This window comes from Mesoplodon mirus (genome assembly GCF_964341445.2).
Source record: "Mesoplodon mirus genome assembly, chromosome: 12".
Taxonomy (NCBI): domain Eukaryota; kingdom Metazoa; phylum Chordata; class Mammalia; order Artiodactyla; family Ziphiidae; genus Mesoplodon; species Mesoplodon mirus.
The window spans coordinates 89,415,958-89,690,884 of record NC_138988.1 but is presented as its reverse complement, the minus strand read 5'-3'; the positions used below and the strand labels follow the sequence as shown (position 1 = coordinate 89,690,884).

Sequence of the window (274,927 nt, the reverse complement as noted above, 5' to 3'; positions counted from 1 at the left end):
CTCCCAGGAATTGTTTATCAGGCTGCTTACAATATGAGGGCGTTATAGAGGTTCTAAGCCAGAGAGCATAGGACCCTGACCACCTTGTAGGGAGGCAGGTCCAGGATGTATCTGAGTACAGATCAGCTTCTGCCCCAAGTCTGTGTCTGCCTCCAATTCTCCCCTTTTCTGTTGTCCCTTTTTCTGGGTTCTTTGAGCTCTTGGCCAAAGAGTACCCACTGATTTATCACTGGGTAGACCCAGTGTCTGTGGACTCCCTGCTGCTTTTGATTCCTCTGAGAAGTGGGTTTCCTACCTCTGATGCATTTATCTACCTGGCCCTTCCAGTCATCACATCCACTCTGGGCAGAGATATCTTGCCCACCTGATCAGTTGCCCTGCCCCTCTCTGCTGCTGACTCCTGTGGCTGCCTGTCTCTCAATGTGACAGTGATGTGGCCTGAGAACGGAACGACCTGCCCTTCTTAAGGGCATCTCTCTTCCTTAGTCTGCTTGGGCTGCCATTACAAAATACTATAGACTGGGTGGCTTAAACAACAGACATTTATCTCTCATGGTTTGGAGGCTGGAAGTCTGAGAGTGGAGTGCCATCAGGGTCGGGTTCTGGTGAGAGCTCTCTTCTTGGCTGGCAGATGGCTACCTCCTCACCGTGTGCTCACATGGTGGAGAGAAAGGGGGCTCTGTTCTCTCCCTTTTCTCATAAGGATACTAGTCCTATCATGGGGGTCCCATACTCATGACTTCCCAAAGCCCCATCTCCAAACACCATCACACTGGGGGTTAAGGCTTCAACAGAGGAATTGGGGGAGGGACACAAACATTTAGTCTGCAACATTCTCCTCTCTGTAGATTGAAAGAGGATAAGAAGTGACTTCCAAAGAAAAAGATAGAGTACACCTGAAACATTGTAAATCAACTATACTTCAATAAAATAAAATTCTTTAACTCAGAAAGAAATAATAGGGCTTCCCTGGTGGCGCAGTGGTTAAGAATCTGCCTGCCAATGCAGGGGACACGGGTTCAAGCCCTAGTCCGGGAAGATCCCACATGCCACGGAGCAACTAAGCCCGTGTGCCACAACTACTGAAGCCCACACGCCTAGAGCCCGTGCTCCGCAACAAAGACAAGCCACTGCAATGAGAAGCCCGTACACCGCAACAAAGAGTAGCCCCCACTCGCCACAACTAGAGAAAGCCCTTGCACAGCAACGAAGACCCAACACAGCCAAAAATAAATAAATTAAATAAATAAATAAATAAGGAAAAAATAATAAAGTCCATTTTATCTTTAAAAAAAAAGAATTTGGGGCAGAGGTAGAAGAGGATTAGAAGTAAGGAGCTTGAGGATCTTCGAATTTGCATTCACCTATTATTTCCAGTGTTTGTAGTTTTAACTTTAGAGACTGTTTTATGACCCTCATCCAAGCACTCTGATGAACATGTAACTTTCACACTGAAACATCTTTTCAGTTGAGAGGAGAGGTTTTCTGGGATTATGTTGGGCTTCATTTTGAAACAAATGGTGGTGGTAATTGAAATTGAAATTAAATTATCCTCCTCCAGGTTCTATAGAACTTCTTTTTCCTCGAAGAACCACATACAAATTTCATGCATCCTCTGGCAAAATTATGGCTGGAGACAAGTGTCTGTCATAGATGACAAAAATGTAATCTCTAAATAATTTCATTCTTGGCCTCAACAGAAGCAGAGTGTTTCCATGTGGTCGCCTTTCGGACGAAGGTCAAGATGAGCAGAGACCACCAAGCACATTTCAAGGAGGATATTAGATTTCACTGGAGCCAGGAGCTCAGAAGTGAGTTATTAGAGTTTTGTTTACTATACCCTCTGGCTATATCCTTAATTAGGTGGAACTGATAAGCTTGATAAATTTTGAACTATTGCTTTCTGTTTGCCAATAACAAAATATTACTGTGTAGGATGTTAGTTATTTTCCGCATCAGACCCCTTCTATTTTCCTGAAGATATCATTAGTTTCCATTTCAATAGGCCTTTTGTTTAGAGGGAGAAGAATGTCCTTTTTACCTTTTTTAATTAAAGCACCTTGGTGACTAATATACAATTTCTTGAGACTTTTCTCTGACCCCAGTTCTCTACTTCCTTCTCTTCAGGGCTCCAAGGTTTTACTCTCTCAGGTGATAATTAGATTAAGGAAAGGACTCAGACACAGGTTATTTCTTCCCAATTCTCACACATTTCTTAGCTTATATTTCCTTTTTCTTTCTGTTTCTTCTTCCTTCCTTTCTTCCCTCCCCTTCCCTTGCCTCTCCCTTCCTCTCTTCCCCCCACCCCCAATTTCTTTCTTCTCTCTTTTTCCTTCAACTGTGAATTAAGCAGACCCTACGGTCAGGAATCTCATACCTATAAACATTATATCCCTATTATAAAATGGTAAAAAGATACATGGGCAGTATTTTAAGGAACCCCAAACCACTGGGAGTAACAGCAAGAACAACAACAAAAAAAAAACATAGAAAGCAAATACATGTTTGTTTATGAATCAATTGCATACATAGGTTTATACATACAATTAAGCAGATATGACATGTTGGAATATTTTTTTAGTGATGTCCTGAAACTATAATTATAATCTTAATGAAACACTTAGTCAAGTTTTAACAGGTCCAAGAATAATTATTTTACTGTTCTGTTTGGAATGCAAACTTAGAAGTCTAAGAGTTCAGTTAATTATCCCACAGTTGAAAGAGTTTGAAAGTAGAAGGATTTTCTTCAAGAGTGTTGTGTAATATAGATTTAAGTCTGGGTTCAGTTTCTGCAGGCCAGAAAGATATCCTCTTGCTAACCCTGTCATTCAAATACACCTAGGAAGAATAGTCCAAGTAATCACACCTATGAAATGAATCAGCTTATTGAGAGGTAAAGGGAAACACCTGGATGTTAGAAATGAACAACAAATGCAGCAAATGAGATTGCCAAGAATATCTGTGGGAAAGAATAAATCAGCAGCTATTCAAGAATGAGGTTCATAAGTTGTTGCAAGTTACCCTCAAAACAGAAGAATGTGAAACAATAGGCTAAAATGCTCTTTCATTTTACACAGAAAGATCGGTTCTAGGAAGAGGCTATTTAGGAAGATGGCATTTGAATCATTTTTGAAAAAGTTTCTGCCTTTCTGATTTATATCAGAAATTAGACTTCTGGACAGCCTTTAGTTTCAGGATGTTTTCTGTGGTAACTAACATGTTTTCCTGTGGCTGGGCCACTTTGAGAGAAGTAGAAGAGAAGGTTGAGGTAGAGAACATATGGGGAGAAAATATCAATAAAACTAAGGGTTAGAAATGGCAAATATATGGGTAAATATAAAAGGTTGTATAAATATATTTCTTCTTTTCTTCTCTTATGTTCTTCAAAAGACATTTAAAATTGTATAAAGCAATAATTATAGCCCTGTATTTTGGGGTTTATGACATATATACATGTGATATATGTGGCAATAATAACACATAGAAAGATGAAGTAAATGGAGCTCTACTGAAGCAAAATTTCTATATTTTACCAGAATTAAATCAGAATCAAACTAAAGTATATCATTAGAATTTGAGATACATATTGTTATCCCTAGAGCAACCACTACAAAAATAGCTTTTAAGAAAAGAACTTAAAAAAATATAAAGAGGAATTAAGATGGCACATTAGAAAATATCTATTTAATACAAAATAAAGTAGTAAAAGAGAAATAAAGGAACAAAAAAGATAAACCAGTTTGCAGGTAAGAAATAGAGACACAGATGTAGAGAACAAATGTATGGACACCAAGGGGGGAAAGTGGTGGGGGGGGGTGCGATGAATTGGGCAATTGGGATTGACATGTATACACTGATATGTATAAAATGGATAACTAGTAAGAGCCTGCTGTATAAAAAAATAAAATAAAATTCAAAAAAAAAGATGAGATATGGAAAACAGATAGAAAAATGACAAATATAAATCCAGCCAAATCAATGATTACATTAAATTTGAGTGGACTAAACATTCCAATTAAAAGGCAGAGTTTGTCAGAATGGATTAAAAAGCAAGAACTAACAATATTCTGTCTGCAACAAATACACTTTAGAGTCAAATGCACAAATAGATTGAATGTAAAAAGATAGAAAAAAATATACTATGCAAATAATAACTGTAAGAGAGCTTGAGTGGCTATATTACTATAAGACAAAACAGCCCTTAGTCAAAAATTATTACTAGATACAGAGAGGGACATTTTATAATGATAAAAGAATCAATAGATGAAAAAGATATGACAATTATAAATGTATATGTATGTAACCACAGTGCCCCAAGATATAGGAACCAAAAACTGACAGAAGAAATGTCAAATTGAACAGAGATTTCAGTACTCCTTTTTCAATAATTAATAGAATAGCTAAACAGAGAATCAGCAAAGATATAGAAGACTTGATTAACACTATCAAACTTAAATGGCCTAATGACATTTATAGAACAGTCCACCCAACAACAGTATAATATATATTATTTTTAAATACAAAAGGAATACTTTCCTGGATAGACCATATACTATGTCATAAGAATAAATTTAAAAGGATTAGAACCATTCAACCCTAACAGAATTAAAGTAGAAATCTTTCACAAGAAGAAATTTAGCAATTTCCTGTTATTTGGGAATTAACACAATTATAAATAACACATGGATCTAAGAAGACATCAAGAGGGACACTAGGAAATATTTCAAACTGAATGAAAATTAAAACACAACATACCAAAAGTTATGGATGCAGCTAGAATAGTACTTAGGAGGAAATTTATAGATTTAAATACCTCTATGAGAAAAGAGGTTCTCAAAATAATCCTCTAAGCTTCTACTGTAAACCAGCAAAAGAAGAGCAAATTAAACCCAAAGCAAGCAAAAGGAAAGAAATATAAACTCAATGAAATAGAAAGCAAAAACACAATAAAGAAACCAAATGAAATCAAAGTTGCTTCTTTGAAGAGATGAAAAAAAATTGATAAACCTTTACCTACACTGACCAGGAATAAAAGAGGGAAGACACAAGCCATTAAAACCAGGAATGAAAGAAGGGACATCACTGACCCTACAGAAATGGAAATAATTATAAATGGGATATTATATAACTTTATGCCAATAAATTAGACAACTTAGAAAAGATGGACAAATTCCCAGACAGGCATTAATTACCAAAGTTAACTCAAGAAAATAGAGAATCTGAACAGAAGAATAAGAAGTAAAGTGTCTGAAGTAGACATTAAAAATCTTCCTCCAAATAAAATCCCCCTAGTTCCAAGTGGTGAATTCTGTCAATTATTTAGAGATGAAATAATACCATTTCTAGACAAATTCTTTCAGAAAATAGAAGAGGAAGGAACATTTCCTGTGACTCATTCTTTGAAGCCAGTATCACCCTGATACCAAAGCCAAACAAAGACATCACAAGAAAAGAAAACTTCAGGCCAATATTCCTCATGAGCATAGGTGCAAAAATCTTTTTAAACATATTAGCAAACTGAATCTAGCAACATCTAAAAACAATGATGATACACCCATTGCCAAGTGAGATTCATCTCTGAAGAGCAAGGTTGGTTTAACATCCAAAGATCAATTAACATACCATATTAATACAGTAAAGGACCAACTCCGCCACATGATAAATGATAATCATTAAATGCAGAAAAAGCATTTGGCAAATCCATCTCCCATTCATTATGAAAACTCATGTTAAACAAGAAATAAAAGGGAACTTCCTTAACTTGATAAGGGGCAGGTATGAAAAATCTACAGTTAACATAATACTTAAAGTGAACTGAATGTTTTCACCATGCCCATTCAACAGCACACCAGAGGTTCTAGCTAGTGAAATAAAGCAATAAAAAGAAATCACTGGCATCTATATTGGAAAGGAAGAAGTAAAACTGTCTTTGTCTGCAGACAACATGGTCCCGTATAAAAAAATCCTAAAGAAATTACACAAAGCTACCAAAACTAATCAAGAGAGTTTAACAGGATTCCAAGATAAAAGATCATAGTACACAAATCAATTGTTTTTCTATGTATTAGCAATAAACAATCAAAAAATGAAATTAGGAAACAATTCCATTGATAGTTGCTTCCAAAAGAATAAAATACTTTGGGGAAAAATTGGCAAGTCTCTTAAACTTAAAATGGAAAAACATAGCTGTCAGAAATTTAAGAAGATCTAAATAAGTGGAGAGACATTCCATGGTCATGAATTGGAACACTCAATATTGTTAAAATGACAACTCTCCCCAAATTTATCTATAGATTCAACACTATCTATATCAAAATCCCATCAGGCTTTTCTTTTTTTGGGTAGGAATTGGCAAACTGATCCTAAATGTATATAAAAATGCAAAAGACCTAGGATAGCCAAAACAATTTTGAAAAAGAAGAACAAAGTTGGATGACTTACACTATCCAATTTTAAAACTCATTATGGAGGTATAGTAACTAAGACTATAGCATTGGCATAGGATAAACATACAGATCAATGGAACAAAATTTAGCATCTAGAAATAAACTTTTACATTTACGGTCTTTTTTTGACAAGAGTGAAAAGACAGATCAGTGGGAGAAAGAACAGTCTTTTCAACAAATGGTTTTAGAACAATTGGCAACTTTTTCCATAGAAAAAAAGAAACCTCCACCTAGACCTTACACCATATGCAAAAAATGAACTTAAAGTAGATCACAGTCTCAGATGTAAGAGCTAATGCTCTAGAGGAGAACATAGGAGAAAAATCTTTGTGATCCTGGGTTAGCCAATTGTTTCTTAGATAAACACCAAAGTTACTTTCAATTTAAAACTGTTGACAAATTGGACTTCATCAAGATTTAAAACTTCTGCCCTCTAAAGACACAATTAAGAAAATACAAAGACGTGTCACAGACTAAGAGAACATGCTTGCAAATCTGATAGAAGACCTCTACCTAGAACACACACACACGACATATATCTTATAAGATATCTTATATCTTAGCAAATAATCTTATATATATCTTAAGTATCTTATATCTTATAAGATATATATATCTTACTGTATATCATATATTTGTGTATATGACAGAGGGCTTGTATATGGAGTGTATTGTTTTCAACTCTTACTACTAAATAATAATAAGGCAGTATCCCAGTTAAAAATTGGCAGAAAATTTAAATAATTTCACCAAAAAGATATAGAAATGGCTAATAAGTACTTGAATAGGTGCTCAACATCACTAGTTATTGGGAAAATTATAATTAAAACCACAGTAAGATACCACTAGTTATCCACTTGCATGGCTGTAATCAAAGCCTGACAATACCAATGAGGTATGGATGAGGATGTGGAGGAACTGGGACCGTAATATATACATTGTTGGAAGATAGGTAAAATGGTATAGAGCCACTTGAGAAAACAAGTTGACATTTTTTTAAAAGATTAAACATAGACCTAACATACATCAGTAGGAACACCCTTAATTAGGTATTTACCCAGGATACATGAAAACATACTTCCATACAAAAACTTGAATATGAATACTCCTAACATCATTATAATAGCCCCAAACTGAAAACAATCCAAATGTCCATCAGCTGGTGAATAGATAGACAAAATGTGGTATATTCATACAATGAAATCATATTCAGCAGTAAAAAATAATGAACTATTGATACACAGTACAACATGGATGGACTTTCAAAACATTACACTAAATGAAAAGAGCCAAGCAGGAAAGACTACATGGTTTAACTTATATGGAAAAAAAAAAAAAAGCACATGTATAGGACAGAAAACAGATGAGTGGTTGCCTGCGACTGGGATTGGGGATGAGGATTGTCAGAAGTCAGGCACAAGGAGCTTTTTAGAGATGTTCTAGAACTGGATCATGGTGGTGGTGTGATAATTACCCAATGATACAAATGTGCCAAAATTATCAAATTTTACATTTACAGTGAGTGAATTTTATGTAAATTGTAACTCAGTAGAGCTGTTTTAAAAAACGCCTTAAGATTAGATATTCATGGAAGAGCTTGCTCAGTAGAACTATCAAGAAATTTTCTAGAGAACCTACAGAATGGAAGAAAATATTTTTCAAATCATATTTGATAAGAGATTAATATCCAAAATATTAATTCAAGAACTCATGCAACTCAATAGCAAAAAACAAAAATAAAACCTAATTTAAAAATGGACAGAGGGCTTCCCTGGTGGCGCAGTGGTTGAGAGTCTGCCTGCCGATGCAGGGGACACGGGTTCGTGCCCCGGTCCGGGAGGATCCCACATGCCGCAGAGCGGCTGGGCCCGTGAGCCATGGCCGCTGGGCCTGCGCATCCGGAGCTTGTGCTCCGCAACGGGAGAGGCCACAACAGTGAGAGGCCCACGTACCGCAAAAAAAACAAAAACAAACAAACAAAAAATGGACAGAGAAACTGAATAGATATTTTTCCAAAGAACATATGCAAATGGTCAAGAGGTACGTGAAAAAGTGCTGGACATCACTAGTCATCAGGGAAATGCAAATCAAAACCACAATGAGATATTATACCTCACATCTGTTAAAAGTGCTGTTATCACAAACAACCCCTTCAAAAGCAAACAAACAAAAAAACCTGGGAGATAACAAGTGCTAATGAGGATGTGGAGAAAATGTAACCCTTGTGTACTGTCAGTGAGAATGCAAATTGGTGCATCCTCTGTGGAAAACAGTATGGAGGTTCTTCAAAAAATTAAAAGAACTACCATATGAGCCAGAAAACCTGCTTCTAGGTATACATCCAAGGGAAGTGGAAACAGTATCTTGAATAGATAACTGCACTCAGATGTTCACTGCAGCATTATTCACAATAGCTAAGATATGGAAACAATCTAAGTACCTGTCAACAGATGAACGGATAAGAAGATGTGGTACATACATACAATGGAATATTATTCAGCCATGAGAAAGCAGGAAATCCTGCTGTTAGCGAAAACATGGATGGACCTTGAGGGCATTATGCTAAGTGAAATAAGTCAGGTAGAGAAAGACAAATACCGTATGATATTACTTATGTGTGGAATCTAAAATAGCTGAACTCAGAAGTAGAATGATGGTTACCAGGAGCTGGGGGATGTGGGAAATAGGGAGATGTTTGAACTTATAATGGGAATGAACTTCCCATTATAAGATGAATAAGTTCTGAGGATCTAACGTACAGCATGATGATTATACTTAATAATACTGTACTGTATACTTGAAAGTCGCCAAGAGAGTAAATCTTAAATGTTCCCACCACACCCCAAAATACTGTAATTACATATATGTGATATGATGGAGGTGTTAGCTAATGCTGTAGTAAGTATATCAAATCAACACATTGTACACCTTAAACTTACACAATGCTGTATTGTCAGTTATATCTCAGTACACCTGGAAAAAAATGTCAAATCTCCTTTTATCTCTTAGTTGGTTTTTAAAACACTTGACATATCTGAAGTTTGTTCTGGCGTCAACCCTTATACTACAGTAAGTGGTTTAGTTTGCCAACTAAGTTTCAAAATCTATTGTATAATTGGGTAATTGGTACCTATGCTGATGACATATATTTAATTCCAAAATTCTTGTACAGAATATTTATCACCTACTTCCAATATTTTATGAATTTCACTGTGGTTTTTAGAAAGAACCTTTTGCGGTTTTGTAGGAGAATATATTTAGTGGGCAATAGGAGAATTAGCTCTGTAGCCTGTAACAACTGTCTCCTCCTTCTCTGAATTGGTTGAAGCCGTTGTGGGCTAGCCAGGAAAAGATGTGTTGTCAGAATCAGAAGTAATTGGCCTTTCTCTGTGACTGCTTAATGGGATCTTACATTAACGTGTATTAATGTATCCAAATTAGTGTCATTTTTTAAAGCAGTGCAAGTTTAGAAACTGAACCAAGAGATTGCTGTAACTTCCTTTGTTTTATAAAAGGGAAAGTGAACCGAAGGTTGATTATAATGTGGCTAGTTTGCATGTATTGTAATTACAATTTGTGTAGCCCATAAACTCAAGAATAATGAGATTCTAGGAGTATTCCATTAGAATCTTGACGGTGCTTCCAATGCATGAAATATATACATATATTCTCTGCCTTGCCCCTCCATACATATATTCTCTGCCTTGTCCCTCCATCACCCCAACGCACACAAGCATATCATTTAGCATAAAATCGTATCTGATTTCTAAAAAATACACATGCTAGAAATTCTATCCCAATGGCTTCTACCACCTAATCACTCTGAGACTAAAATCTTATTAAAACAATGTTGGTTAAATGTTTCTGTTGCTCAAACCAGTTTTGACTTTTTAAAATAAATATTGGATTGGTCAAAAAGTTCTTTCGGGTTTGTCCATAACATCTTACGAAAAACCCGAACAAAATTTTTGGCCAACGCAGTACAGTCAGAACTTGTCTCAGATTTTTTAAAATAGTAAAACGGACAAATCTTTGCCCTAGGAGGGTGGCTTGTTTGTTTGAAAACAATTGGGATTCTTTTAGGGCCAAATTTGATGATTAAGATGGTTTATCAGGTTGGAGAATATAATTTTTAACTGGAAACGGTATATTTGGATTAAGTACTGAGGTGTTTACTTCTGTGATTTACAAACTATTTTAAGGAATGGAAGTATCTATGGATCTCAGAGCATTGCTTTCTTTTACAGAGATGAGTTTTCTAGTTATGTGAAATGGAGGAAACCTTTTCATCCAGCAGTTACCGTATAATTCCTGGGAATCATAAAAATCATGTTGTCCAACTGAGTTGAAAGTTAGATACTGTGATGATATTTTCAGAATTCTTGGAGAGCTGGAGAGGGTCACAGCTCCCCTCTCCCCACAGCTGGAGAGGGTCACATGGGGCTGAAGCTCCTGCGTCTCTTCCCCCCGCTTCCCCAATCCATCTTCTTCTTCTTTTTTTTTTTTTTGCTTTATAACAAATTTAATCAGTTATACATATACATATGTTCCCATATCCCCTCCCTTTTGCGTCTCCCTCCCACCCTCCCTATCCCACCCCTCCAGGCGGTCACAAAGCACCGAGCTGATCTCCCTGTGCTATGCGGCTGCTTCCCGCTAGCTATCTACCTTACGTTTGGTAGTGTACCCAATCCATCTTCTATTGGGTACCAAGAGTAATCTTTTAAAATGGTAGATTAGTGTCTTCTCACTTGGAAATTTTCATTGGTTCCCCCAAATCTAGAAGTTTATAACTGCTGGCCTTACTAACTTGAGTCTTAAGTCGGGTCATTCTCAAGTGTCTACAAAGCCCCATTAGGGAGGGGTGGGGGATGGCTTCATGTGAACTCAGCATGGCCCCTCTGCCTTCCTTCCTTCCGGCCGTGGCTCTCTCAGTCAGCCCTGTCTCTGTTGACATCTCCAGGGTTCTGAGAGGGGCTGCCGGGTCTCGGCTGTGGTGCCCAGAAGGTCCACCTTCTCTCCCCGTTGCTGGAGGATTTTCTCCTACAGATACCATTTGTTCACCCATCTCTGGCCCTCACTCCCTTTCTCCAGCTGGAAGCGCCCATCTCTTTGAGAGGAAAGGCCCGCTGCTGAGGGACCAGGCTCTTAAGTGAGACATTTTTGCCACTTTCCCCCAAAGCCCCTCCTCCTCCATGGCACGTAGTTACTGTGGGAGAGGCAGGGATGGGGTGCGGATTTGAACCTCATACTGTATCCTGACCCCCTTTGCCCTGGTGTCACTCAGGCTCCGTCACCTGCTCCAGCCCGTTCCTCCAGGTTCATCCTTGCTTTGGTGAGTTTCTGTCAGCATTGTTGTTCGTCTGTCATCTGCCGGCTCTGTCCTTGACCTGCCCCATTCCCAGAGCCCATCAGTCATGTTAGTGGGTGTTCATCCCCAGTCGTGGACAGGGTGTGTGTGTGTGTTCTTTCTCATGGGGCTCCTGAGCCCCCTTAGAAAGCAGAGTCTGTGACTGGATAACTGTTCGATTATCCCTAAATACTCCGTAGTAATTAAGGAGACACTGACCAGAATGCATAGCACCCGGTGTGGGTAGGTGGGTATCAACTCTTCACAGACACAGGATCGTTTGCCTCCCTCACATCAGAATCGTTCTGACTCCCCTCCACCTCCCCAGGCTTCTCCCTGTCCATCCTCCAGCCAACCTGAACTACAAGCAATTCTCTTATAGGTCATGCACTCTGCTCTTGTTCATTTATCCAAAAAGATACTTGAGCACCTACTGTGCTCTGTGATCAAGAGATGGAATGTGACAGATGAAGGTTCTAGAGGTAGAACGGAAGAGCTTACATTATAGTGGGGAAGGCGTAGAAATAAACAATCACATAAGGAAGAAAATACCATACAGTATTGGATACTGTGAAGAAAATAAAGCACACTGACACACCAGAGAGGGTTTGGTGAGCCCCTCACGCTGGGGACCAGGGAAGGCCTCTCTGAGGAAGTGACAATCAATCTGAAATCGGAAGGACTTCCGTTCCCCTTGAGCACGTCTTGTATAAAATACAAATGTAGGGGAAGGATACTGGTTTGCTAAGGCTATTGTAACAAAATTCCACAGACTGAGTGGCTTAAAGAACAGAAGTGTATCTCTCAGAGTTCTGGAGGCTAAGAAGCCCAAGATCAAGGTGTTAGCAGGGTCAGTTTCTCCTGTGGCCTCTCTCATTAGCTTGCAGATGGCTGCCCACTTGCTGTGTCCTCACATGGTCTTTCCTCTCTCGATGCATCCCTGGTGTCTTTGTGTGTCCTAATGTCTTTCTATAAAGACACCAGTCAGATTGGATCAGGGCTCACCCTAATAGCCTCATTTTAACTTAATCACCTCTTTAAAGGCCCCATCTTCAAGTACAGTCACATTCTGATGTACTTAGTGGCTGGGGTTGGGGCTTCAACATATGAATTTGGTGGGGGGCGGGGGTGTGGGGAGGTGAGGTTGGGGCAGTGGACACAATTCAGCCCATAACAGCACGTTAGGAGTCTGCTGCAGAGTCCGGAGGAGAGCAGACAGAGCGTCTACCAGGAGGTAGCATGACGTTAGAACTAGATGGACTGGGGATGTATTCTGGGGTAAAGTCAACAGGAATTCATGATTAGATGTGAGCAGTGAGGGGAAGAAGGGGGTCAAGAGTGACTCCTAGGTTCTAGCTAGAGCCACTGGATGGACAGCAGTGCCATTTGTTGGGGAGCGGGCTGCCATACCTTCCTGCAGAGAGTTGCCTGTGGCAGGAGTCCCCTTTCATGTGCACCCACCCCAATTCCTAGGCACCCTACTCTTCCATCTTGCTCTGGCTAATGCCTTCTGTTTCTGTAAAACTTCAGCTTAAGAGTCACTTCCTCAGAGAAGCCTTATCACCCTTTCTCCCCCCCACCCACCGCAGAGATATGCTGGGTGAGTGCCTCTCCCCTCCCCTTCCTCAGCCCTCAGTAGCTACGCCTGGGCACTCACACCAGTGTCTTCTTATGGCTGGTTTGCCTGTCTGTCCCCTCCCTTAGACCATGAGGACAGCAAACCCTGTGCTGTCTTCCAGGGCCTAGAGCAGTGTCTGCCCATGGTCCACAAAGAAGGGTGAAATAAGGTGAAGCCACTTGCTTGGCTTTAGTGGTCACCCTTATACCTCCCAGCTGCCACTTGGCAGGGGCAAGTTTTGACATTGAGAGACTTTTTCCATGTATATCTTTCAACATTGACTGTGGCTGTGCCTTTTAAGGTGCTGAGGATGTCCATTTACATGTGGGTTTCTTTGAGATGGCAACATCTGGGGCAGAGGGGCGTGGGGGAGCGGCTTGGAATGAGTAGCGCACACTGTGATTACTGCTCCATCTCAGGTCCCGGGTGCTTTAAAGTCTTCTCAAGTCCTTCATCGGCTGTGTTGATTTTGAGAGATTTTCTTTTCTTTTTTTTAAAGTCAGCAATTTTCTTTCTTTCTTTTTTTTTTTTATTAGTTTCTGCTTTATAACAAAGTGAATCAGTTATACATATACATCTGTTCCCACATCCCTTCCCTCCTGCGACTCCCTCCCTCCCACCCTCCCCATCCCACCCCTCCAGGCGGTCACAAAGCACCAAGCCGATCTTCCTGTGCTATGCGGCTGCTTCCCACTAGCTATCTACCTTACGTTTGGTAGTGTATATATGTCCATGCCTCTCTTTCGCTTTGTCACAGCTTACCCTTCCCCCTCCCCATATCCTCAAGTCCATTCTCAAGTAGGTCTGTGTCTTTATTCCTGTTTTACCCCTAGGTTCTTCATGACATTTTTTTTCTTAAATTCCATATATATGTGTTAGCATACGGTATTCTTTTTTTTTAATATTTATTTATTTGACTGCATCGGGTCTTAGTTGTGGCACATGGGATCATCGCTGCAGCATGCGGGATCTTTCATTGCAGTGCTCAGGCTTCTCCAGTTGAGGCACGCGGGCTTCTCTCTAGTTGTGGCGCACGGGCTCCAGAGTGTGCAGGCTCAGTAGTTGCGGCGTGCGGGCTTTGTTGCCCCGCGGCATGTGGGATCTTAGTTCCCTGACCAGGGATCGAACCCGCCTCCCCTGCATTGGAAGGCAGATTCTTAACCACTGGACCGCCAGGGAAGTCCCGATTTAGAGAGATTTTTGAGCACGGTTTTCTCTCAACCTTATTGGAATTTTGCAAGTGCATTCCCTTCATTTGTTTTCACAGGCACCTTCAGTACAACGTAAGAAATGCTCATGCGATTCCTTTACAAATAGTGCCTCCCTTAACTTCCCCTGAATTATTATTTCTTTCACTGCCCAATACCTGCAGTGTAATCCAGGCAGTACAGACCCATGGATGAGCGAGCCCTTCTCTTGGCCTACACAGATTTTGTACGTGGGATAGACTGACACGCGCACCAACATGGAAATCTACCAGCACTCAGGGCTGAACTGGCAGGATTATGAGAGTGAGACTTTAAAGCAGAGACGCTGTTGTCAGTTACCGGGGAGTAATCAAAAGGTATCAGACACACCTCTGATGGGCACTAGGCTATAGGAAAGTCTCTCCGTGTGGGTCTGTCTTCTTTGTGCTTTCTTCTTCCGTCTCCCTCTCCCTTCCACATATTTCTCCTGCACATGCCCCCTCACCGTTTCCCACCTCTTCTTTCTCACTTGCTCCCTCTCATCTGTCCCTATTGGGGAAAAGTCGATGAAGAATTACTGTGCATATATCACACATCCTATACATATATGTTGTCTGTACCTATAGCAGAATTACATATATTGCTTGAATGTATGATGCAACGCTTCTCATTTCCAATTTTTAATTTTAAAATGGGTAAGTTAAATATTTTATATTTTTTCTCTCTCCAAAACCTTTTTTCTTTGCTTTCAATGAGCATGTGATTCTTTCTTATTAATTTAATTTTCTTTCTAAGAATCAGTTTCCCTGCCCACCCCACCCCCTCCCTCATTCCTGCTTCAGGCTGAGCAAGAAAGAAGGAGAGGCATGAGATGAAATGTGATGGTGGCGGAGGGGAGCTGAGGGGCAGGAAAACCAGGTCCCAAAGAGTGGGTGCCCTTTCCCCTTTGCACTTGGCCCAGCTAGAGCTTTGGACCAAAAGCTTTATTTGAAATGGGAGCTTCGTTTTCCTCAACAAAAACAGAAAGCCATCTTTCCCCTTACAGAGGTGCTTTGCTCTTACCCAGTGGCATTTTTTCAGGGAGCACTTGACTTGCCTGCTCAGAGCTCGGTGCTGTGGAAGTCTTCTCCCAGCCACACTCTCTCTTGTGACCGCGAATGAACCAGAAAATTCTCTGATGCGACAGGACCCAGCAGATAGAGGCTTGATTTCTTTTGTGTGCGCATGTGTGTTATGCATAAGAAATCATTATCTTTCCATAGGCTGGGGTCATTCTCTTCCCTCTTTTACTACAGACCTATAAATTTAATTATTTGGTCACTGCAGCTTTAATTAAAACATCTTACTTATCTTTAGAGGTTTCCTTTTTAAATTTCTAGAGATTAGGATTATCCACAGCATGTCAGCTCTTCTTATGTCCATATACTATATGGTTTCTATAATGATATAAAAATGAATTACTGAGATCCTAGAAGCTAATCATATTCTGCACTTCTCTCCTAATAATCCCAGATTACATTAATCATAAATGTCAGCAGTGTGTCTAGATGACTTCTTGACTTTTGACAAAAAGCCTTCATCTTGGCCCTTTAAATTCCAAGGTCAAGGAGAATGTAACATTCAGAATAATTATTAGCATTATTTTACGTTGACATTTCCTCCCTGCTTCTAGTTTAACATTCCACCCAGGCAATGAGGACGAATGTCATCTTTCGATTCACTGGAGAGAATTGCCCCAATTAAACCTGACTTAAAGGCTATTGGAAACGCTGTATTAATTTGCCGTTCTTCTTTAAAATAGAAAATATTTCATGAAGGAGAATTTTCATTAAAAGCATTAAGGATTTACCATGACATGAACAAGCAATTTTTGAGTTGACTTCTTTTCTCCCCGGGCTAGAATAATAAGCACAGTGCACCTCGGCCAGACCAGGGTCTCCCTTTCGGTGGGCATTCCATCTGGATGAACCTCCTTTTCCTTTTAGCTCAAAGGTCATCATTACAGTTTTGTCACATCAAAAATGATTAGAGGTGCCTTTTAGAAATCCTGGCCTTTCCATGTAGCAGGGCCTCCTCCCTATATTCCTTTCCCCAAACCCCACCCTTCTCCACTTAAAAAAAATATATCAAGCTAAGGTTATTGGGGCATGTTCTAAAAAAGCCTCTAATGCTACATTTGCTATTTAAGAGGGGGGTGGTGAGCTACTTCCTAGAACATAAGCGTCAGGAAGATGGAGCTCTTCTCTGACTTATTCAGTGCTGTATCTCCAGCACCTGAGCCGGGGTCAGGCAAGGTTTTTTTGGGTTTTTTTTTTAATTTATTTTTGGCTGCATTGGGTCTTCGTTGCTGCACGTAGGCTTTCTCTAGTTGCGGCGAACAGGGGCTACTCTTCATTGCAGTGTGCAGGCTTCTCATTGTGGTGGCTTCTCACTGCGGTGGCTTCTCTTGTTGTGGAGCATGGGCTCTAGGCGTGTGGGCTTCAGTAGTTGTGGCACACAGGCTCAGTAGTTGTGGCTCACGGGCTCTAGAGCTCAGGCTCAGTAGTTGTGGTTCACAGGCTTAGTTGCTCCACGGCATGTGGGATCTTCCCTGACCAGGGCTTGAACCCGTGTCCCCTGCATTGGCAGGCAGATTCTTAACCACTGCGCCACCAGGGAAGTCCCAGGCAAGTATTTCTGACGTGAATGAAAGGAGGCCATGAAACACAGGGCCCGAGACTGAGCTCTGGAATCCAGACTGGGATCAGATCCCAGTTTTGCCATCTACTGATTTTGTGCCATCTTGTGTCCACTGGCAAGTTGTGTCATCTTTCTAAGCCTTGACGTCTTCATCTGTAAAATGGGGATAGTAGTACCAGCTCCATGGGGTTGTTGTGAGGATTAAGTGAGATAATGCTTGTAAAGTGCTTAGCTCTGGGCCTGGCAAACATTTAAGTCTTCTGAGTGAGGCAGAGATGGGTCAGGGTTAATACCCCGCCCTCCCTCCTTAGGTCTGTCGCCTGGCACTTTCCCCCAGGGTGCGGAGCAAACTAAACATCCAGGTGACAGTTGGTTTGGGGCTTCTGCCATTGGCAGAGCCAATGGCTCTGCCATTCCCTTTCCAAGCATCTTTTGTAAAATTGTAGGACTCTAACCCCCTCCCTAGAATTCTAAGGCAAAATTCCTAATCTAGTCCCGCTTGACTGGTGCCTATTCCGGCCACCCATCTTAGCTTACTGCCTGCAGCAAGTTTGAATCTTGGATGCTTGTCTCTTTGGACTGCATTTCTGGACCTGGCTCACCTAGATCTCACCTACATCTATGCCACAGCCTCACCTTCCCTGCTGACCTGGGCAGCGTCCTCTGGATTTTGCCTGTGTTAACATGCCTGACCCCCATCTCCTGTGACTTGTGGCCTGACATGGGACACATCCATCCCCCTACAGTCTGGCCTGGCTCTTGTCCTTGTCCTTTCATACAGCCACCTGCCACTTGGCATTCCCTGATGTCTTCACCTGCACAAAGTTCATATTGCCTTGTATTGGGGCCTGTCCTAATGTCATGTTCATTTTAGGCAGAAACATTTCTTCCCTAACGCCACTTTCTCAAATAAACAAACAAAATATTTTGAAATATTTCAGACATGCCAAAAATAAAAAGAGAAAGAAAAAATGCAAAGATAAAATAATAACCCACCATCAACATACAACAAATGTTAACACTGAGCTGTATTTGCTTCATATTTTAAAAAACTGAATGGTGCAGATACAGTCAAATCCCCTTTCCAGATCCCTTCTGGTACCATTTCCTTCCCTTTCTCCCTCCTTGGAGGGAATCACTATGCTGAAGTTGGTCTCTTCCCTCCCGTACGTGCTTTTATACTTTCACTATGCATTTATGTGTCCATAAATTATATCCTACGTTGTTTTTGTTTTACGGTTTTATATAATTTAAAATTTTACATAGTATGCTGATTGTATCTGTTATGGGTTGAATTTTATCTCCGTAAATTCCTCTGTTGAAGTCCTAACACGCAGTACCTCAGAATGAGGCCTTATTTGGAAAAAGTACCCTTGCAGATGTGATTAGTTGAGTTACGGCATGGTCGTACTGGAGTAGGGTGAGTGCCTGTGACTGGTGTCCTTATAACAGAACATCCTGGGAAGAGACAGAAACACTTACAGGGGGAAGATGAGGTGTAGACACAGGAGAACACTTTCAATAAGTCAAGGAACACCCAAGGTGCCAGGAGCAGATATTCCCTCACAGCGCTCAGACGGAATCCTGCCTACCTCTTTTTTTTTTTTTTTAAGAGAACATAATATCTATTTTCATTATGAAAACATTAAATTTTGACACATTGTTTCATTGCTTTTTAAAAACCTATTATCTGACTTAAACCTACTCAGCAAAAATGCCAATAAATTATATAAACTATAGTTTGGTTCTCTTTAAAACTAGGAACATAATATGTTTTATAATAAACAATAATACTAATGAGTTGTATGAGCTGTTAACTTGTAATTCATTTTAATGTTTAGCTTAAAATAAAACCCAAACCAAACACATGCTAATACACTGCTGCAGAAGTTTCTCAGAAATGCCCTCCTCTTCACTGTGTGCCAGCATCCTTCTGTTTCTTTACTGAGGTACAGAATGCAGACAGATCCAGTGTCAAGGCACTCATTCTAAACTGTCCTATCCTGCTCCTCTTAGGAGTGGCATTGGATGAAGTGCTGATGCTATATTATCCCCCAGACCATGCTATCTTGCCTTTAAGTAAATCCATTTCTTTGAAAGGAAATCATTAACTAAGAACTCCATATTGAATTCAGAAACAATGGTTCCAACACACATTAAATCAAATGTGTTAGTGCTTAAAGTCACAAATTCTGAAAAGTAAAAGTATCAGACAAATACAGAACTTATATAAGCAACCAATGAACTAAGGCAAATAGCATTACCACCACATGCCTTAAAATATTATATTTTTGGTGTCTGTAGCTCTCTGCAAATTGTATTTTGGGACAGTTCAGATGAATTTTAGTGAAAGCTGTGTGTTCTGCATAAAATTAGAGTAATAGGATTATCAACAGGGATGGCATCATTTAAAAAAATACATCAATAGTTGTATTAGTGAACGTTCTCCACTTGGTTTCCAAATCTGTATTTTCTGTGGGGCAAACCAAAGTGTTGTCTCTAAAGATTCCATCTTCAAAGTTACAAGAGAACCTCTGTCATTCCTAGAGATTGTAAAGTTAGATGTGACCCTGTTCCTTGCCATCATCTTCATCTTTGTCATCCTCATCACCTTGGTCTCTGGATTCAAGTTCATCCTCTTCTTTAACCTCTTGATCTCAGACTCCTAGCCTCCAAAACTATGAGCAAATACATTTCTGTTGTGTAAGCCACCCAGTCTGTTCCTTTGTTACAGCAGCCTTAGCTGACTGAGACAGTCTCCTTCTGCAGTTACTGTCTTTGTCTGAGAGGTATGCTTTCTAGGTTTAGCCATGTTGGCGGTAGCAGCCCACCACTCCCACTTTAAATATCAAATGCAGTAAGGTTAGCTGCTTTTTAAAGAACATAGCCCGGGCTTCCCTGGTGGTGCAGCGGTTAAGAATCCGCCTGCCAATGCAGGGGTCCCGGGTTCGAGCCCTGGTCCGGGAAGATCCCACATGCTGCGGAGCAACTAAGCCCATGAGCCACAACTACGGAGCCTGCGCTCTAGATCCCGCAAGCCACAACTACTGAGCCCATGTGCCGCAACTACTGAAGCCCGCGTGCCTAGAGCCTGTGCTCTGCAACAAGAGAAGCCTCCAAAGTGAGAAGTCCCCGCTCACCTCGACTAGAGAAAGCCTACACACAGCAACAAAGACCCAATGCAGCCAAAATAAATAAATAAACTTATTAAAAAAAAAAAAAAAGAACATAGCCCAACAACACATGCAGCTCTTGTTTATTCTTTCCAATGAAAATGGACTGAGCACCAACTATGTGCTAAGGCCCAGGGGTGGGGGCAGAGCAGGGAGGGCTAGTGAGCGAGGGGGAAAGGCATTCAGGAATGAAGGGGTGTAACCTGGGGCTTTGAGCATCACACCAACAGGGCAGGGCAGTGGAGAGTGCATTTGGTGACATGAGCATCTAAGCTGGTAGCATCTAGGGAGAAGGGGGCTATTGTTTGGAAGTGTCATACTCCACAGCTGGTGAGATGCTCACTGCTCTATTGCAGGGCTTCCCACACATCATCAGAATCCCCTGGAGGCCTTGTTAAAACACAGATTTCTCAGCCCCACTCCCAAAGTTTCTGATGTAGGTGGTCTAGATGGGGCCCAATGATGTGCATTTCTGACAAGTTCTCAGGTGATACTGATGCTGCTGGTCCAGCATAGGTCTTTTGCATTTGATGACTCTCATTGGAGCTTTTGTAACTTTCTTTTTTTGGAGTTAATTTGTAGCAGCATTCAAGACTATCCGTGTCATATCTTGGGTTGTAAGATGTTTGCTCTGATTAGTCTTTTTTTTAAAGTTTCTGGTAGGGTTTGAGAAATTTCACTTTATGTCGGTTTCTTAGTTTACAGTTCCCACCACATGCAGGGAGGATAGGTTCAAAGCCCACACCTGTACATATTACAAGTTTGGGCTTTTATTTATTTGTCACTGGTGATCTTCGCCATTTCCCCTATTTTCCTTCGAGTTCAGCTCTCCCTCTATATTTGTAAATGTTATATCTTATCCAACATTTGGGTATTTTTGTAACTGGAGGAATCAAGGCCACATCAGGTTCATCTGCCATGTTGCTGGACGTTCAATATTATGTTATGAAATCCATTTAACACTTTCTTGCATCCAATTCAATTCACACTCCTCCCAATGATTTTCATAAGACAGTATCAGCACCCGCAGGTTACAGATGGAAAACTAAAGATCGGAGAGTTTAAGTGATTTCCCCAGTGTTACACAGCTAATGAATTGTGGAACTTGTTCTGAAACCTAACACCAGTGCACTTTCCTTCCACTTTGGCACCTACTACAACCTAAGTGTAATGGTAGCGTTTCTATAAGGTATGAGAGTAATATTGTAATTCTATAGGATATAGACTTATTTAAAAAGCCATACAATATGCTTGAAAACTCTCCAAGTTTCAAAAACACTGCTAAAATTCTTCCAAGTAAAGCTGTCGGATGCTGTCAGGAACATCCACATTTGACTGTTTCTCTTCCATGGAGCTAAAAGCATCTTTTGAGAATCTGAGAAAACTTTTTTTCCATACCATCCATGCCATCAGTCCCATGAGACAGATTTTCATCTCTGTTTATGCCTGAAATTTAGCAGAAATCCTCTCTGTTTTCTTCTAGTAGATTCTAGTGCCAGCATCTAAAGGATTTTCCTCGGTAGTATATAATCTTGGAACTCTTTAAAGTGCATTGTGTATTATGGAAGGAGGAATATGGAAATCTAACTTATCCATTTGGAAATAAATTTTAGGCTTAGCTTAGAAATAGATTTTAAGGTGGGTTTTCTTCTTATATCCACTGGCTTGGGTATAAAGAAGGTCCTTTCTGGAGAGGAACTTTCCAGTGTGGATGCAGCTAGCAGCTGAGTTAGCTTACTATTTGCTGCTCTGGAATCTATAATTGTGATCTTTTGAACTGTCTTGATCTCTCACTCCCAGCCTGGGTCAAGCAAATTGCAGATTATCCTTCCAACTGGGAACTCTAGAAGAATCCTCTAGTTTCATTTAGATTCTCTCCATTTCTGTCCCATTTCCATTCACCTTCCGCCTTTTTTGTCTTAGTCTCACGTACATTTCTTGTCAACATGCTTCAGGCCCTGCCTTTCCTGAAACTCATTTCCTGGCAGGTCTCGAGAGAGCAGTAGTGGATTTGCTCTTCATTCCTGTAACCGCTCGTCTTTCTTCACATGGGCTGCTGGAGGGCCTCCCATGACATTTGCAGCCCAGCTTTTGCAATGTTCTGGACCTTACCAGGTGTGTTTTACATACTAACATTACAGATTTCATTCTACTGTTGCCTACCCTCCTGTAAGTCTGCTCTGTTTTCCTTACTAGCCTTTTTTATTCTGTCAAAAGGAATTGTTAAGTTGGTAGGCAAAATGTTTCCAAGCCAAAAGCCTTCTCTCCTGAATAGCAAAATCATTACAATTTGCTTAATTTTTAAAGTGTGTTTTATTTTCATTAAGTAATACACAAACTTGTCATAAAAAAACAACTTGTTAATGGGAATTTGTTTAATGGGTAGAGAGTTTCAACTTTGCAAGATGAGAAAGTTCTGGAGATCGGTTGCACCATAATGTGAATATACTTAACTATATACTTAAAAATGGTTAAGATGGTAAATTTATGTTGTGTGTGTTTTATCATGATTAAAAGAAAACACCCAAACACCTTATCTTAAATTTTATATATTTTTGCAAGCTGTCCCAGTCCTTTTAGGAACAAGGTGTCTGCAAATGAATATATAAGGTGTCTGTGTTTCCACCATTTCATTCTGTCCTTCTGGTATTGGCATATAACACCCACCTTTGCTTCTACACCCATAGGTGTTTTTTAGGGATGCAGAGCTACAATTACAGCACAGTCCTCCATCGGCACCCACAGGAGCTTGGTTCCAGAAGTCCCCACAGTACCAAAATTGGAGGGTGCTCAAGTCCCTTATATAAAATGGCATAGTATAGTTGGCCCTCCATCCGTGGATGCAAACCCCACAGATACGGAAAGCAGACTGTACACATTTAAGGCGGAAGCATTCTTCTTACTTGCCTGACAACGCTTCTTCTTTGTTGACCTTTCAATGCTGCAAAGTAACCCTGTCCAGATGGAGGTAGATGCTCAGAGCATGCAGCCTCCTTTTAGCTCCTTGGTGCCAGGATTATCACATTACAGTAGCACCCCCTGTCCGTGTTCTCAGGCACACGCTATGCTGTGGATAGTCAGGGAAAAGAAAGTTTGGGAGTAATGTCTTTGGAGTAATGTCCCCTAGCTCTGTTTTCTTCTAATTTATTAAATGTGAAAAAACAAGGTCAGGGTCAAAGCCCACGTGGTCTCCTCAGCACAAAAGGCGTTTCTCAACAAAACTGCTGGAAGCATCATGCTGACAAGAAGTCATGGGGATATTATCAAAGAAACTTTGAGATGTGGTCGCTTCCAGGGAAAAAAGATGCAGCTTACACCCGCCGTGTGTCCTTCAATTATTACCTCTAGCTGCACCGTGTTGCTTGCGTGCTACCCACACACACAGTTGGCCCTAGTGATGCCGGAAATCTGTTTAATTGTATAACGTGCTTTAAAGCTTCTCAGGGGATTCGGGTGATTATTTCAAACGGCAGGATTATTATTATTTTTTTAGCGGTTGAAGGGATAAAAAAAATTAGAAATATAACAACACTTGGATCATTTTTGAAGTGCATCTATTTTTATTTTCTGCCTGAAACCAAAATGCTCTTGGCAAAGTCTGTCCCTGAAATGACAAATATCTTAAGTCACGGAGTCCAAAAGAAGGCAGGGGGCCCAGTGTGCTAGAAACCAAAGCGGGAAACAGAAATCCAAATTTGAATATTTGACTGTGATTGCCTGGATGAGTGAAGCCTTGGACAAAATAGAACTTTCTTCATGTGGGGAAATAAAAAACCAACAACACAAGTTATTTATTGCTACCCGCTTACTTCACAGTGATGCTTGGTTCCAACAGCAGCTTTGCAAAGCATGAGAAGGTACTGAGGTTTCTGCATCTGGGAGCTAAATGCTCTTGGAGTTTTTTTTCTAAACACAAAACATCTAAGCAAAAACATCCCCTGAATAATTGCTGTGAAGGTATTCAGCTTCTCAGATGGACTTTAAAAGTCTGTTAGCTTACCAAGATCTTCCATTTTCCCATTCCTACTTATGTGTATTGAGGGGAAATCAGTGGATGAAGCCACTATATTCATCATGTACTTTTACATTTATATTTTCTCTCCTTTACACTTATTTGGTGAATCCTTGTTTCTGTGGCTCACTTTTTGAAAGTTCTAGTAGCCCTTGGATGTCTTCAAATAGCCAGCCTCATTTGAACCCTGAAACGAGTTTGTTAAGCATTCAGGATATGGGGGTGGGTGTTTTTCTTAATCTGTTTCTCAATCCTTTCTGTGCCCTAGGGTATTAAACGCAGAGAATAATGGAAAATGCTTACATTATGCCAGGCACAATTCTTAGCATTTTAAATAAATTAACTCATTTAGTCCTGCTGTAGGTTCTATCGTTTCTTGCAGAGAAGTAAACAGGCATAGGGAGCTAAAGCAGCTGCCCCCGTGTTTTCTAGGTAGTGAGTGAAAGAGCTGGGGCGGGGACCCAGGCCTCGCCCTGGTCCACTGCGTTGGACTCGCTGGGGATGGGCGCTCCCCCGCCCCCCCGGTGATGTGCTGGGGAAGGTTCAACAACGAGTTCTCAGACAAAAAGAAGTCTGTGTTGTTAACAGCCTCTGCTGATTGCCATGGCTCAGTCCTCTCGGGGGCCCATTTCAAGCTGCCAGTGGGAACTCAGCTGGCTCCCAGACTTCCTGAAGATGGAATCATCGGCTTGCGTGAGCCAACATGAGGTGGCCCCAGGGCAGCACCTCTCCGTGTTCTTCGGCAGCAAGTGAAGGACGCTCTGTGTGCTGGGTGCAGCCGCCCTGACACACATCCCTGAGACTGGTCGTCTAGGGCGGCTTTTCAGGGAGAGCTGGCTGCCTCTGCACCTGTCTCCCCAGCCCACCCCTGACTTCCGGCTTCCCTCTGTGACTGGGCAGCACTGTGCCTGGAAGTCAGGGCCAGGCCAGCGAGGCACCCGCTCAGGTCAGGTGCAGGACAGGTGGCAGCTTGCTTAGGCGACACACGGGAAAGCGAATGGCATCTTTTTGGAGGAAGAGTGAGGAGAGGAGGGCTAAGTTGCTAATGAGAGGAGATGAGGGCCATACAGAGCTGACGGGGAGCTGACGCATGCCCATCAGAGTCAAGTCCTCCTTCTCCAGGTGAGGGCCTGGGCTCGTGGGGATCACTGCCTGTACTAAGGGAGCTGTAGTTGGTTTATGGCAGATCCAGGTCTCTTGAGAAAAGGACATTTAAGAACATCAACAGGGATGTGTGTGGATACCTCTCCCCCAGGCTGATTTTCATTGGTATCTGATCTTAGTTCACAGAAGGGGCGGGGGTACACCGGCATCGCACTGTCAGAGACACACAGCAGGAAGGGATGGTGGGCCTTGGTCACCGAGGGTCCACAGAGGACGATGTGGTTTGACCGCTTTCCACACTCAGGTTAAGGCTCTTACTATGAGTCTTTGGGGCCTGACCCTGTGGCATTCACATTGTGTCTCAACACAGCTTTCCTTGAGCCCCAAGATTGGGCCTGGGCTTTGCTCGATGTCCACAAGGTCCTTAGAAATAGCTTAAATCCACACGAATGGAATCAGCCCGTGAGTTTTCTGAGGGCAGGGAATGGGGAGGTTTGTTTGTGTGGCTTCTGTTGAGTTTGCTCAACATGGAAAAGGAATTTGGGGTGAAACACACAAGAGAAACAGTGTAGGCTTTTGTAAAATTTTAATTGCTGATTTATTTGTTTGGTTTTTTGGGGAGATGCTTTTGCTGCTAAGGGGAAATCTTCCTTGTGATCTGTTGTCAATGGCTTCTTTGTGTTCACGTTATACCACTTAAAGGGCCGCATTTCAACTCTGCTCTCTGGATTCCAGTCTTGATTTCTACTGAGAGAAAAACCTCATTCGATTTCATATGACATTAGGGGGAAGAACTGCTCTGAGGGTGTGAGTGGGATGGGTGTGGGCCTCACCTGCTGCACAGGCCAGTGAGGCAGGAAATGACACTCTTCATCATTCCGTTCCTGCCTATGCTTGGTTCCAGCCCAGTTGCCGGACACCTTCATCATTCCTGATGAAGCTAGATGGGCTTGTTACACCTCTCCCTGTTTCCAGAGGGTTCTCTCTGAGCTCCAGACAGAATGATTAATGGCCCTTTGGGTCAACCCTAAAAGACAGAGGAGACAAATATACCTCATTCATGGGGAAACAAGCCCCAGGACATACATTATCTAGGAAAAATGAGGTGGCCAATGAGCTATTTCATTAGACATTTATCAGCTTTAGTGTTTATTGTAGGACTTTATTTGTTTTCTATATACATATTTATATGTATGTATATTTTTAAATATATATATACATGTATAGTATATATATACACTTTATTAAAAATAAGAAGAAAGCACTAGATACTAGAATATTATTCATGAATTGCTTTTCTTATTTCAAAAGGTGGAGAAGACTTAGATAAAAGTAGGTTTAACAGAATCCAACAGCACATTAAAAGGATCATAGACCATGATCAAGTGGGGTTTATCCCAGGAATGCAAGGATTCTTCAATATATGCAAATCAATCAATGTGATACACCATATTAACAAATTGAAGGATAAAAACCATATGATCATCTCAATAGATGCAGAAAAAGCTTTAGACAAAATTCAACACCTATTTATGAGAAAAACCCTCCAGAAAGTAGGCATAGAGGGAACTTACTTCAACATAATAAAGACCATATATGATAAACCCACAGCCAACATCATTCTCAATGGTGAAAAACCAAAACCGTTTCCACTAAGATCAGGAAAAAGACAAGGTTGCCCACTCTCACCACTATTATTCAACACTGTTTTGGAAGTTTTAGCCACAGCAATCAGAGAAGAAAAAGAAGTAAAAGGAATCCAAATCGGAAAAGAAGAAGTAAAACTGTCACTGTTTGCAGATGACATGATACTATACATAGAGAATCCTAAAGATGCTACCAGAAAACTACTAGAGCTAATCAATGAATTTGGTAAAGTAGCAGGATACAAAATTAATGCACAGAAATCTCTTGCATTCCTATACACTAATGATCAAAAATCTGAAAGAGAAATTGAGGAAACACTCCCATTTACCACTGCAACAAAAAGAATAAAATACCTAGGAATAAACCTACCTAAGGAGACAAAAGACCTATATGCAGAAAACTGTAAGACACTGATAAAAGAAATTAAAGATGATACCAACAGATGGAGAGATATACCATGTTCCTGGATTGGAAGAATCAACTTTGTGAAAATGACTCTACTACCCAAGCAATCTAAAGATTAAATGCAATCCCTATCAAACTACCAATGGCACTTTTCACAGAACTGGAACAAAAAATTTCCCAATTTGTATGGAACCACAAAAGACCCCGAACAGCCAAAGCAATCTTGAGAAAGAAAAACGGAGCTAGAGGAATCAGGCTCCCTGACTTCAGACTCTACTACAAAGCAACAGTAATCAAGACAGTATGGTATTGGCACAGAAACAGAAATATAGATCAATGGAACAGGATAGAAAGCCCAGAGATAAACCCACGCACATATGGTCATCTTATCTTTGATAAAGGAGGCAAGAATATACAATGTAGAAAAGACAGCCTCTTAAATAAGTGGTGCTGGGAAAACTGGACAGCTGCATGTAAAGGAGTGAAATTAGAACACTCCCTAACACCATACACAAAAATAAGCTCAAAATGGATTAAAGATCTAAATGTCAGGCCAGCCACTATCAAACTCTTAGAGGAAAACATAGGAAGAACACTCTATGACAGAAATCACAGCAAGATCCTTTTTGACCCACCTCCTACAGAAATGGAAATAAAAACAAAAATAAACACATGGGACCTAATGAAACTTAAAAGCTTTTGCACAGTAAAGGAAACCATAAATAAGATGAAAAGACAACCCTCAGAATGGGAGAAAATATTTGCAAATGAAGCAACTGACAAAAGATTAATCTCCAAAATATACAAGCAGCTCATGCAGCTCAGTATCAAAAAAACAAACAACCCAATCCAAAAATGGGCAGAAGACTTAAATAGACATTTCTCCAAAGAAGATATACAGATTGCCAACAAACACATGAAAGAATGCTCACCATCACTAATCATTAGAGAAATGCAGATCAAAAACTACAGTGAGGTATCACCTCACACCAGTCAGAATGGCCATCATCAAAAAATCTACAAGCAATAAATGCTGGAGAGGGTGTGGAGAAAAGGGAACCCTCTTGCACTGTTGGTGGGAACGTTAATTGATACAGACACTATGGAGAACAGTATGGAGGTTCCTTAAAAAACTACAAATAGAACTACCATACAACCCAGCAATCCCACTACTGGGCCTATACCCTGGGAAAACCATAATTCAAAAAGAGTCATGTACCACAATGTTCATTGCAGCTCTATTTACAATAGCCAGGACATGGAAGCAACCTAAGTGTGCATCGAAAGATGAATGGATAAAGAAGATGTGGCACTTATATACAATGGAATATTACTCAGCCATAAAAAGAAACGAAATTAAGTTATTTGTAGTGAGGTGGATGGACCTAGAGACAGTCATACAGAGTGAAGTAAGTCAGAAAGAGAAAAAATACCGTATGCTAATACATATATATGGAATCTAAAAAAAAAAAAAAAAAGGTTCTGAAGAACCTAGGGCCAAGACAGGAATAAAGATGCAGACGTAGAGAATGGACTTGAGGACACGGGGAGGGGGAAGGGTAAGGTGGGATGAAGTGAGAGAGTGGCAAGGACTTATATATACTACCAAATGTAAAATAGATAGTGGGAAGCAGCCGCATAGCACAGGGAGTTCAGCTCAGTGCTTTGTGACCACCTAGAGGGGTGGGATAGGGAGGGTGGGAGGGACACACGAGGGAGGAGATATGGGATATATGTGTATGTATAGCTGATTAACTTTGTTATAAAGCAGAAACTAACACACCATTGTAAAGCTATTATACTCCAATAAAGATGTTAAAATAAATAAATAAAATAAAAATCTGTTTCTTACAATTCAAATAAAAAGTAGGTTTAAGCAAGAAAGAAACTAAAAATAAACTATATTTTTAAAATCACACAAATATACCACTATTAACAATTTGGTGTATATCTTCCCAGTTATTTATTGATGCATACAGAAACATTTCTTTAAACAATGAGGATTATATTGTGCATACAATGTTATAATTACTTTTTAAATCTTAATATGTTTTGAGGATTAAACAGGATAAATTATTAAAAAGTTTTAACACACTCCTTAGTAGTATCCACTAAATGAAAGTTAGCTGTTATAGTCATTATTTTTTTTTCCTGTATCAAATATCAGTACCTATTTTGTTTCTAGTTATAAACCATCCTATAATGAAAATTTCATGGACAGATTGTTACACACAGCTGTAATTATTTCTTTAATATCGTTTCTTGGAGGAGAAGGGCTGGGTTGAAGGATATTCACTTATTCATTAAGCAACTCTTTATTGAGTGTTTACTCTTTGCCAGCAACTGTCTTAGGAACCAGAAATAACAACCAGAATAACAAGACGTACTTGGTATCTGCTCTGGTGGAGCTTATACTCCAGGGAGAAAGGAAAAATAATTAGACAATTACAGAGAATTCTATGCAGAACAAATTCAAATTGTCAACCAACATTAAAAGGTATTCAGCCCCTCCAGTAGAGAGGGAAATGCAAAGTAAAATATTAATGAGGTGTCAGTTTACACCCATTAGATTGAGAGAACTAACCCACAAACACCTAAAGGTAGCCAGAATGTGGAAGAGATGGGTGCTCAACCTTTTAAGAAAGTAATCTGGCCACGTCTATAAAAAATAAAATGCGTAGCACTCCCATGGAAATAGTATTTAAGAACGTACATCTGAAGAGGATCAGAATGTGCCACCCCAAAATATTCCACTTTGGAAAAAGGATTGTTTTGAGCTGGAGGAGTCACAGGAAGAACTCTCTGCCCTTCCCCTTTCTGCCTAAAGCAGGGTACACATTTCCCTTTGTAAAGATACCCCCCTCCCCTCTCTCATAGCAGAAAGAAGAGATGACTGTTAGCACTGGGGACAGCACTGACTTGAGTCTGCGTAAACAAACCTTACAAAAATAACCTTTATCTTCCATTAGTTTTCTCCATATATTTACCTTCCTACAATTTACCACCCCTATTAGCACAAACTCCTTAACCTTTGTCTTGTCACTTCTCCACACTTTATCACCTTTTGTTAAAATGGTATATAAGCCCTCAGACCTAACCACTTCTTCAGGTTTCACTTCTTTACTGTGTAATAAACTTTTCTCCTGTTAATCTGTCTTTGTCAGTTTCATTCACAGTCCCCAGGAACTGAACATAAGAGGTTAGAGTAAAAGAGTTTTTTTCCCCCTCCCCTAAACATTCAACAGTGTTTACTGCATCTTTGTTCATAGTGGCAAAAAACAGGACACAAAGAGATCAAAAGAGGAATCATGATATAGCCACTCCATGGAGGTTTTTATGCATTTGTTATTTCTTGCATGATACTACCCCATATGTGTGATATTATATATATTTATATATATATATGCATAAAAAATTAGGAAAAATTAGATTTAGGGATATCCATAATATCTTATTAAACAAAAATTAAAAAGGAGGAAAAAAGTTTCAGAGTAAGAAACAGGTATGATTCACTTTCAGTGAAAAATAAGCCACCAAACTCGAATATATGTATAAGCTTGTCTATTTATATGATCAAGGAGAAGTGTGTTTACAGATACCTGGCATGGTATTAATATTGGTTACCATGGGGGGATGGGATTGGGTAGATGATTAGCTTTTTTCTTTTATACCTTATCCTGTATTACTTCTGTAAAGTATCAAATAAAGAGAATTTTAACAATGAACAGTTTTATTACTAACAAAATACTACAGAGAAGATTGAGAGTGTTCTGGGAACTCATAGCAGAAGCACCTAGCACTCCTCCTCCAGCTTCGATATGTATCATCTGTCTGAAGGGCTAGGTATAGGCCAGATACTTGTCCAGGAATAAAGAGCCTATGATGGGTGTAAGTAACAAGTTGTGGCCACAACTACCAGTTATTGTTTTTAGACTGTGTGATGTTATCCACCTGCCTAGCTGCATTTCCTGAGCTCACTGTAGTTAATGAAAGAATTTTAATAAAATTTATTTATTTATTATTTCATCAATTTTTTTATTGAAGTGTAGTTGATTTACAATGTTGTGTTAACTTCTGCTGTACAGCAAAGTGATTCAGTTATACATATATATATACATTCTTTTTTTATATTTTTTCCATTACAGTTTATCATAGCATATTGAATATAGTTCTCTGTGACATACAATAGGACCTTATTGTTTATCCATTCTATATATAAAAGCTTACAGCTGCTCACCCCAACCTCCCACTCCATCCCTCTCCTGGCCCCCTCCCCCTTGGCAGCCATCAGTCTGTTCTCTATGTCCATGATTCTGTTTCTGTTTCATAGATAGGTTCATTTGTGTCATATTTTAGATTCCACATAAAAGTGATATCATATGGTATTTGTCTTTCTCTTTCTGACTTACTTCATTCGGTATGGTAATCTCTAGTTGTATCCATGTTGCTGCAAATGGCATTCTTTCATTCATTTTTATGGCTGAGTAGTATTCCACTGTGTATGTGTACCACATCTTCTTTACCCATTCATCTGTCGATGGACATTTAGGTTGTTTCCATGTCTTGGCCATTGTGAATAGTGCTGCTATGAACATAGGGATGCATGTACCTTTTTGAATTATAGTTCATCTGGATATATGATGAGGAGTGGGATTGCTGGATCATATGGTAATTCTATTTTTAGTTTTCTAAGGACCCTCCATACTGTCTTCCATAGTGGCTGCACCAGTTAACATTCCCACCAACAGTGTAAGAGGGTTCCCTTTTCTCCACACCCTCTCCAGAATCTGCTATTTGTAGACTTTTTAATGATGCCCATTCTAACCAGTGTGAGGTGATACCTCATTGTAGTTTTGATTTGCATTTCTCTAATAATTAGTGATGTGGAGCATCTTTTCATGCACCTCTTGGCCATCTGTATTTCTTCTTTGGAGAAATGTCTCTTTAGGTCTTCTGCCCATTTATCAATTGGATTTTTGGTTTTTTTTTTATTGTTGAGTTCTATTAGCTGTTTGTATATTTTGGAAATTAAGCCCTTGTTGGTCACATCATTTGCAAGTATTTTCTCCCATTCTTTAGGTTGTCTTCTCATTTGTTTATGGTTTCCTTTGCTGTGCAAAAGCTTGTAAGTTTGACTAGGTCCCATTTGTTTATTTTTGTTTTTATTTCTATTGCCCTGGGAGACTGACCTAAGAAACCATTGGTACGATTTATGTCAGAGTATGTTTTGCCTATGTTCTCTTCTAGGAGTTTTATGGTGTCATGTCTTATGTTTAAGTTTTTAAGCCGTTTTGAGTTTATTTTAGTGAAGGGTGTGAAGGTGTGTTCTAACTTCATTGATTACACGTGGCTGTCAGACTTTCCCAGCACCACTTGCTGAAGAGACTGTCTTTTTCCCATTTTATATTCTTGCCTCCTTTGTCGAAGATTAATTGACCGTAGGTGTGTGGGTTTATTTCTGGGTTCTCTATTCTGTTCCATTGATCCCTATGTCTGTTTTGAGGCACAGAATTTAAAATAAGTTATCTGTATTGCAGAAGAACAGTCAGCTTTCAACTCTGGGGCATTCCACTGTCTGGTTCCCAAGCGTTTCCTCTGTATGATGGGTACCTTCTCTTTACCCACCTTGTAGGATTGTCAGCAGGATCCCATGAGATAAAGTAGATGAAACTTTCCAGCACAAACCTGTCATAAGGTAAATCCTCACAACGTGTTACTTGATCTGAACCTGCCCCCTCCATCTCGCAGAGCCGTCCTAAAGACCCAAGGAGGAGCAGATGTGAGGTGCTTTGGAAAGTGTGAGGCATACCACCCAAGGGAGCCAGAGAGCCAGCGCTAGAGCCCGAGGGCCTGGGCAGACGCTCTGGTTCTCAGATGTGCTCTTTGCGTACTTTCACTGCACAGAGTTGAACCAAGTTCAAGAAATTGGTGACTCGGCTAACGGCCTGGAGAATGAGGAACTGGATGAGAGGTGCGAAGTGCTTCGGAGGAATGTCTGGCACAGAGTCCTGATTTCCAGAACTTTTCAGCGCTGGCAGGTGTGAGATTGTGCAGTCACTGGAGCCTTGCCAAGGAGATTCAGCGCTAACTGTGGAGTGCGGAGGGAAAGTCCCTCGTGGGCCGCGTGTGCTGCTGAGAGCCAGTCACAGAAGAGGGTATGAGGCCTAGCAGCTCCAAAAGCACCGCAGGCAGCGAGGCTTGGCCGGCTGCAGAGGTGGAGTGCGCCAGCCAGCTCCGAAGGGTGGGGAAAGTGACGAGACAAAGCTAGTCCCCTAGCATTCTTTTTTTTTTTTTTTTTTTTTTAATTTTTTTTTGCGGTATGCGGGCCTCTCACTGTTGTGGCCTCTCCCGTTGCGGAGCACAGGCTCCGGATGCGCAGGCCCAGCGGCCATGGCTCACGGGCCCAGCCGCTCCGCGGCATATGGGATCCTCCCGGACCGGGGCACGAACCCGTATCCCCTGCATCGGCAGGCGGACTCCCAACCACTGCGCCACCAGGGAGGCCCACCTAGCATTCTTTTTGTAATGCTCTGTGTGTACCAAGTGTCTCATAGCACAAGGTGAAAATATCTGAAAAGACAAGGAGAGGGGAAAAGTACTGGTTTCATATTCATGAAACTGAAGCCTCTGAATGTCCTCTTTTCCCCCTGTATCCACCTAAACCACAGTAGTCCTCCCAGCCTTCTTTCAAAGCCAGCTTTAATCGTGCCACATGCTGTTTTGTTGTATGCTTTGACTTGAGGTAGAAATCCACTGCAGAACAATTCCCAGGCCCAGTTCTTCTGAGAGAAGAAATGGAGCTACTGTGATGGATGGGCACCCACATGTGCCCCAGCTATGGAAGGGGAAGGAGGCAAGGGCAGCCCTGGGTCTGCACGTAGGTCATGGTCAGAGCACAGAGGTCAAAGGGTGAGACTGTGACTAAAACATGTGTACTTTGCTTTTGAGTTCTGAGGTACAAGCCTTTTCCTGGTCGGCCTCCTTTCTTACCTCTCTTTACTTTGTGCCTTCCTGGCTTGATGACCTCATTTTCTCAAGTTAAGTCATGGTGGAAACCCTGTGCAATAACTGACCTCACACAAAATCCCCTCCTGTCTTCGCATCCTGTGGTCAGCAGAGGTAGCCACAGATAGTCATGAATTAACCTTTTAGTGCTGGCTATTTCTGCTGGCCCCAAACACGCAAAGGCTTTGGTATAAAAATGGCAACTCAATAGTTTCCTGGGTTTATGTAAACAAATATTCAGAAAAATGGGAGGTACTGTGTATTCAATAGCTTTTCAAAAAAAAAAAAAAAATCAGGGCTTCCCTGGTGGCACAGAGGTTGGGAGTCCGCCTGCCGATGCAGGGGATACGGGTTCGTGCCCCAGTCTGGGAGGATCCCACATGCCACGCAGCGGCTGGGCCCGTGAGCCATGGCCGCTGGGCCTGCGCGTCCGGAGCCTGTGCTCTGCAACGGGAGAGGCCACAATAGTGAGAGGCCCGCAGACCGAAAAAAAAAAAAATCAGTCACAAAACTGCTATTGGTAGAAAGTCGGCTCTTTGCGGGGGTGGTTCTAGGCTTGGTTCTGCTGGTGTTTATGAGGGCAAGTAGCTTTCGTTTTTCTCATGCGTAAAATGAGGAGGCTGAATTAGGAGATTGCTATGGTTCGTCTTCTTTCAAAAAAAAATTCTATGATTCCACGATTCTTCTGCCTCAGGCAACAGTTTGGGATCACCAGATTGAACAATATTTGGGACATACTTACTCTCAAATCGTTTGCTATTCATCGGAAATTCAGACTGAACTGGGTGTTCTGTATTGTATCTGGCAACACTACCGCAGTTACATTTTCATGGGAGGAGAACAGCTGAGCCCGGTTCTGCTCCCTTGTCTGGGCAGAAGGTGGGACCAGTAGAAGGGGCCGGTGAGAACGGGCTCCCTGCCACCCTGTCCCACTGGCTCACCCCGGCCGCAGAGCAGGAGAAGGCCCCGCTGACCCACTCAACTTTTCTCATCAGGGACACAGCAAACTAAATTCTCTCTAGATCTTTTTAGGCAGAAAAGCTCAAACTTATATTTAATTTGGCCACATTTCCAATCAGCATTAACAAAACAAAACACGATAACAACTCCTTTTCAGTATAAGGTGACATTTTTTTTTTCCTTTCTCCATGGAATTAAGTTCTAGCACATAGCCAAGGAGGTAGGTCCTCCTCGACAGAAAATCTTGGACATTGTATGCATTGGAATAAAAGTCACTTTGTGAGGGTGATATACCCAGCACCTCAGTGAAAATAAAAGTGCTCTGAATCTAGAAGTAGGATTTGTCTTCAGAAGAAAAGAAAGATGAGATTTACATCTATGTAGCATTTGATAGCGTATACATTTTTTTTCTTACATTGTTTGAATTAATTTTTACAAATAACCCAATGAAAGGAGTATTGTGTTAGTTCTATTTTACGGGTAAGGAATTTGGCTTAGAAATATTACATTTCTTCCCCCAAATCACCCAGCAAGTCAATGGAAGATGGGGCTTGGACCCAGGTCCTCAACCATAGTTACCTCTCTCCACTCTGCTGCCCTGCCGTGTACGAAATCTTTTTGTGGAAGTCACATATTTCTAGCATCCCTGTGGGTTTAGAAGGAAAGTTTCAGTGCTTTTCAATGCTTTTGGCAGAATGCTAACATGTCAGTGCCTACTCAGGCCCCATTCTTCTGGGCCAGTCCAGCAAGCCAGGACAGAGGCTCTGAGAACTGGCTGATCAAAACCAGCTAGTCCGATTAACATTATTTCAACAGATGAGGAAACTGCAGCTCAGATTGTTGAAATCAGAGCAGGCAAGCCACTGCGCACTCCCTTTCCCTCCAGTGATCAGGCCGTGCTCAGCCCAGGCAGCTCGGGAAATACTCAGAAAAGCTCACGTTCCGAGTAGAAATGGCTTAAGAAAAAGGACACCTGCTTCTCCTTTCTGTTGCTGATATGGGAACACACCCTGTGTGTGTTCGGTGACTTAGTGATAACTCAATTGCCATTGAATTGCCGTTGGTCCAATTCACTTCTGCGGTCTCAGGATGGACAGACTAGGCTGGGTTCCAGGCATTGTTTATGCCACGGAACTAGAAAGTTGACCAGAACTCTCATATAAGCTTTGCCATGCTGCTCTGAAAAAGATCTGCTAGTGTTCGGGGTTTGAATAGTAATGGCATAGCCTAAAATGTTTTCCTGTTGTATTTGAAAGTATTACATGCTACTGATTTTATATATTAATTAATTAATTAGCTAATTGAGCTCCTGGAAAATAAATCACTCACAGTCCCTTACATCCTGTGTGTATAACGTTTGTATTTACTTATTTATATTTCTTATACATTTACATATTTTTTGATCACTTATGAAGAAGAAGAATAAAAACTTACTGAAACCACATTGGACAAATGACTTCCAGAAAATACACACTAGCTGAGATTATGCGGTGACTTTTTAGATTCTTCTTTCACCCTCATAAATAAAAAAATCCCTTGAACAATTTTTAAAAATTAGAACAGAAAGGAAACCTTCATTGCCCAAACCTGCATCTAAAAACTTATCTCCCCAACTGCCTAAAAACCTCATTTCTTTCTAGCTGTTGACAAACAACACATATTAACATAATTGAGGTAATTAAGGGCAGTGCCAGGTACTGTTATCCTACAGGCTTCTGCAGTGCAGAGGCTGCCAATTTCCTCTCCCTCCTAACAGCCTGAAGGCGTGGAGATTAACACCTACAAAGTGTGGTGGCTTGAATATAGATGAGGGGCGAGAGACCGGCTGCTTCCTTTGATTAAAACATTAGAAGAATAATTATTACAATAGTGAAATGGCTTCAGCCTTCTGTTAAGATTTTTTTTTCTCTCCTCCAGTTTACTGTGTATCTCTGAAACTTTCTTTTTTCTTTCCTCCATATGGCAAATTACTATCATTGAAAATCTTATACTTCAAGTTGAGAACATTTTGTACGGATTGAGTTAGTGGTCCCCAAGACAGGGTAATTTTCACTGTTGCCGAGGAGAGGAAAATATTACTTCTGGAGAACCAGCAGGCATTTTATTAAACAATTGTACCAGCTGGTAACAAATTACTGCCTTTATTTGAAACTACCATTTGGAAGTCGGATGCATTCATTTCAGTGGGAAGTAAGTGAGGGGACCAGCTAGGGTTCTCGTGTTGGCGGATTCCTTAGCAGGCCAATCTAGACCCAAATCAGGACCAACGTTGAGGATGTTGGCTACTGTTTTTACATCAAGGCTGTGATTGCTTTTAACTTGGAAACTGATTCCACTGTCCCTCTTTTCTCTGTTTATGGCTCTGGAATACTTAAGGAGGTTTAGAGGAAGGGTAATACACATACTGTGCAGAATCCAAATGCAATATTAATGTACTCCTTCAGTTGTGATTTCTACAAAATTATTTCGTATACACTATTGCTGCAGCCACTAGGTCCCCTCTGTGGTATGAGATAAGAGACAGCCACCACATTTTTGCAAAGGACAAAGAAATGCTGGCTTTATTTCTAAAGGTCTTGTGATCCAGAACTTGCTTCTGTTCTTGGAAAAAAAAAAAAAAAAAAAAAAAACATGCTTGGCCAAAAGTAGCCTGAGCCCAGTTATCAGCTAATATCTCCATTCTGTATTTTTAGTGGGCAAATAAAATCTATCAGGACAGTGTAATTTAGAAGGGTGGAGAGAGCTGCATAATTTCCAGGGCAGGGAAAAGAGGACTCTGGTGCATTTTTGGTGGAACTGATCTGTTTTGGCAGTAACTTCCAGCTTCCTTTTTTTTTTTTTTTTTCCTTTGCATAGTCTCTCTCTCTCTCTCTTTTTTATTTTAATGGAAAAGTACAGCACAAGGCCCTGCAAGTTGAGAAGTGATTACTGAGAACACTGCCTATTGCTCTTTTAGTAGAATTTGTTTTCTGCTGCCTTCTTGCTGGATACCTGTTTGTTAAAAAAGTTAAGCAAATTCCTGTCAGAAACTTAATTGAATTGGACTTATTCGAATCCTGGGGGAAAAGTGCCTTTTGGTCATTTCATTCCTTCAACATGTGCCGTCCCTTTTGACCAAATGGATTAAAACAAGTATGAGTTGGGAACCCAGATCATTTTCTCAACCAAATCATCTTTCTCAGTCCTCCCCTGGGTCCACCTTTTCCTTGTAGTTTCTCAAGGGGCATAGAAATCAACTTTGGGTAAACCAGCACTTTTTTGAAGATGGTGAAAATGAGACAGAATTAGAATATTGTATTAGATTAAATGGGAGCGGGAATAGGGAGGGTTTGCACTGTAGATTCCAGACCCAGGAAGTTAACCAGATAGAATCCCGTGTCCAAAGCTCTAACTACAGAAAACGTGGTCTCACTGTTTGGAGCAGAGTGAGAGGATGGAACCGAGTTTAGTAGCATCACCTCCATTCTTTCTCTATGAAACACAAGTCAAGTCCCAGGTGAAAGCTGGTGACCACCTCCAACTCCATGTGATTTGGCAGGCTGGTTGGTCCTGTGAGAAGATGCCTTTCCTCTTCCTCTCTACCTGCAGTCCCTCCTTCTCCCCAAACAATCTCCGCCATGAAACCAAGGCAGATGCTTCTTGCCTCCTCTCCATTCAGGGGAGGAGCTGAGATCAGGTCTGTGTGGCAGGGCTTGTAGGAGGTCTTATACTTGTATGAGGAGATTGAGAATTGTGGAAGCTCAACAGGAATATATATCTGTATGTGTGCACGTGTGCATTTGAAATTTAACTGAAAGTACATTAAAAGATTAAGTACCTGTAATCATTTCCTGGGGCTGCTGTAATAAATTGTCATGCACTGAGTGGCTTAAGCCAACAGAAATTTATTCTCTTACACTTCTGAGGCTAGAAGTCCAAAAGCAAGGGGTCAGCAGGGCTGTGCTCTCTCTGAATGCTGTAGGGGAGAATCTGTTCTTTGCCACTTCCAGCCTCTCGTAACTGTTGGCATTCCTTGGCTTGTAGCCGCATCACTCTAATCTCTGCCTTCATCTTCACATCACCTTTTCCTCTGTGTCTCTATAAAGGATACTTGTCACTGGATTTAGGGCCATAATGATCTCCTCATCTCAAGACTCTTAATTACATCTGCAAAGACCTTTTTTCCAATAAGATCATATTCACAGATTCTGGGGATTAGGAATTGGGCATATCTTTTGGGGTCTGCCATCTAGCCCACTGTAGTCCCCCAAACTGATCATTTGCTTATAGGAAAATGTTTGGAAGCAGGTGCAATATTATAGATTGGTTGATTGATTTGCATAAATATATTTCTTTCTTTTATATGCCTTAACTTGTTCCAGAAGGTTTTAAGGTAGATGTATAAGATCATACATTGTTTATGAAGAGAAATGATTTTTATTCTAGATTTGTATTATTCTTGCAGATACAAGCTATGGTCCGTGGGATTTGCATGCCTGTCTGAGGCCCCTCCAGGCACAAGGAGCGCTCATTCACAAACATTCACAAAAGGAGAGAGAGGATATTTCTTCTACTGTCTTGCCCATGTTCTACCAAGGACCCTGTCATCCCCATTTTGCCAAATCTGGTAAGCTTCTCGCACAAGCTCTTTCAAAGGCAATGATTCTCTACCTTCGTTCAACTGTAGACCCTCATTTACTGTTTGTTGACTCATACTCCTTAAAAGAGGTTAGGAGAGAAATGTCCTCAGCATCCCAGAATACTCCCTGGCGAGTTGGCCAGAGATGAAAAGACAGAGGACCTCAACTGACTAGCATACATTACTTTGGCCTGCAACATGCCATGCAGCCACCAAACTCAAGTGAGACGTGGTGACCAGGCTGTAAAATGAAAACCATTCTCCCTTCGTCCATGTGCTTCTTGCCCCTATTCCCTGAAGCTCACAAGCCATTACTCTCTGCACATCTTCTCCCACAAAGCTCTTAGAACAGTGAGTCAGGATCCCTCTTAGGGGCCCATCATATTTTAAACTCTACCTCCCACAAATATGCCCTGGTGTGCTGGTCCCTATTCTTGGATTTAGTGATAAATGGTGAGTGAAGCCCTCATTCAGACCTGAGCCTCAGCTGTGGAATCCAGTCCTGGTTTTATAATAGAAGCCAGCACTGGGGATTAAGGAGAATTTGTGCCATTATTAAGACTATGCATTTTGATTCTTGTCCTGTGATTTTTCCTTGAGTATCGTCCATTCCATAATCCTGGAGGGTGAAGGGGTATTTGCAGTCAGGATTCAGACATTCTTGGGTTTCCAGTCACAATGCCTTCAAAGTATCATCATACCCTCTTGCAGAGGACACTCACTTCTTTGATTGGATCAATGAAATATTATACTGATTATAATTGACATCTGGCACATTAAAAAGGAGCATTTCTTCAGAAACTATGGGCTATAACCAAACCCCGTACAGCATTGTGGCTAGGGCCTATGCCCTCTACCCAAGAGATCGTGAAGGAAAAGAGGCCCAACCATCAACTTGGATTGTGACCAATCAGATCAGCAATTCCTCCTGAGAAGGAGAAAAAGCAGAAGCAGATATGGTATTGGGCAGAGCAAAATACGTTTCTGTCCCCACTTCTTTCAGTTACCTTGTTTGTACTGAACTTTGGTCTAGGGTATGATGGCCCCTATTTCATTCTGTTAACACTCTGCTGGGTCAAGGTTTGATCAAAATCCACAGCCTTGGGGGGACCTTCAAGATGGCGGAGGAGTAAGATGTAGAGATCACCTTCCTCCCCACAAATACATCAAAAATACATCTACATGTGGAACAACTCCTACAGAACACCTACTGAACACTGGCAGAAGACCTCAGACTTCCCAAAAGGCAAAAAACTCCCCAGGTACCTGCGTAGGGCAAAAGATAAAAGAAATAAGAGAGACAAAAGAATAGGGACAGGACTTGCGCCTCGGGAAGGGAGCTATAAAGGAGGAAAAGTTTCCACACACTAGAAAGCCCCTTCACTGGTGGAGACGGGGAGTGGGCGGGGGGAAGCTTAGGAGCCACGGAGGAGAGCACAGCAACAGGGATGCAGAGGCAAAGCAGAGAGATTACTGCACAGAGGATCAGTGCCGCCCAGCACTCACCAGCCCTGCTCACCCACCAGGACAAGTGGGGGCTGGGAGCTGAGCTCGGGCTTCAGAGGTCAGATCCCAGGGAGAGGACTGGAGTTGGCTGCGTGAACACAGCCTGAAGGGGGCTAGTGTGCCATAGTTAGACGGTAGGGAGTCTGGGAAAAAGTCTGGACCTGCTTAAGAGGCAAGAGACCATTGTTTTGGGGTGCGCGAGGAGAGGGGATTCAGAGCACCACCTAAACGAGCTCCGTTTAGACGGGCACGAGCCACGGCTGTCAGCGCGGACACCAGAGACGGGCATGAGACGCTAAGGCTGCTGCTGCCGCCACCAAGAAGCCTGTGTGCGAGCACAGGTCACTATCCACACCTCCCCTCCCGGGAGGCCGTGCAGCCCACCACTGCCAGGGTCCCGTGACTCAGGGACAACTTCCCCGGGAGAACATACGGCATGCTTCAGGCTGTTGCAATGTCACACTGGCCTCTGCCGCCCCAGGCTCGCCCCGCATTCCATACCCCTCCTTGCCCCCGGCCGGAGTGAGCTAGAGCCCCCTAATCAGCCGCTGCTCTAACCCCGTCCTGTCTGAGCGAAGAACAGATGCCTGAGGGCAACCTACACACAGAGGCGGGACCAAATCCAAAGCTGAACCCTGGGAGCTGTGCGAACAAAGAAGAGAAAGGGAAATCTCTCCCAGCAGCCTCAGGAGCAGCGGATTAAATCTCCACAATCAACTTGATGTACCCTGCATCTGTGGAATACCTGAATAGACAACGAATCATCCCAAACTGAGGAGGTGGACTTTGGGAGCAACTGTAGAATTGGGGTTTGCTGTCTGCAACTGACTTGTTTATGATTTTTATGTTTATCTTAGTGTAGTTTTTAGAGCTTGTTATCATTGGTGGATTTGTTTATTGGTTTTGTTGCTCTCATCTTTTCTTTTATTACTTTTAAAAATATAATTGGGGTTCCCTGGTGGCGCAGTGGTTGAGAGTCCGCCTGCCAATGCAGGGGACACGGGTTCGTGCCCTGGTCTGGGAAGATCCCACATGCCGCAGAGCGGCTGGGCCCGTGAGCCATGACCGCTGAGCCTGTGCGTCCGGAGCCTGTGCTCCGCAATGGGAGAGGCCACAGCAGTGAGAGGCCCGCGTAACGCAAAAAAAAAAAAAAAAAAAAAAAAAAAAAAAAATATATATATATATATATATAATTAAAATTTTTTTTATTTTAATTATTATTTTTAAAAACTTTTTTTTTCTCCCTTTTTTTCTGAGCTGTGTGGCTGACAGTGTCTTGGTGCTCCAGCAGGGTGTCAGGCCTGAGCCTCTGAGGTGGGAGAGCCGAGTTCAGGACACTGGGCCACCAGAGACCTCCCGGCCCCACATAATATCATTTGGCGAGAGCTCTCCCAGAGATCTCTGTCTCAAATCTAAGACCCAGCTCCACTCAACAGCCAGCAAGCTACTGTGCTGGATACCCTATGCCAGACAGCTGCAAGACAGGAACACAACACCACACATTAGCAGAGAGGCTGCCTAAAATCATAATAAGGTCACAGACACCCCAAAACACACCACCAGATGGGGTCCTGCCCACCAGAAAGACAAGATCCAGCCTCATTTAAAAGAACACAGACACCAGTCCCCTGCACCAGGCAGCCTGTACAACCCACTGAACCAACCTTACCCACTGGAGGCAGACACCAAAAACAATGGGAACTACAAACCTGCAGCCTGTGAAATGAAGATCCCAAACACAGTAAGTTAAGCAAAATGAGAAGAGAGAGGAATATACACCAGATGAAGGAGCAAGGTAAAAACCCACCAGAACAAACAAATGAAGAGGAAATAGGCAGTCTACCTGAAAAAGAATTCAGAGTAATGATAGTAAAGATGATCCAAAATCTTTGAACTAGAATGGCGAAAATACAAGAAACGTTTAACAAGGACCTAGAAGAACAAAAGAGCAAACAAACAATGATGAACAACACAATAAATGAAATAAAAAATTCTCTAGAAGGAATCAATAGCAGAATAACTGAGGCAGAAGAATGGATAACTGACCTGGAAGATAAAATAGTGGAAATAACTACCGCAGAGGAGAATAAAGAAAAAAGAATGAAAAGAATTGAGGACAGTTCCAGAGACCTCTGGGACAACATTGAATGCACCAATGTTCAAATTATAGGGGTCCCAGAAGAAGAGGAGAAAAAGAGTCTGAGAAAATATTTGAAGAGATTCTAGTTGAAAACTTCCCTAACATGGGAAAGAAAATAGTCAATCAAGTCCAGGAAGCGCAGAGTCCCATACAGGGTAAATCCAAGGAGAAACACGCCAAGACACATATTAATCAAACTATCAAAAAATTAAATACAAAGAAACAATATTAAAAGCAATAAGGGAAAAGCAACAAATAACATACAAGGGAATCCCCATAAGTTAACAGCTGACCTTCAGTAGAAACTCTGCCAGCTAGAAGGGAATGGAAGGACATATTTAAAGTGATGAAAGGGAAAGACCTACAACCAAGATTACTCTACCCAGCAAGGGTCTTATTTGGATTTGACGGAGAAATTAAAACCTTTACAGACAAGCAAAAGCTAAGAGAATTCAGCACCACCAAACCAGCTTTACAACAAATGCTACAGGAACTTCTCTAGGCAGGAAAAACAAGAGAAGGAAAAGACCTACAATAACAAACCCAAAACAATTAAGAAAATGGTAATAGGAACATACATATCGATAATTACCTTAAATGTAAATGGATTACATGCTCCAACCAAAAGACATAGACTGGCTGAATGGATACAAAAACAAGACCTGTATGTATGCTGTCTACAAGAGACCCACTTCAGACCTAGGGACACATAGAGACTGAAAGTGAGGGGATGGAAAAAGATATTCCATGTAAATGGAAATCAAAAGAAAGCTGGAGTAACAATTCTCATATCAGACAAAATAGACTTTAAAATAAAGACTATTACAAGACACAAAGAAGGATACTATATAATGATCAAGGGATCAATCCAAGAAGATATAATAATTGTAAATATTTATGTGCCCAACACAGGAGCACCTCAATACATAAGGCAAATACTAACAGCAATAAAAGGGAAATCAAAGGTAACACAATAATAGTGGGGTACTTTAACACTCCACTTTCACCAATGGACAGAGCATCCAAAAGGAAAATAAATAAGGAAACACAATTTTTAAATGACACATTATACAAGATGGAGTTAATTGATGTTTATAGGATATCCATCCAAAAACAACAGAATACACATTCTTCTCAAGTGCTCATGGAACATTCTTCAGGATAGATCACATCTTGGGTCACAAATCAAGCCTTGGTAAATTTAAGAAAATTGAAATCGTTTCAAGTATCTTTTCTGACCACAATGCTATGAGACTATATATCAATTACAGGAAAAACACTGTAAAAAAATACAAACACATGGAATTAAATGATACACTACTTAATAACCAGGAGATCACTGAAGAAATCAAAGAGGAAATCAAAAAATACCTAGAAACAAATGACAATGAAAACACGACGGCCCAAAAACCTATGGGATGCAGAAAAAGCAGTTCTAAGAGGGAAGTTCATAGCAATACAATCCTACCTGAAGAAACAAGAAAAATCTCAAATAAACAACCTAACCTTACACCTAAAGCAATTAGAGAAAGAAGAACAAAAAACCCCCAAAGTTAGCAGAGGGAAAGAAATCATAAATATCAGATCAGAAATAAATAAAAAAGAAATGAAGGAAACAAGAGAAAAATCATTAAAACTAAAAGCTGGTTCAGTGAGAAGGTAAACAAAATTGATAAACCACTAGCCAGACTCATCAAGAAAAAAAGGGAGAAGACTCAAATCAACAGAAATAGAAATGAAAAAGGAGAAGTAACAACTGACACTGCAGAAATACAAAGAATCATGAGGCATTACTACAGGCAATCATATGCCAATAAAGTGGACAACCTGGAAGAAATGGACAAATTCTTAGAAAAGCACAACCTTCTGAGACTAAACCAGGAAGAAATTGAAAATATAAACAGACCAATCACAAGCACTGAAATTGAAACTGTGATTAAAAATCTTCCAAGAGGGCTTCCCTGGTGGCTCAGTGGTTGAGAGTCCGCCTGCCGATGCAGGGTACATGGGTTCGTGCCTCAGTCCGGGAGGATCCCACATGCTGCAGAGTGGCTGGGCTCGTGAGCCATGGCCGCTGAGCCTGTGCGTCCGGAGCCTGTGCTCCGCAACGGGAGAGGCCACAACAGTGAGAGCCCTGTGTACCGCAAAAAAAAAAAAAAAAAATCTTCCAAGAAACAAAAGCCCAGGACCAGATGGCTTCACAGGCAAATTCCATCACACATTTAGAGAAGAGCTATCACCTATCCTTCTCAAACTCTTCCAAAGTATAGAAGAGGGAGGAACACTCCCAAACTCATTCTACGAGGCCATCATAACCCTGATACCAAAACCAGACAAAGATGTCACAAAGAAAGAAAACTACAGGCCAATATCACTGATGAACATAGATGTGAAAATCATCAACAAAATACTAGCAAACAGAATCCAATAGCACATTAAAAGGATCATACACCATGATCAAGTGGGGTTTATCCCAGGAATGCAAGGATTCTTCAATATAGGCAAAACAATCAATGTGATACACCATATTAACAAACTGAAGGATAAAAACCATATGATCATCTCAATAGATGCAGAAAAAGCTTTCGACAAAATTCAACACACATTTATGATAAAAACTCTCCAGAAAGTAGGCATAGAGGGATCTTACCTCAACTTAATAAAGGCCAAATATGACAAACCCACAGCCAACATTGTTCTCAGTGGTGAAAAACTGAGACCATTTCCTCCAAAATCAGGAACAAGACAAGGATGCCCACTCTCACCACTGTTATTGAACATCATTTTGGAAGTTTTAGCCACAGCAATCAGAGAGGAAAAAGAAATAAAAGGAATCCAAAAAAGAAAAGAAGAAGTAAAGCTGTCACTGTTTGCAGATGACATGATACTATACATAGAGAATCCTAATGATGCTACCAGAAAACTACTAGAGCTAGTCAAGAATCTGGTAAAGCAGCAGGATACAAAATTAATGCACAGAAATCTCTTGCATTCCTATACACTAATGATGAGAAGTCTGAAAGAGAAATTAAGGAAGCACTCCCATTTACCATTGCAACAAAAAGAATAAAATACCTAGGAATAAAACTACCTAACGAGACAAGAGACCTGTATGTAGAAAACTGTAAGACACTGATGAAAGAAATCAAAGATGCTACAAACAGATGGAGAGATATACCATGTTCTTGGATTGGAAGAATCAACTTTATGAAAATGACTGTACTACCCAAAGCAATCTACAGATTCAATGCAATCCCTATCAAACTACCACTGGCATTTTACACAGAACTAGAGCAAAAAATTTCCCAGTTTGTATGGAAACACAAAAGACCCCGATTAGCCAAAGCGATCTTGGGAAAGAAAAACAGAGCTGGAGGAATCAGGCTCCCTGACTTCAGACTCTACTACAAAGCTACAGGAATCAAGACAGTATGGTACTGGCACAAAAACAGAAATATAGATCAATGGAACAGGATAGAAAGCTCAGAGATAAACCCATGCACATATGGTCACCTTATTTTTGATTAAGGAGGCAAGAATATACAGTGGAGCAAAGACAGCCTCTTCAATAAGTGGTGCTGGGAAAACTGGACAGCTACATATAAAAGAATGAAACTAGAACACTCCCTAACACCATACACAAAAATAAACTCAAAATGGATTAAAGACCTAAATGTCAGGCCAGACACTATAAAACTCTTAGAGGAAAACTTAGGAGGAACACTCTGACAAAAATCACAGCAAGATCCTTCTTGACCCACCTCCTAGAGAAATGCAAATAAAGACAAAAATAAACAAATGAGACCTAATGAAACTTAAAAGCTTTTGCACAGCAAAGGAAACCATAAACAAGGCAAAAAGACAACCCTCAGAATGGGAGAAAATATTTGCAAATGAAGCAACTGACAAAGGATTAACCTCCAAAATATACAAGCAGCTCATGCAGCTCAATATCAAAAAAACAAACAACTCAATCAAAATATGGGCAGAAGACCTAAATAGACATTTCTCCAAAGAAGATATACAGATTGCCAACAAACACATGAAAGAATGCTCACCATCACTAATCATTAGAGAAATGCAGATCAAAACTACAGTGAGGTATCACCTCACACCAGTCAGAATGGCTATCATCAAAAAATCTACAAAGAATAAATGCTGGAGAGGGTGTGGAGAAAAGGGAACCCTCTTGCACCGTTGGTGGGAATGTAAATTGATACAGCCACTATGGAGAACAGTATGGAGGTTCCTTAAAAAACTAAAAATAGAATTACCGTATTGCCCAGCAATCCCACTACTGGGCCTATACCCTGGGAAAACCATAATTCAAAAAGAGTCATGTACCACAATGTTCATTGTAGCACCCTTTTACAAGAGCCAGGACACGGAAGCAACCTAGGTGTCCATCGATAGATGAATGGATAAAGATGTGGTACATATATACAATGGAATATTACTCAGCCATAAAATGAAACAAAATTGAGTTTTTTATTTTGAGTTGGATGGACCTAGAGTCTGTCATAGAGAGTGAAGTAAGTGAGAAAGAGAAAAACAAATACTGTATGCTAACACATATATATGGAATCTAAAAAAAAAAAAAAAAAAAAGGTTCTGATGAACCTAGGGGCAGGACAGGAATGAAGATGCAGACATAGAAAATGGACTTGAGGACACAGGAACGGGGAAGGGTAAGCTGGGACGAAGTGAGAGAGTGGCACTGACATATATACACTACCAAACGTAAAATAGCTAGTGGGAAGCAACTGCATAGCACAGGGAGGTCAGCTCAGTGCTTTGTGACCACCTAGAGGGGTGGGAGGGAGGGTGTGAGGGAGGCCTGAGGGGGAGGGGATATGGGGATATATGTATATGTATAGCTGATTCACTTTGTTATAAAGCAGAAACTAACACACCATTGTAAAGCAATTATACTCCAATAAAGATGTTAAAAAAAAAAATCCACAGTCTGTCTTAGGTGGGCTGCCATGGGAACTTAACCTGTCTGATAGCTCAGTCTGACATTTCTTCTCTGAAATGTCTTCTTCTCTATAGCTTGTATTTATCCTTAGTCAAGGATTTCCTAGACTGTGATCCAAGAAGCATGAGTCCTGAGAGGTGTTTTGACAAGAAGAATGAAAGGGGGTCTGGCATCTAATATGTTTGGAAAACTCAGCATGCTATAATCCCCTCTTGGAGATTCATAACAAAAAAAAAAAAGCCTCCTTAACCTTGGTTACTGTGGAGTTTTCAAGCTTAGTTGACTCCAGAAGTCTACTTTCACATAACACCTATTAAGAGCGAGAGACACATTCTGGAAAATACTGGCCTGGTAGAAGATATTTTGAATTTTGAAACAAAAGGCCTGTGTCTGAGTCTCCTCTGTGATTTCCTAACTGTTGGCATCAGATAAGTCACTAGGGACCTCAACTGCACTGAATATAAAATAAGTGTATATAGCACTGTCTTACCTTATGCCTACCAGGGTGGTAAGAAGCAAAGAGGTCTGTGAAAGCACTTTTAAAATTATAACGGCTGTTCAAAAATAGTTATGTATACGTAGATCTAGACCAGCACACTAAATCTGTCCCCCTCCCTGATTTTGTAAGTAAAGTTTTATTGGCACACAGCCATGTTCACTTGCTCACACATAGTCTACGGCTGCTGCTACACCAACGGTGGCAGAACTGAGTCACTGAGACACAGGCCACATGGCATACGAAGCCCCAAATGTTTATTATTTGACCCTTTATAGAAAACGTTCACTGACCCCTGATCTATAATAAAAGAAGTCATTTATATTCAAAGACTTGTTCTGTGTGTGTGCGAGGAGAGATGATAAGGCAAAGCCCCAGCCTGGATTCTTGTCTCAGGGCACCCAGGTGGCTCTGACCCCCTTACCAGGTAGATCAGGTGCTAAGGTCTCCAGGACTAGCAGGAAGGTGGTGGAATAACTGCACACAGACTTTCTCTAGATAGTAACTTGGGCGATGTACATGCCTGGACACTTAAAGTAGATTGTGGAAGGTTGCCCAGTCTACCCCAAGTAGAAAGGGGCCAAAGAGCATGTCGCTCCAGGCCTCTGGAAGGGTCAGAGTGACAGTTTGTCACAAAGGCATTATTGCAAATTGCAACCGAGGACATACTGTTTCTGTGAGTGTCTAAATTCCTTAGGAACCAGACACAGGTGTTCACTTGAAAGTGCACTTCGCAAAGGATTAGCAGAGCCCTGAAATGTCACGGTGACACTGCTTAACATTTCATCCTCAGGTCCCGCCTGGTGCTTTAGGACCCCCAGGTCCCTACCTCTCAGACTGTTGGAAACACTCAGAGAGATCAGCATTCTGAAAATCCGTCTCAGTGATTTTTCTGGAACTCGGCATCCTGAACTCAGCTGCTTTACGTTCACAGACCAAGAATGCAAACAGTGAAGCACAGAGACATTCCTGGAGGGAAGAATGCTCTCCACTTAGTCGGCGGGTGAGTAACATGATAAGAGCTTTAAGGCCAGGAGCTAGAGGATGATCGTATCGCTAAGACCCCTGTTTCTGGTCTCCACAGTCATGAGCTGCTAACAGGATCTGGCGTCCGTAACTCCCGGTTGCGGAATGCTGGCAGGGCTATTTGTGGAGCCTGTCTCTGAGAGCACGCTTAAGACACCTCATACATCTCCAGCCTTCCTCCCCAGCTCACGTGGGGCGTGTGCCGTGGATCTGTGCATGACGGGGCGGGGTGAAACAGGCCGGAGAGTCACCGTGACATTTCAGTGCTCCGTTCATCTTTTGGGAACTGCTTTTGAGGGTGTGTACTTACCTCTAATCCCTGACGATTTTAGAAGCTCTAAGAAACAGAGTGACAGTCACAGCATGGGGACAGACTAGCCGATTATCATTCTGCCTGTTCTCCCCTAGTAGAGTCATCAACTTCCCTTAGCAGTTTGGAGGCAAATGGACTTTCCTTCTGCTTGGAGTTCATGGCCCTCTACCATGTGGGGACAGTCTCATTCCCCAGGACTCTCTGGCCACCCACTGCAGGCCAGAGTGTTACTGTCCACAATATTCCCCCCTCTCCCTTCTGCTCGCCTCACTCAGGCTCTTCTCTTCACCCCGCCCCTCAAGCCCCATCTTCAGGAAGCCTTTCCTGACATCTCTAAGCCCTTTTATCTGAACTCCCTTGGAACGTAAGCTCTACATTGCAGTTTAACATTTAATTAGATCTTGTGATTTAGAGCCCACTTTAAATATGTATGTATTTTTACTCTCCTCTCTCCAGAAAGAAACATACGCTTCTTGAAGGCAGAGACCATTTATTTCCTCTGACCCTCCCTCCCCACCAGTCTAAAATAGTGGTTAGCATATAGCAGTTTGTCAGTAAATGCGGTTGAAAATGAGAATTTTGAAGATAGGTTTAGGGGTCTCTCTGATTACTACATTTAGAAAAAAAAATGGGGCTTCCCTGGTGGCGCAGTGGTTGAGAGTCCACCTGCTAATGCAGGGGACATGGGTTCATGCCCTGGTCCGGGAAGATCCCACATGCCGCAGAGTGGCTGGGCCCGTGAGCCATGGCCACTGAGCCTGCGCGTCCGGAGCCTGTGCTCCGCAATGGGAGAGGCCACAACAGTGAGAGGCCCGTATACCACACACACACACAAAATGACAGGTTTCAGAAAGATATAGTAGCAGTGCCAGCTTCAGAGTGTTAGCCATGTTCATTCTAGGACTCAGATGCACCTGGAAGGCCAAGGGTAGGCCACCAAGACCTATTTGCATTTAATCCAAGGAGTCTCTTAGGAAGGGACTCATCCTTGGGGAAGAGAGAGTAAAGGGTCATGATATTTGGACAAGGCCTGTAGGCCAGTGAGGGACAGAAGAGATTTATTAGTTTCCTGGGGCTGCCATAACAAAGTACCACAAATCGAGTGGTGTTAAACAACAGAAATTTGTTCTCTCAGAGTTCTGGAGGGTAGAAGTCCAAAATCAAGATGCTGGCAGGTCCAAATCCTCTTCGGGAAGATCCTTCCTTGCTGCTTCCAGCTTCTGGTGGCCTAAGCATTCCTTGGCTTGTGGCTGCATCACTCCAGTGTCTGCCTGTTTTCACATGGCCATCTTCCCTCTGGGTGTCTGTCTTCACGTGGGGTTCTCTCTCTTTTAAAGACACTGGGCATATAGATTAAGAGCCCACCCTAACGACCTCATCTTAATTTGATTGCCTCTGCAAAGACCCTATTTCCAAATAAATTCACCTTCACAGGTACTGGAGGTTAGGACTTCAACACATCATTTTTGGGGATGTAATTCAGCCTATAACAGGAGACATCTTTAATGGAGACTTGTGTGTTATTCTTTAATATTACTATTCCTTTCTTTAAAGTCTTTGAGAAGTCAGTAAAAGCAAATCTTTATAAAACATTGAATTTATATTCTTACATACAGTCAGCGTTCAGTATCTGCAGGCTCCACATCTGCACATTCAACCAACCACAGATCAAAAGTATTTGTAAAAAAAAGTTCCAGAACTTTCCAAAAAGCAAAACTTGAATTTGCCATGTGCTGACAACTATTTACATAGCAGTTACATTGTGTTAAGTATTGTAAGTAATCTAGAGATGATTTAAAGTATACAGGAGGGTGTGCATAGGTTATATACAAATACCATACCATTTCATATAAGAGACTTGAGCATCTGTGGATTTTGGGACCTTGGGGTTCCTGGAAGCAATCCCCTTGGACACCAGGGCTGACTGTCTTGGGGTTAAGTGACATACTAGTGAGGTTACGAGCATCTTCTCCCCTTGAGACTGGAACTTGGTGGAAACTAAAAGGGCAGCCGGGTCTGGGCAGAGGAGCTCAGCCTACACCAGGGGTGGGAGGGAGAGGAGGGAGAGGCCAAGAGGACTGTCCCTGAGTGCGTGCTGGGGGGGAGCCAGACCTCACCGGAGACGATGGGCAACGCTCTTCCCTCCTTTTCCGCCTGCTTCTAAGCCCCCTCCCACCTCCAGATGTCTTCTGTGGGCTGTCTCCCTTGTTTCTCCAGCTCTCACAGTCCCATGCTCTCTGGGCTTCACTTATACCCTTTCTTCCTTGTTCCAAGAGCCTATCAATCCATTTTATTTAAAGGAAAAAAAAGAAATGATTTCCTCCTGTAGGGAGTGTCATCTATGTCTTTATGGTTCTACTGACTCCGTTTTTCACTGTGCAACTTTCAAGGCCTTTACCAATGAACAACCCTTGCTTGTACTTGGGAACCTATCTCATTGCCTGGTGCCAATTTCTAGAAAGTGTGAAGCCCCTCCCGCCCTCTGGTTTCCCTCTCTGATAATGGTAGAAGGTGGAGATGACCAGATGCTTCCAGGTGGCACAGATGCCCTCTGGCTGTGACATCTCTGAACCCCTGCCCAGAACCGTGTAGGTCAGAGCCGTATGTACCTGTCGTTGGCTGAGCTGGCTTTTACACGTCCCCAGTGAGCTCTCTCAGCCTCTTTATTTGGTCATAGGCATCCTCTTTTCCGACATAAAACAGGAATTAGACTAATACCGGCCTCTCAGTCTTGAGGCCCTCATTTGGTGCCTTGGGGAAAAACGTGAGGTGGAAAGCTGCCCCTGTTGACGTGGACTCGCCGGTCCTGGGGCATCTGCCCTGGGGGTGATCCCAAGGAAGGTGGCAGAAGCCAGGCTGCATCTGCAGCAACCACAGCCCTGGCATGTCCTGCAGAGCCAGGCCTCTGGGGATCTTGTGGCTGGCAATGCTAGCTGCTGCTGGTGTCAGAGCCCCTCCTAAGGGGCGGAGGGGGTGAGGAAGAGATGAGCTCACCCTTCCCCTCCCTGGCCATTCAGCTCCGAGCTGTGCCCTTGCTCACCTCCCTGTCACCCGGCCCTCGTCAGGCCGGCGCTGACAGGGTAGCAGGACACTGTGTCCCAAGCCCGCCAACCAGACCCCACTTGATTCTTTTGCTGGGTGTGTAATCAGGGCATTAGAGGGAACTCGGCAAACAAAAAGGATAAAGCAAAGTCCTGAGACGTGGGCCAATATTTAGGAATTGAAAAAATCTTTGCTAACATGAGAGTGTCTGTTGCTGATATGTTCTTGCATATGTTTGTGCTTACATATTTACTTACAGAGGCTTAATCATTAAATCATGTTATCCCCTAAAGATGTTCTCAGCGGCAACAAATCTCTTGGCATGAGATATCATAGCAATAAAAACTACTCATGACAGGCAGGATGCTGCTGGAGTGCAGAAAACAAATTTTAAAAACTAGGTTAAAACAGTAGGAGGCATGATAGTGTAGCAGAAATTAAAATGGCAGTCAGAGATTGTCAAATCTTCTTTTCCTGAATAATCACTGCACTATCTTTAGCTCTTAATTTTTTCATGTGTAAAAATGATGGTAACATTACCTTTTCTCCCAGTTCCTGCCCAGAGCTTCCCCATCTTCCTCAAGTCTGGAATCAATATAATGTTTAAAAAAAAAAAGAAAGAAAGAAAAGAAAACAAATGCTTGTCATTAATTGATAGAGAAATTGATTCAACAAATTGGGTTCAGAATAAATGATAGGAACGAGGGAGAAGGAAGGAAAAAACTTCAGGGATACAAAGCACACTTTCATGTTCTTACAGGGTTTCAGGTCACATGAAATTGGCTGTGATTTTTTTAGGCTAATATCAGTTAGTCAAGGTTAATAATAATATTGACAATTTGAGTGGCCTGTAATATGTGTGGCGGCCTGGCAGATGCCATTTTTCATTAATTACTCAATCACACCAGCTCCCTGAGGAAGGTGGAACACCCCCTGTTTTATAGATGAAAAAACAGTGGCTCCAAAGACCAGATGAGTTGCCTAGGGTCACATGACTAGTGGCCATTGGAGAATGGCCAAAATACCATGCAATGAGCTGATAGAAATATCATAGATCTTGGATATTGATGTTCTGTGGGCTGCTCACTGTATTCTAGCATCTTTACTCTCCCCTTCCCCAAGAAGCTTGCTCTTGCACTGGGCCCAATGTACCTCCTGGGCTTCCAAGGCCTTAGCTAGTTACCCAAGCCCCGATACTCAGAACAAATATAGCCTTGTCCTACGGGCAAATCCGGAGACCAGGAGATTATGTCAGCGTGGCTGATGGACCGGTCAATGCTCTGGTCACTCAGAGGCCTTCACGGTTCCTGGCTTTCCCTTCCTGTGCAGAGGCAGGCCAAAGGGGGACGGAAGTGATGCTGCCTTAGCTGGAAGACCCTGGGGGGTATGTGGGACCAGACTGGTACCTGGCTTCACTTAGCCCTAGGGCTTTACATGTTCCAAAAGGACGGCCTGTGAGATATACAGATGTTCATTGTTTTTTGTTAATTTTTATTTTATATTGGAGTATGGTTGATGAACAGTGTTGTGTTAGTTTCAGGTGTACAGCAAAGTGATTCAGTTATACATATACATGTATCTGTTCTTTTTTAGATTCTTTTCCCATATAGGTTATTACAGAGTACTGAGTAAAGTTCTCTGACCTACACAGTATGTCCTTGTTGATTAGAGATGCTCATTTGAATCTCTGTTCTTGAGTGGTTAGTATATACTCTGGTCAGGAACGCCCACCCCCAGGTGGTCTGTTAGATTTGCAGCCCTCTCTGCTCCACAGTCCAGGTGTGTGTGGCTCCTTCAAGGCTTTGCTTCTTGGCCATCTCCATCAGAGGCTTTGTGATTTAGCGCAGGAGACGTTGGGAAACATTTTTCCTTGTCAGGACAAGTGGTGTTGAAGACGCAGGGACTGGCTAGAGCAGCCTCCAGGCCCCTCTGCCCTTGGCCAGACGGGGCTGAAGGCTACAGTCAGCCTGGTCACAGGTTCTCCTCAGAATGGCATTTTGTGTGGCCCTGACACAGTCACCTGATACCCCCTGGAAAGTAAACCGAATCTTGCTGTTAGGGTTGAGGAATACATACCTTAAATGAGAGTTTTTCAGAAAGTGCTTGTTGGGATGTATAAATAGGCAGAGGCCTGGGATTTTACTCACCTTCCAAGGACACGTGCTGTGACTGCACGGGTGCTGGGTGGGTGCCTGTTGGCTGGGAAATGTTTGCCGAACCAGTCTGGGATTTACTTTCATTGTAACGCATCCCCGGTGGTGAGTGTGTGTGTGTGTGTGCGTGTGTGCACACCTGTTATTTCACTGGTGGGCTGAGTTGCACGCACGGGCCCGTGTGAACTGGAAAGAGGTCAGTGTGCACATCGCTTCTCAACCCTATGTCCAGTGACATCGCTTAAAATCCACCACGAAAATGAGCAAATACTACCAATCGGCTTTTTTTCCCCTGGGAAAGCTGGTCAGTAAACATTTTCCGAACGCCACTGCCTGTAGTCTCTGGAGGCTAATTAAGAATGTCCAAATTGGTTTAGGAGAGTTTGCAACATCACTAAAATAAATCCACCTGCTTACCTCTATTGTTAATCCATAATGATGCTCGAAAAAGGGTTTAATTTGTCTTATAAGAATCCTGGGGTTTTTAAATATATATGTATTGACAAACCAGGTTTAAAAATGTTAAAAGCGACACACTTTTTATGAAATAGTAACAATACAAAGAAGCAAAAAAGCTGGAAATTATCACCCTTAGTTCTACCACCCAAAGATAATAATTTTTAAACATAGATATTTACAAAGTTAAGTCGCTTGACCAAGCTTTACTTTTAAGAAAGAAAACCAAAAAGAAGAGAAGCCCTCTTCTTGATTTTGTTGACATAACCCTTACTCATCGTGGAAGGCCTGTTGGAAAGGTTAATTTTCAGTCTTTCATGATCACTTAAATGAGTCACGATTCCAAAAAGAAAACCTGCTTTTCCACAAACTTAAAACAAGTTTGAAGTTGGCCCTCCCTTTGTCTTGGATTTCAGTGTTCAAAAAGTTAAGATACTGTCTGACTTCAGCGTGTTTGCTGGAGTTTTAGGGGTTATGAAATAATAAGATAAACTGTCTTCCAAATTCTCACATTTTGCTGCATCTGAGCTCCTTGAGAAACTGTCCTCAGCAAGGAGTTCAGTCTTTGGAATCATTGAAAAACGAAGCCCCTTCTGATTGCACAATGAGAAAGTCGGAAGTAACTGTGGTGAGTTCAGGGACCCACAAAATGCAGCCATCAGGGCCTGGCTGGGTTCAGAAGCACACAACAGAGCACATTAGCTGAGATGTGTTTGCTTTGGCACCAAGACTATTTTAGAAATAAATTAAGGATCCAAGTGTAATAAAAGTAGCAGGGACAAGACTCTCTCTTCTTTCTAAATAACACTTGCAACTTGTTACCCCACGTTCTGATGCCGTCACACTGCAGTTGATTGGAACCCACTGCATCTGGCATTGATTAAGTCACATGAGGACATCCAACCCCCGAACCTTATAGGGCACCACCATTATCCCTGTCCTGAAAATGCACCCGTGTGAGCTCACCCCTGATGGCTTGTTTAAAGTCATGCTTGTGACCCTTCCAGACCTGTAAGATAATTTTTCTATTCCAGAACTTTAAGATAGGTCCATAGCAAGAGCTGGGCAGAATACTGAAGGCTGTTGGAATTATACAGAACTTGGAACTGGGGTCCCTGCCCTCGTGTTGTCTGCCCTCTAATGGGGGATATAGGGTAAGCATCAATTTATAAGGCCCAGCAGAACCCAGATCACAGAGCAGGTGCCATAAAAGCCATTGATAAAAAAGCTTCCCCTCACCAAGAGTGAACCTAATGTAAACTATGGACTCTGGATAATAATGACGTTTCGATGTAGGTTCATCAGTTGCAACAAATGTACCCCTCTGGTGTGGAATGTTGGTAGAGGGGGAGGCCCTGTGTATGTGGGGCAGGGAGTACATGGGAACTCTCTGTACTCTCTGCTCAATTTTTCTGTGAACTGCTCTAAAAAATAAAAAGAAAAGCTTTTTAAAAAGCTTCCATATTCAAAGGGTAGGAAGAGTCAACTGCCAGAGCTATGACACTTCTGGTGGTCACATGAAAGCCAGACTCTGAGTATGTGTTCAAGGGTGCTTTGGACCCTGAGTCATTAGAAATGAGTTTTTAAATAGGAAGGAGAGAAAAGGAGGGAGGGAGGAAGCGAGGAAAAAAAGGAAGGGAGGAAGGGAGCTCATTTGAAAGACTGTTTCCAATAAACCCACCAACCATTGATTTGTAAAAGCTTTCAGTTAAAAGTAATGAGAGAGAGAGGGAGATGCTGCATTTTCAGTATGTTTCCTTTGAGTACATTGTTTTCAGAAGATTTAATTTATTCTTTTCAGTGTGGTACAATAGAGGGGGGAATAAAGGTAGAGCAAGGGAGACAGTCAAAGGCCAAGAGATCTGCAGTGTGACTCCTTCCTGCAAATCCACAAATCTCCAGTAAAATCTGTAAAGAAAAAAGCCCTAAAATGCCTGCCTCAAAGTAATCAGAGAACAGGCTGAGTTTTGTGTTCTGGGTGTCTTAGGGTGTAACAGGGACAGCTCCCGAGGGTTTAGGAGAGTGAAGGCAAGAGAGCAGCATGAAAGAGAATATGAGCATCAAAGGAAAAATAATTTTATTCGTGCTGGTTTTCTTAACTATGGTGATGGTCAATTTGAGGAATATTGTTACAGCCAGAAGGATCCCTTCAGTGGATATATTATACCCCAGACCTAGAAACTGCTGACATCAACACCAAAACCAGATGGTAGTTTCTAAACTGGCTTAATAATAGAATCCAGAGTTATCACACAGAAGAATTTCAACTACTAAACCAGTTTAATCTGAAATGATGCTCAGAAGGTATAATAGTGACAGAGGAGATAGCTCCAGTCATATGGGAAAGCACTCATGATCCATTAATCTTGGAAGATTATTATAGAAACAGAGAAATCACCTGGGAATTGACTGTTTATTGTTAGGCGATAAATTGAACCATGCTGGGAGGAAGTCATGACATCTGCTAAGTACTTTGAACTTGGCCAGAAAACCACATATCTCTTCTTGGTGACTCACTTCTCCAAGATGATAGGACTCACGGCTTTTCAACTTATTCATAATCAGACAAGAAAGAAGGTGGCAGGATTTTAGTATGATGCTCAAAGATACTTGTGGGAGAAACATATTATATATGTATTAACTTTCTCTTCTGCTAGATGTGGAGCAGATCTGAAACATTTTTGTGCTGGATCCATGGAGATTGGGAAGGATGATGGGGGAATGCAGGTATTTCAAGGGATGGATAATTGATCCCACACACATTCAGGCGGCAGGGCCATGGTGGGGTAGGGGTGGGGTTCAGTAGGCGATTACAGTGCTTCGATCCCTGTTGATAAGCTTGGCACCCAGGGAGTGGAGCCAAAAATGCGGCCACTTGACCTTGAAGGGATTATGTAGACCTGGGGAAATAGGAGCAATATGACTCCCACAGGCTGAGGATCAGGCCCTCTTCCATTTTCCCAGGCCCAAAGACATGTTTTATAACCAGGCTAGTTACAGCTGCCTAAGCATCTCTATCAAAATCTACCTTCATCTGCCTCCTTCCATATCTGTTTCCAGCCAGGTGTGATCCATTCCCATCCTTCCCTAGGGTTAAGCTCTTTTTGTCCATGATAGGAGACCACTACCTGCTCCAGCTGGACTATTTAAGAAATCTTTAGCTCAGTGTTTCTCAACTGTGACTGCAAACTAGAGTCACCAGTTTTAAACCGAACTGTACTCATGCTCCAAATTTGGACTCAGTTGTTATGGACAGAAATTGGTTATTGAATTTAGATTAAAGCATAGCCCAGGTGATTCTAATGTATAGCCAGGGCTGAGAACCATTGCTTAGCTGAATCTACATCTGGGTTCTGGGTAGGGTTTATCTGATGCTTTTGTTGTATTGACTTCTATTGAGTTGACCTTGTATTGATTCTCCAGTCTGCCTAGGTTCTGACCTTTGATAATTTTTTGTCATGTCTCCCAACCTATTGCCTCCTTGGCCTCTGAAACTTGCATTCTCCTACGCAATCTTCTTTAATATGGCTTTTCCTGCAGAAAAACCCAGTTATATCAAGAGGCGTATTAGTAGAACCTTTGATTCTAGAGACCAGGACATGATTTTCTGGTTCCACCTGCAGTCTCTGGCTGTGAGACATTAAAAAAGAGAACATGTGGCCAAGGGGGGCCCTGGTATCACCACCCCAAGGCTATAACAATGTGTCTTTAGGGGTCTTGCTGTCTTCATGGCTCTCTGAGTTCAAGACCCAAGAACTGGAAGGTGTGTGTGTGGCTTCCAAGGTTCTCCAGCTCAGAGCCAGCACTCCGATTATCGAACTTCATATATCTCAGAACGGGGGGAAAAACAGGGCGATCAAAGTTCACACTTTGCCTTAGTAAAATGTCCTCCCAAATGAGGCAAATTTTTGTTTCTGAAATGCCCAGCCTCTGCTTTGGGACTCTTGTGTGTTGTTTAAACTTCATCATTTCACTGTTGAGGACACAGAAAGCACGGTGGGTGGCTTCCAGAATTTAGACCAAGGTGAAACTCTCATACACCTTTATTAGGCCTCACAAATCCCTTCCCTACTTTGTGTCTGTTATCCTGAGGCACAGGCTTGCCAGGATGACTGTTTAAAAAAAAGAGTGAGAACTTCCCACATCTCAACAACTTTGGTTAAAACCTCCAGGAGTTCTGGTCTCTTGCAAGTGAGAGGTTAAAAAAAATGCTTAGGAGTTGTGAACTCTTCCTTTGAAATTCTCATTTGCCTTTGAATATACATACTCTTTGTCGTAATATAGGAGAGTCACCTGTATTACCCACAGCTCAGGCTGACTGGGAGAGATTTTCAGTTCTGCAAAGCTAACTTGGTGTTTCGTAGGATTAGATCTTCTTTCTTAAGTCTTTTCGGGATGCAGAATGCTTGTTTTTCCTGAGCTCAGGTTCTGTGATCTGACGTACCACCCCTAGGTTTTCAATCTGAAATATAGCTTTAAAAACCTGCATAGAGGGCTTCCCTGGTGGCGCAGTGGTTGAGAGTCCGCCTGCCGATGCAGGGGACACGGGTTCGAGCCCCGGTCCGGGAAGATCCCACATGCCACGGAGTGGCTAGGCCCGTGAGCCATGGCCTCTGAGCCTGCACATCCGGAGCCTGTGCTCCGCAATGGGAGAGGCCACAAGAGTGGGAGGCCAGCGTACCGCAAAAAAACAAAAAACAAAAATAAAAACCTGCATAGATATGGTGGTATTTGGAAAAACAAAAACCCAACTCCAAAATAGACTTATAAGTGAAGTTGTCCTCAAAAGGTATTGAATCATATATTTGCTAAGTTAGAAATATTGTTTAAAGCAGCTTTATTCGTTCAATTACTCTCTGTTCATTATGTGTAGGACCTGTACAATTTTAACAATAGTTTTCTAGACTTCCACTCCTTTGTAGTTATGGGTAGTGGTGCTAATTTTTCAAGAAACTGGAATGGGGATTTAAGGTATGGGTTTAGGCTGCCTGGTGAAATTCAATGAAATCAATAGGAAGCTCCTATGTTTGCATTCTGAGCATTGGAACTAAGGAGGTGCCAACACACGTACATTTCCCAGTAATGAAACTTCAAGATGTGCTCCTTAATGGAAGATAATCAACTGCAATGCAAATTTAATGAACTCTGATTTTGAATTGCAAACCAAACCCAATATCCCACAGAAAATTAATCTAGTCAGTCATCTCATTTGAAGCCTTAAGCTGTGAGAACCATCCCTGGTACTGACCAAATCTGCCTCTTCAGATGCTCATGGGAGGTGACCATCCTTCTCAGGTTTACTGCCTGTTCCTGCAGTATTTTCTGCATATTTCACTACTGGCTCAATGCTACCACTCTTCATCCTTAACAGGGTGCTATCAAACTTATAGTAACCACCCCTAAAATGTTAACCTCCGTAAGACTGTTTGCAAAAAAACAAACAAACCCAACTTTATCTGAGCTCATATAAAAAAAGAAAGAAAAGCTCCTTCTCAACCAAACTCCACTCCAGTTTAATGTACATCCACCCCTCCACGGAACAGCTCCACTTTCCCCCCTCCATCCTCCATTAAGCCTTGGGGAGCTTTTCTTACTTTCCTTGAACCACAAAGAATCTCCCTTGGCCCCTCTGTCTCAGAAACTGAGGCTATTTGCCCTGCATCAACTCTTCAAAGTGGAACTTCCTTCCTTGATCTCATGGCCCTTTATCCTTCAAAGGTCCCCAGAAGAGGCCACCTGCAGAGTACTCTTCTTTCCAATGTAAAACTACTTCCTGTGATTACAGGTGCTTCACCTCCCATCATGCCTTTTTAGGAGTGGCCGACAATCAGTGGGACCAGGATGTTTTTCTGGCTCTTTTGATAAGGCACCCTGGTGCCAGGCTGAGCAGGCAGCAGAATATGTAGGTCTGGAAAGTAGGAGAGAGATCACAGCTGGAGCCCTGGGTTTTGATCATCCCCACATGGAACTATTCATTGACATAATCGCTAAGGTAAGATTCTCAGTCAAGGAGATGGAAAATGGAAACAAAATTCCATAGCACCCTGAATCCTTTAGAAGGTGTGGATAAGCTCCATGAGGCCTGGTCTCCTGCAGGTGAAGGTGAGGGGAAAAAAAAAGGAGAGACAAGTGTAGCAACTGGAAAGCCACACCATGTAGAGAATGCTCATGGTATAGAAAAAGGATGTGATCCAGTTTTATGCATCTTTTCTAAGTCAGTGAGGGATACAGGTTATTAAGCATTTTGAAGAGTATTTTGGAAGCAAATCAAGCCATCTGTAGAAGTTAATTTCTAAAGGTTTATAGACTTGGTGCTGAACTACTGTTCTTACAGTAACTGCATAAGGGAGAAGAAGACCTAGCAATAATGGCCTGGAAGCAATAAGAGGCTGCCACAGCGTGGTTGGTGCGATTTGTGGTTCACAAACCACATGTGGTATATGCACTGGAATCAAGACTGGAGATGAGGAGAGACTTCTTCTGAAGCCACATTTGGGTTAAAGGTTATTCCCTCCCTGCCCAGGCCCCCCCGCAACCAGCCGCCCAGTTCCTTAGAGGAGAAAGAATTGAAGGCAGGCGATAAAACCCACTTTGTAAACTTTACAGTTCATTTTGCTTAAGTAATCATAGTGTGCATTGTAAACTGAATCTGGGTTGCCAGATTTAGCAAATAAAAATATGGGACACCTAGTTAAATTTGCATTTCAGGTAGACAATGAATGATTGTTCTAGTGTATATCTGTCCCGTGCAGTATCCATTCTGGATTGTATAGGATAACCCTAAACTGAATCTAATTCTCATTAGAGTGTCATATTCAACATTCTCAACAGCACCTACTGTTTTCCTCATGAGGATCCCAGTGAAAGGCCTTCTAGTCTTTGCTGTTGTCCTCTGCACTTACTGGGTGTCCTCAGTAGCTCCACCACTGTTTCTCCAGTTTTTCTATACAATTTTCATTCCCTTGTGTACCAGTGGCTTAAGGAAACACTCCAGATTCCTGCCCCGTGAACCTGCTGGATCCTTCATGTGGTTTTTCTCTTGTTGACCCTTTTCTCCTAGTTTTTTCTCTTCCTCTAGCCACTCCCCCACCACCTGGCTTTACAGATGGTCTCTTGCTTTCCAAGATGACCCTCGCCTCATCTGTAGATGTCCTCTGCCTCACATTCCAAGCTGGGAGCCAGCCTTGCCCACTTCTAAGTGGGAGCTGATTTTGTGGGTTGTGGCCAGTATGGCACACTGCACCCTACTTACCCCAGTTAGCAAGACCAACAGATCTGATAGATCCTCCCTAACTATTCAAGCCTAGAATTTCATTTGGCCCACAGTGGCCAAGATGAGAAGTCCCTCTTACAGAGCGCTGTCTCTTTAAGGCTGAGTTCTGCAAGGTTTCCACAGTGAAGGCTGCCCTCCAGGCCCTGGGGGAGTGAGGGGCCAGTTCTCAGCAATCACATAGTTAAGGCAGAAGCACATCTGAGAGTATTTTTACAATGTTTTATTTTATAATACTAGGATTTGGGGGGAAGGGCATTGCACAGTTTTCTTAGGAGCTCCAGACTCCAACTCAAAGCCTCATTCCAAAGAGCCCTTTCATATTTATTCACCCTGAAATAAAAAGATTTTAATTTGAGCTGACAGTCTCCACATTTCATTAGCACCGAAATCAAGTAAAATCAATTCATGTCAGCAGGATTGTTTATCACAGAGGAGGAATAAATATACATATATATATATAACCGCATAGTGGCAGATTTCACCCAGTGGTTATAGAGAGAGGATGCCTCTCTTTGCAACTGATGTACTCAGTTCCACAGAGTACCCTGGAATTGCTCCCCCTGGTTACCTCTGTAGGGTTATCTCAGCATTTCTTGTGACCTAGAGCCCTAAGAGTTCTGGTTTTGGTCCTCTGAGGCATGTTTACCGAGGCCCAGGCTGGCAGTGATAAATGCCATGTCTTTTTCGACCAGAGGTTATTTCTATCAGAGTTCTGCTCAACTCTAATAGCTCAGTAGCTGGGTATAGTTTCTGCAATGGCCTAGGGTGGGTTAGATCCGGGCAGGATGGGGGCAAGCCCCAGGAACCACTCCTAGCTAGTTAAAACATTATTTCCATGTGAGCTAATGCCATTCCTCCAGCTTTTCATGGAAACAGCTCAGAATTATCTAGCGACATCTGGAATGACTCTCTCTCTCTTTTCCCTCACAGTGTGAACACTCAGAGAGTTTTACTTCACGTGACTATTTGCCCTGTAAATGTGATTATCGTAGTGACTGCATTTATCCACGTGGACAAATGAATTTGTACACGTAAAAATCTTTGGGGCTGAAGCCAAACAAGGCCCCTCTCCTTTGCCACCCTTCATTCCTTCTAGCTCACAGCTATTTTTACAGCAGCTTGAGAGTCTGGAGTTTTGGGAACAAGCCAAGTGTTTTGGGGTGTGTCTGTGCAGATTCAAAGACCTTTGGGGAAAAAAGCAGCAAAAGAAAACAATTTTCCTTTTCTTGGTTTCTAAGCATTTCTGTGCATCTACATCATGTATGTGAATGTTATGCTAAGTTGTTTTACATTGGGGGGAATAGACTGTATCTTAATATTCTCTGTAATCTTGGTTTTCATTTCCTCGCAAGCCCTTTATTCTACTGCCAAATCGCTGACCTGTCTAACCTTTGCTGCAAGGATAAACTCTGACCTTCATGGAAATTCCACCATCTCAGGAAAGGAAAACTTTAGCTCCAGCCAGGCCTAGAATCTTGCAGTGAAAGGAAGCTGAAGTGAGATTTTTATTGGAATAGGCACGGTCAAATGGTTTATTCAAAGTGAGCATTTTAAAGAGTTTCTTCTTTAAAAAATTGTCTCCAGCATTATTGTTTTAAAATATGTAGCTTCAGATGGTGCCTGGAAGTAGGCTGTAAAAAAAAATTAGTAAAATAATAACAAACTCAATGTTTTCTCATAGTGTACGGATCCTAAGTTCAAATCTTCAAATTTTATCATAATGACTACAGTTCTTAATATTACAAATATGAAAAGCTACTTAATCAATTCCTTAGTCTTTCTCTTCCATATCTTCCCATTTCCCTTCCCAGTTCTGAAGGGTGTTTTTAGTCACTAAATACATTGTGATATTGCTTATCCAAACTTTTAATTCCATGGGCTACAGAGGGTTTATTAAAATGGGTGTGATTCCCAGTACTGTAGAAAAAGTATTCTTTTTGTGGGGAGGGAGCGGTAACAAGCCATACAATTACACTTACTTGCCTAAGTGTTATTTGATTTCCAGAAAGAATTTACTATTAGTCTGAGATCAAAAAGTCATTAGCCAAGATGAAAGGTGAAACAGAAGTCTGCAGTAGTTAAATTCAGCCTCTGGGTAGAGTTGTCTGCTTCTGGTACAGGGACAGTGGGTCTATCCCATGGAAGAACAGAATGGGACCATCTTTCCAGATCCAAGGTCTGAGGGGTTCTAGAATGTGGAATAGATATCACTATTAGCTGGCTGAGAAAATAAAGGTCAACAGGTAAGACACTATTAGCATGAGTCCCTTAGTGCACATACTTTCTCACTGGTATTTCATGACCCCTCTTCCCTCCCTCAGAAGCAGGAGAAACAATGAAACAAATATCTGTATTGAGCTTCTATTATATGCTGTGAGGTATTTCAATGGGGAAAGACTGTGTTCTCACCTGGCCTTGTTAGAGAGCTAAGCCACTTTCACATGAGCTCAGAGCCTGGCAAGGACGCATCTACCTTCCAACTTGAGTAGTTGGTGATATTTATGCTTTAGGATATGATATCATGATGATCACAGTCTCCTGAGGAGTTGTAAAAAATGCACTTCATCCCCTGAGATTCTGAACTCGTCAGTAAAATACGAGGCCCAGGAATCTGCATTTTTCAGGAGCACCCACAGTTTCTAGATGCAACCAATCAAAGCTGTCCTCATTTATACCAGGCTTCATCTGTTTTTAAAAAATGTTAGGCAGGAGAAAAGGGCTCCAGCTAAAAAGATTAGTTCTGAAACCATGCACTGAAAGATAGTCTTGAGGATTAATGGATATTTATATATATGTATAAATATATGCATACATATAATACTAAGTAGATATACTCTTTATACTTATATGCTAAATATATTTAGTCTTATGTACCTTTTAATATTTTAATTATATATACACACAAAATATATATAATTAAGGTACATATAGACACAGGTTTTATTTAAGGCTGGAAAATACTAATGCTCCTTAGTAAGCATAATTATTTTTGTACCACATGAGAATTATCTTTGGTAAAAAAATCCAGCAGGGGCTGTTTCGCAAACTCCTTTGGCTGGATTTGTTGTGAAGGCTTTCTGTGTCAGAAAGTTTCTGTGTTGTACGTATATAAGGACGTTGTATGCGTGTGAGGAACATATATAAACTGTATGTATTATATATAATATATACATATATATAAGGGAGAGGGGAAGGAGCAGGGCTCTGTACAGATTGAATTTGGCCATTTGCTCCTCCAAATGCATAAAGTACAATTGTTATAAGTGAACGTGGGTGGAGGTTAAAACTCCTGAAAGAGTGGTGTCACATTCTTGATACCGACAGTTCTTTTCAAAAGCTCAGCGGCAGTCCTATTTTCAGAATTTCTAAACTGACATAGTTTTGAGGTGCCAGCTAGTTAGAGAAGACAGAATATATTAATAGACTCAGGTGGTAAGATCCAGAGGTATGACTTTAACCTTATAAATAAGATTCCTGGTTTTCAAAATCCACCCCCACCCCGCATCCATCTCCAGCTTCCCACACCCCTACTGATTGCTCATCAGTTCCCAAGTTCCCATAATTGAGGACAGGGCCTTCCACTAAAAAGTATCCCTGAAATACATTAGCACATGGACTGCAGTGCAAGCTAAGCACAAGAAACAGACCTCAACCCTTACTCCCTGATATTCTTATTCAGTGGGTCTGGATGAGGCCAGGAATTTGAGTTTTAACAAGCACCCAAGGACTTTCTGAGGGGGCGGATACTTGGACTACAGCTTGAGCCAGTCCACATTACAGCGTGCACGGCTGATGGTGGATTCCTTCTCCAGAGCAGAGGGTCTGCCCGTCATGGGAAGTGCAGGGAATATACAAGCTCGGGCACACCGACACCTCCTCTGTGCTTTCTCAGGAGTAGCCCTTGATAATCATCCATATAAGACAGATGTTTAAAATATAGAAACAAATGAAAAAGACTAGAAAGAGCTCTTTACCTTCTTAAGACCATTATGAGAAAGATCATAGAAGGGACCCTTTTTTACCGGGGGAGGAGGGTTCCAAGCCTTCAACTTTGGAACTCAGTGAATAAATATCAGCAGCGTTTGTTCTGCAGAGTAGACGGGGCGTGGAGAATGAGCTGGAGGATATTCCTCTGGACACCCTCCCGGGATAGCTGGGGACACACACCCTCTCTCATCTATTCTTCATCTCTCCTCCACGTACACTTGCACTTCTGAGGGCACAGACACTTCACTGTGAGGAAGACTGATTGGATTTGTGACCTGGAGTCAAGGGAGTCAGCTAGGGAGACGAGGTTGAACTTAAGGGGAGCAGCAAGGGCCCCAGAAAAACTGAGTGCACGGAAATGGGGACGGTCCTGGGTCAGAGGGACCGGCCTCCCTGGCCAAGGTGGTGATACCCAGGAAGACCTGAAGCTGACTGATCGTGATTCACGTCAATAAGAAAGTTGTAACAAAGTGCAGTAGAGAGGGACCACTTTGGGTAGAAGGTTTTAGGAAGGAATAGCATCAGCTAGAAGGACCTTGAAGAAAGAAAGGGATATAGACGTCAGATGGGGGAGCCAGGGAAGGGGCGAGAGCCTGGATGCTGAAGGATGCTTGGACTCCTGTGGTCCAGTCCGTTGTCATAGGTAAGGCTGAAAGGCCGGCTGGGAACAGCTGTATGTCAGGCTAAAGGTGTGTTGGTGTGTGTCAGTGATGTGATGGAACAGGTGAGTACTGTGATCAAGCCCAGGTTTTAGGAAGATCGATCAGGAAGCAGCAGATGAGATGGACTCATGCAGGGCAAGAATGGAGTCAGAGACATAAAGGAGATTCTTGCCATAGTAAAGGGAGGTGTTAAGGAGGCCTGAACTAGGGCATGGGCATTTAGGGCCTTTGGGACACTTGAACTGGCAGTGCAGCTGGACCTGGTTAGGGGGAAATTACCAGTTTGGTTTTGGACCTGTTGCACTGGAGATGCCGGCAGGCTGTCCCCGCGGAGATGTCCAGCTGGCATCTGGAAAAGTGGGCCTGATGGTAGGAACGCTGGGTTAGGGAACAGAACCTCGAGAGCTGCCTATGGTTAGAGACGGGAGGAGTGGGGAGGACACAGGAAAGGTGGCGTTCCCCGTGTGAGGGGCTGCTGTGGTGCAGCGTGATGGGACACGGGGAATCAAAGAACCTCAAGGAAGACGTGGCAGCAAACAGTGTCACCTGCTGCAGCAAGGCTGGGGCTGATGATCCCTAGGATCGGGGCTACGGTTGGTGATAGTGATGCAGGCAAAGTGCAGAATAACTCGTAATCTAGGGTCGAAGCAGGGGAGCAGCTTAGACCCAGAGGTATGTAAGCTCCAGAGCAGTAAGACCCAGAGGTATGTAAGCTCCAGAGCAGTAAGACCCAGAGGTATGTAAGCTCCAGAGCAGTAAGATCCAGAGGTATGTAAGATCCAGAGCAGTAAGACCCAGAGGTATGTAAGATCCAGAGCAGTAAGACCCAGAGGTATGTAAGCTCCAGAGCAGTAAGACCCAGAGGTATGTAAGCTCCAGAGCAGTAAGACCCAGAGGTATGTAAGCTCCAGAGCAGTAAGACCCAGAGGTATGTAAGCTCCAGAGCAGTAAGACCCAGAGGTATGTAAGCTCCAGAGCAGTAAGATCCAGAGGTATGTAAGCTCCAGAGCAGTAAGACCCAGAGGTATGTAAGGTCCAGAGCAGTAAGACCCAGAGGTATGTAAGGTCCAGAGCAGTAAGATCCAGAGGTATGTAAGGTCCAGAGCAGTAAGACCCAGAGGTATGTAAGATCCAGAGCAGTAAGACCCAGAGGTATGTAAGCTCCAGAGCAGTAAGACCCAGAGGTATGACTTTAACCTTATAAATAAGATCCCTGGTTTTCAAAATCCGCCCCCCGTCCATCTCCATCTTCCTACACCCCTACTGATGGCTCATCAGTTCCCAAGGGAGTTGCATAACTAAAGGAAGGATTTTTAAAGTATTCATTCATTCCCTCATTCATTCATTCACTCATATTACTGTCAGAAAGACAGAGGTCTGTTTGTCAGGGAGGTCTAAGGAGAGAGTGCAAAGGCTGAAGATACAAACAGGCCGTGTCCAGGGAAATGGCTCAGAGAGGGTCAGAGAAGATGGAATGAAGGAAAGCGTCGAGCACAGGCCTGGGCACGGGGGCCCACGTTTTCTTCAGAGACAGGACGGAAGTGGCTGCTGAAGGTACAGCGGAGTTAAAAGAGAAAGGGTGTTGTTTAGTGGGTACAGAGTTTCAGTTTGGGATGATGAGAAAGCTCTGGAACTGGATGGTGAATGTACTTAATGCCCCTGAATCGTACACTTACAAGTGGTGAAAATGGGACATGTTATGTTAGCTATATTTGATCAGAGGGAGAGAGAGAAAGGGTGAGCTCAGTCTTGCAGTCAGGTAGGTAGGGAGGGTGAGTGCTGTGAGCCCCCGAGGGTGGGCATGGAGGGAGAAAAGCTGTGAGGACCCATACCAGGTGGCACAAGAACTGCGCACCAGAATGGCCCGGGTTCACAGGTGATGTGGGAGGTTCTCCTTTTCTTGGTAAATCTTAATCCTGTCACGTCCATCCTTTGCCTAATATTTGTCAATGGTTTCCCATTTCTCTGAGGATAAAATTCTAACTCTACGAGGACTGCCCAGGCCTGGCATGAGCTGAACCCTGCTCACCTCCCTAACCCTGCCCCCCCACCATTCCCCTCAGACCCCTCCCTGCAGCCACACAGGCCTTCTCAGGTTCCTGGATGGACGTGCCGGGCACACTTCTTCCTCAGGGCTTTTGCACGTGCTGTTCCCCCAGAACGGCCCCCCTCATCCTGCAGGTTTCAGCCTGGACGCCCCCTCCTGAGGAAGTGGCCTCCCTCTTCCTGCATCATCCCCGATCACAGCACCTGGTCACTTCCTTCACAGCACCTGTCACACTGGGGAACGATGTATGTATTCATGTGTCAACTTGTTCATTCGCTGTCGCCCCACTAGCCTGTGAGTGTGATGTCTGTCCTGTCTCTTCCCAACAAAGTGCTCTCCTCACATAGTAGAGATGTGCTCGGTAAATATTTGTTGAATGAATGAACAAATGAATAGATCGATCTCTTCACATTTTGCAACAGTGCCCAGCAGTCTGGGCACAAGAGGAAAAAAAACAGAGAGTGGTGATTACATAGGACTAGGAATGACTTTGGGGAACATGTGTGAGAAGCTGGGGGCAGGGGGAACTTACCAGATTCAAGAGAAACAGATGTATGAACCCACTAGGACCTCGAATAGACTGATTGAGATGCACGTACCCAGACAAGGAAGAGATGCAGATGCACAGGTTTATTGCATATTTGTGCTCTGCATAGCAAACTGAGTGTGATCAGGCCAACAGACACATTAGATTCATACCCAGATTTCCCAAGTGCCGAGATGGCCTGAAACATCAACAGTAGTGAAAGCTACTCTTGCTCCAAAACGGTGCTTGCACTTTGCACATTAGCTTGTTTAATCCTCACAACAACCCTCCGTGATGAGTACTTTTCTGAAGATCAGACAGTGAGCAAGACAGCAGAATGCCCATTCAACTGAGGCCTCTCTGTCTGTGGACACTGGGGTTTAACCACTCCTAGATTGTTACCAAGTGTATGGGGTTCCGTATTCACAGTCACTACGACCAAGGAGATTATAACTTCAGAGCAATCACAGGAGGATTGAACATGAAGGTAAAACCCTCAGGTTTACAGAAGGCATGTCTTCCAGGTGCTCATGTGAGACAAAGAGTTGGGCCCCCGCACAACATTTAATAACCAAATCACTTGCCCTGGGGCCTAACATCTTTTCTTTTGCGAAGTATTGTTTAGAAATACTTTGTCCAGAGCACACCCTTTAGTGATTACTTGATTAGAACGCCTCTGTGAAAACGCCACATCTTGAGTCCCACTTGGAGTCATTCTTCCTCCTTCTTTTTAAGCACCAAATGCTGTCTTTGGCACTTTGCAGATTGGACAGAAGGTTTGCCTTCAGGGGCAGAGAGTGAAAGCCATAATTTTCTGCCCCACTTAGTGCTATAGGCAATTTTCATTTTCTGTTTATAAAAATTATTAGCACCAGTAGTATGGGAGCAGCTTTTGGGGTGGAGTTTTGTTGAAATTTCAGCTTGGGAGCTTGGAAGGAAAAATGAGATCAAAGTGGAGTAACATGAGGAAATGTAAATATTAGGGAAACGGCCTGGAGAGGGTGGTGAAATGCCAGTCCATCTGACAGCAGATTTCCAAGGAGAACTGTATTTTCATGACCGGTTCACATGTAAATAGTCAACGGAATGGATTATTTTGGCAAAAGTGAGTTCAGAAAATCTGCTTGATAATATTCATTCAACCTGCTTTGCTTTCCTGTTGACGTCAGTATTTTCCAGGAAGAGCAAGTGCTCAGAAGCCACATGGAAGGCACGAACCCCAGGCAGGAAGCCTTCCCAGCACCAGCCTCCTCTGGGTAATGGAGAGACAGTTCCCTTTGGGATCTGCTAGAATGGTTTTGAGCTTTGGCAGTAATGATCATGAGGCCGTAAGAAATCGATTGGTGCTGGGAGAGACCCCTGCCTCCTCTTCTCTGAGCCCATAATATACAAATGGTCGTATCAGTAGTAGATATTAACATACTTAAGGGTTCAACGTAGCATCACTGTTGCAGGGCAGAGGAAGTGCTGACGTCATGGCTCCGTGAATCATTTCTCCTTAATTCCAGCCACCTCTGTATTGCTCTTGGAGTACAGCACCACACGTTTGGGTAAAGTAACGTAAAGCACACAGTGAGGTGGTTTTGTAGGTTGAAAACTGCTCTAAAGATCACTCTCATCTTCATCAGACCACAGCTGTGGGGGAAATAACCTGAGGTGGACAAGACGTACCGAGGGGGGAATGCCTGAAAAACAGTACATTTTGACTGTATTCCCAAACAATGAAGATTTCTGTTCATTCCTGTGAGACTCTCACACATCACTCTGTAAACAAAGCTGATCAGGAAACTTGTGGGAAGCAGTCTAAAGTTTAAATGCGTGCCCACACTCTTCTATTCACATGGAGAGGGCCCTGTTTCCAAATCATGGGGATTTAAAATATAAAGAGGTATTGGTTTTCCAGGGCTGCTGTAACGATGTACCACAAACTGCGTGGCTTAAACAACAGAAATGCGTTGTCTCACAGTTCTGGAAGCTAGAAGATCACCAAGATCAAGGTGTCTGCACAGTTGGTTCCTGCTGAGAGCCATGAGGGAGAATCTGTCCCAGGCCTCTTCTCTCTTAGCTTCTGGTGGTTGCCGGCCATCTTTGGTGTTCCTTGGCTTGTAGAAGCATCTCCTTGATTGCTGCCTTTATCTTCACGTGGTGTTCTCTTTGTGTGCATGTGTCTGTGTCCAAATGTATCCTTTTTATAAGAAAGGCAGTCATATTGGATTAAGCTTCACCCAACTCCAGTATGATCTCATTAACTAATTACATCTGCAAGGAACCTATCTGCAAATGAGGTCGTGTTCTGAGGTCCTGTGGGTTAGGACTTCAATATATGAGTTTGGGGAAAACACAATTCAATCCATAACAAAAGAGTTGGTCTCTTGAATTAGGAGCTTATTAATTAGTTTATAAGATATATAGGCTCTTGAGTTCCCCTTTTACTTTTTTTTTTTTTTTTTTTTTTTGCTGCCCAGTTTCTTATAATAAAAGTTAGGTAAAGAGGGAAAAAATAAAGTTCAAGCCAATGTGTCTCACTTTGTGGCACGAAGCTTTGGTAACAGGATGGGGTCAAAATGAGGCTTTTAGTTCATGGTGTGTATAAGCAGCTTCCCATCACAATGATAGATAAGGGGGTGGTGGCTGAATTATGGATAAGATACCAGACCTAATTATAATGACAATGATGAAGTAAGGATTGCAATCCAACTTAAAGTCGGGAGCCATAATATTGATATGTCTTCTTGCAACAGTGCTCACTGCCATGTGATTTACTTGTCTGACACCTTCGTCAAGTGTGTATAGATGGCAGGTTCTATTCTAGGCTGACCTTGGGGAGCTCACACTCCACAGGGTGGAGCTGGAGCATCCCTGCCTGGAGATCCAGGACCCAGGACAGGGCTTGAAATAGGTTGTGTTTCGTTGAACAGACTGGGGCAGACTGGTGGGCTTCATACCAACAGACATGCTTGTTTGCAGGTCAAAAGGTTATGTAGCTCTTATTTAAAAAAAAAAAAACCTTTTTCTTCCCACGTCTCACCACCTCATTTTCCTTCTAACCCATTCTCAAGACCTCAGTCATGTTAGACATGCTACTTTGCCCCATCACTCCCTCTCATTAACTTATTTTAGAGAAAATAGTTGTAACAGCTTTCTCCAAGGGAAATTATTCTGAAATTTCGACCACCAGAGTTTTTCCAGAACATTCTAAAATGCAGCAGTAACTTCTGAAGGTATCAAGGAGAAAATGTTTAGAAAATGAAATTGCATTTTGCTAATTGCCATGCTGCATAGCTCTTAGAGGGCTGTGGTGAGGCTTACGGGAGAAAGGCACCAGAGTGGATTACAACACATAGCTGACCTTTTACCACCCGGCTGAAGCTTGAAAAACAAAACCAAATCCCATCTTACTAAACCATACCTGCGTCTTTTCTGGGAAATACCCCAGAATACAAGCTTGTTTGTTTTGTAAGATGGTTTCCCTTGCCTGGGAGAACAGTCCCGAAACTCAAGTCATAATATTCTCATGCTGCATAAGCATTTTGCCTCCTCAGATTGGGCTTGAGGCCTTTTTTCCCCCCTTCCTTCTCCAACACACATCAAATGCTTAAGATCTTAGTTTGTCCTGGGCAGGTTGTGCAATTTTAATCTTATAAATATGAAAATAAAAGGCACAATTAGAGCTAAAACAGGACACTTTATTTTTAAACCAAAGGAAGCCAAAACAGCAACAGGAAAGAAAAGAACCCTATTAGGACTGTCTCTGGGGCAAATGTCCATTGGTCCCAGTTTCTTCTACTTTTCCCACCCTTTTCTCCATCCCCATCCCATCCCTCTCAGCCTTCTCGATCTTGTCTGCCTCCGTGAAGCTCTCATGTTCTGATTCAACCCCAGCTTCGGCCACTAAAATAATGAAACTTAAAAAATAGATTTAATCTGATGTCTTTGTGACAATGCATTTTTCACTCTCAAGAATAAAGGGGGGGCTTCCCTGGTGGCGCAGTGGTTGAGAGTCCGCCTGCCGATGCAGGGGACACGGGTTCGTGCCCCAGTGCCGGAAGATCCCACATGCCGTCGAGCGGCTGGGCCCGCGAGCCATGGCCGCTGAGCCTGCGCGTCTGGAGCTTGTGCTCCACAACGGGAGAGGCCACAACAGTGAGAGGCCCGCGTACCGCAAAAAAAAAAAAATAATAATAATAATAATAATAATAAAGGGGACTTTGGAGTTGAGGAGATGCTTTAGCCAGTGAGTAAATTGCTGGTGGTGTCGGGTAAGGTGGCCCCAGAGTGGCAGTGGCCTACTGGTACAGACCCCATTAAGAATAATGGCTAATACTTACTAAACTCTTATTGTGTGCGTGTATGAGAACTCGTTTGTATTTTATAACGACAGGTAAAATGGTTTCATTTTACAAGGGAGGAATTTGAGGGGGAAAGAAGTTAAGTCACTTCACAAGTTACTCAGCTCTCCTGGCAGAGTTGGGAAAGGAACCTGGGTCTTTCTGACCAAAACATTACCCATTACTCTATCTAATAATAATAGGACAAGAACCAGGAGAACAGGGAGGCAGAGATCTGTTTGTGATCTTAAGAGTAGAGTTATACAAGATCCAGAAGTTGAAATTGCCAGGGAAAGTCATTAAGTTCCAGTATTTTCCATTCTCCTTCAGCCATGGGGCAGGGCGAGTGTGGTTTCTTCTGTTGACAAGGCCTGAGAAAATGTTACAACTGAGGTTTAAATCAAATGTGTGCATACAGTGGAATATTATTCAGCCTTAAAAAAGGAGACCCTGGGCTTCCCTGGTGGCGCAGTGGTTGAGAGTCCGCCTGCCGATGCAGGGGACGCGGGTTCGTGCCCCGGTGCGGGAGGATCCCACATGCCGTGGAGCGGCTGGGCCCGTGAGCCATGGCCGCTGAGCCTGCGCGTCCGGAGCCTGTGCTCCACAACGGGAGAGGCCACAACGGTGAGAGGCCCATGTACCACAAAAAAAAAAAAAAAGGAGATCCTGCGTTATGCAACCACGTGGATGAACCTGGAGGACATTATGCTACATGAAGTAAGCCGGTCACACAAGGACTAATACTGCATGATTCCACTTATGTGAGGAACCTAAAATACCCAAAGTCATAGAAACAGAGAGTAGAATGGTGGTTGCTGGGGACTGGGGGAAGGAGGGAACGGGGAGTTGCTGTTTAATGGCTATAAAATCTCAGTCTTGCAAGATGAGGAAGTTCTGGAGATCTGCTGTGAGACACGGAGCCTACAGTCAATAATACTGTATTGTACATTAAAAATCTTATGGGGATAAGATGAAGGTAGATCTCATGCTAACTGTTCTTACCACCATAAAAACAACACCACCAAACCACCTCAAATGCATAATGGAGCCAATCAACCTTTTCCAGCAATAGGATGGGGGTTAGGGGGCAGGCAGCATGGGAGAACATCAATGATTAGATGGTGCTTGAGTGGTGGATTAGAGAGGCAAAGGATCACAAGAGGACACAAGGGCATGGAGGGTGCTGACGAGAGAGGATGTGCTGGAGGGCTCCAGGGTCCCACACGGGCAGATGAGGAGACAAAGCCAGTCACTTGTCTTCTCACCATTTCCTCGGCCTTTCCCTCTTGCTGGCAGCCTTCTGGTTGTAGCATAGCTTCTGTGCCTGGGAAGCTGGCGTGCCTGCTTCCTAGTAGGAGGAGGATAAAGAGAGGGGTCTGCCCCCTTCTATCAGGAAAGCGCTGTCAAGGACGTCCCCAGCAGCACTGTGCTTGTGTTCCATTGGCCCGACTGACTCATGGCCACCCCTGGCCAGGAAGGCTGGGAGAAGCAGTAAAGCAGCTGGGATTGTAACTACAAGGAAGAAGAGAATGGGTGAGCGAGCAAGGTATCTGCTGCCGCTATTGCTGTTCGCACCTTGGTGTAAATAACTTATCAGTTGGCTTTTTTACCTGAACGCTGTTACGCTATAGGAAAGGAATTTTGGCAGGTATGTAGGACAGAAATAGACCTAAGGTGAGGAAAGGGAAGGATAGTTTCGTGTACCGTGTGCTTTAAGAACACAGGTTTCTGAGGAGTTCCATGAGCAGGTCGTCGTACAACTAGAAAGTAGCCAGGCAATTGAGGGGCCCAAAGGCCAAGTGATGGGATGGGATGATGAAAGCAAGATGTGATGGCAGCAGTGATGAACCCAGTTTATAATTATACTTTTCCCAGGATTGGCCACTTTTCTGGTGTCCCAGTTGCTAAACAACTTCTCCAATGCCTGTGTATTTGTTTTTGTTTGTCTTTGTCTTTATTGCCGTGCAAACTAAACTTCACAGGTGCCTGCTGTCAATAGACCACACCCAGGACCCTTTCCAGGCCATTAAGGAAGACGCTAGCGACCTTCAGCCTGCAGCACAGCTAGGGTTGCAGGGGGAGGGGCGGAAGTCGCAGGCCTTCCTCTCTTTAGGCCACTTGCCTCTGGGCCTAAGCCTGGTCCTCGCCCGAGCTGCATGGCCTCGGGGGATGAGGCCAGGGTGAAGCTGCCTTCACTCAGCTGCAGGCTCTTACTTAGTTTATCAAGAACAAGACCAATCATGAATTAGCTCAACAGGAAGAGCCAAAAGGAGGGGGAGATCCTGAATCGTTGCCTTTCATTTCTTTTCTCTCATTTTTTTTCCCAGTTAATTTTAGTTCAGTTCCATCTTGGAAGTTCCTTTGGCTGCAAAGGCGTGGGTTTTCCCTGCAGTGAGGTCAGGGCACTGGGCTTGGGGAGGATCATTTACATTCTTGGTCTCCCCATGGATGGAGCTGCTGGCAGCTCTCAAAGGCAGACAGTGACTCTTTGTAGACACCCAGTGGGTGACTTGCCAAAGGTCATCTACGGAGATGGGGAGAAGCCACCATCCTTGGGCATCCCACTTGAACTTGTGGCCCACAGGAAACCCAGAGAAAGGTTTGCCCTTTTAGTGTAATTTCAGTTATCACCAGTTCAAGCATTTGGCACTGAACTGCTGGAAGATGCTTTTTTAAATTTGCCTTATTTAAAGAGATTCTATTGATTTATCATGCTATCGTTGCTACTTCAGATTCCTAACATATGCCGAAGAGTGATTTATGAAAATGTTTGTATCTTCTAAAATTGTAATTATTGAATATTGGTATATTTTTCTCCTGTGTCCTCAATTATTTCACTCCTTAATGAGCCCTGATTGCATGAACCACCCATCCCCCCCTTTGAAAGTCAAGCTCTCCCTTCCAGGCTAGGTTTTTGTACCAGATAACTTTGTGTGTATGTGTGTGGTACGCGGGCCTCTCACTGTTGTGGCCTCTCCCGTTGCGGAGCACAGGCTCCGGACGCACAGGCTCAGCGGCCATGGCTCACGGGCCCAACCACTCCGCGGCATGTGGGATCCTCCCAGACCGGGGCACAAACCCGTGTCCCCTGCATCGGCAGGCAGACTCTCAACCACTGTGCCACCAGGAAAGCCCTGTACCAGATAATTTGATATTACACTCTCATCCCTTTTAAACTACAATGAAAAAAAAAGTCAAATTTTTAAATATTTTTATTTGGAGAAAGTCACATAATGAAGACAGTTCTACTTATTTTAGATTTTTTACATTCTAGTGAGATTACCGTGTTAAAAGTTTAATTCATCTTCTTAATTACCAAAACATATTTATAGGTGCTCTATTAGACAGTGTATAAAGGAAAAAATACAGGCTCTTCTGAGAAGTAGTTTTCATTCTAGGGAATGAATTGATATTTTCTATTCAAGTCCATAAAATTAATTTCAAAGTGATTTGAAAATTACCTGTCACACAATTGACTTTTTAGGTTCATCTCATGGATCTTTGTAGATCCCTCCATTGTATCAGATGCCACGTGGGATTCCAGCTCTGCGTTTACTTGCTTGTCTCCTCTGCCAGCCAGTAAGCTACCAAAATGATTTTGGATGAATATATAAATGGCTGGGAATGGGAAGGAGAGTAAAATTAAACAACTAATAATGAGTTAAAGCAGTCCTTTAAAAGGCGGCAATTACTGGAACAGAAGCACACCGTTTAACGAAGGCACAGTTGCGTTAAGATAGCAGCGTAAAAACACATGGAAATATTTGCATCTTATTGCCCCCAGATTTAGTTAGGGTCCTTTTGGCAGTAGAGAATAGCAAGAGTGGAAATGAAGGTTTCATTTTCTGCCCACCAGTATTTACTTCTCCATTCAGTTCACAGAAGTCTCACCTTCCCTCACACCCTCACCATCTCTAGTGGGTCCTACTGCGACAGCCTCCGAGGTTGATATCCCTGGCCCCTCCGTTCAGATAACCTTTCCAAATCATGGGCCTGAATATGTCATTTCTCCTTTTTTTTTTTTTTTTTTTTTTTTTATGTGGTACGTGGGCCTCTCACCGTTGTGGCCTCTCCCATTGCGGAGCACAGGCTCCGGACACGCAGGCTCAGCAGCCATGGCTCACGGGCCCAGCCGCTCCGCGGCATGTGGGATCTTCCCGGACCGGGGCACGAACCCGTGTCCCCTGCATCGGCAGGCGGACTCTCAACCACTGCGCCACCAGGGAAACCCTCATTTCTCCTTTAAAAAACACCCAATGCCTCCTCATCACCTTAAAAGAAAGCCAAGCATCTCAGCATGCCCTGCTGCTGGGCTTCTCCTCACTCACCTCCATCCACCACCAAATGGACCATATACGTTCGTTATTGTAAATTTCTTGCAGCCCGTGCACTCGCCATGTTGTTTCACATCTCTGTGCTTTTTGCACGGTGCTGTTCGCTCTGCATGGACTGCCCCTCTGCCCTTTGTCTTCCTATAATCCCATCTTCAGCTTCTAAACTGGGCTCAACAGTTAAGTCCCTTGAGAGCCCTCCCTTCCTTCTCTCTCTTCCTTTGTGATTGAGTTTATCTGCTTCTCTTGTAACATCTCTTTGTCCATTGGTGTTATTTTGTGCATGTGGTGATTGTTTCCTGTGCACTGGCAGGAACTGGGTCTAGTTCATCTCTGACATAAGGATTCACACATTATCTGACATGTTGCATTTGCCTGATTCATATCTGTGGGAATGACTGAGTGAAAGAGTATTTGTAGACTTTGTTGAAGAGGTAGGGGTGTGGGAGATTTTCAGATGGTGGGGATGAAAGGTCTAGAATGTCCTTGAATTCTAGGTCTATGTGGATTTAAGTTCCAAATACTGTATATTAGTTTTAGGGAAGTCTTCTTTCTAGTCCTAGAGCATTGGTTCTCAAAGTGGTATCCCCAGATCAGCATCATCAGAGTTACCTGACACCTTGTTGGCAATGCAGATTCTCGGGCCCCATCCCAGACCTGGGCAGGACCCAGCAATCTGTATTTTAACAAGCCCTCCAGGTGATTCTGAAACACACTTAAATTTGAGAACCACTGCCCCAGGGAATAAGGAAGTCAGGATTGAGTAATATGCTGGTTTCCTAGTTTGAATTCAGTGAAGACGAGTGAGTTTACACAGGCTCACCGGTGTGAGGAAAACCACTAGCGACTCTGTTCAATTTACCTAAGTATATAAGACACCCCCCGCTTTCAGATCTACTTTCCTTTCTTAGCCTGGGTTTCCTACATCCCTCAGTTTCTAATGGCAAAACAGAGAGTTCTAGAATATAAGATCTAGAACATTTGGTTAACAGGAGAAGATATATCAGGAAACAAAAAGGCCTGTTTATGTTGGAGCAAGTGCATTGGCCTCAGGGTCTGCCGTACCCATTGGGGAGAGGGAAGGACACAGTGGTACGTAGTGGATGGACCATGGCTTTGAACTCAGGGATACCTGGATGAAGATCCTACCTCCAACGCTCAGAAGCTGGCCAGCTCCTTGACCTTCGCGGGCCTTAACTCCATCAAATGTGAAAGGGGAATCACAGTCCCTATCCTCTAGGGGAATTATGAGGATCAAATGGGACACGACATATTCATCAGGTGCTCGACAGATGCTCGCCCCTTCTGTCCCCTACCACCTGGTAAAAGGCCTGTCCTGGGCCACATTCACAAGGGAACGAAAGGGTAGGGCTGAATCAATCAGCGCTACAATCTGCGGCAGGGCTACCCCATGGCATTCCAGCAAGGTTGGGTGACAGAGAAACCCTGGTAGGTTGCCAGGTGAAATACAGGACACCCAGTTAAATGTGAATTTCGGATAAACGACGAGTAACTTTTTAGGTAGTACTTGTGCGTCCCCTGCAACATCTGGGACGTACACTAAACAATTATTCTTCATTTATCTGAAGTTCACATTGAACTGGCTGGCTTGTATTTTTATTTGCTAAATCTGGCAACTCTGACTCACCTTAGGGTAGAAGCAAGTTCCATGGCAAGGCTTTCTGCCCCGCTCCCTCATGTTTTAATAAAGGTCATCTCTGAGCAGAACATTCTGGGTACAACCTAATAAGGAAACTCCGCACTGGGAGATACTGGGTGATGTGGACCCGAAGGGGAGGCCCAGCCAACTGTCTTGGGAATTTGGGAGGAGGGAAGGAATGCTGCCGAGGATTCGTGCCTCTGCTAGCAGAACTGGAAGCCACCTCTTGCCCTCCCTCCCACTCCAGGCCCCTCCAGAGGTGGAGTTGTGGTCGTTGGCCCATTTCTGTGCACATGCTGCACAACTTTAAGTCAGATGAGGGATTCAAAGCCATAGCCATCCTTGTTAGGATTCGATGGTGTTTTTTCTTATTTTCCAATCTGGTATTAGTATGGTAATGGGACTCTATTAAATCTAACAAGCAAGTTGGATCTTAAAGCATTTGCTTATTTCCACCTCTTTGAATGTGCTTAGCAGTTGAATTATTTAAACTAGGGAGAGCCAAGGGAGTTAGGAAGGAGGGCTGCCTGCCCCAGGCAGAGCCGGAGGAGGGTGCTAAGCGTGGTTATCAAGAGATCAAAGACCAAGGAGAGACTCCTTTGATCTGCTGCTTGTCAAAGTTGCAGTTAGATCTTTGAGACTCTGCATTTGGCCCCTGCCTCCTCCCCACCCTTTCTTCTTATTTCTTCTCTTTTCCTGGACACCTGGAAGTGCTAGACCCAGGCATGCCCTGGAGAAAGCCGTGTGGCTGAGTGTGCTTAGGACACAAGAGACATAACCTCTCCTCGAGGAAAACCCCTTTTCTAAATACAGTTGCTTTCATTCATCATTTTTGAGGGGAGAAAAGGTAAATGTGAAATCCCCCCAGTTATACCTGCACATGCATGTCCCAGTGTGTGAGCTGATATGAATCATACTGTGGTTTCAGTGCGTTTCCTTTGATACAAACAGGAAAGGTACCAATTGGCTGGGACTCACTTTGAGTTGCCTGGATTTTCCAAATGTTTGGAGTGGCGGGGCAGGAGGCAGGGGAACCCGGGGGAGGTCTGTCACATCTGAGCAAAGGCCGCTGCATATCCAAGCCATATTCCACCTCTTCTGATTTCTGTGACTTTTCTAGATAACATAGGACTACACAACCACATTTAAGAGCCCTGCTGTGTCTTCCCTTTACCCCGAAAAGCTGCTTATCAGGGCCCTTAAGATCTTATTTATGGCAATCCTCTGAGCAGCCTCAGTCTCATTCTGAGAAGTTTTTACACAACTCGTACGAGTCAGGAAAGTACAAGAATAATGGGTACATTTCTGCCGATGAGTCAAACACTTCATCCCTATCAGTCTGTGCAAGATACAGGATGTCTGTGGTTTTAACGTTTGCGTCCTTAATGGACAAGATTTGATATGTGTGTTTCCTAATCCCGAGCTATTGATTCTCATCCTGACCTGGCCTCCTGGGAACGGAGCCAGTCTATCTGCATCTCTGTGCTCCACATTTAGACTGTCTTCCTGCTGGCCTAGACGGTGAACACCAGGATGAGATTAGATTTGCTGGGGGTGGGGAGGAATGTAAATCCCAGTGAAATAACTGTCTGGCCTCATTTCTATTTGACAGAATGGGGCAGCTATTCTAGACGTTTCTGGCCAGTGTTATCATGTGTTTACCCAAGTATCCTTTTTGCCTTCTTTTCCCCATGGGTGATTTTTTTCAAATTTATTTTATTGAAGTATAGTTGATTTACAATGCTGTGTCCATTTCTGCTGCCCAGCAAAGTGATTCAGTTATATATATCTCTTCTTTTTCACATTATTTTCTATTATGGTTTATTACAGGATATTGACTATAGTTCCCTGTACTATACAATAGGACCTTGTTGTCCTATTTGATTTTAATGTATACAGGCTGTCCGGTGAAAATAAGAAAAGAAATCCTAGCTAGAGATCCATTTGAACTTCCGAATAGGATTGGCTAAAAAATGTAAAGTATTTTACAAGGAATTCCAGAAAGATGAATAATTTATACCACGTCGAAAATATCTTCTGACATGGAAAATATTAGAAGCCTTTCCGCTATTTGTGTGATCTTTGAGTATCGATGAAAGATGGTTTGGAACCAAGCTGTCACAGCCTGGGGCTGGGCACAGAGTCTGATGGGCTCTAACGCCATCCTATTTGAAGATGGAGGCGTGGGGAATGTGTGTGCCAAGCGACCATCCATCATCATCAGTCCAACCCCTTTGTGCCATGACGATGCTTAAGAAATAGAAATAGAACAAAGGTGAACCCCAAGGAGACTAACAGGCCCTCGCACAACATGTTTAATGTCTTCTTAAACATTGCTGACTCCCTTCCTTCATCCCTCCCTCTCACACCACTTCCCCAGTTTGCACCCACGCAATCATTCACCTGGACCAGGTGATGACTCCCTACTGTGCCTCCCCTTGTGCAAGCTTGTGCCTTCCCGTATTCATCCTCCATACTAGTGCCAGACTGAGGTTTTGAAGATACCCACTTGTTTACAATCTTCTAGGGGCTCCCTACTACCCAGAGTCCCATGGCCCTTTATTAACAGATACAGTCGTCCATGACCTGACCCACTTCCGTCTGCAGACTTGGCTTCCTTCCAAACCTGTCTTGAACTTCACCTTCCAGAAATACTGAAATGTCATGTTCCATGTTTGCCTTTGCACGTGTACTTTGTTTTTCTTGGAGGTTCATTCCTTTCTCTTTCCCTTTTGGAGACTCCCCTCAAGGACATCTCCAGGAATCCTTCCGCATTTGCCATCTCTTCCTTCATTAACTTCCCTTCCTTAGCAGTACCTGTGTTTGCCTCCATCGCTGCCCTCCCCGTATTTACTGATTTCTTTTGACCCATTCATCGCCTTGACTACGCGGTGAACTCCCGGAGAGCGGGAGCAGGCCCTATTTACCTTTGTGACTTACTCAGTGGAGCAGAGAAGGTGCTCATGAGGGGTCTTGACCGAAATTTAAGAGAGAATGCTGAGAGTAGAAACAGGAATAATAAAGGCAAAAAGAAATGGGCATCAGTAACATTTTGATTTTGGTGACAACCCTTTAAGGAAGGATTATTATCTCCATTTTATTGATGATGAAACTGAGGGTCACAGAGATTAAGTTTGGCCAAAGGTCACAGACAGCAATTGGGGGAGCCATAACCTGAGCATGAACACCTAGAACAGCTCCAAGAAATGATCAATAAGGATCAATAAATATTTGTTGAATTGAACGGGTTGCTAGAATATCTACCAGCATTATTCCTGAGTGGGTTCATCATCAAATCACACGTAGGAAGAGACCTTCAAAGACCATCTAGTTTCTTTCGGTAGGATTTTATCTTAATACCCATTTGATATAGTAAAATTAGGTAACAGTCTCCTGGATTTAAATATTCATTCATTAGTTCCTTCGGCAAGTATTTATCAAGTATCTTTTATATGCCAGGCACTGTACTAACACATGGAGGTGTGATTTAGGAGAAGAAACCTGCCCCAATGAGGCTTTTCTGGAAAGTAATCTGTCTAGAAAAATCCCTGTAATAATGTGGAATGAACTGACCATTGACTCACCAGTGGATGAGATATTGTACCAACCAGACTCATAAAAATGCACACTAGTAGACCCAAGTCACTGAAGCCAGGAACACTTATGAATCACCCAGGACTTCTGGATCTTTTTGGGTTTGTTAGTTGGAACAGAAAGGCCGATAAGCAGCCAAGGAATTTATTGAAAAGATTAGTTGGCTCAGAGAACCACGAGGACAGCTGAAGGACCAGGCTCAGGAACTGGGCAGAATCAGAGGGAGGCAATGCATCAGATTTTTGGCTAACATCCCTCTGCAGAATGGTCCAGTGGGGACCCTGCTGCCACCTGCCAGTCACTGCGGCCCACATGGCTGCTGGTGCTGAATTCTGATGCCGCTGGTACCATTACCACCACTAGAAAAGAATTATCCTATGTCCCCACATCTCGTTATCATCAACTTCTCTTCCTTATGTGTACATATACTTGGTAAGTCCTGTGCACACTTAAGTCTGTACCTTGGCTGGAAAGGATGCTGGGAATGTGGGTACCCCACCTCTGCAGCTACTATAGAGGATCAGGGGCTATGCCTCCCCAAAAGACTTATACATAGGAGAATTCCCCAACATAGGAAGGGCATCTAGACAGAAAAACAGTGTCCACTGTAGTCACTAATTTTAAATCTTAAGATTGAGGTATCTCACCAATGGCCGCATCCTACAATATGAAAACGAATAAATATTTATCTTTGTTAGCACTACTCATTGAATTCGTGAACTGCCTTTGGTAATTAGCATCAGTGTTTTACAGAAATAGTGGTCAAAGTTTTACCACATGCCTTTCTTTCTGGAAATAATAAAAAATGGAACAATAATATTTTGTGACAATATCTATTTTCCTCCTTCCCTTCCTCCCTCCCTTCCTTCCTTCCTTCCTTCCTTCTGAAAACACTTATCAGGTGTCCACTATATACGAGGCACTGTGCTTGCTACTAGAAAATCAAAGATAAATAAGACGTGCTTTTTACCATCCAGTTGTCCCTAACATCATGGAGGAGAGACGGACATGGACAAAATAATGACCCCACAATGTTAGAAGACCTAGGATAGACGTCTAAAAAGGGTTCAGTCAGAACATGAAAGGTTGTATGTTCATCTTTACCCTGTGGAACTGAGAGGTTAGAAAAATCTTCATAGACAAGGTGGTACTTGAATTGAGTCTTCAAAGATGTAAGTGGTCACCTGGAGAAAAGGCAGAGGGACATTCCCAGGTGGTGGGGTGAGGGGACTCATGATGAGCAAAGAGGTCATGAAAAATTGCTGACTAGTCAGCAATTCTGAGAGCTTGGGATTGCTGGGACATAGTGTTTGGGGTGATGGCTGGTGGACTGTGTGAAATAAGACCTGAATGAAATAAAATGACAGGCGCTCCTTGCATGCAAAGGGGTTTGGAGCTTATCTTGATGGACCACAGAGCCACTGAAGGGATAACATGATCCACTTTATATTTTCAAAAGATCACTCTAGTGGCAGTGAGGAAAAAAATCTGGAATGGGATGAAAAACCAAGAGGCCAATTAGGAGATTATCACAGTCCAGGTGGAAGATGGTATAAGATCCTGTAGTACTGTCATAGCAGTGGGAACAGAAAAGAGGATAAAAAATAATTTTTTAGGAGCTGGAATGTGTAGGACTGTGTATGGCTGAGGAGAAGGCTGGTGGTGCCCTTTCTTTAACAGAGAACTCAGGAGGAGGAACAGGATTTTGTTTGGGGGCGAGAGGGCTGGTTGGGTGGAGACTGAGATGACTCTTTATGTTTTAACCATGTTGATCATCTAGATGGAGATGTTGTGTTGGTGGCTGCATATAAAGGACGAGAGCTGAGGAGAGAGATCTGGAATTTGGGTCAAAAATAAGAGTTCCATCTCTGTATTTACCTTACTAAGAAATCTCTAGGCTCTCCTAGTTACTAGAGGAAACCTGATAACATATATTCCCAAAGCGTGAAACTGGAAAATTCAGGCTTAGTCTCAAAATTCCAAAGTTGGAGCTAAAGTTTGCACCGTCCTAAATCTCAGAGTATTTAAAGCAAATAATACCATATTTATTGGGAGTTGCATTTATGACGATGGAAAAGACACTGGGTTGGCAGTCACGTCTGGGTCTTCTATGGAAACTCTACCCATTACTTACTTTGCAACGGGGGTAAATTACTCTGGACTTGATTAGTTCTTCTCTGCAAAATGAGAACTAATTGATCTCTGTAGTCCTTTTTGGTTCTAAATTAGCCTGAATGACTGGAGTCCCACCTTGGATACATATGAAGCCACATCCTTTTGATTTTTAAGTTAAATCTAGCTGGGGCCTCCAGAGATTGACAGGATACCCAATCTCTCTAAGGTATCCAGATTACTTAGTTCTGGTAATAAACACCTCCTGGAGAGAGAGCTGCCGTATGTGACCAGTCCATGAGGCAGCCCTCTTGTGGCTGCTCGTGCTCCTTCACTGCCTTCTTGTAGACCCACGTGGTCACAGCTCAGGGCTCCCATCCTCTCCTGTGACGATGCCATTGCTGGTCCAGATCTTTGTGCCGAGTGGCTCTTTAGGACAGGATGATGAGCGCACTCTCAAGGTCCACAGGTCTTGGTTTACATTTCCTTGCTTGGCCGTTCCCACCACCCCAGTACACCCACGTTATCTACCCTACACCGGAACCACATCTCCATCGCTCTGCTCTTGTGGAGTTGGGGTTACATTTCTAGGCTCTCCCTTTGCCATCATGCCGAGACCCCCTTTGGAGGCCCTTGGTGTCTTTTCCTGCCAGCAGACCTCAGTCAGTCTACTCCAATCCACCAGACACTAGTTTGTGGATACCCACTTAGTTTACATTGAAGTTATTCTTCCAAGAGCCATGGAAACCTCCAAGAGGACTCGCCATCTCTAGGATAGAGACGAGATTGCAAATTTTAAATAACTACCTACTTTTGTTAAAAAAAAAAAGTTAACAATTCTGATTAACCAGGCACCCATTTCACATTACATGTCTCTGTAAACAATGAACAACAGTAAGAGAAGGGAGGGACCCAAAAGGAGGGACTGGGAAAGAGCTCTGAGAAGTGAAACTTTTGTAGTCAGCATCCCATTAAGCAGATACAGTCCCTGGTTAGAAATCATTTTGTCAGGATCCAATTTTTCAGCTGAGGCTGTGGGAAATTCTTGTGGTGTGTGGCTAGGGGGGTGTCCATCATCACGACAGAAGGGATAGATAGTCCACAGCCACCCACCCAGCGATCAGCTCTCCGCATATGGCGGCCACATGCCCAGAACTGCTCTTCCTGCTTCTCCCAGCTTGGATATGAAAGTGAGGGCCAACCACAGACTGCTTGGGGGTGGGGGTGGGGGTGAGGCTGGGAGTGAGAATGTCCACCCCACAGCATCACAGAAGAGCCAGCAAGTGGGAGTGCCTCTGAGACTGCTGAGTGATTTTTCAAAGAGAAAGGGCAGCTTTGCAAACAGCATGGGGAAAGCAAGCTGGATCGATGAGTAAGGAGCAAAACATTCTAGAAAAACATCACCATTTCTTGCACAATCAACCACTGAATATGTGTCATCAAACACGAGATCATCCTTACCTGGCAATAACACAGCTGAAATAGATCATTTAAGTAATTTCTCATTGTGACTGAGCCCAACAGGGCCTTTAACCATCCCGTAACAAGAATACTGACACAGTAGCCTGAAGTACAGAAAAAGTTTATATTCTTCATAATCAGATGAAAGTGTTGTGGGTACAGAGCCAGAGAACAGCCTCATATTGGAATTTTGGGGTGCCTTAAATTTAAAACAGCTTTTTAATTTTTTTTTTACAGTAATTGTACCATCCTAGTAAACTTTTTGAGATGAAATGAAGAATTTAGGTTTCACTGGGATATCTACATTCATCTTGAAGAGGGTACACAATATCCTCAACTTTGTTATTCTCTGAAGATGAGTTCTTTGAGAATTAGGATCCTGTTTTTGCTTTGTAGTCATCGCATGTGTCAAGGAAAACATTAAAGACAAAGCCACAGATTGACTTCAGCCACAACAGACTGATGTACAGAGCATGAAATATGCAATATGTGTAACTCCTGGACCCAGCATCCCACCTAATGAAAACCCAGGAAGGTGACTTGCTGATCCTTGGTTTCATAATTAGAAGTTTTGCAGGAACAAACCAAGTCAAGAGAAAAGGTACGCTTTTATAACTAGTGGTTGCTATAATTAAAGTTATGAGTTAAGGAAGGGCTATTACTCGGGGCAAAACAATCAGAAGGAAGTTTTAGCAATTAAGTCAAATTCACTGTGGTTGTGAGGGTTTGGGGTTTTTGTCCCCCTTTCTTTCTGGAAAACAGAACAACTTCAGGCAAGCGTCCTGTACTTCTCACAGAGCATCTTGACTCCACAGTGGCTGGAGAGCAAACAGCGAACAGTGAACTGCTGTTGATTCTATCAGCAGGTTAATCAAGAAAGCTGTTAGTGATGATAAAAAAAAAAAAAGCCAGCACATTTTCAATTCATATTGACAAAATCCATGACCTAGGCAGAGCTGACGTTTGTTCAATGCTAGGAAGACATGCTAGAGGCATTTAGAGGAAAAGGCCGACACAGAAAGCTGAAAGTCCAGTACAGGATGTCCCCTACCCTATTAATAACGTTAGCAGAACTGATCGTTTGAAATTCCACGTGCTTTTTCCTCTCATATAAATTATGTAAGCGGAAGTGTTCAAGGCCTCAGATTCACTCTGAAAAACCCAGTTCACTCATAATGGAGTCGTCGTGAAATAGAACTAGTTTGGTAGTTGGGAGACTGAGTTCTAGTCCGGGATCTGAAGCTAATGTGTTATGTGGTTTGGGATGGTGGGTTTGACTCTGCATTTCGACTTCTAGACTATGTGTACCTTCAATACAGTCCAGTCTCAGGAGCACAGAAAACCCACCTTTCCCATGTAGCATTTTCCATTGGGGGAAATCTGTTCACAGCTCCAGTATGGGATGGTAGGAATGCATTGCCCTCAGGGCAGTGGCACTGAGTGGGACCATCCTTCTGCAGGATGGAATCACTCCATCTGCTGCTGGGGGGCTGGGCAAAGACTCATGAGGAGTTTGAGATGAGACCATATTGCAGGTTGTCCTATGTTTGCAAACCCTGAAGTCAGACCTTGATCAGGAAAAATCTCCCAGTTCCCTAGTTAGGCTTTTATTTCATTGACCTTGGGGTTGGCTGTCCTGTTTCTCTTTCCATGGCCATTAGTCATTCCCAAGCCCCCCAGAATTTATTCCCTTGGAAACACCACAAACTGTTTCCTCATGCTACTGGCAAGTTACAAGTGCTTATGGGATTGCTTTAGGGGACATGGAAAAGGAGTAGAAGGGAGTAAAAGGGTTCCTCCTAGACCTGGCATTGACTCTTGCCCCCTGATCCCTTTCTCCCTTAGGGAGGACACCACTGGTGAATCCCCAATCCCCAGTTGGGACAGGCCCAGGGCAGGAGCCACCACAGAAAAGAGAAAGCGAGAGAGAAGGGACCTCTCTCAGGAGGCTCTAGGATATAAAGGAGATGTAACTGACAAAGTTCTGACTGCAAATGAGGTCAGATGCACTCAACATGTTATTTTGACACAGTTACTCACCACCTCAGAGTTGACTTAACATCATTTCTCAAGGCCTTTTCTATCTGTCAATATTTGAGCACCTTTAGTGACTTAAGCTCTAAATTTAATCCTGTGATATTTTGGACCCTTTGAAAGTCTGGTGGTAAAAGATACAAATATTGACTCCCAAAAGTGAGTTCAGAGATTTGATTGAGAAATTAAAATACACTTAAATAATCTCACTCACTCTGGTTTATAGAAGCAAGGATATTGTGTATTTGGATGAAGTGGCTAGATGGCATATTGAGAAACCCAAATGAAAACGAGAAGGAGAGAGACCTTATAAGTTACATGGAAGGACCACAGGACATCCCTGGGAAGGTCTTAATAGCAAGAGTAAAATGGACAATAGGAATTGGAATGAATAGAGTTGGAAGAACTGAGCTCAGAAAGTATAGAAGGAGATGGAAGCTCAACTTGGGGAGCTAAATACACCACAAAGTAGATAAAAGCAGAATCTCAAAACTAGGATCTATGCCAGAGGCACAGACAAGGACTCTTTATTACTTTTCAAGGATGACAGTTGAAGTAGCATGGGACTTTATTGGTTATTTATCTCCATTCCATCCTGTTTGCACTTTGCACCTCAGATTTGCTTCATATGATGGTAAAGCTTAACTTGTACAGTTATTTTGACCAAATGCCAGGCAGAAGGATGGAGGAAGGGGTGCCACTAAAAATGGAAAATAAGGGAAGCTAGTGAACATTTGACATTGGTTTTTTTTTGACAAGTAGTCATACTACTTTCAGGTACATGTGCATTTTCTCCATTTTCACAACCTCTTTCTTCTAAGTCTCTAAATATCATTCTCTGATTATATCATTTCCCTGCTCAAAATCCGTAAGTCTTTTCATGTCTGTGGAATAAAGTCCAGCTATCTCAGCCTGGCCCTTGTAAAAGCTCTTCATTATCTAGATCCATACATGTTAAACTAAAATATATAGCAGACCTATGCCCATACATAGAAGGCATGTGACAAGTGTTGGTCCCCTTAGTGGATGTTAGTTTTTTCCATCTGGCATCCATTTCTTCTCCTCCTTCCTTTATCCTAAGATAACCCTTATTTTTCTTAGATCTCCCTTTATCCAACACTTGGAAATATGTCTCAGGGGGAAAGGGAGGCTCTGGTTGGTCTAAGAATAATCCAAATCCCCTTGCTAGTGACTGGTTTAGGAATGTGCTTATCACACAGTTCTGGCCAATGAGATGTGAGGAGAAGTGTGTCAGAGGCCTCTGGAAGTTTCCTTGCTTTTGAGAGAGTCTTAGGGAGAAGCGAAGTCTGTCTTTGGATGCTTTATGTTTGACTGGGTTTCCTGGAAGTAAGCCAACCCCAAGAAGAACAGAGAGATAGAAAGAACCTAGGTCATCAATGGCATCCCCAAGCTGCTGAAGCAGCTACTAACTCTCAAGTCTTCCCTGCCTCTGGAGACCCTGTTATATTAACATGATACAATTTTCTATTTTAAATCAGAGTCAGCCTTTCAGCTACTTGCAGCCAAAAGCATTGTACACAATCTTGTTCCATTTTTATTTTCTGCTTCAACCTAATTGCAATCTGGATCTTTACCACTTCAGGGTCCCCAGCCAAATGCATCTGCGCTACTCTATAAATGCCCCTCAAACTCCCTCCCTCCCTCTACCCATCTACTGAAATCCTCACCGTTAAAAACCTTATTAAAACATCATTACCACTAAGAACTCTTTCCTGATAACCCACTCTCCTCCCAGCTGCCAGAAAGTTTTCCCTTCTTTGAATTCCAAAAACCCTTTCCTTCCACCTCTTTAGTCATTTTTCCTATTCGGGCATCATAGTTATTCATGTGAACGTCATGTCTTTTTCTAATTGGAAAGTCCTGGGCTGTTTCATTTATAGTTTTGTAGTCACCTCCCATCTAGAATAGAGTCTGTGTTTTATATAAAGCACTTGAAATTTGTTGAAGGAAGCAGATATTACTAGACTGATTTACCACCCACCCTCTGAGAACTCCATGGACACTAATTGGTGTAGTAATAAAGTAACATTAATTACGCAGTTGATTCTTTAAGATGTCGCCTCTGTGTGAGAAATGTACGAAATGAAATTTTTAAAGAATCTGGTCCCTCTAGTAGGGCAATTGAGTGAAATTTAATGATGACAATTGAATGACATTGTAAACAATAGTATCAGTTCACTTAGAAAGCTCTTTGCATTTAAAATGCAAGAGTAAATCGCCTAAGGAGCTTGGCTATGGTTTTTTCTAGTTGAGTGGAACGGTCAGATGCCCAAATTTCAAAAGCAAAACGGAAACAAAAGACAGTGCAGAAATTGTGCTCCCAACTCATCTGATAAAATATTGGCTCATCGGATTTACAGTACTGTGACAAACCTAACGAATTAGGAAACTGACATCTTGGTTTGAGAGGAAGGCAATATATTGTACTGTTAAGTAGCAATAGAAAAGTGACTCTTAAATCAGAAATCATGGGTCAATAAACTTGCATTTCTCTTTTATGGGATCTTTTAAAACAATGACATTATTTGTTGATCTCTGATCCAAGTCTGACTGTAAGGATACAATTAAGATTGGAGAGACATTTTAACTTCATCATATTTTATTGATTTTAATTAATTTGAAATATTTTATACATGCAGAAAAGCACAGACACTAACATTTCAGACACCCCATATACCCAGCATCTTGATTTAACATAATATTTGGCTACATTTGTAATATTTATTTTCTATTTTAGATCTCATCCTTTTGTGTGATACTCAGAATAAGGTTCTACTCAGATTTTGAATTCACTAATTCATTATGATTTTCTTGAGTTTTATTTTTAATTTAGGCAAAATTTATATAGAGTAAAATGCACAGTAAATAAGTGTAAGTCCAATGACCTTTGACAGACCTACACACCTGTGTGTAAATAAACATCCCAATAAAGATGAACATTTTCATCACTCTAAAAAGTTTGCTCGTGCCATGTTGCAGTCAATCCCTCTCAAGAAGCACATCCTGTTCTATCACAGCAGATTATTTTTGTCTGTTCTTAAATGTCATTTAAACGAAATCATATGGTATATTCTCTTCTGTGTCTGACTTCTTCAGCATGACAAAATGGGTTTAAGATTTATCCATGTTGTCACATGTTTTAGTAGTTTTTCTCTTCAGGTTGTGTAGTAGTTTTCAATTGTATGAATATACCACAATTTCTTTGTCCATTCTCCTGTTGATGGACTTTAGGGTAAGTTTGGGATTATGCATAAAGTTGCAATGAACATTTTTGTGCATGTCTTTTGTGGATGTGTGTTTTTATTTTCTTGAGTTAAATACTGAGAATGGAATTGCTGAGTCATAGGGAGGTACATTTTTAACTTTATAAGAAGCCAACAAATTTTTTTCCATAGGAGTTGTACGATTTATATACCCAGCAATGGTATGAGCGTGCCAACCACTGCACATTCTTGCCAGTATTTGATGGTTGTTAGTCTTTTTAATTATTATTTTTTTAGCAGAATGAGTGGCTTCTCATTGTGGTTTTAATTTGCATTTCTTTGTTGACTAGGAAAATTGAACACTCTTTCATATGTTTTTCTTTTATCATTTTAATCTACTTTGGTGAAGTGTCTAAGCATTTTGCCCATTTGAAAATAAGTTTTTCTTTTTTAAAATGTTAATTTATAGTGGATTTTATGTATTTTGCATTCAAGCCCCTTAAGATATGTATATCTATCTACTTATCTATTTATATATACATAATTTTTCTCTTGTGACTTCCCTTTGTATTTTCTTAATGGTACATTTTGATTAGTGGAAATGTTTAATTTTTATTTCTCCTTTCCTACTTTCTTTGGAGTTAATAAGATATTTTTTAGTATTCTATTTCCTCTATTGACTTTTTAAGAAACAGCTTTATTAAGGCATATTTGACATACAATAAACTATACATATTTAAAGTGTACAATTTTATGTTTTGTCATATGTATACACCTGCAAAACCATTACCGTAACCAAGATGATAAACGTGTCCATCACTCCTGAAATTTCCTCAGTGCTCCTTTTATAATCTTTCTCCCCATCTCTTCTCCTCCCTGTTTTCTTTTAACCCCACGCAGTAACTACAGATATGCTTTCTGTCACTGTAGATTAGTTTGCATTTTTTAGAATTGTATACAAATGGAATCATACTCTATATACTCTTTTTTGTCTGGCTTCTTTCATCGGCATAATGAATTTTGGTTCCTCCTTATACCTGAGTATATCAATAGTTTGTTACTTTCTATTATTGAGAAGTATTCCATTTGTTTATCCATTCATCTACTGATGAACATTCAGATTGTGTTGTTTTGGGCCATTACAAATACAATTTCTATGAACATTTGTGTGCAAGTCTTTGCATTGACACACGCTTTCTTTGTTCTTGGGTTAATATCTGGTAGTAGAATGGCTGAATCCTACAATAGGTATATGTGTAAGAAACTGTCACACTGGTTTCCCATGGTTGCATCGTTTTATATTGCCATCATCAGTGTAGGAACATTTCAGATACTCAACATCATCACCAACACTGATATGGTCATTATAATTTTAGCCATTCTAGTAGACATTTGTGGCATCTCATTGTGGTTTTAGTGTGCATTTCCCTAATGATGAAGGTTGAACTTTTTTTTTTAATTTGCTTATTTTCTTTGGCGAAGCATGTGTTCAAATCTTTTGACCATTTTTAAAAACTGGGTTGTTTTCTTATTATTGAATTTTGAGAGTCCTTTATATTTTCTGGATACAAATCTTTTATCGGACATCGTTTGCAAATATTTCTCCCAGTTTGTAGCTGGTCTTTTCATCTTCTTCATTTTCTTCTCATAAATGGCAGACATTTCTATTTCTGATTATGTCTAATTTATCGATTTGTCTTTTTAGGGGTCTTGCTTTTGTTGTTGTGTCTAAGAAATCTTTGCCTTACCCAGGGTCACAGAGGTCTTCTCCTATGTATTCTTCTATAAATTTTAGAGTTTTGGTTTTATATTTAGATCTGTGACCCACTTTGAGTTAATTTTTGTATGGACAGAAGTTAACTTTTGCATATGAATATCCAATTGTGATGCAACATTTGTTGAATGTCTATTGACTTTTTAGGTATTCCTCTTTGTATTTTTTTTTTTAACTGTTGCTCTAGGGATTTTATTATGCATTCTTAATTTGTCATAGTCCACTACCACTTCATGTAAAATATGAGAATCTTACAGTAGTATAATTCCATATGCTGCCACTCCATCCTTCATGAATTGTCATATATTTTGCTTCTATTTATGTTATAAAAATCCACAACAAAATGTTATTATAGTTAATTTAAATGACCAATTTTGTTTTAAAGAAATTTAAAACATAAGAAAGCAGGTTTTTCAAAATGTACCCACGTATTTACTAAGAGTGGTGGTAGTGACCTCTCTCTGTATAACTGAGTTTCCATCTGTTGTCATTTCTCTTCAGTCTGAAGAACTTCCTTTAAGAATTTCTTGAAGTGAGGATCTGCTGGTTATGAACTCTCTTAGCTTTCTTTTATCCAAAAAAAATTTTTTTAAACCTCATTCATTGAAGGATATTTTCACTGGCTGTTGAATTCTAGGTTGACAGTTTTCTCTCTGTGTTTTATACATACCATTAGATTGTTTTCTGACCTTCATTGTTTTCTGTGAGTAGTAGTCATTCATAATTCTTACCTTTGTCCCCTGACACACAATGTCTTTTTCTTTTCCTCTGAATGCTTTATAATTTATCTTTGATTTTTAGTACTTTGTGATATGCTGAGGTATGATTTTCTTAATGTCTTTCATCAAATTTGGAAAATTCTCAGATACTATTGCTTAAATATTTTTTTTCTATTCTCTCTCCTCTCCTTCTTCATCTCCACTTACACTGTGTTAGATCACTTTATATTGTCCCACAAGTCACTGAGGCTTTGTTTTTATTTCAAAAAAATTTTTTTCATGTTCATCAATTTGGAAAATTTCTATTGAGCTGTCTTCAAGGTCACTGATGCTTTCTTCTGTAGTGTCCAATTTACTTAATAGTAAATTGCTTATCCAGGTGATCTTTTATTTAAGATTTTATATTTTTCAGCTTAATATCCATTGGCTCTTTTTTTTTTTTTTTTTTTTTTTTTTTTTTTTTTGCGGTATGCGGGCCTCTCACTGCCGTGGCCTCTCCCGTTGCGGAGCACAGGCCCCGGATGCGCAGGCCCAGCGGCCACGGCTCACGGGCCCAGCCGCTCCGCGGCATATGGGATCCCCCCAGACCGGGGCACGAACCCGTATCCCCTGCACCGGCAGGCGGACTCTCAACCACTGCGCCACCAGGGAGGCCCATTGGCTCTTTTTTATTGCTTTTATGTATTGACTAAGATTCCCCATCTCTTACATCATAGTTATTCATGCTTTATTTCACATCCTTAAGGATATTTATAATAGGTGTTTTAAAATCCTCATATACCAATCCTAACATCTGGGTCTTTCAAAGTCTGTTTCCATTTTTTCTCCTTGATTCTTTGCAGGTTTAATAATTTTTTATTGCATGCTAGACATTTTAGATGATACATTATAGGGAGAAGTGATTATGTTGTCTCCCTTTAAAGGGTGATAAGTTTTGTTTTGGTGATATTGAATAGTGACATAATTGGTAAATCTTGATCTAGTCAGACTTTTTTTTAAGGTTTCTTAGAATAGTCTATTACTATTTTTGCCCTAAGTCCTAAGGAATGGCTTTTATTCTAGGACATAAATTTTACTAAGATATGGCTTTTCTAGGATCTCAATTGAATGCCTGATGTTTTCAGTGAGGAGTGTCCACTCTGGCTGGGCCACAATCCCAGATTCTCCAACCTCTGTGTGCTCGCTAATATCTCTGTTCAGCTCTCAGCTTCCCAGCAGCAGAACTCACAGAGTCAGGCTTTGTACATGTGCTTCTCAGTTCTTGGCCCAGGATCTGAGGGAGTGGCCATCCAGTTTTCTTGGGCCCCAGCTCTGTGTAGCTACCCCTTTCTCTGGCCATGCCCCCAAGAATTTTAGCTGCCTCCAAAACACATTCTGAAGAATAGTGGCAATATGGACAGCTCTATCTTATTTCTGATTTTAACAGAAATTTCTTTAGTATTTCATTGTTAGCCTTCAGTAAATATTCTATCTTGTTTTAAAATCTTCTATTTTTACTTTACTTAGAGATTTCATCATGAATGCTTACTGAATTATATCAATTACTCTTTTGTCATATATTGGTATAGTCCTACATTTTCCCCTTAATTTATTAATGGAATAAATTATGTTGATAAAATTCCTAATGCTCATTCTTAGGTTTCCAAAATAAATCCTTATTTTGTACACTGATAGGTATGCTTTTCAATTTTTCAAGCCTTTAACATTTAAATGAATAAAACAGAATAATAAGCTTTAAAATACAGGGTGCTTAAAAAAAAGGACAAATACTTCTTAAATTTCAGTCACTTTGCCTTACTTAAGCATACAAAGGCAAGTTGATTATTAACAGTTAAAAGAAATTTATACTGTCTCTCTACTTGTGCTACGAAGACAATTACATTCAGCTTCTTGAAGTATAATTGATGACAACTGCACGTTAAAGACAATTGTCTTTGATATTGTGAAAAGAATTTAGAATCCTAGCTCTACCACTTACGAACCAAGTGACCTTGTTTAACTTACCTTCTCAGAGCTTGTTACCTTCTGTGTAAGATGGGGGTGGAAGTCACACCTACCCTGCACGGTTAACGTGAGCATTAAGTGTGATGATGGGTGGGGGTATGTTTTGTAAGTGCTAAGCTATTGTTGGTGGCTTTTTTTTTTTCTTTTCAGAATTGCTCTACTGTATTTCTTTTCCTCCTTTTCCCCCTCTTTTAAAACATTAAGACTTCTGTGTCTTTTTAAAAGCAATTTAAAATTCACAGCAAAATTGAGATGGAGGTACAGAGATTTCCCATATACTTCCCATCCTCACACAAGCATAGCCTCCCCATTATCAACATTCCCCCACCAGAGTGATGCAGTTGTTACAAATGATGAACCTACATTGATCCATCATAATCACCCAGAGTCCATCCTTTACCTTAGGGTTCGCTCTTGGTGTTGTACATTCTGTGGGTTTGAACAAAAGTCTAAGGACATGTATCCACCATTATAGTATCATACAGAGTATTTTCACTGCTCTAAAACTCCTCTGTGCTCTGTCTATTCATCTCTCTCTCTCCAAACCCCTGATAACCACTGTTCTTTTATTGTCTCTTTAGTTTTGCCATGGAGTTGGGTTTTTTTTAAATTAATTAATTAATTAATCGTTGGCCGCATTGGGCCTTGGTTACAGCAAGCGGGATCTTTCATTGCAGTGCACGGGCTCTTCATCGCGGTGCCAGAGCTTCTCTAGTTGTAGCGTGCACTCTCCAGAGCACGTGGGCTCTGTAGTTACAGCATGTGGGCTCTCTAGATGTGGCACATGGGCTAAGTTGCCCCGCGGCATGTGGGATCCTAGTTCCCAGACCAGGGATCGAACCGGCATCCCCTGCTTTGCAAGATGAATTCTTAACCATTGGACCACCAGGGAAGTCCCTGCCATGACTATTCTTTATTACCTGTGGTCCCCAAGGACTACACAGATGACACGGGACATTCCTTGTTAAGGAAAGGGCAGTAGGAAGATTCTCTCTTGAGCCTTGTTGTCACTGTCCACTGTTGGATTTACTGCCCTGGCTGCTGGGCAGGACTCCCAAGGGTCCTGTTATTGTTTGGAGAGGCATAAAATGGAAGAAGAAATCCACTCTCACTTCCTGAAAAAGAAGGAAAAAAGGAAAAGGGAAGAGAAAATTCATTTGTCCCTGAGAGGAAAAGGAGGAAAGAAATTTAAAGGAAATTCACTTCTGAAGACTAGGACTGTAGCAAAAGCAGAGTTCTCACCCTGCTTCCAATATCCCTGTTAGGACTATTTCATTGTTTTTCCTAAAGAAATAATGGGAAATGATTTTTTCTCTTTTTTTTTTTTTTTTTTTTTTTTTTTTGCGGTATACAGGCCTCTCACTGTTGTGGCCTCTCCCGTTGCGGAGCACAGGCTCCAGACGCGCAGGCTCAGCGGCCATGGCTCACAGGCCCAGCCGCTCTGCAGCATGTGGCATCTTCCCGGACCAGGGCACAAACCCGTGTCCCCTGCATCGGCAGGCGGACTCTCAACCACTGCGCCACCAGGGAAGCCCGGGAAATGATGTTAATACTCCAATTCAACTACCTTAACATTTAAATAAATTTTTAGAGGCAGGCTTGGAAACCTAACCATCTAAAGAATTTTTTTAATGCATTGTATATTAAACAAGCATACAAACAAAAACCTTGCAAAGATGTTTTGTAACTTAATTCACCTTTCTGTCTCTACCCAGATGCTTCATATACATCTCATCAGCTCAAGCTCGAAATGCCTAAAGACATGACAGCAATGCTTATGAAGGGTACTATTGAATGGCTGAAGAATGGTGATCTGACATCAGGATGTATAGCACAGGAAAGCAGCTGTTCTGTTTTGGAGCCATGGAAATGCTTTGGAATGGTTTTCGAGGAACAGTCAACAAACCTCCAGGTGAGTGTCAGATACTCAGGGCTGCCCTGACCCCAGACAATAAGAATAATGGAGAGTTGTGGACAATTTCAGAGCTGAGAGCATCCAGAGAAAATCCCAGTAAGGCTACCCTTGGCTAGGTGGCCAAAGTTTTACATGTACCAAAACATATTAAACAAATGTGCACATATACCCTCAGCTTGTGACTCTGGGCAGTAAAACTATTAAATTGCAATATTAGGACTCAAGTATATTCACTTGAACTAATTTAACTTATGTTTCAGATAATGAGTCAGTTAAGTTCCTGGAATTTCGCTCCTCTTATTTTTCTTTCTTCTGAATTTAAATCCTAGTTCACCTAAGAGATTTCAGTATTCTGGGAGATCTGATTTGTCTAAAATAGATGTAAAAAGAAGCCCTCTATATTTATAACCAGACCAGAGCATGGTCAGTGGTGAGAGAAACATCCCCATGGTTCAACTCTATAGCCCTGAACACAGCTAAAAGAGAATTTGGGTTGGTAGGCAGCTATGTTGATGGAATGATGCACTTAGAAGATCTTCAGCTTTCCATTTGTAATGTTATCTGTTTGGTTAGTAGCCAGTTTGTTGTTTTTCAGGAAAAATTCTGCAGAGATAAACATATGCTTCCATGTTGTTATTCTTCTGGTTTCCACAATCCAGGACATGGGCCTGCTCACTATTTCATATATCTCCCTTTGGAGACTCAAAATTGATTTATTAAGTTGAATTAGCTTGGGTTGATGCAAAGAAAGGTCAGAAATTGTGATGGAAAAAGGATTCAAAAATAATGGTGGAAAAGGATTAAACAAAGCAAGCAAATCAAGATGGCAGGAGAAAAGGAAAAAAAATAAGGAAGAAGTGAAAATGATGATTGATGTCGATGTTGCTGTTTTAACTGAGAAATTTAAAGGCTGCGAAACATTGAGAAATCAAACTAATGACCTGGAAAATAAACTCAGATTAAGAAATGTCAGATTGGAGGATACTCTTGATGCGGTAGAAGTAGGAGAAACAATGCATGTTCCCCCCCCCCAACCCCCGCCCCACATACAACATTGCAAAACCGCTTTGGGTGAATAATGTTTAATTCCTTCCACAAGCCGTATCTTAATTTCGCTAAAGCTTGATGCCGTGACAGAAATCTGTAGTTTATATGTGAGATGAGAAATTCTTACAGGGAAAAGATAAATATCTTAACTTCCTTTGGCCTCTGATGACTTTTTGTTTCTGTGGAGAAGCTGACAGAGCTACCGGCTTTGATTGTTTTTGATTATGTAGGGCTTAAACCAAAGTTGTTAAGGGTACTAAACCTTATGAGTCAAATGCTTATCTGGCTAACTCCAATGATCATATTTAAGTCACATACTCCCTTGAACTGTTATCTTGATAAGTATCTTTTCAAGATTGTGCCGAATCAAAAGAATTTTTGAATAGTAAAGAGAAAAGTATTTTAGAGAGGATGTGAGAGGCAAAACATTTTCTTTGTTCCTTATCCTACTTGGAGATTCCCAGAAATTGTTCTAGAGTCACAGTGGCTGAATGGCCTTTTTTATTAATGGGACTGGGTGTGGTGCATAATTATTACACAAATAATAGATAACAGTTGTTGAACATCTACTCTATGACAGACATAGTTCTAAGTGCTTTATATGTATAAATTCAGTTGGTCTGCACTACAATCAAAAGTGGTAGGTATGGGACTTCCCTGGTGGTCCAGTGGTTAAGACTCTGCACTTCCAATGCTGGGGGCATGGGTTCATTCCCTGGTCAGGGAACTAAGATCCCACATGCTGTGCGGCACCACCAAAAAAAAAAAAAAAGTGGTAGGTATGATTAGTGTCCCCATTTTAAAGATGAGAAGAGCGAGCTGCAGAGTTAGATCATTGCCCAGGTCACCCAGCTCTTACAAAAGAGGCAGAATTCGTATCCAAGTTATCCTGGCTCCAGAATCCACCTTTTCAACGACAATACTGTGGTTCTAAGTTATTTAAAGACACTGGGATTTTAAAAATAATCTATTTCTGGCCATGGGTGTAAAAATATATTCATGTATCCCAGGAATAGTTTTATTAGCAAGAGGAAGTCTCTTTTTTGTTACCCATTCATTTTAAGTCAGTTTAAATACAAAACAAATCAGAGTTTTTGCACTGCCAAAAAGAGTACAGTAAGATGTGGAGAAAGCCAGAGAAGCACGTGTTCAGAGGGACTTTGTGTTACCTTCCTGGCCTGAATGGGATCAAGGTTGATATTTTCCTTTTTAAAAAAGATGGAGCTAAAATGTAAAGAACTGATTTTTCTTGTTTTAATTCATTTTATTTCCTTTGACATTATGGCCTATTTAAATTACACAGCAGCTGTGAGTGATAAAAGAAACGCTTCAGTTCAGAGCAGAGAAGAAAGAACATGTTTTAAACCATAGAGTCAGAAGGTGAGAAACTCCCAGGTTACCAGGAACAGAGCTACTCTCAGAAGAATGGGATGAGTTGGTGACTACACCCCTCAGCACAACAGGAAGCGCAGTGTCTCCCAACATGATGGATCTCTCAATACCACAGCATTGGAAAGAGCCTTTGTTTTTTTCCACCCAAGGGATCATTTTAAATAGTCTCTCAAGATGGTTGAAGTGGCTATAATCTGGTCAGTGTTCCTCAAAGTGTGGCGAGTACCCATGGAGCAAAATAGAGAAGAGGTTGGAAGCAGAGTGGGAGAGACGAGCCCCACTTCCAACCCATCCACTACTACACTCATCACTTTTTTCTTCCTGCCTTGCAAGGTACAATGTTGCTACCAAAGTGCAAGAAAGTGTCTTTGTGAGTTTCAGAGCTCAGACAGGTGAGGGGGAAAGGCACCTAAAGTAACAGTGGTAAGAGTTTAGAAACAATATTAAAAGCTGTGGAATTACATCAAAACTCAGTAGGATGGAATTCCATCAGAAGTACACATCTTGGAGCCCACTCCTTAGAGCCAAAGGAAGGCTTAGCTTAGATCTCTATTTTCTACATTGATATTAGGAAAAGGGTATGGTTTCTTTCTTTTTACAATGTTTCCTGGATACAGAAAAAAAAATTCCTCAAAATTTTGCGTGCAGAGAGATGGATTAAATAACTTTAAGAGTTATTTCTTTTCCAAAGAGAAGGTGTCCTTGCAATTTTATTAATTAATTTATTTGTGATATCATAGGTTAAGCCCGTATTTAATGAGAATGCTGATGGATGAAGCCATGACCGTATGGGGATTATTACAGTGGACCAAGATTCCAGATTTTGTGCTTGAAGACACGGGCAAAGCAGGTACAAAGTCTCTCAGCAGATATTTTTATTTGTGAAATGGGACAACACTTATGGTTGCTTTTCAGTGGTGAGGATTAATGCAGTGCATGGTACTGGGCTTGACAACCTGTGAGCAGAGATTTGAGGACTTAGGTGCTGCAATGAGCGCGGTATTATTATCACTTGTAATTTTCTAAATTATGGAATTATGTAGAGTGGCTCCGACTGCAGATTGCACGTGAGGCCTCTGAAAGGCATTTTACTTCATGCTTTCTGGGATGGTAAAATTGTGATCAACTTTATGCAGATCCAAAACAAAGAGTAGAGTTTGGGTTAGATTTCATATGAGACACAACAGTTTGGATGACCCTTATTTTCAATATAGTCAATAAAATGCCAATTTACAACTGAGATGAAGAATTAAAATTCTACTGAAGATTTATCTTCTTACAAGGTGTAGTCTGTATATATTTTCCAAAATTATGTGCTTTATGATTTTGTCATAAAATCAATGCCCATTCATTCAAATATAGAAAAATAGAAATAAATATGTCTTTCTTAAAGAGTCAAGTACCTTGACCAATTTCACAAGCAGTGAGAATGGAAGCCAAGTTAGGAACCCATGGAGTCTGATTCCCAAGCCAATGCTCTTTGCAATGTCACAGTTTAGAGTTTAGCTAATTTAATATTTTGCTTTTTGTTTTCACTTAACATTGTGCCAAAAGCATATTTGACGTAAAACTTTCTTAGGGGGAGGTATAACATTCTATCAAGTACCCCAACAGTGTTTTTGAGCATTTAAAAAAATATCTTGCGAATGTCAGTACTTGGGGTGAAGATCAAGGGTGCTGGAAGGTTTGCAATGTGTGTCTGCACCCGGCTGGAAACACAGGCTTACACAACAGCCTTGCCCTCCTCACACCTGGCTGGGGTTTTGCAGAGTCAGTAGGAGGAGACGATGACCACACCTGTCTTTATTTCTAGGAAGTCAGACAATGGCTTAGTAGATTTTACTTGGGAGGGAGAAAGCACATTTAAGAGGAATATTTAAATCATAAGAGAAAGAAATGGGAACTTGTTTCTTGGGGATTCGCTGAAGAAAGAAAGGAGAAAAATCCCATCTATCCAGCATGGTTAAAGTGGCCCTTTGCACTTAGATGAGTGTATCAGGGTGTAAATTAGTTGTTTCTACGCTTTAGATCTGAAGGGAATGGAAAAAAGTCAAAAAACAAAACAAAGCAAAGGAAAAAGGATAATTCACCATAATACTCTCAAAAGCCAAAGTTGACTAACACTAGCGCCCAGGTTATTCTAAGACATGAATTTTCTGATGACAGGACTGGGAACCCTCCGCTCCTCCTAGGTGTCCCCTCGACCTCCCGGGAGGCCTTCCGCCCACTGCCGCTCTGCTGTCTCCCAGGAAGCTGTTGGCTATCCCTTCATCTACTCTTTTCTGAGCTCCCCAGTTCCGTTCCAGCAGATCACTCCACTCCAACAAACATACAAATGTCCCTTGTCATGGATACACGTCCTATGTAGATTTACTCTGTAGTTAGTGGGTACCAGACTCATTTCACAGTTCATAAGCTAAGTTTGGATTCACGCTCAACCTCGCTACCAAAGCTTTTGCAGCTAAGAGCTGCAGCTCACATCACGTGCCCTGAGTTGCCCCTACCTCTGTGCCTATCACCCATCAGCGAGATCTATTTTCTCTGCAGAAGCACATGCATTGCCCCACGCCGACACTCACGGGTTTTAGCATTGGCTAATCACCAATACCATTGTGTTAAGTGAGATTCCTAGATGCTGATTGCATTTATTGCATAAATTACTTCATTATTAAAATCAGGTCATTTGAGTCCCCAAACCATTAACATGAAGGTTATTAACATAATTTCATAAGCTAATAAATCAAGCACAGGAAAAGAATTAAAGGGTTCTTAGTGATAAGTGTTTCTTCAGAGATTAAGGAACACAATTTTCTTATGCATATATTAACATTTTACCAGTGGGTTCTTGCAAGAGCAGTTTTTTCTCTCTCCGTACGACTTACACTCTGTCTTCTTCATACTTGGCCTCTGAAACTCAGTTTCAAAATTAAGGTGTTTTTTTTTTTTTTCCTTTTCAAAGAACTATAAAGCAATTTTCCTTTTTTGATGATGAATGTGTAAGAATACACAGAAATTTTATTTTTTTAACATCTTTATTGGAGTATAATTGCTTTACAATGGTGTGTTAGTTTCTGCTGTATAACGAAGTGAATCAGCTATAAATGTACCTACATCCCCAAATCTCCTCCCTCTTGCGTCTCCCTCCCACCCTCCCTAACCCACCCCTCTAGGTGGACACAAAGCACCGAGCTGATCTCCCTGTGCTATGTGGCTGCTTCCCACCAGCTATCTATTTTCCATTCGGTAGTGTATATATGTTCGTGCCACACTCTCACTTTGTTCCAGCTTACTGTTCCCCCTCCCTGTGTCCTGAAGTCCATTCTGTACGTCTGCGTCTTTATTCCTGTCCCGCTCTTGGTTCTTCAGAACTTTTTTTTTTTTTAAGATTCCATATATATGTGTTAGCATATGGTATTTGTTTTTCTCTTTCTGACTTACTTCACTCTGTGTGACAGACTCTAGGTCCATCCACCTTACTACAAATAACTCAATTTCGTTTCCTTTTATGGCTGAGTAATATTCCATTGTATATATATGCCACATCTTCTTTATCCATTCATCTGTAGCTGGACACTTAGGTTGCTTCCATGTCCTGGCTATTGTAAATAGTGCTGAAATGAACAATTGTGGTACATGACTCTTTTTGAATTATGGTTTTCTCAGGATATACACCCAGTAGTGGGATTGCTGGGTCGCATGGTAGTTCTATTTTTAGTTTTTTAAGGAACCTCCATACTGTTCTCCATAGTGGCTGTATCAGTTCCCACCAGCAGTGCAAGAGGGTTCCCTTTTCTCCACACCCTCTGCAGCATTTTATTGTTCGTAGATTTTCTGATGATGGCCATTCTGACTGGTGTGCGGTGATAACATCATTGTAGTTTTGATTTGCATTTCTCTATTGATTAGTGGTGTTGAGCATTCTTTCATATGTTTGTTGGCAATCTGTAAATCTTCTTTGGAGAAATGTCTATTTAGGTCTTCTGCCCATTTTTGGATTGGGTTGTTTGTTCTTTTGATATTGAGCTGCATGAGCTGCTTGTAAATTTTGGAGGTTAATCCTTTGTCAGTTGCTTCATTTGCAAATATTTTCTCCCATTCTGAGGGTTGTCTTTCCATCTTGTTTATGGTTTGCTGTGCAAAAGCTTTTAGTTTCATTAGGTCCCATTTGTTTATTTTTGTTTTTATTTCCATTTCTGTCGGATGTGGGTTAGAAAGGATCTTGCTGTGATTTATGTCATAGAGTGTTCTGCTTATGTTTTCCTCTAAGAGTTTTATAGTGTCTGGCCTGACATTTAGGTCTTTAATCCATTTTGAGATAACTTTTGTGTATGGTGTTAGGAAGTGTTCTAATTTCATTCTTTTACATGTAGCTGTCCAATTTTCCCAGCACCACTTATTGAAGAGGGTGTCTTTTCTCCATTGGATATTCTTGCCTCCTTTATCAAAAATAAGGTGACCATATGTGCGTCGGTTTATCTCTGGGCTTTCTATCCTGTTCCATTGATCTATATTTCTGTTTCTGTGCCAGTACCATACTGTCTTGATTACTGTAGCTTTGTAGTATAGTCTGAAGTCAGGGAGTGTGATTCCTCCAGCTCCATTTTTCTTTCTCAAGATTGCTTTGGCTACTTGGGGTCTTTTGTGTTTCCATAAAAATTGTGAAATTTTTTGTTCCAGTTCTGTGAAAAATAGCATTGGTAGTTTGATAGGGATTGCACTGAATATGTAGATTGCTTTGGGTCATATAGAAATTTTAACAAAGTTGATTCTTCCAATCCAAGAACATGGTATATCTCTCCATCTGTTTGTATAATCTTTAATTTCTTTTATCAGTGTCTTATAGTTTTCTGCATACAGGTCTCTTGTCTCCTTAGGTAGGTTTATTCCAAGGTATTTTATTCTGTTTGTTGCAATGGTAAATGGGAGTGTTTCCTTAATATCTCTTTCAGATTTTTGATCATTAGTGTATAGGAATGCAAGAGATTTCTGTGCATTAATTTTGTATCCTGCTACTTTACCAAATTCATTGATTACATCTAGTAGTTTTCTGGTAGAGTCTTTAGGATTCTCTATGTATAGTATCATGTCATCTGCAAACAGTGACAGCTTTACTTCTTCTTTTCTGTTTTGGGTTCCTTTTATTCCTTTTTCTTCTGATTGCTGGGGCTAAAACTTCCAAAACGATGTTGAATAATAGTGGTGAGAGTGGGCAACCTTGTCTTGATCCTGATCTTAGTGGAAATGGTTTCAGTTTTTCAACATTGAGAACGATGTTGGCTGTGGGTTTTTGATATATGGCCTTTATTATGTTGAGGTAGTCTCCCTCTATGCCTACTTTCCAGAGGGTTTTTATCATAAATGGGTATTGAATTTTGTCAAAAGCATTTTCTGCATCTATTGAGATGATCATATGGTTTTTATCCTTCAGTTTGTTAATATGGTGCATCACATTGATTGATTTGCATATACTGAAGAATCCTTGCATTCCTGGGATAAACCCCACTTGATCATAGTGTATGATCCTTTTAATGTACTGTTGGATTCTGTTTGCTAGTATTTTGTTGAGGATTTTTGTATCTGTGTTCATCAATTGTATTGGCGTGTAGTACTCTTTCTTTGTGACATCTTTGTCTGGTTTTGATATCAGGGTGATGGTAGCCTTGTAGAATGAGTTTGGAAATGTTCCTCCCTCTGCTATATTTTGGAAGAGTTTGAGAAGGATAGGTGTTCGCTCTTCTCTAAATGTTTGATAGAACTCACCTGTGAAGCCATCTGGTCCTGGGCTTTTGTTTCTTGGAAGATTTTTATTCACAGTCTCAATTTCAGTGCTTGTGATTGGTCTGTTTATATTTTCTATTTCTTCCTGGTTCAGTCTCGGAAGATTGTGCTTTTCTAAGAATTTGTCCATTTCTTCCAGGTTGTTGATTTTATTGGCATAGAGTTGCTTGTAGTTATCTCTCATGATCCTTTGTATTTCTGCAGTGTCAGTTACTTCTTTTTCATTTCTAATTCTATTGATCTGAGTCTTCTCCCTTTTTTTCTTGATGAGTCTGGCTAATGCTTTATCAATTTTGTTTATCTTCTCAAAGAACCAGCTTTTGTTCTTATTGATCTTTGCTATTATTTCCTTCATTACTTTTTCATTTATTTCTGATCTGATATTTATGATTTCTTTTCTTCTCCTAACTTTGGGGATTTTTGTTCTTCTTTCTCTAATTTCTTCAGATGTAAGGGTAAGTTGTTTATTTGAGATTTTTCTTGTTTCTTGAGGTACAATTGTACTGCTATTAACTTCCCTCTTAGAACTGCTTTTGCTGCATCGCATAGTTTTTGGGTCATTGTGTTTTCATTGTCATTTGTTTCTAGGTAACTTTTGATTTCCTCTTTGATTCTTCAGTGATCTCTTGGTTATTAAGTAGTGTATTGTTTAAATCCATGTGTTTGTATTTTTTACAGTGTTTTTCCTGTAATTGATATCTACTCTCATATAGCATTGTGGTCGGAAAAGATACTTCTTATGATTTCAATTTTCTTAAATTTACAAAGACTTGTTTGTTTGTTTGTGGTACACGGGCCTCTCACTGTTGTGGCCTCTCCTGTTGCGGAGCACAGGCTCTGGACACACAGGCTCAGCGGCCATGGCTCACGGGCCCAGCCGCTCCGCGGCATGTGGGATCCTCCCGGACTGGGGCACGAACCCATGTCCCCTGCATCAGCAGGTGGGCTCTCAACCACTGCGCCACCAGAGAAGCTCCAAAGGCTTGATTTTTGACCCAAGATATGTTCTATCCTGGAGAATGTTCCATGGGCACTTGAGAAGGAAGTGTATTCTGTTGTTTTTGGATGGAATGTCCTATAAATATCAATGAAGTCCATCGTGTTTAATGTATCATTTAAAGCTTGCGTTTCCTTATTTATTTTCCTTTTGGATGATGTGTCCATTGGTGAAAGTGGGGTGTTAAAGTCCCCTACTATGAATGTGTTACTGTCGATTTCCCGTTTTATGGCTGTTAGCATTTGCCTTATGTATTGAGGTGCTCCTATGTTGGGTGCATAAATATTTACAATTGTATATCTTCTTCTTGGACTGATCCCTTGATCATTATGTAGTGTCCTTCTTTGTCTCTTGCAATAGTGTTTATTTTAAAGTCTATCTTGTCTGATATGAGAATTGCTACTCCAGCTTTCTTTTGGTTTCCATTTTCATGGAATATCTTTTTCCATCCCCTCACTTTCAGTCTCTATGTGTCCCTAGGTCTGAAGTGGGTCTCTTGTAGACAGCATATATATGGGTCTTGTTTGTGTATCCATTCAGCCAGTCTGTGTCTTTTGGTTGGAGCATTTAATCCATTTATATTTAGGGTAATTATCGATATGTATGTTCCTATTACCATTTTCTGAATTGTTTGGGGTTTGTTATTGTAGGTCTTTTCCTTCTCTTGTGCTTCCTGTCTAGAGAAGTTCCTTTAGCATTTGTTGTACGGCTGGTTTGGTGGTGCTGATTTCTCTTAGCTTTTGCTTGTCTGTAAAGGTTTTAATTTCTCCATCGAATCGGAATGAGATCCTTTTTGGGTAGAGTAATCTTGGTTGTAGTCTTTCATCACTTTCATCACTTTAAATATGTCCTACCACTCCAATCTGGCTTGCAGAGTTTCTACTGAAAGATCAGCTGTTAACCTTCTGGGGATTCCCTAGTATGTTATTTGTTGTTTTTCCCTTGCTGCTTTTAATATTTTTTCTTTGTGTTTAATTTTTGATAGTTTGATTAATATGTGTCTTGCCATGTTTCTCCTTGGATTTATCCTGTATGGGACTCTCTGTGCTTCCTGGACTTGATTGACTATTTCCTTTCCCATGTTAGGGAAGTTTTCAACTATAATCTCTTCAAATATTTTCTCAGACCCTTTCTTTTTCTCTTCTACATTTGGAACCCCTATAATTCAAATGTTGGTGTGTTTAATGTTGTCCCAGAGGTCTCTGAGACTGTCCTCAATTCTTTTCATTCTTTTTTCTTTATTCTGCTCAGCAGCACTTATTTCCTCTTATCTTCCAGGTCACTTATCCATTCTTCTGCGTCAGTTATTCTGCTATTGATTCCTTCTAGAGAATATTTTATTTCATTTATTGTGTCGTTCATCATTGTTTATTTGCTCTTTTGTTCTTCTAGCTCCTTGTTAAACCTTTCTTGTATTTTCTCCATTCTATTTCAGAGATTTTGGATCATCTTTACTGTCATTACTCTGAATTCTTTTTCAGGTAGACTGCCTATTTCCTCTTCATTTGTTTGTTCTGGTGGGTTTTTACCTTGCTCCTTCATCTGCTGTGTATTTCTCTGTCTTCTCATTTTGCTTAACTCACTGTGTTTGGGGTCTCCTTTTTGCAGGCTGCAGGTTCGTAGCTCCCATTGTTTTTGGTGTCTGCCCCCAGTGGCTAATGTTGGTTCAGTGGGTTGTGTAGGCTTCCTGGTGGAGGGGACTGGTGCCTCTGGATGAGGCTAGATCTTGTCTTTCTGGTGGGCTGGACCGTGTCTGGTGGTGTGTCTTGGGGTGTCTGTGACCTTATTATGATTTTAAGCAGCCTCTCTGCTAATGGGCGGGGTTGTGTTCCTGTCTTGCTAGTTGTTTGGCATAGGGTGTCCAACACTGGAGCTTGCTGGTCGTTGAGTGGAGCTGGGTCTTAGCATTGAGATGGAGATCTCTGAGAGAGCTTTGGCCATTTGATATTACGTGGAGCCGGGAGGTCTCTGGTGGGCCAGTGTCCTGAACTCGGGTCTCCCACCTCAGAGGCACGGGTCTGACAGCAGGCAGAGCACCAAGACCCGTCAGCCACACGGCTCTTTCAGATACACCTTGGATGATATGGACTCTGAAAATTCAAGTTACACCCGAGATTCCATTCCCCTGTGGTTACTCATCTGGATCACAGACATGTAGGACCTGTCTGCCCTGAGAGGCCACCTCCAGTATCTTCCCCATAAGCATCTTTGCCATAAACATATAAAGCAATTTTCAACTGAATCCATTAGCCTTCTGTGATATGCACTACCTGTAAAATTCTTTCTTCACACTTCTTAGACTGCAAAAGCTTTGGGATGGCAGGGAAGGCAAGGTAGAGTTGGAAGGAAAAATGCCTTGGATTAGTCTTAGGTAGTGCAATTTTCATTCTGGGTGAATTTCAAATGTATTTCTAGATTTAAGAGGTTCTAGTGAAGTTCTCATTATCTCTCTAATTACAACACATACTGAGGTTAAGCATTCTTATCAAATGGTGCATTAAAAATGGGTTTTATTCCCAGGCTGGATCTAATAGGGTGAGATACTGGCCTGAACACATAGAAATTGGTTCCCTCATTCATTTCACTTACCAGATTGTGAAAGATTCTGAGGGTCGGAACCATCATTATCCAGTGCAATGATGTTGCCTAGAAACGAAGATAAGTTCCAATGTAAATTAGACTACAACAACTTTATCCTTTGTGCAATTTGTGTAATGTTTTTGGCAAATAGCAACTGATGGATCATAATTGAAATACGTAGACTGTTGTTAGCAAAGCATTACATGTGATTTTACAGGTGAATTGAGGAAATGGGTGGGCCAACAGTTCTAAGAACAAGTGTAGTGATCACACCACACTTTTTCCTCTATAATCTTCAGTGACTACGAATATTCCCCTGAAGAAAGCACAAACTCCCCTGGACCTCCTCCTCTCCACCTGCTTAAAACCTTTCAACAGCATTTCATTGCTCTTAGAAAGAAACATTTCTCAGCATGGCCCACAACCCCACATGGTCTAGCCTGCCCTTATTGGTCTAGCCTCATCTCAAAGCTGGCTTTGCTATTCTGCTTGCTTGCAGTTCTTCATAAGCACTTTTCCCCTTCCCATCACAGAGCCTTTGCACAGGTTTCCCTCTCTGATTATAATGTTCCCTGCTCTCTGAACCCATTAACTTCTATTCATTCTTCAGATCTCAACTCAAGAGCTACTTCCTCCAGGAAGGCTCCCCTGACCTTTGTGATTAGGTCAGATCTTTCCTGGCTGTGATAATACCATGAATGGCTCAATTACATGTTTGTCAGATTGCCATTTTTTAAGTTTTATAGTGTGTTTTTTTCTACTTTAAACATGTTTACATGGTAAAAAAAATCAAAATGAAATAAAAACATATATACTGAGCTATCTAGCTTTGATTTCTGTTCTCATTTACTCCACAACCTCTCCTTTTATAGACAAACTTTTTTTCATTAGTTTCTTATTTATCTTTCCAGTATTTCTTTTTTGCAGGGACAAGTACAAATATGTATCTTGTTTCTCCCCTTTTTGACACAAAAAATAACATACTTTATGCATGTTCTACAACATACTTTTTCTTCCCTAACAATGTACTCTGGAGCTTATTCTATATCAAGACATAAAGAATCTCTCTCCTTTTTACAGCTGTGTAGAATTCTACTGTGAAACTCTTGCACTGTTTCTGGAACCAGTTCCTTATGCTGGCAGTTGGCTTGTTTTCAGTCTTTTACTATTACAAATACTATTACAAATAACGCTGCAATTAATAACCACATGTGCATGTCTCTGTCTTTTCCACATGTGCAAGTTCTATGTAAATACCCACAAATAGGATTGCTGGGTCAAAGGATAAATGCATCAGTAATTTTTTGTGTGTGTGTGTGGTACGTGGGCCTCTCACCGCCGTGGTCCCCCTGGCTGTGGAGCACAGGCCCCGGAGGCACAGGCTCAGCGGCCATGGCTCAGGGGCCCAGCCGCTCTGCGGCATGCAGGATCCTCCTGGATCGGGGCATGAACCCGCGTCCCCTGCATCGGCAGGCGGACTCCCAACCACTGCGCCACCAGGGAAGCCCATGCATCAGTAATTTTGATAGAAATCACCGCATTACCCTTCCTGTGGGTTGTACCACTTCCCACCTTCATCAGCAAAACATGAGTGTCCATTTCTCCACAGCTTCACCAGTCGTGTTGTCCAACTTTTGATTGGGAGGTAAGAAATTATACTCAGGGCAGTGTTAATGTGCCTCTGTCTTATTTTGAGTAAGGTTGAGTATCTTTTTATGTGCTTAAGGGCCATTTATAGTTTTTGTGTGTATGAACTGACTGTTCATGTCTCTTTGCCCATTTTCTGTTGGGCGCTTAATCTTTTCATTCCTGTTAACTAGGTGCTTTTATTAGTTGATATTAACCATTTACCTGTGATGTATGTTGCAGATATTTTCCCCAGTTTGTCATTTGTCTTATGACTTTCCATATTGTGTTTTCAGATAGATAATATCTCTCTCCTGCTAAGACACCAGGGAGGGCAAGTTCCACAGGTCTTGGGCTACCACTATGCCCCCAAATCTGTTTCTTCATCTGTAAAAAATGTGAACCTTGTTGTAGGGCCCCTTCACCTCTGAAAGTCTATGATTTCATTTTCTCTTCTTACCTTTTGGTTTATTAAGGTTCCCCTGCCTTCCCCTCTCCTCTGCCAACCCCCCCGCCTTCCCCTCCCTCTGCCTCTCTGCACTTGGGCTCAGGGGTCACACATACATTGGGAAATGTGGAAACTCACATGGTGTTACCTGAGAAGTGCCTAGAAGGGCTTCCTCCCCCATATATCCCACCTGATTTTCACATGAAATTTCACCATTAGTGATACATTGTCTTCTCAATTCCCACTAACTTTATTCAGGTCTCTGTTACTTCTTATCTGGACTTAAGCTGGTCTCCAAGTTGCTCTGCCTGGATCACTTCTTTTCACCCTTCAGTCTATGTGCTGCCTCCAGATGACATTTCTTATAGAAGAGCTTTGATCAGGGTACTTTCTAACTTTCTTGTGTTGTCCATTTATTTTATTGTTAAAGTTCCAAGTCCCTTCATGATAAGATCTCAAACTGTATTTTCAGCTGCAAGTCTCATTGTGCCCTCCCTGGTCCCTTTCCTTCCATCATGTAGGCTACTCACTGTCATCCACCTCCATCCTCTTCTCAGGCTGGTCCTTCCATCTGACATGTCCTCCTTTCAACCAGGTCTAATTCTATCTACAAAATATTACCCATTTCTCATCATCCTCCTCTCAAGCTGGGATTAAACTCTGCTTTCCCGGTGCCCTCATAACAGTTTAAATAAAAGATCATACTGCATGTTTTTCTTGGAAGGAATGTTCATGGCTCTCTAGCGGAGTATAACCTCTTTGAGGGTATATTTTTTTCATCTTCATAGGGTCTGTAAGTAATAGTCTCTAGGGCATTTATTGCCTAGAATTGAAGCAACGCTCACTCCCAGGAACTTTAATTTTAATTTAATTTGTACAGTACTCCTGGGATGGTAGCAAGTTAGGTAAGAGTTAATTAGTTTAGCAGATTTGGTTTTTTCCTCTTAAATTATGGTTCAGTAAAATATTAGTGTATACCTTTGTATATGGGCATGTGTGTGTATGTTTATGTGTGTGCGCACACACAAATGCCCACACCATTGCATGCTTATGGAAAGGGAATAGTGTTGAAAGAGAGGAAAGTATATAGAGGTGAGAATAGAGGGGAATTGAAGAGAACATTCTTCACTTTATGGTTTTTCCGAAGAGCAACTTCACTCTTTCCTGAAACAGCCCACCTCTTTTTTTTTTTTTTACATCTTTATTGGAGTATAATTGCTTTACAATGGTCTGTTAGTTTCTGCTTTATAACAAAGTGAATCAGTTATACATATACATATGTTCCCATATCTCTTCCCTCTTGCATCTCCCTCCCTCCCACCCTCCTTATCCCACCCCTCTAGGTGGTCACAAAGCACCGAGCTGATCTCCCTGTGCTATGCGGCTGCTTCCCACTAGCTATCTATTTTATGTTTGGTAGTGTATATATGTCCATGCCACTCTCTCGCTTTGTCACAGCTTACCCTTCTCCCTCCCCATATCCTCAAGTCCGTTCTCTAGTAGGTCTGTGTCTTTATTCCTGTCTTACCCCTAGGTTCTTCATGACATTTTTTTCTTAAATTCCATATATATGTGTTAGCATATGGTATTTGTCTTTCTCTTTCTGACTTACTTCACTCTGTATGACAGACTCTAGGTCCATCTACCTCATTACAAATAGCTCAATTTCGTTTCTTTTTATGGCTGAGTAATATTCCATTGTATATACGTGCCACATCTTCTTTATCCATTCATCCGATGATGGGCACTTACGTTGTTTCCATCTCCGGGCTATTGTAAATAGAGCTGCAATGAACATTTTGGTACATGACTCTTTTTGAATTCTGGTTTTCTCAGGGTATATGCCCAGTAGTGGGATGGCTGGGTCATATGGTAGTTCTATTTGTAGTTTTTTAAGGAACCTCCATACTGTTCTCCATAGTCAGCCCACCTCTTTGTCCTGCCAAATTATATCTTTCCCATCTCTTTGATTTTGGATAAAATTTATCCATGGAAACTTTTCTAGTTAACCCATAACGACCACACCCCTTGCATCTCTCTGATAGGTTAACACATTCTGCATGGATGTGTTAAGACATTGTTGAAACAGTCTACTGTATCTTGAGGCTATCTTTTATCCATCTTATCGCCTCTTTGTCCTTCCTGAGATAGTACTTCCTAATTTAATCTTATAGCCTTTCCAGAGGAATAGCTCATGACTGTTTGAGAGTGAAAGAATTCTGCAGGATGTTTGATCTGGGTCAGACCCTAGTGCTCATCTCCATAACCCTCTCATTTAGCTGTGCCCATGGCTGCCTGGATTGAAGACTACATTGTTCCAGCCTCCCTTGCAGCTAGCTGTGGCCATGTGACTAAGTTCTGGTCAGTGAGATGTAAGTAGAAGTGCCACATGTAACTTCCAGAAGTGATTTTTAAAGCAAGAAGGTGCTCCCTTTTAAGCCTTCTCTCCTTTCCAGTGGAGAGGGATGTCAAAATAATGGATGAAGCTTGAGGGACCATCTTAGACTATGAGGTGTGATCCCTATGCTAAAACTGGCAGTATAGCAAGATAGAGCCTGCGTCTGTGATGATTTTCTGCTGATGCATTTCTAGATACCTGCCCCTAGTCTTCTTTTATTTATCTATTTATTTATTTATTTATTTTAAAATTATTGATTGATTTATTTGGCTGCACCAGGTCTTAGTTGCAGCACATGGGATCTTTGTTGCCACGTGCAGGATCTTCAGTTGTGGCATGCGAACTCTTAGTTGCGGCATATGGGATCTAGTTCCCTGACCAGGGGTCGAACCCAGACCCCCTGTATTGGGAGTGTGGAGTCTTAGCCACTGGACCACCAGGAAGTCCCCAGGCTTCTTTCACATGAAAGAGAAGTAAGACATTTGCCTTGTGCAGGTCTTCATTATTTAGGGTTCCATTATTCACGGCCAAACCTAATCCTAACTGAATATAGTCATAAAAAAGAGCAAGATCTGGAGAATTACCAACAGGCCTCAAACAAGATTGACATATTAAAATCACTTTGGAGTGACAGTACCTCTCCTTATTTAAGCCATTCCCAGGAATTTGAAAGAAAGGAGCAAAAACATTCCAGGCTGGCATAATTCCACAAAACAAACTACCTGAGAAGATTCTTGCTGAGAATGCAGTGACGTGGGCATTACATACAGTAGAGAAACTGAGCTCCAAGAAGGAAAGTGACTCTCCCTAGACCACCCACCTCATTAGTTAGGCTCTGAACTCTCCTTCCTTGAGGCTCCTAGGCCAGTTCTTTTGCCTCAGCACGTCTTATCTGCAAATTTAATCCACTCTCCATCAGGGGAATTGGTTATACCCTGGGAAACTGTGCGGAAGCAGAGTGGAATATTCATCTTAGCTATAAGGCCATGGGTAATCAAACACTGAGCTTTCATCTACCACCCACAAAAGAGAAGTTTAGCTTTCAAAATGTCTGCAAAAAAAGTTCTTTCAAGTTGTGTCTTTCTGACTGTAGGAAATGAGTCCTGCATGAGATGATACATGATAAAACACTTTGTGTGGGGCTGAGAGGTGCAGTGGAAGGCAATACTCTCTTGTCTTCCCCGTGGAGTTAGAAATCTCCAGGTCCCAGGAGTTGACAGGTGGACCAGTCACAGTTATAGTTACAAAGTTGTGCTTGAGATCATGAAATGGAAACATAAATATGACAAACATTTTCTTTGGTACTAGAGGACAATTTCCCAGTGCACAGAGCTCTTCAAAAAACAATATTGCTATTTAAAAAAAAAAACAATATGCTGTTTCTTTCTACTAAATCTTTCAGCATATTTCTTATTCATTGCAAATTTCTAACACCTGTCTGTGTATAAAGGTGCTAAATCCGAGTTGGATATAACAAATCCTCATATAATGGGAGTTGTGCTTTTTCAAAGGCTTTCCTCCCCGTCGTTTCAGGAAAGTTGCCTATCTTAGAATCTCAGGTTTTTAACACTGACAGAAACCTCTTAGTTAAATATAGAGAGAATCTAATCCCTTCATTTATAAATGAGAAACATTGAGGTCCTACGAGAAGAAAGATTGTGCTACAGACTAGCTCAACTAGCTCTAGGTCAGAGCTAGTTGAAGTTTTAATAAGTATCTCTTCAACTGCTTTTAAATCTTTGAAGAGCAGATTAAAAAGAAATATAGGACTTCCTTGGTGGTGCAGTAGTTAAGAATCCACCTGCCAATGCAGGGGACACGGGTTCAAGCCCTGGTCCGGGAAGATCCCACATGCTGTGGAGCAACTAAGCCTATACACTACAACTGCTGAGCCTGTGCTCTAGAGCCCGGGAGCCAAAACTACTGAGCCCACGTGCCACAACTACTGAAGCCCACTCACCTAGAGCCCGGGCTTTGCAACAAGAGAAGCCACCGCAATGAGGAGCCTGCACACTGCAACGAAGAGTAGTCCCTGCTCGCCACAACTATAGAAAGCCCATGCATAGCAGTGAAGACCCAATGCAGCCAAAAATAAAGTTTATTAAAGAAAAAAAAACTTTAAAAAAAATATATTTTCTTCTGTTTTCCAAGCCACCCAGCAGTTCAGATGAGATCTCAGGTTTGGAATCATAAATATGGGACAACAAAGTACTACAATATACAATTCATCATATTTTTCTTTTACCCTGAAAGAACAAAATGTATCATAACCATTCATCCTTCCTCACCTTTGTCGTCAGCTTTCTATTCATGGGTTGAACTGGCTGTTCTTTGCACTGAGGTGTGTGTGTGAAGATGTCATGTATTAACAGCTAATTAGGAGCATTTCAGAGCAGAGGTCGGCCTCGCTAACACAAGTTTCTTTGTCACGGTGGTGCTGGATGCAGCTGCTGCTCTTAGGTGTCAACAAAGAAAGCCCAATACAGTGGAGACATTAGCCTAGGGCTAGAAGAAGCCTTCTGAGAGCAGCCAAAGTCCTCATTTGGAGCCTGCCATGTAGCTGTGTTGGCTGTTGGTCTGAGCAAACTGCTAGATGCCCGGAGGCCCCTAGTAACCCACTGCTAGCTCCAACACCTATTTACATGGAACAAACTACAGGCCCCCCAAAAGGGCAGCAAATACTTGTGAAAAGAGCCGTAGTGCTAAGAGAAGGAGACTGAGATTGTAGCCACCACTCTGCCTCTAACTGGGTGATGTTTCCATCCCATTCGCCTGCATTGTCAAAACAGTAGTTGGCCAAGCTTTCAGTCCTCAGACAGAAGTTATCAGGAAAAAGTAAAACAATTAATGAAATAGCATGCTTTGGGGGAAGAGGAGAGAGAATGACATATTAATATAACATAACTAGGAGGTGATAAGATCTACATCTTCTATCCATGATTTATCTGATTTACTACCGGCGGTATCACTAGTATATAAAATATCAAAGTTCTGTTTGATGCATTCCAGGGAATTCAATATTTTGCCTTCATTGAAATTGATTAGGGTGTGGTACTTTTCACTTTTCATTTCAGACATTTAGAATGAGAAGCAGCTGCTTTTCTAGCTTCAACTTAAGAAAAACAGCTAATGAATTTATCAGTATTTATTCAACAACAACTCAGTTTGCACAGGCCTGTGCTCAGCAATATTGGGATTAAAGCTTGGACCTGCCTGATTCTTGGAGTACATTTTAGACAGCATGTAAATTCATACAAATGCCCTATTGAGCACCTATTCTAGATGAGGCAAAGAAGGCTGTTTTGACTTTACTATTTTGAGATAGCCACTTGGTAATTGCCATTTTCACTTCCTTTTTTTTCCTTCATAGGGAACACAAAAATTTCAGAACTCTTGTCACTGGTGTTTAGTGAAAACTAATAGAAACTGATTGTCATACAGAACACAGGATATAAAGGATATAATTGGTTTCACAATTACTTAGTGCTCCCAAAAAACAAACCATAGGGACTTCTAGCTAAACACGGCAGATAAAACAAAACATGACCGAATCTCCATTCCCTCTCGAAGCCCCACTAAGATGACAGAGAATGAAAAAGCACACATCAATAAGGACCATGGGAACAAAAGAGGAAATAGCATTATTTTGAAAGCCAGAAAGCAGATGGATGGGCAATAACTGACTTACTAGACAGGAGAAAGCTGAATGGCAAGAGCCTGTAAGAAGCAAAGAAGCCTGTAAGAAGCAAAGCCAAAAATCAGGTTTGATGGAGCCACCGAGGCCCCAAGCGTCTCAGCAGTAGAGGCACCAGCTGCCTCCAAAGGGGTATGGGCAAGACTGACACCAGGAGGAGTGATTAAGAATCTGTTTAAGGAATACTTGGACCTAGATTCCCTATGGTATCCTGCCAGTGACTATACCTTCTCAACTCAGTACAAGATTCAGTACAAGACTGAATGTTTATTCTCAAAAGAGGTTGAGTGAGACTGCTCTGGATGATGGAATACTGGACACAGCTGAGGGCACTCGTGACAAATAGAAACCAGGGAGGCTAAGAGGGGCATCTGCAGACCAACTAGTGGCACCGCCAGCAACATTTGACCCCCAGAATGCTGCATGTGCACTGGCAGGAGAAAGGAGCCTTCCTCTCTGGGTAAATGGATCAGCCCAGGAGAGAGTGTCTACAGGTACTGGGGTAACTGTGGAAAGAGTGATGTCCACATCCTAATCCCTGAAGCCTGTGACTATGTTAGGTTACATGGCAAAGGGGAATTAAGGTAGCAGATGGAATTAAGGTTGCTAATCAGCCAACCACAATAGGGAGAGTGTCCTGGGTTATCCAGGTGGGCCAGTGTCATCACCAGGGTCTCTAGAAGTGGAAGAGAGAAGCAGAAGAGGTCAGAGTGATGTGATATGAAAAAGACTTGACCATTGTTACTGGCTTTGAAGAGGGAAGAAGAGGGCCAAAGGTGAAGGAATACAAGTGGCTTCTAGAACCTGGAAAAGGGAAGGAAATGGACTCTTCCCTGGAGGCTCCAGAAAGGAATGCAGCCCTGCCGACAACCTAATTTTAGCCCAGCAAGACGGAATCAGACATCTGACCTCCAGAACTGTAAGATAGTAAATTTGTGTTGCTTTAAGCAGCCAAGTTTGTGGTAATTTGTTACCGTTGCAATAGAAAACTAGTGCAGACACAGACTGTTGGGGGAGCCCAACAGTGAATCTCATTTGTTGCAAATCCCACACATACACTTTCATTCCTCAGACAGGAACTTTTTAGGACTTCTGCCACTAATGTTTTAGGACTTCTCTTGAAAATGGACAGCCAAGGAGTAACAGATATTTGAAGGAAATATCTAACATAAAAGGCAAAGTTCAAAATTAATAAACACCACAGAGGGAAGTGACCATTCAGGTAGCAGAAGAAAATATAAAAAACAAACAAAACTCTCAGAGAAATAAGAGAAGATATTGCATCCATGAAACAAGAACAGAGTGCTCTTGGAAAGGAACATTCACAAGACTTAAAGCACTCTTAGAATTTAAAAATATAATAGAATAAATAAATATTAAATAGAATGGTAGAGAAATAAAAATTTTAAAACTCCAAAAAAGAGGTCAATGGCAACCCATCGACATGGATCTCTGTTAAAGATATCAAGAATAGGTCTTACTTTAAGAGATACCAAGTAAAATTTAAAAGAAAACAAGAGGGTAAAATTGATTGCTATGCTCAGAAACACTTGGTAATCCAGGACAAAAGTTAAGTACAACACAACCAAATAAAGAATGATTGTCCATGTAACCAACAGAGATATCATTTGTCAAATCTCTTATGCCTGAATAGAAGGGCATATGATATTCTGCGAAGATAATGCTCATGAACTCCCAAAGCACCGTGTGACGGTTGGCCTGATGGATATGCTGTGGCATTCTGTCCTGGCCTCCTGCTGGCCCGCAGGCTTCTCAGTTGGTTTTGCATGGACAAGATATAAATACAATGAGGAAAGCTTTGATGGTCAGCCTGGTACCTTCACCTGCTATTTGAACTAAAATTTTGCCAGAACTACCACTGGAAATAAAGTTTTTGGGGCTCTGAGGGGAGTTGTGGATGGAGGCTTATCAATGCCTCACAGTACCAAATTATTCCCTGGTTATGATTCAGAAAGCAGGGAATTCAAAGCAGAAGTACCTCAGAAGCACATTGTGGCTCAGTTACCTTATGGAAGATGATGAAGATGCTAACAAGAAACAATTCTCCCAATACATAAAGAACAACATAGCTGCAGACATGATGGAGGAGATGTACACGAAAACTGTACTACTGTATGAGAGAATCCGGCCAATCAGAAGAAGCCTAAGAAAGAAGTTTAAAAAAAAAAAAAAGAGTTGGAACTGTTCCAGAATGTCTCTTGCTCAGAGGAAAGATCGAGTAGCTCAGAAAGCAAGCTGCCTCAGAGCTCAGGAGTGGACCACTGAGAGATAAATCAAACCACAATTTTCTATGAAGATTTTTCAGATAAAGACGATAAACTTATTGACAAAGCAGCGAAAACCACCACCACCACCACCAACAAAAACCTTCATAAAAGTAAAACAAGTGAAAACAGTTTTTAAAATAAGAGAAAATAAGATTAAAAAAATTATCTGTAAAGGATATCCAATAGAAGTCCCATAATAAGTGGAAAAGTTATTAGATTGAGTCAACATGCAATTAGATGAATGAAAAAGGACCCCTACTGAGATATATCATTGTCTTTTTTTCCCAGAAGTCCAGAAACAGAGATGAACCTGAAAAATTCTAGAGAAGAAAACCTGATTATGGACAAAGGATCAGGCATCAGACGGTCTCAGAGGTCTTAAAAATAATATTGGAAGTAGAAAAGCAGTGCCTTAACAATTCTGAAGAAAATAATTTCCACCTTAGAATTTCCATCCACGCTGTTAGACAGGTCTGCAGGTGGGGTAGCATTTCAAACATTCAAAGTCTCAAAAAGTTGCTGCCTATGCACCCTTTTCCAGGAACCTACTAGAGCATACCCTCCAAAATAAGGAGAAAGAAAGAGGACACCAGTAGACAAGAAACAGGATGTTCTACAGAAGAAAGTAGCCAAGGGAACCTCAGAGTGATTACTGTGCAACAGGGCCAGAGAAGACCGAGTCCAGATGGAATAGAAGGATGGAGGGCTCCAGAGGGATGACTCCAAGGGGGTGGGGGAGGAAATTGATCATTCATCTGTTGTTCTTAGGAAATGTATACTTACTGCAGAGTTTGGAGCTGAATAACTGGCAAGCACATAGAAAAGCTTCCGCAAACAACTCAAAACAGGACAATTATTTACTCTGAGGATCAGAGCAAAAATCCTCACGTAAGAAAGAAAATATAATCCTAGTTCACTATGAGGCCTAGTTATAAGTAAACGTCCATCATTGTAATAGGGTCAATATTAAATACTCATTTAACTCTGACTGGTGATATATGATATGTCCATGTAAAGAGGATGGTGGCAAGGGAGAGTACCTATGTGTACATATACTACTTGTGTGTAGTAGATTGCAAGAATGGCCACAATTTTCTTCTCCCTGTATCCTTCAGGATGAGACTTTATAGCACCTCCCATCAAGAGGTGGAGTCTATTCCTCTTCTACTCAAATCCAGCTGGCCTTGTGAGAGAATGAAGTGGGAGTACCAGAAAGCCAGTTCTGAGCCTGGGCCTCAGGAAGCTGCATCTGCTTCCACTCGGACCCTCGGGACCCTGTCCATCCTCTGTGTGAACATGCCTGGCCTCACCTGCTAGAGGATGGAAGAAGACCACGTGGAGAATGGAAGAGCCCCCCTAGCTGAGGCCACTCTGGTCAGCCAGCCCCCAGCCACCCCAGTAACTGACCACAGCTGACCATGAGCTCAGCCAAGACCAGAATTGCCCAGCCCAGTCCAGTTCAAACGGCTGATCCACAGAATTGTGAGTACATAAATGGCTGGTTTAAGCCAGTACATTTTGGGATGATTTGTTACACAGCAAAAACGAATTGATATTATGCGTATGTGTGCCTGTATGTCTACAGGAGGATGTTAATACAGTAAAGTGAAGTTTTTGTGTTCTATAGTGGGAAATCGTTACATCTATCTAAATCTGAAAAAGCAAGCAACACGAGAAGCAGATTGTTTGGAAACATGATGACAAAAGCAGTGAATGGATTTTAAAATGGATATCCAAGGAGTGTAAATCAGGGGTCGGGATGTATAGAAGTTTTCATTATAGGCTGTGTAGAATTGTTTGATTTTTAAAAATTAAGTACACATTTCATTTTGATAAAACTGCAAATTAAGTGGAAATAAAAAAGAAAAATAACTAAACTTTCCAGTTATTGGTAGTCAGCTGGTGTAGAGCATCGGCCATTGCCAGCAGAAGTCATGTGTTCAACAAATGCCCCAGCAGCTGGAGGCATTTCCTACTAACACCTTAAGCCACAACCAACCCAGTTTTCCCTTTTGATTAGTATTCAGTCTTCCAGCTTGCATACTTGTGGTTAGTACACAGTGGGATAATTGAAAAAAAAGCACATGAAAAGTTACATGCTGAGCCTCAGACACTGCAGGTGTTCTTTAGGTTGGTAGTCTCCATCCTAACAGAGTCAAATAAGGACCACAAACATCAAAACATAATGGAAAACTAGCTGCAACCAAAAGCAGGGCATGGAAAAACTGGTCACTAAAAATCATTCTGTGGTAACATTGTTGAATTGGCCTGGGGAAAAGATGGAGCAAATCACCGTGCTCAGCACAGCGAAGCGGCACTATGAAATCAAGACACACACAGCTGCAGCAGCAATATCTATTGTCAGACAATCACCCTCTTCTTCCCTCATAGTATACTTTCTGTGCTTTAAATGTACTTTTACCTTTGTGATGATTCTTTTTAAGTCTGTTTATAGAATTCTCTTTCCTCTGTTACGTTGGGAGAAAGTAAGTGATATTTTGAGAAGACACAGAGGGTAAAAATAAGATACTAGATTCTAAGTGATGTGTTTATTAGTCAGAATAGATAGATACTGTAGTAATGAAAACCCCCAAGTCTCTAGGACTTAACATCACAGGCTACATCTTCAAAGTTAGGTCTTCAGAAGAACTCTGGTTGTCTAATTCACTCAAGATCCGAGCTGATACACCCTGCCATGAGCACTTCCTCTCAAAGCTGACCGGAAGTGACACTCATCACTTCTGCTCATATTTTTTTAGCCACCTTCACATGGCTGTGTCTAAATTCAAATGGGTGGGAAAATGCAATTCTACCAAGTACCCAGAAGGAGAACTGGAATATTTGTGACATATGCCAACTCAATATGCTATTCTCCCTGCTGTTCAACATGGTCATACGTCACCTAGAATATAAATGAGTTATGTGTATTTTTAATCCAAAGTATAGGAACTTTTCCTCGATGAGTTTTACTCTGGAAAATTATTGTGCTTTAGAGGCAGATGATGCATCTGACTAAGGGGGGGGGCCTGGGAGGTTACATGAGGTTTGAAAGTTATGTAAAGTAATGTGGTTTCCTTTTTTTTTCTTCCTGCGGTTTAATGATGCAGCACAGTATTTGTAGACCAATCCTGGTCTTCCTCAAGTGGTTTCTGTAACAAGATAATTTTCTTTCACCCGATCACTAACCAGTTTGCTTTTGCTTCCAAGTAGAGCCTTATTTTTTGCCTAAATTTTGAAGACTGTGACTATGAGGGCACACCACTTTCTGCCTATTTAAGAAATAATCGGGGGGTTTCCCTGGTGGCGCAGTGGTTAAGAATCCGCCTGCCAATGCAGGGGACATGGGTTTGAGCCCTGGTCTGGGAAGATCCCATGCGCCACAGAACAACTAAGCCCGTGCACCACAACTACTGAGCCTGTGCTCTAGAGCCCACGAGCCAAAACTACCGAGCCCATGAGCCACAATTACTGAAGGCTGTGCATCTAGAGCCTGTGTTCCGCAGCAAGAGAAGCCACCACAGTGAGAAACCCGTGCAACAAAGAGTAGCCCCCACGCAGCAACGAAGATCCAACGCAAACAAACAAGAAAATTAATTAATTAATTAATTTTTTAAAAAAGAAATAATCCGAGGCTGGATGTAAAAATGCTAATGCATGCATGAGAAAACTTTATTTATTTAAATCTCAAAGCAACAGTTGCACTTTGAGAAGGAGAGGTTCAGGTGAGCAGGGCCTGTGGATCTGGAGGATCAAAGTGGAGTCTTCAGATGAGACAATGGAGTGGGGAAGGTGGGAAGTAGGTTTCCATCCCTGGGGACCAAGGAAGGAAACTTATTTTCCTACTGTTATTTTTAAAGAACTTCAGTGATAAGCACTGGGCTTCTCTCTTGCATCAGGATGGAAATAGAGAAGTAGGGGTTCTAAATATTTAGCCAAAGTCCCAAAACCCTTTGATAGTACAGCTTCAAATATGTCATGCATCACATCCAAGTATGGTTACACTTCCTTGCTAAAATCCAAACAACCAGAAAGCTGAAATAATCAGAACTCTTTATTGCCTGGCAGTAAGAAAAAAACACATGGCAAGTAAATCAGTTGAAATCAGGCATACCTTCAAAAGAAAAGCAATTATCAGAATGTTACAGGGTTGGGACTGATTTCAGCCAAATTTCCTAACTTCTTTAAAACATATGGCACATTCAGGCAGAAATAAACTTCGCTGAGATGAACCATTTACCACATGTGGCTCATTTTGAACTCTAAAATCTTTATTATGGAAGGTTCCATCTAGTCAGAATTATAAGCAATAAGTTCTTTAACATGAGGCCTAAGGAGATCTGTTGTGAATATTTGTTGTGGATACTCAGACCCATAAGTATGTGCCTTAAACTTTAAACCATCTATTCAGGATTCTGAGAGAACCCTCTAGTTCTTACTCATGAACATGCTGGTGACATGTGACAACCAGGGGTCTGAAGGAGTGATCTGAGCTGGTCTGCTAAAATCGCCTCTATTTGAGAACCGTGGGGCTAGACCACTGCTGTCTTACAGAAATATGATGCAGGACGTTAAGTGTGAGCCTCAGAAGTAATTTTAATTTTTCTAATAGCTACATTAAAGAAACATAAAAAATAAACTCGCAAAATAAATTGTAATATTTTTTATTTAACCCAATATATCCAAAATATTATCATTTCAACAGGTAACAATATAAGAAATTATACATGAGGTATTTTCCATAGTGTTTTTTTTTGTTTGTTTTGGTTTTTGCGGTACGTGGGCCTCTCACTGCTGTGGCCTCTCCTGTTGCGGAGCACAGGCTCTGGACGCACAGGCTCAGCGGCCATGGCTCACGGGCCCAGCCGCCCCGCAGCATGTGGGATCCTCCCAGACCGGGGCACGAACCCGTGTACCCTGCATCGGCAGGCAGACTCTCAACCACTGCGCCACCAGGGAAGCCCCATCGTGTTTTTTTTCCCCTGCTAAATCTTTGAAATCTGGTGTATAATTTACACTACAGGACATCTCAGTATGGGTGAACCTCCCTTCAAGAGCTCAGTAGCTACATGTGGCTAGTGGCTATCTTGTTGGATAACACGGGTCTAGATGGCTGTTAAGGACTTTGTGTTTGTCCCTCCAGAATTTATGTGTTGAAACCTAACCCCCAATGGACGGTATCAGGAGGTGGATTGGGGATGTAGTTATGTTTAGATAAGGTCATGAGGATGGAGTTCCGCCCGCCCTCACCCTGCCACGCTGGGTTAGTGTCCTTATAGGAAGAGACTAGAGCTTGTTCTCTCGGCCATGTGAGGATACAAGGGGAAGACAGCTGTTTGCAAACCAGGAAGAGGGCCTCACCAGACACCAGTTTTGCCAAAGCCTTAATCTTGGACTTCAGCCTCCAGAAATGAGAGAAATAAATGTTGTGTAAGCTCCCCCAGTCATGGTATTCTGTGATAGCAGCCTGAGCAGACTAAGTGGCTTTGCTTTTTTCCACTATCAGTTTGAATGCCATGGTTCTCTGTCTCTGTAGTTAGAATGTAAGTATTAGAAAGGCAGGGACAGGGCTTCCCTGGTGGCGCAGTGGTTGAGAGTCTGCCTGCTGATGCAGGGGACATGGGTTCGTGCCCCGGTCCGGGAGGATCCCACATGCTGCGGAGCAGCTGGGCCCGTGAGCCATGGCCGCTGAGTCTGTGCGTCTGGAGCCTGTGCTTCGCAATGGGAGAGGCCACAACAGTGAAAGGCCCGCCTACCGCAAAAAAAAAAAAAAAAAAAAAAAAAAAAGAAAGGCAGGGACCAAAACTTATGCTCACAGCCGTAAATCCATTGCCTTAGCACAGTGCCTGACACAAAATCAGCACCTATTGTTGAATGAATATGAGTACACGTACGCACTCTCTGTCAACTGCGTCCTCTTGCTTCCTGTGCTGATGGAAAGGGCGGATAGAGCACAGGCCTTTCTGCTTAGTCACTTCATGCCAGCTTTGTGTGGGTACATTTGTACCTAAAGAATTGCCCAATGAGAACTAAAGATAGGACTTCTTTGATTTATCAAAAAAAAATTATATTTGGGGGGAGGGTGAAATAGGTAAAGGGAATCAGCTGTATGATGATGGATGGAAACTAAATTCTGGGTGGTGAGCAAGCTGTAGTGTATATAGAAGTAGAAATATAATGTTGTACATGTGAAACATATAATGTTATAAACCAGTGTTACCTGAATCAAAAAATAAATTTAAAAATTATATTCAGAATATGATTACTGTTAAATACATGGTATGAAACAGTAAACATCGTTATTGCCAATTTATCACAATGTTGGGTTAATTCCGATTCTCTACCAAGCATTCTGGAGGAATGGTAAATTTGAAATTTTGTTGTTTTGTTTCATCATATTAGGTTTTTGGATGAATCCTATTCTAATACTGGTTAATAGAACTGTGTGCAACAAAGAGGGTAAAAGAAACCTCAATGATGGCCATTCTTCCCTGTAAAGACCTTTTTTTTTTTTTTCATTTAAGAGTACCATTTAGAGAATTAAAACAGGTCGCAGAGTAGCACTTGAATACGAGCTAGCATAGCTGGGTCTGTTTCTTCCTCACTACGAATGATCTCTTCTTTGTATGTATTTTCCTTTGTGTTGTTTCATCGGTGAATCTTCTTTCCCAACAACCATCCCCAAAAATGCTGATGAAATGATAAGACACCTCCACAGCAAATGGTTTTCCTTTAATTCTTTCATTCTAAAACAGAGAGTTTTAGAAATTTCTAATACCATCTCCTTTCCAAATCTTCAAGATCATCAGACTTCTTTGGGGTGGGGAGCTTTTTAAAAAGATTAAAGGGACAGAAAATGTAGACAATGGAAATGACAAAAAATATAATAAATAAAGAGGAGTATGAGATTCGGGACATTTCCAAACAGGAAATAAAAAGCAATATGGAAGTGTGTCAGGCAGTTGATTAGTAAACACATGTTATTTTTCTTGAAAAAGAAGTATTAAAGGACTTCACCTCCAGAGATTATATTTCATTGGCTCTGGTGTGGGTCCTGATCATTGCATGTTTTTAAGTCTCATGGGTGATTTTGATGATCAACCATAGTTAAGAACCAGTGGTTTAATTTCCTATATAAATTAAAAGAGGGGGTATATAATAGGGAGATATATCCTAAAATCCGTTGTTTTTCTCTTATGAGACCTTCTCTGGGCAAAGTGAGGTCTAGTCCAGTAGTGGATCCTGGACATAAATGAGGGTTAATGAGAAATACTTTGAGCTAAAAGTGAAGACAGCCAGGTTTGATTTTGTTACTGACAACCTGTCTTTAAACAAGTCATTTATTCTTGCAATCAGTTTTTCTACCTGCAAAATGGATTTTGCAAGCAATGGCCCTTACTTTATGTTTGTTGAAAATGTGATTTGAAATGTATTTAGGCTGTGGAAGTTACCTTAATTAAAACTGTTATATCAATAATTACTCTGATATATAAAACAAAAGATCAGACTTGCTTCTCAGTATTTCCCCCCAAACATTTTCTTGCTACTTTATTCATTGGTGGAAGATCCTTTTTATTGTTCTCATGAGAAATCATCCTAAGACTTAGTCTAAGGATGGAGGCATAGACAAACACAGCAGGATCCCAGATACATAACAGAGATAGGCACAAATACACATGGTTTCTCTGATCTCTAGTAAAATCTCAAATTAACACAAAATTAGTTCCAAAAAATTATTTCTTTATTGTTTTATAGTATATTTTCAAATATATGTTTTTTTCCTTATTTGGATAATATTTCATAATTAATGCAAAAAATTTAAGGCATTTAAAGCATCCTTTTGTTAATATTTTTAAATGGTAGGGCTAATTTCAGTGAGACATAAAAGAAAACTGTGGTTAATAACTAAGCATGAAAACATGGCTAGTTAGAATTAATTTGCATATGTAAACTTAATGTTTATTTTATTCAAATCGAGAAATTTGCATAAAAATTGAAGGGCATTTCTTTTATGTCATGTTTTCATTTTGTTAAAGCTCTGATACTTTATAAATATCGCAATGGCTCCAAGCAGTTATTGTTCTGATATAACAGGGTGTTATAGTGATAGCTCAAATTTTGTGGTGAATTCATTTTCGTGGAAAGCCAGTATTATATACTCCATCAAGTGTGTTTAGGATCTATCTTCAGGGAAGATAGATAGAAAAAACACATACTTAACGTATCTATGTAAAATCAGAATGATCTAGAAAGATGGAAGGTAGTATCAGCCAGCATTGGGCTGTCTTGCCAAGAGGATACTTCTCTGATTGGTTTATCACTCATGAGAAGAGGCGCACACGTGGAAGCCATCTCAGATCGAAGCCAGCACATATGCCTCTTGTAAAATACCACCCTCTGAGGCAGTGGAGAAAAGCTCTTTATTCCCATCCCCACCCCATTTCCTGCAACTTGTGAAGTCACAGAATTTGGGGAAATAGTGACGCTTCCTGGCCTAGATTAAGCACCATCTGGGAACTAGAATGAGCTGCCTGGTGCTGCCACCACCGCTTTCATCTGCCACATTCTCGGAAATTCATCACCCATAGGGTGATTCTAGCCAATGCAAGTCACTGTCATCCACGGGGAAGAGAAAGACAGACTAGGAAGTGAGTCCTGCCCAAAACGTCCTCCTGGCTGCTTCTCTGTGCTACCACATCCGGTGTCAAAAGGCCTTAGGCTGACTTCCAAGGCCACCAGTAATTTGGTTCCACCCTGCCCGCTTCTCTCCCCTGCCAAATTGGTCTCAGTGATCTCTGAACAGACTCCTCTCTGCCTCTGTCCTTACTGAGATTGTTGCTCTTCCCTGTTATCCTTCCAGGGGGCGGCCCAAGTCTCGAATCTCCAACAAGTCTTCCCTCATTCCTCCAGCTCACACTACAGTTCCTCCCTTCTGACCTTACAATTTTGTCTGTAACAAGTAATTTAGAACCTAATTACATGCTAGGAGGTATTGTCTTTTGACTGTTTCATGTGTTAATTTTAGTTCCCCAATTAAATTGTAAGCTCCAGAGGATAACTTTTGTGTCTAATGTCTATTTGCTAAACTCTCACTTTCCCTTTCTTCTGGTAACCATCGGAGTTCTAAGTCCTTAATAGGTGTTCAATAATTCATAGCATCTTAGAGTTGGGACTTTTAAATCCAGATAATAGATGGCCATAATGCTTTGCCCTCTTCCGTCCTCCCTTCCTTCCCTCCCTCCTCCAGTCTTTCCTTCCTTTTTTCCTTCCTCCTTCCCTCCCTCCTTCCCTTGCTTCCACATTTATGCTGAGTTGAAATCTCTCCACCTTTAACTTTTATTAATTTATTCATTCAACCAAGATTCTCGAGCACCTACTGGGAGGTGGACCTTGCCAGGCTCCGGGGATATAAAGGTGACTATGACCTGGCTCCGTCTCCTGGGAAAGGCAAACCAGTGAACACAGGGCAATGTGAAAAGAATTATGCTGGAGGGAGGTTTAAAGTTGCTGAGAGAGCACCTACCTCCCCCTGAGGTCACAGCTTTGCAGTCTTGCAAGGTCAAAACAGATCATTACTAAGGCTTAACTAGCATTGATTCAATCGTGAAGACCTACTACAGATTCTTAGCAGGGAAATGGCTAAGGCTGACTTAAAATCCTACAAGGAAGTTTGCAAATTATGTACCAGTTGTTTTTGCATCATTTTCTTGATAGAAGCTGCAATCTGAGAGATGTTGTTTTGTCACCAACTTCTAAGACATTTTATCCCTTCCTGGGTTATCATAAAGAGTAGAGGTAATGTATGTAAAGTATCTACTGCTGCAGTAATGACAATTATGAGTAAAATAAGTTTAGTATTATGGAGAGCTTACTATTACTATTGGATACTATTAGATATTAGCAGAGGTAGATGCTATTTTAAGCTATTTATCATATTAGCACTTCTGATTCTCACAAAATCCCAATGTACTACTATTACGGCTGATTTATAAGTGAGAAACTGAGATTTAGAAGGTTAAGGAAGGTCACTCACTACATGGCAAAGCTGGGATTCAAAACTGGGCAGTCTGGTGCCAGAGCCCAGCACTCCAGCTTTTGCTACTATTGTCTGTAGGGCCAGTAGAACAGACATTTAAAACAGAAACTGTCTTAGAAAATTCGGTACCCATGCTCTTGGTAGTTTCCAGTGGGTGGGCTAAGCAGAAGGGACACAGGATCGTCTGTGAACGTGTAAGAGGGGCGAAGTGGGGATTGAGAGGACAGCTACTGGGCTGGCACCGTCTGTCATGAACTCCAGCCCTCTCGCCCTTGCTCACCCATGGCCCCAACTCACACACAAACTCCTGGGGCCCACTTGAGCTCCTAGGCAATGCCATTTCTCTTCCACACTGCTGGTCTGCTGTCAAACTTCCAGATGTCGCTTGCCTGGCTTTTAGAAACCAGGGTTCCTTTCTTGTTTTCTAATTCTGCCATCTTTACAGCAAACACACAGTAGTTTGGGAATTCTGTCTTCCCCCTCCACCCTTTCATCTTCAATTTCAACCAGGAACGGCAATAGATTCATTAGATAATAAAAGCTAACAGCATGTTATTCCCAAACACCATTGTTTAAAGTAAAAATTACAGTTGTCCCTTGGTATCCACAGGGGACTTATTCCAGCACCCATGCAGATACCCAAATCCAAGGATGCTCCAAGTCCCTTGTATAAAATGGTGTAGTATTTGCATATAACTTATACACATCTTCCCTTATACTTTAAATCATCTCTAGATTCCTTATAATACCAAATACAATGTAAATGCTATGTAAATAATTGTAAATACAATGCATATAATTTTTAGCACATGGCAAATTCAAGTTTTCCTCTTTCAGAACTTTCTGGAACTCTCTGGAATTTCGTATTTTGAATATTATCCATCCAAGTCCAGTTGAATCTTGGGATGCGGAACCCACGGATATGTAGGGGCTCCCATACCCTTTTGTTTTAGTAAAACCCCAGCTTCAGGGTACCACTGAGGACTGGCTGCCAGAACAGAGGTGAAGAAGCTTTGGGGGCTTCTGGAAAGTGGAGCTGTGGAGTGGGCCTTAGGTGAAGATGAGGAGGCCATTGCAGGTGGGATGGAAGAGAAAGGAGCGTCTGGTTTCTCTCTCACTCTCCTCCCTTCGCCCCTTTTATCTATTCTGATGTCATAGACGCTGCCCTTGCCCAGCCGGTGAGATAAGGGGTCATGCCTGACAGTAGCAGCCAGAGGCTGGTGAGGGCAAGGGACCAGGCGGCTGCTCTAGGCCTGCTTATGTGCAAGGGACAGATAAAAGCTAACTGGCCCAGTGAATTGCACTGGCCTGCATTTTTTTTTTAACAAAATTCAAATGCCCCATTTTAACGTTTAGAAATTAGACATACAATGCAGAATCACTGTAGAAAAATCAGGATGACTGTTAATCTAGACAGCACTTTTTCTGATCTCTTTTTGTTACATCCAAATAGTGGAATCTGTGGTCATCTCAGCTGCCCACTCATCATTTGTGGTTTTATGCTAACTTCAGATTTGAGGGATAATCTTAGATTTATTTATTTATTTATTTAAAAAATAAATTTATTTATTTATTCATTCATTCATTCATTCATTGGCTGCGTTGGGTCTTTGTTGCTGCTTGAGGGTTTTCTCTAGTTGCGGTGAGCGGGGGCTACTCTTCGTTGCGGTGTGCGGGCTTCTCATTGCGGTGGCTTCTCTTCATTGCTGAGCACGAGCTCTAGGCGCACGGGTTTCAGTAATTGTGGCATGCCAGCTCAGTAGTTGGGGCTCGCGGGCTCTAGAGCGCAGGCTCAGTCATTGTGGTCCACAGTTGTGGTGCTTAGTTGCTCCGTGGCGTGTGGGATCTTCCCGGACCGGGGCTCGAACCCGTGTCCCCCACATTGGCAGGAGGATTCTTAACCACTGCGCCACCAGGGAAGCCCCATAATCTTAGATTTAGATCGCCCTGGGTTCATGAATATAAAGGACTTCAATAACTCCTTTACTCCTAGTCCAGGCTAGAAACAGAAAGTAGAATAAAATTATCAAAATAAAAATAACAAGGCAAGACAAACTTTCAGAACCAGCATTTTAGCTTTTTCAATTGAATGTATTCACAGCCCATTTTCTTTCTTTCCCTTCCCCCTCCCTCCCTCCCCTCCCTTCCTTCCTTCCTTCCTTCTCTCTCTACCCCCCTCCCCCCCATCTCTCTCCAGCAATGATTTTGCCAACCTGTAGAGAAACGAGTTGTCTCAGGAGCATTAAATATTATAACTGATAACAGTGAACTATGAACAGGGAGTTGGCCCAGAATTTCATACAGCTGAAAAATAATTCCACGGAGAGCTAGATAATATGAGGACAGAGGAATCCTGAAGTGATAATGGGAATTGTGTTCAGGTAACCTTGAATCCAAGAGAGCAGCTTGCAAGGAAAGTCTGAAGCTGATGACTGCTTTTTATGTGGAGAGAAAGGGAAAAGGTATGGATTTACTGCTCAAAGTTCACTCATTCCTTGGCTGGCCACTGGGCAGAGTTCTGGGGGACAGGACACCTCGGTACTGGAGTTTTGGGGATTCCATACACCACATCTATATTGTGCTAGGTGCCATGGTGGATAAAAACTAGAGCTTGCCTTCTTAAGGAATCATAGTCCCCCCAAAGTGCCTTCTGGTTCTTGGTTTGCCAAGTAAATGTATAGAACTGTATCCTGTGAATGTGAAGATGGGGAGGGAAGTCAACAAGGGACCTAAATTCTAAGCCACATGCCCAAAGGAAATGGTCTTCCCATAGATAAACACCATGTTCATAATTGGAACCAAATCAACTACAAGCCTGTACTTTGCTTCTTGACTAATGGCAGGTAACCTTAGGGAAAAAAAAAAAAGATAATTACTAGAGGCAGAATAATACAAAATTAACAACCACAGAGACCAATTTAAGGGGAAGTTCCTCCCCTGGTTCCTTTATTTGTGTATTCCACAGCTGCTTTCCCATTGCTCAAAAGGTAATTAAGAGGTGATAATGATATGTATCCCCCTTATCAAAGTCATTAACACATTATTATTGTTGTGAGCAGGCTAGCTATTGCTTGGTCGTGGAGATGCCACTTTAGGAGAAGAGTCTTTATTGCTCTACCAGAGATTTCTGCCGTGATGAAGAAATTACAGTTTGGGGATGAATTAGCAGGTTACATTCTCTGTGACTCTTGAGTGTCTGATCTCCCAAAACCTTGTGGGTTTCTGGGAACCCCCAAGGCCATTCTGACTCTCAATTTAACCGACAGCTTTCCTCCTTTCTGAGCTGTTCTCTGCCAATCAGGAATGGAACTACCTCCTATCCATCAAATTGCACATCTATTGTACTTGAAGATTTGGCTCAAACCCCCCTATCCTTGGTACCTTCTCTGAATCTATACTCAGATAAAGACTCTACAAATTCTCCTAACATCAGTTGGTTTCCCTGCTTTGGTGAGCAAGTGCTACCATGTACAGATTCACTCAGACTGCAGTAAAGTTTTGTAGTTATGTAATCTCAAACATCTTGGGAAAATGTGGGCGTATCTGCTTATGGAGCTTCTCACATTTTAAAGATATCTACAGATTGGAGAGGAGAAGGGGGAAATGCATTCAGATTGGTTCTGAAATCTCCTAGGCTTTGTTAGATTAGAAAATGGTCTGTGTGATTTTTCTCAGATTTGTGTTTAAATTGTACGATCCTTAAGGGCAGAAGTGTATCCGATTTGTTGATCATAAACCTCCTTAGAACCAGAGTTACGGCAGCTTAAAAATAACTTCAGATGTATCCAAATAAATGTATATATTTTAAGAGTCAAATATTACTAAAGCACTTTAAAAAATAAAGACAAAACCCACAGTTATTCTCCTGCCCCGCCCCCTTTACCATTAGTCCCTGCAGGTAGCTACTTTAAATTAATTTTAGCAGTTTCTTCTGGTATTTACTTCCATATTTCTAAGTCATATATGTGTCTGACTAGATCCTGATTTAGTGACTATTACAGTTGGGGAGGACTTAAGTCTCCTATCCCACAACACTGCTTCCTCTTGTTCCCTTTTTCGGTTAAATCAATATTCAGGATTTATATTATTATAACTGTATAAATAATGTTCTCCACTGAGCTAACATTACACTATAATTACCTTTCCTTTCTTGTACAACGTTTTGTTTTTCTTGGAGTTAATAATTGCCTTGTTTTTTCCATCAGCCAGGCTTTGTATATAACTATCCCCAACTTTCAACAGTGTCCCCCAAACTTTCCACATAGTAATATAGAACAGGTACTCTATCAGAGTCTAAATACCTCCTTTCTGGGACCCTTGACGTCTTTTTTCCAACCTGGACTGGTTTTTCTCTTGGGCTCCACTGTTCTCCCAGGACTTCCCTCTGCCATCATCCTGTTGAGTCTCTTCACCTCCTTCCTGGGCTGGAGCCTCTCCTTCTTGGTTCCTTCCTGGTTTTCCTCTTTCTTGCTTTACTCCCTCATTTTGGTGGCACACCCTTCCTGAGAAAGGGTGCATGTGAGGTAAATTTACTGAGAGCTTTCCTGCCTGAAAATATCTTTATTCTACCCTTGCATTTGTTTGATAGTTTGGCTGAAATTTGAATTCTAGGTTAAAAATAATTCTCACTCTGAATTTAAAGGCATTGCACCATTATCTTCTAGCTTCCAGTGTTTCCATTCACAAGTCTAATGTCATTCTGATCCCCCATGATTTTTATGTGAGTGTTGTGTAGTTCTGTAGTTCTGAAATTTCAAAATGATATGCCTTGGTTGGGTCTTATTGTGTTGGTCATTAAGTGGTCCTTTTAATCTCAAGTTCCACATCCTTTTGGATCTTTTCATCTAAAGACCCATATCCTTCGGGTCTATGAAATTTTCTTGTAGTGTTTCTTCAATAGTTTGTTTCTCCCTATTCCCCAACCCCCCTGATTTTTCCAGTGGAACTCTTATTGGTCAGTTATTGACCCTTCTGGATTAATCTCATGTTTTCTTATCTTTTCGCTCACAAATGCCTGCTTTATCTTTCTGTTTTGCGTTCTGGAAGACTTCACCTACTTTGTCTCCCAAACTTCCTACTGATATTTTTAAAATATCAGGGCCCATATTTTTAATTTCTAGGGAATTCTTCGTGTTCTAGGATTGTTCCTTTTTTTATAGCACCTGTGCTATTTTATAGATGCAATATGTTTTTTTAACCTGTGGATGTTCAGCATACTTTATTTGAAGTGTTCTTCTAATCCCTGCATTGTCTCTCTTCCCTCTGGTTTTCTTGTTTTCTGTTTGCTGGTTTTGTCTCTCTCTTTCATGTTGGAGGTTGTCCCTCAAATCTTGTGATCCTTGGCTACAAGGGAATCACACGTGAGCTGAATGCTCTGTGTGTATGTAAGGCTCACCAACTGAGGGGTTCACTATAGAATGATAGGGCAGTAAGCCAACATTTTTATTAGTGTATCCCTGAATTCTACAGGTCCTTTCCTTAAGCCCTTCAATTTCTCGACAGGAGGGCTTTCCAAAGCTTTCTGGGGATTATAAACCTGGCTGTGGCCTTCTGGGTGGTAGGTGGGAGGAGGCTAGAAGAGTTTGGTGATCAGACTCTTGCTAATGGCCCCTGTTTCTCTGTCTTCTGTGCCTTGGGTCCCTGGTCCTGAGCCTGTTTGGTTCAATTTTTTGAGAGAATAAATCACCTGTCTCTGGAGGTGGGAGGTAGGTCATGATGAGACCTAAGGAGCTGGCTGCCTTATGTTGACTTTCAGTCACCCTTGACCTCATGCCTGTATCTTCTGCACGCTCCACACCTCCAGTTCCTGAGCCTTCCCGGAGTTCTGAAGGATGGCTAGCTTGTTCCTTATTGGGTTGCCTCTATGGGCACATAGAATCCAGCCTTTTCTGTTCTGCTTAAACTGTTATCATTCCTCCAGTAGTTTTCATTATAGCAGATATTCATTGCCATCCTCATCCACTGATGTCCTCTTTGCTGTTGTATTTCTTGTGGGTTTATACTTTTGTATTCTTTTACTGATTCGGTTTCCAGGAGGAAGTGGAGATAAATATATATGTATGTATTCAGTGTCTCACATTTAGTTGGATATGAATTTTGTAACTTGATTGACGATTGCTTCTGAGTTATAGCTTATTTTTTAAGGGATGTCAGACCTTATATTGATAAGTGAAATCAGAGTGGGAATTTAAATATCATATTAACATAGCATTTATTTCAAGGTTAATACATGCAGACCCAGTCTTCCCTTATAAATTAAACAATATGTGAAAGTTGGATGTACTAACTAGGTTAGACCAGGACCAGGGTTTGTTTTATTCAGTTTTGTATCAACCATTCTCCTAGGAGTTAGCCCACAGACTTCTTTTTTTTAATTTATTTATTTTTGGCTGCATTGGGTCTTTGTTGCTGCGCTCAGGCTTTCTCCAGTTGTGGCGAGCGGGGGCTACTCTTCATTATGGTGCACAGGCTTCTCATTGCAGTGGCTTCTCTTTGTGCGGAGCGTGGGCTCTAGGTGCACAGGCTTCAGTAGTTGTGGCACGTGGGCTCAGTAGTTGTGGCTCCCAGGCTGTAGAGCACAGGCTCAGTAGTTGCAGCACACGGGCTTAGTTGCTCCGTGGCATGTGGGATCTTCCCGGACCAGGGATCGAACCCATGTCCCCTGCATTGGCAGGTGGATTCTTAACCACTGCGCCACCAGGGAAGCCCAGCCCACAGACCTTTAACGAATAAACTTAAAAACAACAACAACAATGAACTAATACAGCTGCAGTTTTCTTCTTTTCTTCAGTAAACATTTTAATGATCAACTAAGTGCAATAAACTTCTGTATGAGCTGGAAATATCATGATGAAGGAAAAAGAGTCCTTAGCCTGGAGAGCTTCACAGTCTAGTGAAAGAGACTGTCAAGAAAACAGCTAAATATCAGGCAATGTAATTCATCTTAGTTTAGAAATATGCACCCAGTGCAATGGAAGTACCATTTCCCCCTGAAGGTGACAAAAATGCCTAGGTCAGTTTTTCTTGATACTCTTTATGTAGGATCCAAGGCTCTGGCTAGTGTGAAGGTTGGAAATGAGTCCATATAGCTATGTGCTCTATCCTAGATATGTAGCTATATGTGATAGATAGATGATAGATCAGATAAATAGATAAACAGATAGATAGACGCTATATTTTAGCAGGCCCAGTACCCTAGGGGAGCATCACCAGAGATAGATAGAAGCTCTGAATACATCTTCTCCTCCTCATGGAGAGACTCCCCAGGCTATGCCCTTCAGAGTTGGTCCAGTGGTATGCATGGGTTCAAAAATGCTCCTCAGTGCTGACCAGAATCCTAGGTAGGCTTTGGAAGTGATGGTATTATTACCATAATCATATCATTGTTATTATTTCTAAACATGTCTGTGATTAATCTTTGAGGGCAGGTTGAAGGTCTTCTTCATTCCAGGAGGCCCTGTGGTGCAGTGCAAAGAATATGGTCTTTTGCAGGGGAGCTGGGTTTGAATTCCACATATTGGCTGTGTGACTTTGGTCAATTACTCAATCTTGCTACACCTAAATTTACTGCTATATCAGATTGAGATAATAATACCTAACTCCCAGATTGGTGGTATTAAATGAACAAAGCCAGATAAAGGGTTATGGGCATTTCTTGATGGCAAGTAGGTGCAGAATAAATGGTAGATATTATTTTTTCTTCCTTCGCCATCAGGGGGTGAACCTCTCAAATGGAGAGACCATATGCTCTTCTTACATGTAGCCCCGCCCTTGGTGCAATGCTGGGCATGAAGTTGGCACTTAATGCATATTTAATGAATGAATGAATAAATCAAAGAATGTTTGGATTATACAAGTTGAGGTTATTTTCCTGACATGTGAATCATCATCATTTGCTATTTTCTTCCTTTAGAATTTATTTTCTTAACTATTTGCTGATCCTATATACCACTATTCTTTTCTGAGCTCCTGGATTACTGGTTCTCTAGTGCTGCAAATAAAGCTAAGTGCTAAGTGCTGCTAAGTGCTAAGAGCTAAGTGCTAAGAGCTGCAAATAGAGCTAAGGAACACTAACATTATTTTTAAATGCCCAAATAGCACTTCAAATCCAATACCGTGGTTCGGAATGAAAAGAGGCAACAGATTGTCTCCATTCTTCATTTAAAAGACCCTTTGGCAATCACTTCCTTTGGCAGGTCTGCAGATAAGAGTCTTTGGCTGTGAGTCTCTGCAATGAGAATAAAGGGCGAGAAGAGATGGTGAGATGAAGAGTTCATGTGTCTTTTTTTTTTTATCATGTGTCTTTTCATGCACTGGTAGCTTTCATCCACAGAGCTGGAGTGGGGCATTTCCTGTCAAATCTTCCATTCACTCTTCCATTCATGAATGCAGGAGCAATGTTTGGCTAAACAGCCTTTGTCATTTTCTAGCTTGGGCAATTACATTATATTAGGGCAATTTATTTTTAAAAAGTTCTAGCCTCAGTGTCATCCTTCCTGCAGCAATCTGGGCAGCACCTGCTTTTGCTCTTTGTGGGGTCTAGGGCTCCTTGGCAGCCGGCATCGTGGACCATCATAGAACCTCCCACCTTCTATAACTGGCATCATGCAATTTAGCTCTGAGTTTTAGTACCACTCTTTGGGTCAGCCTTGTCCTCCCAGTTACTGTTAGAAGTCCTTCGTGTGCCGAAACCATGCCTTCCCCATTTCTTTCCCACTGTGCTTGGCACACGCCTTGCTCCGAAGGGATCTACCAGCCAGCGGCCTACGGTGTTAGTGTTTCCTTGAACTCTGCAACATCTGACTCCGTGAAACACCTTTTTAGATTAAACTCTTTTACAAGGACTTCTTTGAGCTTATGCTTTTTGATTTGCCAATATTATTGCTGATCATGTCTCTTTCGTTTCTTTCCCCAGGGGAATCTCATTTACTTCCAGGGCTCTAATTATGACTTTTATGATAATGACAGCTAACCTACACACCCATCTCCACCTCTTAGGAAATTCACAATCAATACACCTAAAAGGAAATTTATTACCTTTTTGCACAAATCAGTATTCCTCTCTTTTGGAACTTATTTTATTCTACTTTGTATTTATTTAGTTATTTTAGTATGTTTCACTTGATTTTAAACTCTCTCTCTCTCTCCAGCTATACCTGTAGATTTAAATGTATGTCTATGTGGATATCTCTATGTATATTTATCTCTATCACTTGGCCTCTGTAGATGCCTAATGAGTGTTCAATGATTTGTCTTGCTTCACTGTTCTGGCCTTTATATTTAACTCAGGTTAGGTCATAAGGGCAGTGCTTTGAGATGAAGATCCTTCCAATCCCATGGGAAGGAACAGATCCAGTGTGTTCTCCAGAGATGATTATAGGGCTTCAGACCAGGAAAATTAAAAATAAAGTCATAAGGACATAAATACACAACATTTTAAAAAAGTTGATTGTATAAAGGAAATTATTAGGCCATGACAGTGCCATATCAACTCAACAGGAGTGGCTAAATTAGCTCAAGGTTGGATTTTTGAGGCATCTGGGACTTGAGATTAGAAGAATTTTGTGCAATATTATAGGAGACATGACTTAAATCATCTTTTTCAGAATAGTCTTGGAGAATACAAGTTTTCATTATTTCCAAGAGATTTCAGGTGTGGTCCTTCAAACACAAGGATAGATAGGGAGGTCGTCCTTTAAGTTCAAGAGTTATACAGACTCATCTTATCACAAGCACATGGTGGTAGACTACAGAACACATCATCTCCAGTGGATGCTGTCAATTCCCCACCTAGATGAGATGGAGAAAGCCCACTGAACTTGCTAGGCCGAAGGCAGGTTAGACTATCAAAGTGGTTCACGGCCATAGAACCTTCCCAGTGAATCTCTCCTCTTGCCTGCAACCATCTCTTGTGGTGCTTCAGATTCCCCTGTGTTTCATATGCCCAAACATCCCAACCAGGCACAGACTTACAAGTGAGGGAATTGGAATCATCCATTTCCATTCTGAAGTGTCTCCCTGGAGCCTCCATTCTGGTCTCTGTTTAGACTGGACCTCAAAACGCTAAATGTGCTTTTTTCTCTGCTAGACACTTGGAAAAGGGGCTGTGAAATTTACAGTGCAATTCATATCATGGCAAGAATATTTTAAAACAGTGGTTTACGGTGTTTAAGCAAGCTTATTAGTCAGCAGGGATTTCTGCTGATGGTCCTTGGGATATCGAGTTAAGAATAGCTGGCTGCATGTCTGTGTTTTGGGCTTTGAAATGCTTTGGTTTCTTGGGCCACATTATCGCAGACTTCACCGCATTTTCAAACAACACACATAATAAATGATGTCTCCAAGAATCACTGTAAGGCTTACCTGGATCCCTCTCCCCTTGTTTTGCACTCCATCATCTGTTGCTTACATTTAAAAGCCTGCTGGAGACTGTTTTTCATCTAGCTCACTAGAGAGGAGTCGTTTTTCATGAAGAATTGGGCTGTTGAAGTGATTGTAATTCTTCTTCCAACAATCTTGGCACCGGAGTCAATTTTAAAATGTATACATTTAGCTGGGTTGCTTTGGCTTGCCCTATTTACACTGGTGGATTTTGGGTGAATTCTCAGGCCTATGCATGAATTCATATGCCTCAGTGTTTTGCATTAAAACTAGCGTTTGCACCTACAAAGTCTCCAGTTAGATGCTATAATATTTAATTTAGTTGGGGAAATTAAAAACAACAAAACTTCACACATGACATTGAAATCAGAGTATATTAAGATACTCGTCTTCAGGCAGTGTTTCTACGAGCAGTCCTATGTGACGGTAACACTGCCACATGGTTAAGTGAAAAGGCTGATGGACTTATAGATCTGTTGAGTTGAGTTAGCACAGAGTGCATTTCTCTGCTTCTTTGAGACTCATGCTGTCTGTAACCAGACATAATTAAAAGATTAAAGAGACATTTAGAAATGTGAAGCTGGTCACTTTTTAATCAGGGAGATTGATTTTCCAATCCCAATGTGAAGGTGGAATTTTAAATAATTTATCGGGTAGAAATCAGTGGCTTGTCACAACTTGGCTAAAAGAATAAAGGCAAGGGGAAAAGAGGGACTTGATTTTTTCTTCTTCTTTAAGTGCCTTACAGAAAGGAGCATAAAAGGGAGTGAGCCATGATTTGGTTGTTATGGATGAGATGTTTCCCAGCCTCTGTATCTCTGCTGGAAGAATGAAGATTAGTTTGGTTCCTTCCCACCCTCCTTCCTTTTCTCCCTGTGGCTGGAGGTCTGGACAAATTCTCTTGACTACTCAGCAACATTTCTCTTTTATCCTGCAGATACCAGTCAGGTTCCAATCGGGTTAAAACCAGAGTCTCCTAAAGAGGGATTGTGACTGCAGTACAGTGATGCTTCCATTAGCCAAGAGGGGCATTCCAGGGACACGTATTATCAGAAACTAAACAATCAGAGTCAGACTATAGGAGGGTTAAAGGAGGGCTCCATGGGGCTACCTCAGGGCACTTCTGGCATTAAAAGAAAAAGAGTCATCCGATAGTAATGTAGGTTCCAGTAATATGTGCAAGAAGATATTAAAAGTGTGTTTCAGAAACCTTGGCGCTAAGGTTGATTGATCGATTGTCCGACACCAGAAGAAAGCTTGCAGGGAGCAGATGGCTAGCAGAGGCTGTTCTTTTAAGGGTATGGATTCTTCAGGAAGGATTGGAAAAAACTTCTACTCCCAGGTTGGCCAAGTTGGTGGGTCTTCCCTAAGTCAGGGGGTGTCCGGTAACAGAGGTTCACTGCTGGTCCCTTCTGTGCATTCACTGATCATGACACCTCTCCTCTTTCCCAAATGAGTTTTCAAGACCAAATCAGACTTACCTTCAGACAAAGCAGTGGGCTTAGTGAAATTTTCAAATTTGGTTTGCCCTCTCTCAAGATTTCTCTGCTGCTTTTAAAGTCTAGAGTGGCTTTGCCAAAGTGGAAGGTGGAATGGAGAAATCCTTTTATTCCACAAGTACCCTGTGAAGTCGTGGTTGCTGTGGATGCGTTGCTATTAAAGTGCATTGATCGGTAACGGGAAGTAAGTGATGGCAGCTCCTTCTGTGCCAGCTCTTAGTCACCTGCTCTTGCTCTTGGGAAAGGAGGGGGTGGGATGGAGAAGAAGGTGAATAGGTGAGGGCTAAAGAGTGCACACTGTGCTGGAGGGGCGGAGGGAGGGAATTACTCTCATCCGAGGGAAGGAAATACAGAAGAGGCTAGAGAAGAAGATGGCTTCTCATGGCATCTGTCTGCCATGAATTTGGCTGGAACAGTTAGAAGCTGGGAACTAAGGCATTCTTGCCCTCATCAAGATCCGTCAACTGAGTGATTTATTTATAGGAAATTTCCTCCCGTAGAACTTACTGATTAGAGGTATCACTGAAACAGAGACCCAGAGCTTCTTAAAATGAATTGGCTAAGATTCCCAACCTTCTCCTTCTGGCTTCTGAGATGGTGATGAATAGATTAAATGTAGAGGCCAAAACCCAACTCTCCAAACAGCAGACTGTGGGGCTGGATGTAACGATGAATTTCTGAAGATGAGCAACATTCAGCGCCTCTTTTTGCCTTCGTGCTCCATATCCATGCATTCCTGTTCCTGTGCAAGATGTAACTAGAAATTACTACATGACAGTTCTGTCATTTCTACAACCCTGGCTACTCACCTGTAACCCTAAAGCAGGGTTTTTCAACTGCAGCACAATTGATAGTTTAGGTTAGATCGTTCTTTTCCGGAAGAGGCTTTCATGTGCCTTGAAGGATGTTTAGAAGCATCCCCGGCCTCTACCCACTCAATGCCAGTAACACCCGCTCCCATCCCCCACTTGTGACAACCAAAAACGTCTCCAGATATTGCCAGTAACCCCTGGGAGGACAGGGCAAAACTGCCCACAGCTGAGAATCACTGTCTTAATCAAAACCTATCATTTATATTGAATTAGTAGGCCAATTACAAATCAGGTTGAATCTTCACTTATTTATTAAGCTTTCCTACAAATATGTAATAGATAATAAGACTACATTGGGCGTGAGCCTGTGGGTTTGAGCCATACTGGAATCATCCTCTCATAATCGTTACCTACCCTGTTTACACCTGTGTTGCAATACAATCCTTAATAAGGCTCTCCACACACAAAGTTGTACGTTACCACCTTCATTTCAACTCTCTTCCTCTTTGCCTCTCTTTGTAATTCCCCACCACCACCCTCTTAACTACCAACTGACTTAAATACGATACCTCTTTGAAGAATGTTTTCCAAAAGGCAATGTGTACTGTAAAGAAATGATTCACTCGTGGTGGAGTTTCAGGCAGCAGCAGGGCTTGGGTGGCCTGGGAGGGAGTTCTGCATGGAAGCCTCTCCCCTGTCCTTAAATCCTACCAGGCAGCAGCCACCCGACCCCTCTCTTTGTATGGTTAGCTCTGTCGGGGCAGATTATGTTATGAGTGTCCACTGACAACTGGCAGGAGTAGTCAGGGGTTTTGGTAGCTTTGCTAGGAAACAGATCTGGTTTTGCTGTGAAGGATATTGTCTTAAAGGAAATGGAAGCTTTTGGCCCCAGGAAAGGAATACATGCAATCAACGGTTCTTATAGGGATCCTGGTCCAAGCAGTTTTGGTCGGGTTCGGCGTGTCAGCAAATTGAACAAAAGTGTTACCACTGTAGATTATGAAATGCAGAGTCTAACTTTAATAAGGTAACCAGTAAAATGTGGAAGTTCTGGGTCAATAATGGGGAATTCTGGGTGAGTGAGAGCCAAAGAAAAATTAGTAAGACAGACCAACCAACAACAACCTGCAGGGTTATCATAAAGAACTCTTCACTTGAAAACTAAATGAGAACAGGCAGTATAATTTCTATCTGTGAAACTGGAGGGCAATCATCAGTTAGATCCCTTAAACTATAGCTTAATTAATTAATAAAGAATATCCTGTAACCTGCCTTCACTGACTAATTGTTCTTGCAAATTGCACACCCTCCTAGCTTCACAGAGCTTAGGCAATATACATCACAAGTCTCCTTTAACTGCCCCCTATAGATGACACTTCTTATGTATGGATCGCTGTGGTAAATGGTTGATTAAGTTGTTTTTCAGGAACTTGGAGTCAGCTGCTGTCCAGTTCAAATCTGAGCCAATTAAGACTGGCTGGGACCACCAACCCGACAACTGGGCATGCACAAGTGTCCGCTCAGTAACCTTTTGATGTCAGAGGGTCACAAACTCCACCCTCAGACATGCTAACTTCCTGAACATGCATCCCATGAAAAAGCATGTAATTCAGACAGGCCTGTGTAGAGCAGCGATTACCTCACCTTTTTCTGTACCTCCAAACACCTTATACTCTCCACCCACAAATACCCCAAGCCCCTCGCCTTAGTGAGGTGGATTTGAGACTTGTTCTCCCATCTTCTAGTTCAGCTGCCTCATGAACCCTTTCTCTGCTGCAAACCTCAGTGCTCAGCATCTGGCTTGCTGCAAGTCGGGAAAATGAATTTGGTTTGGTAACATGTGCACTAGCGTGGTGTTGCAAGTGATGTTTGATCACTAGGTACGTTAGGTGGGGATTCCTGTCCTAAGGGTCTTCTAGCACTTAGGCCAGCTAGAGGAGGGAGTGGGCCTTTGGGGCCACTGATACCTAGGTCTATCTGAAGATGGAGCCCTGAGTAACAGCCAGTCCCTCTGACAGCGAAAGTTGGTCTATTCCTTACCTTTCTGCTAGCTGAATAGAGTGAAAAAGAAATGATCTTGCTGGTTAAAAAACCTCATGCTATATATTTTGAAAAGTTTCTCCAATTACTGGAAACCCAAGTGTTCATTCAAAATAATAAAATGAAACAAAACAAGATGGGATAAACTCAGAGGCAATCCATCCCATGCTTCTAGCTTTCTTGAACTGGGATACAGTTCCTGTTAAGAACACAACGTCCCTGAAATCTGTAGAGAAGAGCAGGCAGGGCAGCAGCAAGCTGGGATCCATGACTGTCCAGCCTCTCCTGCTTAACTCAGCTCCTGTCTGTGTTTGGAGATATGCCACCTTTCCTGTCTGTACACATGTGTTGACTCTTTCCCGAACCATTTTGAGATGTCTGGTGAAAACTGGATCTGGCATGTAAATGCTTGCTGAGTTTCCAAGCTCTGTAACACCTGTTTCCCTCCCCACATAAATGATCTGCTCAGCATAAGACTCAGGGCTGGCTGTTTCTTACTTGACTTTCAAACATTGGGTAACTCACTCCTAGGTGATCTCATTCAGTTTCAGGGTTTAAATACCATCTGTTTGCTGATGTCTCCCAACTTGCTATGTCCTCTAATCCAGAATTTTACCTGAACTCCTGCTTCTTATTTCAGGATCACAACTGGGATGTCTCTTGGGCATCTCAAACCTCACATGTTCAGAACCTTGACCCCTGATTCCCATCCAGCAAACCTGTTCTTCCTGCAGTCTTCCGCATCTCAGCAAATGTCAACTCCACTCTTCCCCACGATCAGGCCAAAACCTTGGTATCATCCCATCCCTCATTACCCACATCTAATCCATCACAAAACTGTTGGTTCCACCTTCAAAGAACATCAATCCAGGATCAAGTCAATTCCTGCTGCCCCTACGTCTGTACCTGGCCCAAGCCCCGCCTTGTCTCTCGCCTGGTTAAACGCAACAGCTTCCTAACTCATCTTCCTGCTTCCCCTCTTGTGCCCTTTCATCTGCTTTCTCAGCACAGCCGCTAGAGGAGCCCTTTTTAAATTGCTGCTCTGCTTAGGATCATCCAGAGGCCTCCCATCTTAGAGTCAAGCCAGTGTCTTATGGACGAGAGGCCACAGTGATGCTCCCAGTTGCATTTCCTGCCCCTCTTCCTCTTACTGTGTTCCAGACACAGTTTTTCCTTAAGCCCACCAAGAATTCTTCTGCATCTGAGTCTCTGCACTTGCTATGACTTGCCTGGACTGCTGTTTCCCTAGACAGCAACCCGACTTCCACCCTCACTAACTTTGGGTTTCTGCTCAAATATCAGCTTACTAGTGGGGGGGGTCCTTGACCCAACTGTCTAAAGCTGCACTTGGACCTTTGCTCCCCACATACACCTCTCTATGCCCTTACCTATATTATTTTTCTCCATGGCATTCATCACTTATACTTACTTGTATCCTTTGTCTCTCCTACGAGGATGTAAGGTCTATGAGGGCGGGACTTCATTTTGTTCACGGCTGTGTCCCTAGGGCCTGTATCAGTGACTGATACCTTCTAGTACACGTTTGTGGAATGAATAGCACCTTTTAATTCCATTTAAATGTTACTTTTGTAGGAAGCCTTCCATGACCCTCTAAGTCTCTGTGAACCGTCCCTCCCACAGCTGTCTGTGCTTTCCCTGTTACAGTACTTCTCACACTGCAGGGTGATTTCATGGTTAATTTATTAAAAACTCCCGTAAGAGCTGCATCTTTTTCATTGATGAATCCCCAATAGTTGCAAAGTGGTTAGCATATCATTGACACTCATATTTGTTAAATTGAATGCAACTTATACATATTTATATGCATATATAGTATACATAATGAGACTGGATTATAATTTGAGTGAAAACTCACATAATATAGAATTAACTATTTTAAAGTATACAGTTCAGTGGTGGTTCATACATTCACCATGTTGTGCAGTCATCACCTCTATCCAGTTTCTAAGCATTTTCATCACCCCAAGAGGAAACCCCACCCCCATTAAGCAGTCACCACCACCACCTGTCCCTCGACTCCCTCCCTCACTCCAGCCCCTGGCAACTACTCATCTTCTTTCTGTGTCTATGGATTTACCTATTCTGGATATTTCACATAAATGGAACCCTACAATATGGGATTTGTTTTTGTCAGTGAGGTTTCAATATCTGTGATGTAGAAAGTCTTTAGTAAAGCAAGACTGTTTTTAATCCTATTGGCATGTGTAGCAATAGGTCTAACCTGTATCTCTTTCTTCCTGTCAAGTACATACCACTTGAAATGGCTAAAGAAATGAATGTGAAACACTCTCTTCCAAGGTATCACTGTTATTTTACCAGAAGCCTTTTCTAGTGCAATGGCCAACCCTTCAAGCCTTCATCTTTCTCCAGCTCCCCCATCCTGTGTCTTTCATTCCATTCTCCCCCCACCCCCATAGTTTACTGTCTTCTCTCCCACCTCTTTCTTGATGCCTGCTGGGATGAAAGTATTGGCGGTAAAAGACTAAAGCTGAGGGGAACTGATGAAAATCCATAAAATCATGAAAGGTAGAGAAAATCTGTGTAAGAACTTGTTCCCCAAATCTCAGAATCTTTTTGAAGCTTAAAGGAGCTAGTTTAAGGGAAAAATAGAAAAGAAGTTCTATCTTATGTAGTAGATTGACTACATACAGAACTTGTTATCCCAGTGAAAAGATAAATAGCTTTAGGGTTTAGACAAATATACAGACAATAAATCAATAATAGGCTGTTGAGAGGAAGCTGGGGAGAGGAGTTAACATCCAAGGGCAATTTCATTCCCTCCCACAAATGTCCGCTCACAGGGGCAGGACTGGGCTGATGGGCCCAGGGGGGCCCCATGGTGAGAGGGTTAACTGGAGCCTCCCCAGCTGATCGAGTAGACTGTCTCTTCCTCGGAAATCTTCCTGGAATTGCAGTCGGCTTCAGATTTTCAGAGGCAAATTTCACGAACCATCAGTTCACTTGCCCTTGGGTTGGACATGAACATACTTCGGACTTTGGGCTATTTCAGAACTTGGAGGTGAGAGGGTGACAGGGGAAAAGAAAGGCATGGAAACCAATACATTATTTGCCTTGTTACCAAGAATGGATTCAAATTTTATCTTGGAGGAGGCAAAAGCAAAGGTTTTGGATTACTTTAGGTTTTCAGTAGCCCGGTTAATTACCGTGGAACACTTGAGAATTAGCTGAATAGTTTCAAAATTTTACATTTGATTAAACACCTTATTGAAGAGACAACACTTCTCTTTTATGCTTTGACATCAGCTTGTTTTTACTTTTAGACTTTTTAGTAATTTGGGAGGGGGCCATATTAGCTTGAACCTGTTGTATATAATTCAGTCTATTGTCATATTCCAATGCAATGGTCTGAAACTGATTTGGTCCCAAAATATTACATTGTTTCTAGACTAATGTTAATATGTATGGTTTAAACTAGGATGTGACAAAGTTTCTCTGAAACTAATAAATGAACAGTAACCAGATATTGTTTCCTTTTGCCAGTGAAAATAGCTGGCTCAATGGATGGGCCAAAGAGAACTAAAACCAATGCAGTGAGATTTCTTTTCGAAAGCTTAGGCCTCTGAAATAGGTGACTAGAAAAACTCAGAGGAGTTTTGACCTCTGAAAATGAGGGTGTGCTTTTCTTTCAAAAAGAATCTGGTGAAATTTAGCGTAAAAGTGAAAATAACTTCAAGGCTTCAGGCATGATGCAGAGATTATTAATCTGGGAACAAAGGGCACTTGGCCAGTTAAAATAGTAATGATTTTAAGTAAGGACTACAACTTTCCCAGCAATGGCTGAAACCCAATTAGGTCTTTCCAACTGGAGTTGTAGTACCTTCTTCCAGATTATGCGGTTTGGCGTAATACAGAATGAGTAAACATTCTTAGATGGGGAAAATGTAATCAACAGAAAATAATATCGTAGCGTAGCTTGCCCTGAGCCAGTATTAATGAGTGGGGAGGGTGCATTTGCTAGTTAAAGAGTATATGCTAAAGCCTAGGGGTAGGAGGTCCCTTGAAAAGAGATGACAAATCAGAAGACAAATGTTTTTAATTTGTGTGGTTTCCAGTAGGAAATAACTGATCAACTCACATGTGTTTGTTTAGGACCTACTTCATGTCTAGCCCTGTGCTGGGGATTGCTGGGTCTGCAGGAACTTAGCTCATTTGGGATCCTTGCATCCCTCATCATCATCATCATCAACACAGCCACCGTGAAATGAAACACGCATCAGGTACTGTGAATTTGTTATTTCTTTGAATGTTGGCAAATCCCCTGCACAGCAGATATTATTTTGCCTGTTTCACAAATAGGAAAACTCATGTACAAAGAGATTAGAAAACTTGCCCAAGGTCTTTTATCAGTGGCAGAGTCCAAACCCAAAATTCTACACTTTCAATATCTATAAATCTTATTTGAATGTACTGAATTTTTTAAAATGTATGTTAAATCTGGTTAGTTTTAGTTCTCGATTATCTGGAGGAAGTTTTAGTTCAAAGCAAAGGTGAAATTTCCTTTTTCCACAAAACAGCTTAGTTTTCCAACTACTTCCACATAACTATATTATCAGTATGTGCGACAGCTATTTAAGTCGTTTTCAAAGTCCCCTTTGGAGCTTTAAAATTATTTTTAATGTACATACGTATTAATGGAAAGGGACAGAACTTTTGTTCCCCCGAAGACATTCCCTAATAAACAAATACAGCACATCTGAAATTATTTTGCTTTTACCTTGGCTAAAGTTTATTTAAGGGACCTACATTTTTTTAGGGACATTTAATTCACATACCATTAAATTCACTATTTTAAAGCATACAATTCAGTGGTTTTGAATGTACTCACAAAGATGTGCGACCACCACGTTCTCACTGTTCCAGAAAGAAACTCTAGCCTATTAATGGTCACTCCCCATTCCGCCTTCACTCAGTCTCTGGCAACCACTAATCTATTTTCTCTTTTTTTAACTTTTAATTTTTTTAATTTTATTGGAGTATAGTTGATTTACAATGTTGTTAGTTTCAGGTGTACAGCAAAGTAATTCAGTTATACATATACATATATTCATTCTTTTTCAGATTCTTTCCCCATATAGTTTATCACAGAATATTGAGTTCCGTGTGCTTTACAGTCAGTCCTTGTTGATTATCTATTTTATATATAGTAGTGTGTGTATGCTAATCCCAAACTCCTAATTTATCCCTCCCCGCCATGTTTCCCCTTTGGTAACTAAGTTTGTTTTTGCAATCTGTGAGTCTGTTTCTGTTTTACAAATAAGTTCATTAGTATCATTTTTTAAAGTTAGATTCCACATATGAGTGATATCACATGATATTTGTCTTTCTCTGACTTACTTCACTTGGTATTATACTTCCTAGGTCCATCCACGTTGCTGCAAATAGCATTATTTCATGCTTTTTTATGGCTAATATTCCCTTGTATATAGGTACCACTTCTTCTTTATCCGTTCCTCTGTCGATGGACACTTAGGTAGCTTCCGTGTCCTGGCTACTGTAAACAGTGCTGCAGTGAACAGTGGGGTACCACAAATCTATTTTCTGTCTCTATAGATTTGCCTGTTCTGGACATTTCATATTAATGGGATCATACAATACGTGATCTTTCATGTTTGACTTTTTTCATGTAGTGTAATGTTTTCAAGGTTCGTCTGTGGTGTAGATGTATGAGTAATTCCTTTTTATGGCTGCATAATATTCTATTGTATGGGTATACCACATTTTGTTTATACATTCGTCAGTTGATAAACATTTGGTTTGTTTCCAATTTTTGACTATTATGATAATACTTCTATGAACACTAATGAAAATGTTTTTGTGTGGAAATATGTTTTCAGTTCTCTTGCACATACACGAGTAAAACGGCTGGGTTGTATGGTCATTCTAATGAAAATGTTTTTGTGTGGAAATATGTTTTCAGTTCTCTTGCACATACACAAGAGTAAAACGGCTGGGTTGTATGGTCATTAAGTTTAACTTTTTGAAGAACTGCCATACCGTTTCCTATAGCAACTGCACCATTTTACTTTCCTATCAGTAAGCTAAGAGGTTCTAATTTCTCTGCATTATACCTAATACTTGTTATTGTCTTTTAAATTTTTTAAATTATAGCTATTCTAGAAGGTGTGAGGTGGTATCTCATCACAGTTTTGATTTGCATTTCCCTAATAACTAATGATATTGAGCATCTTTACCTGTTGGCCATTGTGTATCTTCTCTGGGAAAATATCTATTCAGGTCCTTTGCCTGTTTTTTAATTGGGCTGTTTGTCTTTTTGTTGTTGAGTTTTAAGAGTTCTTTATATATTCTGGATACTAGACCTTTATCAGATATATCAGATATATGATTTACAAATATTTTTTCCTATTCTGTGGATTGTCATTGAACTTTCTTGATACTGTCCTTTGAAGTGCAAAGGTTTAAAATTTTTTTCTGTTTGTGCGTTTGGTATCATGTCTAAGAAATCATTGTCTAATGACAGATCAAAAAGACATATCTTTGTTTTCTTCTTGGAATTTTATAGTTTGCTCTTACATTTATGTCTTTAATCTAGTTTTATATATGGTGTGAGGTAGGGTTCCAACTTCAGTTTGTTTTTCCATTGCTGAAATGAAAATGTCTTGGCAGAATAGCAGAGTGATTAAAAGCTCAGGCTCTAGTAGCTAACTGCTGAGATTTAAATTCCTTTTATTCAGTTACTAGTTGTATGATCTTAAGAAAGCACTCTATTTTCTCTATGCTTCATCTTTCTCATGTAAAGAGGGATAGAGTAGTAACTATTCATTAGTCTGCATTAAAATTCAAATCATAGAATTGTCATAAGAATTGAGTCTGTGCATTTAAGGTGCTGATGGATGGTAAGCACTGACAGATAATAAGTTATCATCATCTCTGGTTCCATGAACTCTCTTTACACTTAGGATTATCTCAGCATCTCCTCTAGGTATAAGTTTTCAGTGGCAGACTTGATAAGTGTCTCATCAAGAACAAGACTTAGATAGATTTTAATATACCTCGAATGATCCAACAGGGTTGGATGTGGGCTGAATTTATAGTTGTAGCTCACCACAAAAAGAAGCAAAGTATTTGGAGAAAGACATTTCCAATATTTTACAGAGCTTCACACGAATAAAGAGACTAAAGCAAGGCAAATGTATTAGTTTGCTAGGGCTGCTGTAACCCAGTACTACAAATGGATGGTTTAAACAACAGAAATTTATTTTTTCACAGTTCTGGAGACTGGACATTTGTGTCCAGTTTCCTCTTTTATCCTTTTTGGTGGTCCTGCCCCCCACACCCCACTCTGGGGGGCCAGTCCTCTCATCCAGCTAGCATCAATTTGATCACACAGAAAAAGCCTAATTCCTACCAACGTGCAAGCAACTTAAAATGTTACCTGTCGATCCAATAATGGACTTCTTACCCAGGTAGTACCACCAAACTATGAACTATTTGACTCCCAATAGGAGGAAGATCTGAAAGCCCAACTTATTTACAAAAAAGGGTGCCAGCCCTGATTTGACCTTCAGTACCCTGCCAGGAGCATGTCTTCTGCTACCAGTTGTCCCACTGATCCCTGCAAAACTAAGCTTCATGCTGCAGGGCCTGGGGGGAGCGGGGGGGCTTCTGACCTGTCTCTGCTGGGCCCCCCTCCAGGTGAGTGGGTTCCAGTAAGAACCAGCAGTTACTTCTTCCAGGCATGGTACATTTTGATGCAGAAGCAAAGGCAATGATTAACTCTAAAACTGATGTATTTGTTGTGAAATTCTGATATTTGCAACAAGCCAGTGAAGGCAGTGCATTGGAGAGGAACACGTTTTTGCTAACCCTCTAATCTTTTCAAGTAGGGAACAAACTGCCTTCATAGCACATCAGTCCTACTAAGATGAAAGGTCCTGAATTTGGTAGTTTGTAGAACATATTTACCAAGAAACTTTCAGTTCACATAACAAGAAGCTTCTAGGTAATTTAGAGTTACTTGTCTTCTAATGTGAGCTCAGTATTCTTAAAAAGACAAGGCAAGGGTTAGTGCTTCCTGGGATTTGGCTTCAAGTAATTAATACACGATTGCTGCCTTCAACAAGGGACACAGGCATGGGGTAAAAGTATTGCCTCAGGGAGACTTCTGTCAAATGGATAATTCAAAAAAGTCATTCCTTTTGAGCTTGGAGTCATTAACTCCTCTAGTTACCAACTGTGAGAGTTATGTTTGAGCTTGTCTTGAAAATTACTTAAAAAAAGGAATAGACAAGGGGCTGTTGACTTGGCTGTCACTTTATTTACACGTCTTAAGCAAGAAGCTGCATATACTTGTTTTAAGATCCATTTGGAATCCTACTGGCACTCTCCAGTCATCTCATAGAAGAGTCTGTCTGTGTTAGAATCAGCCCCTGCTACAGTGCGGGTCAGACTCAAAAGTTGTTATGGACCCTAGATCACTCATTCCTTCTTTTTAATTCAGGAAAAGTAATATTCAAATACTTGTTCTTACATACTCAATCATTTGAGCAGATCAACTCAAAAAAACTCTTTCAGGACAAGCTCACTGTCTGGTACTTTGTTCAAAAAGTGATAGCTCATCCAAGTGCTGTCATTTCTGCTGGTTCTTAGTCAATGGGATGTACCTGAGGAAAGGAGAGGGAATTCCAACTATCCTAGTATTAGGGGTGTGGGGTAGGTATTTTAGTTTTTTAGGGCTGCTGTAACAGAGTACACAGGGTGGCTTAAATAACAGAAATGTGTTGTCTCACGTGTTTGGAAGCTGGGAAGTCTAAAATCAAGGTGTCAGCAGGGTTGGTTCCTTCTGAGGGCTGTGAGGGAAGGATCTATTCCCAGCCTCTCCTTGGCTCACAGATGGCCCTCTTCTCCCTATGTCTTCCTTCTCTAAGTGCTCTGTGTCCAAATTTCTCCCTTTATAAAGACACAGGCCATATTGGATTAGGGCCCATCCTAATGACCTCATTTGAACTTGCTTACCTCTATAAAGGCCCTATCTCCAAATAAGTTCACATTTTAAGGTATTAGGTGTTAGAACATCAACGTATGAATTTGGCTGGGAGGGGGATGAAATTCAGGCCATTATGTGGGGGAAGTGTGGCATTCAGTGAAAACCCATGCAAGGAGCACCCACTGCTGGTTTCTGGTAGCCTCACTGATACGCTCAGTGCAAAAACAAATGCTTTCAGTGTCTCAAAAACAAACCTCCTAGAAGCAGTCAGATTAAGTTCGCTGTGTTCTGTTAACTAATATACAGACGTGCCCAGGACCTTTTGGAAAGATTTTCACCACAAGGTATATAAACCATTAAAAGGCTCGGTATTTGAAGGAACATCATTTTAATTGTCAGTGACTTTAACTTATATGTTCATACTGATTTTTCACTCACTGATTCTTCATTCTGAATAACTGAGGTTCCTGTATTTAAATTTTTGCTGTAGCCTATTTCATTCTTATCCAGAGGATGCCTAGGACCATGTGTCTCTAGCATGGAGTAATGAAGACAATTTTAATGACACTTTTGTTAAGACTGATATATCTGCCTCTTAAAATCAGGATTACTTTGGACAGGTGACTTAACCTCTCTGTGCTTCTCTTCCCTTGTCTGGAACATAGCTTAGTAATAGAGTTGAAGAGTCAGGTGAGATAATGGCAGGTAAGCTCTTGGTTTGGGACCCGGCACATAGTAGATGCTCAATAAATCGTAGCTGCTCCAACTTTATTATAGTTTGTATCTTTATAAACCAAGACTGTGGATCAGAGGCCAGGTCTTCAGTGTCGACAGGCTGAGAGCAGGTGGGGGGGGGCACCTATCATGAAGGGGGGCTTCCTGAGCTGGAGGGGGTACTTTATAAGCTGGGTGATGCTGAGGAGAGGGAAACGATAAAAGGCTGTGATGTGACCCACACTCCCAACATCCTGCACGTCTCTATAAACCGCACACACCCCAGCATCACTGACACGACTGGACTTCCTGTGGAAGTTAGCATGGAATGGTGGTTGGCACCAATCTGGTATTAGAGTACCGGGTTGAGACAAAAAGTCAGCAGGGAGGAGCAGAAGAGGAATCCATGAGTAAATAAGAGCTGAAATTCAGAGTATTCAACCCTTTAATCCCCTACGAATAAATAAATGATTGGGAGAAGCCCATGTTGTTTATGATAAGATATATCTGTTGATAGAAAATGAGAAAGCTCTCCTCAATCTTGTTGCTTTCAATATTCTCTAGTATAATCAACCCCTTGCTTAATTATCAATTTTCCTTCTTAGCTTTCTTTGGTTCTCTTGGTTGTTTGGGTTTTCATCCATATAATTCGTCTCCCTGTGTAACTTTCTCCCATCCAGTGTATGCAACTCTACCTGTTACTTTCCCTATATTCCTGGCTGCTTCCAATCACTTTTTTTTTTTTTTTTTTTTTTTTTTTTTTTTTTTGCGGTATGCGGGCCTCTCACTGTTGTGGCCTCTCCCGCTGCGGAGCACAGGCTCCGGATGCGCAGGCCCAGCGGCCATGGCTCACGGGCCCAGCCGCTCCGCGGCATATGGGATCCTCCCAGACCGGGGCACGAACCCGTATCCCCTGCATCGGCAGGCGGACTCTCAACCACTGCGCCACCAGGGAGGCCCCCAATCACTTTTAGTCCAACTGGGGAGATACTGCTTAACGGTGAAGTTCACCCTGATCAGCAGACAATTCAAGACCACCCAGAAAGTTCCTCTAAACCACTTTTCCAGCCTCATTTACCATCATTCCTTACATCAAACCCTTTAATCAGGGCAAATAAGCGACTTACTGTTCCCCCGGAGTTCCCATTTTCCATGCTGTTGTTTTTTTCTCCCTGGAATAATCCTGTTTCTTTCCATCTCTTCTTCACCCTTTCCTCCCCACTTCCCACCCAATGCACACACACAAAACTGGAGCCTCCAACTTCCAGCTCAAAAAACACCACCCCTGCCCTCTCAAGAAGAAAGAATTCCACTGGTTCTTCCATGGTATTTCCTTCAGATGCCACCCCATACCTCATCTAACAGTATTTTCCGTCTTATTCTTAATGATGTGCATGGTGAGACTGAAGCTCCCCACTCCCCAGAGCCTAGCTCACTGCCTGACATAGAGGGGCAACTCAATACAGGTTTTAATAGAGGGAGAAATGAAGGGATGGGAGTGAATAGTAACAGGGAAAATCCCAAACATCAAATAATCCCAAAGTAATCTATATATGACTTTGGAATGTATTTTATACACACATTCAGAGAACATCAAACACGAAACTTCAAACACAGCAATGAAGCCAGCCTGTGCAGATCCCAGTTGGGTGGGGTGGCCTGGAAAAAGGGTGGGAATCCTAACCGGAAGGGAGGAACATCTCACCAGGCAACTGCCCTTTGCCAGCCTCAATGGCTTATCTAGAAATCAGAGAGACTCCACATGACTTAGAGCTCGAGGGTATAGGGCTGGGTAATTAATAAATGACTGTAATGCCTTTGGAAATGGAAGTGCTATGCAAATGCTAAATGATAATAGAAAATAATCATCTTCCATTATCTTCTTTCAAGATGTAAGTGACATACTCTTAAATCTAAAGTGGGTTCAAGAAACAGCAGTTAGTTTAACAGGGAGGGGCACCAAATGATTATGCAAACCCATTCAGCTTCCTAAATGAATTATAGTGCTGACCATCAGCCCTGAAAACAAATTACAGTAGCTAATGACAGGGAACGGTAATTAGAATGTTTTTAGAAAATTACTTGGATACAAAATTGTCAACAAAGACCACTCAAATATAGCTGTAAACAGCTTAAATAACAGAACACTGCAGTGACCTAGGCCCCAACTGACATGAAGAAGATGTTAAACACATTCCAGGTCCCAAATCACTGTCTTCCAAGTGCTTATGTACATTGTTTTTAACCTCAGTCTTTCTAGGTCATTTAAATGGGGTGGAGAGCCAAGTGCCCTTGAACATTCTGCTGTTTAGTAAAGTCTTATCCGGGTTCACTCCTATATTCTGGATAAGTCTCCCTTTCCTCTCTCCTTTGCAGTCTTTGTTATCTTTGGCATTCGTTTTTGAAAAACATGCGCCTCACTTGGAACAAATCCATTAAAGCAAACAACCTTAAAACTTTCCCAACAGACCCCACTGCTGCAATCCGCAGGTGGCCCCGATCCTGGGGAACCCAGCTCCCAGGGCTTACAGTGCTTGCAGAGATCCTGGCGAAAGAGTTTCTTTTTAGCTATAACAGAATCTGACGTTTACATATCTCAATTTTAATTCCCTGCAGACTAGTGCAGCTCAAGCCTGTGATAAGCAAGTGGGGGGATGAAGTATAGAGGAAAAAAAACAGGCATGGGTAGAGGAGGGTATGGAACAGGAGACAAAGGACACCCTGCAAGCCTTGAAATTGAAACATGTTCTCATCCTGTTTCATTAGCAACAGAGCAAAACCACAGAAATTTGAGGAGGGAATTGCTTCTATAAAAAGTTGCCACTTTTTTTTTTTTCCAGAAAAGCTCAAGTTTAACTCCTCATTTATTGCCTATAATGGAAGACTGAGCAATTCCTTGCAGTTGTGTGTATCTGTGTGTGTTTTAAGGCAAAACAAGTACCAAAAATATTTTTTAATAAGAAACCATACTCAGTGGAATTCTTTCTGAAATGTGTATTCCACATGTTTCTCTGACTAGACAGCATCCCAAAGAGGGTAAGTGTCTTGCAATTGAGGGCTCCAATGTCATTATTAGAGCCAACTGCCATAGAAAATGCTGGAATATAGTTATGCTTGGCACCTAATATTAAATCATTTTCAAAATGTTTTAGTACACTTTGGGGTGGTTTTCTCTACCTCTGGACTTTACTGTCAGGCTGGCAGATGTCACCATCCACTTTTCCATTTCCTGCTTCTCACATGCTATGGCCTAAAACTCTAACTTGTTGGAATCGTGGCAAGAATGAATCTAACTGGCTTTTAGTAGGAGCCTGTGAGTTAAGTGACATTCACTGCTTGCTAGAATCCTTTTTACTTTTATCTGTCTCCTGACCACATTCCAAAGATTTGAGCTGACTGTATAAATGGGGTACCACTGAAATGAATAAAAGGTGCTAATTATAGCATAGAATTTAGGCATCTGATAGAGATTTATATGAGATACCCAGATTACACATAACTTCTGTTCAATTTTCATTTCATATTTTCAGGATGATATGTTAACATCCTATTTAGTTTTAATTTAATTTGTAAAATGTCCACTAATAGGATGAATATAATTCTATTACAGAGAATTTGTTATACAGAGAAAATAAACAACAGCCTCCAAACCTGTAGTTCCTATCGCCCTAACACTACCAGGCTTTGCACTTTGGTGTACTTCTTTTGATATGCATGCTTTTCCTATGCATGCTTTTGCAAACATACGGACATTTGCTGTACAAGTTTACATCCTAGACCTCTTTTTTTAATTTATTGAAGTATAGTTGATTTACAATGATTCAGGTGTACAGCAAAGTGATTCAGTTATACATGCACATATGTACTTATTCTTTTTCAGATTCTTTTCCATTATAGGTTATTACAATATATTGAATATAGTTCCCTCTGTTATACAGTAGGTCCTTGTTGTCTATTTTATATATAGTAGTTTGTACCTGTTAATCCAGGATTCCCAATTTATCCCTCGCCCCTTTCCCTTTGGTATTTGTTTTGTAAATAAGTTTATTTGTACCATATTTTTTTTTTTAGATTCCACATATAGGTGATACCATATGATATTTTGTCTTTCTCTGACTTGACTTAGTATGATAATCTCTAGGTCCATCCATGTTGCTACATTCTTTTTTATGGTTGAGTAATATTCCATTACATATCTATATAGATAGATAGATAGATGGATAGATGTATATATATCTTTTTTATCCATTCATCTGTCAATGGACATTTAGGTTGCTTCCATGACTTGGCTCTTGGAAATAGTGCTATGAACTATTTACAAAAGATGTGTGCATCTTTTCAAATTAGAGTTTTCATCTTTTCCAGATACGTGCCCAGGAATGGGATTGCTGGATTGTATGGTAAACTCTATTTTTAGTTTTTTAAGGAATCTCTATACTGTTCTCCATAGTGGCTGCACCAATTTACATTCCCTCCAACAGTGTAGGAGGGTTCCCTTTTCTCCACACCCTCTCCAGCATTTATTGCTTGTAGACTTTTTGATGGCGGCCATTCTGACTGGTGTGAGGTGATACCTCACTGTAGTTTTGATTTGTATTTCTCTGATAATTAGTGATGTTAAGCATCTTTTCATGTGCCTGTTGGCCATCTGTATGTCTTTCTTGGAGAAATGTCTACTTAGGTTTTCTACCCATTTTTTGATTGGGTTGTTTTTTTTTTGATATAAGCTGTTTGTATACTTTGGAAATGAAGCCCTTGTCAGTCACATTGTTTGCAAATATTTTCTTGCATTCCGTAGGTTTTCTTTTAGTTTTGTTTATGGTTTCCTTTGCTGTGCAAAAGCTTTTAAGTTTAATAGGTCCCATTTGTTTATTTTTGCTTTTGTTTCCATTGCTCTAAGAGAGGGATCCAAAGAAATATTGCTTTGATTTATGTCAAAGAGTGTCTGTCTGTGTTTTCCTCTAGAAGTATAGCATCCAGTCTTACATTTAGGTCTTTAATCCATTTTGAGTTTATTTTTGTATATGGTATTAAAGAATGTTCTAGTTTCATCTTTTACATGTAGCTGTTCAGTTTTCCCAGCACCACTTATTGAAGAGACTGTCTTTTCTCCATTGTATATTCTTGCCTCCTTTGTCATAGGTTAATTGACCATAGGTGCGTGGGTTTATTTCTGGGCTTTCTATCCTGTTCCATTGATCTATGTGTCTGTTTTTGTGCCAGTACCACACTGTTTTGATGACTGTAGCTTCATAGTATAGCCTGAGGTCAGGGAGCCTGATTCCTCCAGATCCATTCCTCTTTTGCAAGATCGTTTTGGCTATTCAGGGTCTTTTGTGTTTCCATACAAATTTAAAATTTTTTGTTCTAGTTCCATTGATAATTGGATAGGGATTGCATTGAATCTGTATATTGACTTAAGTAGTATAGTCATTCTGACAATACTGATTCTTCCAATGCAAGAACACCATATATCTTTCCATCTGTGTCATCTTTGATTTCTTTCATTGGCATCTTATGGTTGTTGGAGTACAGGTCTTTTGCCTCCTTTGGTAGGTTTATTCCTAGGTAATTTTATTCTTTTTGATGCGATGGTAAATGGGATTGTTTCTTTCTCTGATCTTTTGTTGTTAGTGTATAGAAATGCAACAGATTTGTGTATATTAATTTTGTATCCTGCAGCTTTACCAAATTCACTAATGAGCTCCAGTAGTTTTCTGGTGGAGTCCTTAGGATTTTCTATGTATAGCATCATGTCATCTGCAAACAATGACAGTTTTACTTCTTCCTTTCCAATTTGGATTCCTTTTATTTATTTTTTTTTCTGATTGCTGTGGCTAGGACTTCCAAAACTATGTTGAATAAAAGTGATGAGAGCAGATATCCTTGTCTTGTTCCTGCTCTTAGAGGAAGTGCTTTCAGCTTTTCACCATTATGATATTACCTGTGGGTTTGTCATATATGGTCTTTATTATGTTGAGGTAGGTTCTGTCCATACTCACTTTCTGGAGAGTTTTTTACCATAAATGGGTGTTGAATTTTATCAAAAAGCCTTTTCTGCATCAATTGAGATGATCATATGCTTTTTATTCTTCAATTTGTTAATGTGGTATATCACATTGTTTGATTTGCAGATATTGAAAAATCCTTGCATCCCTGGGATAAATCTAAATTTTGTGGTGTATGAGCCTTTTAAAAAAATTTATTTTATTCAAATATAGTTGATTTATAATTTTGTATTAATTTCTGTTGTACAGCAAAGTGATTCAGTTATATTTACATTCTTTTTCATATTCTTTTCCATTATGGTTTATCACAGGATATTGAATATAGTTCCCTGTGCTACACAGTAGGACCTTGTTGTTTATCCATTTTAAATATAATAGCTTGTATCTACCAACCCCAAACTCCCAGTCCATCCCTCTCCCTCCCCCTCAACCAGTTGGCAGCCACAAGTCTGTTCTCTATGTCTGTGAGTCTGTTTCTGTTTTGTAGATAGGTTCATTTGTGCCATATTTTAGATTCCACAGATAAGTGATATCATATAGTATTTGTCTGTTTCTCTTACTTAGTAGGATAATCTCTAGGTCCATCCATGTTGCTGCAAATGGCATTATTTCATTCTTTTTAATGCTGAGAGTAATATTCCATTGTATACATGTACCACATCTCCTTTTTTATCCATTCCTCTGTTGATGGACATTTGTTTCCATGTCTTGGCTACTGTAAATAGTGCTGCTAAGAACATAGGGGTGCATGTTATCTTTTTGAATTATGGTTTTGTCTGGATATATGCCCAGGAGTGGGATTGCTGGATCATATTGTTATTCTATGTTTAGTTTTTTGAGGAACCTCCATACTGTTTTCCATAGTGGCTGCACCAATTTACATTCCCAGCAGTGTAAGTGGGTTCCCTTTCCTGGATGAGCCTTTTAATTGATTGTTGGATTCAGTTTGCTGGATTCAGTTTGTTAGTATTTTGTGGAGGACTTTTGCATCTGTGTTCATCAGTGATATATTGGCCTGTAATTTTCTTTTTTTGTGGTATTTCTGTCTGGTTTTGGTATCAGGGTGATGGTGGCCTCATAGAATGAGTTCAGAAGTGTACCTCTGCCTGCAATTTTTAAAAATAATTTCAGAAACAGGTGTTAACTCTTTTAAAAATATTTGGTAGAATTCACCTGTGAAGCTATCTGGTCTTAGACTTTTGTTTGTTGGGAGTTTTTAAATTACTGATGAAATTTCAGTACTGGTGACTGGTCTGTTCATATTTTCTATTTCTTCCTGGTTCAGTCTTGGGAGATTGTACCTTTCTACAAATTTGTCCATTTCTTCTAGGTTGTCCATTTTATTGGCATAGAGCTGATCATAGTAGTCTCTTATGATCCTTTGTATTTCTACATCCTGTTTTTAAAGTGTACTATCTCGTAACTATTTTCCTTGTTGCTATATATATATCTTCATGGTTATCCTTTTAATGACAACAGATTATTCCACTGAGTAGCTATATAATCATTTACTTAAATATTTTCTTATTATTGAAACTTTAGATTATTTTCAATTTTTTACTCTTATAATAACCCTGCCATAAACACCTTCCTGAACACAGCTTTTGCTTGCTTGCTTGATTGACTTGGGATTTTATCCTTAGGAGTCTCAGAAGTAAAATTACTTAGAAAAAGACTATGACAACTTAGAACCAAGTCTTAGAAAAGGAAAATTTTGGATGGGTATTGGTAACCATGGACAGCAACTGAGGGCAACTCCAAACAAGGTGGCATGAATCCCAGAGATGAGAGGTATTGGGCTAGGGAAGTGTGTTTCACAGCTCTGCTGCCATACTTCTCAAGTATACATACTGCTCTATAATGGTAACAAAGGCTTTGGAATGTTTTAAATAAGATAATGTGAAAAGCATACTTGAATCATTGTTGAAATGTGGCAGCTATGTGGAGAAATCTGTATCATAGCAGCAGTACACTTGTGTTCAGGTTGATTCATGGGAGGGAAAAAGGGAAAGAACTACGTTGAGAGAATTCTTACATAAGGTAAGAGTTCTTTCTGGATGAACACTTAAGGCTAATGAGCAATTTCCTTATACTTTTGTCTTTACTGGATGCCACATGAATGCACTGGGATGATTTTGGCAAGTAACAGAAGATCCAGATAAAAGCCTAAACAGGAAGGGGTTTATTATTTCACATAACAAAAATCCATAAGGAATAATATTAATAATAATTTATTCAAGAAATAACATTAAGGACTAAGTCCCAGGTATTATGCTATGCTCTTAACATGTATTAACTCATTTATTCCCTTATATAAAGCTCATCCCCACCTTGAGATGAGGCAACTGAGGCATGGAAAGTTTAATTATTATTAAAGTTTACACAGATATTAGGTGTAAGATCCAGAATTTAAACCCAAGCTGTCCAGCTCCAGATCCTACTCATTTAACTATTATAATAGGACTCTTCTCAAATAGTTAATTCATTGGTTCTATAATTTCATAAATGATAGAAAACCCCAATTCAAGCATACCACTTGATTTACAGTTGGTGTACATTCTGATTGGTTGGTGCCTGTAGTGTACTGGTTTTAACTATTTGCTATATCACCCCTGGACCTAGGTAATTTCCAGCTTTCTACTTTGCCATCTTTATCACATTGACAGTGTCTTCCTTCATGGTCGAGAGGAGTTCATTAATTTGAAGAATCACAGGTATGATGATGTCCAGCAAAGATGAGTTAGACATTTTCTTTCTCTTAGAATTTATTACTTAGCTTCTTAAAAAGTATAACATACATACACAAATCTTAAACGGTCAGAGGATTTAATTCTTTTCTGGAAGGCAGAGAGCCCACACAAGTTGACCTGAAAATATCCTAAGGGTGGATCCTAGGCTTTGTTAGGCTTGATCTTTTCATGGTTTGTTCTGACTCTCACAGTAGAGTCGTCTGGGGTCTCAACAATATTAGGGGCCTTCAATCATGTTGGGCCTCAAACTTCAACCTCTGTTTTCTCATCCTCTTTGGAAACTCCAAACCTGAACTTTTTCCAGGCCACAGAGATCATCTCTGTGCTGGGCTGTCACTTTCTGCTCCACCTTCACTCCCCACACCATTAATGGGTAGAATTAGAGCATCCTGATGGAGAAAAAAAAAAATGCAGGGCTTCTTTCAGTTTGTCTCCTCTCTCTCCAGAAATTTGGCCAAGCAAGTCCTATTTGCCTTCACTGTTCTTTTATGGCTTTCAATGGATGGTTTAAATATTTTGTTCAGCCTTCATAAGGAGGGGAAAGTCTAGCCAGAATACCCTCAACAGAATACCTCTTGAGTCCCAATGGCAGGGGTTTCCTAAGTGAGTCCGTGACAAGGGGAAGAGACCATCATATATAGTTTAGACCAACTTGGGCACATGGGACATCTAAGCCAAATTGAGACTCTGTCAGAAAAAATGAGGGGAACTGGGATTCCAGACTGTCTATTTATATGATGATGGCTTTCCTTACAAGGACTATCACATGTTGGGATTATATGGGGCTCTCCACAATCTTAATCTCCAGATAAACCCACCTTCTGATATAGGAGCTTATTCTCTGCTTTGATTCTATTAGTTTACAAGCTCCTCTGGACTGGTGTTCTGCCTCTCTTTGTATCCCAAATATAAAATGTGGCTAAGATCTAGATAAGGGAGGTCCCATTATGACTCATTTGATTTAAAATGCAAATTTCACATGTGAAACCAAAATAACATTAAAAATTGTGTTACAGTGTATCACAAAACATGAAAATAATAATTTCTTCCTCAATACCAATAACGCCAAAAGCTATTTTAAAAATTTCTATGGGAAGTTTATATTATAGAAACCTATATAAATTATTTACAATTGGTTATATGTATACTTGTGTTTTTAAAAAGTAGTTGGTTTCCTGGACAAGATGGTGGAGTAGAAGGAACTTGAGCCCACCTCCTCTCACAAGCATACCAAAGTCACAACTAACTGCTGAACGAGACTGGAACCTACCAAAAAAGATATCCTATATCCAAAGACATAAAGAAGAAACCACAGTAGGACAGTGGGAAGGGTGCACTTGTTATATAATCCCATACCCCCCAGATGGGCGACCCACAGGCTGGAGAATAATTATATTACAAAAGTTCTCCCACAGGAGTGAGATTTCTGAGCCCCACATCAGGCTCCCCAGCCTGGGGGGGTCTGGCATTGGGAGGAGAAGCCCCCAGAGCATTTGGCTTTGAAGGCCAGCAGGGCTTCATTAGGACTGGGGAAAACAGAGACTCCACTCTTAGAGAGTGCACACAAGGTCTCGTGTGTACCAGGACAGGGAAAAAGCAGTGATTTCATAGGAGCCTGGGCCAGACCTACCTGCTGCTCTTAGAGGGCCTCCTGGGGAGTCAGGGGGTGGCTGTGGCTCTCTCTGGGGTCATAAAAGCTGCTGGCAGACATATCAGGGAGAGTTCATCTACTGAACTCTTGTTGGAGGCAGAGGGCCTGAGATAATATTGGAAGAGATAATAGCTGAAAACTTCCCTAACATAGGAAAGTGAACAGCCACCCAAGTCCAGGAAGTGCAGAGTGTCCCATACAGGATTAACCCAAGGAGGAACACACCGAGACACAAAGTAATCAAACTGACAAAAATTAAAGAGAAAATATTAAAAGCAACAAGGGGAAAGCAACAAATATCATACAAGGGAATCCCAATAAGGTTATCAGCTGATTTTTCAAAAGAAACTCTGCAGGCCAGAAGGGAGTGGCATGATATATTTAAAGTGATGAAAGGGGAAAACCTACAATCAAGAATACTCTACCCAGCAAGGTAGATTTGATGGAGAAATCAAAAGCTTTACAGACAAGCAAAAGCTAACAGAATTCAGCACCACCAAACTGGCTTTACAACAAATGCTAAAGGAACTTTTCTAGGTGGAAAGAAAAGGCCACAACTAGAAACAAGAAAATTGCAAAATGGGAAAGCTCACCAGAAATGGCAAACATACAGTAAAGGTAGGAAATCATCCACACACAAATATGATATCAAAAACAGTAATCATTAGAGGAGGAGAGTAAAAATACAGGATATTTAAAATGCATTTGAAATTAAGAGACCAGCAACTTAAAACAATCATGTGTATATACATATGCATATGTATATACATATATATACACACATATATATGTGTGTATATATAGATATGTGTGTGTATATATATATATATATATGCTGCTATATCGAAACCTCATGGGAACTGCAAAACAAAAATCTATAATAGATATACACAGAAAAAAGAAAAAGGAATCCAAAAACAACACTAAAGATATCATCAAATCACAAGGGAACAAAAGAGGAAGGGAAGAAAAAGACCTACAAAAACAAATCCAAAACAATTAACAAAATGGCAATAAGACCAGACATATCAATAATCACCTTAAATGTAAACAGATTAAATGCTCCTACCAAAAGACACAGACTGGCTGAATGGATACAAAAACAAGACCCATATGTATGCTGTTTACAAGAGACCCCACTTCAGATCTAGAGACACATACAGATTGAAAGTGAGAGGATGGAAAAAGGTATTCCATGCAAATGGAAATCAAAAGAAAATGGAGTAGCAATACTCATAGCAGATGAAATAGACTCTAAAATAAAGACTGTTACAAGAAACAAAGAAGGACATTATCCCTTGATAATGATCAAGGGATCAATCCAAGAAGATAAACAATTGTAAATATATATGCACCCAACATAGGAGCACCTCAATACATAAGGCAAATATTAACAGACATAAAATAAGAAGTTGACAGTAACACAGTAATAGTGGGGGACTTTAACACCCCACTTACATCATCATATCATCCAGATAGAAAATCAATAAGGAAACACAGACCTTAAATGACACATTTCACCAGATGGACTTAATTGATATTTATAGAGCATTCCATCTGAAAGCAGCAGAATACACATTCTTTTCAAGTGCACATAGAACATTCTCCAGGATAGATCACATGCTAACACACAAAGCAAGCCTCAGCAAATTTAGGAAAATTGAAATCATCTTTTCCGACCACAACACTATGAGATTAAAAATCAACCACAAGAAAAAACTACAAAACTACAAAACACAGACACATGGAGGACACTATGTTTTTAAATATGCTAGTAAACAACCAATGGATCACTGAAGAAATCCAAGAGGAAATTTAAAAATTACCTAGAGACAAATAAAAACGAAAACATGACAATCCAAAATGTATGGGATGCAGCAAAAGCAGTTCAAAGAGGGAAGCTTATAGCAATACAAGCTTACCTCAGGAAACAAGAAGAATATCAAATAAACAACCTAACCTTACACATAAAGCAACTAGAGAAAGAAGAACAAACAAACCCAAAGTTACTAGAAGGAAAGAAATCATAAAGCTCAGAGCAGAAATACATGAAATAGAGATGAGGAAAACAATAGAACAGATCAACGAAAATAAAAGTTGGCTCTTTGAAAAGATAAACAAAATTGATAAACATTTAGCCAGACTCATCAAAAAAAAAGTGCTGAAATCAATAAAATAAGAAATGAAAAAGGAGAAGTTACAAATAACATCACAGAAATACAAAGGGCCACAGGAGACTACTACAAGCAACTATATGCCAATAAAATGGACAACCTAGAAAAAAATGGACAAATTCTTAGAAAGGTACAGTCTCCCAAGACTGAAACAGGAAGAAATAGAAAATATGAACAGACCAATTACCAGTACTGAAATTGAAACTGATTTAAAAACTTCCAACAAAAGTCCAGGACTAGATGCCTTCATAGGTGAATTCTATCAAACATTTAGAGAAGAGTTAACACCTTTCTGAAACTATTCCAAAAAATTACAAAGGAAGGAACGCTCCCAAACTCATTCTATGAGACCGCCACCACCCTGATACCAAAACCAGACAAAGATAGCACAAAAAAGAAAATTACAGGCCAATATCACTGATGAACACAGATGCAAAAATTCTCAACAAAATACTAGCAAACCAAATTCAACAGCACATTAAAAGGATCATACACCAGGATCAAGTGGGATTTATCCCAGGGATGCAAGGATTTTTCAATATCTGCAAATCAGCACAATACACATCAACAAATTGAAGAATAAAAACCATATGATCATCTCAATAGATGCAGAAAAAGCTTTTGATAAAATTCAACACCGATTATGATAAAAAGTTTACAGAAATTGGGCATAGAGGGGACATACCTCAACATAATAAAGCCCATAAATCACAAACCTACAGCTAACATTATACAGATGAAAAGCTGAAAGCATTTCCTTTAAGATCAGGAATAAGACAAGGATCCCCATTCTCCCTACCTTTATTCAACATGGTTTTGCAAGTCCTAGCCCCAGCGATCAGACAAGAGAAAGAAATATAAAGAATCCAAATTGGAAAAGAAGTAAAACTGTCACTGTTTGCAGATGACATGATACTATACATAGAAAATGCTAAAGATGCTACAAGAAAACTACTAGAGCTCATCAATGAATCCAGTAAAGTTGCAGGTTACAAAATTAACACACAGAAATCTCTTACATTTCTATACACTAACAAAAGATCAGAAAGAGAAATTAAGGAAACAATTTACCATTACATCAAAAAGAATAAGATACATAGGAATAAACCTACCCAAGGAGGCAAAAGACCTGTACTCCGAAAACTGATGAAAGAAATTAAAGATGACACAAACAATTGGAAAGATATACTGTGTTTTTGGATAGGAAGAATCAATATTGTCAAAACTATATGACCATACTCCCCAAGGCAACCTACATGTTCAATGAAATCCCGATCCAATTACCAATGGTATTTTTTGCAGAACTGGAACAAAACAATTTTTAATTTGTATGGAAACACAGAAGACCCCAAAAAGCCAAAACAATCTTGAGAAAGAAATACGGAGCTGGAGGAATCAGGCTCCATGACTTCAGACTACAAAGCTATAGTAATCAAGACAGTCTGGTACTGGCACAAAAACAGAAATATAGATCAATGGAGCAGGATAGAAAGTCCAGACATAAACCCACGCACCTATGGTTAACCTATGACAAAGGAGGCAAGGATATACAACGGAGAAAAGACAGTCTCTTTGATAAGTGGTGCTGGGAAAACTGGACAGCTACATGTAAAAGAATGAAATTAGAACATTCTCTAACACCATACACACTCAAAAATACCCCTCAAAATGAATTAAAGACCTAAGTGTAAGACCAGATACTATATAACTCCTAAAGGAAAACACAGGCAGAACACTCTTTGACATAAGTCACAGCAATATTTCTTTGGATCCGTCTCCTAGAGTAATGGAAACAAAAGCAAAAATAAACAAATGAGATCTAATTAAACTTAAAAACTTTTGCACAGCAAAGGAAGCCATAAACAAAATGAAAAGAAAACCTATGGAACGGGAGAAGATATTTGCAAACTAGGACAGACAACAGATTAATCTCCAAACAGCTCATACAGCTCAATATCAAGAAAAAAAAATCAATCAAAATTTGGCCAGAAGATATAAAGACATTTCTCCAAAATAGACATACAGATGGCCAAAAGGCACATGAAAAGATGCTCAACACCGCCAATTATTAGAGAAATGCAAATCAAAACTACAATGAGGTATCACCTCACACCCGTCAGAATGGCTATCATCAAAAGGTCTACAAATAAATTCTTGAGAGAGTGTGGAGAAAAGGGGCCACTCCTATACTGTTGGTGGGAATGTAAATTGGTATAGCCACTATGAAGAACAGCATGGAGATTCCTTAAAAAACTAAAAATATAGCTACTGTATGATCCAGCAGTACCACTCCTGGGCATATATCTGGAGAAAACCATAATTTGAAAAGATACATGCACCCAAATGTTCATTGCAGCACTATTTACAATAAAGACATGGAAGCAACCTAAACGTCCATCAACAGATGAATGGATAAAGAAGATGTGGTATATATACACAATAGAATACTATTCAGCCATAAAAAAGCCTGAAATAATGCCATTTGCAGCAACATGGATGGACCTAGAGATTATCATACTAAATGAAATAAGCCAGAGAAAGACAAATATCATATCACTTATATGTGGAAATATAAAAACTGATACAAATGAACTTATGTACAAAACAGAAATAGACTCACAGACATAGAAAAGAAATTTATGTTTATCAAAGTGGAGGGGGGAGGATAAATTAGGAGTTTGGGATTAACATATACACACTCCTATATGTAACAGATAACCAACAAGAAACTACTGTATAGCAGAGGGAACTATACTCAGTATTTTGTAATAACCTATAAGGGAAAATAATCTAAAAAAGAATTATATAGATATACACACACACATATATATATGTGTGTGTATATATAAATATATGTATGTGTGTGTATATATACATATATATATAGTGAATCACTTTGCTGTACACCTGAAACACAACATTATAAAATCAACTATACTTCAATTTTAAGAGAAGTACTTGGCCATTACAGGATGTCTGGAAAATTACAGAAATGCACAAAGAAGAAAACAAAATTAACTTCAATCTCACCATCTTGGGATATACCTTGTTAACTTTTGGAGAATATCCATATGACATTTTTTCCCCTGTCTCTCTGTGTGTGTGCACACAATTAAAATAGTTTTAACACTGTGGGCATTTTATACACTTTGAAAACAAACTTTGTTTAAATCTTTGATTTTCTTTTCTTTAAGATATAGACAAAAACTATAGTATTAGATTATCTGAATATTAGGGCTTTTCATATAATAAACACGTTGTAAAAGTGATAATTCCTTGATACTATTTTGACAGTGTTTTTCTCCATTTAAATATGATCACACATCCTGGGAGTTGTGAAGAAAAAAATAAAATAAAATTTTATGAGAGTCAGGTCACAATGAAAACAAACAAGGAATTCAAGAATAATATGTGGAGTTTCACACTGTCATGCTTATGACTTCACAGCAAACCTTTGAGATCAAATTGTGACATTTCCAGACTGAGAACCCAGAGCTCTAAACCCTCCTCCTGTTTTATTTTGCTAACATCTGAAGAATGTGGGTGGTCTCATAAGGGAAACCTGGATAGAGAGAGGAAATAGACAACATCAGGGAATATCCTAGGAAAAGAAAAACATGATCTCCTTTCTACCAGAAAATGTAGCTGCTCAGCCAAATTAGTCTTTGCTTGTGCAAACCAGTCATTGGGGTGGGAAAAGAAAATATTAAAACTTTATTTTTATTTCTTCATTAAAAAAATTTATATTTTCTATACATATCATATATATTAATACAGTAGGATATATGCATACTTTATAAATTAGTATGTATATGTATATTGGAGTTAACTAAAATTTGTGTATATTTACACAAAAAATATAAAATACAAAATATTTTCATGATAGGAGTACACAATTAAAACATTTAGAGGGCCTCCCTGGTGGCGCAGTGGTTGAGAGTCCGCCTGCCGATGCAGGGGATACGGGTTCGTGCCCCGGTCTGGGAGGATCCCATATGCCGCGGAGCGGCTGGGCCCGTGAGCCATGGCCGCTGGGCCTGCGCATCCGGAGCCTGTGCTCCGCAACGGGAGGGGCCACAACAGTGAGAGGCCCGCATACCGCAAAAAAAAAAAAAAACATTTAGAGATCACCTTTTATCATCCTTCAAAATCACTTCTTTATTGGAGTCTGAGATTTTAAGTGCTGGAGAATCGTATATATCCTCAATGGAAAATACACTGTTTAAAAATTTTATGTATGGGGCTTCCCTGGTGGTGCAGTGGTTGAGAGTCCGCCTGCCGATGCAGGGGACGCGGGTTTGTGCCCCGGTCCGGGAGGATCCCACATGCCGCGGAGCGGCCATGGCTGAGCCTGCGTGTCCGGAGCCTGTGCTCCGTAACAGGAGAGGCCACAACAGTGAGAGGCCCGCGTACCGCAAAAAAAAAAAAAAAAAAAAAATTATGTATGTCTTTTAACAACCGAACTAATTACTGAATGGAGTCGAAGGAAGAGGACCTTCTTTCCCAGCCCCTTTGCTGTGCTAAGGGAGAATAGATTCATTCACTCGTTCAGCATGTATTGACTGCCACTCTTTGGAGTGCACCGTCCTGGGCACAGTGAAGGGAACAGAAAGGATTAAGACATGGTCCAGATGATAATCTATCATTCAAGGAGAAGTAAGGAGGGAGCTCTTAGTTCAGACTGGGGGTATTGGGAAGACGGTTTCCAAGTGGGAGAGATTTCCATAGGCAAGGAAGTGCCAGGCAGTCATGGATGAGGAACCGAGCAGAGCCGTGGAAGTGCAGAAAGTATTTGGTCTGTCACAGAAAGCCAGTCATTCAAAGAGACAGGATCTCAGGGTACTTAGAGTGATAGAAAGAGCTGTAGACTGGCCTGGAAACGAGACCATTAACAGTTCTTGGAAACTGTGCTGAGTCTGAGCAAAAAACCCTGTAAAACCATATTACCATCCCCATTTTTATACTCAGAGAAGCCTGGTCACAAGGTAGGTATAGACCAGAACTGGCTTCCAAGCTAACATTCTTTTCACTTTTCATTTATAACTCTTAGACATATAAAAAGAAAAATGTACCACCTCCTAGATTCATGAAAATAAAAACAAAAATAAACAAATGAGAACTAATTAAACTTAAAAGCTTTTGCACAGCAAAGGAAACCATAAACAAAATGAAAACCCACAGAATGGGAGAAAATATTTGCAAACAAAGCAACCGACGAGGGATTAATCTCCAAGATATACAAACAGCTTATGCAGCTCAATATAAAAAAAAAACCCACCCAATCAAAAAATGGGTGGAAGATCTAAATAGACATTTATCCAAAGAAGACATACAGATGACCAAGTGGCACATGAAAAGATGCTCAACATCACTAATTATTAGAGAAATGCAAATCAAAACTACAATGAGGTATCACCTCACACCAGTTAGAATGGCCACCATCAAAAAATCTACAAACAATAAATGCTAGAGAGGGTATGGAGAAAAGGGAACCCTCCTACACTGTTGGTAGGAATGTAAATTGGTATAGCCACTATGGAGAACAGCATGGAGATTCCTAAAAAAAGTAAAAAACAGAGCTACCATATGATCCAGCAATCCCACTCCTGGGCATATATCTGGAGAAAACTGTAATTCAAAAGGATACATGCACCCCAATGTTCATTGCAGCACTATTTACAATAGCCAGGACATGGAAGCAACCTAAATGTCTATCAACAGAGGAATGGATAAAGATGTGGTACATATATATAATGGAATATTACTCAGCCATAAAAAAAGAACAAAATAATGCCATTTGCAGTGACATGGATGGACCTAGACATGGTCATACTGAGTGAAGTAACTCAGACCGAGAAAGACAAATATCATATGATATCACTTATACGTGGAATCTAAAGAAATGGTACAAATGAACCTATTTACAAAACAGAAGTTGAGTCACAGATGTAGAAAACAGACTTGTGGTTACCAAGGGAGAAGGGGGGAGGGATAAATGGAGAGATTGGGATTGACATATACACACTACTATATATAGGATAACAACTAAGAACCTACTGAATAGCACACGGAACTCTACTCAATACTCTGTAATAACCTATATGGGAATAGAATCTGAAAAAGAGTGGACATATGTGTATGTATAACTGACTCACTTTGCTGTATAGCAGAAACTAATATTGTAAATCAACTATAGTCCAATTAAAAAAAAAAGAAAAATGCAGTATGAAACACTTTTCTGCTTTATTGCTTAATTGTCATGTGGGTTTAGCAGAGGTAAGTTGAAACACCTAATAAGACTGTACAGCCCTTTTCTCCTTTTATAATATCAGTCCTTTTAAGTCAATATGTTTGAAAACTTGCTGTAGCGCTCACAACGGCAGTCATTAAAGCGTGAATGATGGAGACCGAAACCTCTGTACCTCCATATCCCCAATGTCTGACATAGTGCCTGGGCCCTAGCAGGTACCTAATAAGTAAGAAGGAAATAAAACCAGGTTTTCTATTTTCATTTTAAAGTCCATTAAATTTTATTTCAATCAAGGAAGTTGATTAGGGAAGCATGCACACAAATACATTTGCAATCGATTTACATCCCTTAACTGTGGATTTGGAATTTTATTTATGAAAACTAAGGTTTTTACATTTCCAGTTGACAACTACCTAATTGTAGTATTGGACAGAGCACAGTGACGGAAAGTATACAGGACTTACAAGTTAGACAAATTCAGGTAAAATCTTGGTTCTATGCTTTAGTTAACTATGGATTAGACTTTATTTAACCTTAGATAATTTCTGTAAGTTTCAGTGTTCTCCTCTGTGACATCAGAATATTAATACTATTTTGCAGGGTTGTTGGAAGGATGAATGGTATAAACTATGTATATATATAAAGTCTCTGTCAAATCGTAGGCACTGAGTAAGTTGTTGCTATTCCTGTTGTTTTCTATTTTAATTTTTAAAAACTCTGTTATACTTCCTGACAAATAGTCATTTTGTTGGATGGAATTCCAAGCTCGTGACATCTGAATATGTTCTCCAGCCATATAATTTTTTCAACCTGTGTACATTAAATTTAAATACAGAATAATCCTGGGTAGCTTCAGCTCAGTTGTTTCCTATCTGTGAAAATATCACCATTTATTTAATAACATGTCAGAATACAGTAAAGGCAGCCTACAGAATAGTAGTGAAATTGGGTTTAAACAAATCTGTTTATATTTAATTCTCTCCACTTACTGATAGAATGAAAAGTTTTATTAGAAAATAATCAGCATGTGGATCTCTTTTTTCCCCACATTCTCTCCACCTGCACTACATAGACCCTCTTAATCTCAGTGATTCTTTTTGAGTTGGGTTCTTAACAGATAACAATGAACTTTAAGCATAGTGTTTATCGCACTCTTCATTCTCTGGGGAAATTGATTTGATGGGAACAATAGATTTGGAGTTCCAACCTGGGGCAATGTGGAAAATTTACAGAAAAAATAGATAACTCGGCAGAGTAAACAATATCTTTAGAGAACTTATCATTCCCTCTCCAGAAAAGGCTAGCAGAATGATTCTCTTGCTATGTATCTTATTTTGCTAGAGACATAAATCTCAGTTATAAAATCCGTTGAGGACTCTGCCGTGCAACTTTATAAAACACATGCTTGTGACAGAACTTCCCTGGTAGTCCAGTGGGTAAAACTCTGCACTCCCAATACAGGGGACCCGGGTTCGATCCCTGGTCGGGGAACTAGATCCCACATACATGCCACAACTAAGAGTCCACATGCCGCAACTAAGAATCCACATGCCACAACTAAGTAGTCTGCATGCTGCAACTAAAAAAGGTCCCTCATGCCACAATGAAGATCCCGCGTGCCACAACTAAGACCCCGCGAAGCCAAATAAATAAATTAATCAATGAAAAAACCAAAAGCAAGCAAACAAAACAAACCACATGCTTGTGTCTTAAAGTTCCTACATACCCAGAGCATCCTCCTCATTCCCATTCCCTCAGGAATTTTTCATTAGAGGCTTGAGACGTGACTTAATAGGGTTCATGATCTCCATTCTGTTTCTCCTGTAAGCAGGTCTCCTAAGAGTATTAATTTACACATTCTATTTCAATAGAGACTTTCACACTAAAAACGTCCAATTATTACCCACATAATTTTTGTCACTTATTAGTGAAGTCTCAGTTGTCAAGTCCCCCTTCACCTGAGAAGTTCGCAGGAGATGCATTCCAACTTCTCCACAGGCATTCTGCTGAAATTCAGCACTCTGCAAATTCTGTGTGCAAATCTCAACCTGTAGCAAACAGTACCGTTTAACCTTCCACTTCTCCTTCAATAAAAACAAGTTTCATCCTGCTTGGTAGTAGATATTTGTTCATTTCTAACAGTCCAATCTCTTTTTGCCTTTTTATCAGCCATACAAATTCCCCAAATTGTTTGCTTTTCTAGTCAAAAGCAATTAAAAAAAAAAAAAAAAAGGAAACATCCCATATGGTAATGAGCTCTTATTTTGTGGCCAGAGTCCAGAGGTCTTTACAGAGGGTCCCTTGTCGTTTGCTGGGCCTCAGCCAGTCTCCATGGAGGAAAAGCAGAGTGGGAGGACTCTCGGCCTCTTCCCTGCTTTCCTGCTGCAGTGGAACTGGCAGCCTTAGGTCAAGGCGTGGGCCCTGCAGAACTCCACATGAGAACCCTGATTTGGGCCCATTCTCCAATGAATCCATTGATTTATGAGAGGTTTTCCCTGACCTTATAGGGCGATTAAGAATAGGTCCAGAGAGAAAGTAGAACAGTGATTGCCAGGGAGTGGGGGGAGAGAGAATGGGGAGTCATTGTTTAATGGGTACAGAGTTTCAGTGTTATAAGGTGAAAGGAGTTCTGGATGGTGAAGATGGTTGCACATTATGAATATGTTTAATACCACTGGGCTTATACTTTAAATTACTTAAGGTGGTAAATTTTATGTTATGTGTATTTTACCACAATTTTTTAAAGTGGGGGATAAAAAAGAGTAAGTCCAGAGATATCACCCCACCTTTAAAGGAAACAGGCTCAGTGCACCTTCAGAGTCGGAGCCAGGACAGCGCTGGCTCAAATGCCCTCTTGATTGTTCTCATCATAGTCTCCTCAGATGGCAGCTCTTGGCCTCCAGCCATTGGTCAGATTCTCAGCAGGAGTCATTGCCTCTTTCCTCCTGGGGGACCCTCTGTGCAGCTCACGTTTGAGGGCTGGAGAGAAGAGCTGCAGGGTGGCTTGGTGACTCCAAGTCCCCACTGCTTCTCTCTGGGCTTTGTTGGACCGGCTCAGCCTCATTCCTCTCTGTGTCCAGGCCTCCATCTTCAACACAATTTGGAAACTGCCCTATCTTGGGGAACTTTCATTTCAGATGGTTTTCTACTGAGGGTGAAGGTGAGATAAGTGCTTTGATGCTCTAAAAATTCAAGGACCCCAAACTCCAAAGCTTTGGTCACCCCATGACTTCTTCCCTAAAGAGCCTCTCCTTGCAAACATGCCAAGGGAGAGAATAGCGCTGTCTTGAACTGCAAGTTCTCTCCCTCCCAAGAAGAAAGGCCTCCTGAAATCCGATCTTTCAGGCTTCTGCTTCATACCTTTCCATGGTTTGATGTAATTTCCTACACTCTTCCCATCCTCCTTCTCTGCTTTATTTTTAACTTTAGCACACTCATGACTGCCTGATGTACTATGTAGTTGGAAAATGTATCTTATTATCTGTCTGCTTTTTAAAACATAAACCCCGTGATGTCAGATCTTCCATCCTTTTTGTTCGTTCCTGTATCTCTGGCACCTAGAATAGTCCGTGGTACATACTCTGTGCTCGGTGGACATTTGTTGAATAAATGTGAAGAAGGAACAGACTGAGGGCAGGCCCAGGGCCATTTACTGCCATCCTGACTACCCTCAGCCAAGGAAACCCAGCTCATCCTTTCTCAGGGGCCACATGGCTCCTCTACAGTTGATCACAGGTGCCCCACAGACTCTGGTTGTGCCCCTGAAAGCCGGAAATCCGATGGATCCCCTTTTCATTGGTCAATGACCTGGTAAATGGTGAATAGTGAGGGGGCTCTTTGTATGCGTAAACTGAGTATCTCAAGCCTCATCCTCCTGTGGAGACAAAGCAGATTATATTTACATGGAAATATAAATCTCAGCACTCTCAGCTCCCAGCCCCTGTAATTGCAGGCCCTCGACACATCTCCCTCTCTCTATTTCTGCCATGTTCTTCCATGCCAACTTGGCCAAGGCACCTGCCCAACATCTCTGCTGCCAGTGCCCTCTTGAGAAAGGTTCTCAGGATGCCAACCACCTGAACCACTTGGGGGTCTCCTCTCCTCAGGCCTGGAGCTTCTCTGTGGGCTCTGGGGGAGTGAGGGGAAGAGGGCAAGCGGCTCTGCGTCTGTCTCGAGTCTTCAGTGACGACAGCTGCTTTGAGGTCTGGGTCTGCGGATTTTACAGGCAACTTCCAGACTGGTGGGGGAGTTGGGAACTTGCTCCCTTTTCTTCTCCTTCCAGGTGCTCAGGCAAAATAAACACCCCTCGACGCCCACACCCAACACAGACGTCTGTGCAAACGGATTCTAGGGATTGGGCACCTGGAGTCCTCACCCATGGGCCAGAAGTTTCCAGCCTCTGACCTGACAGGACCCCCTGTAGCTCATCCTCATTCTATTTAGAGGGTCCCCTAGGGTGCCAGTCCACCCTCTGTTTCCGACTCAAGTTCACATGCTGTGGGTCAGGAGACAATTCTTACGCTCCCCTGCTGGGAACACAATCCCAGTTATCTTGAGGGCTTCTGGGAAAATCTGCTGCAGGTTTCTGTGCACAAACCACATCTTTCTTTCTTTATACACATGCTGCTCACTGGACGAAGCACAAACCAGCACAGCCCTAATGGATTTCGGGCCACTTGCCCTAAACTCAAAAATTAGTATTCTTGCACATCACAAGTAAGAGTTCCCTGGCAGAGAAAAAATATCATTCTGAAGTCATCCTCATAATTCAAAATTATGCCCTTTTCATATCTCTTCCTTGCTTTTAAACCTCTCCCTTCCTCCACACAAAGCCTTGATCAATTTGTGACACTACAGGCCTTGGGTTTGAAAAATACGGATTTTAACAAACGAATGTACATCCCTCAAAAGGGAATATGCTGTTTTCAGCATCTTTTAATGATCTGGTTGTAGCTAAAAGATGCCTGTTAGATGTCACCAGTGGAAAATATTATTGTCTGAAATAACCAAAGTTTGGTGCCCACCTCTGAATCATGATGGGTGATGGTCCTAGAGTTATAAAGAAATCCTCAGCAGTGAGCGTCACATGGCTGCTCCCGAGACCCTGAGGGCTTAAGGCTGCTCCCAGAACCCACCTCTCTCTGCCACTGTCTCCATGCCTTGGTCTTGCCGAGTCTCCTGTTACTTTGCACCATGGCTTTGCACACTTACCCTACTTTGCTATCACTTCAGGACAAACAGAAGTTTGCTTAAGCTCCCAGCTTATGCTTCTCTTTAAAAATGGCTCAAAGCTGAAAAAACACTGAGGATCAACTGTTCTCAGAGGAAGAAGAAAATATGGAGGGTTTGTCACTGCCAGGAAAAGCGGCACTAAACTTTCACCCGGAATTATATACTATCCTTTTCCAAAGGCTGTTTTTAAACACTCCGGCTGGTTCTCACACAGCAACAAGACAGTCCGCCCAAATGGGGCAGTGGGCAGCTTCTAAATCTCTTCTCCAGGAGCCTGCAGGCCTCAGGCCAGTTCCAGGTGAAGTTCTTTGCTAGATAGTGGCCTGGTCTTCTGTCTTTCGGGCTCAGTTCAAAGTCCACAATTTTTATAAATAAATGTTTCTTGTGGAAAGGGTGTTTTAAGGTTGCTGCTTTGAGAGTCTGTTTTTCCAGAAAATGTGAACTGTTTTTATTATCAAATGTCTTTTAGCCCTGTGACCTGAAACAAAGTATCACAAAGGTTTGAATGTCATAAACTTAAAAACAAAAAAACCTGCCTACCCCAGCATTTTAATAAGTGAAAATGTCAATTTGTAATTAAGGCTCAAATTTTCAATCGCCTAAGTGGCTGACACTGATTCTACTTGGAATCACTGTTGATTTATTTATCCTGGAATAAATGCAATGCCATTATGTCTTGGTGACAACAGAAATAAGCTTTGGCCAGGTCTGTGCATAGTTTGGGGATGATGAAAATAAGTTTTGAAAGGCAATGGGCATTGCTGATTATAGATTTTTATTAGGAACAGATGTGGGGCTGTGGTTTTGAGTGGTAGACAAACTGTTATTGAAACAAGCAGCTAAGAACCATAATATCTTCTTTTTTAGGACAGAAATATTAACGAATTGAATTCATCATCTTTTTCTTCAAGGAGTCACCTAACCATCAAAAACAAACTCTAAGATATTTGTTTATGCATATGTTGAACAGTGTACAACAAACGTGGGGACTGTTTTTGTTAACATATCTCCAGGCTGAGGCAGTGGTTTAGAAAGTAAGTATAAAGATTCCTTTACCACTGTGCTTCAGATCACTTCAATCTAAATTTTATGGCTGCCCCCTTTCTAACAGTTGCATCCTCTTAGGGCGTTGCAATACCAGCACTAGGTTACATGCTGTATGATCATTTTGTGTATTGCAGGCCTATTTCCCTCTTCCTTTAAGAATAAAAGTCAGCGTTCTGGATTACTTGCCGCTCAGTTTGGGGCTGGGTCAGCTAAGGGGGAGACTTTAGCCATTACAGATTATTTCCATGTCTCTCTGCCCGCCTCTTTTGTCCCAAGTCATATATTGAGACACCCCCTTTCATTTAATAACACTTCCCAGAAATGTCAAATGATGCTTCCAATCATATACCATAGGCCAGAACTTATTCAAATGTCCACACTTAGCTTCAAAGGAGTCTGGGAAATGGAGTTATTCTGAGTGGCCATGGGCCAAGTTAAAGAATCAGGGTTCAACTTTGTAGAAGTGAAACACGCTGGGACCTGGGACCCTTTGCTGCAGATGTCTCCTTGAGCACTAAAAATAACTGTGTACGTGTGCAGTTGGCGCAAATTCTGGACAAGATACAAAAAAAACCCCAAAAGCCCAGCTGCCACTTCTGAAAAGCTGGGAACAAAAGCAGAGGGTTGAGAGCAAAAGCAGCGTACTGTGCATATGCCCTGCACACACCACCACCAAAGGGTTGGGCAAACCACCTAAGCCACGCCTCCAGCCTGACCCCTGGACACACCCCTACCCTCACCCCATACAAGGACCCAGCCCGCTGCCCCCCTCAGCAAGCAAGCAAGGGAACCTGTTGTTTGTTCTCACTCCCCCCTGCTGCAGCAGGGGCCCCAATAAAGCCTTGCCTGAATTTCTTGTCTGGCCTCTGATCAATTTCTATTCATTAAGGAGGCCAGGAACCCTGGTCGGTAACAGAAGGGGAAATGGATGTTGGGATAACTAGTAGACTATACCAATGTCTTGTACCAATTTACACACCTATCATCAGGGTATGAGAGCTCCTTTTCTTACATGTTTTCATTAAAATTTGGTATTGTCAGACACTGATTTTTGTTAAACTGATAGGTACTCGTTTATTTTTTTAAAAAACTTTTATATGCATATCATATTGCCATTCCCTCCCCCTCCCAGACAACCGATCTAATATATTTAATATATATCTGTTTATATTCTGCAGGATGGGCAGCATTTGGTATGTATCTACTTTTAATTCTTTAGTTCATAAAATGTTTGCACTGTATGTCTTTTTTCACTAAGCACTGTGTTTTCAAGGTCTTGCTATGTGTGCAGCTATTCTATTGCTCTGACTGCTACATGATATTCTGTGATTTTCACCCACACATCTTACTTGTCCATCCTCTCGTTGATGGACACTCAGGTTGTCTCTAATTCCCCAACATCACTTATGCCTCACAGCAAGCCTGTGTGGGGAGTATTATCGTTCCAGTTTTACAGATGAGAAAACTGAGGTTCAAGGAAGTTCAAAAAAAATTGCCCCCAAAATTATGAGTCGTAGATTAAAGTATTATATGTTAGGTTAATTTTCCTGAAGCTGATCATTGTGTTGGGATAATATAAGAGATGTTCATATACTTAGGAAATATACATTGAAAGATTTAGGCGTAAGGGGGCATAATGCCAACAGCTTAATCTGAAGTGACTCAGAAAAATATGCATATATAGAGAGAATGATAAAGCAAATGCGGCAAAACGTTAATAATTGGAGAATCTGGGTAAAGGGTCTATGAGAGTTCTTTCTACTATTTTCCCAACATTTTTGTAAGTTTGAAAATGTCTCCAAATTAAAATTTTCTTAACCTCCCCCTTCAAAAAAAAATAAAGTTTTCTCTTCAGTTTAAAAAAAGATTTGCCCCAAGTCCACAAAAACTGACATACAGATCAATGCTACAGAATAGAGAGCCTAGAAATAAACCCACACACCTATGGTCAATTAATCTTCGACAAAGCAGGCAAGAATATACAATGAGGAAAAGACAGTGTCTTCAGCAAGTGGTGTTGGGAAAGTTGGACAGCCGCATATAAATCAGTGAAGTTAGAACACTCCCTCACACCCTACACAAAAATAAACTCAAAATGGCTTAAATACTTAAATATAAGACATGACACCATAAAACTCCTAGAAAAGAACATAGGCAAAACATTCTCTGACATAAATCGTACCAATGTTTTCTTAGGTAACTCTCCCAAGGCAATAGAAATAAGAGCAAAAATAAACAAACGGGACCCAATCAAACTTACAAGCTTTTGCACAGCCAAGGAAACCATAAGCAAAATGAAAAGACAGCCTATGGACTGGGGGAAAATGTTTGCAAATGATGCAGCCAACAAGGGCTTAATTTCCAAAATATACAAACAGTTCATACAGCTCAAAATCAAAAACAAACAAACAAAAAAAACCAATCAAAAAATAGGCAGAAGACTTAAATAGACATTTCTCCGAAGAAGACATACAGATGGCCAATAGGCACATGAAAAGATGCTCAACATCACTAATTATTAGAGAAATGCAAATCAAAACTACAATGAGGTATCACCTCACACTGGTCAGGATGGCCATCATTAAGAAGTCTACAAATAACAAATGCTGGAGAGGGTGTGGAGAAAAGGGAACCCTCCCACACCGTTGGTAGGAATGTAAACTGGTGCAGCCACTATGGAGAACAGTATGTAGGTTCCTCAAAAAACTACAAACAGAGTTGCCATATGATCCAGCAATCCCACTCCTGGGCATATATCCAGACAAAACTATAATTTGAAAAGATACATGCACCTCTACGTTCATAGCGGCACTAGTTACAATAGCCAAAACATGGAAACAACCTAAATGTCCATCCACAGATGAATGGATAAAGAAGATGTGGTTTTTGTATGTATATGTATGTATATACACACATACACACACATAATGGAATACCACTCAGCCATAAAAAAGAACAAAATTTTCCTATTTGCAGCAACATGGATGGACCTAGAGATTATCATACTAAGTGACTTAAGTCAGAAAGAGACAAATACTGTATGATATCACTTATATGTGGAATCTAAAATATGACACAAATGAACTTATCTACAAAACAGAAACAGACTCACAGACACAGAGAACAGACTTGTGGTTGCCAAGGGGAGGGAGGGTATAGAAGGGATGGAGTAGGAGGCTGGGATTAGCAGATACAAACTATTAAATATAGGATGGATAAACAACAAGGTCCTACTGTAGAGCACAGGGAACTATATTCAACATCCTGGAAGAAACCATAGTGGAAAAGAATATGAAAAAGAATGAAAAAAATTTTAATTAAAAAATAATTGCCCCGAGTCCCATAGCTAATGTACCCTACAGCCTTAGGCTAATGGTCTCTAGAAAGAGTGCCAGAGAAGATCCACTTGTAAGTATAAAAGGTAAGTGTCTGGTGTAATTTCAGAGATTCCAGGTAAGCCTTTCTGCTCCAAAATCTCTCTTCCATTTAGCTCCAGTGATGCCTCAAAGTTAAAAGCAGAGATTCCTTTCTTTGACCTCATGATATCTCTCTGATGAGAATCTTAATAGATTGTAAGCCTCATTGGTTATTTATGCCTTGTGATTAACTAAGTTTTCAGCCCCTTTTCAGAGGTTAAGGGCTAGGTGAGCTGTTTGGCTATTGAGGGGTCAGAGGGCAGCGTATCAGTTGGGACTGTATTCAGCTAGGAATATATAAAGACAGTGGCCTCAACAGATAGGAGTTCAGTTATCCAAGTGGTTCTCAAAGGCTGGTCTCTGACCAGCGGAATCAGCAGCACCTGGGAACTTGTTTCAGGCCCCACCCCAGACCTTCTGAATCAGATACTCTGGGGGAGGGGCCCAGAAACCTGTGTTTTAATGAGCCCTCCAGATGATTAAGATGCCCACTGGAGTATGGGAACCACAGGGGTTATCCTCTCTTACAGGAAGCCCAGGGTTGAGCAGCTGGGGCTGGTACCCTGGCTCAGCAATGCTGAGGATGCCGACTGCTTCTCTCCCCCTGCTCTGACATCTTCAGCATGTGACTTTCATCTTCCTGGGAGCAAGATGTACTCTGTATGCCACCTCTGCATGCCAGGTAGGAAAAATGGGTGAATCCAGAATGGGTGGGGCCTTTATCTTTCCCAGACATCCTCTGCTTGTATCTCCTTGACCATAAATGACACACAGCCATGCCCGGATGCTGCAGAATCTTGCTGTAACTATGTGTTAACTGTGTACATTGCCGTTGTCCCCTTGCCCCGAAGCTGGGATTCTGTTGATAAGAGGAACAAGGGGATGGATGCTGTGTGCAGGGAAATTGGCAGGTTCCGCTATTTGCACTTAAAAGCAGAGATGGGAGATACCAAATTAGAGCAGTAAGTGGTCAAGATGGCCTTAACCTGCGTCATAATTGTTCTGGAGGCTGTCTTAGTATGGAGAGAAGAGCTCTACAAGCTGGTACACTGGAGAGAGATTGCTATTTCACCTTGAATGAACAACAGTCATTTGGGTTTGTGGCCATCAGTCCCCTCTTGTCCTCAGAGATCAAGAGACGTTCCATAATTCACAGTAACTAAATCTGAAACACTAGCCTCAGCACCAAGAATGCATTCTATCCTGCAAAAACTACAGAAGCGATTAGCAGTGGGACAGAAACAGATTAAGAAAGGCTTGTTATGATGAGTTTGTTTACATGAGCTCCCTGCAGCCCAGGAGAGGGGATGATCATTTATTTTTGCTACTCGGCCTTGAGCCTGTTTTTTTCCTTGAGTATCTCTGCCTGTTGACTTAACTCTCCAGCTTGGGGAGTTTTTCACTTACTTTCTAGGTGTACTTGGGAACAAGCCCCCTGATTGGAAAAAAAATAATTATCTTTATTTTAGTCCTCTCAGGGCCATCGTTTGAAAAAGGAAAGCCAGAGCTGCCTTGTCTTAAGCCTGGGGAGGCTGCAAAGTGCAAGAGAGATGCTTTACCCAGAAGTCCTCAGGCAGGCTTGCTTCTTCCAGCCTTCTGCCTGGGACAGGCAGGGCCGCCACAGCTCGCTAGGGACCTTTCACGTTTCCCTGCTCCTGGGAATGGGTTGTGCCCACCAACACTACAGGTGGGTCCTGTGCAAGTGCCAGACAAGCAGCTGCACAGCCCAGGGACTTTGAGCTGTTTGCAGCTCTCCTCTCTTTGTATCCCTGCCAACTCGCACACACCTGGGACCGCACCAGCTGCCTACCTACTGCAGCCCCCTTTCCCCCATGTGACCTAATCCTCACGACACCTGCTCCTCTCCAGGGCTTCGAGGCCCATCCCCTCCTCGCCTCAGTAAGGCCTGAGGAGGTTTGAACAAGACCTACGTTTTTCATGCCTAGAACAGTCAACTCCCACTCATTTCATGGCATATTAGAAGGGATTAAGGTTTACAGTGAAGAAAGGCTGGAGCTGACAATCAGCTTGGTCATTTGGGGATCTAATTAAATTGGACCTGAGACCTCAGCTCAAAAATGGAATCAAATTCTCTCTTTGGCATGATGTGTGTTTTGGACCAAGATTACAAACACAGACTGTCCCCATCTTCCTTCTTTGCCTATAGATGTTGGTTTGCAATTTTAAAACGCAGCAAGGGGTGAGGCAAGTACTACAGTTTGGATTTTTGAAGTGAATGCAGGGCTTCAATTCAGCAAAGAGTCATTCTGTCTTTCTTTTGTCTAAGAAGTCTCTTGGGTGCTGGGGGCAATAAGTCTGTAAAGTCTCAGATCTGTGTCCTCCTGGAGGTCAAAGTCCAGTAAAGGATATGGAAATGCTATAAATATAAATCTGACTATCTAGCAGTAGAAGTAGAAGAAGCTATAGAAACTATCAATTCCGACTGGGGACGGGCAATGGCTTTACAGAGGAAGTGACATTTGAGCTGACTTTTGAAAGATGGGTGGTAGTTTTGTACTTCCTTCGCGTAGACACTGGGGAGTGACCTACCGTCAGGGTCTTTTAAATTGTGTCTGACATTGTTTTGTACCATTATTGCTCCTAACCTTCTGGGCATGACTACAGTCTAAGGCTAAAAGTGGCAGTCACCTTTGGCAACTGCCAACAAACATGAATAACTTTTCTGGGGCCAGCTTTTCTCGAGGAAGTAATAAATGTACCCTTGTGGCCAATGACAGTCAGCATGAACGTCTCTTTCTGGCTCCCTCGCTGCCTTGTGACTTCGGGCAGGAAACATATCAATTCATTGCCCTTACAAATGTGATTTCTTTACGATGGTTTGAATTAATCAACAAATGGGTTGTAAGCACCCACTGTGTGCTTCGTACTATTCATTGCCACGTCTCTTAGTCACAAAAGTGCAGAAAAGATGAAAAATGGGGAAGAGAAAGCATGCTCATGGCAATATAAGTAAAGAAACAGCCTTGCTATTCTGAAACAAATATCATTTTCAGAAGCCACTGTCGTGGCCACTAAAGGTTTTATATAGTTTGCGAGGTTTAGAATTCTACTAAGTTTTCTAGTAACTTTTAGCCGCCACCCCAGTGCTCCCTTGGTTAGAGATCAGTCACCATGGTAGACTGATAGGCATCAGTGCTGCTCACCAATATTTCTGGTCCTCTTTTTGGGAACACAGAAGGCTGCATTTCTTTAGCTCCTTGAGTTCAGGCATGGCCATATGTTTTGGTTTTACCAATGTAAAGTGAGCGGACATGGCATTTCATATCTGAGTCAAATCATGGAACCACTGGTCCTCAGTTACAGGACCCTCTTCTCCTTCCTCAGTGTCATGGAAACCTACTTCCATAGGAGGCATCTTGCTGAGCCATCGAAGGAGGACAGCTTCCCTGAAGAGTCACACAGACCTTCAGTGGCCTTTGCTTAAGTGGAAAAAAAACCCTGTAGTTTCTTTCTGAAAGCCACCGAGACTTAGGGATGGCTTGGTATTGCAGTGTAACCTAGCCTCTCCTAACTTATGAGACAATGATTAACGATTACTATCTGTGTTAACATGTAAGAGATTGGAGCAGATTAGACCACACACACCCTAGGTAGGATTGACACACAGGAGTCACCTCAAGGTATTTCTCTGTATGCTAAGACCGTTTATATACAGACCTGCAGCACATCACGTAAATGATCTCACTTTAATCCTTACCATAGCACTATGTGATAGATATTACTACCCACATTGCACAGGTGAGAGGACCAAGAATCACAGAGTTCAAGTAACTTGGCCAAGATCACATAAAAGTGGTCAATGTGGTGCCCAAGGTCTCTCCTTTATCCTTGCCACCTCTCAGGTTGCTTATCTAGATCATTCCCTCCTGATTGTATTATTTTATCCATATTCACATAAATCTGAAGTCCACATGGACCAGGTAATTAGCTTCCCTCTTTTTAATGGTCTCTGCCCTAAATCTCTCTAGAATTCCGAATCAAGTGTCTGATGATGTCAGTTGTCAAAGAAACCAGAGAGGAGAATGTGGACAGAATGGAGCAATCTATCCCAACTTCTGGAAAAAAGCAAACCAGACAGTTGGCCAATGCAGTCATTATTATGTTTGAAAACCAAGAAAGATTTTTATGTAATACACAGATGAAACAAACAAAAAAATTTTTTAAGTTCTAAAAAGGTTGTCCGCTCTGTTTTTCCAGAAAAGGTGACTGTAACCCAACCAAGGCATGTGTAAACACTCCTCCACTGTCAGTGATTGCCAATAAACTTTTCACAATTTCATGTAGTAATTTGTTTTGCTAGTACCCCTGACTATGGGTAAGCTCCCCAGTTTCCCCATATTTCCACATGGCTTGCAGTCCAGCATCGGGTTGTACACAGGATAGAGTGAGGCTCTTTGAGGACAGGGACCATGATGATCCCATTAACTGATAGATCTCAGTGCCTAGTTTGATACCCAGCAGGCAGTAAGCCATTAGAGACATTTGGTAAACAAAGAGATGAAGTTAAACAACCCATGACCACTGACGAAGATGACAAAATAAATACAGAAATTAGAATGTGGTTTTACCAAAATGAAAGTTTTGCTTTAGCCAGTGACATGAAAGACCGTCGCCTAAGATCTGCTTGTGCAACCATAACTAAGTTGCATGGGTTTATTTGAAGTCTAAATTCAGAAATGGAAAATGATACCTCCCTGTACATTTAAGCTGAAAACCTTAGATTTTCCTGTTTCATGCATATTAATTTAATATTAATAAGAATTCTGTTACTGTTCTGAACATATTCCTTTGGTAAAGGCTGAAATTTAAACTGGGGGCTTTTGAGTTCCTGGGGTGCACTTCCGGTGACCCCAGAGCGGCCAGTGTGCAGGTCTGACAGACAAGAAGGAGTCAGAAGAATCTGCGAGGGGCCGTGGGGTGGACTGTGCAGAAGCAGTGAAAAGTGGATGCCTGGTTGCAGATAAAGCAAGTGCTCATTCCACAATTTTCTCTTCTTCAGCTGGGATAAAGCCATCATAATTTGTTTCATAAGAACACTTTTCCATGAGCTTTCAGCGTATATAAAAGATCCTGGGAAAAATCCAATCTTGGGAGACAGAGACAAGATGGTGGAGTAGAAGGACATGGGCTCACCTCTTCTTACAAAAACAACAGAATCACAACTGACGAACAACCATCAAGAAAAAGATGCTGAAACCTACCAAAAAAGATACCCTACATCCAAAGACAAAAAACACCCACAATGAGAGAGCAGGAGGGCTGCAACTGCAATAAACTCAAATCCCATACCCGCTGAGTGGGAACCCACAAACTGGAAAATAATTATATCACAGAAGTTCTCCCACAGGAGTGAAAATTCTGAGCCCCACATCAGGCTACCCAGCCTGGGGGTGTGGCAATGGGAGGAGAAGCCCCCCAGAGAGTCTGGCTTTGATGGCCCATGGGGTTTGATTGCAGGAATTCCACAGGTCTGGGGGAAAAAGTAACTCCACTCTTGGAGGGCACACACAAGGTCTCGTGTGCACCAGGACCCAGGGCAAAAGCAGTGACCTCATAAGAGCCTGGGCCAGACCTACCTGCTAGTTTTGGAGTGTCTCCTGTGGAGGTGGGGGTGGGGGCAGCTTTTGCCCACTGCAGGGATAAAGTCACTGGTGGTGGTAGCTCTGGGGAGTACTCATTGGCATAAGCCCTCTTGGAGGCCACCATTTTAGCACCAAGACCTGGCCCCACCCTACAAGCCTGCAGGCTCCAGTGCTGGGACATGTCAGGCCAAACAACCAACAGGGTGGGAACACAGCCCCACCCATCAGCAGACAGGATGCTTAAAGTCTTTCTGAACACACAGCTGCCCACTAAACACACCGCTTGACATGGCCCTGCCCACCAGAGGGGCAAGACACAGCTCCACTCACCAGTGGGCAGGAACTAGTCCCTCCTACCAGGAAGCCTTCACAAGCCTCTTAGACAGCCTCATTCACCAGGGGGCAGACAGCAGAAGCCAGAAGAACTACAACCCTGCAGCCTGCGGAACGGAAATGGCAATCACAGAAAGTTAGACAAAATGAGATGGCAGAGGAATATTTCCCAGATGAAAGAACAAGATAAAACCCCAGAAGAACAACTAAATGAAGTGGAGATAGGCAAGCTACCCAAAAAAGAATTCAGAGTAATGATAGTAAAGATGATCCAAGATCTCAGAAAAACAGTGGAGGCACAGATCAAGAAGATACAAGAAGTGTTTAACAAAGACCTAAAAGAACAAAAGAACAAACCAACGGAGATGAACAACACAATAACTGAAGTGAAAAATACACTAGAAGGAATCAATAGCAGATTGAGGCAGAATGGATAAGTGAGGTGGAAGAGAATGGTGGAAATTACTGGTGCAGAACAGAATAAAGAATGAAAAGAAATGAGGACAGTCTAAGAGACCTCTGGGACAACTCTAAATGTACCAACATTCGCATTATACAGGTCCCAGGAGGAGAAGAGAGAAAGAAAGGACCTGAGAAAATATTTGAAGAGATAATAGCTGAAAACTTCCCTAACATGGGAAAGGAAATAGTCAGCCAAGTCCAGGAAGCACAGAGAGTCCCAGTCAGAATAAACCCAAGGAGGAACATGCTGAAACACATAGTAATCAAACTGACAAAAATTAAAGGCAAAGAAAGAACATTAAAAGCAACAAGGGAAAAGCAACAAGTAACAAATAAGGGAATTCCCAAAAGGTTATCAGCTGACTTCTCAGCAGAAACTCTGCAAGCCAGAAGGGAGTGGCAAAATATATTTAAGCAACGAAAGGGAAAAACCTGCAACCAAGAATACTCTACATAGCAAGGCTCTCATTCAGATTTGATGGAGAAATCAAAAGCTTTACAGACAAGCAAAAGCTAAGAGAATTCAGCACCACCAGACCAGTGTTACAACAAATGCTAAAGGAAATTCTCTATATGGAAAAGAAAAGGCCACAACTAGAAAGAAGAAAATTACAAATGCAAAAGCTCATTGGTAAAGGCAAACATACAGTAAAGGTTGGAAATCATCCTCACCCAAATATGATATCAAAACCAGCAACTGTGAGGAGGGCACAAATGCAGGATATTGGAAATGCATTTGAAATTAAAAGGCCAGCAACTTAAAACAAACTTTTTAATATAGACTGCTGTACCAAAACCTCATGTTAACTGCAAATTGAAAATCTACAATAGATACACACAAAAAACAAAAAGGAATCCAAACACAACACTAAATTTAGTCATCAAATCACAAAAGAGAACAAAAAAGGAAGGGAAGAAAAAGTACCTACAAAAACAAATCCAAAACAACTTTTTTTAAATGGCAATAAGAACATACATTTTGATAATTACCTTAAACATAAACAGATTAAATGCTCCAACCAGAAGACAAAGACTGGCTGAATGGATACAAAGACAAGACCCGTGTATATGCTGACCCAATTCAGACCTAGGGACACATACAGACTGAAAGTGAGAGGATGGAAAAAGGTATTCCATGCAAATGGAAATCAAAAGAAAGCTGGAGTAGCAATACTCATATTAGACAAAATAGACTTTAAAATAAAGACTGTTACAAGAGACAAAGACAGACACTACATAATGATCAAGTGATCAATCAAAGAAGAAGATATAACCATTGTAACTGTATATGCACCCAACATAGGAGCACCTCAATATATAAGGCAAACACTAATAGCCAGAAAGGGAGAAATCAACAGTAACACAATAATAGTGGGGGACTTTAACACCCCACTTTCATCAATGGATATATCATCCAGATGGAAAATCTGTAAGGAAACACAGGGCTTAAATGACACATTACACCAGATGGACTTAACTGATATTTATAAAGCATTCCATCCAAAAGCAGCAGGATACACATTCTTTTCATTGCACATGGAACATTCTCCAGCATTGACCACATGCTGGGCCACAAAACAAGCCTTGGTAAATTTAAGAAAACTGAAATCATATCAAGCATCTTTTCCAACCACAATGCTATGAGATTAGAAATCAACTACAAGAAAAAAAACTCTAAAAAAACACAAACAGGTGGAGGCTAAACAATATGCTACTAAATAACCAATTGATCACTGAAGAAATCAAAGAGGAAATAAAAAATTACCTAGAGACAAACGAAAATGAGAGCACAATGGTCTAAAACATATGGCATGTGGCAAAAGCAGTTCTAAGAGGGAAGTTTATAGCAATACAATCTTACATGAGGAAACAAGAAAACTCACAAATAAACAACCTAACCTTACACATCAAGCAACTAGAGAAAGAAGAACAAACAAAACCCAAAGTTGGCAGAAGGAAAGAAATCATAAAGATCAGAGCAGAAATAAATGAAATAGAAACAAAGAAAACAATAGAAAAGGTCAATGAAACTAAAAGCTGGTTCTTTGAAAAGATAAACAAATTTGATAAACCTTCAGCCAGACTCATCAAGAAAAAAAGGGAAAGGCCTCAAATCAATAAAATTAGAAACAAAAAAGGAGAAGTTACAGTGGACTTCACAGAAATACAAAGAATCATAAGAGACTAATACTGGCAACTATATGCCAATAAAGTGGACAATCTGGAAGAAATGGACAAATTCTTACAAAGGTGCAATCTCCCAGGACCAAACCAGGAAGAAATAGAAAATATGAACAGACTAATCACCAGTACTGAAATTGAAACTGTGGTTAAAAATCTTCCAGCAAGTAAACGTCCAGGACTAGATGGCTTCATAGGAGAATTCTATCAAACATTTAGAGAAGAGTTAATACCTATCCTTCTGAAACTATTCCAAAAAGTTTCAGAGGAAGGAATACTCCCAAACTCAGTCTATGAGGCCACCATCACCCTGATACCAAAGCCAGACAAAAAATAGCACAAAAAAAGAAAATTACAGGCCAATATCACTGATGAACACAGACCCCAAAATCCTCAACAGAATACTAGCAATCTGAATTCAACAATACATTAAAAGGATCATACAGCAGCATCAAGTGGGATTTATACCAGGGATGCAAGGATTTTTCAATATCCACAAATCAATTTGTTGATGTGGTGTGATACACCACATCAACAAATTGAAGAATAAAAACCATATGATCATCTCAATAGATGCAGCAAAAGCCTCTGATAAAATTCAACACCCATTTATGATAAAAACTCTCCAGAAAGTTGGCATAGAAAGAACATAGCTCAACATAATAAAGGCCATATATGACAAACCTACAGCTAACATCATAGTCACAGATGCAAAGCTGAAAGCATTTCCTCTAAGATCAGGAACAAGACAAGGATGTCCACTCTCACCACTTTTATTCAATATAGTTTTGAAATTCCTAGCCATTGCAGAGAAGAAAAAGAAATAAAAGGAATCTAAATTGGAAAAACACCACTTTTATTCAATATAGTTTTGAAATTCCTAGCCATTGCAGAGAAGAAAAAGAAATAAAAGGAATCTAAATTGGAAAAGAAGAAGTAAAACTGTCATTGTTTGCAGACAACATGATACTATACATAGAAAATCCTAAAGATGCTACCAGGAAACTACTAGAGCTCATCAATGAATTTGGTAAAGTGACAGGATACAAACTTAATACACAGAAATCTGTTGCATTTCTATACACTAACAATGAAAGATCAGAAAGAGAAATTAAAGAAACAACCCCATTTACCATTGCATCAAAAAGAATAAAATACCTAGGAATGAACCTACCTAAGGAGGCAAAAGACCTGTACTCCAAAAACTATAAGACACTGATGGAAGAAATCGAAGATGACACAAACAGATGGAAAGATATACCACATTCTTGGATTGGAAGAATCAATACTGTTAAAATGACTATATTACCCAAGGCAATCTACAGATTCAATGCAATCCCTGTCAAAGTACCAATGGTATTTTTCACAGAACTAGAATTTTAAAATCTTAAAATTTGTATGGAGACACAAAAGACCCCGAATAGACAAAGCAATGTTGAGAAAGAAAAATGGAGCTGGAGGAATCAGGCTCCCTGACTTCAGACTATACTACAAAGCTATAGTCATCAAAACAGTATGGTACTGGCACAAAAACAGACACATAGATCAATGGAACAGGATAGGAAGCCCAGAAATAAACCCATGCACCTACGGTCAATAAATCTATGGCAAAAGAAGCAAGAATATACAATGGAGAAAAGACAGTCTCTTCAATAAATGGTGCTGGGAAAACTGGACAGCTACATGTAAAAAAATGAAATTAGAACATTCTTTAACACCATACGCAAAAATAAACTCAAAATGGATTAAAGACCTAAATGTAAGACTGGATACTATAAAACTCTTAGAGGAAAACATAGGCAGAACACTCTTTGACATAAGTCACAGCAATATCTTTTTTGATCTGTCAGAGTAATGGAAATAAAAACAAAAATAAACAAGTAAAACCTAATTAAGCTCAAAATTTTTGCATAGCAAAGGTAGCCATAAATAAAATGAAAAGATAACCCACATAATGGGAGAAAATATTTGCAAATGATGTGACCTGCAAGGGATTAATCTCCAAAATTTACAAACAGCTCATGCAGCTTAATATCAAAAAACAAACAACCCAATTAAAAAACGGGCAAAAGATCTAATAGACATTTCTTCAAAGAAGACATACTGATGGCCAAGAGGCACATGAAAAGATGCTCAACACTGATGCTTATTAGAGAAATGCAAATCAACCTACACTGAGATTATCACCTCATACCAGTCAGAATGGCCATCATCAAATAGTCTACAAGCAATAAATGCTGGAGAGGGTGTGGAGGAAAGGGAACCCTCCTGCACTGTTGGTGGGAATGTAAATTGGTACAGCCACTATGGAGAACACTACTGAGGTTCCTTAAAAAACTAAAAATAGAGTTACCATATGATCCAGCAATCCTACTCCTGGGCATATATCTGGAGAAAAACATGGTTCAAAAGGATACATGCACCCCAATGTTCATTGCAGTGCTGTTTACAATAGCCAAGATATGGAAGCCACCTAAATGTCCATCAACAGATGAATGGATAAAGAAGATGTGGTACATATACAATGGAATATTATTCAGCCATTAAAAAGAATGAAATAATGCTGTTTCCGGCAACATGGATGGACCTGGAGATTATCATACCAAGTGAAATAAGTCAGACAGAGAAGACAAATATCATGTGATTTTGCTTATATGCAAAAATCTAAAAAAATGATACAAATGGACTTATTGACAAAACAGAAACACACTCACAGACTTAGTGAATGAAGTTATGGTTACCAGGTGGAGAAGGGTGGGAGGGAGGGATAGACTGGGAGTTTGGGACATGTACACACTGCTATATTTAAAATAGATAACCAACAAGGACCTACTGTATAGCACAAGGAACTCTGCTCAATATTCTGTAATAACCTACACGGAAAAGAATTTGAAAAAGAATAGATACATGTATATGCATAACTGAATCCCTTTGCTGTACACCTGAAACTAACTCAATATTGTTAATCAACTATAGTCCAATAAAAACTGAGTTTTTTTAAAACGTGGGGGCTTTTGAGAAGTTTGATTGGGGATGTGCTAGCATCTAGACTTGGCTTTTACAAGTGGAAACAAATGCTCAATGGAGTAATTAGTGGACATACCCTGCAAAGCAAGGTGCCAAAATAGCAAGAGGCTGTTTGAAGAAGTGCACATTCCTCTTTTAAGTGTAATCATCTGCTGGCTCAACATAACCCACTGGGCCACTGGACTGTTAGAAGTATCCATGGCTTTAAAAAACAAACAGTTCCTTATTTGGTAAGTCTAATTTCAATGTAGGTGTCATCATTCCATAGTGAAGGTAAAAGATAAAAGTCTCCAGAGAGATTTTTATCAAGTATAAATAGACCCATGTAGTAGATATTACAAAGATGCAAGATAGAGCATACATATACAAATGCATGCCATGAGCATCCAGCTCTAGGAATCTGCAGCTTGCTGTGAATATGCTGGCTTTCTTTTGCATTAAGTCAACTCTGAACCCATAGCTCAATTTCCTTTCCTCTCTGCAATTAGTCACTAACACGTAGTTTTAAGGAGAGGTTTAAATAAATGCTTTGTCCACTAGAATCATACAGAATGGGATTGTGGTTAAGCGACACACATATGTAACCAGCTCATGAGTTCCTTGCAGGCAGAGTCTACATATGACTACAGTTGACCCTTGAACAATGTGGTGGGTTAGAAGTGTTGACCCCCCCATACCCCACTACCCACCAGTCAAAAATCCACATACTGCTATCTCTACCTCAAAACAAAGGAATTAATAAAATGATTCACCCAAGGGCAAGAAGCTGAAACTGTTTGGATAGAATCAGGACTCAAACCCTAGTTCTTTTGATTCCACATACTGGGATCTCTCATCAAACACAAACTTTTCCCCACACTTAGTTCATTTAAAAATCTGTAAAATGAACATACAGGTACTCTATTTATTGAAAAAAAAATCAGCTTATAAGTGGACCCACACATTCAAACCCATGTTGTTCAAGGGTCAACTGTAGTTTTAAAAAATCCGTATAGCACTTGGTCTTGCATACATTGGTGTCTAGCAAATGTCTGTCAAGCAAGCCCAGTATATACAGATCTTCCCCAAATTATTATGAGGTTACATACAGGTAAATCAGTTGTAAGTTGAAAACATCATATGTCAAAAATGTATTTAATACTCCTAACCTACAGAACATTATAGCTTATCCTTAAATGTGCTCAGAACACATTAGCCTACAGCTGGACAAAGTCATCTAACACAAAGCCTGTTTTATGCTAGTGTTGAATATCTCAGTAATGTATGGAATACTGTATTGAAAGTGGTAAACAGAACAGTTGTCTGGGTACAGAATAATTGTATGTCTATCAGTTGTTCACCTTCATGATTGTGAAGCTGACCATGAGCTGTGGCTTGCTGCTGCTGCCCAGCATCACGAGAGTATTGTACCACATGTTGCTAGCTTGGGGAAATGATCAAAATTCAAAATTCAAAGTACAGTGCTACTGAATGCATACCACTTTCATGTAGTAGGCAAGAACAAATCTGACTCCATATTGGATCTGTTTCTTTTACTTTCACTTTTGTATTCTGTTGCTTTTGCTACAAGTTAAGAATGTTCCCTATAACCTGAAATGTACGAGAGAGCTCATTCTCAAGTCTCTGACCTTTAAAGGTATAAAACTTTTCCCTTCATATAAAGATAAAAAGTTGCAGAACAGAGAATAACATTTGTCTTGTTGGAGGTTTACAGGAACATCATGACCTGACCTAGTGGGGATAGATGCAAGAACAAAGGATTCTCATATCCAGAAGTTTGCAACAATCAGCCACACCCTCTTCCCTTTTAGTATAAAAGCAGCCTTAAATCTAACTTGGTTAGATGGTTCTTTGGGACACTAGTCTGCCATCTTCTCAGTCTGCTGGCTTTCCAAATAAAGTCACTATTCCTTGCCCCAATAACTCGTCTCTCAATTTATTGGCCTGAGTACAGTAAGCAGTATGGGCTTGGACTCAGTAACATTCACACCATCATAAAGTTGAAAATCATCAGTCTAACCATTGTAAATTGGGGATCATCTGTACTTGTATCCCGTAATAAGGCTACGTTTATATTTGTGCAAATTCCACAACACATAAGCTGCTGTTCACATTTTATTATTCTTATTAAAGACTTCTTTTTTTCTTTTTTAGAGCAGTGTTAGGTTCACAGCAAAACTGAGAGAAAAGTACAGCCATTTTCCGTATACCTCCACACATGCATAGCCTCCCCCATTATCAACATCCCCTGCCAGAGAGGTTCATTTGTTCCAACTGATGAACCTACACTGATACATCATAACCCCTCAAGGTCCATAGTTTACTTTAGGGTTCACTCTCAAGTGTTGTACACTCTATGGGTTTGGGCTGTCAACTTTTTGATAAAAGCAAAATCAAAAGTTTTCATTTAAGATTAATTTAGTTTGGTTTTAGACTCATTTTAAAAGTCCCATTAGAATTTTTCAAATTTCAAAATAATCACAAATTTACAGAAGAATTAGAGCAACAGTACAAAGAACTTTTCTTTTATGAACCATTTGAGGGTAAATGCTGCTCAGAAGCCCCATCACCCTGAATATTCTAGTGTGGATTTTTTCATACTATTTTGGACATTCTCCTACCTGGCACAATACAACCATCAAAGTCAGGAAATTAACATTGATACACAGCTTCCCTCTAATCCTCAGAGCCTATTCAAGGTTCTCCCATCGTCTTATCAATGTCCAACTTTATAGCTAAAAGATCTAGTCACACGGTGCCTTTAGTGATCACCCATCTTCACTTTTCTTCTGTCAGAAACAGTTCCTCAATCTTTCTCTGGTTTTCATGAGCCTGACATGCTTCTGAAGTGCACAGGACAGTTTACTTTGTAGAATGTCCCTCCACGTGGATTTATCAGCTACTGTCTCATGATTAGATTCAGGTTATGCAACTTTGGCAGGAATAACACAGAGGCAGCACTCTGTTCTCTTTGCATCCTGATAGGTGGTGCACGATTACACCTTGTCCCCTTACAGGCATTGCTCAGTTTGATTGCTTAAGGTGATGTTTGCCAAGCTTCTCCACTGCAGTTACTCTTTTTTCCCTTATTAATAAGTATTTTGTGGGGTGGTATTTTGTAACCATGTAAATATACCATTCCTCATTTGAGTTTTACTTTATTCATAATGTAAGGATTCATCATTTCCTATTTTATTTGATCTGTTAAATCTATTTATATAACTATTTAACTTAATGCTCAACTTATCCCACATTTGGCCACAATAGGAGTCTGTTGAAGCTGACTTCTGTGCTTTTTTACATGACATCATCATTTTTTGAGCACTTCCTTAGTTTCTGGCACAAAAAAATGTGTTTCAGGCTCATGTTGTACTTCACCTGACCTGACCATGGAATTGACCATTTCTCCAAGGAGCTCTGGTTCCATTTAGTGGAGAGGCCAAGATCTGGAACATAATTGTGTTTATTTCCCAGACACTCTCAGTGGACAGAGCTGGGGAATATATATACAGATACGTGTTTACATGTACATTTAAGTCTATATTTCTATATCTATATATTGGAAATCCTGAGTTCATGCTGATTTCTCCACTCCCTATCCAACCCCACAGGTTAATTCTAGTTTTCTCCCATTATACTTCCCTTCTCTGGTAGTGAGGAACATGATACTATGGATGGAACTATATCCCCCCCAAATTTATACATTGAAGCACTACTCCCAAATGTGATGGTATTTGAAGATAATGCCTTTGGGAGGTAATTGGCTTAGATGAGTTCATGAAGGCGGGACCCTCGTGATGGACTTCTTCCTTTTATAGAAAGAGGAAGAGACGCCAGAGCCCTCTGCCATGTGAGGACACAGAAGCCAGCTATATATGAGAGCCAGGAAGAAACCCGCACCAGAACTGGACCATTCTAGCACCCTGACCTCAGATGTTCAGCCTCCAGAACCATAAGAAAATAAAGTTCTGTTGTGTAAGCCACTCAGTCTAACATACTTTGTTATGGCCACCCGAGCAGACTAATACATGTGGTTTCCGTCACTCTTAATATACTTATTTGATCAATCTCCTTCATTTGGGATCTGACCCTCCACACTTGGCTACCCTTTCCCTCTATGGGGACACCCCACTTGGGCTCCAATTTCCCATTCTGGGCCATCCTGTCTCCCTCTGTCCCCACACCATGAACTTCTACTTTCCTCTACTTCATCTAATGGCTTTGGGACTGACTTACACAGGAAGAGAAGGAAATGATTTTGTTTAGTTCCCCAAGGTCTCACTTGATTATTTAGAGAGATGTGTTTTTATCAAGCACAAGTCTGAAAAGTTCATTATTATCATAAATTCAAAGCTAGAAGGAAACTTAAAGATAATCTAACTCAACCACCTTATTTCATTTAGTAACTAATTTCTAGGGATAATTTCTCATTAGAATAAGAAAAATTAAGTCTTATAAAGGAAAACTTTTGCATTAATGAAACTATGATTATAAAAATGCTTCTGGTGTCAAAACCACTGCTTTAAAGAACCTCCTTTTTATTTATAGAAGCTCCATGGTTACCTGGAATGATGGAAGAACTAATGCTATATAACATTTTTGAAGTAATCCATGGCTATTATTGTCATTTCTTCATGTCGTTCAAAGTATTTATCCTGCATCTCCTTTGCATTTCCAGTAGAGGGACTTGGAGAAGCAGATGAACAATTGAGACTTAGCAGGAAAGTCTAGGTAATACAGTGATCACACATAAGTGTTTTACTGGGGAATTACACAGGGCTTAGTCTATAACAGAGATTACAGACAATTATGTGCCTTTAAAGATGGAGCTGATTTAGGGATGAGGGCAGAGTGGGAAGTAAACCAAGAGTAAATAGAGATAATCAAGACAGTATGGTACTGGCACAAAAACAGAAATATAGATCAATGGAACAGGATAGAAAGCCCAGAGATAAACCCATGCACCTATGGTCAATAAATCTATGACAAAAGAAGCAAGAATATACAATGGAGAGAAGAAAGTATCTTCAATAAATGGTGCTGGGAAAACTGGAGAGCTACATGTGAAAGAATGAAATTAGAACACTCCCTAACACCATACACAAAAATAAACTCAAAATGGATTAAAGACCTAAATGTAAGGCCAGACACTGTAAAACTCTTGGAGGAAAACATAGGCAGAACACTCTTTAACAAAAATTACAGCAAGATCTTTTTTGACCTGCCTCATAGAGTAATGAAAATAAAAACAAAAATAAACAAATGGGAACTAATTAAACTTAAAAGCTTTTGCACAGCAAAGGAAACCATAAACAAGATGAAAAGACAACCCTCAGAATGGGAGAAAATATTTGCAAACGAAGCAACTAACAAGGGATTAATCTCCAAAATATACAAGCAACGCATGCAGCTCAATATCAAAAAAACAACCAACCCAATCAAAAAATTGGCAGAAGGGACTTCCCCGGTGGTCCAGTGGTAAAGAATCCGCATTCCAATGCAGGAGATGTGGGTTCGATCCCTGGTCGGGGAACTAAGATCCCACATGCTGAGGGGCAACTACACCCATGAGCCACAACTCCTGAGCTCCTGCACCTCAACTAGAGAGCCCAAGTGCTGCAAACTACAGAGCCTACATGCTCTGGAGCCCACACGCCCTGGAGTCCATGTGCCACAACTAGAGAGAGAAAACCCACAAGCCACAACTAGAGAGAAGCCCACGTGCCACAACTAGAGAGAAGCCTGCACGCCACAACAAAAGATCCCGCGTGTCCCAACAAAGATCCTGCATACTGCAACTAAGACCCGATGCAGCCAAAAAAAAAAAAAAAAGAAAAAAGGGCAGAAGACCTAAATAGACATTTTTCCAAAGAAGACATACAGATAGCCAAGAGGCACATGAAAAGATGCTCAACCTCACTAATTATTAGAGAAATGCAAATCCAAACCACTATGAGGTATCACCTCACACCAGGCAGAATGGCCATCATCAAAAACTCTGCAAAAAATAAATGCTGGAGAGGGTGGGGAGAAAAGGGAACCCTCTTGTACTGTTGGTGGGAATGTAAATGGATACAGCCACTATGGAGAACAGTAAGGAGGGTCCTTAAAAAGCTAAAGATAGAACTACCATATGATCCAGCAATCCCACCCCTGGGCATATACCCAGAGAAAACCATCATTCCAAAAGATACATGCACCCCAATGTTCACTGCAGCACTATTTATAATAGCCAGGACATGGAAGCAACCTAAATGTCCATCAACAGAGGAATGGATAAAGAAGATGTGGTACATGTATACAATGGAATATTACTCAGCTATAAGAAGGAAGGAAATTGTGCCACTTACAGAGACATGGATGGACTTAGAGATGGTCATACAGAGTGAAATAAGAAAGAGAAAAATATCATATATTAACACATACACGTGGAATCTAGAAAAATGGTACAGATGAACCTATTTGCAAAGCAGAAATAGAGACACAGACATAGAGACAAACATATGGACACCAAGGGGGGAAAAGGGGTGGTGGTGGGATGAATTGGGAGATTGGGATTGACATATATACACTACTATGTATAAAATAGATAACTAATGAGAACCTACTGTATAGCACAGGAAACTCTACTCAGTGCTCTGTGGTGACCTAAATGGGAAGGAAACCCAAAAAGGAGGTGATATATGTATACATATAGCTGATTCACTTTGCTGTACAGCAGAAACTAACACAACATTGTAAAGCAACTACACTCCAATAAAATTTTTTTTAAAAGAGTAAACACAGAAAAGTAACCAAGGAACCAATGCCTTCATGAGTGTGCTTTGATTGGGGAAGGGAGGAACTTATAAAAGTACAGTGGGAGAACAGAGCCTGCCTTGAGAAGCTGAATGGATTTGACTCTTTGGCCACATGAAATCTTTTTTTTTTTTTTTTAATTATTTATTTTTGGCTTTGTTGGGTCTTTGTTGCTGCACACAGGCTTTCTCTAGTTGCGGCGAGCGGGGGCTACTCTTCGTTGCAGTGTGCAGGCTTCTCACTGCAGTGGCTTCTCTTGTTGCAGAGCACGGGCTCTAGGCATGTGGGCTTCAGCAGTTGTGGCACACAGGCTCAGTAGTTGTGGCACACGGGCTTAGTTGCTCCGTGGCATGTGGGATCTTCCCAGACCAGGGCTCGAACCCATGTCCCCTGAGTTGGCAGGCGGATTCTTAACCACTGCGCCACCAGGGAAGCCCTAGCCACATGAAATCTTTTAGATAATGAATTTCAGATAGCATTGAGGTCAATTGCAAATAGAAAACCCAACAATAGTGGCTTAAAGGAATAGGGGTGGATTTTTCTTATCAGAAGTTTGGAGGTTAGTGGTAGCTGCAAGTGGTTCAATTGCTCAAAAAGGTAGGACCAATGTCTGTGTGATTCTCTTGGCCTTTCCCTCATGGTTTCAAGATGGCTACTGTAGCACCAGGCATCACATCTGCATTTAAGACAGGAAGAAAGGAAAAGGCTATCACAAGACATATTTGTCATGTTTTATCAGGACAACAAAAGTTTATCCAGAGCCTTGCTTCATCACCACCCCCAGCAGATATTCATTTGCTGAATATTAGCCTGAAATTTTACAGCATTATTTCTATCTACAAAGGAAGTTGGGAAAGTGACTGGTTAACTTTCCAAGATTCTATAGTGGAGACAGAAAGGGAAAAAGTGATAGGAATGGGTATTGGGTCTATCAATCTATGTGTCTTCCACAAGAAGTCTGATCAGTTATTTTCATCATTTAGATGACAAAAGAAGTTTCAGTTGGATGCAGAAAAAAGTTTTTAGCCCTTCAGTCAGGTTAAGACAGACAGCAATGTCTCTATCCTTCAAGATCTTGAAGTTGAGAGATATTCATTACTATGTGTCTTAGAAGATTTAGACATTCTGTTGCCTGAAGCCTGGAGATTGGATCAGGTGATCTCATTAGGTCTATGATGATTTGATTCACTATTTCAAAGCTGTACATTCCCTACCTCTCAAAGTGCTGTGAAATACCAAAAAAATACAAGGACACCCTTCTCCCCTCCATCTACTTCACTGGAAGACTTCCAACACTTTGCTTTTAGAGGTTCTAAGGTTAATACCGTTCCTCTTATTCAAAACTAGTTTCAGGTATGTCAAGAAAAAAAAAGAGAACTGGATAAATGAGGCATAAGTAAAAGATCAGAAAATCAAGATTTTTGGATAAAACTAAAAATTGAACTAAGATCGTATTAGGGAGATGTGAAGTCATTACTTGAATATGATGTGGGCACTTTAGAGTCACAAAACTTCCCTCGACATAATATTATATAAGATTATGTGTTATGCTTACTTTTTAAGTAAACACATTCGTAAATCACTTGGCAAACATGTCAAGAGCCCATGGCTTATTTCTGCTTCAATATTGTACCGTAGTCTTGGCTATACCAAGTTCTGTCATGGCAACAACTAACCTTTTTTTCCAGACAATCCTCATACCCTGGAGCAGAGAAGACAATGCCCCGTTGTGAACTTACACAAGATTTGCAAATATGGTGCAATTTTGGTGTACCAGTGGCCTGAAGTTCATAAACCCACTGAAGATTCCAGCTAGTCTATACTTGTCAGCCGGAAGGCATGAGGAAGACTGGGGCAAAGTCCCTTTTCTTAACCATGTTTCAAGATGATCTAAAAGACACTTTCTGATATTGAGCTGCGTGAGCTGCTTGTACATTTTGGAGATTAATCCTTTGTCAGCTGTATACATACAGCTGATTCACTTTGTTATACAGCAGAAACTAACACAACATTGTAAAGCAATTATACTCCAATAAAGATGTTAAAAAAAAAATAAAACATAAAAGCACTTTCTTCCCCTCCAGTCTCTTAAATGACCAGAATGAGAGTTGGGATTGATTTCATGATAACCAAACAAATCATCTCTTTCATACACATTTATTTTTATGCCATTGCTACATTAATTTAAGGTAACATATTCGCTTCTGGTGCTTCTGTAGAGCTTTGATAGCTGAAAGCCCTTGTTGTTTTCACCAGGCTCCAGACTCCACATAGGTGCACCATATGTATCTCAAATTCATTTCATCCAATTCAACAGATTTTTTGTCAAGCATCTACTAATGAACTGGTGTTCTAAGTGTTGGAGGGACATGCTACTGGGAACCCTCACAACATTACGAGGTAGTTATTATTTACATTGTAAAAATTAAGAAACTAAGGGCCCAGAGAGAGTAAATAACTTCTCAAGGTCACACAGCCAGTCCATGGCAAAGCTGGCTTGAAAGGCAAGTCTGTTTCACTCCCTATTCCATGCTTTTCACCCAGTATCTTGCTGCCTTCCTGCTAACAACTGGCCTTATCATAAAAGGCCCATCATCAGAAATGCATGAAATCTTTTCTGAGACTACAATTCCTGAACATTTACAATTATTCTGCCCAAAGAGTTAACGTTCATGGTATGAGAATGGAAAGGGGGACTCTGCCTTTGAATCGGGTCTGAAAGTTTTCACCCAGTCCTTTCCTCCCCAACCACTCATCTTCAGAATTTGATTTCAGAAGCCTTGAAGTTGTATGGAATGCTAATTCATGCTTCCGGGAATTGTCCTGGCAGGCTAGCCTTAGACTGGGCATCAGGTGAATCCTGGTCAGAATATCCTCAGAGAGGTGAGCAGAGAACCCGAGTCTGCAGTCAGGAGCTGAGTTTCTGATCTGCTTGCTCACCATCTAGATGACTTTAAGTTGTTTCAGTTCTCTATGCTCCAAGTTCAGGGTCATAAGAAACAAATGAGATAACATAGATGAGAGTGGTTTGAAAATTGGAAAGTAATATATAAAGAATGGCCATTATCCTAACTCACAAAGCAGAAGGGACTGAAAATTAAAGGCAGCATGGAAGAGCACATCAGCTTAACTCTACAACACTTCTAATAAAGCATCATTTAATTATCAGCCTCCAAGGAGGGATAATGAAATTAAACGTAGTCCATCACAGCTCCTTTGTTACTGGTATCTGGGGCATGAAATTCTGAAGAGCATTCGTTCTTCTCGAACATAAATGCAACCATGGTCAAGAGTGGATCCTGCCTGCCTCACCAATCTTCTAAAAACCAAGAAAGATAATTAGTGGGGTATCAATTACAGCTTCTGAATGGAAGGTTCAGAGTATAGCAAAGGAAAGCAGGCAGCTGACTTCCATTTGGTTGATGGACCTCGAATCAGCTCCATGTGCCCATGGGCGAGAATCACAGAGGCAGGTTTTAAAATGTCCTGAGGCCTCAAGAAGGAAAGAGAATCAAAATGATTTGTGTTGGCCTAAAGCCCTCTGGAAAAGTGGATGGTAAGTATTCTGATCCACTTTTCAAACTCAGAGGTGGGCACATCACCCTGGGGTCCATTCTCCCACCTTCCCAAAGCACCTCCACAAAACCTGGGTCTTCCTGTCGGCAGATGAATGGATAAAGAAGATGTGGAACATATATACAATGGAATATTACTCGGCCATAAAAAGGAAGGAAATTGAGTTATTTGTAACAAGGTGGATGAACTTAGAGCCTGCCATACAGAGTGAAGTAAGTCAGAAAGAGAAAAACAAACACCATGTGCTAACGTACATATATGGGACCTAAAAAAAAAAAACAGTACTGATGAACCTAGTGGCAGGGCAGGAATAAAGACACAGGTGTAGAGGATGGACTTGAAGACATGAAGCGGGAAGGGGAAGCTGGGACGAAGTGAGAGAGTGGCATGGACATATATACACTACCAAGTGTAAAATAGATAGCTAGTGGGAAGCAGCCGCATAGCACAGGGAGATCAGCTCGGTGCTTTGTGACCCACTAGAGGGGTGGGATAGGGAGGGTGGGAGGGAGATGCAAGAGGGAGGAGATATGGGGTATAAGTACACATATGGCTGATCCACTTTGTTATACAGCAGAAACTAACACAACATTGTAAAGCAATTATACTCCAATAAAGAGAGAGAAAACAAAAAAAACCCCGCCTCTTCTGTCTTCCGTTCCTTCATCAGCTACTCCAGTTTTCCAACCAGCTCACCTGTCTCCAGGATTTACGTTGCTGTTTCTAACCTTCTTTTAACTCCTCCTTGGAGAGATCAGCCCTTAGTCGAAAGCACACACAGTGTCTTATAGAGACTGCTCTAGAAAGATGGAGCTGTGTAATGCAAAAACAAAACAAAAACTGGCCAGGAGAAGAGGCACTGGGCTTCGGTTCTTGCAGGCTAGGGCTCCTTGGGTAAGAGCTTTAACTTCCCTGAGTCTCCGTTTCCATATCTATAAGAGTGGGAATTATCCCTGCTTGTTTGGTCCATAGAAATCAAATGAGATGTTTGTGGAAATGCTCGAAAACACTACAAATATAAATGGTCCCGTTCTTCCCCTGGTGATCTTGTGACAAATGCAGTCATTCAGCACATGAGGATTTATGATGGGCCACACTGGGCTGGGCCCTGGAGATACAATAGAAAATCTAGCATGTTCCCTGACCTTGGGGAGCGTACCTGGGGGTGGGGTACAGCAGCGTAAACAAGCAATGAAAATACACTCTGCCACATCTCATAAGTGGACAGCAGAGGGGTGCCCAGCTCAGGCTGAAAGGCTTTGCAGGGAGAGGGATAACACAGGAGCTAAATCTTGAAGGATGATAAGAGAATTCACTAGGAAAAGAAGGGAGTCAAGGTCATTCCAGGTGGAAAAGCAGCATGTGCAATTGTAGGCAAGAAAAATGAGAGCAGGGCACAGTTAGAGTATAGCAAGCATTTCAGTAGAGCTGGCGCCTGAGGTGAGGGGAGCAGGAGAGGGGACACTGGGGACTCAGGAAGGAGGTCCGCCTTGGAGGGCATGCTGCGTGCTCTGATGATGACCTTCATAGAGTGCTCACCAGGTGCCAGGTACTCCTCTAGTGTATCTCATGTATCACCGCTTTTAATTCTCCCAATCACCCCAAGAAGTCAGTCCTTTTATTACCCATTGCTTAGAGAAGAGGAAATGGAAGCTCAGAGAAGTTAAGTAACTTGCTCAAGGTCATACAACTGGCAAGGCTACCAAGGAGTTGGGTTTTTTAGATAATTTCTTGACAGTCTGCATAACTGATAAAGTGCATGTCACTTGCTCATGTGGGAATTTATGTTGTTTGCTTAAATACTTAATGATTAACTATCACTTGGGCTTATCAATAAAGTAATCCAGTAATTGAAGTCTTCTGAGATGAGGAAGATTATACATGGAAATTTATACTTAATGATCAATTAGCTTGACTAATTTTGCTTTTCCCCTTTCCCTAACAATCCTTTGTGAGAGATAAATAGAAGAATCAGTGGACTTGAAAAATACAGAAACTTATAAGACACAGGATATACAAAAAGCCTTCAACTGGACCCTTTTTTTTTTTTTTAGTAATTTCATTTCTAGGAATTTATACTAAGCAGATCATCAGGCATACAAGAAGTGTACCCCTGAGACTTGGGTACCATATCATCTTTCCAAACAATATTAAGGCTAGTATATCACCACCAGCTAGAGTTGGTGGGATGCTCAATTATTTTCCGAGTTCTAGTTTTCCTCTTGCAGCCCCTGGGGTTGTGGAGAATCCTTGGGCTTAAGCAGTTGAAGAATTGAGGGATGGTAGTTCCAAGGAGTTTTACTCTCTAGGCTTGCATGCATTTTATCATGGCCAGAGCCTCTGCTAATGACACCACGACCCTCTGGACCCACCTCAGCCACAGGAATGTAGAGTAGTCCCCAGGCAATCCCACAGTCCCCCATTCAAAGTTCTGCACCTCCAGGATGCCACCACCAGCTTGATGCCACCACAGCCTCCTGAGGAACCCACCCCTCATTCCGAATCTTGGAAGAGTCCACCTTCTGCTTCCGGTCTGGCTCTTTTCCCTCTTGACTCTAGACTTTCAAAGCCTCCAGCGCTTTCCTATGTAGGACTCCCAGTTGACTCACCGCCCTGAACACACACTTTTGAAAACACAAGGGCCTACTGACTTGCCCCTAGGGACCAAGGAAAGTACAGATAACCACGACTCAAAGGCCTACACGGGTCCTTGGGAAGAGGAGGGAAGAAAGACCTTGGCTGCTTCTGAATGTATTCTGCCACGTTAAACTTTTAATGTTTCCAATTACATCTATAATAGTAGAAATCTGGAAAAATTTAAATGTCCCACTAAAAGGATTGTATATTGGAATAATATACAGCAATTAAAGGGCTCTGTTCTTGATATACTCATTTTTTAAAAGCAGGTTACAAAGCAGGATATGCAATTTAAGTCCAATTTTTTTTTTTTTTTTTTTTTTTTTTTTTTTGCAGTACGCAGGCCTCTCACCATTGTGGCCTCTCCCGTTGCAGAGCACAGGCTCCGGATGCACAGGCTCAGCGGCCATGGCTCATGGGCCCAGCCACTCCGTGGCATGTGGGATCCTCCCGGACCGGGGCACAAACCCGTGTCCCCTGCATCGGCAGGCGGACTCTTAACCACTGCGCCACCAGGGAAGCCCTAAGTCCAATCTTTATAATTTATTTACACACAAACAATTGTATCATACAGACAATCAATGCTTGTCTTAAGAATAGTGGGATTATTGTTGAGGTTCATTTTGCTTCTTACACTTCTGTGCATTTTCCCAATTCCTTTCATATATTTGCATTATTTTTGTAACGAGACTCACCGCACCGTACAACGATGGGATGTGTATGTGTGTGTGGCAACGGCCCTTTTTCTGGAGTACTTAATGCACTGGAGTGCGGTAGTAAGCTCTCTTGGTAGATTATGGGCTAGGAATAAGAGTTAACTTAAAAAGGGAATAACAATGTAAAAAACAACGCTTAAATACAGAAAGGGTGGGACAAAAACTTTAAAAATATATCAGAATAATGTACTACAGTATTTTTTTTAAAGTTCCTTTTCCTTCTCCTTTAGACATCTAACAAGTGACACAAATAGATATTTTTATTTTGGCCAAAATCAGCTCTTTGGCAATGTGCCACTCTCAGAATCAGGCCTGATATTTGAATATCTGTGTTGGATGGTGGATCTTTTATTAATTCACTGTGTGATGGGGAACAAGTTAATAACTTCTCTTGACTTGAATTTCTTCATCTTCCATTTTTACTCTGTTATTTAACAAATGCTTCTATAGCATCTGTGTGCCAGCACTCTCCTAAGAGCTTTGTGAATATTAACTAAGTTAATACTCGTTCCTACCTTCCAAGGAGGGCACTTTTTTAAAAATTTATTTATTTTATTTATTTTTGGCTGCACGATGTCTTCGTTGCTGTGTGCGGGCTTTCTCTAGTTGTGGTCAGCAGGGGCTACTCTTTGTTGCGGTGTGCGGGCTTCTCATTGCGGTGGCTTCTCTTGTGGCAGAGCACAGGCTCTAGGCATGCGGGCTCAGTAGTTGAGCCACTCAGTGGCTCATGGGCTTAATTGCTCTGTGGCATGTGGGATCTTCCCGGACCAGGGCTCGAACCCGTGCCCCCTGCATTGGCAGGTGGATTCTTAACCACCACGCCACCAGGGAAGCCCAAGGAGGGCACTATTATCCCTACTTTACGTATGAGGAAACTGAAAACCAGAGGGGTTAAAAACTCAAACTTGGGCTTCCCTGGTGGCGCAGTGGTTGAGAGTCCGCCTGCCGATGCAGGGGACACGGGTTCGTGCCCCGATCCCGGAAGATCCCACATGCCGCGGAGCGGCTGGGCCCGCGAGCCATGGCCGCGGAGCCTGTGTGTCCGGAGCCTGTGCTCCGCAACGGGAGAGGCCACAGCAGTGAGAGGCCCACGTACAGAAAAAAAAAAAAAAAAAAAAAAAAACTCAAACTTCACACAGATGGTAAAGCAACAAAATCAGGATTCAAATCCCAGCTGACGGGCTCCAGACTCAGCTACGTTAGCCCCTGTGTTTTATGCTGGACTAAATGACATTTAACACGTCTATCATTTACTGTGTGTAAAACACCCACAGCCCTGGGCATATTCCCTCTCCATGCTTCCCAAATCTTTTTGACCCCTGAATTTTCTTTTGGAAATCGAATTTTTTTAAAAAATCATATATACTCTAGGATTTATTTTATGAAACAGGGACTCTCCTACTGCCAGGTGTTAATTTTTTAACTTCTCTGTTTTCAACTCACCTCTTCAGTACTGAATATCGTAGTCATTGCAGTGAAAGAGAGATCATGTCTTTAAGTAGCTCAATAAAATGGCGACTTTGGCCTCTAATGTACCAATCCTGACCAGCCCCCTATCTAATTCAGTTAGTTGCTGGCTTTCTGGCTAGGTCAAGTACAAAAAACCAGTTTACCTCTTTAATATGTCAGTAGAGAGATAGAATCATTTTCACATTTTTTTTTTTTACCCACAGAATGTTCTATACATAAATACAAAATGGAACTTTGATACTTTCTGAATTTACTAACTTTCAAAAACTTTGGGATTAAAAACCTCAATTAGAGAATAAGTGAGCAATGTGAGTGAGCAAACAGCCTTTTTCCCTTTGTACTCACAGTAAAGACTGACTTGTCCACAAACACAATAACGGCCAACCAACCAGGTTTTGGGGGGACTGAGCCTCCAAAAGCGAGCTCAGCTTCAGGCTTGACCACCATGAGCAGGGTCTGGGCAAGAGTACAGACAGAGGCCTCCACACCATCTCTAAATACTTGAAAGGTACAAATAAAGCCAACATGTTGTTAAAGAAAATAAATTCTACTCTCTTACCTTGACAAATCCTCCTTCCCAAGGCCAGAACGGAACGTGGGGCTCTTCCCTGCTCCGGGTTTCCATGCCAGAAAGTGGCGGCGGTACGGGCAGCAGCCTCCGGCCTGACCAGCGCCTCTGCTCACTCCCAGTGCTTTCTTGCGTTAGGAAAGGCGTCTCCCACATGTGTGGACACTCCAGCCCACCTTGGTACCCAACCAAACTTGGGTCCTCTAGCCCACGCGCAGTAAAGCCAAGTTACTGACACCCGGTTGTGGTGAAGGAACGTGCAGCGTTTACTGCAGGGCACCAAGCAAGCAGTCAGGACAGCTAGTGCTCAAAGCACTCAACTCCTCCTTGGGTTTCAGCAAAGTAGTTTTAAAGGCCAGGTGAGGGAGGGGCGTCCCAGGGTCCGTGATCAGCTCGTGCGCAATTCTCTGATTGGTTGATGGTGAGGTAACAGGTGTCACAGGGGTTAACGTGATCAATCCTTAAGTCCCGTAGGCGTGGGGGCTACGTGCTCATGGTCATCAAGCAGTTAATGTCTTCCATTTGGTGGGGGTTTTCTCATCTGTAAAACAATTCAGGAAACGTGCATCAGATACTGTTATCTGGGCACTTGAGAGGGGAGCTTCAGCAGAGGATATGGGGGAGGGGTCTCTCCCGGGAAGGCCCCACAGGGTCCTGCTCGGTTACAGCCTGAGGCTGCCCCCCAACAGCCTCCCCTGCCCACCTCTCAGGCCTAGGAGTACATACACTGGCAGCATCCTTCATCCTCAGCCCAGGATGTTTACACAGAGATGCCTGTGCAGGAATTCAGGATTCCAGGAAGCACGCTCTAGGAGCAGGGGACGCGCAGGCTCTGGATGGGCGAGTCCCCTGGACGCACTGCCTTCGCCCTGTGGGGAGTGCTGTGCCAGGGCCTGGCAGCGGAGGGGCAGAGCAGGGCGCTCTGAAGTGCAGCTCTCAAAAGCATGGCGCCCAGGGCAGAGGCCCCTCTTGCTGAGCCTAAAGGCTGTGTTTCTCTGGTATGTCCTCAGTCATCTGCTATGTTTTGCAATGATGCGGTAGGAAATTAATCTTCCACAATTCTACCTTTGACCCTCCTAGACGGAAAGACCCTGTGTCTCCCCGTTTTGTTAACATTAAATTAAACCTATGCTCGCACATATTCCACAATTTGACTTTGTAATGTAGAATTCTGAAAGCATGAGGGCAGTCTCACGGGGAACAGCTGAGGAAAACCCTCACCTGGAAGAGCTTGATCATTCAGTGAGTTCTACTGGTTGTTTCTGCTCCACACCAAACTGAAAGCTGGGGGGAGGGGCCTTCTTAGACCTTAAAAAAAGGGGGAAATTTAATGTGAGGTCCATTAAAATAAGCAAATTTGGACATGGTGAGAGAGGGCAGTCTGCTAGGATCTATTAGAGCAGGGGTCCCCAACCCCCAGGCCACGGACCAGTACCAGTCTGTTGCCTGTTAGGAACCGGGCCGCACATCAGGAGGTGAGGGGCGGGCAAGCGAGAAGCTTCATCTGTATTTACAGCCGCTTCCCATCACTCGCATTACCGCCTGAGCTCCGCCTCCTGTCAGATCAGAGGCGGCATTAGATTCTCATAGGAGCGCGAGCCCTACTGTGAACTGCGCATGCGAGGGATCTAGGTTGCGTGGTCCTCATGAGAATCTGATGCCTGGTGATCTGAGGTGGAGCTGAGGCAGCGATGCCAGCGCTGGGGAACGGCTGCAAATACAGATTATCCTTAGCAAAGAGGTCTGACTGCACAGAGACCAAAATAAATCAATTGCTTTGTATAATTATTTCATTATATATTACAATGTAATACTAATAGAAATAAAGTGCACGATAAATGTTATGTGCTTGAACCATCCAGAAACCATCCTCCCCCACCCCAGTCTGTGGAAAAACTGTCTTCCACGAAACCAGTCCCTGGTGCCAAAAAGGTTAGGGACCGCTGTATTAGAAAACCCAGATTGATGGAGGGCCAGTTGAGTTCTAGGAGGATGGCACCTTTGGTTGATATGATGATGATGGTGGTGATGGTGGTGATGATGATAAGGACATTAATATATACTGAGTACCAAGTGGGTGCCAAGCATTGTGCTAAATACAGTATATATACTTAATAAAATGTCATATAATTATATATTATATAATATATACATTTCATTTATATATAAATAATATATAATTATAATATAAATAAAAATTCATAAATATATAACTCAATTATAATTTATATTATTTATATATAGATAATATGTATATGTTATATAAATGTAATTTAATATTCACAGCAACCCTTTGAAGAAGTGAAGCTCAAAATGGTTGAGTAACTTGGCTTAGAGTAATGTTGCTAGTTAAGTGGCAATACAGATTACAATCCAGGTTTGTCTAATTACAAAACCTAAACTTTTAACTGGTCTGTTATAACCAACTAGTACTTCATAAAAACAGGCGAATTGGTGGCAATCCAGCCAAAGACAGACCCAGCCACAACGATCTAATGATCTTTTTATCTAATATCTAATGAAAGCTTTAGGCATGCTGAACTGAATGAAGAAAGATGGCCCGATGGAGAAGCCACCTAGAAAGTGCCATGGGTACATGGACCAAAGATTTGAGAATTTCCTCATCCTGGAGGATCAGGGCCAAGCATAATTTAAGAGGCAGGCCTTGTCCTGCTACTGATGGAAATGTTATGGACCAGAGCTGGTGACCAGAAGCTGAGTCTATGAAACTTAGCAGATTTGGGAAGCAGAGAGAATGTCCTTATTCTTAGGGACTACACCAGTACAGATTATAAAGAAGCTTGGTCTAGGGTTCAGTTAAGAGAGGATTGGATAAATCTCACCCACGAGACTGTTTTCAAGATATGGATTCATGAAGAGGCCTTGAGAGGGCAATCCTTAACTCATTTATGGTTTTATAACATAAATGACCAATCCCTTTAAGCGTTTTTGTGATTCTTTAACTCCCTACCTTTGCTTCCCATAATCATTTCCCTGAAATTGCATGCAGAAGAATGACTTGAAAAATGAAGAGATTTGGTTTTTTGTTCTGGGAAAAAAAATTAGGAGTCAGAAAGAAGTGGAAAAGGGAAAAACCAGTTGGGAAAAGTAGGGGAGGAAAGGGAAGAGGCAGAGAAGAATCCAAGTAAAAGAACAGCTGGGGATTGTTCAAGAGGCAAAGGGGTTACTTTTCAAGGACCTGCAGATAAAAGAAGGGAAAGCTGGTCCAAGAATGGGGATAGACCTTGGGAATTAATTATGTATGCCCTGAAACCTCCTCCATCCCAATACTGATGCGGAGTTAGTGGTCCTTGGGCTCAGCGGATGAAGGCTCACCTGGGCAATGGGGATTGAGATTGGGAAGGGCTTCTTTCGCTCCACCATTAATGGGGGATTTGTACCTTTAAAACATCGGATCGTAAGGGTTTGCAGGCAGTCACTCATCACGTTAAAGAAATAATTAATGCCACATAAGAAAAAACAGTACGTTGTTTTCAAAATTCTACATTCATCATATATAAATTTTACTTAGGAAAGCACTATAAACAAATGTTGAATTCTAGTTAAACACTTCAGCAGGTATCTCCTTAGGGGTAAAGTATACTGATGCCTGCAACTTACTTTGAAATGCATCAAAACAATAAGATGGATTGATGGATAAACAGAAGGGTAGATAGTTGGATATACTTGTGATGAAGCCAGTACAGGAAAATGGTATTTACAGAGTCTAGAGGGTTGGTATCTGGGTGTTTACAACTTTTCAGCTTTTCTGTATGTTTGAAATTTTTCATAGTAAAATGTTGGAAAGATTCTCTTACTAGAGAGAAGAGGCTCTTTAAAAAGACAGTGCACAGACACAGTACACAGACAGGAGATTTTCAATCTTTTTGATCATGGTATTTTTTGGTAAAAAGCCTCACTGAATAATGTGAGTGCTTTTCTTTGATCTTCACCTGTTTCTTTTGTCTCACCTGCCTTTTTCTCTTTGGCAGCCTAGGATAGCACAAATATTGGTACTTGGTAAAAGCATGTCTCATTACTACACTCCTAAAACTTAGGGAAAACTATACCCTGCCATTGTCCTTGTAGTATATGTTAATTAGAGAAATCTCATATCAACTAGGAATATTCTATTTGACTATATGTGAAACGCATCTGTTCACCAAAGTATTTGTATTGCAGAAAAGTCTGCAATTATTAAGTGATAAAGTTTGCACATCCTATCTTAAAATACGAGGCATTCTTGTGGATGCTATGAGCGTGGTTCTGGTGTTTACATTTTAAATCACTCCTGCTAACTGTAGCTGATGCTCTGTGGTGATTGGGGGTTAGGAGTTAGGAGGGAGGGGATAACTTTTTACCTATCTTTCTCACGCTCATCAGAAAAAAAAAAAAAAAGGTACAAAGTAGTGTTAAGCCATGACAGTATCTGAGATTCACCCAAATTAATCCCTACTTTACAGCTGATTCTTTAATTTTTTCAAATTACTTGCAATTGTAAAGTTATCCTGGTAGTCCTTTTCAACTGTTATGCTTATCTAGAGCATTATAAGTAAGACATATCCATAGTGAAAAAAGTTGTCAACAATGGATTAGAAATTATCTAAAGAACTTATTTTATAATACCATGATCATTTACGTTCAGTGACTTAAATATAGCTTGAAAAGAAAATTTAATTTTAGAGAAATACTGGAGTTCAAGAATTTTAAGTTAGCAGCTCTAAATGTTGAATCTTTTCTTTTTTGTGGCAAAACAAGGCAATTTCAATATCATCAATATCTATCAAGCACTAACACCTGATAGCGGTAGTGGCACTTGCATCCTAACAAAATAAAACAAACCTCTCATTTCCCAAGAATATGAAGTGCAAATACTTGAATCAGAAAACTATCAGTTTCAAATTTGCTATTTTATCAAGTGAATACAATTAGTTTCTCATTCCCAAAAAAGTAACAAAAAATCTGATTTCCAATTATTCTTAGAGAATTTTAGGATACCTGTTACTACTTAAATATCAGACTTGTAAACCAGTTTGCTCAATCAATGATTAATTACCCTGCTCCAATTTTGACTATTGGAGAGCTTTAAAATGCCAGGAATTTAAAACCTTGTGCAGAATATCAAGACTCTGTTCCCCCCACACACACCGCCCCGCTACAAAAGAAAACACTTTGGCACCTAGGCAGTGTGGGTTTCTGAAAAGCCCTTTGTCCATAAGAGCCAAGCTTCTTCCTCAAAAGATAAGAATAATAGGTTCAGTATTAGAAATCTGAGCTATCTCACAAAACAATATGGTAACAGAATTGACCTCTAGTGAATTGCTGCTATTTTTAAACAAATTATTTACAATGTAAAACTGTTGCCCCCTTTCCTTTGGAAAGCCTTAAAACTTTGTATGTATTCAGACAAAGGGGGAAAAAACTGTGTTTAAATCACTTTTTTAAAATACCATGTTTCATTTGTATTTAGAAAAAACACAGGAAAAAAAGTTGTTTATTATCCCAAGGTTAGTGAGAATAACAATAAGTGGAAAGAAAGTATAACATAAAAAACATATACCCACTGAAACCAGACAACAAGGAACATCATCGGCTATAGAAATGATCAGAAATACAACTTACCTCCTTCGGCCAAAGGTGTTTGCAGGGGTGCAGGAAGAGGTAAAGCTGGGATAATGGGTTCAGAAATATACCAGCGCTCAGGGTCTTCAGCAAACAACTCGCAATATTAGACAGGTGTGTTTCAACCCCACCTTCCTCCGCAGGGATTGTCATTCCTCGAAACCCTACCTAGAGAGTCAAACTTAAATCACTTGACTAGCAGAAGCCCACATACTGTCTGCTACTGAGGGTGAAATTCCACAAGTGCCTGTGCCTATCAAATGATTACAGTCTGTTCTCCACGGAGGCTTGAAAAACCATGCCACTCTCTCAGGTGGCACAGTGACCCCTGAGACAAAACCTGCAGCACTTATTTGGGTGAGACTTCTACTTGGAGAGCGAGCAGACACAAACCAACCAAAGTCTAGGACCAAAGCTTCCTATACCCACTCAGGCACACATGCTCTCAATAAGAGCTGCACAGAGTTATTACTGGATGTCTCTTGAGCTTCTTCTCAATCTGAAACGTTTTTGTTTTTGTTTTAAACACATCACACCAGGATTATAATTCCCTGCAAGGCTCTCTAACCTGAAAGCAGAAAGGGGTTTCAAACAAGAAACAAAGATGAACACTTCATCTTGGCTGCATTTTTAAACTCCTCCTAGAACAGAATCTTCCCTCCCTTCTGGTAAACACATGCTTGTATACATTAAAATTAAAAGGGTGTATAAATTAAGAAGTCTGTGCTCTCCTGTATCCAAGAATCAACCCCAAATATACAACACGCTCACCAATTCCCCAAATGGACATTTGGGGTATAGGCAATGGAGACACATACACACACACACACACACAAATGCAAACCCAACGAAAGAGACGTTGTAACCTAGGAGAATGTTCTTTGCTTTGGGAGTTAAGGTATCACACACGCTGCCTCACTTTTGTTTCGGTGCAAGAGAGATCCAGGGTGCCCGGCAGGGTGACACACAATGGGCGTTAAAAGCACACAGTCTTAGCAAATTAGGTAAATTAGAGATCATTTGACGGTATTCTACGGTTGCTATTGTAATCACAGTAATTTTCACTGGTAATGGTGCTTCGTGATGAAGTGCAGTTCTCACAGGATAATTGTGAAAGATACCGAAAGATTCAGGGATGCAGCATCTGGTTTTAAAAGCTCTTCAGATTCAAACTGGCATTTTACTTTATCTTGAAAATTTATTAGAGATTCAGATCATGCCGGTTTAAATGGAAAGGTGAAAGCAGGGTAATTTCAATCTATGAATTATTCAATCTCAGCCTGGCGAAATTGCCATCCAGGAACTGATGCTCTGACAGTCCTTCCACAGAGCCTCCATTACGCTTGTCATTTTTATTTCTTTATCTACGATCTCCTTCTCAGTTACCCAGCTTGTCTCTTAGGGCTCGGCTTCACAAACCAAAGTATTTCAAACTGGCAATAACCTAAATGTGCAGCCGTCTCAAATCGCTGTCTCCACAGGCTGCCTTTTTTTCCAAATCATTTTTTAAAAAGGCACACATCCATGATGATATCTGTTAGGCTCTTCGATTAGATGAATTAAAACACACACACAAACACACGCCACACACACACAGAGGAGGGCATCACTGCGAAGAAGAGCAGTTATGTTCCGCTAACATCACAAGAGAAGATGAAGTGATGCTTTCTGCTTCCTTCTTTGTTGTCAGTGTGACCCATCCTAGTTGAATAACATCACGCAGGAAGGAGCCAGCACTAAACAGTCTTGCCTGGCACCCTGATTTCCAACCAGCGCAGACGAAGACTGTGTGGAAGGCAGACTAATCCAGGCAACTGTACACTTAGCGAGCACAATTATTTAGGAAAATAAGAAGAAGCCATCAGAGGACCGCAATTAAACTGTCAATCTCCCAGGCTCCACCTGCACCCAGACTGCAGTCGCAACGATTCTCCACTTGATGGCTGGCTGTGTCACTGCTAGTCGACAGCTGTCCCCGCATCCAGAGAGGACTGGGATGGATTTAGGTCAGTGAGTCTGGTTTCTCCTTTAAACTGTGTTCTAACTGAGAAGCGGGGATCTGCGCCAGCCCCCGTGACCAGCCCGAACTGGGAGCTGGGAGAGTCACACAGCATCAGTTCGGTGGAGTCTGCCTGCCCAGGCCCCAGCCAGGCAAGCGGCATCAGCATCTCCTTTGTCCTAGGGTTTATTCCTGCAGGTAGAGCGGCGCGGCGTGAGAAGCCCGCACACTATTCCCACACGTGCTGGGGACCCAGCCGCGCTCCACCAGGGGCAGTCTGGCCACCAGGCTCCAAGCAGTACCTGCTCTGCTGGAAATGCACGCTGCCAAGTGTGAAGCCATTGTGGGCATTCAGACTGCTTCTCTGCTCCTGGCTAAACAAAGGTAAATACTCCTCACGGAAGAAATGCTAGGTAGCAGCAGGAAAAGCACACTTTCAAACTGTCGCTTTTTGCCTAGTTGTATGCTTTGTGATGAGGAAACGGCAGGAACCAGGGCTGGGGCAGTGCGATGATGCAGAAAGCAGCAGCGATGACACAGCAGTCAGCTGACTTGCAGGGTGTGATCGTTCAATGTCCTCTACAGAACCGGGCCAGTTTCTAAGGTGGCACCAGTCAGACGACCTTGACTGTGAAGCGGAGTTGCAGGAGGGCAGCCTTTCTCCGTCCACACCTGGCAGTGCTACCCCACACCTGGCAGGGACACCTCACATTGCGTGTCTCTCAGGCAGAGTTTTTAACTCACAGCCTTCGGGACTTAACTATTTCTGTCCTGCTTGCTAAGAAGGCAGGTGATTCTTGGCGTGACCGTCCCAATGCAAAAAGAGGTGAAAACCTTCACAGTCCTTATTGCTTGGGTTAGTTTCGGCATCAAAAGAAGAATGGTGGGAGAGCTCTCGCCTGCATTTTGGTTTTAAAAAAACACACTGCTTTTTTAGCAGGTAGAAATTGCCTTAAGCTACTTGTATGCTGTAATTCACTTGTAAATTGTACCTAACGGAATGGCAAGGGCAGTAGGAAAAATCTCGAAGATAAATGAGTCCAGCAGTAGCCTTAAATCATGGTCCGGCTGCTATAAAGCTGTGTGCAGGCTCTACTGCAAAAGGCAGGTCGTGCATCCCAATTAATCTGACAATGGAGCAACAGCCTTACATGGTATTACCCCAGTGATTTGAGGAATGCTAATAAGAAAGCATTCATTACCAGGCATTTGTTTAATGACTGTAATCATACAGAATTAAGTTTTGTTGCAATGTTTAACAGAAAGTCAATTATAAATTTGTGCTAAAAGAATAACAATAGTAGTATCTGCACGGCACCTTCCTCTGAGGCGACATCCCCCGAAGACGATCTCAAATCCCCGACATTTATAGAGCGCTCAGAATGTGCTAAGTGCTCTACGGAGCAACCCATGCCCAGCCTCTCTGAGGAGAGGTGCCTGTTGTTCTGAGCCAGAAGGACACATATCGATATATCACGCAGGTGGCACAGAGGTAGCACCACCTTGACCAATGCCAGGTGTTTTGTAAGGATTCTGTGAGTTTTCTCCCCATTTGTGCCTTATGAATTTTATTTTTCTATTTGCTTCTTATTTGGTTCTCTTGACATGAATCCCACTTGAAAGAGGAAGTTTTTCCATAGCAAACAGAAAGGTCAAAACTGGATGGAAGGGGCTTCCCTGGTGGCGCAGTGGTTGAGAGTCCGCCTCCTGATGCAGGGGACACGGGTTCGTGCCCCGGTCTGGGAAGATCCCACATGCCGCGGAGCGGCTGAGCCCGTGAACCAGGGACGCTGAGCCTGCGTGTCCGGAGTCTGTGCTCCGCAACGGGAGAGGCCACAACAGTGAGAGGCCCGCGTACCGCAAAAAAAAAAAAAAAAAAAACTGGATGGAAGAGCATCCTCAGGTCATTAAGGAACTACTAAAAGTCGTAAGTGACATTTAAATAAAGCAGTGATTCTACTTTGAGGTGGTCAGTGGGTGCAGGCCCATGCGGAGGGATGCTACCTGGAGAGAACCAAACAGACGCCTTCTCTTCCTGTACCCTTTTTCAGTTCTCAGTCAAGAATCCAAATCTCATAAATTCACCTTGCTGCCTTCTTTCAAAACCTGCTCTCAGGAAATGAGCCCCCGGATGGTACAAATAACCAATAAGTTTTCGTGTAATTCCTCAGAGGCACTTATGTCTTTGAAGAACACAAGACTTCCAGAAAAGCCACGGCTATCTAAGGGGATTTCAAGCACCAACGCTCCAGGTGGGAAATCATTTCTGTGGGGCAAGGAGGCCTGCCAGGGAGTCTGCATCTCCATCATATGGCAGGTCTGTGCCTGTGGTTCCAGTGGAGCAGGTAAGGCTTGGTCTGGAACCCAGTAAAGCCAGCATGTGCCCTGAATATATGTGGTCAGTGTGGGTCATGGGGGCAGGAGACACTCTGGCAACATCTCTCCCCCCTCAAGGGCATCCCATCATTCCTCGCGATTTCTCTCAGGTCCTCGCCCACCAAGGAAAAGTGGCCCACGCATTTGTATTTTTAAAAAGCTCCCCGCCACCCCTGCCATCAGGTCATTAATTCTACTGTGTATCCAACATGGAGAACTACTGATTAAATAATGCAATGTATTCCTTGATGCACATGTGAATTTTGTTTGGAAATTCAAATACACAATATATATTTTAGTTGAATATGAGAATTAAGCAATAAAAATGAGTCCTTAAATGTGTCTATCTTTACTGTTAAAATTCTGTACAAATCAATAAAAACTAACTTTAATCGAGGACATCTACGCAGCTGCAGTATACCCATAGGTCCTCTGTAATTGTCTGGCCACCTGTGGAGGTCACACCCTCCCACAGCAACTTGTTCCTTCCTCTCTTTCAGCACCTTGCCTTGTGACTTTTTGCTCACCTAGTGTCTTCCTCCATGGACTTAGCTCTTCAACAGCAGGGGCAGGAGACATTTGTCTTAATGGCCCCGGTGCCTTCACTCTGCCTGGCAAGTGGTATGTCCTCAATACCTGAGAAAGGAATGAGGGAATGCTAAAGGATGTCTTCCTGTTAGAGGAGACAGTTCAGCGATACCCAAGTTTCCAACACAAGAAAATCAAGCTTTTCCTTCACTGTAGATTATCCTGAAAGAACATGCTCCCCAATGACTGAAAGAATGTTCATTCTCAACTATAAATATTGACTCAAAGCCAGTATTTATAGTTGGCTTTGAGGAAAGATTTAAAAAGGGGGGGGGCTGTGTGGAAAAATGAATGACATGCTTTATGAAAGTCAATCAAAATCCCATTAGTATTTAATGGCTAATAAATTTCAGTTAAATTTAGATATTCAGAAAAGTAAGGCACATCTTTTATTTTCCTTTTCATTTTGGAGAGTGAGGCCAGTGAAGTGGTGGCTCCTCAGGACTTTGCTAGAAATCTGCCCTCTCCCAGCACAGATGAGGGGAAAAAAATTCTGTTCCTAAGCCCTCTGGAACTCTCCATTTGGATATGTGCATTTTTTTTGCCATGCACTCTCCGGTAGTCTTGTAAAGTTTATGGATCATTTCTCAAGGATGCTTTTATATGCATATACAATATAACAAATGGGATTACAAAGAAAACTAATTGTCCTAAATATCCTAGCTGAAGAACTTTTGCCTTAGAAAATCAAAATACTTCCAAGGTAAAATTGCAAAGTGACTTTGATTGTCTTTCCTCCAACAATCACCCAATAAGAAAGCAAAGTTCAAGAAGAGCCTAGACAATGGGAATTCCTTAGCGGTCCAGTGGTTAGGACTCTGTGCTTCCTTTGCAGGGGGCACGGGTTTGATTCCTGGTCGGGGAACTAAGATCCCGCAAGCTGTTCAGTGCAGCCAAAAAAAAAAAAAAAAAAGAGCCTAGACAAGATAAAGGCGGAGGGAGGGAAACAGATGATTGTATTTATTGAATTTCATTAAACTGAAACTTAATTTCTTCTCAAAAGTGACCTTTTTAGTGACTGGCATATTCCTCATTTTCACATTAAAAAAAGACTATACTTTCCAAACTGTCAAGTCACATTATAGAGACCCTTCCTGAGGCTTAAAAAAAAGTGAAGGCAGTGGATTCTATTTTTTGTTTTATAGATGAGGGAGGGCACTGAAGTTCAAGAAAGATTGAGTCTTGCTACAGCAGCATGTAAGTAAAGAGGGAAGACAGCCCAGGACCCAACTCTCCTAAACCTACAGCAAACCCTCTCCTATTACATACTGATATTTAGTCAGTGATGTGCAGGGATTTTACAAACTGGGTACTTGAAATTAGCCACACTGGGAATATTTACACCATGGAAACGGACAAATACTAAAAATTTAGGGTTGTTGCTTTTTCTGGAGAGCTGGTTGACATGCTGCAATATATTTAATAATGCCAACTTATAATCATATGTTCCTTTATTTCAACCCCAGAATCCAAAATGCTGAAGAATATAAACCACAATGGTTAAGCATGAAGCTCTCAGGTTAGAGGGCCTACCATTTTTTTTTTTTTTTTTTTTGCTTTTACGCGGGCCTCTCACTGCTGTGGCCTCTCCCGTTGCGGAGCACAGGCTCCGGACGCGCAGGCTCAGAGGCCATGGTTCACGGGCCCAGCCGCTCCGCGGCATGTGGGATCCTCCCAGACCGGGGCACGAACCCGTGTCCCCTGCATCGGCAGGCGGACTCTCAACCACTGTGCCACCAGGGAAGCCCGAGGGCCTACCTTTGAATCCCGTTACCACTTATAATCTGTGGGATCTTGGGCAAGTTCACTCCCCTGAGACTGAACTTCCTCTTCTATAAAACAGGGCTCATAATACTGTGTGCCTCACAGGTTGTTTTGTATATTCATAGACTGGTGCATATAAGCCGCTTAGCACGGATTCTCACACAGGCTAAGCTCCCAGTGGCTGTTAGCCATGAAAATTTTCCCCTTCTTCTTCCTCCTCCTTCTTTTTCTTATTCCATTGATCATCGTGGCAGATTGACATTGTTTGCCCTGAAATAACTGACGAGATTTTTGTGGGATTACAGGCAGAAAACAAAACCAGAAAAAACATATACAACCAACTTAGGATTCTGGAGAATGGAGGGTTCCCCTGTGGTTCCTGACTCTTGTGGGTAATAGAGGTTTGAAGGGCTGGTGTTATTTTTGCATAAATTGTAGAATCTAAGAAAGTATCACAGTTCAACAGAGAAATTATTGATGGATGTAGTTTCAGCATGATTTAGAGATTTTAGAGAAGACACATTAAAACTATATGCTGTATCAGGGAATCATTGTACCCAACACACGCAATCAATCAGGCCTCTTGCACCTATAGTCCTATAGCCTCACGAATGCGTTTTCACTTGTAGAGTCTAATGGCCAATTTGCACACCTGCTGAAACATACCATATTTTTCAGAATTAAGCACTCCTCTGTTAACAAGATTGAGCTTTGAGGGAAGACCCTTTGCCTGGAGGCCAGGGAAGGCTTAGTTCTCAGAGGCCCAGGAGTTGGAACATCAAGTCAGCTCTATCCAGAGCGTTACAAGCCAGGGAGACACTCCTCTCCCCGCTTTCTGTTGGCACTGACAGGTCCTTGGAATGGGGCTCACAGGTCTGTCCCTTGGGCCTCTCTGCAGTCAGTGTCACTGAACAAAGGGCCACTATTATAGCGAGAGGGTGGAGAAGCAGTTGAGGAGAGGTGGGGGCAGAACCCTGCTTACTTCCTCCCAGCCCAGCCCGACCACAAAGGAGCACAAGGGGATAAAGCTATCACCATGGTACCCTAAGGGCTAATATAATCCCAAGGGAATACAGAACAAATTTGTGCAGTTCTTACAGACTATCACAGGTAGTAAGTTCTGTCGATTCAAAGAAAGGACAGGTCACCAGGCTCTCCCTGCTCTGCCTGCTTCCATGGGTTGTGGGTCTCCTAGCCCACCCACTTGGTGCTCGTTCATTTTTAAAGCTGAAGGTCCACTCCCAGAAAATGGCATCCGATGTGACAACAGACACTCTCCAAATAGCCAGGCTGTGGCCCAAGAGACATCAGCCTGCCAGCTGCTAAAGAAAAAGGTGTTTTAACCCAACTGCCAATTCTGTCTAATAATGGAACTGCAAAAAGAAGAATAAAAGCAATTCCCATTTAGTGAGTGTCTACAGTGCGCTGTGCACGTGATCACCTTCCCAATCATAAGTACAATAACAGAGACACATATGGGGCCTTCTATGGCCAGAGTTCCAAATGTTTTACATACAACAACTCATTTAATACCTCCAGCAGCACTTTAAGGAAGATATTATTATTCCTACAACCACTCCATTAGGTGGGGAGCTATTATGCCCCTTTTACAACCCAAAGCTTGACGAGGTGTTATTCAAATCACACATCTGGTAAATACAGGCTTGTGGATTCCAACCCAGGTTGTCTGACCTGGGTTCGAATTCAAATCTATGCTCTTACCTATTCATATTCAAATACAGGCTTCTTACAAATTAGTGTTCAGTTGTGATAGTCTATTGAGGGTTGGAAGAGCTAGAGAGAGAAGGAAGGGAAGTGAGACTTGGAGTCACTCAGGGGAAGCCTTAAAGTCTGAGAGGTGATGAGTAGGGAGACCCTGTCCCATACAAATTATTAGAAAACTGGGCTTCTCATTAGAGTGTTCCTTTAACGATATTTGAACTCAGTGGCATGCTAATAAATTGGCTTGGGTCGGGGCTGGGAGCCCTGGCTTGCAGTGTTTGCCAGTTTTCATGGTGTAAATACTCCCACTGTGGCCAGTTTCAAGATTTCCACAGTAACAACCTGTTCCCAAGATTCCTGAATATAACAATTGGTTCTAGCAAGCTAACAGGAGTAGCCCTCAGGACACCACAGTTTGGGCTCAAGCAGCGGATTCCCTTGAAGCCTCCAAGAGCCATATCATTTTATAATGCCTCTACTTGCAGGACAGTCTTCACCTCTCTGATTAAACCCCAGCTCTCTGCTGCTTCAAGGTCTTAGATAGTCTCCTGTATCTTTCTTGTTCTCCCTCGCAAACTGTGTGCCTGTACTTCTTGTATTTAATGAAAGATGGTTTCACTTTTGTTATTCTTGATTTTAAAGGAAGGTGAGACATTTGTATTTCTCTTCCCTTGACTATCTAATACACATAACAAATGTGTGTAGCTTATTAAGTGGGAGTGACCCCTGATTGGGTAAAAGGTTGCTCACTCCGAGAACTGGTCAGCCTTTGCGAGAACAAAGGAGCCTGCAGGTGTGTGTTTGCACGTGCTCCCCCTCACACATGCATTCAATAATATTTATTGCAAGCCCCGTACAGCCAGGAGCACGTACAAACACACTGCACTCACCATTTTGGATTCGCACCTGTTCCCAAGGGCTTTCCCATACTTTAGCCAGTGCACAATACTTTGAGGCTCCAACAGCCATGCAAAGTCACTCTGTAAGTACATGAATACCATGAGGTCATGATAGGAATTCAGACCTAGCAAATTAAATTGCAATTACCCTTTGAGAAACCAAGTAACTCTAAGGATAATCACCATGTTCTGTGTAATATATTTTTTAGATCTTTGGGGGCACTAATTTGTAAAGCACATATAACCAAATGAGCAAGGGGCTGACAGGTAGTTACTAAATAACTGCATGCTATCTGAAAACATGGTTTAATAGAAGATGAAAACAGGTTTAATAGAAGATTCCCCTAAACTGTTTCTTTTACCTGTGGAACACTTTAAAGTTATTCTGTTTTTGCCTTGGTTCTGTTTAATGCTAAGCCATAACTCTTTTGAACAATGTTGTCTGGTAAAATATACTAGAGTGTAGGCTCTAAGTATAGGTTAGAACTCAATTTGAAATGATTTCTTTTTCCTACATTATGTAGAGTAAAGGTTATTAGCTTTTAAAAGTTGATCGTAAATGCAGTCTATTTTGGAAAAATACATAGCCGTGCAAGCTTCTTGTTTGTTTATTAATGTAGGGGTCTTTCTAGCATCTAGATGTGCTTGCAGAATGCTCCCCAAGTATCACTGCCTTCTTATTCCATTTTATTTTAATAACAAGTCTGGCTGTATTTCTCTCTCCCTCTGTCTCCTTTCTCATTTCGGGAATGGAAGCTAAAAGAGATGAGATAAAAGTAAATAAGTGCATGCTTGTGGCATGGGGGGAGAGGTTTTTGAGCTAGGAGATAGAAGACATTGGGCAAATCACTTACCTTCTCCATCTCAGGCTTATTAATTTTAAGCTGAGAATGAATACATTTTGTGAGTAATGCACACAAATGCATAACACATGTGAATGTGCTTTAAAAAGCTGGAAGTGCTACTTTAAAATACAGGCACTAATGTAACAGTATTCTTTAAATTTTTGAGTAAATTCTAGTAATCGCACATGATCTGGTTGTATACCACTGTTCACTCTCCCCACCCCGCGCTGCTCCCAGACCCTGCCTCTCATTCCATCCTGTCTTTGGCAATATCTTGTTCTAATCATGCTTTGCAAATGGTCAAAAACAAAAAGCTGCAAAAAGCCAAATCTTGTAGAAAACTTGTTCTTTGTATCTTAGCAGGATATTAAGTTAATTACTGTTTTCCTTCTACCTTTAGGAAATTTTAGGATTTTTCCTTGAAGGATATTGCTTGCTACAATCCACTGAATACAGAAAGAGTCTAAGAGTTAAAATTGGTAAGAAATAGAACTTCTGAACACCACCAGTATTCCTGATATATTCTAGATGGTGGAAGTTTAGAAATGTGATTATATTATATGCTGGCAATTAAAACCTAAGGTTTTCTATGCCATCGTGAAATTATCTGCTTACAAAGCATTTTGCCAAAGGGACTCATGTCTCTTCCATTCTCAGAGGATGTGGTGCTGGGCAATGCCAATCCCAGGGTAGATGCAGACAATACATTTTCTTTTCTCAGATCCTTCATGTCACTAATGCTTATTGCACTAATTCAAAATGGAACCAGCCAGTTTTCATTTACTGTATCACTCAACATACCACCATTTCCATAATAAGTTAGTGTTACAGCCATAAAAATTATTTCCTAAGTATGAAAGAGCTGCAGTAGTCAGCCTTGTTATGTTAAGAATAATATAATAAGAAAACCAATAACGAGTCAATAAAGTCATGCAGTGTTTAGGTTCAGTTTCAAAGTGAATTAAAAGTCATCCTGATTTAGCAGGAGAACACATTTGTGAAAACTAGACTTCGTAACAGATTTATGAATGCTTTCTGGATGCAAATCAGATAAATGAGCAGCCCTTAACGTGCAAGCATCCAAACAAGCATCCGGTTTGTCAACTCCTCTGACTTATAAAGACTGCTGCCAGTTGTATGTGCAATGGCTGGTGACGTTCAACATGGTTGGAAATTGAGGAACGTGTGAATGGGAGGCAAAGAGGTAGAGAAAGCATATGTTAGATATTCTTTTAAGAACTATGGTTAACAAAGACCCATTAGAAGGAGTAGTTTAAAAGGTACATACTTCTGCACATGAGATTTGTGGGGGTATTTATTTAGGATAGAAACTTTAAAAATAAAGTTATTGGCTGAGGAAAAATAATTAGTAAAAAGTGTTAAGTTGGAGATATGGAAGATAGAAGGGTTAAATGATGGAGTTCCAGAGAGACACGGGATGAGGCCAAGAACATCCTTGGAGGAGGAGCTGGCCTTGAGCATCCTTCTTATCCTCTGAAACTGAAGCAAAGATATACGAGGGTATACGAGGGGGCTACTGGTTCCTGTCTGTCTGACTGTGGTTTCCAGAATTAAGAGCAACACTGCAAACACGTTCGGATCAGAAAAGACAGACTATTATCTTCCTAGACACAGATATTGTGAAACTAGGAATGTAGTCCACAACCGAATTAACTTCAGACAGATCACTTTTCCTTAGGAAACAGTATACTATAGAGGTAATTAATAAGAGCCCTGGCCTTAGGTTCAAATCCTGGCTTAGCCACTTACTAGCTATAGGACTTTAGTCAAGTTCCTTATAAGTCTCTGTTTTCTCAAAAATAAAATAGGGATTGTAATGATAATAACTCGACCTCAGAGGATTACTATGAGAATTAAATGAGATGACTAATAGTAAACATTCAAGAACTGTAAAATATTGATTGCTGTTACTACTCGTGGTAAATTTAAATTAATAGAGATTTTTATAGGGTGTGTTAAGAAACATTTTCCCATTCTATCTGTATACAGTTGATTCTTTTAGACTCAGGGGTAAGACGTTAACTCTACTGAATTTTGCATGTTAGATTCATTTTTTTATTCCATTCTCCTAAGATCCTTCTGTGTTCTGACTTCTTCAACATATTTATTGTCCTCCCCAGACTGTGTGATCTGTGAATCTCAGGAGAAGCCTGTGACACCCACTGCTACTACATACCCAATATCCATTTTTCACCTTCTTCTTTACTAACAAATGCTTGATTGCATTAAATTGTAGCAATGTGTTCAATTAAAGTACACTTGACTCCTAACAACGTAGGAGTGAACTGTGTGGGTCCACTTATATGCAGATTTTTTTTCCATAGTAAATACTATCATACTACACGTGGTTGGTTGAATCCGAGGATGTGGAAGCCCAGATATGGAGGGCAGACTGTAAGGTTACACAGGGAGTTTCGACTGTTCAAGGGTCAACTGAACTCTACGTTCTAGCATCCCTTGCAGCTAGGGGTGGTCATGTGATACAGTTCTGGCCAGTGACGTAAAAGCAGAAGTCACTGGGAAGGCTTCCAGGCAAGCTTATTAAAGAGGCCAGATCCATGAGGATGAAAACCGGAAAGAAAAGTAGCCCGGGGCATGATGCCACTGTGTAGCAGCTGCACAGCCCCTTCACTAGGCATCCCCAGAGTCTTTGTCTTGTGACAAAAACAACCCCTCTTTGGTTAAGCCTCTGTCGTCAGGGTGCTGTTGCATTTAGCAAATGCAATTTCTATGGGCTCCAGATGCCATCTGTAGTCTCATCTAAATATTTGGGGGAAATAAAAGATACTGAAACAGAACAGAGCTAAAGATAGAACTATGGCATATCACTACAAACCATCCTCCAGCTTGATTGTTTTTTTTCCAGATTTACTGAGATATAATTGACATGTAACACTGTAAGTTTAAGGTGTACAACATGATGATTTGATTTTACATATATATATACACACACACACATATATATATATAGAGAGAGAGATTGTTCTTACATTAATATCTTTGTAAAAAAGTTCATGTCAACAGGTCACTGTTTCATCTGTGCATATAGATTATGTCTTATTTCTTTTACATTTGACACAGTGCCTAGCCCTCTCCCGGATGAGTGGTATGCATTCAGTATAGATTTGTAAAATGAAAGGAGTCTTGCAGAGATCAACTTCTCATGGTACAGATAAGGAAACTGGAGCTCAGAAGCCTTGTCCCAACTCAGGCTTCCGGCAAGTCCTAGAGCCTGTGCTCACTCTCAGATTCTCAGCCAGTGTTCATTGCATTGCACCACCCCATTTGAATAATTCATACAAAACTTCCTTTTGTCTTATACTCTCTCTCTTCAATATCTCATTTTACTGAACCCAGAATTATATTATTAACCTTTTAAGTACCCTTGGGCATTCACGAGGAATTAAAGAAAATTTTTTGTTTTCTAGGTAAATATACTTTAGCTCTGAGACCTGAGTATCCTGTCCATGATCACAGAGAGCCAGTGGCAGTAAGAAAAGTTCACGAAAAGGCTTTTGCAACTATAGGGGCCATGGTTCCTAAAAGGAAACAGACTGATAAAAGGTCTCAAATTTCCATTTGGACCTGGTCACCTTGTCCTCCCCGCCCCCATTGTTGAGATCTCAGTAAAAATAGCTTTTCCCCAGTGATGACTGCCACTCTTTCTAAATGGAAAACAACTTGTAAATTTCTCTTACCTCCCTAACTGGGACAATATTGGCACAAACATTTCCTTGATATTTCATAACTCCCTAACTCCCTCCAACTGCTGCAGCTGCTCCAGGACGGACACAGGGAGAGATTAGATAGGGCATTTGCACCTGGCCAGCCATAAACTGTTTCTTAGTTGCACATGAAGGTTAACAGGCCCAATTCCCTTCTCAGACCCAGAATGTGGAAACATGAAAGAGAGCTGTAGTTATTTATAAACAATAAAAACTTCTGTGGAGTGTATAAAGTGAATGGATTTATTTGCCTGCTCAGAGGAGAAGCAGACGTTTTCCGGGTAGTTGACAATTTTGGTGCTGTGCTCCTCCTTGCCTAGTCCTTTATGTTCCAACGTTAGACTATAGGTTTTGTTTCCACCAGAGGGTAGGAGTGAACTCATCACTGATTGTGTGCTCCCTCTGCTCGTTCGAGATTCTATCCTTCAACAAGTTGGACGTTTTCTCTTTGCAACTTGGCCTTGGTACTTTCTGGTACATCTGCCTCCAGCTGGACTCTGCCCCCCTCACTCAGCATCAACCCTGAGTGGGGAGAAGTGGAGCTCAGCTTGGGAAACGGGGTGGAGTTGGGTGCATTTCGTGGAGTCCTCTCCTTAATTTGATTCAGTGGATGCTGGCTGGCAGGAAGCACGATTAAACTGAGTTTATAGACCTCTACAGCCAGCTGTCATCTACTTAGCCACAATGTGGTAATTTGAGAGCATTGTGGGAAAAAAAAAAAAGGCTTCATATTAGATCATTTGAATGTGCTCCTTTTTCCCCCCACAAATCCTAATACTCTACACTTCTGTTACCAGTGTGTTATATAAGCATGATTCATTCTTAGACTTGAATAACTCTTTGACCATGTGCAATTCAGAGGTACACAAGGAACTTCAATTCAAATGGAAATGTGCCATATTCGTGGCACTTTCCACCCCTTTTTTCTAGTAGTTTCCAATCTTTTCAAGTATGGGAGCCCATGTTTTACCTAATAATGGTTTTGTTTTAGTCCCTGTTGATTGAGGATACCAAAAGCTACCATGAAAGCAGCATATTTTGTATTATTAATCATTACAACAGCAACTTACACATGAAAAATAGTACTGCATATATTCCAATGCATTATTTATTCTGTCCTTGATAGTACTTGGTATAAATATAGATTCCAGGACTCCTTAAAGTAACTGCAAGTGTTCCCAGGGGTTCAAGGCCCCAATTATAAATATAGTCACTCTTTGAAAAAAGGAATGACTCTTGCAGAAGGAATTTAGAGGGAGGGCTGTTAAAATCATCTTGCAAAAACTTGCAGAATAAGATCTTTGGTACACCATGTTCCACAGGATAAAAAAAGAGAAAGCTAGGAAGATAGCATTTGAATTTCCAGCAATAAATTTAGGTGTTATGATTTTGCCATTTAGCAAATACTATATATTTTTTTAATGGACCAGTGTAATTAGACAAAATTCCTAAATCAGCTCAAATATTTTTATCTTCTTATAGTGTGTAACCCTTAACCGGTATACTCACTGTGATTAGCAATAGTGAACTGTGCTTGAAAATCCCTATTTATTAAAACTACATTAAGTAAAATATAGAGTACATGATAAACAATCTGATTTAATTTTTATATGAGATTATTAACAAATATTGAACTATTATATATAATATAAAACCATCTTCTCTCTCTTTATTCAGACCTGTAAAATAATATTCAGGTAATTGGATATGTATTAAAAGTTATTTCTAGCTTCGTTTTCCCCTCTTGACTTGGGGCAAGCAATGGTTTCTAAAAGATTCTCTGATTCACATCTGAAAACACAAAGCAGAACTCCAGTATAAACCATAGGCCTTTCTTCTCTAAAAATTGTGGAGAAAAACACATTGTGTCCCATTTTTCAGTAATCCTCGACTCTTCTTATTTTCTCCTGAGAGTCCAGTCTTCCTGATGGAATTACATTTGGTTTGCAATCTAAAGCCCTGATGTTTTCACTGGGGGAGAAGACATGAAAAGATCAGCCTCACACCTAAGCCAAACTATTCCCTGGATAATCCTCTCCAGATAGCAAACATTAGAACAAACAAAGATAAACTTCACATGGGCAGCTCCAAGGCTATGCACCCCTAGGAGGGATACTTCCAGACTTCCCTGGGTGCCTAGTTACAAAAATGATATGATCCGTGATGAAAAAAGATACACATTCCCACGCAAAGTTTATACAAGTTAAATAGTGGTCCCCACCAAGCAGGCAGGGGACCAGATAACCTCTCCTAGTTGGGCTGCCCAGAAAGATCTTTGAAAGCCAAAGGGTGGAATCCTGACATACACTCAGCTGCCCCGACAACATGCAGTTAACCTGCCAACATCGTATAGCTACACACCTTTGCAGAACTTCCAAAAGGGCAAAAATCAAAGGCTTCAATCTCATTCCTGTTCTGTAGCATGAGGCTGCATCCCTCACATAATGTAACACCTTCCTTCACCCCAAAGAATTCAATGCCCTCTCCCATAGGCCACCACTGAGCCCCCTCTCCCTGGATTTGCATCCAGGTGCAAATTCGTACATGTGGTGGGCATCCTTCATCCAAATGCAAATCACTTTGCAAGATCAAAATTCTTTTGCTAAGGACTGTTGCGGCCGGACTCTAAGAAAATTTGCATTTTGACTGGTAATATAGGCACAGCCATGGGTCATAGAAATGAAGGGACAAAGAGATCATTACAAAATCAAATTAACAAACAAATGAAATACAAATATACTTCATTAACTATCTACATTTTTTTGAAACAGGAAGAGACTAGAATTTAGAATGCTGAAATGCAACTAAGTGAAAAGGGGCAAAAAGTATTTTAATGAATTATGAACCTGAGATGCAGACTGGATAATTAGAGTCTCCAGTTGTAACTCAGTGGAAAGCTGGCTTGATTTAGCCCTCTTCCGATGATTTGTTAGAGAAAATGGCTATATTTCAAAGTAAGAGTTCCATATTGGTTGTAGTTTAAGACAGCTAAGTTAGAAAGAATATTCAAGCTAGTATTAGAAAAATTTTAAAACATTTCCAACTCAATATTTTTAAATTGCTTGCTAAAACATTTAAAGACAGTATTTTTTTGTATTATAAAAAATGAAAATTTCCCCAAATTGAGTTCCCAAAAGTCCAGCCTTAGTTTGTTCTTTATATCATTCTCCTGCACCCAAATATATCGACACTGAGAAACCAAGATACCTCGAGTCAGTGATGTGGATGAGTGTGAGGCCAATAAAAACGACTGATAGGAAAAGTATCACCACGCCCACAATGTGTGAGATGGAGTCGTAAGTACTTTGACTCTTGAGGAGCTCCACAGAGAGCACAGAACTCTGGACAATGACCAACGTCATACACCCTTGATCTCTGGGGTTGATCTGGGGCGTGCCTCCCCACCAGACATGGAGATTCACAGCCTCGAGAGCTTCATGGGTAGACATGGGCCCTGCGGGGACCTGAGCCACCTCTACACACAGGCTAGAAGTGGTTCAAGGGATACGTGGAGATGGATCTCCTGACTCAGATACGCAGAACACAGTAAGATCAACTTCCGTAACCGTGGGGAATGAATGACACTGAGGGCATTTTCTCGAGTATGGTTAAAATTATTCACGGACAATGATTAGAATTGTTAGTGTAGCATTCCCATAAGATTCCGAAGAAGACTGCAAGTTTCTTGGAGCATGAAAAGTCTCCCTGCTGTTGCCTCTCCTGCCAGGCCCCCTTTGCAACCAAGTACCTGACATCTGACCATTGAACCCTTGGCCATCGTAGGAGCTAGAGGCTAGATCAGCTGGGGGTGTCTATTTGGAATCATTTAATGTAATGACTGGCACAGGATAATGACATATTGATCTCTCTCTTCCTCTCTCTTTCCTACCTTCCCTCCTTGCCTTTCTGAAACCAGAACAGAAGTGTGTGGTGTGTGTACACACTTGAGTGTAGGTCCTGTTCACATCTACCTGTAATTGTAAAACTTCTTCTTATCGCAAGAGACTTGCAAGGCTTATCTTTTTTAAAAGAAAGAAAAAACGGACCCCACCCCTGCCTCCTTAACCCTTCTCCATTCGAGCAGTAAAACTTCCATTCCTTAATGCCACAGGCAGGCAACAGTTGGGCTTTTACAAACTGTGCTTTCTAAATGCTTGCTTTGAAGAGCACAGCACTTTATATTTTCCCATTCAGCCCTTCCCCAGAGTCAATACTGTACTCAAAATTCAACTATATTCCCAGGTCTAGTAGCACTATTATATAATGCAGTCTGTTTAGGAAGTACAAACTCAATGTCAGGCGTGTATTAAGTATTCAGTGCAAGTTCTTTGCCTTTCTACCCCTTATCCTTAAAGCTAACTGAAGGTTAGATGTAGCTTATCTCCTATGCTGTTTACTCCACTGAAAAAGATCATAGCAGGTACAAACCATTTGAATGCTAAGCCTCTTTATTTTCTGCATGATTTTAACCTTATTCATGGTTTGTGGTGTATAACACTATTACTTTCCTTTATCCTCTGAAGGATGTCACTCAATAGACATTCACACAGTACCTTTTATGAACAGGACCATAGTGAGGCAGAGAGGTGATGTAGGGCCATGGTTAACAGAGCAGCCTGGTTAAGAGAAGACTCAGGAACAGCCTCGGTCAAAGTATGTGCTGTTCCTCAGTTTTCTCATCTGTAACTTGGGGATAATTATAGTATTTACCTCATAGGGTTGTTGTAAGGAATAAATGGGGCAGATCATGTGAAGTGCTCTGAACAGTGACAAGCATCTGTTAAGTTATAACTATTTTGATGTATCCAGGAGCTAGTGCAGGGATTCTTAGCCTGGAGTCCATGAACTCCTAGGGCCCACAGATGGATTCAGAGTATCCCAGAACCCCTTGAAATTATTTGCAGAATTTAGATTACTTTGTCTAGAGAGGAAGTTTATAGTTTTCATCAGGTTCTCAAAGGTGTGTGTGAGGCCAAAAGGGTTAGGACCCACTGAACTTGGGCTGTAGAGACACAAGACAAATTTTCCTCTGACAGAGGAGATGGACACTTAGTGACAATAAATATGATAGCAGTTATGTAGAAACGGTCCAAGGTGCAATGGGACACACAGAAGAGCCACCTGGGGGGAGTGATGCAACAAACAAAGCTTCCTGGAGTAGGTGGCATTTCAGAGAAGTATGAATAGAGATAGGTAGATGGAAAAGGGGGTTAACAGTGTTCCAGGGATAGTGAGAGCCATGTGCAAAGGTAGGAGCTGGTGTGCTCTAATTAGGAAAGAGCAAAGACTCAGGTGTGAGTGTGCCAAGAAGAAACTACACCAGAAGTAAAGAAGTTAGGAGGCTAGTACATTAGCCACAAAGTGAAGCACTCAGTTCTCCACCAAGGCAGTGGTCTCAGGTACAGGATAGCAGGTAAGCTTGGGTCCTTTCTTATGCAGCAGGGGCTCATGAGTCTCCCGATTAATTATTGCAAATGTGTACTGAGATAAATTCCCTAGCATATACCTAAAGCATATTATTCCTACCAACCATGACTACCAGCTGAGGTTACTAATTTTCATGTCAGAATTAAGGAAACCTATTGAGGAAAAAAAAGGCAAATTTGAAAGCTAACTTATTTATGAAAAAGCATTTCCAATTCCATTTTAATTTGTTTCTGAAGTCCGGTTGGAATGACCTAAGTATTCCTTGTGAATGCAACATCAAGGGTATCTATGATCATTTCAGTGGTGGTAACTAGTTTTACATATTCTGTAGCTAAATATAATCGATTCTGTAGCTTTCTAATGATCTGCCCTGAGGAGTTATTATTCCTGATGGCAATTAATCAAAATTAAAACAGACTGCATAGAATGAAGCAAATTCAAACCTCTAGCCTCAGTTAGGAACACCTGCACCTTAAGATTAATCATGGATCTTACTTGAATGTGACAGGTATATCAATATTATAGAGAAAAGAGAAGAGTAACATTTTCCAGCAGAGTTCCAAGTGTAATTCCAAGAAGCAAAGGTTCTAAACCTCGGTCTATGTCAAACAAAACCACACAGAATCCATAGTTGTCCATTGCATTGACATTAAAATTATTTTCTTCCCAAAAGCTTAGATATTTGTGCCATTTGCATTGCAAAACATAAAATGCAGGGAGTGGTGACAACAAAATGGAGCAATTTGACTGTCTTCCTCCCAAGGAACACCGATTTTGACAATCACCCACAAATGAGAGTGCCTTTGTGGACATTCAGGAGTTCAACATAGAAGTTCCAACACACTGTTGGAGAAAAAAAAAATCCAAGATTGGACACACTGAAGAAAGTAAGAGGAAGAATTTCACTTTACCCAAGTCAACCCCCTACCCCAAGGCGGTACAGCTCAGTGCTAAGAGAGACCTTCTATGTCAGTGAGAGCACATGAGTGAGTGCCTGGCTTTCCCAGCTGTACAGGATGCAGCCAAAGAGGCCCACCTCATTGGTCCTGTTCATGCCTCATCCAGAATACTGAGATGTGCTGCACAACTGAGAGGAGGGGAGGGGCTAAAAAAACAGTAGCCAGGGCTCTTAGAGGTCAGAAAGGGATGCAGATCCTACTAAACGCCATGCAGACTGCATCAGGAAGCTCAACCACAAGTCACTGGGGATGCCTCTTTTGAGGATCCTCCCAACTGGCCCACAGACACCCTCAACACTCTGCACAGCTCACCCACACACACCACCACCACCATGTCTACATGGTCAGCTCCCTGCTCATGCCCCCAAGGGCAACAAGTGCAAGTCTTTGCAGACAGTTAGTGAGTATGTGAAGAAAGCTGGCTCAACTCTACAGGATTGGGAAAAAGCATAAGAACTTGAGCATTCAGCTCTGCCTTGGGGAAGGCAAATGGGATGCTGTCAGAATTCAGCCAGCCTTTGCAGGATCAAGAGAAAGAATACCATCATTAAGAATTCCCCTCCCCCAAGAGGGAACAAGAAGTGTGGAGCATGTATATCTATAGAAAATTTCTGAGAGAACCTCAGAATACTTAGCAGGGCTGGCAGAAGGTATTTCTCTCCTGAAGACAGTCAGTGGAGACTGCAGGAAGTGACTGCTTCTTCAAATGCAAATACAGCAAAACAAGACTTCAAGGAACATGAAAAAACAAGGAAACATGACACTACCAAATAAACACAATATTTTTCCAATAACAAACTTTAAAGAAATGGAGATCTGCAATTTGCCCAATAAAAGAATTGAAAATAGTTGTCTTCAGGAAGCTCAGTGATAAAAAGAAATACAATTCAAAGAAATCAGGAATACAATACAGAAACAAAATGAGAATTTTAACAGAGATATAGAAATCATAAAAAAGAACCAAACAGAAAGTCTGGAGCTGAAAAATACAATGAATGAAAGGAAAAAATGCAATAGAGAGCATGAACAACAGACTTGATCAAGCAGAAGAAAGAAGCTGTGAAGTCAATTCAGGTCATTTGAAATTATCCAGACAGAGGAGAACAAAGAAAAGAGAATGAAAAAGAGTGAAGAAAGCCTATGTGAATTATGGGATACCATCAAGAAAAAGAATCTATGAATTAATGGAGTACCAGAAGGAGAATAGAGGGAGAAACAGATAGAAAAATTAAAGAAATGGTGGCTGAGATCTTTGCGAAGCTGGGGAGAAATACGGACACCCAAGTTCATGAAGCTCATGGGTCCTCAAAAGGAGTCAACTGAAAAAGATCTTCTCCAAGCAGATTATAATAAAATGAGCTAAAGTCAAAGACAAAGAATTTTAAAACCAACAGAGAGAAAGAAAAAACCTCGCATACAGGAGAACCCCATAAGGCTATTAGCAGATTTCTCAGCATAAGCCTTGCAGGTCAGGAGAGAGTGGGATAATATATTCAAAGCACTGAAAGAAAAAAAAAACTGCCAACCAGGAAGACTTTACCCAGTAAGGCTATCCTTCAAAAATGAAGGAGAGATAAAGACTTTCCCAGACAATCAAAAGCTGATGGAGTTCATCATCACTAGACCTGCCTTATAAGAAATGGTAAAGGAATTCTTCAAGTTTAAATGAAAGGACACTAATTAGTAACATAAGTAGATAAAAAAATATAAGATATACTGATCAAGGTAACTGTATAGTCAAATTCAGAATACTCTAATACTGTAATATGGTATTGTGTTAATCAACTCCAGTATAAAGGCTAAAGGACAAAAGCATTACAAATAACTATAGCTACAATTATTTGTTAATGGATATACAATATAAAAAGATGTAAATTGTGACATCAAAAACATGAAATGGGGGGGAAGGGTAAAGTTTTTGTATGTGATTAAAGTTAAGTTATCAGCTTGAAATAGACTGCTATAGCTATAAGATGTTCTATGTAAATTCCATAGTAACCACAAAGCAAAAATTTACAATAGACACACAAAGATTAAAGAGGAATGAATCAATCAAAACATACCATTATGGAAAATCATCAATTCATAAAGCAAATCAGCAAGAGAGAAAGGAACAAAGGAACTAGAGAACAGCCAAAAAACAATTAACAAGATGGTAAGTCTTTACCTATTAATAATTACTTTAAATGTAAATGGATTAAATTCTCCAATCAAAAGACATGGAGTGGCTGAATGGATAAAACAGAAGACCCAACTATCTGCTGCCTACGAGAGACTCAATTCAGTTTTAAGGACACACATATGTTCAAAGTGAAGGAATGGAAAAAGAAATTCCATGCAAATGGAATCCTAAAGAGAAAAGGGGTAGCTATATTTGTATCAGACAAGATAGACTTTAAGTCAAAAACTTTAACAAAAGACAAAGAAGGTCATTATATAATGATAAAGGAGTCAATTCATCAAAAAGACATAACAATTGAAGTATATATGCAGCCAACATTAGAGCACCTAAATATATAAAGTATATGCTAAATGATTTGAAGAGAAAAATAAACAAAACAATAATATTAGGGGAATTCAGTACCCCATTTTCAATGCTGAATAGATCATCCATGCAGAAAATCAATAGGAAACATTACACTTGAACTATACTTTAGACCAAAGGACCTAACAGGCATTTATAGAACATTCTAACAGCAGCAGAATACACATTCTTCTCAAGCCCACAAGGAACATTGTCTAGGATAGATAATATGTTAGGCAACAAAACAAGTTCAGCAAACTTAAGAAGACTGAAATCATACCAAGTATCTTTTCTGACCACAATGGTATGAAAATAGAAATCAGTAACAGGAGGGAAAATTGAAAATTCACAAGTATGTGGAAATTAAACAACAAACTCCTGAACAACCAATGATCAGAGAAGAAACCAAAAGGAAAATAAAAAATACCTTGAAACAAATGAAAATGGAAACACAACATATCAAAACTAATGAAATGCAGCAACACAGTTCAAAGAGGGATGTTTATAGCAATAAATCCCTACATTAAGAAAAAAGAAAGATCTCAAACAACCTAACATTACACCTCAAAGAACTAGAAAAATTCAAACAAATGAAGCCCAAAAGTTAGCAGAAGGAAGGAAATACAAAGATCAGACAGAAAGAAATGAAATAAAGACCAGAAAAATAATAGAAAAGATCAATGAAACTGAGAGCTGTTTTTTTACAAAACTGACAAACCTTTAACTAGACTAACTATAAAAAAAGAGAAGACTTGAATAAATAAAATCAGAAATGAAAGAGGAAACATTAAAACTAATACCACAGAAATACAAAGGATCATAAGACACAACTGTGAACAACTGTATGCCAATAAATTGGACAATCTAGAAGAAATGGACAAATTCCTAGAAATACACAGCCTACCAAGTCTGAATCACGAAGACACAGAAAACTGAGCAGACTAATAATGAGTAAGGAGATTGAATCAGTATTGAAATCTCCCAATAAAGAAAAGTCCAGGAACTGATGGTTTTACTGGTGAATTCTACCAAACATTTAAAGAAGAATTAATACCAATCCTTCTCAAACTCTACCAAAAAATTTGAGTACTTACATATTCATTTTACAAGGCAAGTATTACCCTGATACCAAAGCCAGACAAGGACACTACAAGAAAAGAAAACTACAGGCCAATATCCCTGATGAATATAGATGCAAAAATCCTCAACAAAATACTAGCAAGCAGAATTGAACAGCACTGTAAAAGGATCATATACCATGATCAAGTTGGATTTATCCTTGGGGTGCAAGGATGGTTCAACACACAAAAATCAATAAATATGACTCACCACATTAACAGAATGAAGGATAAAAACACGATAATTTCAATAGATGTAGAAAAAAAGAAATCGACAAAATTCAACATCCCATCCTTTCATAATAAAAACTCTTAAAAAATTAGATACATAAGAAATATATCTCAACATAATAAAGGCCATATATGACAAGCCCAAAGCTAACATTGTACTCAATGGTGAAAAAGTGAAAGCTTTTCCTCTAAGATCAGGAACAAGATAAGGGTGTCCACTATCACCACTTCTATTCAACATAGTACCAGAAGTCCTATCCAGTGCAATTAGACAAGGAAAAGAAATAAATGTCATCTAAGTTGGAAATAAAGTAGTAAATTTTTCTCTGTTTGTAGATGACATAACGTTATACATAGAAAACCCAAAGACGTCACCCAAAACCTGTTAGAAATAACAAATTCAGTAAAGTTGCAATATACAAAAATCAGTTGCACTTCTATTAACAACAAACTATTAGAAAAAGAAATTAAGAAAACAATCCTATTTACAGTAGCATTAAAAACAATTACTTAAGAATGAATTTAACCAAGGAGGTGAAAGACCTATACACTGAAAACTACAAGACATTGATGAAATAAACTGAGGATGACACAAATAAATGGAAAGATATCCTAAGTTCATGGGTTGGAAGAACTGATATTGTTAAAATGTCCATACTACCCAAAGAGATCTACAGATTCAGTGCAATCCCTATCAAAATTCCATTGGCATTTTCCACAGGAATAGAAAAACACAATCCTAAAATTCATATGGATCCACAAAACACCCTGAAGAGCCAAACCAATCTTGGAAAGGAAGAACAAATCTGCAGGCGTCATACTTCACGATTTCAAACTCTATTACAAAGCTATAGTAATCAAACATTATGGAACTGGCACAAAACAGACACATAGACCAGTGCAACAGAATAGAGAGCCCAGATACAAACCCACACAAATATGGTCAACTAATCTTTGACAAGGGCACAAGAACACACAATGGGGAAAAGATGGTCTCTTCAGTAAATGCTATTGGGAAAACTGGATATTCACATGCAAAAGAATGAAATTGGACCCCCTACCCTACACCTACACCACTCACAAAAATTAACCTGAAATGGTATGAAGACTAAAATGTAAGCCCTGAAACCATAAAACTCCTATAAAAAAACATAGGGGGAAAGCTTCTTTACATCAGTTCTGGCAATGATTTTTTGGATATGACACCAAAAGCAAAAATAAGCAAATGAGACTACATCAAACTAATAAGCTCTGCACAGCAAAGGAAATCATCAACAAAATGAAAAGGCAACCTACAGAATAGTAAAAAAAAGATCTGTAAATCATATATCTGATAAGAAGGGGTTAATATCCAAAATATATAAGGAATCTATACAACTCAACAGCAAAGCTGAAATAAGCAAGAAAGAAATCCTGTCATGTGTAACAATGTGGATGAACTTGGTGGACATTATGGTAAGTGAAATTAGCCAGAGAGAAAAGGCAAATAGGGACTTCCCTGGTGGTACAGTGCTTAAGAATCTGCCTGCCAATGCAGGGGACATGGGTTCGAGCCCTGGTCCAGGAAGATCCCACGTGCCTCAGAGCAACTAAGTCCATGTGCCAAAACTACTGAGCCTGCGCTCTAGAGCGCATGAGCCAAAACTACTGAGCCTGCGTGCCACAACTACTGAAGCCCGCACTCCTAGAGCCAGTGCTCCACTTCTCCCACAATGAGAAGCCCACGCACCACGACAAAGAGTAGCCCCCGCTCAACACAACTACAGAAAAGCCTACAGGCAGCAACAAAGACCCAACACAGCCAAAAAAAAAATTTTAATAAAATAAAAAAAAGAAAAGGCAAATACTGTATGATGTTTCTTATATGTGGAATCTAAAAACAAAGCAACAAAAAGTCAAACTTGGAAACAAAGAGTACAGTGGTGGTTACTAGGGGCTAGCAGGGGAGGGAAAATGGGGAGATGCTGATCAAAGGATCCAAGCCTTCAGCTCTGGGGATCTAATGTACAGAATTATGACAATAGTTAATAATACTGTGCTGTGTACTGGAAATTTGCTAAGAGTAGACCTTAAGCATTCTCACCACACACACACACACACACACACACACACACACACAAAGATGAGGTGATGGATGTGTTAATTAACCTGATTGTGGTAATCATTTCACAAAGTATATGCATGTCAAATCATCAGGTGGTATACTTTAAATATATGCAATTTTATTTCTCAATTATATTTCAATAAAGCTGGGGAAAAAAAATCCTAAAATGCACTGCAGAGAACCCAAAAGAAGATAGATCAGCTAAATGTTTTCTTTTGTTTTGTATGCCCTGAATTGTACCAGAATACAGATAGGAATTTACCTGTTGTTCCTATATTTAAAATCAAAATATGCTTTTGTGTTTTTCTCAAGCTTCCAATTCTGTATTCACTCATTGTTTTATCAAGGCACAGCACCCCAGAGGAGCACAAGAGAGGCGTATACATATGGTTAAGCACACATTCTCTGAAACCAGATTTCCCAGATTTGAATCCTAGTTTTACCACTTAAGAGCTGTGTGACCTTGAACGAGTTACTTCATAGCTCCAGAACTTAGTCTTGTTCTGCAAATTGGGGATAAAGATAAGATATACCTATTAGGATTGAGGAAATGAATTCACATGTAAACAATTTAGAATGGTGCCTTGTACATAGCGAACACTTTATGATTTTTTTTCTATTATTATTATTTTATAATTATTAGGCAAGTTTCCTTAAATTCTCTGGGCCTCAGCTTCTGTATTTGTAAGATAGGGATGATAGCATTGGTCACATCATAGTATTGTTATGAGGACTAGATAAGATAATAAAAGGACATACTCTCCAACCAACAGCTAATAAATAATGATGATGATGACATCATTTATTGAGTGCTTATTATGTGCTAATCCCTTTACATCTGTTGTCTCACTTGTTTCATAGCAAGTCTAAGAAGTAGATATCACTTTATTCTTTAAAAAGATGAGGAAACTGAGGCCTGGAGAGATGAAGCAAAGTACCTCTGCTCACACATCTTAATAATTGGCCGAATGAGGACTCCAGCCTGTCCACTGCATTTGAAAACTTGTGCCTTTAACAAGTACCCTCTACTAACAAAAAAAGGAAAGAGGAAAATAAAGTGGTTTTTGTCCTGTAGCTGAAATTCCATATTACAGATAATATGATTTAGAATCCAGGCTACCTGTTTTTATCAATGTAATTAGAATAAATAATGAAATGTTAGAATACTTTTAAATGGGAGAAGAAAACTCTAAATAAGAGGCATGGATAAGAATGAAAAGTTTTGAAGTTTGAATTTTATAGAATTGGGTAGGAATTATAATGGTAGCTTTTTTCTTTTTAAATACAAACATGCCTATCTTAGTGGAAATTCAATTTACAGAATTCAAATGATAATTATCATGAATGAATTGGCATGAATTTATTCTCAATGAAAGAATTTATTCTTTGAAAGAATAAATTTGAAATACATTCTTATGAAATAAATTCTTATGAAAGAATAAATATAAAGAATTAAGGAAAGTCCCCAAATGTAAAGAATTTGGAAGTTCCAAGCTACCATCTTGTCCATACCTCTTTTTATACCAAATAACAGGAATGATCACCTATTAAGGTTTAAACAAAATCAGTCCTATGCCTGACACCATCCTCTGATGAATTCATCCCCTAATGAGATCACTTGTCATTATTTATAGAAAAAAATTCTTAGAACAGAAGAGTAAACATAGGTACAAGTTGCAAATGTGTTCCCTAGCTTTCTGATTCTGGCCCTCCAGAAACAGGCCAAGATGGGCAAGACAGGAATGACCCATTAAGCATTCATTTATTCAGCAAATACTCACTGAGTTTCTACTCTATACCCTATATTGAGTTCCAACCTAAGAGTCCAACAACAAAGAAAAAAAAGGAAAGAAAAAGAAAAGAAAGACAAAAAACAATGTTCCTATTCTTAGAGCTTACAGTATAGTGAGGAATACAGCTGAGTGAATAGGCAATTCGTGTATAGTGTTAGAAGTGCTTTAATAGGGAAATAACAGGGTGCTTTTTTTCTTTAACTGAAGTAGAGTTGATTTACAATGTTGTGTCAATCTCTGCTGTACAGCAAAGTGACTCAGTTATACACATATAGACATTCTTTTTTAAAAAAATTATTTTCCATTATGGTTTATCCCAGGATGTTGGATATAGTTCCCTGTGCTGTACAGTAGGAACTTGTTGTTTATCCATTCTAAATGTAATAGTTTGCATCTACCAACTCCAAACTCCCAGTCCATCCCTCTCCCTCCCCCACCACCCCCTTGGCAACCACAAGTCTGATCTCTATGTCTGTGAGTCTGTTCCTGTTTTGTAGATAGGTTCATTTGTGCCATACGTTAGATTCCACATATAAGTGATATCATATGGTATTTGTCTTTCTCTTTCTGACTTAACTTCACTCAGTATGATAATCTCTAGTTGCATCCATGTTGCTACAAATGGCATTATTTCATTTTTTTATGGCTGAGTAGTATATATGTACCACATCTTTTCTATCCATTCATCTGTCAACGATAGACATTTAGGTTGTTTCCATGTTTTGTCTATTGTGAATAGTACTGCTATGAACATAGGGGTGCAGGCATCTTTTTGAATTATAGTTTTGTCCGGGTATATGCCCAGGAGTGGGATTGCTGGATCATATGGTAATGCTATTTTTAGTTTTCTAAGGAACGTCCATACGGTTTTCCATAGTGGCTGCAGAGGGTGCTCTTTTTAATAGGTCCCCATAAATGAAAGGTTAAAGAAAGCTTCTCAATTCTGAATTGAGACCTGAAAAGTTTACTGTGGTGGTGATATTATGAAATTTGCGTACTTGAAAGATCACTGCTTGCAGGGAAAAGACTGAAGGAGGACAATAGTGAAGGGCACTAGGAGACTGCTACAGTGATCCTGGCGAGAGAGGATGGCAGTGGGTACTGGGGAAATGGCAGCCGGGCTGGAGAGACGTGGCTAGATTCTCAAGATGATGATGAAGTAGAATTAATAGAATTTGGTAATTAACTGGAAGAAGAAAGGAAGGGATTGGAAAGAAGGATGATATCTTACTTCGGTTTTCCCCAGAAACAGATCTCAAGGAAAAGGTTCAAGGGCAAGTGCTTCCTTTGAGAAGAACAGGGAATATGGGTAGGAAAATGAGGAAGTGACATCAAGGAGGAAATATAGCCAAGAAAGAGTGCTTTATCAAGCCAACGATGCTATTAATGTCATGGAGACATCCTGGGAAATGCTATAAAACAAATGTCTCAGAGTTCTCCCACCCAAGAGGTTGAGGAGCTGGGGAATTTATAAACCAATTGCCATGAGTCACTGGCTGATAGGTTTAATACCCCAGCATTTCCAGCCTGTTCTGCACAGACAGAGCAGCTTTCTGTTGCTTCTTTAAAGGCCCTCAGGCAAAAAAGACATAGATACAGGCCTTCAGAAATGGGCAGGAGCACAGGGAATGGTGAGGCCCAAAGAATATTTGCTACAGATGACACTCGGTCTCTGGTGTGGGTCAGTAGGGTAAGGATTAACTGAGATGGGGAACCCAGGGGTTAAAGCAAGACAGAAGGGTAGTGGGGAATAGAGATTATGAGTTTCATTTTTGGCATGGTTCATTTGAGGTGCTCATGGGACATCTAAGTGAAGGTGTTTAGGAGACAGTTGGATATGTGAATATGAGTCTTTGGAGAGCAATATGATCTACAGTTACAGATTTGGAAACTATCAGCATGTAAATTCATTAAATTCCATGGGAAATTGTATAGAGTAAGGAACAATGATGGGCATGGGCAGGAACCAAAGATCACTGATATTTAAGGGACAGTGAAAGGAGGAGAACTCTGCAAAGAATAAGACACATCAGAGAGTTATAAGAAAAACCAGAAGTACTAGGTATCTAGAAGCTAAGAAGAGAAATTTAAGAAGTAGAAAGTAAAAATGTGTCACCTGCTGTTGAAAAAGCAAGAATAATGAAAGACAAAACAATGTGATTAGATTCAGCAACAAGCAAGTCTTCAAGGATCTTGGAGTGGTTGGTTAAGAGATTCTATTACATCGAAGAATGCATGTGTGTGAGTCACTGCAAACAGCAAAGACAGATAACTCAAGAAGTTTACCTGAGAATGAGAGGAGCTGGAGAAAACAGAGATTGAAGGTTTAGTACCTGTAAAATACTGTAAAATGAAGCATATTATAATGGTTTAAGAAAACTGAAGATGACCATCAGGTTAAGGGAAGAGTTGTTGGTGACAGAAGGATTGTTTGTTTATAGAAAACGAAAGAGACAAAATTTTGATGAGAAAGAGCCAATGAAGGGGATGGAGAGTGAAGCTACAGGAGAAATGATTCAAAGGCATGGAGTTCGCTAGAAGACAGAAAGGGGACTGAGTCCAGAGACAGGGGCAGGGAAGACCTTACATGGACTTTGTTTCCTTTGTTGCAACTGGCAAGAAGAAAAGTGCTGGGTGCAGATCAAGGCTAATTTGTAGATTTGGTGGCATGAAGTTAAGAATGTACCTGTGTATTTTCTCCATGAACCAAGAGTTGAAGAGAAAGGTGTGAATATGGGGGAATCAGTGATGTCACAGGATTAAGGAGCTTATGGCTAGAATGAAATGCCTCTGCAGGGAACTGAGAGAAAGCTGATGAGGAACACAGCTGTGTGATTTCCTCTCACAGTGCTCAGGTGTGAGCCCAGAGACCAAATAGTTGGACTTCTTCAAGATTGGGCTTCAACAAGTGATTGGAAGAGAGGGATGACAGGGCAAGAGAGTTGCAAGGTGGCTGAAGTGATGACAATAGAAAATTGAAACAAACAGGGAAGAATTAAAGATAGGAGGAAAGGATGGACAGAAGCAATTCATGGGAATGGCGTTCCAGGTTCTGATCAAGGGATTCTATTTCCAGGGTCTGGGGTAAGGAGAGAACACACTAGGAGGGAGACTAGTTACAAACAGGAACCTGTTGTAAATTGATGAAAGTTGACCAGCATTGACTAGTTTGTCATGGTAGAGGGATAAAGCAGGAGATGGCTCAGAAACAAGTGAGGAAGGAAACAAGGCTGCCATGGCTGAGATGACAAATGGCTGGATTTCCTTCCCATTTAGGTCACCACAGAGCACTGAGTACTCCAATGAAAATTAATTATTTAAAAAAAAAACAAGAAAGAAAGACATGGCTGGGCCAGTGTCTAAATAAAGAGCTAATTCGATGGTCATGGTATGGCCATTGTTCTGTCTCTCTATTATGAGCTGAATTGTCTTCTGCAAAAAGATACATTGAAGACCTAACTCCTGGTTCCTGTGAATGTGACCTTCTTTGGAAATAGGGTCTTTGCAGATGTAGTCAAGATTCAGTGGCCCCTAAGCCAATATGACTTATAAGAAGAGGCAGAGAGACACAGATAAAGACACACAGGGAGAACACCATGTGACAACAGAGGCAGAGATTGGAGTGATGTGTTTATAAGCCAAGGGACACCAAGGATTGGTGGCAACACCAGAAGCCAAGAGAAGGGCATGGAACAGATTCTTCCCTAGGGCCCTTAGAGAAAGCATGGCCCTGCTGACACCCAGATATCAGACTTCTAGCATCCAGAACTGTGAGAGAATATATTTTTGTTGTTTAAGGACAAGTTAATTGCCATATCTTGTTACAGTGGCCCTAGGAAACTAATACACCCTCTATGCTTATATATGACTTAGCCTGGGTCATGGGTATATTTCCTAATGTCACAGGGCACCAACAGAAGTCAGGCTGTGATCAACAGATACTGGGGCAATTCTCCATTTCTAAGTAGAAACTGGACTTTTTCATTCTTATTAAGAGTTGTTTTCAACTCTCTTCCAGTGATACAGTAATTCAATGTACGGTTATTCCCAAGCAAAGATGTCCGAAGGGTAAGTTCATCCAGTAGGAAGAGAACTAAAAAGAAAGGCAAAATGACTTCTACGTAAATTTAGAAGTGTTAGGATATTTTAGACTAGAGTCAGGGACATATCTGGTGTTTACTATATTTTTTACTTTCAAAAGGAAGTCAGTGCACTTTTTCCGGTGACAGTTCATGCCCATTTTGTGTACTAGAACTTTTTTTTTCACAGCAATATTGACACACAATTTAATGTTCCCATTTCTACTGATTGATTTGGCACAAACAATGCATTTCTGTGCCAATGAATAAGAATAGATCTATGTGACCCTTTTCTCTTTTTTACTCTTACTAACTTGCACACACAGACACATATAAAACAGAAAATATATCAGTATTTTTCATATGAGCAAATATTGAGAATAGTAATTTAATTCATGAATTAATGAATTAATACCCCATGGATTGTTCCCCAAAGGCTCAAAGTCAGGATACTTTTTTTTTTTTTTTTTTTTTTTGCTGTACGCGGGCCTCTCACTGTTGTGGCCTCTCCCGTTGCGGAGCACAGACTCCGGACGCGCAGGCTCAACGGCCATGACTCACGGGCCCAACCGCTCCGCGGCATGTGGGATCTTCCCAGACCGGGGCACGAACCCGTGTCCCCTGCATCAGCAGGCGGACTCTCAACCACTGCGCCACCAGGGAAGCCCTGGATACTTTTTTTTAAAAATATTTATTTATTTACTTTTGGCTGCATTGGGTCTTCATTGCTGCACGCGGGCTTACTCTAGTTGTGGCGAGAAAGGGCTATTCTTCGTTGCAGTGCACGGGCTTCTCATTGCGGTGGCTTCTGCTGTTGCAGAACATGGGCTCTAGGCACGCGGGCTCAGTAGTTGTGGCTCGCGGGCTCTAGAGTGCAGGCTCAGTAGTTGTGGCACATGGACTTAGTTGCTCTGCAGCATGTGGGATCTTCCCGGACCAGGGCTCGAACCCATGTCCCCTGCATTGGCAGGCGGATTCTTAACCACTGTGCCACCAGGGGAGTCCCTTTTTTTTCTTTTATAAATTTATTTCAGGATACTTTTATTAGCCAAGGACTAGATGAAAATTCAAGATTTTCTATGGCCTTCAAACGTTGCTAGGTTTTCAGCTTTACACAAATTATTTAAAACTTAAAGTTATAAACAGTTTATATAAATCAGGGAGGCAAACACAACCACCCTCAGGAGTTGGGCAGGTAATAAAAATAACTGAAGCTGACCTGATTGTATTCTCGGGACATACTCTGTTTACACATTAAACACGCAGCTTTACTTCCACCCACAAATGTGTTTTCTCCCACTTTTCTTGAAACACAAGGCCCTGCTCAGTCTACCTTTCATTTTTTCATTTTTGCAGAGGCTCATCTATAAAATTATTTCACCATTCTATGAATTCTGTAAAGAGAACCAACAGGGCAAGCATCAGGCTGACTGGCTGGAGGGCTGAGGCCTCGGTGGTGAAAAGAAGACAGTGAGGAAGCTCAGGCTCCATGTGAGGGGAGCAGGTCTCCCTGGGCTCCAGCTGGTCCTACCCAAGTAGGACTGTGTGCCCAGTTAGTAGACAGGCCAGTTTTCTTTTGTTGTTTGTTTGTTTTTTAAATAAATAAATAAATATTTGTTTATTTTTGGCTGCGTTGGGTCTTCGTTGCTGCGCGCGGGCTTTCTCTAGTTGTGGTGAGTGGGGGCTACTCTTCGTTGCAGTGTGAGGGCTTCTCGCTGCGGTGGCTTCTCTTGTTGTGGAGCACGGGCTCTAGGTGCACGGGCTTCAGTAGTTGTGGTTCATGGGCTCTTGGCATGCAGGCTCAGTAGTTGTGGCGCATGGGCTTAGTTGCTCCGTGGCATGGGGGATCTTCCCGGACCAGGGCTCGAAACCATGTCCCCTGCATTGACAGGTGGATTCTTAACAACTGCGCCACCAGGAAAGCCCGATAGACCAATTTTTAAAGGGATTTAATACAAAATCTCCTGATTTCTAAATGTCAGATTTTAATCCCTTCCCTCCCCTCCCCTCCCCTTCTCTCTTTTTTTTTATGCACACAATGATGTCCAAAACAGTTTGAAGCCAAACCAAACATGTCTGGGAGCAGATTTAGCCAATGGGATGCTAGTTCACAACTTTTGCTAAATATTGTTTTCTTGTGTGGTAAAAAATATATAACATAAATTTTACCATTTTAACTATTTTTCAGTGTATAATTCTGTGACATGAAGTACACCCACAAACGTGTACAACCATCACCACCATCCATTTCCAGAATAGCTTCATCACCCCAAGGAGAATCTCTAGACTCATTAATCTGTTATGTATTTTTATTATCAACTTTAAAATGGAAAGAGAACTTGAAAATGAAAATGTCCTCCAAAGTTACCATATTTGATGTTAAAACAAAACCCTTCAGATTTCAGGGTTAGGCTAAGTGCTCACCTTCTTCCAAAAACCATTCAGGAGTTAAATCCTTGCCATATATAAAGTCTCTCCAGAAATCCTTTATCTCATCAACTCTCAGCTCATACCTGCTTACCACATCCATCATTCCATTTGACCCAACTCTGGACCTCATTACATCCTTGAAAATGTCTGCTCTGTGCTCAGCCAACTTTCCTATCTCTCCACCTTGCTCTCCCCACTCTTTCCACCTCTACCTCGGTAAACCCTAAGTCCTGTCCAAGAACATCACTTCCCCTGTAGCCCTCTTAAATAGAAACTGCTTATTCTCACTTCAGGTTTGGTAGTTGGGTCCATGTTTGCCTACCTTCAGACATTACTTGCTTCCTCTTGTAAATATCCCGTCTCCTGTGAGACCCATACCATTCAGCTGAGTCACACTTTCCTCCTCTTTATTGTTGTCACCTGCTGTCACTTCTCTTCATTCACTTGAGATTTCAACACCTGGCTTCCAATCTTCCAGTCCACCTTAACTCCCGTCATCATTTAAGACCACTTCAACATATACTGGAGACCCATGCAAAGGGCAGAGCTGTTCTGCCTCAGCAACCTACAAAATCACAGAATCAGATGTCCCATTCTCAAATAAAACTTTTACTTTCAGCTTATTCAAACCATCACCCCTCTCTTCCGCCATCTTCTGTCTCATGAAGACGTCCAATCCATAACCCCATGGCTTTCTCTTTGCCCATGAGCCCCTCTTGCCTTTACTTCTCTATTTTTTCCCAATCTAATCTATCTTTATTTTTATTTATTTATTTTCGTTATTTTTAAATTATTATTTTATTTTTGGCTGTGTGGGGTCTTCACTGTGGCATGTGGGCTCTTCATTGTGCCGTGTGGGCTTCTCTCTAGTTGTGGCGTGCGGGTTTTCTCTCTCTAGTTGTGGCGCACAGGCTCCAGAGCACGTGGGCTCTGTAGTTTGTGGCAGGCGGGCTCTCTAGTTTAGGTGTGCAGACTCAGTAGTTGTGGCGCACAGGCTCAGTAGTTGTGGCACGCGGGCTTAGTTGCCTCACGGCATGTGGGATCTTAGTTCCCCGACCAGGGGTCAGACCCGCGTCCCCTGCATTGGAAGGCAGATTCTTTACCACTGGACCACCAGGGAAGTCCCTACTTTTCTATTTATTTAGATACGAAGTCCTTCAGTATAATAACTCCTTTGTAAACACTATAGTAACCCCCATGCTTCTTTGTTCTCTGTCAAACACACCAAACCCCAACCCTAGATGAACCCAACCATCTATCTTTTTGTTCTCATGCTCAAACTGGAGAAAACACACAACTGAACTGATTGGTATCAATAAAAAGTCAACATCTCCAACCTAAACACTTCTTGGCAACCTAAATATGTATCTCCAATAAACTCACTTGATCATTTTCCTAATGATTATTTTATACTTCCCTACTATTCTCAAATCATTTTCTCCCTCATCCCCATAAAAGAGCCCACCACTAAGTTCTATCAATTTTACCTCCAAAATGTACCCCAAACCATTCACTTCTCTCCTTTGTTGCTACTCAAACCATCATCTCTAGACTGGGTTACCACTATTGTCTTCTGAAGATTCTCCCTGGTATCTTATTGCCCTCCCCATGAATTTTCCACAGAGTGATTATAGTGAAGTTTTTTTAAAACTGAGTTATAGTTGATGTACAATATTATACACAATAAGTTAGAGTGTACAATATAGTGATTCACAATCTTTAAAGGTTATACTTCATTTTATAGCTATTATAAAATACTGGCTATATTCCCAGAGCTGCACAATATATTCTTGTAGCTTATTTTATACATAATAGTTTGTACCTTTTAATATCCTACCCCTATATTGCCCTCCCTTCCCTCTCCCCACTGGTAACCACTAGTTTGTTCTCTATATTTGTGAGTCTGCTTCTTTTTTGGTATCTTCACTAGTTTGTTGTATTTTTAAGATTCCACATATAAGTGATATCATACAGTATTTGTCTTTCTCTGTCTGATTTATTTCACTTAGCATAATACCCTCAAAGACTATTCATGTTGTTGTAAATGGCAAAATTTCACTCTTTTTCATGGCTGAGTAGTATTCATGTGTGTGTGTGTGTGTGTGTGTGTGTACACCACATCTTCTTCATCCATTCATCTGTTGATGGACACTTAGACTGCTTCCATATCTTGGCAATTGTAAATACTGCTCCTATGAATATTGGGGTGCACATATTTTTTCAAATTAGTGTTTTTGTTTTTTTCAGATATATACCCAGGAGTGAAATTGCTGGGTCATATGGTAGTTCTATTTTTAGTTTTTTGAGAAAACACCATACTGTTTTCCACAGTGACTACACCAATTTACATTCCCACCAACAGTGTCCGAGGATTCCCTTTTCTCCGCACCCTCTCCAACATTTATTATTTGTTGACTTTTTGATGATGGCCATTCTGACCAGTGTGAAGAGATACCTCGTTATAGTTCTGATTTGCATTTCTCTAATAATAAGTGATGTTGAGCATATTTTCATGTGCCTGTTGGCCATCTGTAAGTCTTCTTTGGAAAAATGTCTATTCAGATCTTCTGCCCATTTTTAATTGGGTTATTTGTTCTTCTGATGTTGAGCAGTATGAGCTGTTTATATATTTTGGATATTAACCCCTTATTGGTCAAATCATTTACAAATATATTCTCCTATTCAGTATGTTGTCTTTTCATTTTGTCAGTGGTTTCCTTTGCCACTTTTATTGAACATAGTATTGGAAGTCTTAGCTACAGCAATCAGACAAGAAATAAAGGGAATCAAAATTGGAATGAAAGAAGTAAAACTGTCACCGTTTGCAGACATGATATTTTACATAGAAAATCCTAAAGATGCTACCAGAAAACTACTAGAGCTCATCAATGAATTCAGTAAAGTTGCAGAATACAAAATTAATATACAGAAATCTGTTGCATTTCTATACACTAACAATGAACTATCAGAAAGAGAAATTAAGGAAACAATCCCATTTACCATCACACCAAAAAGAATAAAATACCTAGGAGTAAACCTAAGGAGGTAAAACACCTGTACTCCAAAAACTATAAGACACTGATTAAAGAAATTTAAGATGACACAAACAGATGGAAAGATATACCTTGTTATTGGATTGGAAGAATTAATATTGTTAAAACAACCACACTACCTAAGGCAACCTACAGATTCAGTGCAATCCCTGTCAAAATACCAATGGCATTTTTCACAAAACTAGAACAAATAATTTTAAAAATTTGTATGGAAACACAAAAGACGTCAAATAGCCAAAACAATATCGAGAAAGAAGTACAGGGTTGGAGGAATCCCGCTCCCACTCCGTGGCTTCAGATTACACTACAAAGCTACAGTAATCAAACAGTATGATACTGGTAGAGAAATGGACACATAAACCAACAGAACAGGATAGAGAGCCCAGAAAGAAACCCAAGCACTTATGGTCAATTAATCTTCAACAAGGGAGGCAAAAATACATAATAGAGAGAAGACAGTCTCTTCAATTAGTGGTGCTGGGAAAACTGGACAGCTACATGTAAAAGAATGAACTTAGAACATTCTCTAACCTCATACACAAAAAAATAAACTCAAAATGGATTAAAGACCTAAATGTAAGACCGAAAAGCATAAAACCCCTGGAGGAAAACATAGGCAGAACACTCTTTGGCATAAATTGTAGCAATAGTTTTGGATCTGTCTCCTAAAACAAAGGAAATAAAAACAAGAATAGAATGAAGTTTTTAAAATGTTAATCAGGTCATGCCATTCACTTATTTACAATCAATCCATGACTTCCTATTGCATTTAGAATAAAATCTAAACTCCTTAATATAACCCAGTACCCTGCATGGTCTGGGTCCTACCCACCACTCCTTTTCTTCTGTGCCACTTTTTTCCTTGCTCATTATGTGCTAGTCACACGGGTTCATGTACCAAGCTTTCCTCTCTCCTGCCTTGGCCCATTTCGTTCCCTCTACCTGGTGTGCTCTCCCTGCCTCCCCCACCTTCCTCACCATTCTTCACCTGGACAACTGCTATTCATTCATTCTTTCGGTCTCCTACTTAACGACTCAACCTCAGATACGTCTGCCCTGACCAACTCCATCTTTAAATTATACTCTACTCTTTCTTCGCGCATGCTTAATTTTTCCTTACAATGCTTACATACGTATTTCTGTGTGTATTCACCTCACTTCTGACTCTTTGATCAGACAGCTTCTTGAGGTTAGGAACCATATCTAATTCGAGTTCCACTACATACTGGTTCCTGACAGAGTATAAGTGTCCCAGAAGTTTTTGTTGAATTAATGTTGAATGAAAATCCATTCCTGATTCAGTACGGGAGAAGGGAGAAGGTATAGAAAAAGAGAAAGGTGGGAGAGATATTTTACAACAGTTTTGGTATGATTACTGACACTCCTTTTTGTTTTTATAAAAACAAACAAAAAAACCCACCCTACTTCCAGTACTTCAAAAAAAATCATACTGTACTTGGGCTAGAAGAAACCTTACGACAATTACTTCAAACTATAGAGGAAGGAATTGTATTTTGTGACTTATTTTAACTATAGGGTTATATCTTTGCTAATGTTTTAAAGCAGGAGTCCGTAAACGATGGCTGGCAGGCCAAATCTGGCCTGCCACCTATTTTTGTAAATAAAATTTATTAGAGCACGGCCATGGTCACTTGTTTACATATTGTCTATATCTGCTCTTGCACTACAGCAACAGAGTTAAGTAGCTGTAATGGAGAATACAGCCTTCAAGCCTAAAATATCCGCTGTCTGGCCCTTTACAGATGATGTCTGCTGACTCCTGCTTTAAAGTATTGAAAAGTAGGTTTTCTTTAAATAACTTTTGTCTTTTTCTGATTGTTTTTATCTTTTTTATTGAGGCATATGGACACTAAAGGCATAAACAGCACTGATCTTTAACGAACAGCTCAATTCATTTTTACACATGTATACACCCATTCGAACATTACCCAGATAAATGTACTGAATATTTCAAGTATTCTATAAGGTTCTTTCATGGCCATGTCCAGTCAACTCCTCATGGACAGATAGTGTCCTTAGTGTCCTCTAAGTTCTATCACTAACAATTAGATTTGCCTGTCCTATACTGCCCTAGCACTCAGCAAATATTCTCTGGGAGAAAAGGCTATTTGATGATCCTGTAGATTCCAGTTTGCCCATGCCAATCAACATGGATAGAAAAAATTTTGTTTTTCCCCTTTCCTTTCCTACGACAGCCTATGACCAGACTCAGCAGATGCTCCCAGGCAAGAAAATGCCCACCAGCAGCCTTAGCCTCTTCTCTCCCTAAAATGTATGTCTTCTAATCTTATATTCTTCTCTCCAATATTTTTTGAAAATATGACTTTGTAATTTCTTTTGTTCTAGTTGTGATAGCTTTCTGCTACTACCACATCATACTCAGAAACAGAAATGTTCATGTCTGTAATAATTTTTTTAATCTTAATGTGGCTTAAATAAAAACCAAAGAAAAATATCCTAAAATATTAGTCCAGATACAACTTTTTCCTGGTAGAGTGTAATTTTGATTTTAAATGCAGCTGAAAGGAGCATGAGATTCACTTCCAATAAATCCACTTTATAGCAAATTGAGATGAGCTATATCAATTCCAAAATAACGTGGAACAGATTTCTAGTGTTCACTCATACCCGTTTTTCCTCTTTCCTGGGGCAGAGAGGACAGATATATTTCCAAGCCTTCAGGCAGAGCTATGTGTCCAGTTATGTCCAATGGACTAGAAGCATAAATGAAATGTGTTGCTTTCAAGAAGAGGCATTTAAACATGAGGAAGAGTTCTCTACACTCTCCCTTTCATGACAACCAGGAAGGTCACATGTTTAGATATAGAGCCACTCAGCCTGGTTCTCTAAGCCACTGCTGGGAAAGGAGCCACTCTGGAGAGTTGCTGAGCTCACAGTGGACTTTGCATCAGTAAGAAAGAGCTTTTTTTTTTTTAAGACCTTATTCTTTTTTTTTTTTAATTTATTTATTTATTTATTTTTACTGTGTTGGGTCTTCATTTCTGTGCGAAGGCTTTCTCTAGTTGTGGCAAGCGGGGGCTACTCTTCATCGCAGTGCAGGGGCCTCTCACTATTGAGGCCTCTCTTGTTGGGGAGCACAGGCTCCAGACGCGCAGGCTCAGTAGTTGTAGCTCACAGGCCTAGTTGCTCCACGGCATGTGGGATCCTCCCAGACCAGGGCTCGAACCCGTGTCCCCTGCATTAGCAGGCAGACTCTCAACCACTGAGCCACCAGGGAAGCCCAGTAAGAAAGAACTTTAATGTGTCGAGTCATTGAGTTTTCAGGACACATCTACATCTCGGCATAGTCCATCCTATGAAGGCAAATACAGTAAGGAATACCTAAACTAACACAAAGACACAGCATTTTCTCAGTTTACTGTTTTTTTTTAAATCCTCCAAATTCTAATATTCTAGAAACTGTTGTTTGGACTACTAGATATTATAGGCAATGGTTATAATAAAATTATTTCTAAGGGAAAGTTAGTGAAGAATAACTTTTAGTTACAAGGTATGCAGTTTCCTTTGGAGTCTTTTTTTTCTTTTTCATTTTACCTTTGAGGCATATACATGAAAGGAAAAACTATATCTATTCTGAGCTCAGCTATACCATACCTTAAACTTGAAGTAATTTTAGTGATACTATTGTACATATTAACATCAGGGACTTTCCGGTCTCAGGAAATTAAAGCTATATGTTTAAAGGGGGCAGCAATTTTAACCTTTAGTTCTTCCTTTTCTCATCCATCATACCATACGCTGTAGCTGAGAGCACTGCATTTAAACCTTCCCTTCTCAAAGTGATCTTCTCTTTTACCCTTTCCTCAACCCCTCCCACTCATGTTAAAACCTACTTGAACCTACTAGAAAAGCTATTATAGAGAACTGTACTGTAAGCTGTTATTGCCTAGTAGTAGCTCAATGCAACACCTTCTTGGATAATCTGCATTTTAATTAGAAAAATATATATTATAACCTAAAGGGATAAGCTTTGCTGTTATTTATTGGTCGGTGGGGGGAAAGGTTAAGATGTCAGAAGGGAGGATTAAAGATCTTCCCATTTTCCATCAAAACACCTTCTTGGGTGGCTACTTATTCGACCTATACTTGAAGGCCATCCTTGAGTAGTCAATTCTCTAAGCAGGACTATTGGTAACTGTCTGTAATGGTTAATTTTATGTGTCAACTTTACTAAGTCATGAGGTACCCAGAACATTTGGTCAAACATTGTTCTGAGTGTTTCTGTGAAGGAGTTTTCGTGAAGGTTTCCTGAAGGTTTTCCCTAACGTGGGTGGGCCTCAACCAATTGGTCAAAGGAAGGCCTGAAGATAACAAAAAAACTGACTCTCCCCCAAGTAAGAGAGAATTCCCCCTGCCCCACTGCCTGCACACTGGGACACTGGCTTTTTTCCTGCGTTAAGACTCCAACTGAAACATCAGCTCTTCCTGGGGTCTTGAGTCTCTTGGCCTTTGGACTAAAACCACACAACAGGCTTTTAAATCTTGAGAGCTGTCAGCCATATATACTATGTATATATGGCTATACATATATACTATATACATATAGTATATATATATTAGTTCTGTTTCTCTGGAGAACCCTGACTAGTACACCATCCCATGGCATTGGAATCACACCCTGTATGTGACCACTACACTTTTCCAGGGTCTAGAGAGTTGATACTCATCCCATCTCCAACAATTGACTGAAAGAAATTTACAAGCAGGAGCAATGACTAAAAGGCCAAGATAAGCTAAAGAATCAAATAATTGAAGGCTTACTATGGTTGGTCTGTTTACTGATCATAAGTCAATAAATGAAGCAATAGCAGAGAATGAAAAGTAAGACCAGGAAGAAGGAAAAAGAAAAAAAAAATAATGGAGAGAAACACACTAGCCAGGAAGGGCCACAGACAGCAGAAGGAGTGACAGAGATGACAGACAAACAACAGTGCTGGTGGCAGCAGGTCTCCTGAGAGGAGAAAGAATTTCAGGAAAATCTGGGAAATGGCAAAGGAGCACAACTTGCAAGGAGAATAGATAAGCTAGCTGGGTTATTCAAGTCCGGCTCACCCCTATATCCACCATGGGCATTAATGAATACATTGATTGAACTCATAAGGAAGATCTGGAATCACTAAAGAAAGAGAATCTTCTGGGTAGATTTGTATTTTAGCATCTGTCACACGGTATCGTAATTACTACTACTCTGTCCTCTCTTACGGCATAACAAGCCACCCAAGACATAGTGATTTAAAACAACGATGTATTGTTCTCATAATTCTGTGCGTTGTCAATCTAGTGATTCTTCTACTGGACTCATCTGGGATCACTCATGTGGCTGTAGTCATCTGACAATCCTACTGAAGTCCAAGATAGCCTCAGTCACATGCCTGGGACACTAGCGCTGGCAAGGCATCACTTTCTCCCCATAGGGCCTTTTATCCTCCCCGTAAGTCAGACTAGCTTCTTCACAACACAATGCTCTTTAGATTTCCAGTGGCCAAACCCCAAAGTGCAGGCACTTATCAAGCCTCTGCATGGGTCACGCTTGCTAATGCCCCATTGGTCAAAACAAGTCATGTGACCAAATCCTGAGCCGATGGGGTAAGATCCACGAAAGGCATAAATACCAGAAGGCTGATTTATTACAAGAATCCACAACATCCACTGTGAATTTAAGACTTTGGTATATCGATAGCATTCCCATTCCTTAGTACTTGCCTGGCACCCTTAATTCTTAATTCACATCTGGACAGTACTCCCTAGGGAGAATTTTGGAACTTTTAGACAACATTTTGGATGTTCTAGTGAAATACAACCTGGGCATGCACATTTGAAATGTATATTATTGTATTATAAATTTTGTGCCTATTTCTCCTTTATATTGTAGTTTGAGCATTATGTTGATTCAAAAAATATATTAAGCCATAGTAGGAAATATTATCTACAAATTTTCTCTCAGGGTAGTAAAGTTACATTACAAAACACTGGTTCTGATAAGGCAGTGTTTGGGTGTGATATTTGTGAAATTAATGAGTTAAGTTTGAGCGTTTATGGACTAGGCTTCAGTTACTTGGGGACCCTTCTAGCCCAGATTAAGTGTCACTAAATCATTATTTTAAAATTGTTATTGTTAATTTTGATCTCTGTGTTCTGATAATGTGGGACAGGAAGCACGGGGAGGGGGATCACTCATACTTAAGAAAGCAGAGGGACTTCCGTGGTGGCGCAGTGGTTAAGAATCCGCCTGCCAGTGCAGGGGACACGGGTTTGAGCCCTGGTCCAGGAAGATCCCACATGCCGCGGAGCGGCTGGGCCCGTGAGCCACAACTACTGAGCCTGTGCTCTAGAGCCCGCGTGCCGCAACTAATGAAGTCCACGCACCTAGAGCCCGTGCTCCACAACAAGAGAAGCTCCCACAATGAGAAGCCCGTGCACCGCAACGAAGAGTAGCTCCCGCTCGCCGCAACTAGAGAAACCCCATGCGCAGCAACAAAGACCCAACGCAGCCGAAGATAATAAATAATTTTTTTTAAAAGCAGAGGAAAATCACAGAACTTCCATACCTTACTCTGCCAGACTCATCACCTCTCCAGACCCCCAAACCGCCTCAACCGTCCTCCCGGGCACGGCGAATTTCCTTACAGATAATCGTTCGAATTGTGAATTTATTATACAATGTACAACATACACAACGGAACAGATGGTGCGTTCCTGAGCCCAGCAGCTGGGGGGGACACTCGGCACACAGTAGGGGCACCATAAACATTGACTGACTGAGTTCATTGCCTCGGTTGACTCGAAGTCATCTTCTCCCCAGGCACTATCCTTACATCTCCCCAAGCCCCCAGCCCTGGCCCGAAAGGCGGTGAGCTGGGAGCAGATGGCGAGTCCCGGGTGCCAGGTGTGCAGCGCGGTGTGGGGCACGGAGTTATTTGGTCCCTGCTCCACTCCACCCCTCCCATCCCCACGAGCCGCCCTCGGTGCCACACGTGATGTCGGGCCGAGAGGGACCCGGGGAGGGGAGGGCTGGGAGCAAGGAGATCTGGTGCCTGGCGGAGCCCGCGCGTCCTGCGCCCGCTGCCCGCCGAGCGCCCGCCTCCCTTCTCCTCTGACCCGCGTCACCTGGCAGCCCGTGCAGTCTCCGCGCCTTCCCACCCTCCCTCTCTGCAGTCGAGCGCCTTTCTTCCTCCCCCTCCCCTCTTCCTCTCGGTCTCTTATCTGACATTTTGCCTCGCTTCCCTCTGCCCACTCCCCAGCGGGTTTCCCTCCCTGGCAGACGCGCCCGCCCCAGCCCGCCCTCGCACACCCTCCAATTGTAGGTCAACCCATTTGCTAACGTTAGCTTAGGTTAGCTCTCGTTGAAGCGTTTTTCCATAAGTGAAATCAGCCGCTTCCCCCGTGGGGCTCCAACTGTAATTGCTTCGACTTGGCTGCTGCGTTGCGGGGTGGGGATCCCACTGGCTGTGCTCCCATCCACACCGCGTGCTGGGGTCACTGGGACGGTTTCGGGGAGCCCCGCGGGGGGGACGGTGTTGGCAGCCCCACCCGGACGCCTGCTCCCGGGCCTGGCTGCCACGGTGGCCTGTGGAAAGCCAGAAACACGCGAATCCAAGGGGGACAAAGGGAGCCGAACCCCTCCTCCAGAACGCTCTGCTTCTAAGTAACTGCGCCTCGGGCGCAGCCTCTACTAGTGATTTACCTGCCAGAAGCTCCCTCTTCCCAGACCTGAGACCCGGGGCCGAGGCACTGGGGGCTTCGGTGCGCCCCGGCCATGGGGCCCTGGCACCGCCACTCCACCCCACCCCCACTCCGCCTTCCCGCACGAGGGAGGGCACCGAGGCACGCTGGCCCCTCCGAAGTCGCTGGGGACGCTTGAAGGGTCGGGTGCAACCAATTGTCAACCTCCCTTCGCCCTGCGGCTTTTTTTCCTCCCCTCGCCCGCCGCGCACACACCCTGCTCTGCCCTCCTGCAAGAGACCAGACAGCTGCACGCTCAACGGGACCAGGGAGGGGCTGCCCAGCCCGTGTACGAATGTCGCATGCCAGCCGGAGCGTGGGTTCCAGACGCACAGCGCGCACAGAGCGTTCAGGCGTCCAGAGCGAAGGCAGTGGGCGCGCTGGAGATCAGGGGCCAAGTGGCTGTCAGTTCCGGTCAGGGACGGAACTGGGCAAGGTGGCCGAGGGCCCAGCTGGCTTTGGGGGTGGGGTGGGGGGATGGAGGAGCCGAGCGCCCGGGAAACGACCCCCCACACACACCCCCGGCTAGCGCGGCCAACTGCAACTTCAAAGGAGGGCTAGGAGCTGGCGAGGGCGAGGGGGCGTGTGTGTTGTGTGTGTGTGTCTCTTCGGCTTCTTCCCCGGTCGTAAACCCTTAACGGAAGACGGGTGTTAAAGTGCTGCTGACAGGATCGCCCGAAACATGTTTACAGTAGGAAAGACTTTCCTCCAAAAAGCACAGCCGGAGTCGATTCCAATTTATTTCCTCCCTGTAACTGTAATCGACAGGCGAGGCTCAGCCGCCGCGGCGGAGCGACACTGAGCACCGCTAATCCCCGCCGAATCCTCGCCGAGCTCAGGGCAGGAAGAGCGCGGTGCCTGCGCCACCGAGTCGCGGCGCTCGGCGAGGCGTCGGGCCGGAGGAAACCATCTTTTGAGGAGGAGGGGCGGCCTTTCCTAGTCCTTAAGTAAGGCGCCGGCTTCGGCAAGATACTGACACGGTAATTGATAATCTCCCGGTTCAGTTACTAGATCCAAACGCGAGGCAGCCTTGGCGTCCCCAGTCTCTGGGAGCTTCTGACAAGTGAACAGGAGGCGGCGGTTCGTTGCCCTAAACTCTGATTTATGATTTTAAAAAGATCAGAATTCACCGACACATCCTATTAACCGCTGATCGTTTAAACTGCTACCTAAAGAAGGTAGAGTAGTGGAGGATGATAGGGGTTCGGGAGAGGAGGAAGGGGGAGAAGAAAGAAATCCGACCGTCCCCACGTTTTCCCACGTCTGCTCGTGGGCGCAGAGAGGCTCAGCGCTGCCACCTGGCGGCTGCTTCTCCCCGGATTGGGGGCCGGCTGGTGGCAGAGCAAACCCGGGTTCCCGATGGGTGTGCCTTGCTTCTGCTTCGCGAAATGGGACAGAAGCTCGTATTCATGCTTCAAATCTACGTGGCCCGGTGCAAACACTCATTTTTTTGCTTGTTCTCATGAGAAAATTGAAAGGAAAGGAAAAGTGAGTTAGCGGTAATATGAAGTGCATACATACATACACCTACCAGGTGCCAGTCACTGGTTAGGAGGGGAAAGAAAATATTAAAAATTATTAGAAATGCAGGGTTCTTATCTCTTAGTTTATTCTAAGAGTAAAAATAATTCGTGGACTTCATTTAACCTCAAATCCTATTTTGATATTTTGCAAATAAGAATTACTTCCATACATTGTTTTTCAATACAACCCCACCCCTTTCCCAGGAAGTCCAGTTCCAATAGTTTCATCAGCCCAAAAAGATGAAGTGCAAGTTATGTTTGTCTACTTGATTGAGAAGTAAATCAGCTTCGGACGGAGGGTTCTTTTCCATAAGGTGTGGAACCAAAAAGCCTGGGGCCTTTCAGTTGGCAAAGGCCAATGACATCCAATTTCTCAGGCTTCTTCCCTGTCTGCTAAAGTAACAAAGACAGGTTTCCCCACCCCCCACTCCTTTATGTTCCTTGAACTGCATAGTTGTCAGGTCAGACCAGGTCCTACAATCACAATTTCTACAACCAAGGCAAGGCAAAATCTTGCAAATCAGTTCAAATCCAAGAGATTTGTTAAACTAATTTCCCTTCAGGTTTTTTTTTCTCCCTCTATACTATAGAAATATATTTAGCAGTAGGATAGAATCTTACTTCCATCTATACCCCATACCATTTTATGGATGTGAGATTTTATGTTGTACAGGTGTGTGAGAGCAGAAGAAAAGAAATGAATTAGCAGATATTACATTACATCTCAAATAGAGTTCCATTATTCAATGGAAACTAAATAAAATATTTACCTTAATTCAAAATTTGGAATGTCTAGCATCATTGCTAAAAAAGACAAATAGTCTATTATTCTAAAGCAGGAATTTTTCTGCAAATTTTTTTATCTTGGTTTACTGTTAATATGGCTTAAAGAGTAGCATTAAGAATTACTTCATGTACTGCAAAGCCAGCAGAGGGAACACTGAGTACTGATTTAGTAGGGGCCACCAAATATCTGGTATTTGGGAAAAAATGTCAGTAATGGAAAACTGGTTACAAAGCATATGAAGTTAGGTAATGAGAACACAGAAATCTTATCTCATTATTTGGTATTCAGGGGCCTAATACATTCCAGCGTGCACATACTCAGTTGGTGAGAAAGATGACTTTAATAAAAGGCCATTTGTCACATGTTTTCTTACAGTTTAAGAGGACTACTAACACATAAGCACAAACCTACTTTAGAAGTCTAAGCATTCATATATACTATAATAATCTTATAGTCAATAGAGATTACTAATATATTTCTTCATTCTAAGAACTTCATTTTTAACATCTCAGATGTCTTACAACTATGGGGATGTTAGTTTCATTGGCAGTTTTTCTCCCTTAATGGCATGTAACTATGGTATGTCTTAAAGACATCGATTAGATTTGTTGAAGTATAGAAAATACATCTGACAATAGAAATAGGCCAGTGGATATTATTTTTAGCACACACTTTAAAAACTCTGTGTGCTTTTGTGTGTGTGTGTGTGCGCGTGTGTGCATGCTTTAAACATAAACAAAAGTACTCTGACTGCTTTAACTTCCACTTTTCCCTGATCATATTCACTGGTAGACTCATAAATGGCTTTGGAAATATAATCAATTACATTGATTAAATTATTCACTCACCTTGACTGAAATATCACAAACTAGCCATACCCTCAAATCATTAGTTGGTGCAAATCCCAAAATAAACATAGTATTTATTCTTTTTTTTATTCTGGTGAAAATATTGATTTTATAAATAATAGATCTCTTAGAGTAATTTTTATGTCAGATTGATAACATGTAGGGGTGTGTTGTAGTGGGAATACTAAAGAAAATAAAAAGCCTGATGACACACCCAACTTTGTTATATGCAAAAGAGGTGCCTGTGGGTTTTTTGTTTGTTTTCAAGATTTGTTTCTCCTTCTAAAGGAAAAAATATATAACTTGGGTAACTACTGGTCAAAAATTATTTGCTTTTACCCACAAAAACATTCTTGCTTGTGGTTGATCCTCAGAGATCCAGTCAGATGTCTCCAAAGGGTGTTCTTTCCAGTAAAATTCTAAATCTGACAACCTGGGCCTCTCGCCAACCTACATACTTCAAAAGTTTGACAAGATAAATAGAAATCTGCTGCCTAGCACTAGTTTGATCTGAATCGAAAGCTGACCTAATTGTGTTGGGTTAGCCCTACCTAACCACTTATCACTGGCCTGTAGAAAAACAGTTTACTATTATGGTGTTAGGGAAGACCAATTTTTACTAGAATTTTAATTTTCATACCTTGGAACAAACGTTTGTGGCCAAATTAACATGTATTCTGACTACCTAGGCACCTTTTCTTTGCTGCATTCTTCACGATGCTCGTGAAGTTTCTTTTCAAATCACTGGGATGACAAGGTTGCCACTGTGGTCCTTGGACAGTTCACATCCATGACCTGTAATTATTTTTTCACATTGGTGGCCATCCTCGATTTTAGCCTCTTGAACAACATGCTGCTTCTACTTTAAGGAGTGTCTCTGGAATCTGAATTATCAAGGGAAGGATAACTGCATTCATTGAGGGCTTATTATACATCAAGCTCACTGAACCCTCACAACAACCCTATATGAAGTAGTTCCTAGTGTTCCCACCTCACAGATGAGGAAAACTGAGACTTGGTCACATCCCCAGGGTCACAGGACTAGTAAGAAAGACTAGCAGCCAGGTCTAATATAAATCCAGAGTTTCCATTCTCTTCTGCTACCAGTTACCACTGCCTTCTACAGTTTCTTTGCCTTGGCCTTTTAGTTCCATTTGATTGAAGTAACAAACATATAGGAGAAAAAAATATATATAGGAAAGGAGGAGGAGGGTGTGGGGGAGAGAAGGATGGAGAGTGAAGCTATCTTTAATTTTGATAATGTGGAAAACAAATATTTAGAAAGTAAAATTGATTCCCATTCTTTGCTCACCATTATCACCTTACACAAAACTCTATGGAAATTCTCCCATTGAGTTAACTATGGAACACTGCCTAATGTGTTCCAGTGGAAAGCTCCTCTGTTTGGGCTATCCAGGATTTATAGGGGAGTTTAAATCATTAAATGACCATAGTTAACCCTTGTTTGGTTAAGAGAGCAAGTAATTATTGCAAAAATTCCTCTTCTCTGCCTTCCACAAACAGCACCAAAATAGCTCTGAAGGGATTTACACAATACTTCAACATCTGTGCTGTACCTGGAATTGTTAAAATAACTGTGATGACAGGTGTCTAGGTACCGCTTTCTTAATGATTTTCAATATCTACTGATTTATTGTCATGGCTTCCCCTCCCCCTTTTACATCCTTGGCTTTATGAAGGAGCCGAGGAACAGATTTTGCACTAGAGGCTGATTCTTTATTCCAATACTGAAAAGAACTAATAAAAATAATCACTTGGCTTTTAAGCAGAGAGCTTCCATTTACAGTATTTCACCCTTCCCCCCTTCTAAGCCCCTTGTTATCTAACATAATGGTTAGAATACATTTCCGTCTCTCCCCTTAATAATTTCATGCATTAACATCCTCTTCACACACCACACACCACACACGCACACGCACACGCAGGCACGCACAGCAAAAGGAAAAGAGGCAGCAGAAATCTCAGCTGTACTTCTAGCCCTTTTAAAAAGTTTGCTCTGTAAATTGGAATGAGGTCAGATTTGGAGCTTCTCATTGCACGCGGAGATTATTATTGCATCGGGTTCCAAGCCAATGGGAAGCCCAGGGGAGGGGCTTGGCTCGAGGAAGCGTTGGTTACAGCGGCTGATTGGCCGCGGCCAAGACTGGGAAAGGATAAAGAGACGCGAGGCGGAATTGGGGTCTGCTCTAAGCTGCAGCAAGGGAAACAGTGTGTGAGGGGAAGAGGCCTGTTTCGCTCCCGGGTCTCTAGTTCTTGCACGCTCTTTAAGAGTCTGCATTGGAGGAACTCTGCCATTACCAGCTCCCTTCTTGCAGAAGGGAGGGGGAAACATACATTTATTCATGCCAGTCTGTTGCATGAAGGCTTTTTGGCTTCCTACCTTGCAACAAAATAATTGCACAAACTCCTTAGTACCGATTCCGCCCACAGAGAGTCCTGGAGCCAGAGTCTTTTCTGCTTTGCATTGTAGGAGAGGGACTAAGTGATAGAGACTATGTCGCTTTCCTGAGCTCCTGAGAGCGCTCGTGAACTGGAATCAACTGCTTCAGGGGAAGGAAAAAAAAAAAAAAAAACAGACTTGCCTGGGAGGCGGCGAGAAACTTGCATTCGAAGCTTCAGCAACCAGCATTCAAGAAACTCCTCTCCACTTTAGCACGGTCTCCAGGACTCAGGAGCCGAGAGACAGCGCAAACTGCGGCGCGGTGAGAGAGAGAAGAGAGAGAGAGAGAGGGAGGGAGACTCTCCAGCCTGGGAACTATAACTCCTCTGCAAGAGGCGGAGTACTCCCGCCCCGCATCTTTTGGAGACTTTTCTCTCTTCGCCCACCTCCGCCCCGGCCGGGAGTTGAGCCGCCCGCTCGGCCGCCGCGCGCGTCCCCCAGCTCGGCGTGCGCTTGGCCCCGGGAGCCGGGAGGGCCCGGCGATTGCGCCGCGGCCGCCGCAAGGGTGTGAGCGCGCGTGGGCGCCCGCCGAGCCGGGGCCATGGTGCAGCAAACCAACAACGCCGAGAACACGGAAGCGCTGCTGGCCGGCGAGAGCTCGGACTCGGGCGCCGGCCTCGAGCTGGGCATCGCCTCCTCCCCCACTCCCGGCTCCACCGCTTCCACGGGCGGCAAGGCCGACGACCCGAGCTGGTGCAAGACGCCAAGCGGGCACATCAAGAGGCCCATGAACGCCTTCATGGTGTGGTCGCAGATCGAGCGGCGCAAGATCATGGAGCAGTCGCCCGACATGCACAACGCCGAGATCTCCAAGCGGCTGGGCAAACGCTGGAAACTGCTCAAAGACAGCGACAAGATCCCTTTCATTCGGGAGGCGGAGCGGCTGCGTCTCAAGCACATGGCTGACTACCCCGACTACAAGTACCGGCCCAGAAAGAAGGTGAAGTCCGGCAACGCCAACTCCGGCTCCTCGGCCGCCTCCTCCTCCAAGCTGGGGGAGAAGGGCGACAAGGTCGGTGGCAGCGGCGGGGGCGGCCACGGGGGCGGCGGCGGTGGCGGGAGCGGCAACGCGGGGGGAGGAGGCGGCGGCGCGAGCGGCGGCGGCGCCAACTCCAAACCCGCGCAGAAAAAGAGCTGCGGCTCCAAAGTGGCGGGCGGCGCGGGCGGCGGGGTCGGCAAGCCCCACGCCAAGCTCATACTGGCGGGCGGCGGCGGGGGCGGCGGGAAAGCGGCGGCCGCCTCCTCCTCCTCTTTCGCGGCCGAGCAGGCGGGGGCCGCCGCCCTGTTGCCCCTGGGCGCCGCCGCCGCCGCTGCCGCCGACCACCACTCGCTGTACAAGACGCGGACTCCCGGCGCCTCGGCCTCGGCGGCGGCCTCGGCCTCCGCCGGCCTCGCGGCCCCGGGCAAGCACCTGACCGAGAAGAAGGTGAAGCGCGTCTACCTGTTCGGCGGCCTGGGCGCGTCGTCCTCGCCCGTCGGCGGCGTGGGCGCGGGCGCCGACCCCAGCGACCCCCTCGGCCTGTACGAGGAGGGGGGCGCCGGCTGCTCGCCCGACGGGCCGAGCCTGAGCGGCCGTAGTAGCGCCGCTTCGTCGCCGGCCGCCGGCCGCTCGCCCGCCGACCACCGTAGTTACGCCAGCCTGCGCGCCGCCTCGCCCGCCCCGTCCAGCGCGCCCTCGCACGCGTCCTCGTCGGCCTCGTCCCATCACTCCTCCTCCTCGTCCTCCTCCTCCTCGGGCTCGTCGTCCTCGGACGACGAGTTCGAAGACGATCTGCTCGACCTGAACCCCAGCTCAAACTTTGAGAGCATGTCCCTGGGCAGCTTCAGCTCGTCGTCGGCGCTGGACCGGGACCTGGATTTTAACTTCGAGCCTGGTTCCGGCTCGCACTTCGAGTTCCCGGACTACTGCACGCCCGAGGTGAGCGAGATGATCTCGGGAGACTGGCTGGAGTCCAGCATCTCCAACCTGGTCTTCACCTACTGAAGGGCGCGCGGGCTGGGAGAAGAGGGCCGGGGGGCGGGGGAGGGGGGCAGAGAGGAAAAAGAAAAAAAGAAAAAAAAGCGGACAGAGAAAGAGTTGCAAGAGAAAAGGGAAAAAAAAAAAAAGGAAAAAGGAAAAGGAAAAAAAAAAGTGAGCAGGGCCGGCTTGGGCCGCGTCCCGGTGGTCGGAGAGCAGCGCGGCGGCGTTTGGGGACCCGCGCTCCCATCCCCCACCTCCCTGGCCGGAGGGACGCGGCGGAGGCGGAGGTAGACAGGGGCGACCTTTTATTGTTGTTCTTGATGTTGTTGTTGATGGCGAAAAAGCGACTTCGAGTTTCCTCCCCTTTGCTTGAAGAGACCCCCCCCCCTCGCCCCGCACCGCTTCCAACGAGCTTCCGGACTTGTCTGCACCCCCGGCCAGAAGCCGAGTTGGTAGTTTTCTGAGACTGAAGGAATCTCGTTCCTCTCTCATCGCCCCCTTGGTGTTTTATATTTGTTTTTTTTCTGATCCGGAGAGGAGGAGAAAAAAAAAATCCAGCGCGCCCCCGGGGGGTTTTGTTCTTAGCATCCCCGCCCCCATCCTTCTTCGCCACCCCCCCCCCAAGAAGACAGAAGGCACCGGGGAGTCGAATTTGACCGACAGCAGATGTTGGAGGGTCGCACGGACCCGAGCGCCGGGACTGAGAGACTCCACGCTGGCGAATTCCCGTTTTGTTTTTGGAGGGTTTTTTTTTTTTCCTCTACTTTTTTTTTTTTTCTTTTTCTTTTTTTTTTTCTTGCCCCTGCAGCCGGAGGAGGAGATGTTGAGTGACCGGCGCTCGGAAATGACCCAAGAACCTAGTTGGAAAGCCACACCAGCCAGGGCGAGGGGCGGGGAGGAGAAAGACACGAACTGGACAGGGGCGAATAATAAAACTGAAATGGATTTGCACGTTGGGGAGAAGGTGGCGGCGTCTCCTGGGCCTCCGCCTCCCACATCTCTGAAATCAGTGAGGTGAGACTTCAAGGCCCGCAGGCGCGGAGGAGAGGAGACTGTTTGATGTGGTACCGGGGCAGTGGAGGGCGAGTGGTGTCGGGGGGAAAAAAAAGGTTTTTTGCTTCTCTTAATCGGAATCGTGATGGTGTTGGATTATTTCACTGGTGGGGTTAATATAGCATGTTATCCTGTCTATCTTTTAAAGATTTCTGTATAAGACTGTTGAGCAGTTTTTAAAATAGTGTAGGATAATATAAAAAGCAGATAGATGGCGCTATGTTTGATTCCTACGACAGAAATTATCACCAGCTTTTTTTCATTCTTAACTCTTTAAAGGATTCAAACGCAACTCAAATCTGTGCTGGACTTTAAAAAACAATTCAGGACCAAATTTTTTCTCAGTGTGTATGTGTTTATTCCTTATAGGTGTAAATGAGAAGTGTTTTTTTCCCTCACCGATGCTCCATCCTCGTTTTTTTTTTTTTTTCCTTGTAAATGTAATCAGATGCCATTTTATATGTGGACGTATTTATACTGGCCAAACATTTTTTTTTCTTATTTTGTCCCTTTTTTCTTTCTTTTGCTTTTTTTTTCTTTTTATTTCCTTATTTACTCCTTCCTTCCTTTCTTTTTTTCTTTCTTTCTTTCTTTTTTTTTTTCTTGTAGTTGTTGTTACCCACGCCATTTTACGTCTCCTTCACTGAAGGGCTAGAGTTTTAACTTTTAATTTTTTATATTTAAATGTAGACTTTTGACACTTTTAAAAAAACAAAAAAAGACAAGAGAGATGAAAACGTTTGATTATTTTCTCAGTGTATTTTTGTAAAAAATATATAAAGGGGGTGTTAATCGGTGTAAATCGCTGTTTGGATTTCCTGATTTTATAATAGGGCGGCTGGTTAATATCTCACAGTTTAAAAAAATCAGCCCCTAATTTCTCCATGTTTACACTTCAATCTGCAGGCTTCTTAAAGTGACAGTATCCCTTAACCTGCCACCAGTGTCCATCCTTCGATCTCAGTCCTATAAAAAGGGGGAGGAGAATTAGCCAAACACTGTATAATTTTAAGAAAAACAATTTTTTTAAGCAAAATACTGTTGTATCCAGAGGCTTTAAAACTGGGGCATTTACAGCAAAAAGGGATCCTGTAGCTTTAACTTGTAAACCACATCTTTTTTGCACTTTTTTTATAAACAAAAACGTGCCGTTTAAACCACTGGATCTATCTAAATGCCGATTTGAGTTCGCGACACTATGTACTGCGTTTTTCATTCTTGTATTTGACTATTTAATCCTTTCTACTTGTCGCTAAATATAATTGTTTTAGTCTTATGGCATGATGATAGCATATGTGTTCAGGTTTATAGCTGTTGTGTTTAAGATTGAAAAAAGTGGAAAACATCTTTGTACATTTAAGTCTGTATTATAATAAGCAAAAAGATTGTGTGTATGTATGTTTAATATAACATGACAGGCACTAGGACGTCTGCCTTTTAAGGCAGTTCCGTTAAGGGTTTTTGTTTTTAAACTTTTTTTTGCCATCCATCCTGTGCAATATGCCGTGTAGAATATTTGTCTTAAAATTCAAGGCCACAAAAAAACAATGTTTGGGGGAAAAAAAAAGAAAAAAATCATGCCAGCTAATCATGTCAAGTTCACTGCCTGTCAGATTGTTGATATATACCTTCTGTAAATAACTTTTTTTGAGAAGGAAATAAAATCAGCTGGAACTGAACCCTAAATCTTGACTTTTGTCATTATTATGCCCAGAGCCTAAGATTGGAAGGGCCCTATGGTTTCTAGAAACTACACCATCTGCCTTAGCTTTGAAACAAGTGAGTTTCAGAGAGGCCTGTTAAATGCCATCTTATTAAGAAATAATTACTAAGTTCCTCTCGCCGAGATTTTGCAGGCCCTAACCCTGAAAGGATGCTGTCAGCTGAGTATGTGTCAACTCTACATGCTTTCTAGGAATTTTCTGAGTTTACCCCATTTAAATAAGCGCCCTTTGTCTTGAATTTTAAAAAGTGGGGAGGGGCAACATGGACAGAATTTCTTACAGATGAAACCTGCTGGCTGATCTTTTTTTTAACTTTGTGGTCCTAAAGCTGCTTTCTCCTTGACTTGCCCAGAGTTACCAGCGGCTAGAATTGTTTCCCACAGATTAAGAACAAATATGCCTGTTAAATTATCAATATATTGTGGTGGAGAAAGGCATTACCAGTTATGAGATATAAAAGTATCCATTTTTTCCTCAAAGAGAGAAAGCTTCACGTGGTGCCAAAATCTCCATTTTGTGCCATGACCAACGTGGTTATTCATGTAAATGAAAAGCAACAGTAAGGGTGACCTGGAGAAGTTGGCTCCATAAGGGCTAAGAGGAAAGATTCGCCCCCTACTCCCGCCCCCAAATCTGGGAATAGCACACATTCAGCTAGTGGAGATTTATACTTTCTATAGTCATCAGGCACAGTATTAATGAGACGTGTATGCAAGGAGAAAAAAGTGCCTTGAATTTCCTAAGGCCTGTTGGTATTTGGTTTGGAGCCTGCACCTTGCTAAGGGGCACAATTTACTGTTTACTTTGAGGGTTAACAATTTCCATTAACTAGCAAAAACCCATCTTCCCTTCCAAATGTTTGTTAAAAATGTCTGCTTTATATGTCTTCTAGTTTTTCAGCACTGGAGAGGAGGGGTTAATAAGCAGACGTATGTGGAAATAACCCTTTAAT

At 41.4% G+C, this 274,927-nt stretch overlaps 2 protein-coding genes and 1 pseudogene across 4 annotated transcripts; 2 read left to right on the top strand and 1 right to left on the bottom strand.

The window, feature by feature from the left end:
- Positions 1-98,655: 98,655 nt before the first annotated feature.
- LOC309813318 (uncharacterized protein) lies at positions 98,656-270,803 on the bottom strand. 2 transcript variants are annotated; one of them, XM_082638085.1, is made up of 5 exons: positions 270,680-270,776; positions 213,798-213,884; positions 212,568-213,117; positions 111,769-111,825; positions 98,656-99,165 (listed from the first exon to the last, which is right to left on the bottom strand). In XM_082638085.1, the coding sequence occupies exons 3-5, from the start codon at positions 212,730-212,732 to the stop codon at positions 99,058-99,060; spliced, it is 330 nt and encodes a 109-aa protein (XP_082494211.1). In that variant the 5' UTR covers positions 212,733-213,117; positions 213,798-213,884; positions 270,680-270,776; the 3' UTR covers positions 98,656-99,057. The 2 variants fall into 2 exon arrangements, with proteins under 2 accessions (XP_082494211.1, XP_082494212.1); XM_082638086.1 differs by lacking the exon at positions 213,798-213,884 and having other exon boundaries at positions 270,680-270,803.
- On the top strand, positions 121,507-122,218 carry LOC309813822 (large ribosomal subunit protein uL18-like; annotated as a pseudogene). Its single transcript has one exon. The product of its transcript is annotated as a large ribosomal subunit protein uL18-like (transcript).
- SOX4 (SRY-box transcription factor 4) lies at positions 269,653-273,931 on the top strand. Its single transcript, XM_082638084.1, has 2 exons — positions 269,653-271,156; positions 272,007-273,931. The coding sequence occupies exons 1-2, from the start codon at positions 269,780-269,782 to the stop codon at positions 272,214-272,216; spliced, it is 1,587 nt and encodes a 528-aa protein (XP_082494210.1). The 5' UTR covers positions 269,653-269,779; the 3' UTR covers positions 272,217-273,931.
- Positions 273,932-274,927: the final 996 nt, after the last annotated feature.

What these genes read in the sequence shown, in the direction of transcription:
- LOC309813318 (XM_082638086.1), bottom strand. Translation starts at nt 212,732, where the DNA reads ATGTGGGAGACGCCTTTCCTAACGCAAGAAAGCACTGGGAGTGAGCAG. An exon ending in GGGAAGGAGGATTTGTCAAG is followed by an intron (nt 111,826 to 212,567) that starts GTAAGAGAGTAG and finishes CTTCGTTTCTAG; the next exon opens with GCAACATCATTGCACTGGAT. An exon ending in TCAGAATCTTTCACAATCTG is followed by an intron (nt 99,166 to 111,768) that starts GTAAGTGAAATG and finishes CTTCTTTTTCAG; the next exon opens with GAAGTGAGAGTGGATTTCTT.
- SOX4 (XM_082638084.1), top strand. Translation starts at nt 269,780, where the DNA reads ATGGTGCAGCAAACCAACAACGCCGAGAACACGGAAGCGCTGCTGGCC. An exon ending in CGGACTACTGCACGCCCGAG is followed by an intron (nt 271,157 to 272,006) that starts GTGAGCGAGATG and finishes TTGCCCCTGCAG; the next exon opens with CCGGAGGAGGAGATGTTGAG.